The 204,685-nt window shown below is 43.1% G+C and overlaps 7 protein-coding genes, 1 long non-coding RNA gene, 1 other non-coding gene and 1 pseudogene across 17 annotated transcripts; 4 read left to right on the plus strand and 6 right to left on the minus strand.

The window, feature by feature from the left end:
• The first annotated feature begins 449 nt into the window (after window positions 1–449).
• On the plus strand, window positions 450–21,162 carry MMP28 (matrix metallopeptidase 28). 5 transcript variants are annotated; one of them, XM_090257513.1, is made up of 8 exons: window positions 450–806; window positions 8,721–8,749; window positions 9,757–9,836; window positions 14,556–14,780; window positions 17,057–17,302; window positions 18,678–18,827; window positions 19,140–19,307; window positions 20,134–21,162. In XM_090257513.1, the coding sequence occupies exons 1-8, from the start codon at window positions 696–698 to the stop codon at window positions 20,526–20,528; spliced, it is 1,404 nt and encodes a 467-aa protein (XP_090113639.1). In that variant the 5' UTR covers window positions 450–695; the 3' UTR covers window positions 20,529–21,162. The 5 variants fall into 5 exon arrangements, with proteins under 5 accessions (XP_090113639.1, XP_090113638.1, XP_090113642.1 ...); XM_090257512.1 differs by lacking the exon at window positions 8,721–8,749 and adding an exon at window positions 10,082–10,266; XM_090257516.1 differs by lacking the exon at window positions 8,721–8,749 and adding an exon at window positions 10,082–10,266 and having other exon boundaries at window positions 20,268–20,430.
• Window positions 21,163–21,659: 497 nt separating this feature from the next.
• Window positions 21,660–23,066, minus strand: PGBDF (plakoglobin binding and degradation factor; the record flags this gene model as incomplete). The annotated part of the gene is made up of 2 exons (XM_090257523.1): window positions 21,660–22,641; window positions 22,744–23,066. Coding segments are annotated over 2 exons (771 nt in total), but the record flags the coding sequence as incomplete, so codon positions are not given.
• A 3,742-nt stretch (window positions 23,067–26,808) lies between these two features.
• On the plus strand, window positions 26,809–34,570 carry GAS2L2 (growth arrest specific 2 like 2). Its single transcript, XM_090257517.1, has 6 exons — window positions 26,809–27,495; window positions 28,875–29,116; window positions 30,047–30,154; window positions 31,232–31,328; window positions 31,953–32,202; window positions 32,707–34,570. The coding sequence occupies exons 1-6, from the start codon at window positions 27,111–27,113 to the stop codon at window positions 34,259–34,261; spliced, it is 2,637 nt and encodes an 878-aa protein (XP_090113643.1). The 5' UTR covers window positions 26,809–27,110; the 3' UTR covers window positions 34,262–34,570.
• Window positions 34,571–35,217: 647 nt separating this feature from the next.
• Window positions 35,218–46,159, minus strand: RASL10B (RAS like family 10 member B). 2 transcript variants are annotated; one of them, XM_090290962.1, is made up of 4 exons: window positions 45,937–46,159; window positions 42,750–43,108; window positions 38,154–38,278; window positions 35,218–37,659 (listed from the first exon to the last, which is right to left on the minus strand). In XM_090290962.1, the coding sequence occupies exons 2-4, from the start codon at window positions 42,963–42,965 to the stop codon at window positions 37,389–37,391; spliced, it is 612 nt and encodes a 203-aa protein (XP_090147088.1). In that variant the 5' UTR covers window positions 42,966–43,108; window positions 45,937–46,159; the 3' UTR covers window positions 35,218–37,388. The 2 variants fall into 2 exon arrangements, with proteins under 2 accessions (XP_090147088.1, XP_090147089.1); XM_090290963.1 differs by lacking the exon at window positions 45,937–46,159 and adding an exon at window positions 44,479–44,705.
• A 7,007-nt stretch (window positions 46,160–53,166) lies between these two features.
• Window positions 53,167–164,659, minus strand: AP2B1 (adaptor related protein complex 2 subunit beta 1). 3 transcript variants are annotated; one of them, XM_090292826.1, is made up of 22 exons: window positions 164,474–164,659; window positions 155,162–155,221; window positions 149,585–149,690; window positions 144,908–145,043; window positions 142,737–142,982; window positions 126,598–126,788; window positions 124,272–124,493; window positions 123,135–123,255; window positions 122,911–123,006; window positions 115,816–115,931; window positions 113,685–113,850; window positions 111,787–111,885; window positions 110,153–110,412; window positions 100,041–100,233; window positions 88,484–88,525; window positions 87,502–87,648; window positions 86,463–86,608; window positions 81,011–81,140; window positions 66,057–66,141; window positions 65,099–65,185; window positions 58,047–58,201; window positions 53,167–53,632 (listed from the first exon to the last, which is right to left on the minus strand). In XM_090292826.1, exons 2-22 carry the CDS (start codon window positions 155,196–155,198, stop codon window positions 53,558–53,560), a joined length of 2,856 nt encoding a protein of 951 aa, XP_090148952.1. In that variant the 5' UTR covers window positions 155,199–155,221; window positions 164,474–164,659; the 3' UTR covers window positions 53,167–53,557. The 3 variants fall into 3 exon arrangements, with proteins under 3 accessions (XP_090148952.1, XP_090148951.1, XP_090148953.1); XM_090292825.1 differs by lacking the exon at window positions 164,474–164,659 and adding an exon at window positions 160,406–160,505; XM_090292827.1 differs by lacking the exons at window positions 88,484–88,525; window positions 164,474–164,659 and adding an exon at window positions 160,406–160,505.
• Window positions 164,660–164,789: 130 nt separating this feature from the next.
• On the plus strand, window positions 164,790–168,708 carry PEX12 (peroxisomal biogenesis factor 12). The gene is made up of 3 exons (XM_090292547.1): window positions 164,790–165,527; window positions 165,845–166,398; window positions 167,178–168,708. Exons 1-3 carry the CDS (start codon window positions 165,402–165,404, stop codon window positions 167,575–167,577), a joined length of 1,080 nt encoding a protein of 359 aa, XP_090148673.1. The 5' UTR covers window positions 164,790–165,401; the 3' UTR covers window positions 167,578–168,708.
• Window positions 168,709–169,192: 484 nt separating this feature from the next.
• LOC149998048 (Z30 small nucleolar RNA) lies at window positions 169,193–169,288 on the minus strand. The gene has a single exon (XR_016507316.1). It is a non-coding gene; the product is annotated as a Z30 small nucleolar RNA (small nucleolar RNA).
• Window positions 169,289–177,242: 7,954 nt separating this feature from the next.
• SLFN14 (schlafen family member 14) lies at window positions 177,243–189,329 on the plus strand. Its single transcript, XM_090292401.1, has 5 exons — window positions 177,243–177,316; window positions 178,979–180,051; window positions 181,243–181,371; window positions 182,284–182,998; window positions 185,472–189,329. The coding sequence occupies exons 2-5, from the start codon at window positions 178,992–178,994 to the stop codon at window positions 186,304–186,306; spliced, it is 2,739 nt and encodes a 912-aa protein (XP_090148527.1). The 5' UTR covers window positions 177,243–177,316; window positions 178,979–178,991; the 3' UTR covers window positions 186,307–189,329.
• A 1,226-nt stretch (window positions 189,330–190,555) lies between these two features.
• Window positions 190,556–197,784, minus strand: LOC149998050 (uncharacterized). Of its 2 annotated transcripts, none has more exons than XR_016514240.1 (3): window positions 197,580–197,784; window positions 196,573–197,050; window positions 190,556–191,516 (listed from the first exon to the last, which is right to left on the minus strand). It is a non-coding gene; the product is annotated as an uncharacterized LOC149998050 (long non-coding RNA). The 2 variants fall into 2 exon arrangements; XR_016514239.1 differs by lacking the exon at window positions 190,556–191,516 and adding an exon at window positions 195,449–196,373.
• A 2,314-nt stretch (window positions 197,785–200,098) lies between these two features.
• LOC149998051 (prostaglandin E synthase 3-like) lies at window positions 200,099–200,582 on the minus strand (annotated as a pseudogene).
• Between the last annotated feature and the right edge of the window lie 4,103 nt (window positions 200,583–204,685).

Raw genomic sequence — 204,685 nt, forward strand, 5'->3', positions numbered from 1 at the left:
ACACAGCCAGCAGGTAGCTGAGTCAGGATTCACACGGCTAGCAAAAAAAAAAAAAAAAAGCAGCAAAACTGGAACTTAAATTCAATTCTGACACCCGCCCAGGGCTCCTCCTCTCACACTCCAGGTTCTCATCCCTGCAACCTGGATGAAACAATGACCCTCAGGTAGGCCAGGACCCCGCTTATAGAAGTCATAGGTAGCTATAACCGCCGGGAAAAGACCCTTTGACCTCACCCCCTGCCGTCCCCGGAGAGATCTAGATCAACTCGAGGTGGCGGGCGAGAGAACCAGTCCGCAGGGCGGCGGCGGGCACCGGGCGAGGCGGTACGGCCAGCGGAAGAGGCTCAGGGCTGCTGCGCCTTCAGCAGCGGAGTGGGGTGGGTGGGGCCGCGTGCAGGGCTCCCGCCCCCTCCCTCCCTCCCTCCCTTGCCTTCTAGGTTCCCGGGCCGGCGACCCACGGAGTAAGATACTGCGGGAGCTGGACAACCTCATACCCGCTCTGGCGAAGCGTCCCAGAGAAGCGGCCCAGCGCTCGGAGACCGGGCACTGAAGAACCTCTGGGACCTTCGCCTCCCCGCCGGCCGGCGCAAAGCCGGAGCATCCGCAGAGTCCCAGGCACTGCTGACCGTGGGCGGGCTTCCCCCAGCGCCGCAGCTCCCCACTCCCCCGCGCTCCGAGGCAGGGGCGGCGGCGAGATGGCCGCGCATGTGGGCCTCCTGCTGCGCGCCCTGCCGCTGCTGCTGTGGGGCGGCCTGGACGCCCAGCCCGCGGAGCGCACAGGCCAGGAGCTGCGCAGGGAGGCAGAGGTAAGGGGCGTGTGCGGGGCGGAGTGGGTCTGCGTACCCGAGAACCTCCAGAACTTTGCGTTCAGGCCACCCAGCCGTCCCATCTGAGCTGACAACCTGTGTTACCCTCCCCCTGTCCTCCGCACCCGTCACACTGGCACACAAAGAACCTGGGGCAGCATTCTCCCCCCCCCCCCCCAGCCCCGCGTCCGGGCTGGAACCACACAGGCACGCGGATCTGCAGGCGTTTTCCCCCACGGGGGAAGGAGGGACAGACAAGATGGGACAGACAGAGAGAACAACTCAGAGAGAGGGAGCCCCTGCACCCCAGTTTGGCACGGAGGCACTGCCTGTCACCGCCTAAGCTGGGGAGACTCGGCAGTTCATTCATCGGATGTCCCAAGTCCTCCCGGAGTATCAAACACTGTGGGGGCCCCTCGGTTGGTGCGCTGTGGAGGGCACCGCTGACTGGGCCAGGATACCGGTGACAGAACTGGCTCTGGGCAGGTGCTGCCACTAACCAGGTTGGGCAAGTCAGCACCCAAGCTCAGAACCAGTTTCTTCAACTGTAAAATGGGGGGGGGGGGGGGGCTACTCTCAAGAGTTACTTCTGAGGAGCTTTAAACAGGGCTTCTGGACTGAACTTAAGAAGGGGGGGCAGGAAGGTGGAGATGGACCTTAAAGCTTTCCCATTTCATTCCCTCCTTTGAACTGGACTGCTTGCTCTAGGACACCTAACACAGAACTTTTTGTGAGGTAGGAGTGGGGCTGGACTTGAGACATCTATTTCCTAGATTAAGATGATTGTAATAATCCACCACTATCATTTCTTTCTTCTCCAAAGAAGCATTTGCTAGTCTTGCCCTGTTCAGAAATGGCCAGAATTTCCCCTTCCCTCAGCATGGAATGGGCTTGGCTCTACACACCGTCCCGTGACAAATCAGGACGGATGCAGGACTAGAAGCCCCCAGAGTGTTCCTAACTCTTCTCAGGAATAGGACTGGGGTCTCCACTATTTTAAGGCAAAGAGACCCCTGTTAAGTTCCAAATTATTGAGCCCCGTGCTCTCCCCTGAGACTCCTGCTCACCTAAGAGCATCATTCCTTAAAAAGAAAGAAAGAAAAGAGCATCATTCCTGCTCTAAAACTGCCAGCTGAGAGCCTCTCAGTATCCCCCCACTCTCCTTTGCTAGAAGAGGCAGGCTGAATTTGGGGGGCTGAGGAGGGCTCTCGCGGCATCACCCTCCCTTCTATCAGCCAGCTCCTATCTCTGCCCTGGGATGTCTTGGGAATGACCCTGCTTCAATAAGGAGGTCCTTTCTCAAATTTCCCTTCCAAGCACTGGTCTCTTGGTCTGTGCTCTCTGCTTAAGGACATTTAAGAATCACTTTTGTTTCTCTGAATTTAGAATTTCCATCAAGTACAGAATCTTTGTGGTCCCAGGAGAAAGTTTCTGTCTACCAAGCCAAGGCTTGTTAAGAGTCCCAACCCACCTCCCCCCAAGTCCAGGTCCCAGGCATCCTTGGCAGGAGAACAGAGACAATATCTCTGCCACTCATGCCTGTGGTGGCCCCAGAGGAAGAGAATTTCATCTCGGGGGTGTGCTTTGGAAATGTAATATCTAGCAGCTTGAGTCTCTTTCAGTCTTTTTAACATAAGTGGGGGGGGGCATTTTTAACTCTGAAAACAAGAAATATTTTAAAAACAAAATACTCTGGAAATGTGTAATGGGTGTGTAGTGTCTCATTATGCCTATGCATGTACATACATATGTGTTTAAATGTAAATTAATGTGTGGGTCAGTATGTCTATATGTGTTTCTGCATATGGTCAATTGCATGGTCTTCAATGTCAGACAGACCTGTGTGCAAATCATAGGTTTAACCTCTATGAAACTCACTCAGTTTTCTTCTCTGTACAATGGGGGTTAATAACACCTATTTCAAAAGAATATTGTATGGTTTCATTGAGATCAGCACAGTCCCTAGGACACAGAGAGCTGTCTGTAAAAGGAAGTTGCCCTCAGTGTTGTTGTTGTTAGTATCTTCATCATTATTTTAGAGAATAATAAGGCAGCTATTCTCAGCATTGGACACCAGACAGCGCAGGGCTGTAGTTCCTGAGATGGTGTTGCAGTTACTATGGCTACATTACACATTTCCTTGAAACTTAGTAAAGTCAAACAACCATTTGTTATGTTCACAGATACCGTGGGTCAGAATTTCAAACAGAGCACTTCAGGGCAGCTTGTCTTTGCTCTACAGAGTCTGGAAATGGCATCATCTGAAGGCTGTTTACTCATCGACCTGGTGGTTGGTGCTGGCTGTCAGCTGGGGGCCTCAGTTCTTCCCCACGTGGGCCTATCCACAGGGTCTCTCCACATGGCTAGTTTAGGTTGCCTCAAAACTTGGTGGCTGGGTCTCCAAGATGGGCGTTCGGTGAAAGAGAAAAAGGGTGGAGGAGAGAGAAAGACAGAAGAACTTGTGCCCTCCTTATGACCTAAACTAAGTTGGGTAGCATCACTTCTTAGCAGCAGTCACAAAGGGGAGGGACCTGGGACCCCACAATCGGTGGGAGGAGTGTTGAAGTCACATTGTAAGAAGAGCATGGGAACAGGAACTGGTGTGGTCGTTTAGGGAAATCCAACCACACAGGGTGAGGCCCGTGATCACACCGCTTCTCTGCTACGTACAACTCCCTGACCTCGGTGCAGGGAACCACACAGCACAGCAGTCCTACTGAGCTCATGGGCAAAGGTCAGATTTCAGGATGTAGAAGGAAAGAAATAATAAAAGCAAGCGGTGTGATGTTATTTCCTTCACTTACCCAGGCTGCAGTTTCCTCCACTGTAAAATAAGGGAGTTAATTTTCTTCAAGGACTTTTAAGATTCTCTCTATTGCAAACATTCTTTGGTTTTGGAGTGTGTGTATGCCTGTGCATGTGCGTGTGCATGCGCATGTGTACACAATTCACCTGCCTGTGTGCCCGTGTCTGTCTGTCTGGATGTGTCCGTGTCCCCACATCTCTGTGTGCATCCCTGTGCCCTGTGTGCATGGCTGTATGTGTCCCCTCTGTGCATACAAAGTAATAAAGTTGAGGACTTTGTGGAGTGGGCTTTGCCTGGGAGGAGACTGACTGCTTACAAAGCTGCATTATGAAGAAGTCCATTGTTGCCCACTTGGGAAAACTAGGGCCGCTCACAACACTAGTGAATAGGAAGGGCCTCCACTGCTGAGTTGCAAGACTGAGAGTTAATAAATGACATCACCCTGGCTTCACTCCCATTCCCAGCCGGGCCCTGCCCTATTCTTGGGCGACACAGACGGTCCCAAGGGATCCATTTACCATGTTTTGTTCAGACCTTCCTTAGGCCCACCAGGCAAGAGTGTCCAGGACCTGCCTTCCACTCAGTGGCCTGCATACATCTGCACAGCTCCTCCCGGGGTGCCAGACTACAAGGAACTGGGGAGTTTGTTTCTCCAGGGAGATATTGGAGCTTCTGTCAAGTGTCCACTCCCCCCCCCCCCCACCCCCGATGCAGTGTCTGTTTCTCAGACTCCAGAGCCACTCATTTGACTTTTTGTGAGTCAGAAACCCAGAAGCCCGGGTGTGGAAGCCATTCCCAAGAGCTCAGCTCAGTGACTCATAGGTACAGGGTGCACAGAAGTGCAGAGGAGGCTCTGAAAGGTCCCAAAAGACCACAAGTTGGTGAGAAAACAGTTGTCAAGCCAGCATGGAAACCAAGAAATCTAGCAAAAACTGCATGGTGGAAGCAGGAACAAAGAAAGGAGAGACAGGCAGACAACTCTTCCTAAACCTGACCTTGATTAAGGCATTATTTTGTGCCTTAAATTTAGCCCCACAAGCCTAGTGAAGACCAAATGGTCCCTTCATCATGGTCATTTGACATTAGAAAAAGGACAAGATAGGGTGTGGATGGAGACTGGCCAGTTAATGTTTTCCAACATCCTTCTGGACAGAAGATAAAAGAAGGAGCAGGGAGTACAGGCAGAGGCATCCAGGTTACACCCGGACAGAACTCTGTGGATCTGAGACTAGAGACAAAGGAAAGGAAGAGCAGTGAAAGGGAGTCAGACAGAGGGAAGGGCAAACCTTCGCCCAAAATAATGGAAAGGGGCCAAGTTGGCCTCACTGCCCGGAAGCCCTCAGTAGACCGCAGGGGCCAGAGAGCAGAAGCCAAGCATCCTGGAGTCAGATATTTGTCTTTGTGAAGGAACACGCTTCAGTCCTGTTGAATACCTATGGCTTGTCAGGCACCTGGTTGGGAGCGCAATGGAGATGTGATTCCAGCCTCTGTTGAAAGCCAAGTCCATGACCCAGGAAGCTTGGCTTCTTCCCTCTGCTCTGCCCCTGGACCTGCTTGCAGAGGAGACAGAAGGAAACCAGCTAGAGAGAGCCCCAGTTTTGCCTTTTTCTTCTTGGAGGGCTGACTCCCCAGTGGGGAGGATGGCTCAGCCCCCGCTCCTTCTGTTTTAAAGCCCCGGAGTCATTGCTGAAATGTGAAATAAAACATCCTGTGTGAGAGGGTTCAGACTCACTTACGGGTTCTGTCACTCACTAACATGCTGCGCTCCCCTGAGACTGACTCTCTTCATCCTTAAAATGGGAATAACACCACCTTTCCTGTCTATATTCTCGCAAGGTGATTGTGAAGCTCAAAGAAGCCGTGATCCCCCTTAAAAGCTCTACGACAGTGAAGAGCTCCCTGTATTCCTGATTACCAGAAAACATTTTTATTTATTGGACATGCAAGGCAGAATGCCAACTATCATCCCTTGTGTCTTGACTTGGCTAAATAATGCAAAAGATGTATTGAATGATAAGCACAGTCACGTGGAGTCACCATGAAAATACTAAAATCATAACGAAACAAAAGGAGATGGAATAAATCATAGGTGAAGCAACACGGTTGCTGTACGAGCTTGCCATTGTGCAAGTTTTTCATTCCTGGTTTCATTTTTGCTGCTGCAGTTCTTTGATATGGAGGGTGTCACAGCAACTCTGTGGACCTGAGACTTGGGGGGCTGGTCTCTCCTAGACTGCCAGCACTAAAGCTTTGTGACTCAAGAGGGGAAAATGATGTTTTTAGTGGGACAATTATCATAAAGCTTTCCCTAAGCATCTTCTTACTGGATTTTCATTGTGCTCCTATAAGAAATATAAGCAGTATTCTTCTCCCCCATTTTATGCTTTGGGGCACAGAGAGGTTGAGTAACTTTATCATTGTTCACACAGGTAATCAGTTGCAGAAGCAAGGCTATAATAATAGACAGAAGTAGAGTATATCTTAGCCCTAATCCAGCCCCCTCACTTTACAGAAGAGGAAACTAAGGCCCAGAGAGGCACAAGGCTTGCCCGGGGACACATAGCCAGCAGCAGCCCCAGGAATAATGCTTGAGACACTCAGCCCAGGCAGGGCTCTCGTCCTGCCAGGCCAGTGACTCAGAGTTCCTAAATCAGGCCTGGATTCACTTTGCTACACCTTACTGCTAGTCTTGCCCTGTTCAGAAATGGCCAGAATTTCCCCTTCCCTCAGGCATGGAATGGGCTGGGCTCTACGCACCCTCCCATGACAAGACAGGACAGATGCAGGATTAGAACCCCCAGAGTTCTGATTCCACTTAGCTCCCTGAGTTCCAGGAAGAACTTATTGTTTTACCCAAACACCCCAGCCACTCCCAGGGCTTTTCAGAGGCGACTTTCCAGGAAAGTGGCCCCAGCCATGACCAAGTGGGTGAGGCAGGTTGGCACCAAGGTTAGGCCCAAGCAGGGTGAATCACCGAAGGGGCACAGCCTTGGGCTTCCCCAGGGAGGATCAGTGGAGAACAGGAAAGAGAGAAAACCTGGTGTTTGAATTGCAAGGCAGAGGGGAGCAGCCCAGGTCCTACATCCATGAACGGGGACGGGAAGGCCTAGGGTGGAGCTCAGACAGTTCCTGAGAGGACACGGGCCCCCAGAAAAACTGCAGCCTGGAAGGGAAATGACTCCTCCAAGGTGGTTAGTGTCGAGCTGAGAGGAGAGCAAGAGCTCCAGCCTCTTTTCCTAGGATCCCTTTGCCACACTGTGCCCTGCCCCCCACCTCTGCTCAGGGGTGTTTCTCTCATCTCTGCAGGGGAAAGCAAGGCAGAGTAAATGGACTCAGAAGAGGATTAGGGACAGACAGATCCAGGAGCAGAGGTGTCTCAACCCTGCCTCCTCCTCACCAGGGACATAGGTCTACTCCCCTCAACAGAATTTTAGAGCACTCAGCACTGACAGTCTTAAGGGGACCCTTCCCTGTAATTAAAATTCTAATTATAGGTATATTAAACATAAAATAACTATAAGAGAGTTCTTAAGTCCTGATTATCTCCATAATAACACTTCAGTGCTTTTATGGTAGTATAAAATGTCAAATTCTTAAAATTTCTTTTTCTCATTCTTCTGGTGTCTCTTGGCTGGCGTCATGAACACATGCTCACTGCTTCCCAGGGATTCAGCTACACCTTGCAACTCACAGAGTCCCAGAGACGAGTCAGGAGAAAGACTTCCCCTCTGATGGGCCCCTGAAAAAGACCGCCACCCCATCCTATCCCCCACCCCACCTTGCCTGCCAAAGTGCCAGGCACAGGCCCAGCCAGGAAACAGGAGACACCGCTAGTAGACTTCCCCTCCTCCGTCCTCCCACTCTGTTCAAGGCTTCTTAGTTCCTGAACTGGAGCCAACTCCCTGATAAGGGTTGGGTGGGTTCTCAGGGAGGGACAAAGGGAGTGCCAGCCTGTTGGCCTGTGACCCAGTCTCTTCCAAATTACTCAGCAAAACTTTCTATGGAGACATTAATTTCCTGGCTTTCCTTAAAAAGCCACTCTCTCCATCCTCACCAGGGAAAGGGAGGAGGCAAGGGAGAGAGAGCTAGGCACCCTGGCTGGGGTGAGGCAATCCTGGGAGAGAGCACCTGAATTGAGAACAGAGATGTAACTGCCTTATTCAAAGCAGTTCCATCTTACAGATGGGTTGCACTCCAAAAGTTTGCTGTTACTTTTCCCTGTAAGTTAAAGCAGCTAGATCAACTGTTTGTTGAGCATTTACTATATAACAGGCCCTATACTGGGTGTGCATTGCTTTATTTAATCCTTCTGAGAATCCTATGGGGGTTACTCTTGTTCTCACATTGTGGGTGAGGAAATGGAGGCTCAGAGAGGTTAAATAAGTTGTCCATGGTCACCCAGCAGAGTCAGGGTTGGGAATAGATTCTGGATTCCAAGCCCAGTGGCTACTCCATGATGCCACACTATTTTGAACAGTAAATAGTCTTCCAGATTAAGTCACTAGAACTCCTTTACTCCATTATGCATCCCAAAATAGTGCACATGTGCAAAGGGAAAACAAGAAAACAATGGTGCTGAAATTGTAATAAATCAGTGCTGAAGAACAATAAAACGGACTGGGGAAGTGTTCTGTTGTCTAGAATAAGGGCTCCTCATGGAAAGTGGTTTTATTGCAAAGAGGACCTGGAGGTCTCTAATGGTGTATGGAAATCCACAGAGAGAAGGCTGGATACTTGCAAAGCTTTAGGGGCTTGTGATTTTGGCTCAGTGTCTAGTTTCATTCCAATTTAGTGCCTTTTCTTAAGGCAGCAGCTATGATTGAAGTTCACTGGAGTTAAGAAATAGAGCAAAGAAAAATGAGTAAGAGAACAAGGAAAACAGAAAAGTATTTCCATGTAGGTAAAACAGCAAGAAGGGGTAAAAGTGAAGAGACATTGTATGTCTGTATGAGAATTAAGCAGCGAAGGTGACATTAGAGAATCCATTCCCGGAGCTTTTATCAGTGAAAAGGGCAAGCAGGGAGCCCCGTACATTGGTTCCCCCTCAGGGTAGGACTGGTGATGGGTAAGGACAATGAATCACACACTTCTCTCCACCGGCTTTCTAGGGCTTGGTCACTGAGGAAGCAGCGTCCAGGTATGTGAGGGTGGGCACTGAATAAGAGGTATTTGGGGGCGGGATGTTCTTGTTATATAATTTCCTGAGGAGATCTCATCCCAATCCATAGCTTTACATCGTCTCCATGCTGAGAGATTCCAGCTTCCTGCCTGAGCCCCAAGATCACACGGCCAGTACCACTGGGTATCATGACTTCACCTGACCCACACCACCCTGATCTGTTCCTCCTTCAGGCTTCCTCATACAGTAAATGGCATCATCTTCCAAGGCAAAAATGTGGAAGCCATCCTGGTTTCCTCCCTTTCTTTATTCCCCACAATTAATCCACCACGAAGATGAAAATAAAACTCACATTTCTTACCCCAGCAGACAGTCCGCCTCTCTCTCTGTGGTCGTCACACACCCTGCCGCTCACACTCACTGGGCTCCCGCCTTCTTCTGAAACAGGCAGGCTCATTCCTCACTCAGCTTTTGCATTGGCTGCTCCCTCTCTCTGCCTGGAACCCCTTTTCCCACCTCATTGCATGGCTAGTTACTTCTCATTTTAAAAAAGATTTTGTTTATTTACTTTTGGAGAGAGGGGAAGGGAAGGAAAAAGAGAGAGAGAGATACATTCATATGAGAGAGAGACCTCAATTGGCTGCCCCTCGTGTGGTGCCCAGGGGCAATCCAGGCATGTGCCCGACTAGAATTGAACCTGCGACCTTTTGCTTTGTGGGACAACGTCCAACCAGCTGAGCCACACCGGTCAGGGCTGCTTGGTCAGTTTTAAAAATGAGGAAACTAAGTTTCAGAAACATTGAATGACTTGTTCAAGACCATGCAGCTTGTCAGTTGTTGGTGTCCCGGAGCTAAGTCCAGGTCCATCTGACTTTGATCCCAGGATTTTTTCTGCTTTAGCTCATAGACCCTTGTTGGGACAAGAGGTGAGACCAGGCATGACGTATGTGCCATGAATGCTTGGAAACCAAGGGAGGGAAAGGATGCCACACAGTGGAAAAAGCTGACATTCCTCTCTCCCCCAGGCATTCCTGGAAAGGTATGGCTATCTCAGTGAACAGGCCTCCAAGTCTCCCTCCTCCACACGATTCAGCAATGCCATCAGGTAGGATGAAGGGGTATGGAGGACTTGGGGTGGTGGGGTACAAGCTTGGGTTACCTCCTCCCTTGTGGGGGAAGGCGGCCCCCCAAGTGGGTCCAGGGTGCCATACCTCATTGTTCCTCCCCATGCACCCACTCACCCCTTACCCCATCCCGGCCTCCTGCTGTCTCCAGGGAAGCTCCCCACCCTCACCACTACCACCTACCCACCCTCCCCTTGTGGTCCTTTAACTCAGTTCCTCCTGACAGGGAGTTCCAGTGGGTGTCCCAGCTGCCCATCAGTGGTGTGCTGGACCCTGCCACCCTGCGCCAGATGGCACAACCCCGCTGCGGGGTTGCAGATACTGACAGTCAGGTGGCCTGGACCGAGAGGGTCAGTGCCCTGTTTTCTGGACGCCGGGCCAAAATGCGTAGGAAACGCTTTGCAAAGCAAGGTGAGCACTGTGAAAATGTAGCTAGGATGGGATTCCCCACCATCCTGAAGCCCCATGGCCAGAAAACCGGCTCAGCCTTGGACTGGGCTTTGTCAGTAACTTCTTCCCTTGGGCAGGGGAGGAGAGCACAGCGGGCAAATAGCACCTCTCGGACTTGAGGACCATGTTTGTGAATGTAGACATTTAAATCAGAATTATACCTGTGTTGGTGAATTGTCATTGTGCAAGTATTTTCTAGAGCAAACCCCATTGAGTCCACTTAATTCCTTGGTCAATCTGCTCTGCAGGGCAGTTAAACTGTTGTCAACATTTTTCTTTATAATTTACTGGAGTTATTTTCATCAGAATCAGTTCTTTTTCATAAGAATTATGCAACAAAGATGCGATTCATCTATTAGTTTGATCTGGTCCATAGCACATTTTTAACAGCTTTATTGAAATAGAATTCACATACCATACAATTTGCCCATTGAAAGTGTACGGTCCAGGGCTTTTAGTATATTTGCAGAATTGTGCAGCCATCACCACAATCTAACTCCAGAACATTTTCATCACCTGAAACAGAACCCCATGCTCATTAGTAGTCACTCCCTGTTCGCCCCTCCCCCCAGCTCCTAGTAACCATTAATCTATTTTTTGTCTCTATGGATTTGTCTATTCTGAACATTTCATCATAACACATTTTAGACATTACACTTCCTGCTGTTATGATTTAATTTTGTTTCTTCCTTCTCTTCTCTTCCTCTTCCTCTGTCTTTGGCCAAATTCAATCTCCCAAGGTCAAATGTTACTGATCTAAGATCTATAAAGACTTTATTCTTTTGTTAGTTTTTGATCCACAAGTCTTGCCGTGTGTGATTTAACATCTTGGTTGTTTTTACTAAGTTGAATTTTCTCCAATCAATTTTTGCAGTTTTCAAGATTTCTAACAAAACGGGGCTGTTTAGTCAGCTTTTCGTCTGTAATTAATTTTACTATCTCACCTTCTTGCACCCCAAGGGAGCAAGTGATGGAGCCTCCGTCACTGTCCAACTCGAAGCATCCCTTGTGGATGGAGATTAGGGCTAAGGCACCTCTGAGGCAGATGGCTTCCCCCAACCAGCCTAGGCCCATTCCCTTGTCTGACGCTAACCCATGGTCCAGACAGTGGTGGCAGCATTAGAAAGAGAATTTCCCTTGCGGTCACAAAACGACCCACAGCAGCTTCCCTTTCTTTACCTCCTGGGTGGGAAAATATTCCCTAGAAGGAAACTGTGGGCTTGGCAGGCGCTGAGCACTTCCTGTGCCTTAGGAAAGCAAGTGTAATAATAACAGTGAACACTCACTGAGCATTTATGATGTGCCAAGCACAGTTGTAAATAGATTAACTCACTTACTCCTGTGATAACCCTATGAGATAGGTACCGATTTTACCTTCATTTACAGATGGGCAAAGTGATGGACAAAGAAGGAGCTTAAGCAACTTTCCCAGGGCCAAACAGCCTTCTTGTTGTTGGGAGGGTTAAGTGACGGTCCACATGTGGAAACCCCCAGAATATGGGTCGGTGCTTAAAAAATGATGTGGGTTCCTATGCCAGTGATTTTCCATTATGTGGGTGAATGCTGTGCTGATGAAGCGGGGTAGGGTTGCCAGGTAAAATAGAGGATTCCCAGCTGAATTTCAACTTCAGATCAATAACAAATAATTGGTTTGTTTTTACATACTTTTATACTTAAAAAATTACTTGTCATTGATCTGACATTCAACTTTAACCAGACATTCTATATTCCTATTTGCTACATCTGGCAACCTCGTTCCAGATGCCTGCTCCCCTCTGTGCCTGCAAGGCTGATTTTCAATCCCCCTGCCCCCTCACAGAGCTAAGGGTGGGGAGCACAGGGGTGGAAATGGGGCAGAAAAGGAAAAAGTGAACGGATGCTTACTGAGCACCCAGCACGTGCCTGGCAGCTGCAGGTTGCTATTTTATTTCTACCATGGGGGAAGGCTCATCAACCCCACTTTGCAAACAGGGAAACTGAGGCTTGCGGGGATTCTATAATTTGTTATATAAGGTTGTAAGTAACGGTACTGAGATTCCAACCCTGCTCTTTCCCCAGTAGCAGTTGCCCATGTCCTCCCCAAGCAAGGAATCTAGCTCTCCTCCCTGCCCATCTTTTTTCTCTCCTCTTCCCTTTTGGATTTTAGATTAAGGGTGTGAGGTGCCGTGCCAGGTGCTCCCATGGCCTGGGGCTTGCCATGGAAACCAGCCCTGCTCAGCCAGGGACTGGAATGGGGCCTGCAGTGGCCAGCCTGCTCCACGGGCACAAATCAGGAAGAAGGCAGGGGACAGGGCTCAGGCTGCTGGCCCGGCGGTTCCTTCCTTCCCGGCAGGCACACCAACAACCTATCCCCTACTCCCCTCCCAAGGAAAATAAAATCAGTCATTTTCTCTCAATTCCTGTTCCTAGTTGTCCTGCTCATACCCCCCCCCCCACACACACAGTTGCACCTTCACTGGCTTATCCTTGAGTGAGGGGCACCCCTAACTGCAAAGAGGCTGAAGGAGCTGCCTCATAGTTTTCTAGAAGCTGGAAGGTTGGAGGTGGGGAGGGGGAGTCGGGGAATTGGTTACCCATAGCAGGGTGTGCAGAGCCCAGCACCAGCCCTCCCATAGCCCAGTGAAGACTCACAGGCACTGGAAGTCCCTGTGGGGGCCCAGGGCGCCTCTAAACACCTCGCCTCTCCTCCCTTACAATCCTTCCCTCTTCCCTCCCTGAGGGTTGGCCACTGGCTGGGAGGGGTTGGGTGCCTGCCAGGCCAAACAGGCCCTGGGAGGCAGCATTGCCTTGAATGGAGCTTGGCTCAGGGGTGAGAAAAGGGACATTCCCTCCCCCACTTCCATGGGGGATGGAAAGAGGGAAAGGGTGCCCAGCTCCTCTGTCCTCTCAGACCCTTCTTTCCATCCAGAGAGTTGTAGCTCCTGCAGCGCCCCTGCTTTGACCCACAGGAGCCGTGTTCAGGCAAATGTATGTGCCTTGAGTCTTAGCGAATACACCTGCTTACCTATGTGGGGTAGTGGAACATGCACTGTGTTAGGGGGCAGGGTCTGGGCTCCTACTCACATGGTCTATGACCCTGGGGACGTTTCTTCCCTGGTCCCATGTTCCCCAAATAGAGGAGAGGTTGAATGAGGAAATGGCGAATGTACACCTCACTCCTCTTGCCTGGTTCAGGCAAGCACTTCCCTAGGACAAAGGGGCAGGTGGCTTGAACCTTCGGCTGCCCCCCTCAAGGGGAGAGGGGGCTCTGCCTACGAGCCTGGTCTCCTAGCCTGCCCTGCCCACTTGTCACCCACGCCCCAGGGATCTGGCCCATTTGAGAAACTGAAGCCCCCAAAACATGATTCTTGTGTGTTCTTGAGCCCAGGAGTCCTGCCTCCAAGCTGTGAGGCTTCCACTTGGGGTCACAGTCTCAGTCCCTGAACTTACAGGGCTCAGAAATAGCCCACGGAAAACTCAGAACATGGCCTTCTCAGCACCCCGGTCCTGGGTGTGTGGTATACCGGAGCTGGGCCCAGACTAGCTGACCTGGGGCTCAGGCAGGAGGCCTGAGTCTCAGGCCTCAGGGAGCAGTTGCGGTTCTGGGCAAAGGAATAGAAACACTTAACTAAGTGGAGATGGAAAAATTTATCTCGGTCATTGACAAAACACACCCTTTGTTCTTATTTGTTTTTACCTCAGAGCTCTCGAGTCCCTGAGGAAGTGAGGGGGAGGGCGAGGGGTCAGGGAAGGACCTCGAATAAATGGGTCTTGTGGTCGCTGCCCCAGGGCAGCAGGAGGCAGCGGGAGGGTGTGAGGGGCGGAGAGGAGGAAGGCAGGGACCGGCTGTGACCCTGGTGGCCCCACCTCTCCACCCTGACACAGTGAGCAGGGGCTGGAATTTGCTGCCAGAAGGAGGAGCAGAGGGATTTTCAGGCTCAGCCCAGGCTGTGGGGATGGAGAGCAGGGACCAGAGGGGTCCTTCAGGTCGGGGGCTCTTCCTAGGCAGAGGCTGCATCTCCCCCATCATACTTTGGAGGGGGATGCAGCTTGCCAAGGTCCTAAGGGTCCTCCTTAGGCCAACCCAGGAGGCGGGACTCTCCAGGATGAGGGTAGCAGATCTGTCTGAGAGCAGCTACATGAGGCCTTCCCGGGGGCAAGGGCCATGTCTTCCCCACCAGATCAGAGGCTCCCTGGGGGAGGGCCTATCTCCCTAGCATGCGTGTCCTGGGACCAGCCCCAGGTTCTGATGTGGCGTCTCTCGGTGGCAGGCAACAAGTGGTACAAGCAGCACCTCTCCTACCGCCTGGTGAACTGGCCCCAGCATCTGCCTGAACCAGCAGTCCGAGGGGCCGTGCGCGCCGCCTTCCAGGTGTGGAGCAACGTCTCCGCGCTGGAGTTCTGGGAGGCCCCGGCCACAGGCCCCGCTGACATCCGCCTCACCTTCTTCCAAGGGGACCACAATGACGGGCTGAGCAACGCCTTCGATGGCCCAGGTGCTGACAGGGCCCCTCTCCCACAGGGCGGGAGGGGAAACCAACTAGGACAGGCGGTCTGTGGAGGGCGATGGAGCAGTTGCTCTCCCTGTGGCCTTGACCCAGCTGCATCCCCCAGCAACGAACCCTCAGTCTCCTCATCTGTCAAATGGGAAACAGTGGTCCCTGCCCGATTATGTCCCATAGGGCTGTCGGGATGGTCGGAAGGCGTTCTGCATGGAAAGTGCTTTGCAAACTCAAAAGAGTACTATCTATTCTTCTGAGGTCCCATCATCCACCCCCTGCCTCTAGACAAGCCTGTGCCTCTCTTGTTCTCCAGAAGTGGATGTTCTCCAGACCAAGGTCCTAAAAACATCCAGAGGCCATCACCACCCTACTCCTGCCCTCCCCCAACCCAGTGTCACAGTCACTGCCTCAGAGCAAGAGGCATTCTACCCGCTGGTGGCCACAGAAGAGTCTCACATACTCATAGCCCAGATGGTTCTCCTATTGGCCTCCAACTTGAAGGCTCCTGGCTGCAATTTAAACTGCTGTCCTCCCGTTCTGCCCAACACTAGCCTTCAGAAACTGAACGTAGGTTATCTATGCATCCTCCTAATCCTCCCCACTGAGGAGTAAGCAAACCTGATCAGACCTCTCTAGGTGGGGACTTAGGGGCTGTGTGGCCTGGGAACTTGGTCTCCCATCCCCTTGCACTCTCCCGCTTTCCATCAAGTCTACTCAGAGCAAAGACACTTCCAGGCTGGACCAGGGTAGGGCTGGGAGAAATCAAGGCTTTTTGAGAATCCACATGTAGGACACACATGGGCTTGCGTGTAAATCATTTCACCCATGATATCTATGTGAGATGTTTACATCTGTTCCCAGGTGGAGTCTGGTAGCTAAGACAGCACTGGACTGGGAGTCAGCTCTCTGATGTGAGACAGGTGCTTTTGTCTTTTTGAGTTCAGGCCAAAACCTGCCCATCTGTCCCTCAAGATTATTGTGAGTTGAATGGAGAGGCAAACATTGCTCAAAACAGTTCAAAGCACATTCAAAATAGGAGGCATTTATTCCTCCTACACATGGCCAACTCTCCATGCTCCATGAGGCTCTCCTTTATCCCCCCCTTTTTTTTTTATCCTCACCTGAGGATAAGTTGTTTTTTTAAAAATTGAGTTTATAGAGAGAAGAAAGGAGGGAGGGAGGGACAGGGAAAGAGAGAGAGAGAAAGAAAAAGAGAGAGAGACATTGATCGGTAGCCTCCTGTACACGCCCCGACCCGACTGGGGAGCCTAGGTATGTACCCTGACCGGAGATCGAACCTGCAACCTTTTGGTGTACAGTACAAACTGAGCCACCTGGCCAGGGCCATGAGGATCTCCTTTAATGTTAACCTCCCGACCTTTGTCAGTCCTAGTTGGCCTGGGCTCCAGAAGGCAACACTCACTGGAAGGACCCTCAGAGGCCTCTAGGCCAACATTATCCCAGTGCAGTTTGCTGACCCCTGCCCCCGCAGAAAGTGAATTGTGAGGGTGGGTCCTGAAAACTGCATGACTGATAAGCTCCATCTGGGGAACCTACAAGCTTGAGAATCACTGATCCAGCCCAACTCCCTCTGCTCACTCCTATTAAAAGCAGGGAGGTAAAGACCCACAGGTAGAGGGGCCCTGGCAGAGGCAAAGCAAGAAGACAAGAATATGTATGATTTTTATGAAAGAACCTGTTCATACACATAAACACACCCAGCGCCCAGATCAAGAAACAAACACTACCAACACCCTGGATGGTCCCATCATGCTCCATTCTGGGGTAACCACTGTACTCACTTGTAGATGTTTTAGAAATTAATTCCTATGTAGCATTTATTGTATGCTAGATACTAAAACTAAGTACATGTAACATACACAGATACATTCCTTTTTAATCCTCAGAAAAAAACCCTGTGAGGAAGAACCTCATTATCATCACTCTTATTTTCAGATTAGGAAGATAAGGCACAGACAGGTTAAGATATTTGCCCAAGGTCACACAGCTCAGAAATGGTAAAACCAGGATTGGAATTCAGGCAGTTTGACCCCATGCTGTATGTACACCTCGCTGCCTCTTAGCGTCCATACCCCACAGCCTAGTCATGTGTTCACTGCTCCACACTTCAGCTTCTGCCAGACTTAATTAGGAGGGAAATTATGCAGCAGGAAACAGCCTCCTACATCCCAAGGGCTTCTGCGTTTGGCGATGGGAGCCTGGGGGCGTCGTGGGCGGTGGCTCCCCCTGACTCTCCGCGCCGCCTGCAGGGGGCGCCCTGGCGCACGCCTTTACGCCCCGCCGCGGCGAAGCTCACTTCGACCAAGACGAGCACTGGTCCCTGAGACGCCGCCGCGGGCGCAACCTGTTCGTCGTGCTGGCGCACGAAATCGGCCACACGCTCGGCCTGACTCACTCGCCCGCGCCGCGCGCACTCATGGCACCCTACTACAAGCGGCTGGGCCGCGACGCGCTGCTCAGCTGGGACGACGTGCTGGCGGTACAGAGCCTGTATGGTGAGCCCCGGATCCGTGCCGCCACTGGCCCCACCTCTGCCCCCCCCCCCCCCAAAACACACCGCACCGTCCCCGAGCTTTGTTTATAGTGCTTGGGTCCCCAGCCCTCAAGTTGGATCCCCGATCCCAAGCTCAGGAAGCTGGCCTCCGCCGGTCACGGGTCCTTCCAAATTCTCAGGCTCCTCTGAAATCCGAGAAACTTAGTTACCTCGAGCTCCTGCACCCCCACCCCCCATGCTTGCCCCTTATCGATCCTAACGAATTTCTGTGCACAGTCCTTTGCGTTACAATTCCCGATTCCTGCACAACCCCCCGGCCTCCGCAGTTCCTCTCACATTCCGGCCCCATCACCCAGACCCAATGCTCAGTCCCACCTCCTTCCCCATCCCAGACCCTCATTCCTGCTCCCAGCTGTGCTTTCTGTCCAGTCCCCAACATTGATGCTGATGCCCAGTTCCCCCAAGGCTGGGCCTCTGCCTGGCAGCGGACTCAGAAAGATCTCCCCCATAATGAACTGGCCAGCACTGCTGCCCAGGGACCTGCCTGGACCCTGGCACCTGGGGCTGTCTCTGTCAGAGTGCCCGGGGTGCAGCGGGGCCAGGAGCCCTGGGTTCAAGTCTCTCTCCGATTCCTGATTAGTAGTTGCCCTGGGCAACTGAGAGCCTTCAGTTTTACCTTCTGAGAAAATAGATAATTGAGGGCCTGCTTACCTGACAAGCTTGTCGTACTAGTGAGTATGAATATGCCTTGTAGCCTAAGAAACCTACACACATGTCATAATAACAGCTGCTATTTCATGAGTGCCTACCACGGGCCAGGCACTTAACATACAACACATCCGTGAGGTCAGTATCTCTTCGTCCACAGATGAGGAGAATGGGGGTCAGAGAGGTTAGGTAACTGTCTGAGGTCACACAGCCAGGAAGTTGCAGGCCAGGATTCAGGAACTGCTGCCAAATTTTAAGCTTTTGGACTCTGCCTCACTCTCCTAAGTGTAGTGATGTAATTATTTTAAGTGCTGTAATTAACGCCACTTGGGCCCCTGAACTCTGCCTTCAAGCCAACTGCTTTGTCCAGGACTCAGAGAAGAGTATTCTCCACACTCCTCCGTTCCATCCCCTTGTTTGGTTCCCCACTTGAATTTTATCTCAGTTGGTGCCTCTTTCCCAGACTGTTTGATAGGAGAGACAGCTTCTGAATTTAGTGCTATGGTTAACATCAACAACCAAAGACAGTTCTTAACTCCCACCCCTGCTCTCCTTTGCTGCCCCTCCTATCAGAGAATGGTGAGAGAAATCAAGGCGGGGGCCGTGAGCCCTCGATACACACACCCCAACCACTGTGCATTTGTCCCCTCTTCTCTTTACCCATGCAGGGAAGCCCCAGGGGGGCTCTGTGACTGTCCAGCTCCCAGGAAAGCTGTTCACTGACTTTGAAGCCTGGGACCCCCACAGACCCCAGGGAAGGCGCACCGAAACCCAAGTTCCTAAATACTGCCACTCATCCTTCGATGCCATTACTATAGGTAAGTGGCCCCACCCATGCCTTACTTATTTCTTTCCTCTTCCCCCACATCTCCAGGGGTCTCCAGAGCCGAAGTTCAAGGTGGGGGAGGGTAGAAATGATAAAATCCAGAAATCCCAAGCCACAAGGATCCTACAAGGCAGCAAGCCCACACCAGGCAAAACACTGCTTTCTCCTGCACACTTTCCCTTCTGCCCCAGCTGTGCACACTGCATCCTCTCTGGTCAGTCTGGAAAGCAGGGTTCTAGGAATGTACCTTCCCTGGAAGGAGGCTGATGGTCACTACCCAACTCTCTCTTGTCTCTCTGGGCAGACGGGCAACAGCGACTATATATTTTTCAAGGGAGCCACTTCTGGGAGGTGGCAGCCGATGGCAACGTCTCAGAGCCCCGCCCACTGCAGGAAAGGTGGGCTGGGCTGGCCCCCAACATTGAGGCTGCCGCAGTGTCATTGGAAGATGGAGACTTCTACTTCTTCAAAGGTACCCACCCTGGGGCAGATGAGAACGTTGAGACCTAGAGAGGAAAGCTGTTCTGCCCAAGGTCAAAAGAGGGGAGGCATCTCAATTTCAGTCCAAAGTGTAGTTTGGGAAACTGGAGATTGCTTTAGTGGGGGATAGAGGAGGGGGTATCAAGGTTGTCCTAGAGAGAGAGGGTGGGAGAGTTTCAGAGAAGACTCTTTAGGGAAGCCCAGCACCACTCCTGAGCTCTGCAGTTCAGCAGAAAGTCGTACCTTCCTTGGAATCCTGTCTGTGTAAGGTTGGCAGGTCACTTAACTCTCAGAACTTGAATTTCTTGAACGGGGAAAACAATCCCTCAGGTTTGTTGGGAAGAAGGATGAAAAGAACGTAATGCCTGAGCAGTGTGCAGTAAATTACTTCAGTAAAGTGTTCATTCATTCTTCAACAGTGCCCTAGACACAGTAGGAGGTGTTGGGATACGTCAGTGAACAAAATGAAACTCCCTGCCCTCCTAGAACTAGTAGTAGTAGTGGTAGCAAAGAAAGCCCCATGGCCTTCCCTAAAGTCCCATCCTCACCAAGGGAGAGGACCCTGCTACCCAGGGAGGGGGTAGATATGTTCCTTTAGCACTGTCTGCCCTCTGCTGACACCTGCTGGAAGTCCAGGCCACAATAGTCCCTCCCCTACTGTTCATAACTAAACAGTAGTATGATCCATTTTTAACATGAATACTAACCACCTTGAGCTCCAACACAAGAAGGAGCAAGAGTCTGGGGGGACAGAGTTGGCGCGGAGGACCAAAGGTTGAGAGCTGCCAGGTCACCGTAGCTCTCCCAATGCCCCACAGGGAGTCGATGCTGGAGGTTTCAGGGCTCCAAGCCAGTGTGGGGCTCTCCACAGCTGTGCCGGGCAGGGGGCCTGCCTCGTCACCCTGATGCAGCCCTCTTCTTTCCTCCTCTGAGCCGCCTCGTCCTCTTCAAGGGTGCCCGCTACTATGTGCTGGCCCAAGGAGGGCTGCAGGTGGAACCCTACTACCCCCGAGGCCTGCAGGACTGGGGTGGTGTCCCTGAAGAGGTCAGCGGTGCCCTGCCCCGGACAGATGGCTCCATCATCTTCTTCAGAGATGACCGCTACTGGCACCTGGACCAGGCCAGGCTACGGGTGACCACCTCAGGCCGCTGGGCAGCAGAACTGCCCTGGATGGGCTGCTGGCATGTCAACTCGGGGGGCGCCCTCTTCTGAAGTCACCCCCACTTCTTATTGAACTGTTGGTGCTGTCATGGCCAGTGTGTGTTCCCTGCGCCGGGGGCAGAACCTGTCTTGGGAGCCTCTGAGCCTCCCTGCAGGAGACCCAGCAGTGAAAGTTTGTCTGCATTTGTTTCCTGGAGAATGTGGCATTGTCTCGGTGCTGTCCCCACCACATGCGGACAGGGCTGAGATCGATCCAAGGAGAAGCCAAAAAGGATCACGGACTCCACAGCCTTCTCCTCAAGGACTCTTTCCTCCCCAAGCCTTGGGGATTTCATTTTTTTCTGCTAAGGGTGCAGTTCCTGACTATGAGGCAGCAGCACTGGGCAACCAGGGAGGATGCAAATCTCAGCAGAGAGGTTGGGACCACTTTGCAAGAGTGTCACCTTCCCTTCAGGACCTTCTGCCTCAATTCTTGGAGAATTGTATTCTCTTTCAGCAGAGGCCCCACCCCCAGGAAGCCTGCATGGGTTGGATACAAGGATTTCCAACCTCAGAGGCCCCAAGGCAGATCAGGACCCAGAGCCAGAGGGAGACTGATGCAGTCCTGCTGGGCCCCAGTCTTTTGTGGGAGGCTGGAATAAAGAGATGTCTCTAGCTGGTGGGCCAGGGGCACAGATCAGCCTTCCTTAGAATAATTTCCAGTGAGAGCAGGTGGGCATGGATGCTGGAGAGGAGACCTGTTCTTCCCACTGAGCAAGGGCTAGCTGGCTGTGTGTGTGTGTGTGTGTGTGTGTGTGTGTGTGTGTGTGTGTGTGTGTGTGGTTGTGATGGGGAGAGGCCTGCCTGTCCCCAGAAAGCTTGCCCTCCCCGCTCAGGTCAGATGGAGAACCATGTGGGGCAGGGGGAGGACTGGAGCCTCTCTGGAGGTCTGCACTGCTGCTGGCGCTGGGGGCTCTGCAGGCTGGGGGCACCCCTGTGCGCACAGTCACCCCATTCTCCGGGCCACACATGCTGTATTCCAGGAGCTCCTGCCAGCGGGCCAAGAATAGCTGGGATTCCTGGAGAAGGAACCAGCTCCCCCAGCCGCCCTGTCTTCTGCCTCGGCCAGTCTCGGCGTTTTAGCGTGTGGTTCTCAGCTCCTCCCCGATCCACACCTACCAGGGCCTCATCTGTACACCATTGACCTCAGCCAGACCCGGGCTTCCAGGGGACCGGGAGAATGGTTTGGCAAGGTTTAGCCCTCAGCTCCTCCCCGGCATTCCTGGCCCTGTGCCTTAGTTTTTTCTTTTATTTTTCTGCGCAGTGGGGAGAATGGCCTTTGACTGCCCTTGGATGCACGTGCTTTGCTTTGCTCTGCCCTGTCCTGGGGGAGGCTGAGGGAGGAGGGAGGAGGCTCTCCGCGTGCCCTTTTCGCTCTGGCGTGAACCTCTGCAGAGGGGAAGGAGGGTAAATTTCATCAACCTCACCACAGCCGCCTCGCCCCCACCTCAAGGCACTAGCACTTTGCCTACAGCTTTATTGAATGACTGAGAGAAGGAGCAGGTTTCTCAGAGGGGTGAGAGATCCTGGAGGTTATTTTCTCTAGGCATGCTTCTGCCCGGCGGGCCAGAAGGACCTGAAATACGCAACGGATGAGTGTGAGGCTGTGCCAGGGGACGCGAGTCAGGTGGGCAGTAGGCACTGGGTGCTGCCAGGGGACGGGAGCCCCCAGTAGCTCTACGGAAAGAATGGAGCTCCAGGTGACGTTGGGTTCTGCATTGGATGGGCGATAGATGACAGGTGGGACCGCCACATAGACGGTGGGCCTGCTTGCCTGAGGTGGGGGTGGGGTGGGGCGCTCCCGGAGAGCAGCTCTTGAGAAGGGGCAGCTCTGGGTGGGATGTGCTGGAGAGCGCTCGGCGTCAGGGGACGGGAGAAAGTTTTGGGGAGCCTTGGGTCAGGCGAGAATGGAGAGCACAAAGCCTTTGAGCGGGGGCTCCCGCTCGAAGCCCGCGCCTCACCCAGATCCGAGTGCTCCAGAATGCAGTGCGCTACGTAGGCCGGGTTGCTGTGCAGATTCCCACATTTCTTGCAAAAAAGGATCTCGCAGCGCGCACAGCCGCCGCCGCGTAGCGGTCGCCGCCTTGTCTGCAACACGCACAGCTCCTCCGGGAGGCTCCGCTTCCTGCGGACGGGGACCTGGCGCTCAGTGCACCGTGAAGTCCCCTCCCGCCTGGGGTGCCTGCGTCGGTCTGTCCTGTGGGAGGAGGGCCGCGCCCTCTCTCACCTGTCGGCGGGGGCAGTCGGGCCGCCGAGCCGCGCCAAGGGCAGGAGCCAGCCCCAGAAGCCGGCGTCCGCGCGCCGCAGCAGCGCCACCTGCTGGGTGCTCGACTCCTGGCGCAGCGGGCAGTAGGACACCGAGCCCCGCTCGCGGCCCTCGCCGCCCTCCGCCTCCCCGCACTCCGCCTCGCCCTCGGCCGCGCCCTCCTGCGACGGACTCCCCTTGTCTTCCTCCTCCGAGCTCTCCTCCGCTGCCTCCTCCTCCCTGACCCCGGTCTCCTGTAGTTCCTTCTTCCACAAGGGGGTCTTCACGCCTGCGGGCGGGCGGAGAGGTCAGTGCAGGCTCACTGTCCCTGGGTACTCTGTTGTGCACAACCCAACTCCCCGCCCTCCCCCAAGAGTCACGTGGCCCTTTAGCAGTGGGAAGCCACTGAACATTCTGATGTAGGGACATGCTCAGAGTTGTGTTCTGGGATGTTCCCTCTGACAGAGGGAGACCCACTTAGGAGTCATTACAGTGATCCAGGCCAGAAAAAAGTCTGAACAACAGGAGGTAAAGAAGAGGAAACATATCAAGAATATTCAGGAAAGAGAAAGGAGAGAGTTTGTACACAGATGGGTATAATAAAAAATTTTTTTTTAAAAAGGCTGACTTCTACTCTGATGATGAGCTGGATAGTCCACCCTGCAGTCAGGAGACCTTGTCCTCTGGCCCCACCCTGCCTCCATCCTCACTCACCGTGCTTATCCATCCTTCCCAAGGCTGTGCTGCCCTCTTCTGATCAGAGCCTGGGCTAAGAGGGAGTAGCCAGAATCCATAGAACTTGGTCTGGTCTCTAGGGCATCTGTTGGATCACAAAGGGCGAGGCTACAACCTCACCTGCCCATAGGGTTCCATTCAGGAATAGCTGCCTTTTCTAGAGCCTCCAAAAGCACTCAAAATCCAGATGTTCCCTACCTTCCCTCATGAAAAGGCATTAATAACAATAGAGCGTGGCTTTTGCCCCTAGTAGACAGGGTTCAGATCCCAGCTCTAGCACATAAATATAAAAGGTGTCTGACATTCAGCATGCTATCTTCCTGACCCTCAGTCTCTTCACCTGTAAGCCAGATGTTGTGGTATGGTACCACTTTACCTGGCCCACAGAAACCACTTAAAGCATTGTTTATTTGTATCATTATTTTCTCTCCTCCCCTTTCTGTCCTATCCCTGGCCTTCCTCAACCCTGCTCCCCACTTCACCTGCTTCCAGATCACTGCCTAAGCTCAGAGGAAACCCAGCTGCCATGTCATGAGGATACTCAGTCAACCCTGTGAAGGGGATCGTATAAGTGAGGAACTAAGGCCTCCTTCCCACCCTGATTTTCTTGTTTCCTCATCTATAACATGGGTACAACAATCATGTCTTGATGTCTAAAGAAGGTAATTGACCAGCCAAGATGGAGGTGTAAATACACACTCTGTGTCTCCTCACAACTGAAAAGGAATTTACAACCACTTCAAAACAAAACAAAAAGAAAAAGAAAAAAAAAAACCCAGAAAATTGAAACTACAGGGAAGTTCAGCAAAGAAATAAAGAAGACATAGTCAGCCAGGTGAAGAGGGAGAACAAGAAATTGAAAAATTATGTGAAAAAATAATGAAGGAAAACTTCCCTAATTTGTGGAAGGAAATGGACATAAGGGTCCAGGAAGCATAGAGTCCCAAACAAACTAGACCCAGGGAGGACCACACCAAGACACATCATAATTAAAATGCCAAAGGTTAAGGATAAAGAGATCATCTTAAAAGCAGCAAGAGAGAAGAGGAGAGTTACCTACAAAAGGGTGTCTATAAGACTGTCAGCTGATTTCTCAGAAGAGACTCTGCAGGCAAGAAGGGACTGGCAGGAAATATTCAAAGTGATGAAAAGCAAGGATCTACAACCAAGATTACTCTACCCAACAAAGCTATCATTCAGAATGGAGGGGCAGATGAAGTGCTTCCCAGACAAGGTAAAGATGAAGGAGTTCATCATCACCAAGCCATTATTATATGAAATGTTAAAGGGACTTATTTAAGAAAAAGAAGATTGAAACTATGAACATTAAAGTGAAAACAGTATCACAACTACCAACAACAGAAGCTAGGGAATGGAAACAAAGGCAAACTAAGCAGACAGACAGAGTGGAAACAGAATCATAGGTATGGGGAGCATGTGGGGGGAGGTCAGCTGGGAGGGGGAAGGGGAAAAGGGAGGGAAATGGTACAGGAATTAAGAGGCATAGTAAGAGGGTGAAGAGTGGGCAGGGGGATGTTGAGAAGAGCTTATATGCATGACCCATGGACATGGATTGGGGTGGGGGGGCTACTGCTGGAGGAGGGGGTTGCTGGGTGGAGGGGAGCAAAGGGGAAAGAAATTGGGACAACTGTAACAGCATAATCAATAAAACATACCAAAAAATCATTTGAAAAAAAAAAGAAGGTAATTGAGCCCTGGATGGTATGGCTCAAACGGTTGAAGCATCATCCCATACACCAAAAGTTTGGGGGTTTGATTCCCAGTCAGAGCACACACCTAGGTTATGAGTTTGATGCCCAACCAGGGTGAGTATGGGAGGCAACCAATGGATGTTTCTCTCTCATATTGAAGTGTGTGTGTCTCTCTCTAAAATCAATAAACATATTTACAAAAAATTTTAAAGATCTTGAACTGTCATGTTTTTTAAAAAAGAAGGAAACTTCCCTTCTGAAAGAGAAAGAAAAGCCCTGCATAATCTGAGACCCCATTTCCTCTCTGCCTCAGAGCCCACCTCTCTCTGCTATTCCTGGAACATGCCGAGCAGGCTCCTGCCCGGAGGTTTTGCACTGGCTAAAACTTCCCTCTGCCCGACTGCCCTTCCCCCAGATACCTGGAGGTCCTGCTCCCTTGCTTCTCTCAGGTCTCCATTCAATACCATCACACCCGTGAGGCTTTTCCTGACCATCTTATATACAATTCAACACACACACCCATCTTCTTCAGTCCTTTTGTTTGCTCCCTGGTATTTATCACCCACTAATATGTAAGCAGGCCCATGAGGTCAGGGGCCTCACTTATTGCTCAATATTTAGGCCTACACAGTGCCTGGCACACAGTAGGTACTCAAGACACACTTGTTGAATGACTGTGTTGCTGCGGCCCTGGGGTAGGGTACTATGACTGATAGCCCACTCCAGAGGGAGCCTGTGGTTAGAGTCTGGGATGCCCAGATTCTCCAGGGACAGCGGGGACCATGGTGCATAGACACGGGTGCTGGGAGGATCACCAAGACCCAGGACCTACCCGGTCCTGAGTGTGTGTGTCCTTATAGTCTGACACTTTCCACATATATTATACATTTTATTTATTTATTTTTAGAGAGAGGGGTAGGGAAGGAGAAAGAGAGGAGAGAAACATCGATCAGCTGCCTCTCGCATGCCTCCAACCGGGGGGCCTAGCCTGCAACCCAGGCATGGGCCCTGACCAGGAACCCTACTGGCGATCTTTTGGTTTGTGGGACAATGTGCAACCCGCTGAGCCACCCCAGTCAGGGCCACAAACATAATACCTTTATTCCTCAGCTCACAACACCCCAGAAAGGTAGATATTATTATTCCCATTTCACAGTTGAGAAAACTAAGGCACAGAGAGGCTGGGTAGCCTAAGAATGTCACAGAGGGATTTAGCAAAGTGTCCAGGGCTAAATTGGTGTCTTTAGACTCTATCACTGTCTAGTAATCCCCATTCTACAGGGCCCCCTAAGCACCAAGGGGCACAGCAGCCCCTGGCCCTGCCTTTCCTGCCCCCCAATCCCCTAGAAACCCCCACTGTGCTCAACTCCACCTTTCCTCCCGGCTCCAGGGCGGGCTCTGCAGGGCAGTCCTCGCCGGCCAGGAAGGGTTAACAGGCAGTGTTTGTAGCAGCCACGTCTCCAAGGAGAGGAGAGGAGAGGAGAGGAAGGCAGAGTGGAGAGGCCCCACTGCCACCCGGCTAGCTGGCTGGCTGGCTGGCTGTCGGGGGGTGGGGTGGGAGGCAGCCAGAGCGCCCTGTCCAGCCCAAGGGGGAGATAGGAGTGTCCTCATTTCCATTCATCCTGGCAGGTGGCAAAGGGTCTGAGGTCACTGCAGGGCCACCAAGTAGGGAAAGTTCTGGCAGAGACTGAGAAATGTCGGGGAGAGGGGGTAGGGCAGGGGCCTGGCCGGCCTAGTGGAGGCGGCTGAAGCCAGTGGCAAGTAGCAGAGCCTGAACCTGAGGCTCTCAGAGGGGAACCAGGAATCAGGGAGAACCAGCCAAGACTCAGCAGGTGACAAGAGTGAAGAACAAACAGCAGGAGAGAAGAGGTGCCCACCTCCTCCCCTGCTAAGGGTCAAGCCATGTCCCAGCCTGAGGGACGTGGGAGGAGGCCTGAGACCCGGGGGCCTCCGGTGTGCAGCATCCGGCCCTTTAAGTCCAGCGAGCAGTACTTGGAAGCCATGAAGGAGGACCTGGCTGAGTGGCTTCGGGATCTCTATGGGCTGGACATCAGAGCAGCCAACTTCCTGCAGGCACTGGAGACGGGCCTGGTGCTGTGCCGGCATGCCAATGCCATCACCGAGGCTGCCATGGCCTTCCTGGCCGAGGCACCGGCCCGAGCCCGAAGGATTCCCATGCCTCGGGCTGGGGTTTCCTGCAATGGAGCTGCCCAGCCAGGCTCCTTCCAGGCCCGGGACAACGTCTCCAACTTCATCCAGTGGTGTCGCAAGGAGATGGGCATCCAAGGTACCTACCCAGGACCTCCCCTCGCCCAGACCTTTACCTTGTGGGGCATCCACCTCCTCTCTGAGGCCCAGGCTGCATGGAGGGTTAAAGCCAGGGTCCTCCTTCCAGATTTGCCTTGGGCCAGCTCATCCCTTTTCATTCTTCAGCTTCCCTGTCTCACAGTAAATCCTCAGTAAATAAATGTGTTTGTTCATTGAATGATTCGTTCATTCAACAAACACACACCGAGTACCTCTCTCCTTTGCGGAAAGCACCGTGCTGGGCACTGAGGACAGAGAGCACTGACACCCAGTGCCCGAGCAGTGCATGGTCTAGGAGAGGAGACGGATGAGTGAGTAGACACACCCGTTACAGCCTGGTGTGCTGAAAGCTCAGAGGAGCGGTGTGTGTGCTGGGGCCAGGGGAGCAAACATCTCCCTGATGCGGTGGGATGTGAGGGCAGAGAGATGCCACATAGAAGAAGGACATTTGAGCTGAGTCTTGAGGCATAAACAGAAGTTTGGGGGGGGAAAGGGACTTCTAAACAGGGAACAGCAGGGGCAACATTGTTTGGTGACTGGGAGAAGCTGTGGTGGGTGAGGGCACAGGGCTGGGGTAGACGGTGAGGAAGCAGGGGTGGAAGCATGGGATATTAGGGAGGGGTCAGATGGAGCTACATGTTGTGACATCCTCTAGGCCAAAGGCAGCAGGTTTGAGTCAGACGGGAGGGTTAGGCTGGGCTACTGGCTGGTGGCAAGGCAGTGAGGGGCTGGACTGGAGCAGGGAGCAAAGCTAGTGTTTTATCAAGCACTTATTATGTGCTGGACTTGGTCTGCAATCACTAACAACTATCCTCACAACAATGCCATGAAACAGACTCTATCCCCATTTTGCAGAAGAGAAGACTGAGGCTCAGGGACTAGCCCAAGGTCACACAGCTGGTGGTGGGAATGTCAGGGATCCCTGGCAGTCAGGCTGCAGAGCCGGTACTCAGCCCTGCCTGGTTACACCTGGGCTGGCAGATAGCGGAGGTGAGAGGCCGAGGCAGAACAAACTGCTTCTTGCTCCTGGACCCATCCTGGCAACTGAGTGGGGGTTAGTCCTTCTCTCACAGCCAGGCCCCAGGTTCCTCTGCTTGGCTGTGTCACCTCTTCCCATCCCCGACCTCTCCTGTTAGAAGGGCCACCTTGACTACAGTCAGTGCCTGAGCGGTTCTGCACAGACCCCTCGTGAGGCTGGCTGCACTTGGGATCCTGAGTCAGACTTCCTCCTGTGCCTGGCACCCCCCACCCCTACATCCAGGGATGGGCCCAGGGCTCTCTCACCCCCTGGGCTCCGGGAAGGTCAGCAGGGGCCTCAGGCTGCCTACCCCTCCCTGTACCCCCTCGCCCCGTTGCCAGAGGTGTTGATGTTCGAGACGGAGGACCTGGTGCTGCGCAAGAACGTGAAGAATGTGGTGCTGTGTTTGCTGGAGCTTGGCCGCCGTGCTTGGCGCTTCGGGGTCGCGGCGCCCACCCTGGTGCATCTGGAGGACGAGATCGACGAGGAGCTGCGGCAAGAGCTGGCCCTGCCCCCGCCCGACCCCCCGCCGCCCGCGCCCCCCAGGCGCCGGCCCTGCCACTTCCGAAACCTGGACCAGATGGTGGGCGCTCGGTACTCCCTCTTAAGGCCCCGCCTTCCTGGGCCCCGTCCTCCCTCCCCTCCCACTCCTGCCCCGCCTGGCCGCCCTTTCTTGAACTCTAGTTCCGACCCCAACACTAATCCTCTGCATGGCTTTAAGTCCTGTCTCACTCTGAGCCTCAACCATAATCACAGATAATAGTAGCTAAGCCGCTTATTATGTTTTTATTACAAATCCAGTATTCTACACCGCTCGCATTTAGCCCCCCGTGAGACAGTGTTTTCAGAACGCAGACCCTGGCACCGTCTCTGACACCCTGGATCAAGTCTGAGTTCCGCTGCTTCCCAGCGGTGTGACTGGGCAAATCATGTAACCTCTGTGTCTCCTCTTTCTGTGGCGTGGGGACGGTAGCAGTACCTGGCTTCTCTGACTGACATGAGTATTAGATATTAAAGTGCATGTGAAGTGTTCAGGACCCTGTCTGGCGGAGGGGGCAGGTCACCGCAGTTAGCTCTCATTGTGATGAACCCCATTCTACCAGCAAGGAATTGGGGTCAGGGAGGTTTCGTAACTTGCCCAAGGCCTATTACAGTGGAATCGGGACCTGTCACAGCCTATCGGATTCCAAGGCCCACCTCCTTCACCTTTACGTTCCACCACCTTCATCAGCTGGGTCATTAAAATTCTCCCCTACTCCGCCCTGGCTGGTGTGGCTCAGTTGGTTGGAGCGTGGTCCCTTACACTGAAAGGTTGCAGGTTCGATTCCTGATTGGGGCACATGCCTGGATTGTGGGTTCGGTCCCTGGTCCAGGATGCATGCGGGAAGCAGCCAATTGATGGCTCTGGGGCCAGGCACCCCGGACCCCTCAATTGGGCTTTACCTAGCATAGGTGGTGGGGACCTGGGGCACATGTGCAGAGGAAGGGCTGAACTCATGCTCACTGCCCACAGGTTCAGAACCTTGTGAGCCACTGCACATGCCCAGTTCAGTTCTCCGTGGTCAAGGTGTCTGAAGGGAAGTACCGCGTGGGGGACTCCAACACCCTCATTTTTATCCGGGTAAGTGCTGGGACTGAGGGAGAAGGGCCCCCAGGATCAGCAGACGAGGGTTTCCTTCCATGAGACCCTGCCCAGGCCTGAAGGCAAGGTCAGGAAGTCAATAGTCACCCCTTGGGGTTTGCCTTCTCTCCCTGGAAAAATTCTAAAAGATTCCTCACAAAGTTGGCAAGCCTATCCCCTGATCCCATTAGGGCAGCCAGAACAACCCCCCACTATCTGTCTCCAACTCAGCCTAATTCTCAGGGGTCCCAAGCAGAAGTGGAGTATGAAGGGTGCTCCTTATTTCCATCACCTCCACTCCAGCAACAGGCTTAGTCAGAGCAAGGAGCTTGAGAACCCCAAGGTTCTGTTCAGTGCATGAGCCAGCCACATGGACCTCCTAGTTCACCCCTTGGGTGACTGAGTTGGTACATTCTGCAGAGTGAGCAGTAGCATGAGCTGAAATGTGCCTCCCACGCCTCATACCTGGCTCTTCCTCTGCAGAAACAATCTGTACCCAAAGGTGTGGCCAGCAGCTCAGGGTCATGGGCAAGCCCTTCACGGCACAGGCCACACCTGGGCGCAGAGCCAGTTCCGTGAGCCCTGACCCAGACCCTGAGCCAACATCCCTGTGAAGCAGGCTGGGGCAAGGAATTGTGGCCCCACCTTTACTGGGGAAATGGAAGCCTGGAGAGACTATGTGACCCAGAATGGAGTGGGGCTCAGAGTCCCCTGGATTCTTTGACACACGCAGTACAGAGCAAAGACAGGGCCCCATTTCTAATACAAGCATGTGCAGGGGGGTCCCTTGACAGTGAAGAGAGGGCTCTGGGGCCGGACTACACAATGCTTGTGAGATCCCTTGTCTCGTTCTGGGGCAACTTTCTGTTTGTCAGCCTGGCTCCACCCTTGACAACACATGTTATCTGATGCCCATCACGGCAAAGACTCAAACACTCCCAACTACACATGTGTGCAGGGGAGTATTTGCATGTGCATATGTACATGAATGGGGGTATGAGCTGGAAGACCGCAGCCTGGTCCAGAAAGAGGGGACCCTCTACACTTTGCCCTGAATCTTACCCTTGCCCTCTGCAGGTCCTCCGGAACCATGTCATGGTGCGTGTGGGGGGCGGCTGGGACACACTCAGCCATTATCTGGACAAACACGACCCCTGCCGGTGTACTTCCCTGTGTGAGTCCCTTGAGAGTCTCCTTTCTGTGCTCTGGGTTGGGAGGCCGAAAGCGGGAGGTAGGTTTGACGTCCAGGGGCAAGAGGTGTGGAGGGGTGTGTGGAGAAGGGAAGATGCTATAGAAGGTACAGGTGTGGTGCTCCCTCAGCCCTAGAAGGAAAGGGGAGCAGGCATCATGCGATACCAATTCTGGACACAAGATGGCGCCAACACCCAGAGAATCAACGTTTGGTCAGGGTGCCTCTTGGCTGGGCTTAGGTCTGGCTCTGATGTCCACGGTGATGACCCCAAGCATGACCTGAAAGGGTCTTTATTCTTCAAATAATCTCCATCAGCACCTCAAACTCACACATAAGCATGCAACCTAAGTAAAATGTGTGGACTGGCAATACAAACACAGCTTTAAACAAGTTCCCCTGCTGAGCCACCTGACCAGATTTCATCCCCTAAACCCCTATAAGGAAATTCTGGCACTGGTGCTGTCACCGTCACTGTCACTGTCACTGACACCCTAGGCCCCACTGTCTCTAATGTGGGATGTAGAGTGCGAAACAGCTGTGGGAGAGGAATCAGAAGCATGAATGTAACCCTGTCCTCCTTTCCTCTCTGGGGGACTGTGTTGGTAGCACACAAGCCAGGCAGCTTCCTGAAGCCCTCAGTTCCACTGGTGCAGCATGAAGTGAGGGTGCAGGATGCGCCCTCGCAGCCACAGCCTACGATGACCATCAGCCGCTCCCAGAGCCCACTGCCCCCTGTGGACTGGAAGACATATACCTCTTCAAGCCGAAAGCTGAGGTCCCCTGCCTCCTCCCCCAGGACCCGCAGTGAATGGGGAGCAGGGGCAGGGGTCCTAAAAAAGACAGCATCATTCCTGAGGTACAGGGGAGGGATAGGGCAGGGCCATTTTCTCCTTTGGGGACCACATTCTCAGAGGCAACCCCACCCCACTCCAACTAGACCTCAGGTATTCAGAACAAAAAAAAAAAAAAAAACTCACCCAATACCTTTGGGATCATTTAGTTACTTCATAAGCCCTCCCATTTCACAGATGAGGAAGTTGAGGCCCATAAAAGGAGCAGGCTTACCCAAGGTCTTTCTGCCATTTCATGGCAGGGCAGACTCTTAAGACTCCCCTGCCCCCCAAGACCTGTGGTTGCTGGGTTTGAAGTAACCCGGGGTCCAGACCAGGGAGATGGAGAATAAAGTTAAACAGTGTCTGCCACAAGGAAGACTCTTGGATAGACACAGAGGAGGAGGGAGGATCTGTTTCCTTCATGAGGTCTGTCCCCCTTGGAGTTCTGGTTGAGGAAAGGCCATCCCTGCTTAGAGCCAGGGGACTGTATTAGAGGACCCTGCCAGCCTTATGATTCTCCCTTTCAGGTACCAGGAGAAGCCACTTGCCCCATCTCAGAGGCAGCTGTCAGCTGGGGACAGTCCACCCAGCCCTCAATCCTCCTGCACCCCTATGGGCCGAGATCCACAATGCACCTCTTCATGGAAGAGGGAGGACAGATACTCCTCTGAACTCCCCAGGGGAAGGACTCCTACATCTTGGGTTCATGAGGAGACAGACAGCTGGGGGACTCATTGTAGGGTCCCCAGCCCCCAGAGACTTCGAGCCCCTGAGACCACTGCCAAAGGGATACCAGCAAGAAGACCACCTTCCCTACCTCATTACTCCAGTTCAGACAAGCCGATGGGCCCCATGCAGCTACGCTGGAGTGAAGTTGAGGAAGCTTCCTCCCAGCTCAGGGAGGCAGCATCTGTCCGTTCTCCATCCCCTGTTAAAGGACCCACCAAGATCCCTGTCCAGCTGCTCCCTGCCCGACCTCCCACTCCAGGAAGAAGCTCCCCAGGTACTGCAAGTGGTCGCTCCACAACAGAATTGGCGAGAAACTCCATTCCACTAAGGGCCGGCACCAGAGTCTTGGCTGAGTCCAGACCTGGGGACTGCTCTGTGGAAGGGAGGCGAGGGGACCAGAAGCCAGACACCTGGGTGACAGCAGAAGCTGGAGAGTCCCGGGGCCTGGGCCCACAGGACCGGGAGAGGAGGTACACTCCCCTGACCTTGGATGGGACTAAGGAGCAAGCCATCTACCATAGCCCTGAGGAGGAGCTTTTGGCCAAGATGAAGCTGCTAGAGGTGGGGACTGCTCATCCCCAGGGCCCAGGGTCTGGGCTCATCCCTTGTAGCGGCGTCTATGTCCCCAACCTGGGTGCACGGTGGCCTGAGCCTGGGGGTCCTTATGACAAAGTCATTCAAGAACTGGCTCAGGGTCCGCCACCCCTCATTAAAGTAGACATGGGAGCCTGGAAGGCTGCCCCTGCTGGCTCTCCTAAACTGGCTGTTACCACAGGCCCAGGAAGCTCAAAAGGGAAACTGGGAGCCAGAGAGAGCGCACCAAGGACAAAGGCAACCTTGAGTGCCAAGGGCACTGGGATGAGGAAGGTCCCTGCTCAAGCAGAACAGGGCTGCTCAGTCCCTACTCCGTCTGCAAGCCTGGAGGCCCCCACACCTTCGCCCTTGGACCCAAATTCTGGCAAAGTCAAGGCATGTCCAGGCAAGGGCAAGAGAACACTCCGGAAGCCCCAGAGAGTACCATCCATCTACAAGCTGAAACTGAGGCCCAGAATGCGGCCCCGGAAAGACCACAGGCCTGAGAAGCAGCCTTCACGAATCCCGAAGCCCCTGCCCTACCTCCACCTGGGTCCAGCCAGGGCACCCCCTAGGGGCAGGCTGGAGAGAGCATCAGCGCTAGGTAGCAAGGGAGGGAAGGCAGCCCTGGTGGATGGAGCCTGGGCAGAGGAGGAAGAGGAACGAAAGGAGAAGAAAGAGCCAGTCGCTCCAATGGAGAGCAAACCCCAACCTTTGGGTCTGGGGCCTCAGCAGCTTGATCGAGTTCCACTCCCTCCCGAGGAGGAGTCCTGGGTCTGAGGAGGAGCTTCTCATCCTGGAGCCTGCGAGAAGAATGCCCATGTACCCTTTGGACTCCCAGCTGCGGGAACGGAAGGAAAGGTCCCTCCCCTCAACACAGGGCCATGGCCAGGAGGGGTCGGAAGACAAATACAGACTCAATGAGCCCAGATGAGCAAACAGGCTACCCATTACTCCCGTGCCAACTCCAGAGTTAGGGGAGGGGCAGTGGGGCCACCTTCTGCTTGTCACCTTCCCCCAGAGCAGCTCCCCAAACTCCTGTCCTCTGGCCATGCGCATCATTTCCACAGCTCTTACGTTATTAAACAATGCGGGTCTGTCCTTGAGTCTCCAGCTCTTGAGTCCCTCTCTCTAGGACTGCAGTGATGCCAGGGATGTGTGGCCTCAAACATTCTCCCACTGGAGGGGAAGGGGCCGCGGGGAGGGAGCTGGAGTGAAAAAGTCCAGCCCTGCCCCACACAGCCCGTCTCCGGGAAGTGGCTGGTGCGTCAGCACCGTGGACAGGGGCAAGGGCCGCCCAACACAGGCTCCTGCGAGACTTAAAAGCTCTGCTCTGGGGTTTGGAACTGAGATCACTCGGAGTCAAGAGGGATGGCTGAGAGTGTTGACACATCTACCCCCTTGAAGTTAGGACAGAGAGGCCACAGAGGCTCAGCAGCCAGTTCGACAAAGATGCAGAAGCAGGGGCTAGAATTGAGTCCAGTTATAAAAAAAAAAAGTTCTCCTGAGACAGTGGCAGAGGGAGACGTTACGCTTCCCCTCTCCATGGTTTTGATCTGTGGGAGGGCTCAGCGGTAGGTGGAGGGGAGCTGAGTCCCAGGCTCTTCCCCTTAGTTCTCCTCGTTGACCTGGTGTCGGGACTTGGGGTCACCTCATCACCCTCCCCTTCCCTGCCCAGCAGAGCTCTGTAGGAAGCCCCACCCCTCCCACCGTCAGAAACTGAGCCAACACCTTGGTACAGAAACGAGGGAAAACACTCCCTGAATTTTAATGACTTCCGATCATAGCACGGTAGGTGTCATACACATTTCCAGACCCTGTGGTGGGAAACCCTGGGTGGGGGTGGGGGGAGAAGGCAGGGAGAAGGACAGAGACTCAGAATGAGGGTGAAGGAAATTGAAATCAAAGACCTGGGGTGAAGCAGGGGGGGTGAGGTGGACCGGCCAGGCAAAACATTCCAGCGGCTCCCATGGGGGCAGCCAGAGGCCTGGGCCCCCACCCAGGTGCCTCAGAGCCCGGGGCAATGGTGATGGTGAGATGCTGCCACCCCTTACCCTGTCCCCCAGTGAGCCAGGCAGCAGGATGCAGGGGATGAAGGGGGCAGGCCCTCTTCCTTACCCTCCCAGCCACTCCAAGGTGTGGGGAAGGGGAGCCACTGCCTCTTCTTCAGAGGGAGGCTCAGAGGGTAGGTCGCTTGTCCAAAGTCTTGTAGTACTTCAGGCACTAGGATCCAGGAATACTGGACTGCCCAAGGTCATGGTGGTCACCGTAGGGCTGTGATACCCAGGGTCATGGAGGGGGAGTCAGCTAGGGAATTCATAGATTCCCTCTCACACTGGATCTGGAAGATAAACCCCCCACCCACAATCCATCCCCCAGATTCTTATCACTGCTCTGGGGTCCTTAATTTCCTGGTCTATAGTGTGCAGCTGGGCCAGGTCAAGGCTGGGTTGTTCTATCTGCCCCTCTTCTCAGAAGGGACTTCGATATCCTCCACCAGATCAGGGCTGAGGGCTGACCCTCAAGGAGAACTCTGGCCAAGGAGCAGGGGATACGCCCTTCAAGTCCCCCAGGAATCCCTCAGGCTTCATTATTTTTGTTATTTCTAAATTGGTACAAAACTGACAGTAATCAGCTCTGGTAAGGAGAGGTAGAAACCCGGCCAGGCAGCCGGAGAAAATGGGGTGGCGTGAGTAAGGGCATAGGGCCAACTGGTGTTGGGACAAGGAAGCGTAGATCCTGAGGGTCTCCATCTAGGGCTGGGAATGCGGGCATATCTTCCTCAAGCAAGGGGTCCTCGTAATTGTTTTTCTGGCTCTAGCCCTCCCCAGATTAATCAGGGTAATCTGAGATTCAAATGGGCAGAGTCTGGAGCATCAGACTGGGGTGGGATGAGGAGGCAGAGCCTTCACCAGCACAACCAGGCCTCCAACACCCCACCCCGGGAACCAGCTCCCCAAACCCAACATCCCCCAATCTAATAGACCACCCAACGCAGGAAGAAGTAGAGGGCTGGAACCTAACATCGTGGAAGTAAACCTACCCTTCGGGGGATTCCCGCTCCACACTCTGTCAAGAAAATAAAGTTTTAACCCAGGGGTGTGACCTGGCTTTGGGGTCAGGAAAGGGGTGAGGGGCACCCAGCAGGGACGGACCATCGAGTTAAGGCTGGAAGGTAGGTTTTTGTGTCTCTGGGGGCTGCTGGGTGGGGAGGTCTCCCTGGAGGGGGTACAGCTCAGCTTTCTCCCCCTGACTGATCTGGGACCTCAACCCTTAGACCCAATTGTGGTCAGTCCTTGGGCCACCCGCATCTCTGTCCTGTGCCGGTGGCGCTGACGGATCAGAAGGCGGGCCTCACAAAGACTCCGCCAGGATCTGCAACAAGGGGTTGGACGAAATGAGAGCCCTGTGAACGGAGCGGGAGTGGGGTGGGGAGGGGGAGCAAGAGGTGGCTAAGACAGCTAAGGACCAAGAGACACTTGGGCAGACAGATGGGCGCGGGAAAGGAAGACACGGGAAAACGACAGACACTCTCTGGAGAACACAGGTGGGGGCCCAGCTAAGGCAACACCTCCCCATCCCCACACTTCATTTCCTGCGCTCACCCCAATCCCAAAAGGCCGTGGTGCCCCTTGGGGCCAGGCTGGGTACTGCACTGCCTACAGTCCTAAAGGAGGCCGTCCCAGGAAGACAGATGCGAGAGAGGACGACTGGGCAGTTACGGGGACGCTCCCTCTCTGCCCTCTGCCTCTCACAGGGAGATGCGTGGCTGCAGGAGCATTTCAGGCCCGGAACTTCAGAGTTCTATTCCCGCCACTCGCAACTCAAGCCCCGCAGTCCCATCAGGAAGCTGCCCAGGCCGTGGCGCCTACAGCCCTGGCGGCCTCGGGCTGGTGCGGCGGGCGCCTCACATGATGGCGCAGCGGTTGCGGCGCAGCGCCCCTTGGAAGCGCAGGGCAGCGTGCACGTGTTTGCAGCGGGCGCAGCCGACGCTCTTGAGCAGCTCGCTGAAGAGCAGCAGGATGTGCCAGTTGTACTTGGCCGAGCACTCCACGTAGCCACACTTCCAGGTCTTGCGCACCAGGTGTGACACGTTCCAGCGCGGGATCACGCGTCCACGCTGAAGGTCCCGCTTATTACCCACGATGATGATGGGCGTCTCTGAAGTGCCAATCACCCTGGGGGACGAGGTGGGACTCTCAGAACTCCACCAGTATCGCAGCCACTGGACTTTAATGAGGGCAGGCTGTGCCTAGTCAGTAATATTACTACCGTATGTCTGTTCCAGGCACAGGGCTTAGCTCTGGAGATGAGTATACTCTCTAATCTGCACTATAGATCCAAAAGGTGGGTACTATTGTTCTCCCCATTTTACAAATGAGGAACCTGAGGCTTACACATTCACTGGCATAAAGTCATGCAGCTGAGGGGCCCTGGCATCTTGTCCCCAGAGCCCCTGATCTAACCACTGTACTAGATAGAGTAGCCACCCCATGGTACGGGTCCCAAAATGAGTTAACAGTAAAACGCCACGAGTGTGTGCGTGCCTGAGTGTGTGTGGGGAGGTTGGAGGCTGATTCGTCTGCATTCCCCCACTGCTCCCTTTTCATGGGAGCTGGCTAGCACTGGGACATCTGCTGAGGCGGCAATGGACTGCATCCTGGGCCCTCACCTCGTCTCTAGGATCTGCTGGCGGATGGTCTTGACATATTCGAAACTGTCAAAGCAGCAGATGTCGTAGACCAGGATGTAGGCGTGGACGCTCCGGAGTCCCCTGCAGCAGGCATCGGCCCACTCCTGCAACACCCCAGGCAGGGCCAAGTCAGAGCAGCCATGAGGGCTCCCCTGCCCCCAGTTACCTCCAGCCATACACTGACAGCACTCGCACCTGCCACTGCACCCCAAGCCGTCCACACCCACTTCTCCCCAGGAGACCAGGGCCAGTGCAGAATGGAGCTCAGGGCCGTGGCTTCCCCACCTCAAGCTACAATAGAGTAGGTCACACTGTCTGACCTTGAGGGCCACTGCATGGTCCTGTGCATATCTGGAGCTGAGATCTGCCTTGTACCATTCTACCCCCTAATCCATCTACCCACCCATCCATCTTTGTTCAAGTACATTTATTAAGTGTTTAAGAGCCTATCCCTGAGCTAGCTGTTGGACCTGTTGAAATAGTCTCTATCTTCTAAGGCTCAGCTCAAATGCCTCCTCCTCCAAGAAGCCTTCCTACAAGCAGGGGACTCCTCCTTTCACCTCCTGAGTATACCTTGGTTAGAGCTGTTTCCATCCCCAGCTCCCCACTTCTGCTGTGAGCTCCTGAGGAGGCCAGAGTCAAGCCATGCTCATTTCTACATACTTCCTCCTCCTCCCCACTCAGTGTCTCGCACTGTGTTGGCTCTTAGCAGGCTCCTTATGCTCTGCCTAACTAGGTGAGCTCTCCATGGTCCTGAACCCCAGGTTGGTCCATGCTGGGATCAATGCAACTCCTGTCTGTAACTCTTGCCCTTAGATTGCTACCTGATGTGCCCCTTCTGTAGGTTCCACTCTGCCCTCAAGGTTGAGAAAGAGAAGGCCTGAGGAGAAAAGACAGGCTGGATGCATAAAGGGGGCTGATGCAGAACTTCCTGCATGCTTATGGCAAATTCTCAGGGTGGGGTTGCACCTCAAGATGAATAGACCCCTGGAAAGGCTGAGTACACTAAAGAGAAGGTTCCTTAAGAATTAATCAGCTAATTAACTTGCCAGCTGATGGCAATTGCAAGAGCAGTTGAAGGCAGCCAGTGTGTGGAAAGAAGGTGGACTCTGAAGTTGGGGGAGGTGGAGGCCTTCAAGGACAAGGGCAACCAAGGTCTTCTCTTTTGAGGGGCAGGCATGTCTCCCATAGGCTTGTGAGTTGGGGCCAAGACCAGGAGTGAAGGAGGACTGCAGCTGGCTCTCCACCTCATAGGAGGAACGAAAGGAAACAACTTTGGTGGCAGTGACAGAGTTGTGTCTGACTCCCGAAAAGTCCTTCCCAACTCAAAGGTTTAGAAGCTTGTGCAGTGAATTTCCCCAGGGAGATGATGTGGCATCTTTTCTTTGTGCTGAGTTTTAACTTTGGTGTAGGGGGAAGATGTTGAGGATGAATCCCAAACTGTAGGAAACCATTAACTGGCTTCTCTGGCCAGGGAAAATAGCATCCTGCTGGACACAGTGAGCTCCAGGAGCTTAAGACCCACAGGTGTACGTGGTTCCTCCCCAGGCCCACACAGGAGTGGGGATTAGTGAGAAGTGGGAGGGATGTGGAAACAGGCACAGAGGCTCCCACTCTCTTCCAGCTCTCTGCCAGGGAGATAAAACAGCTGCCAGCCTCCCAGGGCGACAGCCCGCCTCTTCCCCAACATGCCGCCTCCTCGAGGAGGCCTCCAGGCTGCCTCCCACCCACTTCTCTCCAGAGGCTCCTAAAAAGAAGAGGAGGAAGGCTCTGGAATGGCTGGCTTGTCCTTTCACCCCCAACTGAAGGAAGGGAGCAAGAAAGCCCAACTTTCCTTCCAGCTTGCTCTAGGAAGGGTTCCAGATTGTATTGGGTTGGCCAAAAAGTCTGTTACATTTTTCTGTAAAATAGAAGACACATTTTTCATTTTTATCAATAACTTTATTCATTTTGGATATTTTGAGTATGTCAGCTATCTCCTACTCTTGGCTTCTAGTGGGTAGAGGCCAGGGGTGCTGCTAAAAATCTTCACATCTTCCAATGCATAAGGCAGCCCCACAGCAAAGAATTATTTGGCCAAATGTCAATAGTACCAAGCAAGTTTGTAAACCACTTTTGACACATTCGATCAGTCACAGCACCTTCTCCACACACTGCACAAATCCTTTTTTTTGTGTGTGTGTGCTTCAGTTGCATTTTCCTTTACCTTTGACATTAAATTGGCTACACAAACATTCACCAATTTTGATAAGATTTTTTTCAGTGCACGCTTATATGACAGCTGTCACAATCCACTCTAAATAACTTGCTTCGAATGAAGTTAAAGACAACTAAGCACTTACTAGAGCCATTGTATGGAAAAAACATAATGGACTTTTTGGCCAACCCAATGAAAGGCCATCTTGCGGCTGTGTCAAGACAGAGAAGGAACAGTGGAAATTGAGTGCAGCTCCAAGGAAGCGGGGGATGAGGGAGGTTCAGCCCCTGGGTCTAAACCATGCATTTCCTGCTCACTCCTGTGGTGGACTGCACACACCTCTCACTTCAGCTTCCTGCTCTGATACAGCAGAGGGGGCTGTGGAAGGAACAACTGAGGCCCAGACCCAGGAGACACCACTCTCCTGGGCTGGATTTCAACAGGAATTGGAGAAGAATGTATTTTTATTCTATTTTTGGTTGGTGGCCATCTGGATTCTTGTGTTTTATTTTGATCTTTGAGGCTTCCCGGGTCCCTTCTCAATACTTCTCTGCTCAGAGTCACTTAGCTGTGCTCTAGGAGTGAGGTCTCGGACATCCTGAAGAGTCCAAAACTCATAGAGTCAGTCAGAATGAAAAAGGCCGGCAATCCAATAGAAAGATGGGCAAAGGGCAGTAATAGTTGTCAGGAAAGAAATGCAAAGGCCCTTACATAGGAAAAGATGCTTAACTTCACTCATAGTCAGAGATGCAAATAAAAACTACAATGAGACCGTCAAATCTCATCTATCAGATTGTCAAATATCCTGAAGTTTGACAATGCACGCTGGTGGCAAGGCTTTGGGGAAGCAGCACGCATGTTCTGTGGAACTTTACAGATGGGGAGGGGGCTCTGAAACCTTCCAAACTCCAGGTGCATTTACCCTTTGATCTAAGCAATGCCCTCCCGGAAATCCATCCTGCATAGATTCTACCCTATGTCCTAAGTGACTATGTACAAGGCTACTCATCATAGCATTATTTGAAATAGCAAAAGGCTGCAAACAACCCACTTGTCCAACAAGCGGGAAACTCCACAGTACATCTCACCGATGGAATACAACATCGTCATGAGGAAAGAATGAAAATGACCTCTAGGTACTGACATAGAAAGATCTCCAGGTTATAATGTGGTCAAAAAGCAAGGTGCAGAACAGTTTTTCTTTAAAGGTAAGAAAGTGGGGTGGGATAAGACTACATTTTCTCATTTGTATAGAGAAACACTGGAAGAATGAACTTAAAAAAACGAGAATGGCTAACAGAGAGTCGGGGGAAAGTCAGGGCGAAGAGGGCAGGGGTGGGACTGAGATTTCTCTGCGTGTTCTTTTTCTACCAAGTTTGCACTTTTAAATCGTGCCTTGCCTCTGCTCAACTTGAAATTAAGTGAAAATCAGGTACACAACAAAAAGTAAAAAGTACACGGAGCTCAGTGCGCAGGACGGCAGTGGGAGCTGAGTGCCAGGCTCCTGTTCAAGTACCCCCGGAGAACGAGGCTCTGACCCTAGACCCACGGCCCTGACCGCGCTGTTCCCAAGGGGTGGGTGCATAAGTCTTTTGTGCTGATGCCCTGCACCTGGGATGGCAGAAACAGTGTCCCCAAGGTCGGGCCAGGGCCCTCCTGCCCAGGGTTGCTGAGACATGCCGAGCCTGTCCCTCCCGAGCCCCTACCTGAGAGATGGCCGTATTTGCACCATTACAACTGTCCAGGCCGTGGCCCCTGCCTTCCTGTCTCCACCACGGTGCCTGTCCTTCTGAGCAAAACCTCTGCACACCCTGGTTAGGGGCTGCCTTTGGTGAGCAAATGCATCTTAGAGGTCAGTCTCCCCACGCACCCACCCCCTCTCAAGCCAGAGGTGGAGAAGGCTAGGAGAACCTGGTCCCTGCACGCTTGGGGAAGGAGCACTGGAAGCCAGTGCCCTGGGAGCATCCAAATCCAACCCCTGCAGGAAGGGTGCCCAGCAGGCCCGTCCTGAGCACAGGGGCAGAGCGTCCCTTAAGAGAAAAGGCCCTTGGGCAAGACACCTGTCTCTGAAAACACCTTTCCCAGGTCCTGGCCTTTTCTTCTGCTGCCCCTTCTACAGACCCTTCTATTCAAGTGCCCACTACAGGGCCTGGCACACATTAAAACGCTCATCAAATATTTGTGGAATAAGCCAGCACACAAATGGATTCCTGGCATGGATCTAAGCGGGGTGGCCCGCGGGGCAGCGTGGAGCTCTCAAAGTCAGGGGTGGAGGCCTGACAACAGGGCCAGAGCCTGGAGAGGGATGGAGACCAGCCTTTCCCCTACCGCCCCACCTGCCACTCCCCCACTGCCTCTCTGACTGTGGGCCCCCCTACCTGCAGCGTGTTGACAGGGAAGGCGCTGATGGGCGGGAAGTCCAGGATCTGGAGGTCGTGCACGTGGCCGTTCATGACGACGGCAGGCAGGTAGAGGCGGCGGGCGGTGGTGGGCACGCAGACCTCGCTGAACTCGTTGTACAGGAACTGGCGCACGATGGCACTCTTGCCCACGCCTTGAGCCCCCAGCACGGCCACCCGGTAGGTGGAGACCATGCCTCCCGCCCCGCACCGCCACCAAGTCCTCACCGATGCGTGGGGCTCCCCTGGGCTGCATATTCCAGGGGCTGGGGGGCTCAGCCACCGTCAGGACCAATCATTGCTGCCCCTGCTCGCCCTGGGCCCTCTGTGGCCTCCACCTGGATTTGGGGATGAGAGGTGGGCTTGGTGGGCTGGCTTTTTCTTGGACATTGCTGCACTTTTCCACCTTGGGATCTTTGCTGAAGCTGTTTCTGCCACTCAGAATGCCTTCCGTTGCCCAGAACCCCTGTCTCATCGATGGGAATCCTCCCCATCCTTCCTTCTCCATTTTTTCCCCTGCCCTCCCACCAGGGGGAATCAATCTTTCATGACTTGTATTATGACCTGACCATAGGCCAACTGAGGCAGGCTCAGCCTGCAGAGCAGTGGCAAGAGCACTAGAGCTTAGCTCCCCCACAGCACCCAGGACATGCCTGGGTCTCCTCCTCCTCTGGGGTGAGACTAGGCCAGTGTGTCTCAGCAGAGACACTGTTGGCATGTCTTAGAGGGTGACTTCTTCATTGGGCAGGACTGTTGGCACACTACAGGGCATTTTGCATCCCCAGCTGCCAGCAGCAGCAGCCTCCAGTCACCATGACGACCCCAAATGCCCCCCCACCTCCCAAATGCCCCCATTGAGAACCCCTGGACCAGATGACCACTTGGCTCTGGAGGACAACATGGTTGAGCACCTGCTCTGTTAGTGTGTGTGCCCACAGGTCATCCTCAGTGAATACGGTATCCCTGAGGGACAGGTGTTCCCACTCCAGTGAGAAGGCTCACAGGGAGTAAGAAGTGTACCTAGAATCACACAACTGGGAAGACCAGCTACTCCGTTCTACAATGTCACAGTACTTCCAGCTTCCAGTTTAGTGATTCCAGCTGGTAAATGCCTACAGGCCAAGAGCTGTGTCTGATTCTCTGGCAAACCCCTGAGTTTGGAGGGCCTGGCACACAGCAGGTGAGTTAGCAGCCAGGAGAGGGCTGCTACAAGGTTGGCCCTTGCCATTGATTCATTAGCTCCTTGCTTGCTCAGTTGCAGTGACTTTAGAGCTTGGGTATGAACCCCAGCTGTGGTGCTTTCCAGCTGTGCATCAGGGGTGAATCACCCGCCCAATCTAAAGCGTGCTCTGCACATATATTTAACTGGGGCCAATAGCCTGTACTTCTGAGATAATCTACGTAAATCTCTTAGCTAGGTGCCTTCTCCTCATTGGAGGGGATGGTGACCAGGGAGGCTGCTATATGCCTGAGAGACTTCCTGTTTGGGGACTATTCCCAGGAAGGATGACAACAGTGCCTGCTAAATGGGTCCGGGGCAGATGGGTTTGTTGGATTTCAGTAGGGCTGTGCTTTTCAGGCTGTATGTATGTCTTCTGTGTGGATGCATGTTCTTTCTCCATATGCACAGTTTACAGCTAAATGTACCTCAGCTTGTCCTGGTATGGACAGAATAGTAAATAAAGGGCAGGATTTGAGCAAAACCCACCAGGGCTGGAGTCCCAGTTCTGTCGGTCACCTCAAGTGTGAAGTTGGACAAGAAACTTCACAGGGCGTAGTGAGGTTGTACAGATAAAGCCCAGTGCCTGGCACAGCGTAGGTGTCCAATGAAGAGTGGCCATTGTCATGTACAGGGGTCTTCTCTTCATTTAAACTTGCTAGGACCTCCTCGCCATCGTGAGATGGGCCACTATCCACTGTTGCTCACATACTTGTTGTGTGTGCGTGTATGTATGATTCTTTTCCCTGTTTTATTGAAGATGAAAACAAGAACCAAAAACAGAGACTTAGGGAAGTGAAGACCACAGAGCCAGCTGAGCTGTCAACTAAGACTAGGACCTCGATCTCCTTCCTGCCCCATGTCCTGTCCTCACCTCAACAGGTGCTTACGGGCTCCCAACTGGGGTAAGTACCAGTCCCTTCCTCCCCATTAACTGTTCCAGGCCCTCGGCCCCTCAGGCACTCCTGGACACTGTCAGCTTGACAGAGAGCTTCAGCTGGGTTAATTACATAACCAGCACAAGCAGGTGGGGAGGGGACATCCTAGGGGAGGAAGAGGGCAAGGAACCCCCAAAGTCTTCTGCCTCTCTCTGGGTGTGGCAGCTCAGAGATATCTGGGATGTACCCTACCTGCATATTCTCGTGAACACCACACTCCCGCCCAGAAATCAGTCCTTTTGGGGGAATAACAGGGAAGTATAGCAGGAATGGTGCTAAAGCCAGGGAAGGGTCCAAGAGAGGCCCCTACGCTGGGGCAGCCTCCTGGAACTCACCAGGCCCAAGTGTGGCCCTATCCCCGACTCAGAGGTGAGCGGTTCCCCCTCTCTCTTCCCAGGCAGGGGTCCTGGGTCTAAGTGTCTACTAATCCAACATCCCCAGCAGGGTGGGGACGGAAGGGGGCTGCCCAGAGAAGCAGGCCCCAGTCCCTGAGCGCTCCCTCCCCAAGGCCTGTGCTCTGCAGTGAGTCTGCAGACAGCGCTCCGCAAGAGACTGGGGACACCCACAGGGGCCAAAGCCTGTCCCTGCCCCTCTGCCTGGACACCTGAATCTGCCCCAGACTGAGGAAAGGGCCTTTTCCGTCCCGCGGGCCGAGTCACACGTCTGCCTGCTGTTTGTCCCCACCACATTCATGTAGGAATGGGTGGGTGGGGGCTTCGAAGGCTGCTGGGCTCCCCATGACCTGATTGGTAGGAGTTTGGGGGGGATGTCAGAGCCCAGCCTGCTCTCCGCCTCCAGCACCTTGGAAGCACCCCCCAACCCCCAGCTCCAGCTCTCACGTGGCCGCCCCGCGCCGCTTCCCCACCAGCCCGCCGACCCCCTCCTCCATTCTCGCCCAGGCACCAGTCGCCCTTGTCGTTCCCCCCTAACCTACCCCGACACCGCGCCGCCCCCGGCACGACCCAGCCCGGCCGCGGCCCCGCCCGCGTCCCCTCCTCCCGCCGCTTACCCGGGGCTGTCCTAGCTGCCCCCAGCCCTGGCCCGCCGGCCGCCGGGGCCGCGCTCCCCCCGGGCTCCGGCGCTGCCCCCTGGCTCCCCGGCCCGGGGGGAGAGAGGAGGGGGCGCCCCGGCTGCCCAGTCGAGGCGGGCTCAGAGGCGGGCGCTGGGGACAGGTGCGGGCGCCGAGGGGGTAGGCACCTCCAGCCCCGGCTCTCCCTCCGGAGCACGCCGCCCGCAAGCGCTGGAAGGAGGCAGGAGGGGGGAGCGCGGGATGGGGCGGGGCAGGGCCGAGGAGGGGGGGGCGCTGACTGGCATTCCGCTGGGTCCCTGAGCCTGACACATTCACTTGGGCGACCCTAGACGAATTCTTCTTTAATCCCCAGACGCGACCTTCACCCCCTCCCGACTCTTCCTGCGATATTTTTATCTCTAATCAGGAGCAGTGGGAGGAAGAGACCAGAGAGGTCCTAACTCACGCCCTATGCTTCACTGCAGACCAGGCTGGCTCAGAGCAAAGCTGATGACCTCCTGCGCACCGCCCAAAACTCTACTACCCTCTCCTCTCCAGACTGGGAGATGCCAGGGATTGAGGAGAGAATCACCGATGTATTTATTCTAAAACAATCGTTATCAGCCTCATTCATTATCAATAGCTAATATTTTATGAGCATCTACTCTGCGCCAGACAACATGGGGAGCTTTGCCTGTATCCTCAATTCTATGCAACATGCTGAGCTTTGCCTGTATCCTCAATTCTGTGAGGTCGAACCTCTTTCTCCCGTTTTACGGAAGAGACAGCGGAGGCTGAGAGGGGCTGAGTAACTTGTCTTATTGAAGTGCAAGATATGGAGTACAAAGATGGGGAGCCCCTAGCTGGGCAACCCCTAATGAGCTTGGAATGGTGCTCCCAGTCCATCAGGGTGACCAGCAGACCCGCAGCGCTGATACGTGCTGTGTGCCAAGTCAAGGTTCTGCGGGAAGGTAGAGGGGGTGGACCAACTGATTAGAAGGGTCAGTGGAGGCCACTTTCAGGGAAGGAGGCTTGAAAGAAATGGTGACTTGTGGTGGCAGGGTGGGCGACGTTGTGGAGGAGGAGGGCTTGTAGGTGACAGACACTACAGAGGCTTGAAAGTGAGCCTGGAACCAGACCTGCACCTGGGGGTGGGGTGGGGGGCGGGCAGGAAGCGTGGTGAGTCGGGGGAGGTAAGAAGCTGGTTGAGGTGAAGTCACAAAGGACCTGATTGCCAGGTACGGAGTTGGGATCGAGCCTCTGCTGATGGGAAGGCATCGAAAGGTTTTGAAGCAGGGCAGCAACCTGGTCACAGTTGTCGTTTAGATGCCTGGAGGACTGGGGGAGGGTGGGGAGCTCTGAAAGACGTTTTACTTCCGGGATCCAGCAACCCGCACTACGACTTTCTAGACTCTACTACTTGCAGGCCACCGTTTCCTCATGGAACCCAATGTTTTCCCTCCCTCTGGGCTCTGAATTTCAGGCAACTTCCCCATTGCTCCCTCTTCTCTCCTGTCGACAGAAAGCATAGAAAGCATAGTGGTTATGAGCCAGGGTTCAGAATCAGACAGATCTGGATTTAAAATCTGGCCTTACCACTTGCTATGGACTGAAGGCAAGTAACTGGAACGCTCCAAACTCCAATGAACTTATTTGTAAAATGGGAGGCGTAATTCCGACGACAAAAATGAGCTACCTTGTGCCAAGTCCTTAACACAGTGCCTGACATGTCAGAAGTTTTCTCCTTTAGAGCCCCGTGGCCACTCATAGGTGAGCTTGAACACTACTTCGGGAATGGAATGTTTCCATTTATTCTGGGTAGGCTCCCAAGACGGTATGGTGAAGGTATGAGGAGAGAGGTCAGGGCAGCAGCTAAAAGCGAATACAGGGCAGAAAAGGATACAGCTTCCTCCTGGAGTACCGTTTGTGTGGGGGGGGGGGCGTGGGGCAGAGAGGGTAGATTTACTGGCCCCAATGGGACCGCAATGGTCACCGAGAGCCTCCTAACGTCATTAAATTATCCAGGGCACTATCTATTCCTCTAGTGTATTTGAAAATCTTTAATCCTTACTGTCCTGAGGATCCTAAGCTTTATGCCTAGTCCCCTGGGACCATGACCCTCCATTCTGGTTCTATTTCAGACCAAGTGGACTACAAATAAGAAATTGTGCAATGCTCACGCTCATACCTTGGACCCAGGCTTCTCCAAAGCTTCTTGACTTATACTAGGGGAACACAGAGCCACAGGTTAACTGTGGAGCTTCATACTGGCCTCCAGTGGTAGGTAGGTCGGTCATTTGAAGCATTATTCTTATATTAAAAAAAAACAAAAACAACCATAGTATTAACATAAAATGCAAAATTTGCCTTAATTTAAGATTCCGTTAAGGCATTTTGGTTTGCTGAATTTCACTCTGGGCTAAGAATGTATGTCAGGGGCCTGTTCATTCTCCTCTGTCATTAGGATTACCTTGTGAGAGTTTGACAGGCACTGTCCCCGGGTCTGTCTGACCTTAATTAAGCCTCAAGTAGCTCTGGTTCAGCTGAGGACACCAGACAGCTGAGATGCAAGCTCAGCTCCATGGGAGCAGATCTGTGTGTGTCTACCTCAAGCATCTGAGACCCAGACACAGAGTGGGACAGGAAAGACAAAAACCTGAACCTGCCTGCCTTGCTTGTTCTATCATATCCGAGGATCCCACTGGCTTCCAGAGGCTGTTCAGTCATATCCTGGAGCCTCTGACCGTAAGTGGAGTGGAAGAAACACAGGAGGGAAAGCCAGAGGCTGGATTTGAACATCATCCTCCCTCACCTATGTAGTGGGGGCAGGGGGTGAGTGGAATTCCCTCAGTCCCAGAGTATTGGGGCAATCTTGTCTGGAAAGGATACTTACGGAAATTAAGTCCATCTGGGTCTCACCAGCCTCTGAATTGGCTTTGCCCTTGTTGGCATCATCTGACCAGTGGGGTAAAAGCTGAGAAACTGAGGTGGCAACTTTGAAAGCTTCAAGAAACATCCTTGTTTCTTATAGCACGTATGGGGGCTGACTGGGATTCTAGGATTAGTGTCCAAGAGATGGAAATGGGTAACAACGGGGGAGGTGTGATCTTTCCCAAGTGCCACACCAGGTATTAAAATAAACAGGCTCTTGCCTCCTGGAGCTGGGGGTGGCAGGGAAAAGAAATCTGGGTCCCAGCAAAACCAGGAAAAGCATCAATGCAGGAGGTGGGAGTAGAAAGGCTCAAACACAGGAGTCCTCAGCTGTTTTCTGGCCTCAGGAAAGAGTACCTGAACTCTCCGTATTTCATAGCTGCCACTGTGGGGACAGGGAAGGATCATGAAGTCTCAGGTGAAGTCTGGAGCAAGTGTGCCCAGCTTTTGGAGACTGAACATACTGCTGTCTTGGGGCTTAGCAAGGCTGGCCATCGGCCTGGTGGCTGAGAGCCGAGGGGAGGGCCTATAAGGGAACCTTCAATGGAATGAAGGGGAAGCTGTAGTGTAGTGGTAAGGAAAGGACATGGAGTCTGAAGACATGCTGTATCTTTCATGGAAAATGAAGATAATGCCCATGCTCTGGCTGGGTGGCTCAGTTGGTGGTTGTCCCCGCACACCAAAAGTTGTGGGTTCAATCCCTGGTTGGAGCTCGTAAGGAAGGCAACCAATGAGGTTTTCTCTCATCCATATTTCTCTCTCCCTTTGTCTCTCTTTAAGATCAGTAAACTAATCCTTGGGTGAGGATTTAAAAAATTAAAGGTAATGCCCAATACATGGGATGGTCAAGTATCATAAGCATACAAGTGCATTTACCGCCTTCAACTGCCATAAAACCATGAGCATCGCTATAGAAGAGGAAGTAGAGAGATTCCATCCGGCAGTGATTCTCAACCCCTACTGCACATTAAAAACACTTGGGGGAGTCTTGTAAAATGCAGATCAACCTGGCTCAACACAATCATTAGCCTGTTATGAAAGCTCTCAGGTGATACATTAATGTGCACCCAGGAGTCAAGAGCCTCTGCCCTAAGGATACTCTTGGCTCCAGCTGACAGGCTTAGCTGGTGAACCCAATTAGATCTCAGTAAGGCCCATCCCGCTTCATATCTTTGACCCAGAACCTCAAAAGACTGCCCCGACCCCACTCCTCAAAGTTATTGCTATTATGGTTGGGGCTAAGTGCTGCCCAGCAACAGACATCCAAAAGGCTCCTAGCTGCCAAAGGCAGTTCGTTCATGATGTCTGGATCCAAGTAATGAAAACAATTCTTGTTCTGAGCACATGAGTGCTGAGCACTGTGCTTACAGACACTAACTGGATTGGTGGAGAGGCTCAGGGCATCTTGGTATTGGATTCCTCGGCCTCTTTACTCCAGTCTGTGGGAGATTTCAGAGGCCGTCACTCATAAGAACGCAGAGTGGGGCCTCTATCTTGATGATGCCTAGGTCACATGCCCCCAGCGATACAAATGCAGGTGACGTGAACTCCTTGGGAAGCTTCCTTTCAAGCAGCATTAATTCCACTCACTTGGGAACATGCAGGCCCTGAGTCCAGGTCTGAAAGCCTTTTATAAATGGAGGGATTAGTGAAACGCCCTGAGTAATAGGAAACCGAGGAGTCTGCTGTGCTCCGTCTGCCAATGGGGCCATCTGCCAGGGGAGACAGCAGCTTCCCCTGAGCACACCCCGCCTGAGGCGGTGATGGTGGTATGGGGCTGGCCTGGTTCAAGGGAGCCTCGGGACTGTTCCTCAGGCCAATCTTAATTTCATCTGGCTAAATCCCTGGGAGGGCAGGGCAGCCAAAAGAAAAGTTCTAACAGTGTGCTTACCAACGCCCTGTCCGTCCCTTGGCTGGCTGCTTTTTGTCCCAGTGTCAGTTCTGAGAACAAAGTACATATACCACAAACTTCATTTTGTGTAAATGAAGAGTTTATTGAGGAGGACACAAGGTCAAGCTTCCCCCAACCCCCACCCTCCCCAAGAACAGATCCCAACAGGAAAAGAATGATAAGAATTCTTAGGGTAACAATTACCTTCCCCCTCCCCATTGCTCTCCAGAGTCCCAAGCTTCACAACACAGACACACGGAACAGGCTCGGGCGAGGACACTCAGGGAATCTCTGACCAGCAAGAGTTCTGGGTGTGTGTGTGCTTCCCTTGCCCTTTGTATGACACCAGCTGACGTGACAAAGACATACTGAGGCAGAGGAGAGGGGAACTCAGAGCAATCTCCATTCCGTTTCCCCAATTCGGCCAAGCTTGAATGGGCCCAAAGGGAAGCTGTGGTGGAGGCAACGGGTTCTGTCTCCTCAGGAGAGAGGTCCTTTTCTGTGGAGAAGCAGCCCTCCCTAAGTGCTGGGAATGTGGGGAGGGGAGGCAGCCTCCCCAAGGAGCGAAGGGTTCCTGCATTAGCTCCATTAGCTCCGCCAGGTCCGCTGAGAACAGCAGCTGTTACCCATCACTGCTGGGGAGGCTGAGAGAAGCCTAGTTCCAGGGGCGAAGGGACATATCCTGGTACAAACTTGTTTTCTGTCTGCTCACCCTGACACACTCCTTTTGCCAACGATAGTTTGATTTAAGATGAGAACACTGCGTTTGTAGGGAGAACCTCCACTGCTTGTATCCAGCTGACTCTAAGAATGATTTCCCAACCAGGAAACTTCATCAACCTGTTTCTCCACCGCCCACACCACCGGCCTACCCACTTCCCACACACAATCCTGTGTTACTTTCTGTTCTCCTGGGGCCTGAGGGGTGGTGAGCGCAGGACATAGTTCCTTCCCCTCACCCCAGTAATTTTTCTCTTGGAGATTCTCAAGGTTTAAGAAACTGCTTTGGAGGACCCACTCCTCCAAGCTTTGCAAATGGCATAAATCGGGGTGATTTCAGACATGGCAGGACTAGGGGGCAGTTTCTGCTTGTTTTCTACGGTTACTCCTCTGGGATTCACTTGTAGTTGAGGCCTTTGGACCCGGAAGTATCTATGATTTGAGTAAGGGCAGCTGGGAAGCAGTCTTGGTCATGGATCCTGAATACTGGGCGCCCAGCAATGCAACAAGTGCCCACAGATGAAGCGGTGAGCACCGCTAAACAGGGTGGTATTTGGGGCATGAAGCTTTCGTTGACAAATCACATTCAATATGTTCAGGTGAGGGGATTTCACACCTCCCTATCTTTTGAGAAACGACAAGAACTCCTTGACTTTCTGAGATGATCTCAACTGCTTTGGAGCTTAAATAACATGGGTCAAGAGCAGCTCAGACAGCGGCAGTGGTGAACGGAATCTGTGAGACCTCTCTAAGCTCATTTCGTCTCTGTGCCCACCCTGGTGGCCTCAAGAACTATGGCTCCAGGGCCGTATGCGAAACATTAGCTACTCCTGCATTCTGGCATCTGGATTTACCTTCAAGGGACTGAGAAGATACTCTGCTGCCACCTGATGCCAATAAATGAAGTGCCAAAATCGGTGTGGAGTATGAGGAAAGCCATAAAGCAGCAGGCACAGGAAAGGCAAGAGAAAGGCATTGAGGGGAAAAAATTAATGAGACACTTCTGTAGTGAAACACTGGTGGCAGCTTAGGAAACTCACTCCCCCAGCTCTGCTACTAAACAACCAACTGGCCTCAGGCATGATACCCTTTTTGCCTTTTACTGGTTTCCTTTTTAGAAAAACAGGGTTGGGTAAGTTATTACTTAAAGTCCGTTTCAACTCTAATGAAAGTATGATTTTTAGATCTGAATTGGACCTGAGAATTAAACTAAATATAGGGCAGGGGGCTGGGGGAAAGGCATTTTGGTTTCTGTTCCCCATCTCTATTCAAAATCCTTAATAGTGTTATAAATGGGTCAGAGCAGGGGAAAGGAATGTAGTTAAGTTCTAATTTCTTTCAGCCTTGTACCGACAGCTCCTATTGCTGCACCCAAAACCGCATTCAAGGAAGACCACCATTCCCAACTGAGCAATCAAATCACGTGACAATACAGGGCGGCGGGGGATTAACCAGGAAAAAAAGAAAAAGTTTGGGGAGAGAAAAAATAAAGTGAAAATCCAAATGACTAGGGAGAAGGTTGCCACAGATAAAAACAAAAACAAAAAACCTAACGGGGGGGCGAGTAACTGTGTGTCTTCCTCCAGGGCTGTGCAGTTAACGATGGTCAGCTGTTTTAACACTTTCTAGTAATGATTACACTGTTCCCTCAATTTCTCATATGTACAAAAATATAAAATAAAGTGCAGTTTATGTTTCAGTGACACTTTTCCTTGCTTTAATATTTTTTTTTTGTCTTTTTCTGCTTTTGAAATGAGTCTCAATTACAAAATATTAAACTACACTCAAAAACGCCAGCCACTGGCACAGTATGGAGAAGCCCACGAGTAAGGACAGACAGCAGCAGCGGGTGGCAAGAGGTGGGAAGTGATTGAAGCGGTGGTTAACAAACGTTCACAGGAAGCTAAAACTATCCAACAGGTTGTGCCCTAATTTAGCACAGGTTACACTAGTCACTACCTTGGTGGGTGGCCTCAGTGTATTTGGGTTCAGATTCTACACAGCAATACAATTTCTTCCAGTTAAGAGTTCTTGGCTTGCACCAATCACAGGGTGGCTGGACAGCACCGGACCAGTCTCTTAGTTTTTCAAAATGCTGTCGTAGACCTGATAGATGTACTGAGAGACTTCGGGAGCTCTGCACTTCAGTGACAGCTGTTGGGAAGAAAAGGAGAAGGAATATGAGCATGGGGGTTGGCATTAACATGAAAGGTAGCCAAATACTTGGTTTAAGAAAACCTCTTTCTGATACAGTGAGAGAAAAGCTTCTATCACTGAGTATTCGAACAGAGTCAAACAAAGAGATCCTGATAGTGGGTGCTGTGGGTTTTAAAATTTCGTTTAATCAACATCAAGTTACACTGTGTTTCCACCTACATGCTACGTGTGTCTATGAGGTTAGGAAAATATTTCCCACTAAAAACAGCATAGTCTCTGACTGCAGGGGGAGAGCTGCTCCAATGCCTTGCTAAGTCATAGGGATTATTCCCAAATGAAAAGGGAAGGGCTAAACCCTTAAATTGCTGGCGGCCATTTCACCTGTCTGCCTCTGTTTCTTAGTCTGACAAGGAGAGTTATTTCAGCCCCAATACAGGAGGATGTACTAGCTGAATCTTTTATTTACTCTCTCTTTCAGAGGGCAAGTCAGATACTTCTGAGACCACTCTACATCTCTACCACCACCTCTTCTTCCAGTCTAACAATTATCAAATTAAAATTAAAATATTAAAAGGATTCCAATGTTCAACACTGAGATTATTCACTTCATTATTCAACAAGCACAAAATTTAAACCCAGATTTGGACTCAACTGTATTAGATTAGGCAAAATATTAATAATACAAGAGTGAAAGCATGCAAATTGCATTTGGAACCAGAAAATTTCATATTTACTTTTTTTATTGCTGACACCATTGCCCTTATCTATTAGGGTAGATCAACAAAAGCTGTCTTTAATAATTTATCACACCATGAGATTCTAGCTCATTTTGCCTCTTTGTTCACTTTTTAGAGACTCAGGATGAGTTAATCCAGTATAAAAGGTGAGAATATTTTTTTGCAAAAAATGTGAAGATGATACTGAAATTTTGAAAGAAAGAAAAAACTCACATTCTCAAAACTTAGGGTGATTTTCTGCCACCACTGCTGCCACGGTGCCTGTGGAAAACCTTACAGTGGAGGAGAAAAAAGCAGCAGGTTCTGAAGTTTACCCTTGACTGCAACTACCCTGTAGAAGATGGAATCGTGGGTGCTGCCAATTTTGAGCAGTTTCTTCAGGAGAGAATCAAAGTGAATGAAAAAGCTGGGCATCCCGGTGGAGGAGTTATATCCATTGAAAGAAGCAAGAGCAAGATCACTGTAATTTTTTTCCAAATCAAAGAGAAAGTTTCCTTAGGAAGTCACAGAGGTAGACAAGAGTAAGTGAGGCAGCTGGGCTGCGTGGGCTCAGAACACAAGTTAGAGCGGCAATAGGAGGGCCCTTGGAGCTCAGGAGAAGGAAAGCAGAGACACACCTAAAGGAAAAGGGCGCCAAGATCACTGATTTCCGAGGTGCCTTTCTCCAAAAGGTATTTGAAATATCTCACCAAAAAATAGTTGAAGAATAATCTACATGATTGGTTGTGCATAGCTGCCAAGAGCAAAGAGAATTATAAATTGTGTTACTTCCAGATTAACCAGGATGAAGAAGAGGAGGAATATGAGGATTAAAACTCATTTATCTGGCCCATTTTGTATGAGTTCTTGAATAAAACTTAGGAAGAAACAAACAAAAAAACATTTTTAAGTGAAATTTAAGACAAAGAGAACATCAAAAGAGGCTCTATTTATATACAGCTTTCACATTCATTCTCTAAGGCATTCTAACATTATTAATCAAGAAGACAATTCTGATAAATATAAACAATACCAACTCATTTAAATATGTACAGAAAACAGCCCCCTACTGTGTAGCTTTACAGGCATTCCCTTAACTTCCAAACTCCCTGCAGAGGCAGTTTTCTGTACCACCTCCCCCACAGCCCCTCCTGGGACAATATGTGGGTTCAGAAAAGGAGGAGGAGAGGAAGCTAAAAAGAGTAAGCACAGCCTAAAGGAGCTAACTCCCAGACTAAAGAGGGAGGAAGTTCCTCTCTTCCAAAATACTGTCTAATACTTTCACACATTTTTGTAACAACACTTAAGTTCTACCAGTTGGAGGTTCACTTTTATGGTTCACGACTAGTAAGGAAATGCTGCCTTCTTCAGCGAAAGCCCAGGCTGCCAAGGTTGAAATAGTTGTGGGGCGAGGAGAGAGGAGTCATAAACTGACCAGACTTGGGCCCTGAGAATTTCAGTTGCTCTGTGGAGGGGGGAGAAGGTAAGAGGAGGGAAATCTTTCTCCTTTGGTGTACAGAATGATGCTCCAACCAACTGAGCAACCCAGCCAGGGCTAAACATCCTTCTTAATGAAATACAGTGAGGACTGGGGTGCGGTTAAGTAATTCAGTCTCTCTTAAGAGACTGAGGGACCCCGGTCCTCATGCACTCATGTGGGCTCAGTCAGGCTTCTTTCCTCCTTAACACCTCGCTGAGATCAGATCAATAGTACAACAGGCGTTCAGGGTGATGAAGGGAAGGAAATGGATCTGAGTGATTTTGAAGTCTGGAACACTATTTAGGGGAATGGATTAGGCCTGTGTCAAGACTGTAATGAAAAATTTAGATGGTTTTGTGGGCAGTAAGAACCTAGTCTTCAGATGGATAGAAAACGGGAAAAGGGGCAAGGAAATATAAGCAAATTCAGGAGAGGAGGGGAGGTGGCTGTGGGTATAAACAGAAGGATCCCATGGGAATGTTTCTTACATTGCCAATGTGAATCTACAGTTATCTCACAATAAAAATTTTAAAAATACATTGGGGAGGAAAGTGAACAGATGAACTGTTCCATGCATGTATGCAAATACTATACCTAGTATAGTGCGCTCAACAACAACAACAAAGTAATATAAAGACTGGTGAAATCTAATATTAACAAATCTAATTTGTTAATATTATTTTCTCAATGTCAATTTCCTGTTTGAAAATGTACAACGGGTATGTAGGATGTCATCAATGGGAAAACTGGGTGGAAGACACAGGGGAATGCTATGTACCATTAAAAAAACTTTTTGCAAGTCAAATGATTTCAAATGAACTTAAACCTTAAAAAACAACAACAACAAAAAAAAACTAACAAACTGTGTTTAGGACAGTGACACAAAGAGATTTTTCTCAAAATTCTCATTATCCTTATAATGAATAGAGAAAGAACACAGTAGGAAATGTCAAGTGATACCTGAATCCTAAGCACAGTCTACCTACCAACAAATTATATGACCTTGAACAAGTCACTAATCATTCTTAACCTTGGTTTCTTTATCTGCAAACTAGGGATAACCATGCTTCTTTAACCTGAGATGGAAGACTGTATACAATAAAAGGATGGATAAAAACAAAACAAAAACACATGGACTGGTGGGGGGGGAGCTGGGTGGGGGGAGTGTACACTTTATGGGGAAGCCTGAAGTGTCCCAGCTCACAAACATACATGCTCATCCAGATGACTTCAAGGGACAGAACACACCAAGGATTTCCAGTTCTGGGTGGTACCATTACATTGATGTATGCTAATAAAAACAGACTTGGCTGTTAAAATTAAGGAACGGGATCACAGACTTTTATCAGCTAAATGGCTAAAAAGCTTCCTTCATCTACTGACTACTGAGCTTCTTCTGAGTTACTCAATATTGAATCTTATATCTGTCACTTTCCTGTCCCCTCCTTCCAAACAGCCCACAAAAGCCTCAAACATGACAAAAGAATAAGATATTTTCCCCAAGTGGTTTTTCTTTCACTTTACAAAATGCAGATGACAAGCATTTTGTCACATGGGAGATCACATCTGACAACAGCAAACAGATGCCAAGTGCCTAGGGTATAATTCTTTGTTGCCTAACAAGGCAATTTGCTCCTGTCTTAAAAATATTGCCAGAATTTAAATTTTAGTCCATTGTAGCACTGAAGGAAATTTTCCAAACTAAAGCTCCCTTACAGGAAGCCAAAAATGTGTTCCAAGTCTTTTGCCTTACCTTTCACGACAAGCATTTCAGGACAGATAATGCCAAAGGCAGGCTCGGGTGTTCATGACTCTGATATCGTTAAGACACGAACTCCAATAGCAGGAAAGAAGGCCTTCTTCAAATGAGCCATGTAAACAACCCTCTAAGCAGCTTGTTTTAGTACCACACGCACAGATAGGCTAGATAAGTATTAACTGATACTGATAAAGTTGCCAAGTTTTGTGAGCAACTCTATATTCTAGGGGGAGTCTGAGACCCTCCTTGCAGCCAGAGGCACCATGCCGATTGGACGGGGCAGAAACTGCAGAGATTGTCCAAAGAGGCAACTGAGGACTTCTATACTGACTTCTTGTTTCGGACATCTGGGGTCTGAAGAACAGCTTCCAGGTCTTTCCAGAGTGCTAAGAAAAAAGGAAAGGCTTCTTACCTCCCTCCTCGAACCCATCTCACCCATTCTGAGAAAAGCCTTACCGTGTAATTGGGGTTTCCTGGCTGGATACGTAGCTCAGCCAAGATCCAAATGCCATTGGTGAGCTTCAGAGATTGGTACAGCATGTCCTGCCCTTCCACATTTCTCTTGGCAATCGTATAAACGTTGTTGTTTTGCAACTTGCTGGAAACAGTGTCTAGAAACACAGATTCAAAATATCAAACAAATGCTTACTCTTCTCTGTCATCCTAACTGCCACATGTGCTGACATCCTGACAAGTACCACTCAGCACACACATTTCAGGAAGCCCTTCTCCCACAAGAGCAAAGGGTGAGCAAGGGTCTCTTGAAGTGCCTGCCTATCACATTCTGTGACAGAAAACAGAATAAGGTGCGGCTAAGCATTAGTTTAATACCTGAGCAGATTATGATATATCAAAGGAGGTGGTTATCTTAACTGGGTGGCAGACAGGTTAAAAACGCCCTCAAGAGGACAAAGACAGAAATGGGTGTGTGGGTGTGCCACAAGGACATGCAGACTGCCGAGCACATCCACAGCACTGCTGCCAGGATCAGAAAACAACGCAGAGTTGCAGAAATCCTGCGAGTCAAATTTATTAACTTGGACATTTAAGATTTCTTTTTTAAAGCAAGCAAATGATTTCTAAAGCCTGTATGGAATACCATGTGTTCAAATTAAATCATGAAAGACTAAAACTGCACAAAGATGATTACTACAAGGCCCTACAACCCCAGTGGCTGATGCTGGTTATAGTGGAGGCCCCCAGTCACCAACCCAGGTTAAGGACAGGTTGGTGTTTGGGGCCGTCCTTATAACTACAGCATTGAAGAATATGACATTCTAGAATTAAAGGTCATTTCTCTCTTCTTGTTTTCTTACTGCTAATGAGAGATGTTGCAGCATCAAAGAAAAGCTTTGAGATGATGAACACTGTTTCTTTGTTGATAGTTTAGCATGCTCATTTCTGATGAGAATTCACATTACTCTTGCCAACTGCAGGAACTAAATTCGTTCCACGTAAACACCTGTCATATTCTACTGTACTCTCTAGGAAAAGGTTGCCGTGATGGACAGTCTTTCTGCTTGCCGAGGCAGTAAGCTCTCTGAGAACAGAGGACCAGTTTTCACCATTCTGCTTCCCACAGTACCTGGGATACAATGGATACCTGCCATCAGTACCTGTGGATAAGCCTCTGACTCAGGAGTCGGAGATGCCAATATATAAGTAGCACCATAGGCATTAAAAACCATCCACTTAGATTTTGGAGGTAGTTCTCGTCCTGGCACCTTTCACCTATGTCCGAACCAGTGAAAGTTCAGGGGAAGAGGCACTAAAGTCCATTTATTAAACATATGCACTATACTTAGTTATCACCTAACTTTCCCTCCTTTAATTCCAAAGAAGATTTGCACTAATAATATGCAGAGTATATTATATAGTTAGATACCCTGGCTGGTTTGGCTCAGTGGATTGAGCGTTGGCCTGCGAGCTAAGTGTCGCTGGTTCAATCTTCCAGTCAGGGCACATCAGAGAAGGAAAACTCTGACTCCAAAAAACCTCCGCTGCCTTGCGGCATACCTCTTCAGGGGAAAGGCTAAGGGAGTAAACCCCGACAGAAAATCCGGAGCCGGAGTCCCTAAGGCGGTTTGACGTTGTAGTCAACACCGGCAACTCCTGCGGCGCACCTGAAGCCAAGCTGTATTGACTCCGTCTTTCCCTTGGACCCTTCAGCTGCGAAGAGAGGGGGGGTCTGCTGCATGGGCAACAGCAGACCCTCCATATTACCCTGCCCAGGCTCTGTAGCTTCAGCTTCACTGGAGAGGACACCCCAGCGTCATCGCAAGATGTCGATTCAACACGGGAGGAGACAGATACCGAGTCACTCCCGAGTCGGACTGCACAGCCATTCTCGGCGGTGCAGATAGACTCTTAAGAAGCTACACCATCGTCTCTCGAGACGGACAGCTGCCGCCGCCGACGATATTATATAGTTACAATTCAAGAACTGGTTCTCTTTGAGGAGATAAAAGGTATAGCTTATGGTAGTTATTAGTTATATGCAATACTGTTGAAGGAGACCTCAATAGGCTTTTTACTCACCTTCTAAAGGATCAGGCAGTTCTGGTTGTCACCTTGGTTCTCAGAATAAAGGGCTCTTGTAGCCTAGACTGGGTTATTAGGCAATGTGGCCAGCTGCAGCTTGGCTAATACCTTTTTTTCTTTTTTTATTGAATTTATCAGGGTGATACTGGTTAATAAAATTATACAGGTTTCAGGCGTATGATTCTCTAATACATCAACTATATATTGTATTGTGTGTTTGCCACCCATAGTCAAGACTCCTTCTATCACCTGGCTAACATCTTTTGACAGGATTGTCTTTAACACATAGGCGCCTGCTTTAAGTTGAAAAGGCATTCCTAACTTTCAAGGTTCTTGCCTATTTCTGAGGAAGTGGAAAACTCACAGTAGGAGCCTTTACTGACGGGCAACCTGTTGCAGAGGCACAAACGTGTTCTAGACATACCTACAGCAAGGCCCAGACTCTTACAGACATCCCAAGGTTTACCACCTATGTGAGAGGCCAGAAGCACCCCAAGCACCCCCATCATATACATACACTTTTCTATTAAGACAGGATTAACTATTAAGGCTTGGGAAGACAGTTTCTTCTTTAGAAAGAAATGGGAGAGCAAAAGTAAAAGCTCAAATGCTAGGCTGGTAAGTCCTTTAAGCCTGTAACTTCCAATTGCCCTCAGAGTGTTACGGCCATCTGTCAAATGTCTACTCTGGCACAGAAAAGCTATTTAAAGTGTTGGTGCTATTGTGATTAGGGCAGATCAGCTGGAAAGGATGGTATTTTTAGCTCTCAGCTAGACACAGGGTGTTGAATCAGAAGGCACTAAACTTGGAAATGTCCATGTTAATAGAGCCGTCAAGAATGGAAGGAAATGTAAAGACCAGGGCACACCGGACCCTGGGGTAAAGGCAGAGGAAAAGAATTAGTTGCAGAAAGTGGTCTTGCAAGATTAGCAGCGAAAATGATGGCCTGGGGCTCCTGGAGGACAGAGAGATGTTTTACCCGCCACTCCATGTGCAGTGCTGCGACAGAGCTGTGTATCATTGAAAAACCCATTCTTTGGTATCTGGAGCACCCAAGGCAAGGAGAAACTGGCATGAAGCCATGGTAGAACTGATCAAAATGGAATTTGCTCTGAAAAACTGTTCTAGGCTACATCAGAGAATGTATCCCCATTGGGAGAAAGGCCAGATACTTCTTTGGCAAGATCACAAATGTACATCAAGGTGCAATAGGGTTCACAATTCCAATCTGGAAGCAGGGGGAACTTTTCTATTACTTTGGCAGTCGGACTAAAGCCCTCAGTTATCTGGACTGCTGCTGCTGCTGCTACTTTCTTTTTTTTAATAAAAGAAAAGCTTGTCCCTTTCATACAGGATGTCAGAAACCTAACAATCTTTCTAATTAGTCTGGCCTTTCACTGGGTCTCATAGGTTAATGTTCTCCAGACTGTGTTCAAGGAACACTTGTGTTTCAAAAGATGTCAACAATAAGCACTTTGTAATTTTAAATTCCAGTCAACACTGATCTAAACAGGTTTCCTCGATGTAGGACTTCGCGACTTTTAGTGTGCTGACATGCAACTGCAGCTTCTAAGAGAGGCACATCACGCACCGTATTTTTCACAGAACCCTTTTATAAAAAAGAATAAGTGTTCTCAGAAGCATAATATATGAAACGTTGCCACAGGACCAACTACCACAAGGGTAACTATAAGGAAGGGCCTGTTTTTTCTCCAAGCTGGGTACAGAGGCTGCTTCTTGTGACAGGACCCATGCCGGCTCTCACCATCAGCAGCCACTGTGGACCTGACCGCTCCTGGAAGCACAGCATCACTGTGGAAAGCCGTCCAACCTCCCACAACCATAAAATGAGATCTGCAGTAACTGACCAGGGAACCTCAGAGAGGGGGACTGATAACTGTCATCTACCTAGAATACAGCACAAAAAGTTCCATTTGAAGTTGTTGTTTTTTTTTTTTTTTAAACACAGTAGAAACTCTAGTTTTGTTTAATGAATACATAACCAGCCATGGTGAGAAACCCAGAACAAGAGTATGTTGGAAAGAAGGCATATATATGGTATTCCTGATGGAAATTAATGAATTAGTTATTACAACAGAAATTATAGATGACTTATCTCCTCAAACACCTGTGCAAGGGCTCAGGAGAAGCCCTATAAGAAAAGATGAGGGAGACTTCTGGCCAGGATGGAGGCCTACACTGACACGCTCCGTCTCCTTCCATAACTAAGAAGGAATACAACTACCGCAAAACCAGAAATAACCAGAAGTTCCAGAAAATCAAGCTGCATGGAAGTTCATCTGGATGGGTAGGAGGGGCGAAGCCAGGGCAGAGGGGTCAAGCTGTGCTGGCGGTGGCAACAGCAACGGCAGTGGGACAGCGGTAAACACAGACACCTATCTTTAAGGGGAGGCGAGAAGCGTCTGGGGAGCACCCCCGACTGCAGACCAGACCCGTCAGCTTACGATTCCAACGCCCGGGAAGGCAGACCCCCATTGCCTCGGACAGTGAGGCCCGGAGGGTGTGGGGACAGAGGAGGAGGCTTCCGGTCTCTCAGCGGAGAGTGAATGGCAGGAATCCATCTTGGACCCCCGCCCCCACACAAAGCGCCACAGCGTGGTGAGAAGGGTCACCTGGTTGTGAAAAGTGCACGAGGCTCCACCCCCTATAGCACAGGAGGTGTGACAGCCCCACCCAGGAAGCAGAGGTAAACACAAAACTGTCAGGATGGCACAGATCATGATAGAGATCCCGGTGATGCAGCTGACCGGACAGCAAATATCTAATCTAATGACTCAGCAGATAGGAAATCTTTCTGAGGCTCAGTTCAGAGCTTTGGTTATAAAAATGCTTACAGACCTAACAGCAGATCTTAAACAAGACAGGGAAGGAATGAAGGCTAGTCCTGCTGAAATGAATGAAAACACATACAAAACTAGTGGTGAAGGAAAGAAAACTAGGGGTCAAATCAACACATCAGAACACAGGGAAGAAACAAACAGTCAACCGGTGCAGAAAGAGGAAACGAAAAGTGAGGAAAATGAGGAGAGGCTGAGAAACCTCTGGGACAGCTATAAGCAGGCCAACATCCAAATCATAGGGTGCCAGAAGGTGAAGAAGAAGAACTAGAAATTGAAAAATTATGTGAAAAAATAATGAAACAGAACTTCCCTAACCTGGGGAAGGAAACAGACTTACAGGCCCAGGAAGCACAGAGAATTCCAAAAAAGCTAGACCCAGGGAGAACCACACCAAGACACGTTATAATCAAAATGTCAAAAATTAAGGATAAGGAGAGAATCTCAAAAGCAGCAAGAGAGAAGAAGAGAATTACATACAAAGGGGTCCGGATAAGACTATCAGCTGATTTCTCAAAAGAAACTCTGCAGGCAAGAAGGGACTGGCAAAAAATATTCAAAGTAATGAAAAGCAAAAACCTACAGCCATGATTATTCTATCCAGTGAAGCTGTCATTCAGAATAGAAGGGCAGAGAAAGTGCTTCCAGGACAAAGTAAAACTGAAGGAGTTCATCAGATCCAAACCACTGTTATATGAGATGTTAAAGGGACTCGTTTAGGATAAAGAGGATCAAAACTATGAACGTTAAAATGAAAGCTGTATCACAACAACCAACAATAGAAGCTAGGGAACCAAAATAAAGGCAAACTAAGTAGGCAATGAGAGTGGGAAAAGTGTTATAGGTATGGGGAACATTATGGAAGGAGGTCAGCGGGGAGGGGTAAGAGGGGAAAGGGAGGGAGATGGTGCAGGAAATAAGAAGCATAGAAGGAGGGAGTGGAGTAGACAGAAAGATGTTGAGAAGAATTATATGCACAACCAATGGGCATGGACTAAAGTGAGGGGACCGGTTGGAGGGGAACAAAGTGAAAAGAAATTGGGACAACTGTAACAGCATAATCAATAAAGCACACTAAATTTTAAAAAAAGAAAAAGAAAAGATGAGCCTGAACAGAGGATAAATACATCATAGAACCCAAAAAACTAAAATTAAAGAGTAAGTTAGAATGAAAAGACAGGTTTTTCCTCTCTTCCTCTGTACCTGCCACACTGCCCTTTTCCTCAGTGCTGCGCTCTGGCTACAACACGATGGCAGCACACGGGAAACACTTAGGAGAACCACCAACATAAGGAGGGGGAAGTGAGGGATAAATGAGAAGGAGGAGGTACGGGCCAAGCACCAATGCTCACTTCCACTCAAACTTAAAACCCTGTAATAACCTACAGACAGACAGACAGACAGACAGACAGACAGAAGACATGGACTGGGACAAAGACACGACTCTGAACAGATCAGGGCGCCTTCCCTTCCTGAGGAACATTTCAGTGAAACAAACCATCAGGGACTGAGAGCTGCTATTGTTTCTCCTCTTGCTTACCTCTGATGTTCTAGTATAGTAACAAAAATAACTACAAAAGGGTCTGGGGTTTTTAATGATGATTAAAGAGGTACTGCGATAAATGCTGACACAAGGCGAGAAAGAAGAAAAAGGTTACTGATTAGTCTTTAATCAACTATGATGTATTCTTATTTAATAACAAACACAAGATTTTAAATAAGGATATCATAGTCACTTTTCCTCGAATACTAAAGGTAGATATAAAGAAAAATATTCCTTTGAATTCTAGGGAGAGTGCATATCCTTAAATGCCACTTCAATTACTTAATGCTTATTAAGATGTTCAAGTAACACCACTAACACATGTTCAACTACTGAACTGGGAAGATGGAACCATTCTAGTTTCTTAGATCTATTGGCTTATAAGTAATCTAGTACCTAGATCAAAACACCCCAAGTTTTTAAAGAGAAGTTTGCAAAGTAATATATTTACCATATAACCACTAGAAACAAGGTAGATATAAAGAGAAGAAGTAAATAAAGACACAAATTTCAATGATCTGTTTTGACTTACTGAATTAAAAATGAAAAGTAAAGTCATTACTCACCAGCATTTAAATGACATTCCTTAATCTGGAACTGAAGTTCATTTTCATTGGGAATATCCTTCCATGTTGCAAGGAAGACTTGGCGCTCTGTATGGGGAAACAGAGCAAAGGAAGTGCATGCACACCTGTCGATGCTCTATTCCTGATGCCTTGCACGGTTTCTCCTTTGAAATGCTGGCTCTTGCAATAGCAACACAACCAGGACGAGCCTGGGCCTGGAGCAGATCCTCGGCTATGCAGACCTCTCCGGGTCGATTGATCCCTCATGAGTAGCATCAAAAGAGTTTACATCTAGGGTTTAGTTTTAGCTCTAATGTTTTCCTATTTGACGACTCTGGGTAAGTGTGTAACCTTTCTGATCCTTAATTCACCATATATAATTATGTCTGTCCTGCTTACCCAAAGAGCCACTGTAAGAATCATATCAATTAAGTGCAAACACAATCTAATATGCACCAATATAAGTTAGTTTTATTAGATGGTGGTTTCATAAGTAAGGGAAGAGAGAAATGTCGACGTCAACAACCACATGAAGAATACTAGTGGTTTACTGCCAATTACTATAGTGAAAAAGTGTGAAATAGTGAGAGAATTATCAAAATGTGAACAAATGATGAAAAATGGTGCTGACAGACTCGCTTGATGCAGGATTGTCACAAACCTTCAATTTGTGGAAAAAAACCCCACAGTATCCGCGAAGGTGTATGCCTGTGCTCTGTATGCTGGGGTGAGGGGGTTACTCAGAAAACTGGCATGTGACTTAGAGACCAACAGCAGAACAAGACCACTGTGACTCAGGCAAATAAATAATTAGCAATTATTAGAGCTTCAGAATAACAGCCTTACCCATCTCGTTTTTTTAAAGCCTCAGAATAACTTGTACTTCTAGCTATGTTCTGCCTAACGTTCAGAGGAAGGGCAAAGGTATATATGTGGCAGGACAGAAGGACACACTTACCCATTTTGCCATCTTCTACAAAAAGCACATTGAGTGGGATGAGGCAGCTGAAGTAGAAGACATCAATATTGTTTTTGACAGCCACCTGACAGGAAAGAACAAGGGAAAATGAGAACATCATAGGAAGCTAGAAAGCTAGGTAAGAGAAAGAGAACAGTTATGTGTTTGGAAATATATGACCGTGTCTCCTTTCTCCTATACAGTGCAGGACTCGCCAAATCAAGACACACCAGTCCATACACTGCAAAGCACATCCTTACTCATTCTCCTGTCAGAGAACTGTGACAGCTTGCAACCGTTCTCTAGGAGGAGCTCCAGGAGGAACGAATTCAAGGCCCAAGTTCTGTACCCAGAATATTCTACTCAGTTATTTTTTGTTTCTATGGTTATTAGCAGTAGCTGCTGCTACCACTTACTAAGTACCTATTAATGATATGACTTCCAATCCTCATCATTACTACCCAAACAAAGCAGGTGTCACTCCCCTCTCATTTTACGGACTAGGAACTGAGATTCAGAAAGACCCAGGGTCACAATGCCAGTACACAGAAGCACCAGGACCAAATGCAATTTGTCTGAACCTAACACCCGACTTTCTCCTCTCCACAATAACTGACCATACTGCCCCTTATCTTGTTTTAGATGCCAGTTTTAAAGTTGCTTCTTTTATAAAATCTTATTTCCTAAGTTCTATGGCTGGAATAAGCCTGTGGGTTTAACCGTGGTAAATCAGATGACTATAAGAAGGAAAAGCCTTGGAGCAAGCGAAGAAATGAGTTTTCTTCTCACAGCGCAAGCTTCTGATTTAGGTAGGCTGTGATTCTATCACAGCCCATTCAATTCCCAGCGTGCTGTTTATATCTTTAAAAAAGCTACAATAAGTATTTTTATTCAGGGGCAACACTGATTGGCGTATATATTCAGAAACAGGCAGATCCCACTGAGGCAGATTCTAAGAACCACACACTGTGAGCAGGGAGAGGAGGAGGAGAACCGCATAATCACCACTGCGCACTGGTTTCCGTCACTAGTGACTTCCCTATTTATGCTCTTGGCACTGCAGGAAAACATGTCTCTGGGCAAGTTCTATAATCAGCAACCATGCCTATTTCTCTTTCATTTTGTTTGAAGAATCCTTTTTGGGGGAACAAATGCCCACACTTCAACAGCACATCTATCTCTTCATCAAAAATTTGGTTTTGAGCTCCAAATATCCACTTTCCGAAGTACTTCTAGTTCTTTTACATTTATTATCAACGTATCTTCCCCACTTTAAATAGGACCTTTGTTTCCTCCTCCATAATTTAGTTGTCTACTTGACAGTCTTTCTGTTCTCTCTCCCGGAAGAATCCATCAAATTACTTTCCTTGTACTTGTGCTTTTAACCTTTCAATTAGCAACCTCCCAGGAGTTTCTGACCTGTATCACATAATCTGATGCCCCAAATGCCGAGACAGCAGGATTCTCAAAAAACTTGACAGCAGTGAATGGAAACGGAGAAACTAACCTCAGGAAAAGAGGGGCTTTAGCCATTTTAGATGTACTAGACCACCACTTCAAAAGTATTACACCAGCGTGGGCTTCTGGAAAAGAGGCATTTTCTAATTAATGCGGCACCTAGCAGTAAAAGAAGGAGAACTCATTTCGAATTAGGGCACTAGGAGGATAGGAGTGCCAGGCTCTGGAAAGGGTACTGAGAAGTGAAAATGGGGGTGGTGTAGGTGAGAGAGTGTGGTTACATAAAGGCTTTACATGAAATGCAAGTGATTATCTACTGTCACTTCAAATACAAAGCTGTCATCTTTCATCAAATATTTATTAATGTTTACTATGTCCTAACCATTAGAGATATAAAGAATACAGAAAATACCCTTGTCCTCCAAGGGATAATATTAGTGGTACTTAACCAAAAACTTATATATCATCTTCTTCCTCTGAGGGAATCCTTATTCAAACTGGAGCTCTTCAACAGTGAAACAGACATAAAAAGCTCCTCTAGGTTACCATTCTGCCTTGCAGACCCGTTTAATACACAGATGAAAGCCATGGACCCTCTTTCTGAAAAATGTGCAACATTTTGACATACAATTTCAGGGGTTTCCAGGCAGTCTGAAAATTACCCCTGGACTTCTGTTCCAGAATAATTCTGAGGAGCTGGGACACCCAATGCAGAGGCAGTGGATACAGTGGCTCAGAACATGGACTTGGGAACCAGACCACACAATCTGATTTCACATTTTGACCCTGTCACTTACTTAGCTGTATGACTGTGGGCAAGCAGTACTCAGCTCAGTTTCCTGTCTGTAAAATGGATATAACAACAGTACTGAATGCACGGGTTAATACAGAATAATGGAGTTAATATTTGCAAAGTACTTAGAATGATGTCTGGCTTAAAATAAGTACTCCCTCTTCCTTCACCATCTTCGGCTTTACCTCTTTTACTCAGAATTTTTCATAATTAAGGATAATCACATTAGACTCACCTGAGATCTTACAACACTCAAATGCAGCACTACTGCTATGCTAAGAGATTAGAAAGAGGTAAAAGTTTTACTAGCAAACTGTCACTTAATGATTCTTCTTGCCACTGAGCCCTTGGTAAAATATTATCTCGTGACAGATCAACTGCACACAGGTCACTCTTTGGGAGGAAGTGCTTCATCTTTTTCATTAGCTTTTCAAAATCTGCATTTTGCAGCTCTTAAAACTTTTATTCTTTACTAGACTGCATTCACTTCAAGAATATATGGTTCTCTTGGACCTAGTCCCTGCCTACCTCTCCAGCCTATTTCCTTAACTTCGACCATATCAAAATTACTTCTTGTTCCCCAAATACTGAAACTCACAACTCTGTGCTTCTTTTTTAACATGTTGTTCTACTTAATTTAGTCTTCTCCTGAAGCTGTAGCTGTCTGGAAAATACCTATGTAACCTTAAGATTCAGCTCAAGCTTGAGGTCTCTCAGGACAGCCCTTACCCTTCCCCACAGCACCCCGCGCACATATTTCTGCTACAGCATAAAACGTCAGTTTCCATCTTCCTCACCCTCAACACAGTGAGCTCCTCAAGTGCAGAGACTCTCATTTTTCACTAGCACTAGTGGTTCAATGAGTATTTGTTGCATGAAATTAAGGGGAAGATGCCAAGCAAATGGAATGAAACATGGTTTCTCATCCTTTTTTCTACCACTTCATCATTCATCTGCACAACATAATCCCATTAGTAACATCTCTCATTACATAAATTGATACTCAATGAGGCAGGAGTGGGGGGATGGGATGATATGTGGGCTCTTTCAGTTTCAAATCCTGAGCTAAAATAACATCTATATGCTAAGGAAGAATAACATAAGTAGTAGATCACAACCCAAAGAATACTAGATTCTCCAAGGATATGCCAATTACTCCTTGGGAGTTCAGGGATAAAAGAACCAAGGGAAAAACACAGTACGAAGCCAGTTCAATTCCAACTCAGACGGCAGCTACTTTTAAATAAAAGTGAGTCAACCTTAAGAATATGATATTGAGCCCTGGCCGGGTGCTCAGTTGGTTAGAGCACTGTCCTGATACGCCAAGGTTGCAGGTTCGATCCCCAGTCAGGGCACATAGAAGAATCAATCAATAAAGGCATGAATAAGTGGAACAACAAATTGATGTTTCTCTCTCTCTCTCAAAATCAATAAATTAAAAAAATAATAATAAAAATTTTTAAAAAAGAATATGATAATGAGCCTCTGGCTGGTGTGGCTCAGTGGATTGAGTGCAGGCCCACAGACCAAAGAGTTGCTGATTTGAGTCCCAGTCAGGGCACATGCCTGGGTTGCAGGCCAGGTCCCCAGTTGGGGGCATGCGAGATTCAACCAACTGATGTTTCTCTCTCCCTCTTTTCCCTCTTTCACTTAAAAAACAAAACGAAACAAAACAAAACACATTGACTGCTTCAGAAGTATGAGTGAGTTTCTTGCTTTTTGAAATTCATTATCCCAACAGGTACAGAATAGGAAGACATAATCCAAACGAGCTGGAGAATTATCATATTTTGCAAGAGGTTTAACATCAATATCTAGCTTGCCTATGGAAAATCAATTATCACATATATACCCGACTGTCTACTTACTTGGGTAATATCTCAAATGAACATGTCCAAAAACATCAATTTCTGATCTCTCCTCCTCCTCCTTAAAAGAACCTGATGTCCTTCCAAACTCGGTAAATAGAATACAGCAAAGCCTCTTTAATGGTCTCTCTGCTTCTGCACTTGTCTCTCCTACCCCCAACACCTCGCTTCTCCAGTCTATTCTTGACACAGCAGCCAGAGTGAACTTAAAATGTAGGTCAGCACACAAATACTTCTCTGCTCAAACCTCCCATGACTTCCCATTTCACTAAGAATAAAAACCAAAGCTACAATTGCCTATAGTCTGATGCCTATTACCTCACCGACGGCACATGCTACGACTCTCTTCCTGCTGGCTCCACAGCAGCCGCAGGAGCCTGTCCTTGCACATACTAGGCAGTTCCTCTCTCGTGGCTTTTTGCATTTCCTGTTTCTTTGTCTGGAATTCTTTTCCTCCAGTAATATGCAAGACTCATTCCCAGCTTCTTTGAGGTCTTTGCTTTTATCAAATATTATCTTTTCAGGTAGATCTTAATGACCAACATATTTATAAAATTACATCACCCAATCTCCAATCCCAGGACTCCTTACTGCAATCTCCGCTGTATTTTTCTCCATTGCCCTCATCTGACACACTATTTTACTTATTTGTCCGTTTCCTGCCTGTCCCCATGCCACATGCCCCACCTCCAGTATAAGTTCCATGACAGAAGAGGTTTTTGTCTCTTGTTCACTCCGTATTCTCAGTTTCTAGAACAGTAACTGGCACAGAATTAACTACACAATAAGCCTAATGATTATAAAGTAAACTGCTCAAAGTTCCTAACAACCATTTAGGTTTAGATAAGATAAAAACTTGGTCTAAAGTTTCCAAAAGAACAGTACTTCTCAAGTTTTTCTAGTCTACTTCCCTTAACAGAAGGAGAAAGTATGGATATGCCTACTGGGGTGAAGGTGGGAAGAGAGGTCAGGATTAGAAGTATAATACCAAGTACCCATCATAAAAACAAAATTATTTGAAGTTGCATCCTATTCCATAATGCATTTATACGTTTCAATAAAAAATTTTTTCTCCCTTTATCTTTGAGTATAACTGATGCTCCAGAAAAATCTGTCATCTGAATTCTTCAGCTTCAAGTACTTCCTAGCAGTGTGTTTTTAACAACAGTAGGTAATAACCAAAAGGTGGTTCTTAAAATTGACTTAGTGGACTGAACTGGCATAAAAAATAGAATAAGAAATATCATAGTCCATCTCATGAAGAATAAATCATGTTTCCTGAAAGTGTTTCAATTTTATGTATGTATTATGTGTGTATATATAGTATATAAAATGTTTCTTACTGTAACTTTTAGTAAGAGAAGTATAAAAGCCATATTACTCATACACCAAATTAAAAGCAAGTAGTGAAGAAACAGGTCTAATGAGCTAAGGAACCAAATGCAAACCTGAGCTTCTGCTTTGAGAATGCCTGAAAAACATCACAGATGGTACCAAGGAGCAGATTACCTAATCCTCTGTTCCTCTGGTCTGTCATGTGCAACCTGTGGCCATAACATATTAACTTGCCTCTCAGGGACATCTACAGGAACATCAAATAGAAATGACTCTGAGGCGCTTGGAAAACACAAAAGGAGGCTATAAGTGCTCAATAATAATAATAATGAATTTTAGAAGTTACTTTCACTGGCTGCAGGGGAAAGAGCAGCCTGTCAGCGCCAGCCTGTAACCAGCAATTAGTCTCTCTCTGTAGTGCAGGAAGCCTGCTGCAGTAGCTGCAGCCTCTTTATGGCGGCACAGCTGGATACCAACAGACTAAATTAATATTCTAACCTCGTTCCAGTGTACTCAAAGGTACTATAAAAAGGTACGAGAGGAACTCAGCCTGAACTCTGGCAAAGGAGGCCTCTCACCACCGATAACCACAGGAGGAACCGCCACTAGAAAAATCAAAGCGAGTGGAGCGCAGCTCACCTTTGAGAGTATATCATCTATTCTCCCTTGACATCACTCATGACCTTTCCAAGTTTCTGAAGAATATTTTTTTCTTGTATTCCTCCTCTCCATTTAGTTTTTGGGAAAATTATTTGCAAGCTGGTGCAAGCTAAGACCAGGCAGTGGTGCCAAACATCTCCATTTCTGAGAAATGATGAGTCAGACGTGTTTCAAACACCATGCCATCTAGTCAACAGATCTAGAGGAAGGGCTCTGAGTGACAGGTTTTTAATGGTACTGGCTCCGACTGTGTGATATGTCATCTGAGACTCAGCAGAAGTGGCTTTTTCTGCTAGCTGCTGGAGTTAAATCTACCTACAGTTCTGTCTCTAGTCAATGCCAGAAATACCTACCATCTTTAGGTTGGGTAGGGTCCTCCATTTCAAATCCACATGGAGACCAGTGAGGAAACCAGTGTGGCTAAAGCAGAGGGAGGTGAGGAGTAGCAGGTGAAGTCAGTGAGGGAGGGCTCTGTAGACCATTGTTAGGATTTTGGTTTTATATCAATACAGACTCTTCTAGATTTTAAAGCATGAGTATAACAGAGCCGTGGCAGAGCAAGAATTAAGCAGCTGTGGGCCTCACAAGGAACCCAAGGGAAAATAATGCTAAGATATATTGCATCAGTTCTGGTTCCACGTAGCCTCCTCATTTTTACAACATTTTACGAATAACGTTAGGCAAAATAAATCAGAAACTTACAGGAAATGTACATGTGAGCTCTTTCTGCCAAGAGGACTCACTTGCCATACCATACTGACTGCTCCGGTCACTATCCAGAAACCTTTACTACAAGTCTCAAGTTATCTCTTCCTCTAGTAGCCTACAACAAAATTACTCTAGTTTCAGTTGCTAGAAATAAACAGCAATATTTCCACAGGTCCTTCAGCCTGCCTGACAGATAAGATTCCCAAAAGATAAGGTCTTACCTTAAACAGGTTCTGCCAGGCCAGTATGGGCTCTAAACCTTAAGGCATCAACGTTTTTCTTTTCTCCTTAAATGACATCTTTGGGTACCTTGCTAAGACGGGCTGATGCGCCCCTGGTTGCAGCTTTTACACCTTATAAAACTATTTACATTAACAATATAAACTGTTTCCTGTGTAGGGCTCATTCTTAAACTTAAAAATACACTTAATACATACTGTACTGAACCACAAAATGTGAAGACAGAACTAGTAAACTATCAGTTAAAGTGATTAGATATCCCACACCCCGGTCTGGTATGTCATGGGGTAGGAGACCCAATGGAACCTCAACAGAAAAACAGACTTCAGTAATGAGAATGAATAAACATTATTTTTAAGTCCTGGGGTAAAACTGACTTAGAATCTAATCTGGGTTCTAGATAATAAACACATCATCGAGTCTCAGGTTAGTCACAGCAAGTCAGAAATCAAACAGGCTCACAGGTGTGCCTAGGTACTGACTGGTACATTATCTAACCTTAATGTGGACAGAGAAAGGGCATGTCGGTGCCAAGATGACTGGTCACATGGGCAGGACACTGCAGAGACGCTGTCTCTGGGACAGAAATTACTGCCAGGAGCTCAGTGTGAGCTATGGAACTGAGAAGTTCTGTGTTTTTATATTTGGAGCACCTGTTTTCCAAACTCCTTCAACGGTTCCTGGGAAGAAATGTCGCCTTCAAACCAAGGACAACCATTCACTGACACTCTTTTCAAAAATGATGAGATAACAGTTCCTCAGTCCCCACACTGTAATTGATACTAAGTACATTAACCAGTTCTACTTCTGACTGGTTTTTCTCATTAGAACAATAAACTGAAATCTATTTACAGTACACACAAATAAATGTTCTTCCATAAACTTTGGCTTTCCTTAAATGGAATAAAAAGGAAAACTAATTCAGACGGAGAGTATTTTCATTATAGGCGTACTTGACTGATTTTCAGGCCCCATAAGCCTTGAATCAAGGCAGAAATTTGTCTATAAAACCCCAGCTGTAAAATGAGAATTTATAGATGGATTTAAAGACATATTTTAGTTCAATATACATGACTTTCTAGCAGAGTTTTAGGAATATAAAATGGGCCACTTTAGGGTAGTAAATCATTAGTATTCATGTCATTGAGATCCCTAACACTGCTCATACATGGTAAATTCCAAAAGATAGGGTTTGAAACAAACAACATTAAAAGTTACCTTTTCCAAACATGACATTTTACATTCTTTATGTTTGCACTCATATGGCTCAAAGCTTTTCTAAAGTTTCACTTTCAAGATGTATGGACCTCAATTACATGAAGCCTATGCATAATCCCTACATAAAAATTCTCTATAAAGCAATTCTCCTCCGATCCCACTGAATATAATGCTACAGCAAAATATGAGAGTGTACATACACATGAGGGAAGGACATGGCTCTCAAGTGGGCTTCAATCCAGCTCTGGAAAAGCCCAGTGAATTGCCATGAATTCCAACTATAATGTACATTATGGCTTTGTAAAGTCCCCTGCTGCACAAAGATCACATGGTTAAATCTGTCTTCCAATCATTTATCAAAACAGAAACACAAAAGTGATTCCATTTTTCATCATCAACTCTTAACTTACTACCAAAATATAAAAATGGCTGGGATTTTTATAGATGAAAACCCACATATCACTTTTAGTATTACTTTAGAATTACTTTGTGAAATACATTATCTTTGGCTCAAGATTCACAGCATCGGCTTCTGATCTCACAGGCCCTTTCTGACATACTGTCTCCCAAGGTTGGGTGTTTTGAGAACTGAAGTCTGGGTTTCAGGAGCAACTGTCTCTTGTCATTGAGGCCAGATTTATGCTCCATTAGACCACCTCTGCTTCAGAATACAGACTTCTTGTCTACTGCTTATATGTGGTTATTCAAGCTGGGCAGTTGCTACTAACAGACACATTTGTAAAAGACAGTTCCAGAAGCAAGTTGAGTGCTGGTTATATTATGATAAAAGATATTGCCCAGAAGAATCTTGATATCTTGACAAAAAGGATAAGGATGGTTCTCAAAAAGAACAACCTAGTAAGAAAAGGAGTATGTCATATGTAAGATACTCTTATTTCTCAGATAAGGTTAAAGGATATGTCTGAAGTCCTGATGTGACACAACAAATACATAAAATTTGAAGTAGCAATCACAGAAAATAATTTTTTCTTTTCTTGGGTAGTAAAATGTTTTCGTCTTTTATAACCAAGACCCCACTGCCTACATATTACTAATGGAATATTTCTGGTACTGTACTGTCTACAGGGGTTATTTTCAGTGCTGGATCTACCTGTCTGACCTGGGGAGCTCTTCTAGTTCCGGTAAGATCCACCACTTCAAGGACTCAACACCTATTCAAGCATGTGGCTCCATAAAAGCAATCACAGTGCACAGTCTTCAACTGCAAACCTTGAAAGACCAAAGGAGACTTTAATATTGAACTTGTTTACCATGAACAACAATCAAGAAAAGTCAGCAAATGCCAAGCTGGTTCGCTTCATTTGATGGAAGCTGCTGAAAAAGTCTTCCGTTTGGAAGCATTTACCCGTTTTTCTGGTACCGCGGTTAGAGCTGTGGGCTTTCTAGAGTGCGAATGGACATACATAAGCCACGAAATATCAGGGACAGGAGCCATCTGCAACTGATTCTCTCACAGGCTGGGACTGCACTGTAGGAGTAACAAGGGACAGAATTTTCTCAGGGCCATACACTGGAGAATTAAAAAAAAAACCAAAACAACCTTTTGGCTGACAAAAATCTTGAGAGATGAATAAATGGGACTGTAAGATTGTGTCCTTTGCAGCTAAGTGCCCTGATCATTCAAAGCCTATATAAATAGAACTAATGAATACTGCTTTGTTTTAGAAGAGACATTCAAAGAAAAAAACCAAGAGGCATTATTTCTTTCCCCTAATTAATATTTATCCTCTTATTAAACAACATTTATGCAGAGCTTAAAGGTGATATATAGGCAGATAGCCCTAGCCAATGGTTCGAGTGTTGTCCCATACCAAAGGGTTGTGGGTTCGATCCCTGGTTGGGGCACATACAACCCCCAAGTCTGGGAGTGTGCAGGTGGCAACCGATCGATGCTTCTCTCCCTGTCTTCCTCCCTCCCTCTCTCTCTAAAATAAATAAATAAAATCTTTAAAAAATAAAATAAAAAGCAATGTAAAAATGTTCTTGGGTAAGAAAAAAAAATCAAAGGAGACAGGTAGATAAGACAGAAAGATAACAAAAATTATATATAGGAAAGGACCAAATTTTTAAAAAAATGTATTGGCTTTGGGTGTACAGCATAGAGGTTAGACAATCCCATACTTTACATAGTGATCCCCTTGATATTTCCAGTCCCCTAACTGGCACCATAGATGGTTATCACAAGATTATTGATTTTATTCCCCACGCTTCATTTACAACCCATGACTATTTTGTAGCTACCGACTTCTACTTCTCAATCCCTTCACGTCTTTCACACAGTGCCCAGCGTCACCCTCCCCTCTGGCACCCACCAGTTCTCTCTGTACCTGTAAGTCTGCTTCACAATTTTGTTTTGTTCGTTAGCTTCCACATATTAAGTGAAATCATATTTGTCTTTCTCTGACTTATTTCACTGAGCATAATACCTTCCAGGTGAAAGGGAGCAAATCCTTATCCATAGATTCACCTCTAAGCCTCCTAATTGTAAGAAGAAATTTTTATAAAGATGCCATCAGACTTTCAGGTAAAAACAGTAGACTAAAAATCGTATTTAAATTTTCTTTCTCCTGGAAGAAATTCTGCCATAATTAAAAGAAAAAATTTAAAAGTATAAATTCATAAAGAAAGGGAAGGAAAAATTACAACAACAAAATGTTGGTAACCATAAAACAGCTGGATTAGCAATAACACCACAGAATTCTCAAAGATTTTAGACTGACAGCACCTCTGAAACTTATTAGGGGAGAGGATGTTAAAGGAAAGAGGATTAAGATGCTGTTAGAGTACCAGATCCCTATCACCATCCTAAGCTACCTTAGCCCTTCAGTCCCTACCTAAAACTAAAGATTAATTCTTTTAGAGAGATAAAATAAATGGTACTTTGAAGGGCATGCCAGGCACAGCTGAGGGGTGGCTGACGTAAGTAAATTATGCACACTGAATGCACACTCTTCGGTCCTCTTTTCCAACCTAGCTCCTAGAAGACTGGCAGAAAGCCTTTACTAGACAGGAGAGTCCAAGACAATTTTTGGAAGAATTAAGCCAACCTCAAAAGAAAGTACTGACAAGGGAATTCCAGCTGCCCTCAGTGATAGGTTAACTGGGGCTCTTGTCCTGGGCCTCATGGATAGAAGGCCATAGTCTGATCCTCCTCTGGCCTCCCTGAAACCCATAGAAAAAAGGATCCACAAGCCAAAGAGTGTCCAAGTAGAACACACAGAATTTCCTAGATCAACAGCCACAACACTGTTTCCAGGGCCTGCTTGAGATACCTCTAGTGATTACTTTTCCTGAGGACCGGCAAGCATACCCTTAGGCCCAAGGGATGGCCAAAGGAGGAGAGTAGGGTGTAAAACAGGGTTCTCCAGTTGTCCTCCTGAGTGAACAGATGGGAAATTTTAGCGAAGAACCAAAGAGAACTCCCAGAACTGAAAAGTACAATATTTGAAATGAAAATTATACTGAATAGATTTAACAGAGGTGTAGTCTATAGAAGAGTCAGTATACTTAAAGACAGATCAACAGAAATTATCTAATCTGAAGAAAAAAAAAAAAAACAGCGTCAGTGACCTCATAAACAGTATCAGTAGTCTAACATATGTGTAATTTGAATTATGAAAGGAGAGGAAAGAGATAACTGGGCAGAAAAAAAAAATTAAAGAAATAATGGCAAAACTTTTCCAAATTTGGGGGAAACTATCAATTTATAGACCCAAGAAGCACAAGAAACCCTAAGCCAGATAAACACAAGGAAAACCCTTAGGTACATAATAGCCAAGCTACTGAAAACCAAAAACTTAAAAAAAAAAAAAAAAAAAAAAAAAGACAGAGGGGTCAGCACCATCCAGTATTGCTCTTTGCAGCCATGGAAGTGCCCTGCTTCTGCACTGCCCAGCCTATTAACTGCCAGCCCCATGTGCGCTTGAGATGTGTCTAATGCAATTAAAGAAATTCAACTTTAATTTTATTTAATTTAAATTTATATAGCCACATGTGGCCAGAGGCTATCATAATGAACAGTGTTGGTAAAGGGACTTATGAGCTATCTACTCATCATAATATGTGCACTTTACTAATTAAACAGCTATAATAAAAACAAAGTTTAAGACACTGATAAACTTGAGCATTGGGTATATGATGTTAAAATATTCTTGTTAATTGTTTAATGTACAATAGTTATTTTTAAATTATATTTTATTGATTATGCTATTACGTTGTCCTGATTTTTCCCGTTGCCCCCCTTCCACCCAGCACTCCACCCCATTCCCTCAGGCCATCCCCCCACCATTGTTCATGTCCATGGGTCATGCATATAAGGCCCTTGGCTACTCCACTTCCTATACTGTACTTAAATAGAGCTGCTTATAGGGGAAAATAGTTCTCTCTTTTCAAGTTTTTGCTTATATTCTCCACTGGGAGATGCCAATTAAAGAGAGAACAGCCATAATTATGACATCCCTGAAAGAAGAGAATCTATGAGAAAAACATGGAGAATCAGCAGTTGACTACAGATGGAATTGTTTTTCTAGAGAAGCTGAGATGCTTTATTACACTCCACTTAGATGGAAAATAGTTTAAGTTTGCTTTTCATAATGGCAGATTTGTAAAAACAAAGACTTTTGAGGGAGAAGTTTGGACTATAACAGCGGTTCTCAACCTGTGGGTCACAACCCCTTTGGGGGTCGAGTGACCCTTTCACAGGGGTGACCTAAGACCACCAGAAAACATATATATATAATTACATATTGTTTTTGTGATTAATCACTATGCTTTAGTTATGGTTGGGGGCCACCACAACATAAGGAACTGTATTAAAGGGTTGCGGCATTAGGAAGGTTGAGAACGACTGGACTGTAAGATCCAATGTCTATTATTAAGGTTTCCACTCAGGTTGTTCATTTCACTGAATATGAAATGAAGATGCAAATAGGAAAGTAAACTGATATTCATTTATTTACTGTTTCTTTTTTTAAGAGCAGAAAATTCGCCCTGGTTTCTGTGTCCCAAATTCCCTTTCCTATTCCTACAGTAAAGCATTCCTGCACTCATGCCGACTGTCCTCAAATATTAGGCCTGAGGCTCTCTGGGCCAACAGGAGGTTAGATTTCAATAAAAAGGGAGCAGGTGTAATAGATCTGGGTTAGTTAGTTACTTACTTCAGGATTTTGTGCTGGAAAAGCCCCTTAACACTTTACTCTCAATCATAATAAGAGCCAATTCCATCTGCACAAAACAATCCTTGTTTTGTTCCTCTAGTCTAAGCCAAGTTGTATTGTATGACTCACTCATCTTCACTCTAATCATTACACCCTTTGTTGTACAAGAGGCAGTCAACCATTGCAGCAACAAGGTAGTTTGTAAACAGGCTTGTTAAACTATTGAGAAACATTTTTTTTTAACTCCAAGTAACTTTACTGTTGATGTCTCATTATCAGTACTAGTACCTCACACTGGTATTTCCAGAAGAGTAAGCAATGGAATCCCATCTGTCTTGACCAGAAAGTGAAAGGTTGGTATTTTTCTTTAATCATTTTTAAGACATATTTTATAGTCTCATTCAGACTATTCTATCATTTCAAGCTCTTGGTAGAATGGGAACACCAACCCTCTTTGCTGCGTCTTCAGACTGTCCTTCACAGCGCATCTTTTTCGGTTGGCCTCTGAATGATAGTGAGGTAAGTCGGAAGCTATACAGCCTTAAAATAGAATGTGAACCTAAATACCCAGAAGCACACCCCTGAGGTTTGTAACAAAAATTAGTATGAATGGAGTTAAGAGTTCTAATGGAGTGGTGGACCCAAGAGCCACATCAGTGCTAGCAGAACGGCAGAGTTCACAGAGCATCAAAGATGTACTGCGAGAGTTTCGATGCCTAACGTTGCCAAAAGGAAATACGAAACTCCCTCAGCCACCAGAAGGGGAGTGTTACAGCAATTACTCATAAAGAAAAAACATAGGCCCTTCCCCTCCCCTGTTTGATTTAAGCAGTCTTCATTTCCCACAACAGTAAACGCAGACCTCAAAGTACTGGAAAGGAAGCTTCCAGTCAAAAGGCACTTTATCTTAAGATACTGTAAATGACACTACTTTTTCGTCCATTTCAAGGAAGTTATACTATAACAACAACAAAAACACAACTTTTAGGGCTTATATCTGTAGCAGTCTTCAGGGCTGCTATAGGTTCAGCCCACAATCTTACAACTCTACCTTCATTCTAAAAATACAGTATTTTCAAGATTAAGAGGCTCTTGTAGACGGGATGAAGTTCTGAGCTTTTCAAAGATTCTGTTACACTTATCATATATGTGTGCTAACAGTGGGTATTTAAATCCAAATAACCTAACTGTACATGGTTGTGTGTTTAAGGGTAACTTCCACACAATTCTCTATTGAGATCCATTTTTATATCAATGACATTCAAATTCACTATCAAAGTCTGAAGAAAAAATGTTTGTAAAAAAGATCTTAAAAAGTTTCTAAATGTTTGAGTAAAAGAATGAATAACGTTCTATGCATTGACATGCTTTTTTTTTTTTAAAGTGCTTCTCCACAGTTATTGCAAACCCTATTCCATGACCAAATCTAATGTTTTATATATAAATAAAAAATTGGCAAGAAAGCGACTTGTACCCTGAGTGAGGTGAAACTCTAACCTGCAGGTTATTCAGGGGTTCCATCTTCATGACCGGGCCCAAGGTGTTGAGAGGCAGAGAGACGTCAATGCTCTGGTTTGGCATCAGCGGCGTGTGGATGGCCAGGGGAGTGCTGGGGATGACACCAAAGCTAGAAGGGAGGATGAAGGAATTCTACAAGTTAACCTGGAGGCGAGATTTCACCACATCGCTGGGCTTCAATGGCTTTTATTCCATTTGAAGTAAACAATTGTTTTGTAATATTAAATGAAGCAATGGCAGGACCGAAGGTTCTCAATTCTAATGAACTGTAACACTGGTTACAATATAACTTTTGTTTTCCATTAAATTAAGTTGAGGAAGGAGAAACAGTCATAAGCACAGATTCACTTTGCTAGTGCTCTGATTCTAAAAGCTTCTTATGTTTATCACACCATGAGGGACAGGTATAAGTATCCTGATGTTTAGCAAAACTGATTGGCTTAAACATTCTGAATGACTAGAATGAGCTGTAGTTCCAAATGTGGCCACTTTCTAAGCATAAGGTAGACAGAGTACAGTAGCCATCAGTATAACTTCTCAGTGAAGCCTGTCTATTAATAATACAAGAATAGTGAGGACTTTTGGTCAAGATGGGGCACAGGCAGACACGGCTAGCCTCTTTGTACAACCACATCAAAATTATAACTAAAATATAGAACCACCACTAAGAATCATCAGAAATCGAGTTGAATGGAAGTCTGATAATTATGGAATTAAAGAAAACACATCCATCCAAACTGGTAGGTGGGGCGCAGATGGGGAACAGACTGCTCCCTCACCCCTGTGTGACGGATAACAATTTGGGAGGGATATTTCAGGAGAGAGAAGTTCCAGCCCCACACCAGGCACCCCAGCCCAGGGTTCCAGTGCCAGGAAGATAAGTCCCCATTACTTCTGGCTGCAAAAACCAGCAGGGATTGGGTCAGTGGAAGAAATCGCTGAGCCCCAAGCAGTTCCTCTAAAAGAACCCACACACAGATTCACCTATTCAGACTTATTCCGTCTGAGCTTCAGCACCTGGTAGCGGCCTGAAAGGCAGCAGTGGTATTCAGGAAGAAACTGAAGTGTTTGGCTTCAAGGTGAGCAGAGACCATTGTCTCTTTTCTAAACCCTCCCCCCACAGACCATACAGGCTGGTGCCATATCTGACACTCCATCAACCTGACTAACACTGTTTGATCGGCCTTGGAGATGCCCAGAGACTCCACTGCATCCAACTTAGGGGCCCACCCAAGCTGCTTTTCCATATGAATGGCTGATCTTGGCTCATGCTTCACAACTTCCTAAATCCTCTCAAACAAGGACAGCTGGCCTCAGTGAGCCCCAGGCCGGGCACTAGCAACCGTCAGCCTAGATGCACAGCTTGGCTTCGCCTGGGAATCTCCAAGCCCAGCACAAGTAGCAGCCATCTCAGATTGTTTTATAGCTCAGGTAGGGTGGCCCTGAGCAAAACACCGGTGAGGGCTGACCTTGCCCCACACCACGTGATAACCCCAGAATCTGCGCACCAACTGGGCAACTACAGACCATGTCAGAGCACCACCACCCTGCCCCTGCACAGATAATCCTCCATGGAGGGCAGAGGTTGGTGGCAAGTTGTCACAGCCAGTCCTTGCAGCTGACTGGCCTGGAGCAAATCCCTTCCATTGACCTGCCAACAGCAACCAAGGCTCAACTACAAGAGGAGGGTGTATTCAGCCCACATAAAGGGCGCACCTCGAATACCCAGCTTGGGTAATAGGGGAGGCTGTGCCACTGGACCCTCAGGACACCTACTACCTTAGGCCACACTACCAAGACACGGAGTCAAAGCAGCTCTACCAATACACAGAAACAAACATAGGGAGGCTGCCAAAACGAGGACAAAATGAAACATGGCCCAAAGAACGAACAGATCAAAACTCCAAGGGAAGAGCTAAATGAAACAGAGATAAGCAATATATCAGATGCAGAGTTCAAAACACTGGTTATAAGGATGCTCAACAAACTTAGTGAGAACTTCAACAGCATAAAAAAGATAGTCAGAAATGAAGGACACACTAATTGAAATAAAGAACAATTTACAGGGAAACAACAGTAGAGTGGGAAAAGGTGAGAATCAAATCAATGTTTTGGAATATAAGGAAGCAAAAAACAATGAATCAGAATAATGAGAAGTAAAAAGAATCCAAAAAAAATAAGCAGCCTCTGGGACAACATCAAGAGGTCCAACATTCACATCATAGGGGTGCCAGAAGAAGAGAAAAGCAAAAAAACGTAAATATATTTGAAAAAATAATGAAAGAAAACTTCCCTAATTTGGTGAAGGAAGTAGACATGCAAGTCCAGGAAGCACAGAGCGTCCCAAACAAGATGGATGCAAAGAGGCCCACTCCAAGACACATCATAATTAAAATGCCAAAAGTTAAGGATAAAGAGAGAATCTTAAAAGCAGCAAGAGATAAGCAGAGAGTTACCCACAGGGGAGTTCGCATAAGACTGTCAATTGATTTTGCTAAGGAAACTTTGTAGGTTAGAAGGGATTGGCAAGAAATATTCAAAAGTGATGAAAAGCAGGGCCCTACAGCCAAGATTCTCTACCCAGCAAATCTATCATTTAGAATCAAAGGGCAGATAAAGAGCTTCCCAGACAAGAAAAAACTAAAGGAGTTAATCATCACCAAACCATTATTATATGAAATGTTAAAGGAACTTATTAAAGAAAAAGAAGATCAAAACTATAAACAATGAAATGGCAAAAAATACATTATCTGTCAACAATTGAATATAAAAACCAAACTAAGCAAACAAGAAGAACGGAGACACAATCATGGATACAGAGAGCATTTTGATGGTTGCCTGATGGGAGGGGGGGTGTGTGGAAATAGGTGAAGAGGTGAGGGGATTAAGAAGCACAGATAGGTAGTTACAGAATAGCCATGGGGATGTAAAGTACAGTACAGGAAACGGAGAAGCCGAAGAATTTATACGCATGACTGTGGACATGAACAATGGCGGGGGGATTGCCTGAGAGATTTGTGGAGGAGTGATGGGTGGAAAGGGGACAAAAAGGGGAAAAAATCAGGATAACTGTAATAGTATAATCAAAATAATTTAAAAATAAAGAATAATAAAGAGATGGGAAAAGCCTGAGTCTAAAATCACATTTAAAAAAACAACAAAAAAGCCCACATGAGCTAGGGTAGCCATATCTTATGGCAGAGAAAGTTAAGAATAGATTTTAGAGATGGGACAGGAGGGAAAAGGTGGATCTACAGCTATAACAAACAAATGAGTGAAAATTAAGAGTTTATATAGGTAGTATCTTTTTCAAGAGTCATAGATGGCAGAAGAAATATTCTCTTTTTTCTAGACAAACTACTTCAGGGTACCAAAATACAATAATGAAATGATCCTATAAATACGTGTCGCTCATTCTGACGTAACAAACCATTTTGCTCTTTTGATCTTGCTCTCATGATCAACAAACTCTATCAGTAGCCAATACTGGCACAGGAACATGGCAGCAGCTTAGTTCTACATCTTCAATGGCTCCTCTCGGAAATGATACAAAGGAAACAAAGGAGGAAAAAATTCCCTACAAACCTACAACCTCCCCTTCTGCAAAACTACAAGTCAGAGAAAACCTATAAACTCCAAAGTATATTTAAGTGCGGCCTCAGCACATGAGATCAGCAGAACTGGTGAGAGAAGCTCTGGAGATGCAGCAGGGAGGTCCAGGGGTTTCCATGGAAGCCAGTGGTAGTAACCCCAGAGACTAATAGTAAATATTATTCTCAGAAGAGAACCCCATTCTAGTGTAAAGTGCTGTGAGTGGGACTAAGATCAAAGAGGGAACACAGAGATGAAGTGAAGAAAGAAGGTGGAAAAGTCCCCAGGGGGCTTGGAAGTGACAGAGCTTAAAAAGCACCACCTTCCAAAGGGGAAACAAACTCTGTAAAGACAGGGCTGTGATCATTGGAGGCAGACAGACACCAGTAAAACAATCTGTAGAGCTCAGGGTGGACATAAGAAGTCTTCTTGAAGCAAGTCAGGTTCTGAGAGGCAAAGGAGTTGTGGCTACACCATAATAAAGGAAGAAGAGCTCTTGAGTAGCAAAGCCTAAAGCACTACCCTGGCTTATCTTCCTCTCCCACTGGAACTTCCTGCTAATAGCTGGTCCTGCCAATTCCAAGAAATGACAGTGGAAACTAAGAAAAGGCCTAGAAATAAGCAAAAATCCAAGACAACACAAAAGGTGCAAAAATGAAATGTAAAAATAAAACAATTTATAAAAATGAGAGAAAAAGGGAGCAAGACAGTGGAAAGGGAGCATGACGGCCTCATCTGTCCTAACTGGAGGTCAAAGATGACAAATCAAGTACAGAAGTTAAAGCATACTTGAGTACAGAAAAAAGTAAATCCAATAAAGACAGTACTAATGACATTAGGTGATGGGGGAGAAGAGGAGATATAAGTTACAACAGGAAATCAGTCAACTATCTATAGAAAGCAGGGACTACGGGTATTTTATAAAGGAAAACGTATAACTATCAGAACAAAAATATAAACTTTTCTAAGTGCTTTAATATAACTGGTCTTGACAGAAGAAAACAAATTTTCTGGATATTTCAGTGATTTCTAACGTGCCAAACTTTCAAATCCAGTTATTTCCAAATGATTAGAAATAAATAAGACAGTCAGTGATGTAAGTTGTTACTGACAAATTTTATTAAATCTATTTCAGGGGTCTAATAACTAACTGTTAGAAACAACTTTGAATTATCTCATATTTATGAATAAATGAACCCGCCATCAAAGTCTAACAGCCAGCTTCCTGAACCACAATTAATAAAAAACCAGTGATATCTCAGAACTGTAGGAAATCAACATTTCACTTCTTCAAACTCTCCTTATTAAAGTGGAGAATTCACTGCTAAAAGCAGACAGGTAGCCTACATCTGATTATTCAGCTAACCACATATATTGACTTTTCCTATATTTATGACATCAATCAGATCTATTCATTTTTTCCCACCAAAATGTGAGCTTTGGACACAAGTTTGGTTTTTTATTTACCACTCTAGCCTCAATACTTCAAAATGTCTGGCACAGAGATGCTAAACAATTATTTGTTAAATGAGTAAACTGATTTCAATTTTAAAAAGTTTTAAAATAAACTGTTTAGTAAAAACATTCTAGTCCTAGGATCCTTTAAGAAGGCATTAAACTAAGATTTCCTTATTTCACATGAATGAGTTTCTCAGCAAAATTCCCTAAGGCCTCAGAGTTGAAGCTGACAACCAAAAAGATGTGCAAGAGCCAGCATTCCCTCTATGCCTAACATCTGGCAAAAGGAGAGTCTTTACTCACTGTTAATGGAACGTTCTCTTATTGGACACAAGGTACACATTGTTGTCTCAGGACCTAGCCAGGGACTCATATTTCTTACCTATTCTTGTTAAACTGGATCGCAAAGTCTGTCATGTGCTGCAGAGCTTTGTTGGTGAAATTCATTTCCATGTAGATGTGCCCCTGACGATGAGTAAATGTCCCGGAAATCTCCAAGCCTTTAGCCTTTACCGCAGGCAGCCAGACCTGAAACACAGTATTAAGCCCAATGGAACTAGGCAAGATTTCTCTCGATGCTCTTGGTTTTTGAATAAAGGTAAAATTAAAATTTCACTTCCTTAGGTAATTATGGTGGTTTTCTTAGCAGCTTTGGTGAAAGGCTTAAAAGGGAAGAAACTGCATCTACTAATGAAAATGCATGTCTATAATCTTTGAAGGCTTTTTATCATAACAAAATCATCATCGGTAATCTCCTAAAGGACAAGGACTATATCTTATGTATACTTTGAACTCTTGCTATAGTTTCCAGTAAATAGTTAAGTACTCAGATGTTGCTTAAATAATCTGAATACCTATTTTGTCTATATAATTCATTCATTACCCACCCCTGACCCCAAAACTACAGTAAAGGTATTTAGTTTGCCCTTTTGAATTTCCTTCCGAGCATGACATCAGGCAAGGTTGAAGACTAAAGGAGCACCAGTGATACAAACCTAAAGAGCTGCACCAGACTTGGGCAGGCACTCCAGAACCCATGTGTGGTATCAGCGGAAAAGGGGAATGGAAGGAATGAGAGATAAAAATGTTACTTCTCCATACTGTATTTTCCCCCTGCTACTGCACTGTATATCAAATTTACACTAGAATGACTTTACTACTGACAAACGGGACAATATTTCTAAACATGAGAACAAAATTCAAATACTTAGTACTGCCAATTTTAAGTCTCCTTATAAAAATGGTTAACAAAGATGGTATAGTGCTTCCTATTGCTAAGTTTGAGGACATCTTTGATCTTTCTCTTAAATCCTCCAAAACAAGAGGGCCAAATCTTGAATTTATTATCGGTGAAAGTAACACAAATATCAGAAGCTAAGTAATCTGGGTCTTGTCCACTAAGCAAGTGCTGCTTTACTTACAGCCTTCGGAGCCACAAATCCACCATGTGCCATGCCTATCCCTGTAGAGAGTTCAAAGAGGTCATTCAGACCACTGCTGACCACAGCAGGTGTAGGTGAAGGAGCAAAGGTTGCAGGAACTGATGATGGGATGAAGGACTGTCCCACCTGCGGGGAAAAAGAAGTGGGGGTGGGGAATCAGGTAGAATAGATTAACAGTCCTTAGAATATTTCTATGTATTTTAGTAGTACGGAGAAATCAATAAGAACACACCATAATTACAATATTTTAGATGCTGGATTAGTATATTCTTTGTCCTTTCAATCATCATTGGTAAGATACATAAACATTATTTACAAGTTTTATCAAGAGAGTAATCAGTAGGATTAGGAACACAGTGATCCAAGATTTTTAATTTGTTCCAATTTTAGCTTCCATGATTCTGTGCAAAAGGCCTACAAGCACCCTAAGGAAGGGAAGTTTGTGTTTACATAAAGGAGAAGCATCCCTTAGACAGCAGCTCCATTTCCACTTGGGTCCAGGCAAGTCTTATTTCCCCATCTAGGCATAAATATCTAGAAGGAAACTCTCCTGGGGAAGAAGAATATTCACATCCGGAGAGCTAACTTACAAGGAGAGTTTCACTCTGAGTCCAACTGACTCTGTCAAGGCTTTTTTAGGTGACGCCAGAGAATAAAAGCATTCTCCAGTCAAGATGGGAGGTTCCATTTAGCTCTTCACTGCGCGGAAAACCAAGATCTTTGTAAAGACCAGAGCGCTAATCCCTAAAGATGCCCCTATACCACATGTGGTGTGTGACCCCAAAGATTCCAAGTAACCCTACGCTGCTTTCTACTGTTCATTTACTGCTACAGACGTTTTGGTGTACAGTGCTAGACAGTAGCGGTGGCTGGTCTGAGAACGTGTGCATAGGAGAGACATCAAATAGGGGGCAGCGCATCCCATGTAAAAAACAAAAAACAAAAAACGGATGGCACTTACTGCCGGACTTCCTCCAATGCCCCCGCCAAGGTCACTGCCAAGCTGAAAGAGAGAAAGGAGAGAGAGGAGAGAGAGGTAGAGTTCATTTAACTAAGTACTAGATGCCCACACAGAAGCTGTAAATTGCTCTACCAAGTTGCTAGGAATACATGCCATTTAACTTGTCTCCCAAAGCCGAAAGAAATTCTAGTCTGCAAAGAAATTATTTCCTTGGGGAACCAAGTAGTGGCAGTGATGGTACGTGGGAGTTTTGAGAAAACTTGGAAAGAAGATGGAGCTGGGACATCTCAGGGATGTTTCAGATCCAATCTTTCCACTGGGGTACGTAGGCACAAACCCGAACAGAATTTAAAGAATTTTCATATTCCAAGAAGCTCTGCCTTCAAACTATAATACATTGAATATGTTTTCTTTTCTCTTTAAAAGGAAATTTAAGGGGGGAAAAAAAGAAAAGCAAAGAAAAACTGAAATGCGCTTTCATCTACAAAACCCGCTGTTCCACTGAGAAGGTGGGAACCAAACCAGTACTGAGTTATAACTTTAAGCTTCAAAAATTATAGGTGGAATGAGAGTGATTTTTAGAGTTTGGAACTTTGCTCAGAAAGAAAACAGCTGGGAAAGGAAGGCATCCCACCTGGGGAGGACATGGGAAGGCGCACAGTGCTTCAGCTCTCTCTCACAATCAACGCTACCAAGGAGAAATGCTGTCATCATTTGGAGTAGCTCATTTTAAAGGATGCTAACTACTGGAGAATTCGCCTACTTAAGATTAGCTAGGTGACAGGAAAACAATTCCACATGGTCTTAGTAGTGCCTTTTTCCCCTTAGGGGCTCTTCTGTAATTCACCCTGAAGTTAGTCTTCCATGAGAAAAGCATTAAAGAGGAACTGAAGCTGCAAATAGCTGGCAGGAAGAAATAAGAAACACATATATGCACAATTAACGGTGTTGATTAAAAAGCAAAATACCCCCCCCTTTTTTGCTACAGTTCCATTTACTTCCTCCTTAGTCCTCAATGTGCATCTAAAATTCCCCTTTGAATCACCAAACGCCTTATGTCTGATTTATCAAACAATGTTCCCTTTACTGTCATTTAGTGGTAGAAACTTGGAGACCTTTGTGCTGCGGTTATGCTAAAAAACTAAATTGTATTGGTCTTCAGGATTTGGGAAAGAGGGTATATCTTCTCAATGAATAGATATATAAAACAAGGTAGCCAAAACCTAAAAATAACCTATATTGAAAAATATTGAGACCTGACAAAATTCTATTTCCACCATGACAGAAAATATTCCAGGCAGATGCTTCTAACTGGCATTAATAAGCATATTCTGCACTAAGCTACAGAGCACTCCAAACCTCTACAGAATCTGGTTCCTGAAGACTACTTAATGGTTAGACATGGGACAAAAATCACATGCACAAATAAAAAGGTCATCACAAATAAGAATCTGAATAATTGGAAAAGTATGAAAGCAAAAGAAAAGATATTATACATCTGCTTTCTCCCTGGTTCTAGAATAATAGCACATATCTGCAACATGGCATCTCAAAAGTACGAGATTCCTTTTATTCAAACAAACACTGATACAATGTTAACTGGGATACAAGGCACTACTGGAAATGCAAGGAAGGGAACACACAGATGAATAAAACCCAGGCTCTGCCCACTGGCAGGAGAAATAAAACACGAACTCCAAAATCATACAGACTATACTAAAGCAAAAGTGGGAAGTTCTGAAGAGGTAAGCCTCCTTCTGGCTGAAGATAATGAAAAGAAGCTTAAAAAAGATGGTAGTATGGGATTATTAAAAGCAAAAATGTGGGGTTTATTTCTCAAATAGCAGCAGCAAGGGCTAAAAAAAAGAACACTAATAAAAGTATGATCAAGAAGGAGTATAGTTCAATTAAACCGGAGCACAGGATAGCTATGGAGAGGAGTGGGGAGGAAAAGTCGTAGAAAATAAGTTTGCAAAGGCAGGCTGACTCTGGGATGTCTTCAGTGTTCAATTTTTCCTTCATAAAAACCCAGAAGTTTCTTAGATTAAAATTCAAGCTTTCTAAGAGTACTAGTAACTACTTCAATTGTTTCATGAACTATGGTTTTCAACTTCATATACACAATGAAATCAAACACCTGTGTTTTTTTGGGAAGTGGGGGGGGGGGTTAGGGATTTTAAAAATAGTGATGCCCGAGTCTTACCCCAGGGATAGTGATTTCATTGCTCTGGGTGTAGCCTGGGCAACAAAATTCTGAAAAGCTCCCCTAGTCACTCTCATGTACAGACAAGGTTTAAAACACTACCTTAGAGAATTAACTATTATTTTAACACAAGATTCATCAATTCAGAAATGACTTTGGAGCTAATTGTTAAATAAAAATGAAGTTAGAACTTGGGGAGAAGGAAAAACCCTTTGTAAGGAAGGGGAAGATACAAAATGTCTCATCTGGCTTGATACTCTGACTCTGTGACTTTTTGATGGGCTCACTCCTTCCTTACCCCCACAACCATCATCCTCCTTTTTGGCCAGGCTTATCATCCAAACTTGAAAGAGGTAGAATTCTTTATGGACCTGGCTGGCACTCATTGGCAAGGAAAGAAAAAACATAATGAAAGAGAAATAACAGTTTTCCCCAAATATGTTAAATTCAGTAAAAGGCCTTGAGAATAGGCCCCCCTCACTGGTGGTGTTTAGGCCGAAAGAAATAAAGCCCAATTATAGCCCTTATTTTCTTAGTTGTCATTCTTACATCTTTGAGTATTATATAAACATCTTAGCTGGAAAAGATCTGAATGTACTCTCCCCTACTACATGCTGCTCATCAATTTAATTTAAAACCAAGGAAGAAACTAAAGAGAAATCCTGATATTCATTTATGTTCAGGATAGCAGATACAACTCAGCTAGAATCAAGAACTCTGATCTTACAAGACAGGATCCAAGGGCTATTAGAGAGACGTAACCAGAAATATAAAGATTCACCTAACTGTGCTATGTCCAGAGAGCAAAGGGAAAGGAAAATTTCAATGTTTTCTAACTAGCAAAACTGAAGTTTTTTCCAGCACTGTTCCTCTTGACTGAAAAATAGTCTAAGGAAGGTTATTATCCTCCGCTCTGAAAATATGACAAAGGTGATACTACAGTGATGGCATGAGTGACTAAGAGGGAGATGTCAGCAAGGATGAGAGCCAATTACCCCCCTGAGTGGCTTCTTCTAATCTACTGTGACAAGCAGAATGATGCAGATATTAATCAAGAATAAAAAAGGAAAAGGAAAACTAGACAGCTGAACAAAACCCAGAAAAGTTGTCATGTAGCCTGAACTAGCTGTTTAACGACTTCAGTCCTTTGCTGGTATTATCTGGAGTGAGACAAGATTTATTTGTTTGGTAATACTTATCAGGTAGTGTACAAAATCAGTTAGACTAGGATTTGTAAAAAATCAGTGATATCTGTTATCCAGTGAGCTGGTGGGAACCAGGAGTGCAAAGGGACAGGTGTGTGGGGCATGGCTTTAATCTCAATCTTACTTGTCTAGCTACCGTGTTTTAGGGTCTCTCGAAGTTGTCCACTTCCCATTGCCCCAGAATGCCTTCTCAGACTGCCGTTTTCTCTGTGAAGGAAATAATGTCAACTATAGGCCAACTAAATCAGGATACAAGAAGATGAAGAAAGACAAGGTGCCAATTTCAGAAAAAGTATTTCAAATGCTAAAAATTGAGAATCTTTCTAAAGATCTGCAGCTGATAATCAAGTCCAAATTTTCTGCTAAGAGGTATAGTTCCCTCAGCCCCCAATCTAAATCATAGTTATTGTAGTCATTAAATGGCACCGAGACTAATACTAACATTTGGCCACTTTACCATGCCTGAAGTAGTGCTGAACAGGGCTCCTTTTATGTTGAGCTACACAATGTGTCCTTGCAATACTATTTCAGTAACTGGGTGGAAAGCAGCGATTTCATGGTGACTCATTATAACTTATAAGCTAGAGGGATTTCAGCCTGATTACATGAGCTCTGCAGCACAGCCAGGCCAAGCCGAGTTTGAGAGCTGAGTTTGCATACAGCTCTAGTTCAGCTAGATACCAAAAGAAAAAACCCTCAATCCAATAGCAACTATGCTACAACAGCAAAACAATACAGACAAAATCCAACTGAAGTCCTACAAGGAACAAGTCTGCCTGGCCCCAAGAAAAGAAAAAAAAAACCTTTTTAATACAAGTTTATCAACTGAAATGGCCACTGAGCAGACAAAACAAATAAAGAAAAAATCCCAGAAATGACCACAATGACAGATCTGGGTTAGCCCCTTTGAGGTGCATCTGACCAGTCTCAAATACCTTCTTGCTCCTAAAACTGTGCAGTTGTCAGAGTATCTGAAGACAGTCTCTTAATGAGAAGTGTCGATCTTAAGCTCAGACGTTTCTATACTCCCGTCTAGAGTTATTTGATGTTTTCCAGAACTGATTTAATTGAAGGGAATCTGAGTCAAATTAGAATGATGTAAAAGTCGTATATAAAGATTCCATCACAAACAACAAAACTTATACCAAAACCCTAGTGGTGTCAAAAATGTCAATCTATGTTTTTTCCTAAAAGGGCTTTAGATTTTAGAAGGCACAAACCATTTCCTAGGTGCAAGTATAATTTTCAGCTGTTGGGCTGCAAATTTTAATTTGATCTTCAAAAGGCTATTCTAAAAAGCATTATAAACTATAATCAAATAGGTGAAAAGGCTCTGTAATGATGTAAAAGCTATTAAACTGATGGCTGAAAACAGGCAATAGAGAATAGCATAAATGAATTTATATCACACAAACTATCAGAATACTCAACTTAAAGGCAAAAGACTTATATAAGCAGAAAAGTCGGAGGATGTTTAACAGATTACCTCCTGAGATGGAACAGAGAACAGAATGTGACAAAAAGACCTTGGAATGGCCACTACCGGTTTCTTAAGTCAGACAAAACTCAATGTTGAATGTGGGAAAAATCCACAAGAGAAGCTCTACATCTGTCTCATTTTCCTTTGTAATACTTACCACCTGACTCTACAAGGTGGGGCAAGTAGGTTTATAGTTATGAGTATGCAAAATACAGAGTTCCTTATTGTATTAGTTATTGCATTATTTTCCCTATGAACAGCTGAAAGCTTGTTTGCCACACCTTGTATACTTGTTTGTCATCTGTCTCCCCGCATTAGAGTATAAGCTTGTAAGGACTCATCACAACCATATTCCCAGTACACAGAATAGAGCCTGACAGAATATTTATTGAGTAAATAACTGTTCTCCTAACTATACAAGCAGGACTGTTGGCAATACTGTTTCGTAGGTAGATAATTTTGAAATGAATCACTTTACTGGAGAAAATGGACAGAAGGCTGACACAATGGCTTCAGCTGGTCTAAAGCATATCTGCATTGACACAAATGAATAGAACCAACTGAGGGAAAAAGGGCACCCCTCCCAGGTCAAAGCCCTTTCTAGAAAAGAAATGTATTATCTGAGTTGTTTGGACAGCCAGTTTTCAGCAGAAGAATGCCCTGCACATTATTTATTTGCCCTGAAAGTACTAGTACTTTATATCACAACTCACTGCCAAATAGATTGGAAGATGTGATTTCGTGGCTCTACTTGAAAGAGGGTAAGATGCTTCAAGATAGATATAGGAATAAATATGCTTCTACAGACCTCAAACTTTCATGTGCCTCCTAGTGTCATGCTAGCCCCAAACTCATAGACCTAGGACACCTGGGAGGTAATGCACAGAGGCCTACGGCAAACAAACCTTGCATTTTATCTTAAACATGCATGCAGTTTTATATTCGAAGCCTTAATACATCAGTGTTTAGTCTGTTTACATTACTTACCATCAAGTAAGACTGATATTGCAAGATAACGAGCCAAATTTATTCTGCAGTTTCAAATGCACCCTGCACCATACCGTGTACCCCAGTTTGAGAAGGACCACAAGTTAAGTGAGATGGAACTCTATTTCAGAAGATGACAATAACAAATAGACTGGAGAAATTACAGTATAGTGGAAAGAATATCAACTCTGAAGTTCTGAAGAAGTCCTGAATTCAAATTCTAACTCTAAAGACTTCACTTGCTATGTGGTCTTTAGTTTTTGTAAAATGAGGCCCAATATCAATTATTTTGCAGGGTTATTTTGAGGATTAGAAATTATAAAAGTTGTGCCCTGGCCAGTGTGGCTCAGTTGGTTGGAATGTCGTCCCGTAAACCAAAAGGTCGTAGGTGTGATTCCCAGTCAGAGCACATGCCTGAGTTGTGAATTCAGTCCCAGCCGGGGCACGTAAAAGAGGCACCCTATGGACGTTTCTCTTGCCCTCTCTCTAAAATCAGTGAGCATGTCTTTGGATAAGATTAAAAAAAAAAAAAAAAAAAAAAAACTTATAAAAGTTCTAACACACGGACTGGTACCAACACAGGCACTCAATAATTGATAATTATTCCCATAACTGCCAAAGGCCAGCCTGAACTAAATCCATGCATTCATTAAAAAAAAAAAAAAATGGTTAGAGAAGTAACACTGAAGAATTTACCAGGCAAAAGTGGGCCACAATTTACAAAGATATTTCCACACCACCACTGAAGCTCTGAAATCACTGCAAATCTATTCTAGAGGAGAAATACAAAAATGCAAAACTAATATGTACAATGCATTTCGGATGGGATTAAAAAAACAAATTAAAAGCTATTCCTAAAATAGTGCATGACTTAAAGTATCTGAAAGGTAAAAATCTGTAAGAAACAGAGGAGGAGGTTTTTTAAAACATGCAGGGGCGTCCAAAAAAGGCAGTTTCTCCTCTATGCCACCCCGTCCCAGCTAGGCACACTGAGAGCACAGTCCTCTAGAAGGAAACCCTTTGTCAGCATGAAAGGCATGCTGGATAATGTTTCCTTTACATTTTTGATGTAACAACTAATTGAGATGCAATTATTACTTCAGTTAGACTCACAGATGTCAAACTTATTAGCACATGGTTATCTTTATAACATGCACACAAGAGTTATGTACATAGGCATCAGGTCACCTCACACACTACAAACCAGAAGGATTTGCACCAGGAAAAAGTCACACTACACAGAACGAGCAATTCTTAGATTCAGTATCAAAGGCATCAAAAGATACATACACAGGTTTTAAAACAAAGAACAAAAAAGCCCAAGTAATATTCTTGCAAGCCTGCATCTAAACAATAGAACATCATGTTCTATGCAGAGAACAGAATCCATTACCTGAGTTCATTCCACATCAAGCAAAGTTAAGTTTATACTAAAAGAAAGAGGAAATTATCTATAGACTTCAAGCAAGAGAATACACTGCAGTCCCCCCTGCGCCCAAACCCCATTCTCTGCAGGGGATATATTCCAAGATCCCCAGTGGGTGCCTGAAACCGCAGATAGTACCAAACCCTATATATGCTATGTTTCTTCAAATGCATACATCCTATGACAGTTTAATTTATAAATCAGGCACAGTTGAGACATTAACAACAATAAAACAATTATAAGGATATACTGTTATCTCTCTGATAGCGAATCTGATAACTGGGATGGCTGCTAAGGGACTAACAGGTGGGCAGCATGGACACACAGCAAAAACAAAAATTCGAATCTGGGCAGGATGGCATGAGGTTTCATCCAATTACTCACAATGGTGCATAATTTAAAACGTACGTATTGTTTATTTCGGAAATCCTCTCCTTAATATTTTTGGACTGCTGTTGACCACAGGTAACTGCAACCATGGAAAATATAAACACAGTGGATAAGTGGGGGGACCTATTCCATTTCCTGAATAATGATTCTAGAAAAAGTTACAACGCAGCCCTGGCTGGTGTGGCTCAGTGGATTCAGCACTGGCCTGCAGACTGAAAATTTGCTGGTTTGATTCCCAGCCAGGGCACGTGCCTGGGTTGTGGGACAGGCCCCCATCTGGGGGTGTGTGAGAAGCAACCAATCTAAGTTTTTCTCCCTCCTTTCCCTTCTCTCTAAATAAATAAATAAAATCTTTTTAAAAAAGTCATAACTCACTAAATCTCAAAATTTCACAAGTGCAATAATGAAAGAGGGTCAACAAGATCTAATGGCAGTGGATTGAGCTCGGCTTGTGAGCCAAGTGTCACTGGTTCGATTCCCAGTCAGGGCACGTGACTAGGTTGCACGTCAGGTCCCCAGTTGGGGGCACAAGTGAGAGGCAACCGCACAGTGATGTTTCTCTCCCTCTCTCCTTTCCCCTCTCTCTAAAAATAAAATAAATAAATTAATTAATTAAAAAAAATATATATATATAATGGGAGGATCCCCAGATATGAAAAGGAAAGAATAACATTATCTTTAAGACTAAGGAATAGAAAATGGGTAACCAATCAAAAAAAAAAAAACCTTTCAGTTTTTAATTGTGGAAAGTGAGCAAAGGTTAAAAAGGACCCGGAGATGGAGCACCTAAATCTAAACTGTCAAATTCAACTTCTGATCAACTTCTGACAGGCTGTGTCACTTCTAAAAGTAAATCACAATGAAAAAATGTCCTGGGGGAAAGGACAAAGGTGAAGTCAGAGAGGTCTATTTTTGTAGGAAATGCCAAGGATGCTTACCAGAATATAATTCTTCTGTGGAAATTACTGCCTTGGCTTAGGGATCAATTTTTAATACCTTTACCTAACTCCATTTGAAATTTCGTATGGCTCAATGTTCTCCATCTAAGCTGCAAAATTAAAATAACCTGGGTGTCTTTTTAAAAGCACCAATGTTTAGGTCCTCTCAGTTCTGTTTAATTGTGCTAGGGTTGGGCCCAAACACTGATAGTATTTTTAAAAATATGGTACTAACTATGCAGCTCGAGTTAAGAACCATGACACTTGAAATAAAAGGTTAGCAGCTGCCATGCTTCATTAGCAGCACACCATGACCTCCTCTGCGGGTAAGGTTCTGTTAGAAAACAATGATAAGAGCAGTAGCCACCATCCAGAGGCCTTATATTTACTGAACTGAACACTGAACCATATAACCCGGTGCCAGGCAACCTCATAACCCTAATCCTGGCCATTTTTAAATGGGGGTCTGGGTCAAATTCTACCACTCCTAGCAACTCTATTCTTCCTAGAGAATAAAAGAAAGACTTTTAACAAAATAACGGGGTTTTGCCCTCCCTCAATTAAGTTAAGGCATTAGAGGAGGCAGGAGTATGTTTACTGCTGAAGAGAAAAAGGCATCTGGGTTTACCAACAGGCATAGCCCAAACACCAAACTGATGTGGTTCACAGTGGTCACAGACATTCCTTGAATTTACTATGCAAAATGTGGCCCACAAACCTGGGAGCTTGTTAGAAATGCAGACTTGTAGGCCTTGTCCCAGACCAACTAAATTATAATTTTTCTTGTACAAGAGCTCCTGTAGACTTATATGCACATTACAGTTCGAGAAGCACTGAGAAGAAGCAAGAATTCACTCAAGAAATGGTACTTTCTACATAAAATGAAAACTTTAAGGATAATTTCCCTATTTAAATTAGGTCATTAGCACAGGGCAATACCACTGCCTTAGAAACTCATCTTCCATACAGCCAGATTTGGACATTCCTTGTGACACTCTCCTAAAAGGAACTTCGTTCTAAAGGGCTTTTACTCCTTTTCATACTGACTTCTAGGATATATTTATATACCAGAATAAGTTAAAGAAAACTGCATGTAAATACTTTCTAGTGCTGTAACACCAAGTGTATCATTTTAAAGTCAAAAAACGCTAAAATTTAGAGTTACAAAGGAACATTGCTGGGCCTACATAGCAAAGGCTGTATAATACTTAGAAATCCAATTTACTCCTCACCCTCCAGAAGAACATCCTTTACAAAAAAAAGAGAAGAAAAAAGGCTGATGTGTGATGCTGGCTACTACAATCTAGGACAGTTCTAACAGTTTTTCTATCTAAAGTAATACTGGTGAGAATTCTAACAGATGACTAAATAGCTATGTAAAATAAGAAAACTCATTGGTTTTAGGGGCTAGCAAGAGTTAATACAAAGCCAAAAATAAATAACATGTCTCTTTCCTTCCATGCTGAAGTGGGTCAAGAAACAAGAGCATAGAATCCTGGGCCAGGCAACACAAAAACATAGGGACTCCTCCTCCACTCTATCCTTCAAACTTAACTTGTCATTCTCAGTTAGGTACAATGAGCCGCCAGGGAAATTGATAAGTAGGATTGTGAACCATAAACTTGAGAAGGCTGTAACATCTAACTTGTGGTTGATACATCAACAGAATAGAAAAGTTACTTCAATGTTTATAAGTGATTGCTGGAAGTCGTCATGAATATTTCAATATTCATTTGTCAGTCTCCTGTGTCTCTAAGGAGGCTATACGGCAATGCAAAATGATAGATCATATGAGGAAGCTATTGTCCTTATGTAATCGTAAACTACATTTATTAAAGATATGAATATGAAAAGCAAATACTTATATTCCCAAGAAACACTATAGCAGCACCCATTTGTGTCACTATAAGCTGGAGTCCAGAGCTCGTTCAGTGTAGTCTCTGAAAGCAACAACTTCCCATTAGTGAATGTACCTGTAGTGGCTGGCATAAAGGCAACACAGAATGCTGCTCATGAAGTAGAAGAGAAAATGCTAGTGCATGTAGTTCTGTTTATGCGATCTAAGACCATATATTTTCGTATCTATGGCCTTCTAATTTTTGATGCTAAGAAATAAGTCAGTTTGCTGGGCATCTTTCTAGTCATGAGGTTGACAAACATCTTTGCAAGTGTCCAGCTAAAAGAACTCATCTAATCCCATCATAGATAAGTACCTAGTTTGCAGGGAGCTATGTGATGAAACCTGTCATTTCTCTGGCCTTCTCTACATAGTTATAGGTCATTCTTAGTAGTTCTCATTTATCTTGTACAGCAACAAAACCTAATTTTGGTTCCCATTGGTGGCACATATTCAGACACTCTGGACGTTGGAGCCTTTTAGTATGAGAATCCTGGAAGCTAATTAAATTGGAAGTGTGATGGGGGTGGAGTAGTGGTGGTGAACAACCAATTAAGCAGTACTTCCCAGCTGTAATAAAGATATGTTTTAAATACACATGGCTGCCTCAAACCCTCTTAGAATTAGACAGGCCATAAGTCAATAAAACATTAAAAAGGCAAAGGTTTGAAAGCCTCAAAAGAGGATCATCTCTATGAGGGCACTTAAATGCTATTCAGGTCAAAAGGGGAATTACAGAGGCTATCCAGAGTTAAGAAGCAGGAGCAACAATGAGCTCTGGAAAGGACACTGAACATTAAGGTTGCTGAATAGGCTAGTTAAACATCTTCTATTTAGAAGCAGGACAACAAAATAATCCTGTACATTTGTAGACATACCCCATACTGCGCTGACGGACAGTACCATTAATTCTCAAAAGACAAGCTCTGCTTATCAAGGAAAGATCTAGTTCTAAAAAGTTGAATAATCTGAAGTTCTTCAGCATATCAAGAATTAAAAACAACCAAGAGGAAAAAGAAAGAGATGCTTACCAGACTATCTAGTCCTCCTCCCAAGAGATCCACTGCTCCCACCTGCATGGAGGACACCTGTGGCACATTGACTGGGGGACCGAGGTCAAGGTTTAAAAGGTCTCCCAGAAGGTCACCTTGAGAGGGAATAACCTGAGGCTGCTCCAGGTTGGTGGCAGTGGTGGTGCCAACAGGGCTGTCACCAGCATCAGTGCTGCAGTCACACACACAAAGAAGGGAAAGAGTCAGTTTCACCTGGGCAATAAGTGAATGTCAGATATTACAACACAGGAAAAAACAACCTCTTAATTTACAATAATTTATTGATGTACATGAAAAGATACTAGGAATTCTTGTTTTTACCAAAATAGTTACTAAAATGAAAATAAATGTGTACTACATAACATCATGAATTGGTCAATTTTAATTGTCCTCAAATAACTTACACTCTTAACAACAAACCATCAGCATTCACAAAACGGCTGAAAAGGACATTCACTGTGTAATAGTTGAAATGAGCATTGTGTGAGTTTCTGCCTACGACAGGATATAGATGAGAAACCAAACCAAACTAAACCAGGTGGGGCAGATTCTCAAGGCTTCTCAGAATGGTTTTGTGACTAGATTTTGAAGAATAGCAGTTATGAGAAACTACCAAGGAAAGACCTTCCAAAAAGGAAGGGATAATTTGTGCAAAGGCACAGAAATGAACAATCTGACTTCAGGATGGTGAAAAAGTTATATATCAGCAGAAGCTGAGATTAGGATTGGCAAGATTTTGGGGAAAAGAAAATGAGGAAGATTTAGCTCTGAAACTAGTCTGGAGTGTTAATTTTTATATGATAGACAATGCAGAATCTTTTTTTTTTTGAATGAAGAACTAAAAATAATATTAGAACATTATTCTAGCAGCTGTGTGTATAATGGACTGAAGTTGGAAGAATGGACATGAAGATCAGCTATGAGTATCTAAACTGCTACTGTCACTACACTGTAAAAATAAAAAGCAAGTGGTGAGTTCCAAGAGATATTTTAAAAAACTAGACAGAGGAAAATGATCTTTTCAATAATTGGTGCTGAGTCAACTGGATAGCTGTGTGGGATAAAATGAGCCTTGACTCTGACACTTCACAACATAAATAAAAATTATTGGTGTGGCTTAATGGATTGAGCGCCAGCCTGTGGACTGAAAGGTCACCTGTTCGATTCCCAGTCAGGGCACATGCCTCAGTTGCAGGCCAGGTCCCTGGTTGGGGGCGTGCAAGAGGCAGCCGACAGGTGTTTCTCTCAAACACTGATGTTTCTCTCCCTCTCTTTCTCCCTCCCTTCCCCTCTCTCTGAAAATAAATACATAAAGTCTTTAAAAAAAAATTATAGAAAGTAACTTGATGATTTTGGAGCAGACAAAATTTCCATAAAAAGTACTAACTATTAAAGAAAAAAATTGATGGACTGGACTCATTAAGAACATCTCTTCTTCAAATGATACCATTAAGAGAAAAGTGAAAAAAGGTATTCTCCATAGATTGGGAGAAAATGTTTGTCAACACATTTATCTGACAAATGACTTACATCCAAATTATATAACGAATTTCTACAAATCATTTACTCATTATATAGAGAATTCTTACAAAGAAAAAGACAATTCATTAAAAAATAAGGAAAATATCAGGCATGTCACAAAAGAGGATATACCAGCAGTTTATGAATGTGAGTCACCTAGAACTCCCATATATACATTGTGGAAGGAGGGAACATTGGTACAATTACTTGAGGAAACTGGCTGTATCTCCTACAGCTAAATATACATCTACTCTTTGACCCAGCAATTCTACTCCTCGGTGCATACTCAAGAGAAATGAGTATATAAATCTACCAAAAGACCTACAAGATTATTCATAGCAGTTTTATCCATAGTAGCCCCAAACTCCGGCTCCGGATTTTCTGTCGGGGTTTACTCCCTTACTCCCTAAGGCGGTTTGACATTGTAGTCAACACCGGCAACTCCTGCGGCGCACCTGAAGCCAAGCTGTATTGACTTTGTCTTTCCCTTGGACCCTTCAGCTGCGAAGAGAGGGGGGGTCTGCTGCATGGGCAACAGCAGACCCTCCATATCACCCTGCCCAGGCTCTGTAGCTTCAGTTTCACTTGAGAGGACACTCCAGCGTCATCGCAAGATGTCGACTCAACACGGGAGGAGACAGATACCGGTTATAAGCTCATCCGATTGGCGAAGGAAACGAGCGCCAGGGGTCTCCTCTGACGGTGGGAGAGGTCATCGCACCTCACTGGACAGCTACCGTCTCGCCATGGCTCGCCTGCCCCACTGGGTGCGTGGGGATCAGAGAGGCGCCTCTCGAAAAGTGGGCCACAAAACACCCGCACCAGTTAATTCCAAGCAAACAATAAGAAAGAAGCCTCCGGCTCTTCGCCTCGCTAGCTGGAACATCAGGACCATGTGCCCCGGACTTACTGCAGACCTTCTGTGGATCAAGGGTGCCAGGAAAACCGCTGTCATCGATAGGGAACTGGCACGACTAAACATCGACATTGCGGCTCTACAGGAGACCCGGTTGGCCGACAACGGAACTATCAGAGAAACCAACTACACCTTCTACTGGCAAGGGAAGTCTCCGGACCAACCAAGACAGCACGGTGTTGGGTTCGCTGTGAAGAACACGCTTGTTAACTCCATAGAGCCACCCACAGGAGGCACAGAGAGATTACTTACCCTCCGATTGTCAACAACTTTCGGCCCAGTCAGCATTCTTAGCGCGTATGCCCCAACCCTCTGCGCCACCACCGAAGAGAAAGAACAGTTCTACCATGCACTGGACGAAGCGTTATCCAAGATTCCCAGAAGTAACGCTCTCTATCTCCTTGGAGACTTCAACGCAAGAGTAGGAGCCGACCACATGGCCTGGCCCACCTGCCTTGGAAACTTTGGGAGAGGAAAGATCAATGAGAATGGTCAGCGACTGCTTGAGCTTTTGTGTCACCACGGCCTGTGCGTGACAAACACATTCTTCAAGTGCAAAGAGATCCACCAGGTGTCATGGAGGCACCCCCGCTCCCGCCATTGGCACCAGCTTGACCTCGTCATCACCAGAAGAACGGATATTGGCAGCACCCTCCTCACCCGCAGCTACCACAGTGCAGACTGCGACACGGACCATGCCCTCGTGGTAAGCAAGGTGCGCATAATGCCGAAGAGGTTGCACCACTCCAAGATGAAGGGTCGCCCACGCATCAACACCAGTTGTGCCAGCAACCCAGTTAAGACCCAGCAATTCATCAACAAGATGGAAGATGCACTCGGCGAGGGAGTGGCGGCAGATGACATTATCGAATCCAATTGGCCACGTCTCCGCGACGCCATATACAACTCCGCCATTATTGCTTACGGGAAGAAAGAGCGGAAGAACGCTGACTGGTACGAGGCTCACTGGGAAGAAATGGAACCCGTGATTGAGGCTAAGAGGAAGGCCCTACTGGCTTACAAGGTCACGCCCACTCCCAGTACACTTCAAGCTCTACGGGCTGCCAGGAACAAAGTCCAGAAGACCGCCCGCCACTGTGCCAACACCTATTGGCTAAACCTGTGCAGAAGCATTCAGGAAGCCGCCGATATAGGCAACGCACGAGGAATGTATGAGGGTATCAAGAAGGCAACAGGCCCAATCCCCTCCAAGATCGCCCCCCTTAAGTCCAAGACAGGTGAGGTCATCACTGACCAGGAACAGCAAATGCGGCGGTGGACCGAGCACTACCTCGAGCTGTACGCAACGAAGAACACCGTAACAGACACTGCTCTTAAAGCCATCCCAGACCTACCAGTCATGGAGGAGCTAGACACCCCACCTACTGCGGCAGAGCTCGGCAAAGCCATCGACCGCCTCGCTTGCGGGAAAGCACCAGGAAGCGACGGAATCCCTCCAGAAATCCTAAAGAGCGGGAAACCAGTCCTGCTACAGCCGCTCCACCATCTACTCTGTCTCTGCTGGAAGGAGGGTTACATCCCCCAGGATATGAGAGACGCCAACATTATCACCATGTACAAGAACAAAGGAGACCGCAGCGACTGCAACAACTACCGGGGCATCTCTCTCCTCAGCGTCGTCGGCAAAGTATTCGCCCGGGTCGCTCTTGCCCGCCTGCAGACCCTTGCTTCCCGCGTCTACCCAGAGTCCCAGTGTGGCTTCAGAGCTGGCCGATCAACAGTGGACATGATCTTCTCCCTACGCCAGCTGCAGGAGAAGTGTCACGAGCAGCATAAACCACTCTACCTCGCCTTTATTGACCTCACGAAGGCGTTTGATCTGGTCAGTCGAAGCGGACTCTTCAGCTTGCTACGGAAGATTGGCTGTCCACCACATCTGCTTGCTGTGGTCATGTCCTTTCACGACAACATGCACAGCACGGTGTCCTACAACGGCGCAACCTCTGAGGCCTTCCCAGTCAGCAGCGGAGTAAAGCAGGGCTGCGTCCTCGCGCCTACGCTGTTCGGAATCTTCTTCTCCATGCTCCTCCAATACGCCTTTAAGGACTGTAGCGAGGGTGTCTTCATTCACACCAGATCCGATGGCAAGCTCTACAACCTGGCCCGTCTACGAGCCAAGAACAAAGTCAAAGAGGTGCTCATCCGTGAGATGCTCTTCGCCGACGACGCAGCTTTGACATCACACTCCAAAGGGGGACTCCAGCAGCTAGTCACTTGCCTTTCCCACGCATGCAAGGAGTTCGGACTAGCCATCAGCCTGACGAAGACGAATGTTATGGCTCAAGGCACGGGGACTCCCCCATGCATCACCATCGACGGATACACCCTGGAGGTTGTCAACGACTTCACTTACCTCGGGTCCACCATCTCGAGCTCTCTGTCAGTCGACTTGGAGGTCAACCGGAGAATCGCCAGGGCAGCCACAGTTATGGCCAGACTGAACCGGCGAGCGTGGAACAATTCCAGCCTCACTGAGAAAACCAGACTGCGCATCTACCAAGCCTGCGTACTCAGCACTCTCCTCTATGGCAGCGAGACGTGGACCACCTACGCAAGGCACGAAAGGAAACTCAACAGCTTCCACATGAGGTGCCTGCGACGCGTCCTGCATGTCGCCTGGCAGGATAAGGTCCCCAACACCGAGGTGCTGAAGCGAGCCAATATGAGCAGTTTGCATGCAGTTCTTAGCGAGAGACGCCTCAGGTGGCTCGGCCATGTCAAAAGAATGGATGCAGGCCGTATCCCCAAAGACCTCCTCTACGGCGAGCTAGCAGAAGGCAAGAGGATGACAGGGCGCCCAAAACTGCGGTTCAAAGACATCTGCAAAAAGGACATGACACAATGCTCCATCAATCTCAACACATGGGAAGTTCAAGCAGACGACCGCCTAGCCTGGAGGCTCGCGGTCAGGCAAGGTACGTCACGTGCGGAGGCTGCGCGCAACGAGGAGGCGGTCCAGAAAAGATTGAGGCGGAAGCAGCGTCAACAGCAGCAACAACGGCCATCTGCCTTCACCTGTACCAAGTGCGGCAGGGATTGTCACTCCCGAATTGGACTGCACAGCCATTCTCGGCGGTGCAGATAGACTCTCAAGAAGCTACGCCATCGTCTCTCGAGACGGACGGCTGCCGACGACGACGAGCCCCAAACTGGAAAGAACTCAGAAGTACATAAAGATATAAATTGTAGCATATTCGGGCAATGGGATACTATATATCAATAAATAGAAACACACAACTGATAGCACACCATAGATTAGTCTCACAAAAATTACATTGCATGAAAGAAGCCAGACACAGAAGAGTAACTGTGTGGTTCCATTTCTACAATTTTCAAGAATAAGCAAAACTAACCTAGTCAAAATAGTGGTTATCGCTGGAGATGGGTATTAACAGCAAAGGCACATGAGGAATCTTCTAGGGTGCTGGAAATAACCTTTATCTAATCAGGGTAGTGGTTATATAAGTGTATACAAATGTAAAAATTTATTGAGCTATACACTAAATATTAGTGTACTATTAATACTAACATTATAAATATCAATTTAAAAAGCAGGGGGTGGGGGAGTGGGAATCCCAGATAAAATTCCAGGCCCAAATAGTTTCACTGTGAATACTTCCAAAGACTTAAGAAAAAAAAGTAAAACCAATCTTAGATTTAAAAGACAATAGAGAATAGCAATTGAGAAAATCTAAAAGTAGTTCGGACAGCTTACTGAATATTAAGAAATTATTAATTATCATTAAGAAATTATTAAAATCTAATTTTGTTAGGCTTGATTAATACATTGTGATTTTTAATTTTAAAGTCCTTCCTTATCTATTACAGATACCATTTAAAGTATTTCTGTCCCTGGCTGGTGTGGCTCAGTGGTTGGAGTGTTGTCCCATACACTGAAAGATTGTTGTTTCAATTCCCAATCAGGGAGCCTACAAGAGGCAACCAGTTGATTTTTCTCACATAGATGTCTCTGTCAAAAAGCAATGAAAAAAATGTCCTCGGTGAGGATTAAAAAAAAGTATTTCGCAGTGAAATGATATGAGGTCTGGGATCTTAAATACTCCAACTCTCCCCCCAAATTGTGGGATTGGTAAATAAAATATAATTGGCAAAACAGTGATAACTGTTGAAGTTGAGTTTGTTACACCATTCTACTTGGCATGTCTTCTAAGATTTATGTAATAGAATTTGAAAAAAAGAGGAAAAAGCACTGTAAAAATTCCATTAGTAAACAAATATTTTCTTAAAAAAACCTAGGTAGTTTTTTATGATAGCTGACAATACCTGAAAATAGAGGATGAAGAAGGATGCAGAATCAAACTCAGAGAATAAACAAAAATTAAGAAGCAAAAGCCTAGTGATATGCTTTATAACTGTAGAGGAATCTGAAGGAATGATGAGAAAAATAATACGCTGTTTTCAATTCTCTTAAGTTTTAAATAAAAAAAGACGTCCAACAGGCAGCTGAAGACAAAGGACCGGCAGTCAGAATTAGAGAAGTAAACTTGGGAAGAAATTCATACACATACCTCAGGTGAAATCAGCAGAGTAACACAGTATGAGCAGGGGTCTAGAATAAGAAAGATTAAATGTTGGCTTCACTAATTACCAATTGTATGATCTTGTGCAAGTGGCAAAGCCACCAAAACAAAGAGTTCTGTTTTCATGAGGATCAAATAAAAACATGGTGGAAACTGTAAAGCCTTGTAACATCTCAGCGTAGCTGTGTTTAGTAGGCAAGTTCCCTAAGGGGAATACACAGAGAAGCACAGAAGAGAAGGTTCAGAATGAACCCTGTGATACATCCAAGATTAATGATCAGAGAAGAGAACGAACATAGAACAGCAAAGATTAAAGAGAGAAAAACAATCTAAGAAAGGTAATTTATGAGGAAAAGTGTCAAAAAAGCCAAGAGGCAAAGTTATCTAAATAGGGGGCGGCGGCAGTGGTGCAAATATAGCCAAAAATTAATAAAAAAGTCAAAAGGGGAAGCAATTTCATACACTCCTGTTGAGAAATACATAAAACTGCCATAAACGGTATTTCTCTGCATACGAACTCTACCATCTTATGACATGAGCCATTTAGGAAATGTGACAGAACACATCAGTACCACTAAAGAGAAGGCAGAATACCTAACAATGCACACATTTTCCTTCACTAGAATAGAAAGGGAAGAGTATTATGAGAAGATAAAGTGAGGTAGATGAAAAGAAGAACATGATTCTAAAGATTCTACAAGTTAAGAATATGGTAAGTCATTAGTATGCATTCTTTCTAAATGGAAAACACAAGAAAATTAACACGAAAACGGTTCCCATTGAGAACTAACTGTCATCACAGCAAAATTTTCAAAAGGTGAGACTTTTCTAAGTTAGACTACTACTTACCATCTCGGCCCCACAGAGCAGCTGAGAAGTACAGAAATCAATACACAAATGACAAGCACTTTTTCCTTCCCCAAGTGATTTAAAAAGACCTAGTGAAATCAACATTTTTAAACCTCTAGAAGAGACAGAGCAGGTTTGAGTGTTACTGTACTGCACATCAGTGGCATCTTACTGAACCTGAACCTGCAGAAGAGAGCCAGGTAATGTCAGTACTATTGCAGACATGCCATTTGCAGTAATATATCATCCCTATTTAAAGAAAATTTATTTCTGCATTTGTGTTTCCCTTAAAAATACAAAACAAGCACAAATGGACAAAAGGAGGTTATCCAAAAAGGATTCATATAAGGAATTGTGAAGGGTCTTTCCCTGTGTTCTAGAAAGGGCTGTTTTTGTTTCTTGATTTGTTTCACTTTCCCCTTCCATTTGAGGGTCAAAAGTTATCAGGAGAAAGTTAATTTAAATGACATATAAATATTGTTACAGCAGTAAATTACAACAGAAAGTCCATATCTATTATCAAAACCTGAAGCACAGACTATGAGATTACTTAGAAATCCAATGGTCATACCTAGAGAATGTTAAATATTACAAGGCCTTATCCTTATGAAGCCACAGTCTCCTTTGGGTAAAAATCACAGCACCTGCCCTAAAACCAAAGATTCAACTCAATTAAAAACTAAAGAAAGATTAATAATCATTTTCTTGGGGATTACCCTTTTCTTATCTGTACCCACAGTTTGTTTAAATGGAGCTGAAAACGTTGACTACACTAATTTGTAAAGCAGTAAACCCTACATTCTGGCTACTCAGGGACCACTTAAACAGCAATATATGAGGAGGTCCGTCCAGAAGAAGTCCAGCCATCATTAATATAACGAGAACAGTTTGTGTGACATCACTGTAACCTGGCAGCCAAGGAGACTGGCCTGGAATGCACATGTGTGATCAATGATGACTTCTCTGTACTAGTCAGTGGGGACGGCAGATGCTGTTGAGTGAGCACATGTACTGTGTGGCCGTCACATTCAAAAAGACTGAGAGAGTAGACCAACGAATCTGCATCAAGTTTTGCATTAAGCTTGACCATTCCTCTGTGGGAACTGTTCGGATGGTTCAGAAGGCCGCAGCCGTGGGAGACTGGTGATTGGCAGCTTCACCACGACAACGTGTCCACTCACGCATCACGTCTCATGCAGTGTTTGTTCGGGAAACAGGAAATCACCCAGGTGACTCAGCCCCCCTACAGCCCAGATTGGGCGCCCTGCAACTTCTGGCTTTTCCAAAACTAAAATCACCTTTGAAAGGGAAGAGATTTCAGACCATCAATGAGATTCAGAAAAATACGACTGGGCAGCTGATGGCAATTAGAACTGTGTGAGGTCCCAAGATGCCTATTTTGAAAGGGACTAAGGCGCCATTGCCCTGTTACAATGTTTCTTGTATATTCTTCAATAAATGCCTCTATCTTTCATATTATGTGGCTGAATACCTCTGGACAGACATCATGTATTAGACAATGGTATGAAACACTCATTAATGGAAGTACAATTACTCTTAACAGTCTGGGATCAAATTCTACTTAGATTTAAGGCTTATTATAATTAATAAAGGAAGGAGATTCTGAAATGATTACAAGATACCCATTATTAAAAGAGCTTATTAGTTATTGAACCTTCCAAATTAAAATTGTAAGACAGCTAAAAAGCAAGAGTTCCATGTTACCTGAGAGCTGATTCATGATGAAATTTAGTAAAAAAGGTACAGGTAACTGAAAACTGTGCCTACATAGAACCTAGGCTTCTTTTATGAAACAACCCTGCAAATATTATTTCAATAACAGCTTTACTGCGTAAGAGACACAGTATCTGCCATCATTCTCTGTAAGCTTCAGCTAAAGTTACAGTAAAGGAGAAAGACAGCTAAATGTTCATGTAGGCTGTTTTCTAGGGTTTCAACTCTGGGAAGATTTCTAGCCTCATCTTACTGGAGACTTAAGCAACTTTCAAACTTTATCAATTCAGAAGATCTTCACCACAATTTTCTAATCCATAATATTATCAATTCCCAGATTAGAACACACAGTGTGCATGTGTGGTCACTGGTATTCAGATGGAGCTCCAGGGACAGTACAATAGGTTTGCTATCCATTTTGCAAACCTGCTAAGTATAAAAGCACAAGGAAGGCCAACTCTCTCTCAGCAAAAAATCACTTCTTACTCAAATCTAGTTCACCTGCTTACCTTCCGTGATGTATTGGCAAGTGTTTACGATGGATTCCATGACTTCCCTCCACAAAAGCATTGGGAGGCTTGTGGTACACAGAAGCCAAAGAACCGATGTGGCAGATTAGCTCATCCAGCAGAGTTGGCTCAATAAGATCTGTCTCTTCAGAGATCAGTGGCTTCTCAGACAAGACTACTTCTTTGGCTGTGACAGGGTCCGTTGAGAGAAGCCGCCAATAAATATAGCCCCTGTCTCGAAGGTCAGGATTATCAGAATCCTAATGAAAAGACCAAAGCAAGAAGATTTAAATGAAACTTTTCTCAATACAGAAACCCAAACTGCTGGGTTTATTTATTATCAAGGCAATGCTATAGTGCTTTATGCACAGTTTGCTGTTAAGACCCAACTTAGACTCAATATAGTTTTAATACAGTCATAATTCTATAATTTCTATTTTTCCAAGAATTTAAACATAAATTAAGATGGATTAGTCTTAAAACTCAAATTCAAAAGGGAGTCAGGAAAAGGAAAATAAAGTTTAATATAATAAAAATTAACTGATGAAATGGCTTTGGGACATAAAAATATTTTTTAACTGCTATAAATATTGGCTGGATTATTCATAACATACATCTTACATATATTTCCCCCATACCTTCTTTCTTCATTCAAATATTTATTAAATATCTCCTATGGAGACACTAGCTAGGCCCCTGGAAATAAATAACAACCAACAGTGCCTGATTTTAATGAGCTCACAGGGTATTATTACAATATAGTATGAGATATCACTATTATCTAAATAATACAAAAACCAATACAGAGAGCACATTACCAAGTTCTTTCAAAAGGGGTCACACTTAAACTTAGTGGTCTTGTTTTCCTGTGGTGGTTTTAAAGATAATTTTACATGCTCATTGCTAAAAATGTTTTATCAATGCCACATCACAATTTAAAAGTGTGTAATTAAGTCTCTTCCACAATCATCCAGCCCTTCCCCACCATAACTCCCAATTCCCCAAATAGCCATGTTAACAGGGTGTTATTTATCTTTCCAGACAGCTCCCACACACACATTTATTTTATGTAAATTTAGTTTCACATTACACTGCTCTGCAAGTTGCTTTCCATATTGGCACATACAGCTGTAGCTTTCCACTGTATATGTAGCAATCATCATCATTTACTGGTGCCCTACTGATGGACATTTAGACTGTTGCCTCTTGGTCTGTCTGTCTGTCTACCTGTCTACCTACCTCCCTCCCTCTCTATCTATCCATCGAGCTATGTTTGTGATCATTACAAAGTGTCAATAAATATCCTGGTATCTACCACTCAGAATAAATCTATACGGTGGCATTTATTTATGCACAAGTTGTTCCAGTGGTATCATGTTATTAAAAGCTAAAGTAAGTCCCTGTTTCAATTTCTGTATTAAAACACACATACAAAAATATTTTCTTTAAACTAGGCTTCCACATGAGTTTGTAAGTACAGAGATGAACTGGTTCATGATTTAGCCACTTAAGACAGATCTCATTCAGCTCAATACCAGCAATGATCTGGATGGTTTTGACTAAATGTTTTTTCTTAGTCATATATTCTTTAATTTGCACTCATGAATAGATTCAAACCCATACAGATTCCTTACCTGTGTTGCCAAACTCAAGACCTGCTGTACCAGCTCCTGTGTTTCTGATGGTTTCTTGAGAAACAGCTTCACTATGGCAGTAAGCAGAGTGAGCTGTACCTAAGCGAACATAATTTAATAGATAAAATGAAAGGCTTTCATTATCCATACCATCATTTCCAAAATAGCATTTCCCCAACTATGACTTACTATAGGTCCTTTCTGATTTTGATTAAGAGACAAAGATGAAAATTGAGCCAATAACAATAGCAGTCAAAGGCACCATCAACTGAAAATTCACTAGCCTCCTATTCCCATCAAAGCATCAAAGATTGCTTTTTTGTTTCTGGCCTAGATAATTACCTGTATTTCTAATGTGATGACAATAAAAATGGTTCTTGACCAAGTCCATTATTATTTACTTCTACCAAGAGCTGCAAGTTTAGGGGAACTAAGGAATCATCTGTCTTACTGAGGCAAGAGCAGAGACAGAAGAATTATGCCAGATCACAGCCAATTAAGAGTGGGGTGCTAAACCAGAAAGCTACTGGCTTATATGTGTTCCTTGTAAAGGCCTACTAAAATTACAATGGTGGATTACACAGATGAACTTTAATTTGTAGTGAGTACAAATGATAAGGAAAAAGGGTTTAATAATTTATCTGCTTCTTTGGGCCTGTAGTTCTAAGGTCAGATCTGTCAATTTCTGTAGAGGAGAGAGGAAGATAGGAAGGAGTCTAACCATCCACAGAGAATCTTTTCAAACTGCACATGCCAGCCCTCACCCCAGTTCCAGGTGAAAACACCTGCTATAATAAGCCATTAACTATTACTAACAGGAGTGGGTAATCATCTTTGGATGACAGAAAATGAAAAAGTGCTAACTACTGCTCTAAGCCAGTAGTTGTCAGTGTGGTTCTACAGGAGCAGGAGCAGCAGCAGCATCACCCTAAACCTTGTAAGAAATGGAAATGCTTGGGCCCATCTCAGACCTACCGAGTCAGAAACCTAAGGGTGGGGTCCATCAACCTGTGCTTTAACAAGCTTTCCAGGTGTTTCTGAGGCTCACTAAAATTTGAGAGCCACTGGTATGTTTACTCCACCAAAAATCAGCACAAATGAAAAAGCTCATCCCTTTCAGGAGAAAAATGAAATATACAAGGTCTGTCCAGAAAAAGTCCGAACACTGTTAATATGACGAGCACAGTTTGCACGATATCAATGTAACCTGGCAGCCAAGGAGAATGGACTGGAATGCACATGCATGAACAATGATGACTCCACTGTACTAGTCAATGGGGGCAGCAGATGCCACTGCGTGAGCGTATGTACTATGTGGCTGTCACATTCAAAAAGACAGAGAGTACAGTAACGAATCTGCATCAGGTTTTGCATTAAGCTTGAACTTCCTCTGTGGAAACTATTCGGATGGTTCAGAAGGCCGCAGCTGTGGGCAACTGGTAGTGGCGGCTTCATCAGACAATGTGCTCGCTCATGCATCACGTCTCATGCAGAGCTTTCTGGTGAAACAGGAAATCACCTAGGTGACTCAGCCCTGCTACAGCCCAGATTTGGCGCCCTGCAACTTCTGGCTTTTCCCAAAACTAAAATCACCTTTGGAAAGGAAGAGATTTCAGACCTTCAGTGAGATTCAGAAAAATACGACTGGGCAGCTGATGGCAACTGGGAAAACTGCATGCGGTCACAAGATGCCTACTTGGAAGGGGACTGAGGCATCATTGTCCTATGTACAATGTTTTGTGTATCTTGTTCAATAAATGTCTGTTTTTCATAGCACATGGCTGGATACTTTCTGGACAGACCTCATATATATCAATCATGTGAAAACTGCTAAACCTTTATTTTCCCTAAAATCTTCCCTAAAAGATCTATGACATAGGATATAGATGAAAACTTACCTGAGTGCTTTCATCATGAAAACCCTCCAGGAAGCTCTCTAGTAACTCATCTGCATTGTCAATTCTTTCAGCATATTCTCCCACAATCCAAATCATCGCTGCTCGAGCATCTGGCTCATCCAGCGAGTCTAAGTTCTCACACAGAGTAGCAATGATACTTTCATACCTGATATAACAAAATGGACTACAGTTAATGAGGGCAAAACTGAGAACAGTATTTAATAAAAAAAGTTAAAGGTAAAATCAGAGACAAGGTACCCCAAAATACAGAGGCTTTTTCGTCAAGGGAATGTACAGGCTTTAAACCAGAAGACGATATATGTCTTAAATTTCCCTTCAATTATGTTTAATAACTAAACCTTAAACATGTATATAAAAGCTCATCAAATATTCTTTTCATAAGGAAAAATTAACCTGTGGTGTAAGATAATACCACTGCCTGATATTTCTAACAATCTTTCTGGGACATGATCAGAGAATTTTCCTACCTATTAATCTATTTTGCCTTCATGGTAGAGGAACAAATCCCACTCCACTTTTAGGAAAATAGAGTTAAGACAACAACAGCATCTGGACTAAAAACAGTAATTTTGTCCCTTAATCCACATCTCTCCTTTTTGTAGAGATCTTTATGTTCTTTCCTCCCAAGGCACCACTCGTACTAATGATTTGTTTCTCCAAGGAAACAAGAAATTCAAATACTTGTTTTTAATTTTACAGGTCTATAGCTCTTTCACTTTACCCTGTTGAATCCATCTCCTTCGCTAACGTAGTTGTAAACATCAAAATGACATTACGCAATTAATTAGATGTAGACAAATAAATAATACACTTAACTGTTTGCCCTACTTCCACTGATGAAATCAGGTTTTTGATAATTCTTTCTTAAATTTACTAGAACCAGAAATGAACACATTTCTTGACTAATCATATTATGATATACATCTCCACCCTTAATCAAGAAGTTTAGAAACCCAACACTCCTCTTTTCTGGAGGGTGATTAAAGTACGTATATGGTTGTTTTCCCAAAATACCATTTCTGAAATTTGAAATATGTGTGCGTGTGTGTATATAAAATGCTTAATAAACCACTACTTTGCTAAAATATTTCTTCTAATTTTGAGTCTACCACTAAGCTGACTGCAAGTCACTTCATTTCACACTGTCATTAATAACTAACCAGAAGCTTTGGCACAAGGTATCTCTATAACTTTAAGGCAAAATAAGATTTAGTACGCTTACAAGACCTACTCTTATTTTGCTATTTCAGATTCCTTAAGTGATTGTTTTCAAAACCAAATCTAAGTATTTTTCCTTCATAAACTAAGAGGCCTTAATGTGAAAAACATGTGGAGTGAAAAAGCAGATTTTGTAGCTACATACATGGGAGCAGCTACATCACATCAGAAAAGATCTGAGACACTGATAATTTGCTGTTATCTGTTCTATGATTTTCTACAAAGTACTAAGTAATATACAAAGTGAATCATGCAGTTATCACCTTCCTGGTCTTTACGATAGGGTGGTCAGAAAATTTATCATCCAAACTGAGACATTTCTGAGAGTAAAAAGGGGCACAGTCATTAATGATCCCTGGTAACAGGCATAAACTGGGATTATACCTGGACAACCTGGAATATATAGGTCTCCTATTTAATAGTAACTTCACTAGCGAAGAATCTGGTTAACGTCAATATATGCCATTCAACAGTGTATATTCAGAGAGTTTCAAGTCTTCTAAAAGCAATAAAGCAACCCTGGCCCTGGGCAGCTCAGCTAGTGGGCGCGCTGTCCCATACACCAAAAGGCTGTGGGTTCAATTCCCAATCAGGGTGCATATGGGAGGCAACTGATCAATGTTTCTTTATCACATGGATCTTTCTCTTTCCCAATCTCCCCCCTCTCTAAAATCAATGTATCCTCGGGTGAGAATAAAATAAAGCAGGGTGGAAAATAAGGCTTTAGTCCCTGTGTTAACAACCTGATGTGTTTCTGATTTTTAATAAAGTATCCTATTATGATGACTAGTTATGTTACAAAGAATAATTTGTATCTAGCCAATTTCAAAATGCCTTACTTAAATGTTTCCTAAATGATCTGAGGAAGAGGGTTAGAAGTATTTGGACATACTTGTTGGGGTACTTGCGGAAGATGTCCCTGATGACAACAATCGCCTCTTGGACCACATAATTTACTTTGGTCTGGATGAGATCAAGCAATGTACTTACACAACGTTCTGCAGATTGCTGCGAAGAGGAACATAATAAATGAAAGTCAGATGATCTATCCAATAACACAAAACCTCAATATATAAAAAATTCTGAAACATACAGGTACATCAACTAAACTAGACTGAAAAATCAAGCACTTAATTTAAGCAAGTTACACAAGAGGCTACTAGAGATATACAAAGTTCTAGATGTACCCCATATTTTACTCACTATAAACATATACTGACAGGTGAGTGTTCATTCATATGGAACAAATCATCTTGTATAGCTAGGAGAATAAAAATGGGAAGAATAAGGCAAGAGAGGAGGTCTTTATCTGGAGTTCATGAGTGAGTGGAGACCAGAAGGCGACTTTAAACCTCTTGAAATGAAATCGCCAAATTTCATATGTGCATACAAGCATATTTTCCAGGGAGAGAGTCCACAGCTTTCATTGTAGTTTCAAAGTTTTCTGTGACTCAAAAAATTCTAAGAAAAAATTGCTATCTTTTGGGTTATATAACAAAGTCTATGACCTTAGATAAACTGCAATATTCCACAGCCTATAGTTCATCTATAAAATAGAATTTAATCTAGTAAGCTTTCATCGATGAAAGGAATATGGAAGAATACAAGAGACAAAATTAATGTACTGAATCTCTGTCATAATTTTTTAAAAGGAGAAGGGCTCTAGAGGAGATTCTAAAAATCAAGGACTCCCTGGCCAGGTGGCTCGGTTGGTTGGAGTGTCATCCCGTATACCCAAATGGTTGTAGGTTCAATTCCTGGTAAAGGCACATGCCTAGGTTGTGGATTTGGGGCGTACAGGAGGCAATCAATCAATGTTTCTCTTTCTCTCTCTGTCACTCACTCTTCTCAAATCAATAAACATATCCTCGACTGAGGATTCAAAAAATAATAATAAAAATAAAATAAAAATCAAGGACTGATTTATCATATATTGTAATGCACTGTAATACTGGAATGATGGGTCACTGCAGTACATGCCTACTGGTAAGATGCAATAGAAAGTACACAGCAACACCCAAGAGGTATTCTTGCCAAAAACACAAAACATGAATATTACCAAGCCTCTAGATTTAATTATGGGAAGGGGATGGAGGACTGAGATAAGCAACACTACAATACAACCACACTTGACACTGCAGTCCCTTCAAAAAGGGTATCAAATTAAATAAGATATAAGATATATTAACCAAAAGCAATGTGTGGATCTTGTTTAGATTTTTATTTGAACAAGCCAACCATAAAGAGATTTAGACATAATTAGGGGAAATTAAACATGGACTGAGCATGAAATTAAGAATTACTATTAGTTTTTGAGTGTGGTAATAGTATTGCGACAATATTTTTCTGTAAAGGATTTTATCTATTAGATATACTTGTTGGACTACCCCAATAAGATCACATCTGGGATTCCCATTAAAATATAATTGCACTCCATTTCCTTAACATTTTTAAAAATCTTCGCCCAATAATATATTTATTGATTTTTATTTTTGGGGGGGGAGAGAGGAAGGGAGGAAGAGAGGGAGGGAGGGAAGGAGGGAGGAAGGCAGGGAGAGAGAAATATCAGTCAGTTGCCTCCTGTAAACGCATCGACTGAACCACCTTTTGGTACTTGCGATGACGCTCCAACCAACTGAACCACCTGGTCAGGGCCCACCCCCTTTTAAAGGAGGAGAAAGAAGGAAAAGATAAAACAGGAACATGTTCATATTTGTTCAAGATGGATGATACGTTCATGAGAGTCCATTAATCAATTTTACTTTACTGTATGCCTCAAATTTTCTTTAATAAAATCTTTTAAAAGTATTATAATAATTTAAACCATTCCAACCAATTGAATGAAAACAAAATTCCATCGTGGGAATATTTATATGAGGTCATATATGTTTCTGTTGCACCATAAAATAAAATAAATTCTGCCATCTTTTATGTATTTTTATGTTTTATTCATTTTCAGCTAGTAAGTCCTGTGCTGCTATTGCAACACCAAAATAGGGAAAAATAATTAAATATATAAGTTGTGATAAATTATAGCATGTAAGTATAGGTTGCCATAAAGTTAACTTGTCATCGCAACCATCACTGATTTAAAGAAAAGGAAAAAAAGGCTATCAATAAAGCAGTACAGTAGAGGAGCAAGAGTAAACACACACAAAAGGCCAGAAACGAAGAACACGTACACAGATACAAAATTTAGTATATGATAAAGACAACATTTCATAACAGTAAAGACAAAATGATTTGCTCTGGTATTTGATTTCCACATTCATGTCTTTCACAAAAATCATTTGCAATTATTTTAATTATTGATTACAAACATCTTTAAATGTAAAAACAAAATCATTGTCATACAAGTAGAAAATAATGGTGAATTTTACGTAACTTTGAGGTGAAGCACAATTTTCTGGGTATGCTACTAAATATACCATCAAGAAAAAAAACAGAACTTTAAGAAAACATAAACTACTGTGTATTAATAAGCCAAATGAAATAAAAGGAAAACAAATTGGAAAAATAACTGCTAATGAAATGAAGGAAAAAAAAAAAGGGTTAATACCTTTAATTATAAAAGACTTAAAAAAATCAATATGGGAAAGATAACCCACAGGAAAAAGATGCATAGGACATGAACAAGCAATTTCAAACGCATCATGAAAAAATAGTTCACCTCAACTAGAGATCAAAGATTTGGCTACAAGGACCCTGAGGCAATCACAAATTATGTCTATAAACTACTAAAAATGATAAAAAATATTATCAGTAACATGGATAAATATCCATGTATGGTAAGTGGGAAAAAAGCAGATTATAAAACAAACATAAATAGCATTCATACAATGATCTCATTTTTGTAAAAAATACACCGTGTATGGAGGACTATATAAACAAAGATTTAAAATCATGTTTCCATCATCTCTGGGGGGATAGAATGGAGGCATAAGAAAGCAGAGTGTTCTATTTTCATTTAACATTTCATATTTTATGATTTTATGTAGTAAATACAAACAGCTTTCCTAAGAAGAAAAATATAATTTTTGTTTGCTTTTAAATTAAGGGATGAGACACAAATCTATATACATTTTTTAAAGATTTTATTTATTTATTTTTAGAGAGAGGGGGGAAGGAAGGGAGAAAGAGAAGGAGAGAAACATCGATGTGAGAGAGAAACATTGATTGGTTGCCAAGAAGCAACACAAGCATGTGTCCTGACCAGGGACAGAACCAGTGACCCTTTGCTTTGCGGGATGATGCCCAACCAACTGAGCCACAACAGTAAGGACAGTACCTATTCTGGACCTATAGAAATCTGAAATAGTAAACACCACAGAACAGAAAAATAGGAAGTGAAGAATTCCTGGAACTTATTGCCTTAATCTCTCTCAAACAAATAACATCACTTGATTTTATTTAGAAAACTAAAAAAGGCCAAGGCTTGTTTATCTCCTTCTTAAAGAAACAGGTATATACTATAAGTGTATACAATTTTAATTTGTCAACGGTACCTCAATAAAGGGGGGAAAAGTATTCTGTTAAAAAAAATAGGAAAAAGTAACTGAAAATGAGTGTTATAAAATTGCTTCTTCAGTGCTATTTATTGACACAATGGTTTACTGCTAATCTTTAACCTAACCAACTTAATATAACAAAATTATATATTCTTTTCACCTAAGAATTCTTACAGTAACACCGAAACACCTATATTTTTAGTCATGATAAAAATACAACTACAACTCTTAAAGACACCTTGAACTTTCAGATAGTCCCTGTTCTCTTAGCTAAGAACTAAAATTAATTTTTTGCCATTTGTCATAACTTTGAAAGCAGCTACACATTAAAAAAGGATAAGATGTTCTGAAAGAAAGTAGCAGCTCAGTGTACAATCTACGCAGAAAGTCAACTACAATACCTGCGCTAGTTTTGCCCCTCATCTCTCAGATGGGTTAGTTAAAAACAGGCGATCATCGCCTCTCCTGCCCCCAAAACTGGGCTCGGCCACTCTTTCCGACTGGTAACTTTCATGATTGAAAACGCTCCAGGAAAAGCTCTAAGACCAACCCAAAGCAACCTGAGATAAGAAAGCACTAAACGAAAGGCAGGGTTCTTGAAGGCTGATCTTAAGTTTCCTGAGGAAGTTCATTCCGCACATATTCCCACCAGGGCACCCTTTGAGTATTGTTTCTAGATTAAGGACAACTTTTCAGTTAGTCATAGTCACAATAGATGGCACTAATAGTCTCTGGAATTTAGGTGCTTTGAGAACACTTTCTAGTAATTCCAGGCACAGAAAATCTTATTTGGAATGGGATATAATTTTATATGACTCTTTAGAGCTCTGTCAGAGAAGTCAATAAGACAATGACTGGAAGTGACAAGCTCAAAATGATTCTTACGCTACCAAAATCTCTCTAAAAATTATCTATGTTAACAATAAGTAGTTGGTCAATCTCTGCTCGGAGTTAGCCCGCTCACATGTTCTGTGAAGTGTACTATCACTTAATAAATGTGCTTTCTCTTTCTGTTATAAACTCTCTTTGTGTTCAGTTCAATTCATTGTTCGCAGTCACCAAGAACCTCACTACCTGTGCCCACCTGCTAGAGTCACTGAGAAAGTGCACTTTGGTTTCAGCTTCCAAAGCCAGAGAGGAAACCATTTTGCTGCTATTAAAGGTATTGATGGGGGACTCAAATGTTGGAAAAATTTGTTTCAGCAGGACTGCGAACAAACAAGATGGTATCTGGGCCACGATACTCCAGGGTGAGACCAAGCACCACTGGCCAAGACACAGATAAAGACCACAGCCCAGGACACAGATAGGGACCACTGCTAAGAACACAGATAAAGAACGCTGCAGCTTTTATCTAATCAACGTTTTCCCTGAATTCCAGACCCCTTACCTACACTTTTCTTCTCCTGATAAAAAGGGTCCGTTTATAATGGAATTTAAGACAGTCTGTTAAGGTACAAACCCGTTGTCTTCTCAGATCCCTGACCATTTGAATAAAGTGCCAATAAAGATTCAAAAACAAACAAACAAAAAAACACTAAGTAGTTAGCTATACCTCAATAACAAAAAGAAAACAGAAAAGTTAAGTAGGTAAAGTATGGTGATTAAAAAAGATATAATGTATCAAGACCCAAAACACAAACTTCCCCATTTCGCAAAAGGAGCAACACAGGTGTATTAAATAGCTGAAGCAATTGAGCTAGCAGAGCCAGGACTAGAAATCAGGATTAATTTACTTCTTACTGTAACAACTAGTCTACTAAACGATTTATCAATTTAACTTCATGAAGCAGCACCGACTTGAATAAAAACAAGAAAGGCCAATTAGGAACTTGGCTTTCATAAATGCTTCTCTGACAGCATGTTTCCTTCTGTTCCCACAATGTACTAAGTTCTGGTCATACTGTACAAATTATTTTAGTATACTTGAGAAGTCGTACGGCCCAACCCTCTGCCTCTAAGCAGAATTGCATATAGTCAAGTAGCCAGAATCTGGAGCTCCAAATTCAAAATAAAGTGAACAGAAGCCACTGGTAATTAAAAACAAAAAAAAATTCTGAATGAGGAGAAACAAATGGAGGACTGCTAACTGATGAAGCAGGGCAATGTAAATTGTAGCCCATAATCCCTATTAGAAAGCTACAACCAAGCTAGAAACAAATCTGCCCTCTAAAACCACAGAGAGCTCTTCAAGAAGAATTACAAATAAAGACCAACCTACTGTCCTAAAGCCAGTTCACAGTCCTGCCTATGCACACAGAGGTACTGATGAACTTATCTCATTGTTAAATATAAACAGACTGCACTTAACTATATGCCTGTTATACACCTCAATTAAAAACTGTGTATTTGGCCCTGACTAGTATGGCTCTTGGTTGGGCACCATCTCACAAAGCAAAAGGTCACCGGTTCTATTCCTGGTAAGGGCACATGCCTGGTTTGCAGGTTTGGTCCCAAGTTGGCATGTGTGTGAGAGGCAACCGATCAATGTTTCTCTCACACATTGATGTGTTTCTCCCTCTTTCCCCTCTCTCTAAAAATAAATAAATACAATCCTAAAAAAGAAAACTCTAGACATGTAACCATCACCACAGAATTCTCCTGATAATTAAATTCAAACTGCAGAAACTAAATAAAAACACTAATTCATATCCTCAGAGATTCAGAAGATACTAGAACCACAAAGAAAGAAATGTTATTTAAAAAGTACCAATAACAAGAAAGAACAATGAAGAGGCTGGATGAAATGACGGCTGTGAGAAGCCAAGAAAGAAATTACTAGTCAGACTGGTGCAAGCACGAGGACAGAGTGGTGGGAGAGAAAGGCTCTAAGGCAAAAAGAGGTTTTACACATCCAATATTATGCTTGAAAAGCTCAAAGACAGGGGTGCATTGAAGACACACAATGCAAGAAAATAAGAAAGCCATTCTAGAAATTCCAGAAAAAACAAGTCTCTATAAGAAAAGAATATATAGTCATTGGCTTTGAATGGCCTCTACATATTTAGTCATAATATGCATAGTAAATTTTAAAAGCCTGTAGTTGACAGAACAAGAAATGCAGATATATTATCTCAATTTACAAAAAGATAATCAATATAGGAACAAAAAAAAATCTCATGATATAACTATACTGGAAAATAGGAGAGGGAAGAAGTAGGAAAGGTGGGGTATATAAACTTAACTGCTCATCTTACAGCAGAAAGTTAACAATGTCTGTAATTGGTAAATCAATATTAATAGCATAAGCATATTATTTAGAGAGACATGGAAATATCTCTAAAGAATAACTAACTAAAGCCAGAAATATGATTAAAATTATTCCCTCAGAGAAGAATCAGGGATAGTTGCTTATAATGAAAAGTTCTCGAATATTTTAACTATAAACTTCATTATTTTGATAAACTTTAAAATTAAAGAAAGGAGTAGAGAGCATTCAGCATCCTGTAACATGGTCACAACCACCATCGGACACTTGCCTCCACCTTGATGGCACACCGTCCAATGGCCCGCACAGCTTTGCGAACAAAGTCAACATCCACCTCTGTGGCATATTCCTTCAGTTCTGCCAGAACCTGTTAAAAATCCAGGAAGTGAACAAGCATTAAGTATTCTCAAACAACCATTTAATGGCCTGGCTTTCTCTGAAGGCCAGACCTTAACACCTAAGGCATTATAAATCTGAGTCTACAGAAAGTCTGACCTGAGCAATATTGGCTTGGGATGCCAAACGAATCATGATGTCCAACTTCTCTAGTTTAACATAGATGGGATCATTATACTTCACAAAGAAGACTTTGATTTCCTGCTTTAAGATTTCAGGCCTGTGATACATAGAAACACAAGATAAGGAAGGTGAGGCATTTGCTGAATCTCCTGAGTCTGCATTAATATCTAATCCAGGCCTTCTTGCTCTTCTCCCACTGCAGCCCCCACAGGGAAAAAACTCACAAACTTTCCCTACACCCCGCTATTCTTATCAGTTCCATTTAGCAGACCGGTTTTGTCCTTTAGTGGGTCAGGGTACACACAGTCAAGAACTGCTGGAAGAACAGCAATCTAGCTCTAAACAGCAGCCTGAACCACATTAAGCTGGCACCAGCCAGTATGCTATTAAGAGACCCCTTGAGAAAACAAACTGCACTGGAGAGAACAACGGGCATTTATTATAGGAGTACTCCAAAGCTAAGTGTCGCTGGTTCGATCTTCCAGTCAGGGCACATCAGAGAAGGAAAACTCTGATTCCAAAAAACCTCCGCTGCCTTGCGGCATACCTCTTCAGGGGAAAGGCTAAGGGAGTAAACCCCGACAGAAAATCCGGAGCCGGAGTCCCTAAGGCGGTTCGACGTTGTAGTCAACACCGGCAACTCCTGCGGCGCACCTGAACCCAAGCTGTATTGACTCCGTCTTTCCCTTGGACCCTTCAGCTGCGAAGAGAGGGGGGGTCTGCTGCATGGGCAACAGCTGGCCCTCCATATCACCCTGCCCAGGCTCTGTAGCTTCAGCTCCACTGGAGAGGACACTCCAGCGTCATCGCAAGATGTCGATTCAACACGGGAGGAGACAGATACCGTGTCACTCCCGAGTCGGACTGCACAGCCATTCTCGGCGGTGCAGATAGACTCTTAAGAAGCTACACCATCGTCTCTCGAGACGGACGGCTGTCGACGACTCCAAAGCCAACAGTTAGCCTCCTGAAACAGGACAAGGGGCTCAGCCATACAACAGACTCAATTTCATACGTTAAAAAGAGTTTAACGCTGGCCCCTTTAATACTGGTATTATTAAGGTTAATTCTAAACTACAAACACTTCAATCACCGACTCATTTTTTCCCCAACCTTTTCTGAACGATTAGGTTGATGTTCCTCAGGGCGACGTACTGAACCTCTGGCTCTCCAGACAGCAGGGTGACGAGTGGTGGGGCCAACTTCTTCAGCAGCATATTGTAGTAGTCAGAGTCCTTGGGTAACAGCTCTAGGAATTTCATTAGGACTTTTACCGCGGAAAGCACCACTGCTGAGTTGGCATGAGATAGCCGGGGAGTGACCCGCTCACAGATGCTGAGGGACAGAAAAGGAAAATTAACATCTTGAATTATAATTTCTTTGCTTAATACCATCTATAAGGCAATGTGTTAGAGTCCCATGACCCAAGTATCAAGAAATCAGAGAATCAGTAAGAAAAGCCAAAGCTCCATGTGTAGGTAAAAATTGGGACCCAACACTGCAAAGGCCTCATTCCTAGCAAATGACAGGCAGAACAGGGACCTCAGAAGACTTTAGGAAGCCAGCAATAAGGGCTGTTCAATCTGGAAGGAAACTAGCCAATACCCAAAACACTTGAAGCTCACACCATTTACCTTCCAGTTTTATAGTCCCTCATAGTATGCAAGGGCTCATAGCCTCATAGCCCATTACAGGAAGTCAAATTAGGCATTCTGAGAGTTATTTCATACTGACAGATATCAACCAACTGTGACTGAAGGTTTCACTGTTAAGATGCAGGAGATGGGTTGACAGGGAAAACTACGCAACCCTTTGCCTTCAGGATAATAAGGGAATCTTTGAAAGAGTTTTTGTTTCTTTCTTAACAATAGTACACCACTGCAACATTCTCCTTTCCCTAGCCCCTGACACCTACATTTAAATGCCTCATGAATTCTTGAATACCTAATTATCTGTTGAGGGGTCTTTGGAAATTAGCTTAATTTTGATTGCTCTTGGGCAATCTAAGTGGTTACTGACTACACCTTAAAATATATATAAATACTAAAATAAATGTAAAGTTCCTACTTCGCAGATTTTCACCTATCGGGGTGTGTATGTGTGTGTCTAGAATGTAATGCCCGCGATAACTGAGGGAATACTGTATAGTATTCAGTTAAAGATACAAGACAAGCAGACTGTTTCTTTCCTTCCCTCCTATTTCTGCTTGGCTGACTCCCTGACCTCCTTCAGGACGTTATGTAAATGCCACCTTCTCAGAGGTCCTCCCTGACCACCCTTTTATAAAATACAACTCATCCCCAAATGTCAAGCATATCTTAGTTCTCTTCCCTATTTTATCTTTCTCATCAGCACTTATCATCTGACATATTATGTTACATATCTCTATATATTATATACATGTTATATATCTATACTTCTGCTCCATCCCTCAGAATAATTGGTCTACGAGGGCTATAATTTGTCTGTTCACCGCTGTATCCTTAGGGCCTAGAACAGTGCCTAGCACACAACATGGCTCAGTAAATATTTCCTGAGTGAATGAATAAATAAGTGTGAGATGTCAATGACCAACAGAAAAGAAATTCTATGTAAAGATCTTTCCAGAAGATATTTGTACTTTCAATGATGAAAAGAAACCATCAGTGTGAACTTTAGCTAAGTCCAGAGGGTACAATTTCCCAGACAAATGAAAAGCACTTATGTTAAGTAGCTTGAGCCTCAGCCAAGCAAAGAAGGTTCTTATCTACATATAAAAATGTCAACTTAATTGAAGAGCCAATGTTTCTACAGAAATACTTTGCCTAGTACAATGCCCATATACACAAAATCCTCAATAAAAAGTGGTGATAATTTCAACTCTATAAACTAAAATGTATGGATATGTATGTGAAATTTAATAACCAATTTCTGATAGTCAAAGAATATTTGAAACATGACAGCGGTAAAGAGCTGAGCAGAACAGCCCAGGTGTGCCTTCCAAAATCTCCAAATTCAGACTGACATGATTTCTATAGCTAATGGGAGACATCGTATCTTTTGCTGGCTCGAACACTTTCTGTAGTACTGAATTATAGGTACAGCTCAACTCAGTAACTAGTATCAAGCCAATTACTGTGTATTTAATAGAATAAAAAGTTTGTCACTACAGTGAAAGGCACTCAAAAACCTTTGTCATGTGGCCCAGAACTGCTGTATGGGAGATGAGACTGTGACGAGGAAGACTTTCGCACAGCATAACTATACTGTTCAAACAAGTGATTTATTCTACCACCTAAAATGTTCCCTAAATCTAATAAGAAAATACCATGGGGAGAGCAACATCTACCCCCTAGACCACTGATCTTCCTGAACATAATAGACTTTATTCTAATACAGACACAAGAACGTATTAAAACCGGTCAAGACTCCCAGATACTATCCAGAAAACCAGACTTACCTCTGAGCCTCTCGATCATCTTTAGGATTATAATTGGAGAGGCAGTCCAGGATGAAAATCTGGCCCCATTCAGTGCACTCATTCAGGGCTGTCAGCAGCTTATTAATGTTCTGTGGGTTCAGATCGAGTAAATTGCTATTTGGGTGAGATTCACTGATTTCAGATAACGCTGCTACAGCATTAGCCACCACCTGAGAAAGAAGCAAATATGGCCTTGATTTACCAAGAACAGTACAACTATAGACAAACAGTCTTCTCTGGGCCATAGATCTCAAATTATAACTATTCCTGAATATTTTACCTAGTCAACTAGACACAGATAAACTACTTTCAAAACATATGTTCAGCCACTAATGATGGCATAAAGAGCTTCCTGGTGGTCAGACAACCCAGAATTAAAATTCATACACTAGCAGAAAGTAACACATAACTTACTATTAAAACATTAACTATTTTAATAGTACTCAAAACAATCAACAGAATCATGAACAGCTAAAAAGAAGCAGTTAAGTTTCAATATGAAACACATACATTTGGCAATGAAGAGAAAAATCTAGGTCAAATAATTTTATAGGTAAACGGGTCTACATGTATGGGGCTAGGGGAGTGGAGCGGAGATGACACCGTCAGGCATACCACAAGTCTCAGAGTAAGAAAATTTGAGCTTGAAACCCTAGATCCCTACTATATGATATTGGGAGAGCTCAGAATCTGTGAGATTTAGTTTCCTAATCTGAAAACTAGGGGTAATTTAATCTACTTCACAGATTAGCTTTAGTTTAAGGATAAAATCAGATGACATACATATAAATTCTTTCTACAAAACCTTATGCAAAAGATCCCTGGCCAGTGTGGCTCAGTTAGTTGGGCCCTTAACTGAATGGTTGAAGGTTTGATTCCCAGTCAAAGCACATAACTAAGTTGTGAGTTCCACCCCTGGTCCAGACGCACATGATCCCTGGTCTGGGCACCTACGGAAGGCAGCCAATTGATGCTTCTCTCTCGCATTGATGTTTCTCTCTCTTTCCCTTCCTCTCTCTCTAAAGCAATGAAAAAATGTCCTCAGGTGAAGGGGGTAAAAAAAACAAAACCTTATGCAAAATAAAGATGGTAGTATTACAATTAATCAGTTGAAGAGTTTTTCACATTAACATCTCTATAACTGGGATGAATTTAATAATCAGTGGCACATCAGTTTAATATGAAGTGTTTTTCTTTACAGGTAATACATAAAATAATAAAGCATCTTAAGCCTGGCCAGGTAGCTTAGCTGGTTGGAGCGCTGTCCTGATAACACACCAAGGTTGCGGGTTTGACCTCCAGTCAGGGAACTTATATGAATCAATCAATGAATGCATAAATGAGTGGAACAACAAACAGATATGTGTGTCTTTCTTTCTTTCCCCCTCCCTTTCTAAAATCAATTTAAATTTTTTTAAACCTTAAAATAAAAACATTAAAAAAAAATAAAACATCTTAGAATCAGTGCTATCTTATAATCAATTATCTATGGTATCCCAAAGGTATCTTTCACTCAGTATGACAAATAAAAAATTGCTACCAAATAAAGTACACTTGTATCTTGGTTTCAAGGAAAAAAGTAAACACCCTACCAAAAATTATGGATTATTTCTAACAAATCTATCATAGAACCAATGAATGTTTACGAAGTAATTTAAAACTTGCAAATACACCCACCAAAATAAATAAAACTATTCTACAGCCACGTGCAAGTAAATTTAAAGCCACATTTTGCGGACTCCCAGTTGTCACTAAAAATTAGCAAGGTAAGGCTCCATATAAATATTCTGTAAGTGTAAATGAGCTGTTATAGGAGATAGCAACTTCAGTAATTACATATATTGAAAAGATTCTCAAAAATGTCAAGTCATTGTTAGTCCTTACTAAAGTCCCTTTTGCTAGCAAGAGAAGAAACATAATGGGCATGATTTAGCTATTGATTTTAATATCCACATTATCTGGATAGTTTAAGAGATTATCCCAGCATATGATTTTACCTAGAAGATAAAATTCTAGAGAATATGATTTTTTAATCAAATAATCGTCGTTGGCAGCCGTCCGTCTCGAGAGACGATGGTGTAGCTTCTTAAGAGTCTATCTGCACCGCCGAGAATGGCTGTGCAGTCCGACTCGGGAGTGACACGGTATCTGTCTCCTCCCGTGTTGAATCGACATCTTGCGATGACGCTGGAGTGTCCTCTCCAGCGAAGCTGAAGCTACAGAGCCTGGGCAGGGTGATATGGAGGGTCTGCTGTTGCCCATGCAGCAGACCCCACCTCTCTTCGCAGCTGAAGGGTCCAAGGGAAAGACGGAGTCAATACAGCTTGGTTTCAGGTGCGCCGCAGGAGTTGCCGGTGTTGACTACAATGTCAAACCGCCTTAGGGACTCCGGCTCCGGATTTTCTGTCGGGGTTTACTCCCTTAGCCTTTCCCCTGAAGAGGTATGCCGCAAGGCAGCGGAGGTTTTTTGGAGTCAGAGTTTTCCTTCTCTGTATTTGTAAAGTATATACTTAATTTTATAATATTTAAAACATTCTCAAATCTCAATAATAAGAATGCAAATAACATAATGAGCAAAACACTAAATATTTATCTATTAAGATACATAAATAACAAAGAAACATTACTTATCTCAACATCATAACTCATTAGAATAATGTAAATTAAAACCATAATGAGAAACTTCGACCTATCTCTAGAAAGGCCAGAATTTTAAAGACTGACCATACCAAGTGTTTGTGAGAATGTGGAGCAACTAGAACCTTCAAGCATTATTGATGGGAATACGAAATGGCACAAGCACTTTGAAAATTGTTTGGCAGTTTCCTACAACATTAAATATACTGCTACGACATGATCCGGCAATCCTACATATTTATCCAACAGATATTAAAGTGGATATTCACACAAATATTTCTACTAAAGTGTTTACAGCAGCATTACCTATAATAGCCCCAAATTGTGAAGAAACAGAATAACCAAATTGTCATACATCTATACAATGAAACATTACCCAACAGTTAAAAGGAACAACCAGCCTACGTATGCAGCCGTGTGAACGAATCACAAAAGCCTCTTGCTAAGGAATAGAAGGACATGAAAGACTATGTGCTGCATGATTCAATTCATGTGAGTTCTAGGGAAGAAAACACAGTGACAGGAAGGGCTCCGGCTGCCAGTGCCCAGGGCCTGGGGAGGGATGCACTGAAGTGGAGCGTAAAGGAAATCTATACTTTGATTAGTGATAGCTACACTCCTGTGCACATTTGTCAAAATTCATCAGATTATACATTTAAAATGGTAATTCTTACTGAATGCAAACTGCGTAACAGCGGCAACAACATCTAAGCTAGAGAAGTAATGGGCAAGCGTGCCATGGGGGTGGGGGGGCATGGTCTGTACTGGGACAAATGAAACAATACGACCCTTTATTCACAGAGATCTGAATGGAATGAAAGTGGGGCTTTCAGTAGCCACAGAAGGAATTATAGTTAGATTTAAGAAAACACACCACCATCCCCTTTTGGAAACTGAAGCGGGAAATGTAGAGCAACTTTCTTCCTGAGGGGGAAGCAGTTGTAACAGATTTCCTAGGAGAATTGGGGCAGAATTTGGTGCAAAGTCTTTTCCTTGAAAGCACCAACCCTTCTCTGTGGGGGAAAGTCTCTTCAGTGTGAGTTCCGGTCCCAGAGGCAACGCCAGCTGGGTCCCCAGTTGAGGTCTGCAGGGCTACAGGACCAGGTACTCGTGCCTCTGAGGCAGAAGCCAGGGATGGATCTGACCACCAGAGGCAGATTTCCTTCTTTTTTTTCAATCATGACTCCATTTCCAGGCCTGAGGTAAATCAAGGTAGAAACAACATAGTTATAGGACAGAGTGATTGTTTTAATTACTTTAAGCCCTCTGCAGAGAAACATGATCTACAAGGTTAAATCCTGGAGTCCCATTTCTGGCTTCAAAGATTTGGCTTTTTTTTTTTTTTTTTTTTTCTTTCCTGTTTTTGATTTCAGAGAGAGAAAGAGAGAGAGAGAGAAACACCAATTTGTTGTTCCAGTTATTCAAGCATTCATTGATTGATTCTTGTATGTGCCCCGGATGGAGGATCAAACCCACAACATCAGTCTATCAGGACGATGCTCTAATCTGGCACTGAGCTGGCCAGGGCTAGGTTTGACTTTTCTGTTCTCAGTTCTACCTGCCTGACATCAAGGACTCCAGGTTATAATGGATCCTAAAACCCAAGCTCTGGACACCTGAGTATTATGTTGAATTTCAGTTTGGTTTCTGTAGATAATGGAACAACCCACCTAGTCTCACTTCTCTTGCAATGTATTTTCTCTTTCGTGTAAATATCACTTTCTGGCTTATTCAGGCTGATGGAGGCTTTTCCTACCATTGCAATGTATGGAGGACCATGACTGGTCTTTGCAGAAACTGGACGCTAACAAGTCCTTCTACTCAGTGAGAGGGATGTGAAATAAAGAGGCCGCCTTTAAAGGCGGGGGGAGTGAAACAGGAAGTGCTTCCCCTCCTCAGGGGTACATTCTATGCTTCTAGCTTCTAGCTCTCAATTAACAGATCCACAGTTCAATTCTCATGCCAGTTTTTTCTCTCTTCAGGTCAAGCAGAATGATTAGAAGTGCAGAAGGAAGTTGTTTCATAGAGTCTTTCTGCGGGGGAATAATTCCTCCCGATGAAGCAACCCGCTCTGTGGGTTTGCAGGCACTGGGGACACGTTGCTCCATTTTCAAAGAAGGCACGTTTGTGGGGCCTCACAAGGCTCCAGGCAAAGAGTGGGTCTATTTAATGGTGATTCTGTGTCTGAAGATGAAATGAGGCACCACCCAAGCCAGCTGTGTTTGGGGTGCAGACCCTTAGCTGCTGCAAACCCAAGGACAGCAGGTCCGAAATCACAGAAAGCTATTAGAGAAACGTTTTAAAAATTAAATATGGCTCTTTTCTCTTTCTTCCCTTATTTAATGAGAATACATGCAGGTGTATCCGTAGACACACGAACATGCTGACACATGCCACACTGCTCAAGGCCATGGTCTATGCCACACTGTTCAGGGCCGTGGACTATGTCACATTGTTCAGGGCCGTGGACTATGCCATACTGCTCAGGGCCGCAGACTATATCACACGGCTCAGGGCCGCAGACTATGGCACACTGCTCAGGGTCGTGGACTATGGCACACTGCTCATGGCTGTGGACTATATACCACACAATCAAATAATATACTTGTGATAATTATCCATTATTATGTTAAGGATAATGATGCCACAAATGGAATTAATCTTCATCTAAAATTTAGTGATCAGAACAAAAATTCCAAGACGAAAAATCAAAGACTCGGTTAGTAAGTATGATTAAGGATAAAACATGTTATCGTTAAAACAAATCAGGAAGAATTATCTAGTCCATCTGTTGCACAATAGCATGCATGAGGCTCTTTTCAGACTTAATTTTTGTTTTCTACCTCCAATATCAAGCATGGGATTTAGTGAAAAACAAAAGGCATAAAGCGTGAAATAATAATCCCCTCCATAATCTCAGTGCTTTACATATAGGGAAAGATATTTTATTTCCAGTGCACAATACACTTGATAGACCCGATTACAGTATAGGAGTAAAATGTCACTGGAGGACCAAATGCCTGTTTTCATCTATTGCTGCCAACAAATGCCCAGTGTTGGTTTCCAGTCATCCAAAATTAACATGCTGTTAACAGGAAATGTAAAGGAAAGGGTGAGAACTCAGGGAATTAAAAACTTTGGGGATGAATGGGAACAGAAGGATATTGGAAAGAATGAACAATTAGAATTCTTTTGTTATTGTCATAGGCGATTTGAAACTAAACCAAGTGTTTAATGCAGCTAATAAAGTACATGTTCTGGTGGTAAAATAGACAGTTTCCACTTATTATCACATTAAAACAAAAAAGAAAATAGGGAAGTCAGTCTAAGAGAGCCAGTGAGATGAGATTATAGGATTATGTTGAGAACAGCTTGCACTGAGAAGAGACCACTGCCAGCCAGCCACTAAGCCAATGCCTGAGACTGGCTTAGGAGATGCGTCCCCCAAGCACAAAACTGTACTGTTCTTCTAAACCTCCTTGAAGTTCCTTCGATTCTACCTTTCCACGTACTTCTCTCCTAACTGCCACATTTCAGATCATTGTTTTCAGAAATACAGTGAGGTGAGCCCATGAGGGACTGTTTAGAGTTCTCCTGGTCAGTAAGCCATGTTGTTTAATGGACACTTAAAATAAGCTAAACATACTACTCAAAAGTAGATAAAGAAAAAGACTGACTTCAAGCAACAGGTGGCCAGGGTATATAGGATAACTCACTTGTCAATATTTACACAGTTTCTTTGTAATTTTATACTCTGTACATGGTACATCTACTGTCTATTTTAAAAAATAAACCTTAAAACTTAGTATTTTCTTTCCTAGAGAGCCTTCTCCAAACAATAATTCAATATCACAAAAGAACAAATCTGACCCTTGCAGTAACTGCCTTGATTTACTGGTATATTAAAACAGAGGTTACATCTCTCTCACCTGAACCATTACACATAACATTTTTCGTGAATTTGAACTGTAACACTTTTCCCTCTAGAAAGTAGGCGTTTCTCTTAGGAAACACTACCAGGAAGAGAACAGAGAACAACGGCCTTTGAACTGTGGTCTGAGGAAAATTAGTGTTTCCAGGAAAGGGGTTTCTAAAGGAAGTTTTGTTTTAAAAAATAAATTTATAAAGTTTCTTGAGTTATCTCAGTAATTAGCTGATTTATAAAAAGCTGGCATCCAAAAAAACAGAAAGAGAAAAGTTGACATTTAGGCTAAAACACATCCATAGTGTCAAAAAATATTTTTTAACTTCATCTTGCTTGCCAATTATGGTAAGTTCTGTTCTTTGGGGACTGCAACTAAATGTTGCTCCTCCCCATTCCACCCCACCTAGACCTACTGTAATACATCTATACTTTACAGATAAAGATGTTAAAAACATATATACACATACATATATAACAGCACATATAGAGAAATATATGTAAAATCATAGTCAACACTAGACAAATCTTTCTCTGCCTTAACTACAGGCTTCTATTCAATTGGATAGTTCCGTGTAGACTCTTGGAATCTGAATTTTTTTAAAGTAAGCAATTTGTGTTTTGACTTACCTGATACGATACTTAATAGAGTGAGTTGCACAAAGAGATAAAAAGACACTAATAGGTAAAATTTACTGAACACTTACTATGTCCTATTAATCCTCACAAGTAGTTGCTATCGAAATCCACCTATTACAGATAAGAAGCAGGCTCTTTAAATCAATTTATAAGTACAGGGTTAGAAAAATTCAGTGACTTGCTTAGTCAACAGAGCCACAAAGGGATAGTGCTTGAATATGAACTCAAGTTCTGTACCTGATTCCAGTGCCTGAGTACTAATCACTCTGCATCCAGCAGTTATAAAAGTTCTAAGAGCTGTGAACTTAAAGTGGGGGAAAGAGGAAGAAAAATTAGAGTTGGGAGAAAATACTATAATCAAAACATTATTTCCAGGCAAAGGTGACATGCAGATCTATACAAGGAGAAAAATTTATTCTTCTACTTCATATATTTCAGGGATAATCATATCATGGCATCACTTAAAGGGGCAAGATTTACTATCTAGCTATAAAATCTGATTTAAAAGCTACCCCTATCTTACATGGAGTAACTCCGAGGACATTAATTTGGACTTTTTCAAAAAAAGAGCAAGCTGGAGTGGTGGATATCATTAGAACAAAGGTGATCCTGTATGAAAGAACTCCTGAGGAAATCTAGATATACAATGGAAATGGAGTATCACAGACAGAAACTCTTTTATGAGAAATCTCTCACATATTACTCTGTCTCTTGGAACATTTCATTCTGCATTCTAATTTCATTGATTTTCATAGCCTCAGATCCCAAGAAAGATAGCACTTTCCAACATAGTGACTTCCTCCTATTAACTAAATTACTGTTAGAGGACTTTCATTTCTAGCAATGACCTTCAAGGTTGCACACTCTGAACTAATGCTTCAGTTTTCCCATTCAATTTGCAATCCTTGGGCGGGTGCCCCTGAAGACTTAAATACAGTGAAAGCAGCAGAACTGGCCAAAAGTAATAGGATGAAATATATAGGTGGCTTACATACTGTCATCCTCCAAAAAATCAACAACAATTTGGACTCTTGCTTTCTCCTTTAGGGTTGTCTCAAGTCACATATTAAAGAACAGAGCATCATCATTATCAACTCCTTAAGGACACAGTGACTATATGGTATCAGTTAATTTCTCCCCCTCAAGTAAAACTACAGCTCATGCTATAATGCCCAGAAGACAACTGATAATATGCCAACTGTATCACATTCTATAATGTTCCATTTCTTTCCCCATCTTCCTCCCGAGAATGAGGAAGTTGAGTCAACACATCTCATCATGGCAAGAAAGTCTGATGACATTGTAACACTTAAGACTGACAAAGAAGTCTCAATAAAATTCATTACTTAAAAGTGGCTTAAGATGTGGTTTGACAAAATGCAAATATTTCCAAAGCCAAAACACTACAAATAAATATCAATGAATAGACAAAAAGGTATTCCTAAGAAACAAAGTTCCTTGGCCCATAAACCCTACAATTACACTAAACCATGCTGCAACATGAATAAAACAAAAAGAAATTATCATACCACTTATCTCCCTTCTGGGAGCAAAGTAATCTCCTGCCAAATTAAAGCCTGGTGATCATCTTAAAGGGGACAATGAGAAATCAACCAGCCATGATCTTTTATGTCCACTACCAAATTACTATGTATAACAGATCCAGTTTTCAGGATGTTGCTGGTGAAAACTGCTTTAAAGGTATATCCCTGAACTTATTTAAGATAATTCTGCAATAATGTAAGTAATATTGTAAATAGACTTAGCTTCATTTGTCAGTAAGCTGCCCTCAGAAATACGCTGAAAAACAATGTCTGGCTTTAAATAAAGTATAAAAAAGAATTAAATGTTTTACAAATAAACTTGCCATTGAAAGACTAACCCCTCTAAAATCATTAATATTCAGCACCACAATCATTATACAATATAGAATATAAATGTTTATTATTATTAAGGACTTCCTCTATACCAGGTTCAGTATTAGAATTCTGCAAGCCCTTGATCCTTTAAATGTTCACAACAATCCATGTTCTATATGAGGATACTGAGAAGTTTAGGAAAACCACACAGTAAGAAACGGCAGAAGCAGGATACAAACCCATGTCCATTTGGTTCCAGAGCCTGAGTTTTAACCACTATGCTATAGTACCAGGGGGGCAGGGGTATGTCACAATTACAAAGCACTTTTCTGTTTATAAGATGCTTTAATACAGAGTGAGAGAGCTCTTTCTATAAGGAAGTAGTTAAATCCTGGATTAAATCCTCGAACAGCAAAAGGACGGTTGTGTTGAAACAGGTGAAATTCAAATAAAGACTATACTCCAGTTAATAGTAATTTACCAATGCTAAAGTTTTAACCATGTTTATGTAAGATGTTAACATTAAATGAAACTGAGGGAAGGGTATATGGGAATTTTCTGTACTGTCTTTGCAACTTTTCTGTAAATCTAAAATTATTCCCTTCCAAAATGAGCTTATTTTTTTTAAAAAGGTAAGTTGGTAATTATTGATAAAATAAAAAGACAATGCATAAAAAAGTGAGAATACATAGAAAAAATTTCCACAGAATTTATTATAAAGAAAAACAAAACTCATTTGTTTCCTCTGTAAGTAAGACACAAAAGCATTCAGGTCAACCTGTGGGAAACACAAGAGGTGGGCAGCAGGCCCTTTAACCTCCAATGATTGCAATAACTCAGCAGTCCAATCCTGCAGAAATTAACAGCAGCTCCTCTTTCAGAACCAATATAACATCACTAACTTGGGGAACCCAGATACAGAACATATTATCTCTTTTAATACTCTTATCAAGTTCCTAATACATATTGACACTCTTCACACATGCTTAAAATTCTACCAGCTCTGGACCTCCTTTACATACATTTGGCATGAATAGCACCATGCATTTCTACCTTTACTTATAAATATTTTAATTTATAACTCCCCTACTCATTAATACCTATTTAGGGATAACAAAAGTCATATAATTGAAGTACTAAGTTAAGTGAGGTCATAAGCTTTTCAATGCATTCTAGGACTATCTTTAATAAACAGTTTAACATAGCCCACAGACATCAAATATATTCTGGAAAAAATTCCTTTCATATTTACAAAGTGATCTAGAGACTTCAGTCTTTCAATGTTTATCATCTCAGACTGACAACCAACCACAACAGAAATATTCTAAGGCCTAAATAAAAATTACAATAATTGAAAAGTACATATTAGGTCTGTTCCTTAAGAAAAGTTGCAGTTCTATGTCAGGTATTAAAAACTGTTAAATAATTATTCCTTCACATTCAACATAATCCAGTATAATAGGCATTATCTCTATTTTACAGATGAGAAAACTGAAGCTCATTTTATTTATTTATTATTTTAAAATATCTTCACCAGAGGATGCTTGATTTTAGAAAGAGGAGGGGGCAAAAGGGGAGACACATAGAAACATCAATGTGAGAAACATTGATCCACTGCCGCCTGTACATGCCCTGATCAGGGATCGAATCTGCAACCTTTTGGTTATGGGATGATGCTCCAAACCAACTGAGCCACCCAGCCAGGGCTGAAGCTCATTTTAATTAACCTGCTTAAGACCATGTTTCTAGTAAACAGCCAATCTGGGGCTCAAAAAAGCAGCCACTCTGGCAAATTGCCACTGCCTTAGCCCTCCTGACATTTTGGGACAAATAATTCCTTGTTGTAAGGGGGACATCCCATGCAGTGCAGGATATCTAAAGCATCCCAGGATTCTGCCTACTAGACACTAGTAGCACCTCTCCCATCAGTTTTGACAACCAAAGTATTTTCAGACATGGCCACATATCCCCTGGGAAGCAAAATCACCCCCAGTTGAGAACTACTGCTGTAATCCCATGCTGTTTCTACATACTGGCTACCACACTGTCAAAATAAGCCCTTTTTCTGTGAAGAAAGATGTTGTGTTTCATAAAATAGCTTTCCAGAATAAGTTCAAGTTAAAAGAAGCTAACTATACCTCTGCCAAAGGCTATACTGGTCCAAGCTGAGGCTACTGTAAGAGCATGCTGCTTGTGCAGAAAACTCCACAAGTGAAAATGTGTGTTTTTACAAAGTCAGTGGCTGGTGCTCTGGCAGAGAACAGAGCAGTGGCAGAGGAGCATTCCACGGGCAGCTCTCAGAGTGATGGAAGCAGAACTGAGAAGGTTTAGAACACAGAAGGGGCAAAGTCCCTAAGCCACAGGGACTTAGGAGAATCGAACTCACACAGACTGCAAAGCACATGGGGTGGGGCTGTCGAAAACCTCTGGACGCGCAGGTTCTAGCAGAGATGTTAACTTACATTGTACTACCTCGTGATGCCTCTCAGAAAGAAAGAAAAAAACCACAAATAAACAACAAAAATTCCTAATGTTTGGGCAGAAAAACTACAGAATAATCACTATCACTCAAAAGTGTATTTTTCTTGCAAATATAAACTTAGTGACAGAAAATCTTTTAAATTTTGACATCATGGGAGTTCTTTTCCTACAGCTGCAAGTATTTCCTCATTCTAAATACAAGTTTATGTTCAAAATAATGGACTAATAAAATCGGCATCTGAATATAAGTTTAGGTCTAATTTTCTCAGAAGCAATTTTACTCTATGAGTTCGGATACCAAAGGAATCAGAACCTTTTAAGTTAATACTACAGTAATAATGTTACTCTTTGCCATTAGGTTATGGTAGCAGCAGGGCTCCTCTCATGAACTCCCAAAAGCCAGGCCTTTCAATGGGTGCCTTTTTATGCAACAGCTCAATTAATACCCCCCAAGGCTCTCTCAGATGGCATTCCTCACTGTACAGAAGGAGACAGAGACTCAGGGAAGTTAACAGGACTTAACAGAGTGAGGATTTTTTACTTCAAAGTGTATCTTTCCTCTTTCAAATAGTGTCTCACTGAAAATCAGCTTTAGAGTATAAATGGTAAAATGAAGTATGTGTAATCACCCAAAAACAGAGAATAAAAATATAATATTTTATTACTTGCAGCAAAGCACACTACCCCCAGGAACCAGCCTGGAGGTCAACATAACCCCAAGAGTACTCAGATCTTGATCAACATTTTACCCCAAGATTTCAAAGTCATTTCTGCAGAAGTTCTAATGCTTTGACATCTCGGATGCCCTTCTGAAGTGAGCTACAAGAAAACAACTAAGACACAACCCCACGGAAGCATTAGTTTCTTTTTTGCCTATTCTTGTATTTGCTGGTGCAGTGCTGCCCCCATGTGGAGTAACTTCTGAAAAAAAGTGGAATAAAATTCCCTCACAAGAGCAGTAAAAAACTGGAGTTATGAGGATTTTAAGATTTCCATATTAAAACAGTTCTCAGATAAAGGCCTTTGTATATTCAAAATTTTAACCATGTTGAGAAAATGAAACAGTTCTAAATGTTTCTGTGTGCATATACACATTTAAATTCTATTGTATACACATATTCATGAGGACAGTGACAAGTATATGGGTATGGGGACGCAGAACTAGGTTAGAAGCCTGGCTACATTACCATTAACTATATGACTTTGGGATAATGCTTTACCCTCTCTGAGGATACACTGCTTTATCTCCAACATGGAATAACATCTACTTCATTGGGAAAGTACAAAAAATAAATATTTTAGGTAAAAGCGTCTACCACTGTGCCTAGTATAGAATACACTTAAATTTAAATTTCTCTTTTCCTAATGATACTAGATCATCATGAGCCTCAGGAGCTTCTCAGACATTTGAGCTACTACTAAACCTTATATTCTACTACTAGACCTTGGAGGTTACTTAAGATTCATGCATTCATCCATTTCCTATCAGCAGCACTTACCTCAACTAATAAAATAGAAAAATCAGTAGTATAATGATAGTAACTGAATTACTTTCTGGTAGAAAGACATATTGTTGAGTTGAAAGTATGAGGTCAAGATCAAAAGTAGGCGTGTATGTCTATATGTGTTGGCTACCTTTTATTCTAAGCTTTTCACTTCTTCACTAAAACAGGAATGAAGGGCTCAAAAAATCAATTGAATGTATGTAGAACAAGGCCAGAATAAGAGTAAGGCAAGCAAGGTATTTCCAAGCACAAAATTTAAGGAGGCACCCCACTCTCACGCTTGTGCAGATACAGTCGTCACCTAAGAGAAACTGCCTCCTTAAATTCTGCACCCTGGATGCTTTGTCAGCAGTTAAGTTGAACCGTATCAGAGAAAAGTTCTGCTACTGAGAAGTCTAACAAGAATCAGAGATATTTTCTATTTAGGGCAGTAGGTCCAACAATTTAACTTCTAATGCTGACATCTGCTCTAGGAAAATCTGCAATAAAAATACAATAAAACAAAAGGTATCCCCCAAAGTTTCTCAAAAATCTACCAAGTAACCTTAAGCTTTCTCAGAGATGCTTGTGAAATTCTCCCCAAATCACCTACTGATTTGTTGTCATTGTTCCTACAACAGGTTAAGAATTATTAAGAATAGTACATTTACTACAACCTTAATATATTAAATTCAAACAGAGACTTAGTTCTGTGCTGCCTGATTAAATTACATATAGGTACAAGGTGGGGAAAGAAAACAGGTAAAACAAGACTAGTATGTAATGATAATTACTGAATCTGGTGACAGCAAATGGGTTCATTTTATTTATTTTGTTGCTCTAATTTTGAATGGGTTTAAAAATTCCCATAATAAAAAGTACACATAAATAAATGGCATACGCATACTACTTGAGTACAATGGACTGAATGCAACTAGCCCTTCCTCTACAATGAAAACTTTGAATAAATCAGATAAATTAGGTTTGTACCAGAATTGTTCCATCCTCTCAACTGATCTGTTCTGAAATCTCTAAGTGCTACTTGGTTGAAAACAAAAACAAAAACAAAATCCCAAGATGCCTTTATTAAGCCCTCAGTTAGGCCCTACCCAACCACTGAACTTTATAGGTTCTGCTTTGAAGACTTTACATTAGTACAGAGATGCCTCTTTCTTCCCAAACTGGAACTGCCTAGAAGTTAGAACTCATTTTTGCTAAGGTCCGCTCTACACTCTCAGCCTGATGGACATTTAACAAGTTTCCACAGGGTACATGATATCCTGCTCATCAGGATGCCTACAACTTGGTGTTTGGAGCCCACTTTTCATCATCTCATATGTCTTCAGGCAGAAAATGTCAAAAACAAATGCTCAGAATAACAGGGTGAATCAGAAGCAGCGTCAAAACCACAACTTGGTACCAGCTAAAGATCCTATAAAATAGATGATACTGGCTTATAAATGTATTTTTTTTTATGGGATTTTTAAAGTGCCACATGGTACTGTTTGAGGGAAAAAAGGCAGGGTGCAATAAGAACTTTTTTAAAAGATTTTATTTATTTCTAGAGAGCGGGGAAAAGAGGAAGAAAGAGAGGGAGAAACATCAATGTGAGGGAGAAACATCAATGTGAGAGAGAAACATTGAGTGGGTGCCTCTCGCACGCATCCCAAACCCACAGGTATATGCCCTGACCCATGACCAAACTGGCAACCCGCTGCTCTTTTGCTCTAGAGAACAGTGCCCAACCTACAGAGCCACACCAGTCAGGACTGATTCAGAATTCTAATACTGGGTAGTGATACCTGTCAAAAGCCATAGTTTAAGCACCTATGCATCCACGCCCACTTCTACGCTTAGGAGGTGGTTGAAGGACTCCTGAGGTAGTTACTACAGTACCTTGAAAAAAATTTAGCTTGCTTCATCCTTTGACCTTGATACTAAACTTAAAGGATAATGAACAGAAGCAAAGGCTACCCAAAGAATAAGATGAACCACATAAAATGTCAAAGCAGAGATCTGAGCAAGTAATTTGCAAGTGAGAGACAATGGCTATTTCGAGGCAAATTCCAACTCATTATTTCAAAGTTAAAAAAAAAATTCAGATGTTACCTACCCACTGATTTAACTGATAATGTTATTCCCCTCCTAGTAATTACTGCATTAGGTGAAAAGGGGCAAGTGGCTATATTCCTCCATCTTGTAATGATACTTAACAGGTCAATTCAGATGAGCTTCAGTTACTAGCACAGCCAATGTACCACTTGGGACTCGACTCCCCTTTCATCAGGTAGGAAAAGTTTAAAATGTCAAGAGAAATAAGTGGTCCCCAAACTTTAAGGTGCTAAGTTACATTCTGGCTGCCAAACATTTAAAACATAATCAAGTTGACTAAGAAGAATCTTGTCCTGGAATTCTCCAAAAGAAGAATGCATTACAATAACTAGGCAATAAAGATAATTCCGTTCCAATTCCCACATCACCAGAAAATACCACAAACATCTAACTCGAGATAATCTTTACAGAACTGATATAAATTTAAAGCAAAAACCTCCTTCAGAAAATGATGAAAGGACTGGTTTGTTTCTAAAGCCAGCAATTTCCAACCATTTTCATCTCATGGCACGCATAAACTAATCACTAAAATTCTGCTGCACACCAAAAAAAAAAAAAAAAAAAAAAGATTTATTTTTGCCAGTGTGACAGAAACATAGCTGTAATTTTGATGCATTCACACTAAGTGGCTATTGCTGTCTTGGCTGTCATCATTTTTTAAAATTTGACAATGTAAGGGAAAAGAGATCAGCGCTCCTGACTAAAAAGTCAGGTACTACATGTTTTAAAAATTCTTGTGGCACACTGGCTGAAAATCGCTAAGCCAATACAGGGGTAAATATGATGCAAAGGTTTGCTTTAGGGCCCTTGTATTTTAGTACGTGGTCTCATCTCAGAAATACCTAGGATGTGAGACAATCTGTGGGACATACAGAGGTCAGGCTTCCCACAGCTAATCTATGGTTCAATGTCCCAAAGGTAAGCTTTGTTTTAAGCACGCTTTTTAAAAATACTGTTCTCTTTACAAAAGCAGAAGCTTATTACCATTGGATTTGAATCTGCTATGAGATCCCGCAGAGAATCCAGAAATCCCTGATCTTCCACCATTTGGGCATTGATATCATGGAGTTTTGCCACGCAGACTGCTGCTGTTTTCCGAACATAGGGATCTTCATCCTTCAAGCACTTGCGGAGGGGCTCACAGAGATATTCTGTAATCTTGTCCACCCGGATGCACCCCATGGTTCTGACTGCCAAGGCTCGAATCAAAGGATTGGGATCTTCACAGTCCTACAAAAAACAATCCTTGACAACTACAGGTATACATGGTGACTGAAGTAAAGAGTCTAGTTTGCATAAGCCACAAAAGACGATTTTGTTAATGTAAGCTTCCAGTTAGTCTGTGTCAGAACCCAAAGCTCCCATGCTATACCTTTCCTAAGTACAAATCTTAGTTGCCTCTAAGAGTCTAGGTTAGCAATTCATTTAACTATTTTATATACACAATGAAGAAATGTCCAGGATTAGCTCCTGGGCTGAGCAAAAGCCCAGTGAGCTGGTGTTACCATCCCCATGGCCATTAGCAGACCTGCCCTAAAAACAAAAAAGGCCGCTGGGCCTATATTCTGGTACAGGAAGAATGAGGACTTGGAAAGACAAGCCCCATGCCACAGCCAGTTCACAAATAGCAAGGAGGGAGAAAAAAGGACTTGGTTGGTCTATAGAAAAAAAGACAAAAAAGCACAGGAGCTGGTGTGGGCCTGACATAAGTTCCTCCTTTACTAGAAAGTGCTCTTCCAAATATTGCACAAATAAAACACTTAGTAAGAAGGAATACTCCTTAAATTGTCCTTCTTAGAACAATTTCTTTAAAAATTATAAACCCTTATGGTGTGTGAACTTCAAAAACATGTAAACTAAATTGTTTCCAATGAGGTAGTCTAGCAATCAACCACTGGAAAGAATGAAATGTTCTTTGATACTGTACAAAAAACATTTTGTTCTTTTCCTGTACCTAAACAGGAAAAGGACAAAAATTCCCTAAGAAGAAAGAAAGCATATTGGTTACACTTCAAAACTGTTTAATAGAAGCTAATTTAAAAATGCTACCTCTTTTTTTAAAAAATGCAGACTAAATTCTAGGTAGAAAAAAATAAGTAAAAATATACATATATTAATATAACAACATCATTATTATGTTCATCAAATCTAACAAGCAAATATTTGACTGGACATTCAATAACATTAAGGAAGTTTTTTTTATGGTCAAATTTTTGAGGTATAAAAACGGTATTCTCGTTATCTTTTAAAAAGAAACCCTATTCTGACAAATACAAGAATGAAATAATTTTTCATCCTTATGATGTTTGGGATTTGCTTTTAAAACTATCCATAGGAGAAGGGAAAAGGATCAGAAAAGCATGTATAGAGTATAAATTAAACAAGACTAATCATGGGTTGGTAACTATTGAAACTGCAAGATGGGCCCTGGCTGGTGTGGCTCAGTAGACTGAGCACCAGCCTGCGAACCAAAGGGTTGCAGGATCGATTCCTATCAGGGCACATGCCTGGGTTGTGGGCCAGGTCCCCAGTTGGGGGCGTGCGAGAGGCAACTACACATTGATGTTTCTCTCCCTCTTTCTCCTTCCCTTCTCCTCTCTCTAAAAATAAATAAATATTTTTTTAAAAAAAGAGACTGCAAGATTGGTACTTTGAATATTCCCTCTACTTGAATATGCTTGAAATTTTCCATAATAAAAAATGTTAATCAAATGTAAGACCTATTAAGTAATACAAAGTAGAAGTAGTACCCTCTGTAGTAGTTGCCACTACTTCTGACCTATAAGCATAGTTTCTATAAAAGTAAAACACGCTGATACAACAATATGCCCACCCTACATCAGCCTTGGAAGTCTTTGTGAGCCTTTGTCAGCTCACAAAAGAGTGAGATTTCACCTGGCTTTCTTCTCCCATCTGGCAAGATGCACTAAGCCCAGCGAACAGAAGGTTCACCATATGGTCTGAACTGAATGACAAGTGTTGGCATATAGAATGCCTGAAACAGGAATATTCCTAGTCACTGCCAGTACTTCTCTCTACAGGCCCTGTTTTGGAACAGAGGTTGCTTATTTGCAATGCAGACACTAACTATACAGAGACACTTCTGAAAAGGTCACTGGGAGTATAAGAGCCTGATCCTTAGTCTTTGAAGTTACCTTCACAAAGCTGTTGACAGCCATGATAGCCATGTCTGGCTGACTCTTGGCATAGTTCATCAGGTAGAGATACACAAGCTTCTTTAGTTCCAGGTTGTCAGTCTGCATACAGTTCACTACATCTGGAAAGAGAGAGCTGAGAAGAGAGGAGAAAAGAAAAGGGAATAATGTATAGATGTTGGTGCTAAGCTGTTAAGATAAAATAAACAAGAAGTACCTTATTTACAAAGTGATTTGATACAAGGACAAATGCACCCACAGTGGTGATAATCATTACAGAAATGAATTACTAAAGAACCTGTAGTACTAATCCCAAGGTCACTAAAAATAAATTTAAAAAATTTTTATTATGAAAATTTTCAAACAAAAGTAGAGAATACAATATAATGATCCCAATGTATCTGTCACCCAGTTGCAAGCACATACTGATATATGCCAAATATATTTCAGACACTCCCCCCTCCCTTGTCCCTACCCCATCTAGTTGCTCTGGATTATTTTTAAGTAAATCCTAGATATCATGTCACTTCATGTATAATATTTTAGGAATTTTTAAAAAATCACTGTTTTTATCATTCAAAAAAATTAACAGTAATTCTTCATGTCAATTCATCACAGTTTCAAAGTACTGCCGCTATTAAACTTTTTAATACTCATTATTTGTCCATCCTTGACCAGTGGGAACTTATGCAGTTAGCTCCTGAGTCCTTGTAATATGGCCCTCTATTTTCAAGAGCTTTCTTGCTTTCTGGCAGAATAAAATGTTCCATTCAGGCTCATTTTGTACATCTCTAATCCCTCAACTGGAATCCAGTAATTTCTCTAAGACATAAAACGTTTCTGTGGAATTTATTTATACATTCAGACAAATGAAATTTCAGAACACTCAAAAATAAAAGGAGTTTATACTCTTCCCAAGTCATTTCATGATTTACCATTCTTCTATAAGGCCAACAAAAAGAAATTGTATTTTCACTCACAAAGTAGCACCATTAGCTTGAAAGGGTTGAGCTTGTCAGATTTAGTGTAAATTGCATTAAAAAAATATGAGTTAACTATAATTTTATGGGAAGTTAGCAATTAACCATCCCCCTAAGGCTTTATCAAAGTACCTTATAAATTAAATACTTCTAAATATTGTACTACTAGTACAGAAGAAAGGAGAAGCAAATGTCAGTGTATTTCTACAGAAAAGAGAAATAATAGGTCATATGTTATAGCTACCATAAAACATACAAAAACAATATACAAAAATAGAAATTATTTACAAAAAGAAGATGGACTGCTAAGTCAAAGAATCCATCATATGGCCAATAAACCAATGACTTCTATCCTGGAAGGGAAACTACTTGTTTAATTTGCATGTGTGTTCCTTATGTAGTTTTGTGTATATGTAGATAATTAACGGACACTAACAACATTCTCCAAAATGAGTGCTCTTCCCATTTCTTAGGGAAATAGCTCATGAAAAACAACTGTAAAATAAGTAAATACATGTGAAACATTAACCAGCAGGAAATTCAAGATCCTAAATAATTTAATTCCAACAACCTACACAAGATCAAGAAGATCTTAATCAAGAATAGTCAAAGTTCTGGAGGTAACGACTATTAAGTACCAAAGTAGAGAGCTAGAAACCTGAACTTTCCAATATAGTAGCCACTGGTCACATACAGCTTGCAATGTGGCCAGTCCAAACCGAGATGCGATGTATACATAAAACACACTGAATGAAACATATAATGTAAAGTATTTCTTTAGTAATTTTTATTGATTTTATGCTGAAATAAAACTATTCTGGTTATACTGGGTAAAATATATTATTAAAATTAATTTCATCTATTTTTTACTTTAATTTTAATGCGGCTAACAGAAAATTTAAAATTGCTTATGTGGCTCACATTGTTATTTCTACTGGGTAGTACTTAACCTGAGGTTACTTGCAGAGGAGACTGAAATATAACCTACAAACAGCTAACCTGTACTTATTGTTTCTTTATCTTTCTAGGCAGTTTAAATCCCATCTCCTCCAAGAAGGGTTCTTCAACTATTTCTATTTATATGGATCTCTCTTTTGTAAAACTTTTACTGCTTTTAATGTATATGTTTTAGTACCTAATTACTTGGTATTTTATTATTAAGGCTAAAAGACATCTACCATCCTTTTTGTCTGAATTACGATATGTGGTATGGTGCTAGACACAAAATAAACAATAATTACAGAATAACAAATAGTATTTACCAAACATAAAAAAGGAAACTCCCCAAAAAGTTTTAACTCTTCTGCAGGATATAGAAATAAGCACAAAAGCCCCACCAATGAAGTATGTACCAGTTCATTTGTACTGATGCACTCAACGTAGATTTATTTATTCCTTGGCAAAAACAGCCCTTCAGTGACTGATCATGGGTAAGCAAACTACAGCCTGTGGGCCAAACTGAGCTCATCACCTATTTTTGCATGAGTAGTGAGCTAAAAGTGGTTTTTACATATGAACATTTACAACTAATCTGATGGTAGAAAGACTAACTTTGAACCCCAATTAAACAAATTATAATCTCCCCAAAAGAATCCCAACTTCTCTTTGGGAGGACATGTAACCATGTAGTACAAAAGAAATGCCCTTAATGAAATGTTCCATTTTGTCAACAAAATATCTGTGGAAATTTTTCTCTCTTGTTACATAATTACCCATACAGCATCCTCAATGTTTGACTCCTGGTCTGCTAAGCCTGAAGTATTTACTATCTTGCCCTTTACAGAAAAGCTGGCTGACCTCTGAGAGAGATGGCCACGTAACAGCATGTGAAGAACCAGATGTGCTTATGTGCTAACAAACGAAACTCAATCAACAAAAATCTGCCTCAGAACAGCAGCACCTGGAGCACAGGATGATACTGAGTCACTTCCTACTGTCACCATGTCCACAAAAGCCCCTGATCTGGTTAGGAAAGCTGTTCTCACCTTCTGGGTCTCATGACCCCTTTAAAAAGTACTGAGGTCTCCAGAGAGTTTCCGTTCATGTGGGTTATATAACTATTGATACTTTGCCATATCAAGAATTAAAACTGAGAAATTTTAGAAATATTAGTCCATTTAAAATAACAATAAATACATTTCATAGTAACAAATATTGTCTTAAAGTAAAAATTTAGTTTTTTAAAGAGATGATACTGTTTTACATTTTTGTAAATCTCTTTAATGTCTAGTTTAAACAAAGAGCTGGATTTCTATCTGCTCTGTCATATTATTTTGGTTGAAGCATAAGAAAAAAATCCAGCTTCATACATGTACATAAATTGGAAAGGGGAGAAGTACTAATGGCTTTTTCATACAACTATATCCTTCTTTGATACCTTAAAGCTAGACAAACAGTTGTCTTTCATCTTTTTGAGTCACAAATGTAGTTTCTTAAGAGTTAGTTGCAATATGCATCTGAAATCATAAACTTTTCATACTTGGTTGCATTAAAATCTACTCACTTATCATTTATTTTGAATGGATCTTTACCCAAGCATAATTTTGTGATGTATGTACTGGTCATTTGGAAAATGTTGGTTCAATGAGTTATGCAGCTCTTCCCAATGTTGGCACGTTTCATTATGTAACAGCAAATAATCACATTCATTAATTTCCCACCAAGCTCACCAGAAAATTGCTAAGTATTGGGAAGCTGTCAATCTCATGACAGGGGATACAAGTTTTCCAACACTCTAATTTTTACTTTAAACCTTAAATTAATCTAATGTCATTTTTTTCCTCTTGAAGTAACAGGTTCACTTTGTTCATTTTTGATAAAATGTCTCCCAAGTATTGAAGTCTAGTTAACTATAATTTGTCTGTCCATCATGCTTTCACATGACATTGGTATTTCCAATTCAAACACTCATGCAGAGGTTTTCTTTGTTTTTTGTATTTCAATTCAACCATGACTCTGTTATACAGCATAAGTGCTTTATGCATAATTTCCATCACACAGACTATTAAAGAGGTTCAAATGTTTAAAATAAATTTTAATGCTTCATGAAAAACAGTCCTAAGTGAAACTGCCCTGTCTTTCTCCTCCAAGTGCGGATGGTAAAGGGTCCAACGACCACGGTGACGGTTTGGCACCACCGCCTTGATTCATGTACCACACGTCAGCAGCACAAATGTCAACGTAATGTAAAAGGCTTGTAACACCTCAGTATTATTATAAGAAAAGCTCTGACCTCAGGACGCCTGAAAGGATCTTGGGAATCCTCAGGGACCTGTAGACAATCCTTACTTCTTTCCAAATGGTATTGCTAAATTGCAGAAATTTTTTTAAAAAAGGATTTTGTTAACACTGATTTAAAGTTGAGGGCACTGGCTTCAGCCAGTTAAAGAACATCGAAGCTTCTGCTTCTCAGTATATTTTTATCACCTTCTAAAACTCACTCAGCAACAGATTTAAAACTGTGCCAGCTCTCAGGAGGTTTTATGCTAGGTCTGTATGCAACAAAATCAAACTGGTTTCACTCTCAAAACAAACAAACAAGCTTAAGTCACAGAATTAATATAAAAGCAACTACACTTTCTAATGCTGTTTTCAGGGACAAGCCCATTCTGATTTTAACTATTTTAAATGAAAAGCAGTAAAAGCCAAAAAACGGAATGGATCTAAAGTGACCAATGGCAGCAGGGACTGCCCTTACCTAACGTCCTTCCCCACAGTCATAGCAGCAATCACTTTCTTCACAGCCTCCTTTCTCTTTTCTTTCTTTTCATTGTTGAGTTCAGCCTTTAATTCGAAGATTTCTCCTATAAGAGAACAAAATAGATGAGTTCCCAGGACCAAAGAACTAAAGCAAAATACTGTGTTACGTAATAAGTAACACCATGAAAGTTTACCAGAGGCAGGGCAGCAACCAAAATAAGATTACTTAAAAATAATAGGGTAAGTACAATTCAAATCCCTAGAATATTAACTGACATTCATAAGGACACCATCTTTCAGGTTATTAACGGCCAGAGAGGAAGATACATTCTAGTTCTTAGGAGGCATAGGAGTGAGAAAAAGTAAATCTCATAATATTTTACAATGGGGAGAGAATGGCATCTGAGGAATGATCTCCCATCAGAATTTCAAGGTCCTGGGAAAAAAATAAATGTAGGCAAAGAAAAGGTTCACAAATCACTGTTTTCAAACCCAAAAAGACTCCAGATACCATCTCATTCACCCACCTTTTAAAAAATTAATTAATTGCCCCTGGCTGGTGTGACTCAGTGGACTGAGCACCGGCCTGTGAAGCAAAAGGTCGCCTGTTCAATTCCAGTCAGGACACATGCCTGGGTTGCAGGCCAGGTTCCCAGTTGGGGGCGTGGGAGAGGCAACTGATCAATGCACTTCTCCCGAAATGATGCTTCTCTCTTTCTCCCTCCCTTCTCCCTTCTCTTTAAAAAATAAATAAAATCTTTTAAAAAATAAGCATTTAAAATTATTTATTTATATGGGGGGAGGGGACAAACATAGATATGAGAAACTTTTATCTGTTGCCTCTTTTAAGTGCCCCAATGGGGGGGGGGGGGGACACAGGGGCTGAACCAGCAACCTAGGCAGGTGCCCTGATTGGGAACCGAACCAACCCTTCGCTTTGTGGGACGCTGCCCAGCCAAGCCGCACCGGTCAGGTCTCATTTACTCACTCTTAACCTCTTAACTTCACAGATAAAGAACTGGGGCTCAAAGACCTCAGAGTGAGTTAGTGACAGTGTCTCCTGAATCCAGGGGTTCTCAACCTTGGCCACACTATTTCCTGGGAAGTATTTAAAAATAACAATGCTCAGCCTCTACTTTGGACCAAATAAATGAGAATATCAAGGAGTAGAACTCTTACATTCATATTTCTGAAGTTCTCCCAAGTGATTTTAATGCACAACCACAGTTGAAAATCACTGCCCTACTGTAACTGGTACCTTAAGAAGTTAATGGGCGTGGGGGTTGGGGTTAATGGGCTTCAAGGCCCCATCCTATTCAACGTATCTCACAACAGATATAATAATCTGGAAGCTTCAAGAATGGTACAAACCAGTCATTTCTAAAGGAACGGTCTCAAATAACTGGCTGTTCAGGCCCTGCACTGTGAAATGGCAAGGCTGTCACCACTTTTAAGGCCCAGGTTTACCCATCTTCAGAAAGCTGGAGCCGAAATAAGAAAACCTAATAACCCTCCACTGGTTTTAAAAGAAAAAAACAAAATATACCACCACGCCCCTGAGGCAGTTGACTCCCACTTCAACTTCCATCCATTACTTTTAAGCCCTTCTGAAATACCGCCTCATTTTCCTCTACCTTTATGTCAGTTCCTGCTGTTCATTTTAACCACACCTCATTCATCAGTGGGGACAGAAAACCATGGGATCTGCTAAAACCTCTAAGTGTGAAGAATGAAACTAAAAAACACAGCCACTGAACACCAAAAAAAAAGAAAAAGAAAAAAAGAAGCTGTTACATCAATATCCACTGCCAACAAGGCAAACAAATTCATGTTACAAAAACTACTGTTTTATTTCATCAACAGCTGGAAAAACAGCACAGCCAGAAAAGCTGGGTCCTTTAAAGAGTCATTCACCTCTTCAACAAGTCCTCTGCTGCCAAATCCATCTCTTTGGGGTCCTTCCCATCATTTACTTCTGGGGACAATAAAAGATAAGCCTTAGGGTTTCAGAAAGTCTGAATTGTGAATAGCAACAGGAGTTGAAGAATTGAAACAGGATGTAACTGAAATTATTCCAACTCCAATAGCATAAACTTAAAGAATATGTTCCTGTGGCAATTATGGTGGGTGTTGCAGGAAGTAAAAGGAACACAGTCTATCCATTTTTTAAATATAGCATTTATCCAGCCATGATTCATCTGTAAGTCTCAAAAGTTTTACAAATTCCTAAGTAAAAAAAAGGTTACCAGGACCCATTACGAGAGAAGGTTTGAAGAGTTAAGTGAGTTTTTAAATAACTTTTTATGTGATTACAGACAATAACCTTGGTCATCAAAGCCAAAAAAAATGTTAACAGAATACCTACATTTCAGAATAAAAGAATCAGAAAAAAAGGTGAAAATGAACAGCAAGGGGCTAGAGACTTTTGTGAGGCGTAAGCAATACAGACAGAGAGGAAAGAAGTTGGGAGGAGCCAAGGAGAGGCATTAAGTGAAGCAAGGTATCTCATACATACAACTTCACCAAATCTTACCTTTTTCCCCTCCTCCTCCCCCCACATAATCAAATCTACCAAGCATTGCTAACAGCTAGCAATTCTCGATCTTGGCTACAGATGAGAAAAATCTGGGGAGCTTTTAAAATTCCCCCGACTTGCCACTGCCACCCCCACCCCGCAACCGGCCACATCCCAGACCAATGAAATCAGGTTATCTGGGGGTGTGGGACCTGGACATCAGTATTATTTTAAATTTCCCTAGGTAACTGCAATGTGTAGGTAAGGTTGAAAGTCACTGAGTAGTAGGTAGTTGATATAATTAAGCAACTAACTATGGAGCTTCGTGTATTATAACAGAAGAGCTTGTTTACCCTTACATAGCCCCGAATGTCAGAAGAAAACAGATATGCTTGTGCTTTCTGAAAAATATTCTGGTGTTCCTTGTTCATTCTAGGCCACTAGAGTGTGCCTACCTACCTTTTCTTTTTTTTTTTTAAATCACTGCTATCTTAAAGTTACAAGATTCCCCAACTGTTAACATTATGCCATATTTGTTTTATCATACTTTCTGTATATTTAAAGTTTCTTCCCTGAATCATTTTAACAGTAAGCAGACTATCTCCTTAGCTCTGAATTTGTCAGTGTATAATCTCTAAGAACAGGATTTTACATAACCATAACACAATAATGAAAATCAGGAAATTTAACAATGATACATTATCATAAAGACCTTCCTCAAAGGTCTTGATAATGTCCTTTATAGCAATTTTACACCCATTCCTCGTTGGGCAAAGATCCAATTCTGGATCATGCACATTTATTGGCATGTCTATCTATTTAGTCTCCTTTAATCTGAAGCAGTTCTTTAGCCCCTGTTTTTCATGATAAATTCTTTTTTTTTTTTAGCGTGCTCTCAGTTGGGTTTCTCACGAGTGTTCCCTCATGGGTTTCGGCAGGCATAATTCATAAATGATGCTATGTTCTATTCAGTGCATCACATCAAGGGAAAAAAGGATGTTAATTTGTTCCATTATTGGTGATGTTAACACCAAATACTTGGTGGTAACTGCCAGGTTTTGACACTATATTACTGTTTTTCCCCTTGTAACTAGTAATTTTGAAAGGATACTTTTGAAACTATATAAATATCTTATTCAATAAACTTTCACCTGCCAGTTATTTTAGGATTCACTGATGACTCTTGCCCAAATCAACTACTATCATGATTTACGAGTATTTATGTACTGATTATTCATTCAATGGGTTATAATCCAATAGTCTGATCAATTTTTAAATTATCAAATTTTTTCAAAAATGGGCAGTGGTATCTCCTTCAAACTATTCTACTCCTTGACATGTTCCATCATTTTTTGAGTACTTCCTTTCTTTTGCTTTCTGGCATAAGATGTTCATGTTCCTATTGTACTTTCTCTTAACCCAGCCTTGGAATCAGTCATTTCTCCAAGGAGTCCTGATTCCTTTTAGTGGGAAACAATATTTATAAATCAAAATCTGGGTATTAGGCAGTGGTTCTCAACCTTCCTAATGCCACAACCCTTTAATACAGTTGCTCATGTGTGGTGACCCCCAACCATAAAATTATTTTTGTTGCTACTTCATAACTGTAATTTTGCTACTGTTATGAATCGTAATATAAATATCTGATATGCAGGATATATTTTCATTGTTACAAATGGAATATAATTAAAGCATAGTGATTAATCACAAAAACAATATGTAATTATATATGTGTTTTCCGATGGTCTTAGGCGACCCCTGTGAATGGGTCGTTCGACCCCCAAAGGGGTCGCGACCCATAGGTTGAGAACCGCTGGTTTTAGGTATCCTTTTGCATCTACTCTGACTTGGAGGAAATTAGGATATTTACTAAGAAACTAGCAATGTTACAGTAGAGAATATGACTCACACATAATAGGCACTCAATTAATATTTACTGAATAAGTGAATAAATCAAAGTAAAAGGACACTGCAGAGTGTCCTTCAAGGCCAAGTTTAGTGAAATCTGGAGACAGTCAGGAGGTTAAGGCCAGTACACATCACAAGGGAAACCAGAAAGATAAATTCGGGGGCAGAGAAGTTGTCCTATTTTAGCCACTGGAGGAGAGGAGAAAGGGTACAGTTGAGAAGGCACATTGTTAGAGAAGAGGAATGGGTCATGCCCAGAATACTTCAGTAAACCTAAGGACTGCTGAATACAAAAGTGCAGAATGCTGATCCCAAGGAATAAATAAAGCTCAGCTGAGGGACACAACAGGCAGAGAAGAGCTAAACCGGTCTGCCTTTGATGGGAGTGCCATCTATAGCACTAGAGAAGAGCTATTTTATTTAGGAAGAATTTTAGAAAAGATAAGGAAGTTGGACTTTCCCAAGAATACTTAGTTCTTAGGCTAACAACACTCACACATAAAAACCAGTGTTATATTTCTGATTACAAAGATGATGAGGTTAATAACTTCAAAGCTACTCAAGTAATCTATGACCTAAAAAACATTATACTGACTTTAGAGGTTCCTGTTTTAAGTACAAAGAATATATCTAGACAAAGCTTAGCCAAAGAATGAGGTACAGCTACATGCATATGAAAATATCAAGTTTCTTGCACTGTTCTTCATGACCTCATTTTCTTCAAATAAATTTTTTAAAATTATATGTGTTCACATATATGTATATATATGCACAGAAAAAGATTGAGGATACACACTGAGTCTGTCTCAGGAGCAGGAATAGGGAGGGCAGAACTTTCATTTTTACTTTATACATATCCGTATATAATAGTATTACTTGTGAAAAAAGTTGAAAGAGAATAAATGTGCTCAGATCTACCAAGTTTCAATGAATCAATGCTGGATCCCTTCCTTTTACTATGACAGAACCTTCGAATCAAATTTAAGAGCTGTACTTTAATTTACTCAATACAGTTTTCTGTAGAAGTAGCAGATCCCCAATGAGACTGTCCATAACATGCGTGTCTGAAGAGGCCAGAACATTCTATTTGGGACAGTCTTACAACATAACTTGTGAAGACTCTCAAAGCTTTGATCAGGTTCTCATACTTACCTTTTTTATTGGTTGTGAAGTACTTGGAGTCAGTCATGGTGTTGGCTCTTCAATGTGCACCTTCAGCAAGAGAAAAGAATTCCTTTATCGAAGTTATTTATGCCCAGCAAGGTATAAACTCATTTTAAGACCATTTATATATTAGAATTTCTATGTTCAAAAATGAATATCTTCTGCCCTGGCCAGGTGGCTCAGTTGGTTGGAGGGTCATCCTGTCCACCAAAAGGCTGTGGGTTTGATCCCCAGTGGGGACCCATACAGGTGGCAACTGGCTAATGTTTCTCTCACATTGATGTTTCTTTCTCTCTTCTCTCTCTCTAAAAATCAATAAACATACCCTCGGGTGAGAGTTTTTTTTAAAAAATCAGTATCTTCTTCCTTATCATCATCATTGGTGATTCAAGGGATGCAAAAATAATAAAGAATGTAATTCTTGCCTTAAGGAGCTAACTGGGGCAAAATCTACACGCCAAATGGAAAGGAGTAATAATCTGAACCTATTATGATAGCTTTGTGATTTTAATCACAATTATCTCTTAAAAGCCTCCAAGACCTAAAAACCAGACCTTTTTATAAATACATATTCAGTTACTTCTCAAGTTTGTTTTGAGAGATATCCCCATTACTTTCCAGTCAGGAAAATGTGATTTACTTCCCTGCCTCAAGATGACTACTTTAAAACATATTCTGAAGCAGTGTATTATCAAAGGACAAAACAATTCTGCCAGCCTATTCATCATTATGTGCGACTTTTAATAAAAGGAATCTCAAAAAAAAAGCCTAAATTAGAATATTCTGATGACAAACATCTACAGAGGCAAACAGCTTTACCCATGGATTTTTTTTTTTTAACTATGATTTTCATGTTCCTAACATTTAGCCCAACAGTATTCCCAAAGTATAAAAATCAGTTTACAGCTAAAAACAAGGCAAAACAAACAAACAAAAAGAGATCATCAGAACTGGCATTAAAACTTTAAAAAACACAGATCCAGCCTCAACTTTAACTCTTTTGTTCCAATTTCCAGAAATAATCCAGCTGACACACGGCTCTCTACGAGTAAAACAAAAGCAGCATGGACTGGTCACATTTCTCCCCACACAATACCTGACATTTTTGAATACAGTGATCCTTCATTTATCACGGGTATTACGTTCTAGACCCTCCCGCGATAGGTGAAAATCTGCAAAGCAGGAACCTTATATTTATTTTAGTATTTACTGTACAGTACCACAAAATCCCGCGATATAGTGAAAAATCCACAATAATTAAATGTGTTTTTAAAAATCCCGCAATACAGTGAGGCCACGATAAGTGAACTGCAATATAGAGAGGGACTACTATACATTAAAATTTTATTTTAATAATATTCCTTCTGGCCTAGGCCATGTAATGCAGTTGGTTAGTGTCATCCCGATTCACCAACATTGCAGGTTCGACCTCCAGTCAGGGCACGTACAAGAATCCACCGATAAGTGGAGCAACAAATCAGTGTCTCTCTCTCTCTCTCTAAAGTCAGTATAATAGTAATAAGTAAAAGTTTGTTTAAAAAAGTAATAACATTCCTTCTGCACTCAAAACAGTATCTTCTTCCTCACCACCATCATTAATAATACTAATTAAGAAATTTAGGACAGATGCCCAGGTACCTGCTCATTATTGTCAGGTCAAACCGACACAAGTGATAATGTACTTGGCAAGCCTGAGTGGTAACACATTTGGCAAACAATAGGAAATATAGATCTGAGGAAAAGACCTAAGTACTAAACAAATCAATGTACTTAAGGAAAAGGAAAACGGGCCAAAAAACATAAAATAATGAAAAAAGCTTGGCTCAAATTATCTCTAAAATGTGCTGCTTGGACAACCTAGGAGAAATTACACTCATTTGTTATCTTTCCAAGCAGCTACCTTACTATTTTACAGCCCCGATCCTCATACAATAGTGCTTTAGGTTTTATCAGAATTTCACGTAATTACCTTGTTAAAAGTGAGCTAGAACTCACAAATATCATTATAGAATGCAGAAGTGTTTTGATTACATACGTTAGAATTAAAAATTAACCTGTTAAGGCTTGCCTTATACAATAGTTTTGTAATGCCTTTCTAGCAAAAATCCAAAAAAAATGTATAATCATTTAATCCATTCGGACGTAAACTAAATGTGAAATGGGAAAATTGAAGAAAAGAGGTTTTCATATAAAAGTCCTGGAGAACTTACAAAGAAAAAAACCAGCATACAGAAATGATTACTAGAGCCTGACAGAAGGATTGTAACTCAAAGCCATTACCACCTGTCTAGGATATTATTATGCAATTTTAAGTCCTATAAGATCATAAAAACTTAAGATTAAAAAAAAAATCTGCTTGGAATTTTTCACCCAGTTTCTTTGAAAAATGGCACAAAAATCGCTGTTTGCTTAAAGCTGTTATACACGCCACACACGTTAAGTGTGTAACAGTTTTCAATACAATCTGTTAAACATTAAATTAGCCTAGTCTTAAAGCCTACCTTCATTAATGACCCACACATTTCATTACTTCTCCCAACAAATTTCATTGTCAAGGATTTGTTATCTCTGTCCTATTCATTATAAGCATTAAGTGTTAACGAGAGATTAATGTGCCCACCCACAAAACTTCAGGGAAGTGGAGAAAATCAAAAGTAATCTTAGATTCTAAATTAAGAACCCCTACTCTTAAAGAGAAGGGAAAACATACTCTCTTAGTCCACACTGTTGTAAACACCAGTAATGAAATGTCCCTCACCCATATTGGCAGGGAAACATTGTAATAAGTCAGTTCTTGCCTTAAACCAAAAGAAATTCCAAGAAAAATGAAAACAGTCTTAAACAAAAACAACTAAGAAGTGGTAGTTGTGAAACACTGAATAGATGAAATGCCACTGAACTACTCACTTTCAAATGGTTAATTTTATGTTATGTGAACTTCACCTCAAAATATTACACTTGTATGTATATTTTAAAATGAGACACAATCCCATGCCAGAGATGGATATAACCAGATTCTGGAAAATAAAGGATGAAGAGAAGTGTTGGATGATGAAAAGCGTTGTCTGCATTAGAAACCAAAGAAAAAGCAGCCAAGATAGAGCTCAGGAAAACAAATCAACTATTTGCTGAAGAGTCTCAAAATATTTAGCTCCTGGAAAAAAAAATTACATCATTCCTTCTGGAGAGCCCCGGGAAAAATCAAAGCCATCTCAGAGTTTGAACTCACACTACCTTTCTACCAGATCAAACTAGCCAAGTCCTGGAGTTTTTGCCTAGAGGCATCGTTAAACAACAAAGCTGCCGCAGACAGAGCACACAATCACTCTCACTGGTCCCAGCCCAGAGTGCGGTGTCACTGCATTTCAGAGGCCTCCCTGGACAGAATTATACTCCTAGGTTTAACATAACCTAGTTTCCACTAAATATAGATCATCAAAGTCCCTTCTCTCCTCCTTTCTTCCAGTCCCTCCAAAGGAAATAAGGCCAGAAAAAAATTAACAGGGTCTTAATTGCAAATGGTTCTCTGGGAAATGGCAGCTAAATGTGTTGACGAAGCCACTAAATCCCTTCATTTCACATAAAAGTTGGGCTTTACACAGTCGGGTGCTCATACTAAAAAGTGGCCAAAGAACCGAACTATAAAGCAGAAAAGTCATTTCAACAATCTTATTACAAAGTGAGAGACGCTCATCAGGTATTTCAATAATAATGCAAAGACAATAGGATCTTCAGTATCATTTAGCTCATAAGGAATTATAAAAGGTACCCAATTACAACAAACACACCTGTGATTTCATTTATATATGACAGACTACAAGGCAACTTGTTATTATACAGTAAGAAAGAAGCTCAAAGTTTTACATCCAATTTTTAACTGAAATACCAATAAATTCTGGAAAACTTAAACACAGAATGAAAGAAGGAAGAACGTAAGTCTATTTTATTCATTCCTTGTTCAGCTCGGCTCAAACATCAGCCTAAAATGTATTTTAAAATATTGATCTGTTTAAAAAAAAATAAAAAGATGCAGGAACTGGACTTTGAGTCTCTTAATTCACATTGTTAAATTTTATATTAATTTTACCACCCGATTTTCAATGAGGCTTTTTGCAAAACACACTATCCTTTAGCTTCCTTGGGAGTTTGTTAAGGTATCTGCAAACGTTCTCACCTTACCACTGGCTTAGTCACCGCTGGAGTGAGTTACACTTTTCTTGTACAGCGGCATCTCCTTCGCCTGCTGCTTTCTATTATTACTTTTAAGTGTTCCCTGAGGCTAAGCAAGAGAAGTATACCAGGAAGATTATTAATAATTTAAAGTGTTCCTCATTGAGACCACCTTTCTTTGTCACTCTGCCTTTCCTAAAATGACTGCGGTTTCTTTATTTTTAAAAATCCCATTGATTGTGGTAAGTGGCATTTAAAAAACACTTTTTAAAATTTTTATTCACACTGCTTCATAATGAAGCAGCCAAGTGTGCTCTGTAAAAGCCACAAATGGAGACTACCCTGAAAGGAAACAGCAAGAATAAATTCTCCAGATTCAAAGGATTTGGAAGTAACAGGAAGGTCCACTTTCTTTGCCTTAATCGACAGCCTTTATCAAACCAGATCATTCTTGTTAAATCCAGCATGAAAAAATTCCGGGCTAAGGTTTATCTCCACTGCCCGTTTCCACACCGGGTCAGTTCTGGAGATTTTTCTTCCCTGAAGTGTAAGGAATTCCTGTTCCTTCCCCAGGTGGTCAGCAGTCCTGGGGTTTGTCCCTTCATTACGGGGCTGGGGAGGGGTGCCTCTCAAGCTCAAACTAAGGGAGCCGGGCACACCGCTGGGGGACCCCTTTTCCCTCCTGCTGGCTGGACGTCCCAGGCTCTCAATGAACGACCCCAAGAGGCGAAGGCTGGTTCTCCCCGCGGCCTCCAGCCTCCGCCGGCCACACCCCTGGCCTTTGGCCTCCCTGGCCACCCGACTTGGACCATCCCTACCCGCCGGTGCTCCCCGGCTCCCAGCCGCCACACCCGAGGATTCCCTCACCCCGCCACAGCGGCGGCGTCCCTTTCTCAAACCCTCTTCCTCACAACGGTCACACCCGACGGCTCACTCCATCCTCAACGGTCACGCTCCTAGGATTTCCTCTCCTCCGCCCGTCTCCAGCAAACCTAGGGTCCCCCCAACCCCTGCAGAGCATCAGTGAGGGACACACCCCAAAGTTAGCCGCCTTGAACTCACCGGAGGCGAGGGCGGGGATGGCGGCGGCAGCCAGAGAGCACGGCCCGAGCGGTGTTGTAATGGTTTCCTGCACGTCACGACTCCTTTCCCAGACCTAAGCCACTGCGCAAAACCCACTTTGCCAGGGACAAAGATGGTGGACAGGAAACTCTAACGTCAGAGAACCTCGCCGTGCGGTGTCATCTAGGCGCGCCGGAGAAACAAAAGGCGGTGATCTCCGTCGCCCTGGAGATGCAAAGTTTTTGTTTGTTTGGGGGGTGCGGGGGTGGGGGCATGGTCTCGGAGAGACCCGCCACTGGCGTCTCAGTTCAGCGTCCATCCCAAGGGCTGTGTTAAACAAGCTGATATTCTCTGTATTTGTTTCCTCGCACAGAGGTTCAATAAACGTACTGAAATATTCTGTTCCTTTCTTAAAGAAAAACCAACTCAGCGAATTCCTGGGCCAGTTCAGGAGTGTGGAAAAGGGTGATCCGGCCCAGTTCTATACACAGGCCGTGGGACAAGAGTGGTGCAGGGGAAAGGCTGAGGTGGCATCAGATCTGAGTTCAAATCCCTGCCTTGAATATGACCGGCAAAGTTACCTAAGGTCTCCTCAACTTCAGTCTTCTTATCTGCGAAACGAAGTCTTCAATGATTTTACAGTACAGGTATCTGTCTTCGGTTTGTGAAGCTCAACTGGATAAAGTACATTATGCACCTAGCATGTAATAGGTGTGCTTACACAAAAGTAAATTCCTTTTGTGAACCACAACCTAGAAACTTCTGTATCTTCCCTTAAGTTTTACTGTGAACCTGAAACAACTGCTTTAAAATAAAGTCTTTTTTTTAAATGTGGAGATAGAGATACGCCTGGGGCAGAAGCTGAGGAAACCAAAATTTGAAAGGGACCAAGAAGGAGTAATCGGAGAGGTAAAAGGAAAAGCAGAAAATTATAATGTTTTCAGGATGCTTTTAGAGTTCCATAGAAGAACTATATCCATCTGTTCACTCTTCTATTTATGAGGTCTAGCCCCCCTTTGCAAAATTTGTTCAATTAATAAATGTGTGAGTTGTCAATGATAACAACTGCCATACAGATAAGAAGGAAAGCTGAAAAATATCCAAGGATTAAGCAACACAAAGGTATTCCATAGCAGTAGAGATATGAAGGCAAAAGTCACAATATATAAGTTTGAGCATGAATTGAGAGGTATGGAAATAAAATCAGGAGTTACAGATAACACCTTTAAAAAATACAGGTGAAAAGAGAAAAGTCTCTAGCTGATGTGGCTCAGTGGATTGAGTGCCCACCTGCAAACCAAAGGGTTGCTGGTTCAATTCCCAGTCAGGGCACATGCCTGGGTTGTGGGCCAAGTCCTCATTTGGGGGTGCGCAAAAGGCAACCACACATTGATGTTTCTCTCCCTCTTTCTCCTTTTCTTCTTCTCATTCTAAAAATAAATAAAATCTTTTAAAGAGAGAGAAGATATAGTATGGTATTTGAAGGAGAGAATAGCAAGATATTTTTAATTCTATACTCACAATTTTCTTTATACTATCCCTTTAGCAGTACCATGGGTTCAATTATCTTTCCTACCCATATAACTCCAATATCTACCTCTGGCCTTGACCTGTTCCCCAAACTTCACCACAAATTGCTAATCATACTGATGCATAATTCTATAATTATGGCCCACCCAAATTAAGCAAATTATAAGGGAATAAGGGTTATGGGAGAGGGTTGAAAGATCTGGTTCCAGGTACAACGTCCAGCAGACCAAGGTGGATTTTTGTCAAGATGCCACAAAAAAATCATAAAGAACTTTGATTCATATCTCTTCCCTACTCAGAAACTTTCAACAGCTCCTCATTGCCTAATATATCCAAACCCTATCCTTCCCCATCTGCCTTTTTCTTTAGTTTTCTAATTTATAAAGTGGGAAAAATAGTAATATCCAATCATAATATTGTTACAAGGATTTAAAGAATTAGTATATGTAAAGCACTTAAAACTATACCTGCACATAGTATGGACTATGTATTGGGTTGGCCAAAAAGTCCATTACACTTCTTCCATAAAATAAAAGACACATTTTTCATTTTCACCAATAACTTTATTGATTTGGATATTGTGAGTATGTCGGCTATCTCCCACTACTGTCTTCTTGTGGATAGAGGCCAGGGATACTGCTAAACATCTTCCAATGCATAAACAGCCCCACAGCAAAGAATTATTTGGCCAAAATGTCAATAGTACAAAGAAATTTCACAAACCACCTTTGACATTTTCGATCAGTCACAGCACCTTCTCCATACACTGCATACATCTTTATGTGTCAGTTGCATTTTTACCTTTCTTGAAATAAGGCATATACATAATATGCTGAAAGTGTTGTGTATTTTCTTCAATATAAAAATGGATACACAAAAATCCACCAATATTGATTTTTTTTTAAATGCACGCTGATGTAACAGCTATCACAACACAATCCAACAAAATTGTTTTGCATGAAGTTAAAGACAACTAAGCACTACTAGAACCATTGTATGGAAAACACTAAAACTTTCTGGCCAACCCAATACAGTAATTAATAATAATACCTGAATAATTTGTTTTGCATACTCACAACTGTAAATCTACTTTTGCCCCTCCCTGTATGAGGTTAGAAATAATGTTATTCCCTTTGGATACATAGGATTTTTGTTCAAGCTAGCTTGAACTGCTGGTAGTTACCTCTTCCACTAAACTCATACCATATTAACCTGTCTAATGGATCTTACTTAATACCTTTAAATATAAGTGCAATCACTTTTTATGTCTTATCTATTAAACTAGAAACTTGAGAGTAGGGTTTGTGATAAAGTGTTTATTCCTTTTTCTTATGTAATAACTTTATTTTGGAGTATCTTTAAAGGACTCTTAGTCGAGATGTTTTGCCCTCCTCTGGTGTAGTGAGAATGGAAAAAAACTCTGAACCAAGATAAGTCAATAGGAATTTGAATTAGTACAGTGACAGAAATTTGTTGAAGCTCATTTATTCCAAAAATGTTGCCTGGATGAAACTTTGCTAATTCTTGCTAGAGACATCCAATAGATTGTGTAGTTTCTGTTCCTTCAGAGCTGGATTTCCTTGTTAGCTACTCCATACACTTCTAACAAATTTCTCTAATTTCTGCTGCTTTTACCCAAAGAACTGCAATTGATCCAAATGTTTAACTAATTTTCCACTTATTTTAGTTGATGTTATTTCTCAACTTCTTTTTGCTGTTCACTTACGAAAAGCCTGTATATAACAGCTACTGTTGATCAAGTGCCTAACAAGTACCCGGTACCACTTTACAGAAACATTATGTCTAGTCCTTAAACTCTAAGGTAAAAATCTTTATCAATGTGACTTTCTCTAGCAGGCATTTTGGTAGAGTCAAAAAAAAAAAAAAAAAACTTTTAGAACTTTAGGTAGGGTTAATTTGTAAGATATCATTTATTTCCTATTCAATGAACTAAACCCAAACCTTGTTTTTGGGGGGTTCCAACTATGCAAACCAATGATCTATCTTCATAACTTAAGGTCCTCTAACTATTTCGCCCAGGGGTGAGGGAGGAGTTCTAGAGAGAGAAGGCAGGTTGAAATTTAGCTCTTACCCAAATTCAATAAACCTGTACCAGCAATTCAAATGATGTAAAAGCACTTTGTAAACTGTAAGGTAAATTTCACTAACTTTGGTATACAATGTAAATTAGTACCTTTTCTCTCAAGCCTCCCCAGTTCATGCTAGGTGGAATTTATCAGGATTCTTTCGTCTTAGCACTGTATTCGTAAAGCTAATGTGACACCCTCTCCCGTGTACGTAGAAACCACTTTCACCTACTGTAGCAAGTTCCTAAAGTTACGCTTGAACGTAATCAAACGTAGAAGACGGTTAAGTACCAGCTTCGACGAAATGTAATCGTGCCAAGTTTTGAGGAAACCCAGGAACCTTTCTCATTCTAATCATATTTCTTTATAACTGGCAGCAATACAGCTAAGGCCTCAACCTCCAGCTACAACGCTTCAGATCTTTCTGGGCAACCACATAAGATAAATTCACCTTCACCCTGCCGCGCGTACACTGAGAGCCTTTCCACGCCACATTGCCTTTACCCCTCCGACTAACTCGATCACTCGCGGGACCAAGTTCTGGTGCCTGACGTCGGCGCTCCAAACATCGTCTCAAAAAGACCTCTGCAGAGACTCAGGGCTGTGGTCTCCTACCGAGAGAGCTATGTACAAGCCACCAAGCAAGGTAAACGACCGAAAAACCTCTATGTAAGAGTAGCGCCAAGTACCCTCCTTTATTTCAACCAGGGCGGAAGCGGAAGTGCTTAGTGGGGTCATAGAGTTTCCTTGTTCCGGTTTCAGGGCCGCGTTCGGGACTAGAGCGTCTCTCCCTGCGGTTCCCCAGGACCGGTGGCACCTATTTCCGGGTGCGGCTTCTGTCATAAAGCTGAGACCTCTCTTCAAACGTGGCGTCGTGGGTCCTTCGCGCCCCGCCTGGGGTCAGCGCGCAAGGACGGGAGCGGGCAGGGTACTTAACAGCCAACGGCTGGAGCCGGTCCTCGCGTGCCGGGCCCGCACTAGCACCTCTAACCCCTCAGAACTGGCTGGCTTGTGAGCCAACACGATTGGAAGTCCCTGATTCGCAGCTTTCAGGACTGCAGCTCGAGAGGACAGCCTCCTTGGCCCATACCTATACCCCACAGCCACGTTCTGCCCTATGAAGCCCCCCGTTTGACAAGTCCCCATACACCACTTCCACCCACGTCTGCGTTAAACTTCGTCCTTAACCTCCCTGAGACTTCGTCCCCTCTGCCTCCAGAAGTGGTCTTTTTCCCCAGTTCCCGTGAGAATTGAGTTAAAAGTTTCGGATATACTGCAGAAAGATTACTTCTAAGACTGCGCACCTATTTGATATCCCAAACAAGTTAAGGCTTACTAGAGTTTGTGGGCAAAGTGAAACCCAGTGCACACAGAGAACTATGGCCGAGCACGGGGCTCACATCACAACTGCTTCTGTGCTGGATGACCAGCCCACCATCTTTGAGGTGGTAGCACAGGACAGTTTGATGACAGCAGTGAGACCTGCTCTTCAGCATGTGGTCAAGGTAAGGTATTAATTCTTTAAGTGGTTTTAGGGACGACTGGGTAAACACCAAACCAATAATTTGAATTTATTTGGTAGCCGTTGAAGTGACAAATTAGCATATTATTCATATTATATGATTTAACGGTTATTGAGTGAGTCCCTCTTATGTGTAGAGTACTGTAATGAGTACCCAGCACTTCAGGAAGGGTAGGGTAGACCCCAAAAGAAGGGACCTGTTACTCTCAAAGTGTAGAATTTAGAGGGAAAAAAGGAAATTAAATATATGGCACAGTAGCTGTGAAATGGAATTTCATTAATTAATTTACTTTGCTTTAGGTTCTTGCAGAATCAAATCCTGCCCGTTATGGCTTCTGTTGGAGGTGGTTTGATGAAATCTTTGCCTTGCTAGATCTTCTGCTCCAGCAGCATTATCTGTCTAAAACCAGTGCCTCATTTTCTGAAAACTTTTATGGCTTAAAGCGGATTGTAACAGGGGACACACACAAGCTTCAAAGACTGGCCAGTGCTGGTCTCCCCAAGAAGCAGCTTTGGAAGTCAATCATATTCCTGGTTCTTCTTCCCTATCTGAAAGTGAAGCTGGAGAAGCTGGTTTCTAGCCTGAGAGAAGAGGATGAATATTCTATCCATCCCCCCTCTTCCCGCTGGAAACAATTTTACAGAGCCTTCTTAGCAGCCTATCCGTTTGTTAACATGGCCTGGGAAGGCTGGTTCCTTGTACAACAACTTCGGTACATCCTAGGAAAAGCTGAGCATCACTCACCATTACTAATTCTGGCTGGAGTTCGGCTAGGTCGACTCACAGTCCAGGATATACAAGCTTTGGAGCACAAACCTGCTGAAGCCAGCATGATGCAGCAACCAGCCAGGAGGTAAGGCCTTGACACTCCCCCAAATCTTTAACAAATTCTAAAAATCTTACCTAATTTTATGACCCTTAGTCCACTTTGAGGTATTTCATAAAAATCATAGAAAAATTGTGTTCATAAAACAAGGATTACCATCCTGGTAACTTACCTCATAACTACTACATTTTTGTGTACACTTGCTGTGTTCAGGCCCTGAGCTAGGTGTTTGCTTTATCACAACTCAATGAAATCAATTCATTAGCCCATTTAACAGTCGAGGAAACTAAGGCCTAAAAGCTAGTACCTTGCCAAAGCCACGCACCTAGAAGGTGGCAGAGCTGATATTCAAGCCAGAATAACACAATTCTCAAGACTGCTCTCAACCACAACGCTATTGCTTCTAGTTAGTGTTCATGTTCTCCTACAAGTTCAAATATATATTCCTCAATAATGCACTAAGTTAATTTTTGTTAAATGAGTTGTTTCTTCTTCTGGATATACTATCTTACACACACACATACACACAGTCTATATAATGAATGTCTCACTAATTTCTCAAAACACAAAACAAAACCCTAGCCATTAAAGACAAAGTTTAGCTCTTATGCTCTTAAAATACTGTAAGAAAGGGGACCATTTAGAATAGAACCTTAGGGAGACAATGCCAATCCGGCAACTGTTCAATCCCCAAACTGAATTGGTGATTCTGATGAAAAGTGTAAGAACTACGTTTGTGTTAGTCACTCTGTGATTATACCTAAATAAAGTTTCTCCTTTTGCTTCCTTGTTCTGTTCTCCAACAGTGTTAGTGAGAAGATAAAGGCAACTCTGAAAAAAGCTGTGGGGGGAGTTGCCTTATCCCTCTCTACTGGCCTTTCTGTGGGCATCTTCTTCCTGCAGTTCCTTGAGTGGTGGTACTCATCTGAAAATCAAGAAACCATCAAATCATTGACTGCCCTGCCTACTCCACCACCACCTGTACACCTAGACTACAATTCTGATTCTCCCCTATTACCCAAAATGAAGACTGTGTGCCCACTGTGCCGTAAAACCCGGGTGAATGATACTGTTCTTGCCACCTCTGGCTATGTGTTTTGTTATCGCTGTGTGTTTAATTATGTGAGGAGTCACCAAGCTTGTCCCATCACAGGTTATCCAACAGAAGTACAACATCTGATTAAACTGTATTCCCCTGAGAACTGAAAGGGATGAGCACTATACAGCCACAGGGCTGCTTTTCAGCATGGTACACAGCATTGTTTGGTATTTCTTAGCCTCAATTCATAATTATATGAATTTTAAACTGTATGGATTTCTTTAAAAGAATATACCCATTGATCTTAACCTTCTAGCCTACCGTCTAGACCTCAACTTAAGAGTTGACCAAGCTGGTTAGAGTAAGAGAATTGGGATTGGCAGGGGATATGAGGGTCAGTGTAGAAATGGGTAAAACAGGATAATCAGTACAGAAGCTTTTCCTTAAAGAATGAAGAGGTATAGAAGCGCTCAAGAAAAACCGAAGTTAGACTTCATGAAGTGGGTAGTGAGGGGAAAGCAGGCCTCTTCTTTATAAAAGAAAGTGTTTATCTGCCTATGAAGAGGAGGTTGTTTTCATCAGTTCGCAAACTGTGAAAAGTGGGCTTGCTCTTCATAGAAACTTTGGAAAAACAATAGCTCCTTCAATATACTGTGACCACTGGTTGAGTAACATGTGCTGCAATTTATCAACTTTTAAAGATTCCTTTATTACCCATACATGTCTCTCTTGGGAAACTGGTTAAAGGAAAGTAGTGGTCAAGTGTATATAGAGAGCAGCCTTAAGATTTTGGTGTGAAAGCAAAGTACTAATAAGCAATGAAAAGATGAAGTAAAATACTGATCTAACTGTGTAAAGAAATGATCTTTTAATAAGCTCTTTCTGCTTGCTGTTAAGAGTTTGCTAAACTGACATGAATTATTCTATTACTAAGTTTCTATGAAACGCTTAAATAAAATTTAAGAATAAATGATTTGAGCAAAGAATTGTTCCACGTTGTCATGATTATGTAGAAACTTAAAGATTACTTGAGGTGTTTAAGGTAAATTTTCATTCAGACCACCTTGACTTTTTGGGGTATTTTTGTATTAATATTTTGCTTTTATGCTAATCCAATACGTGGGGGCGCGGGGGGGTCCTCTACTCCAACAGCAAGAATTCAGTCCTGTTGGAAATAACTTGTACTAGAAATACTACAAAAAACAATTTTCCTATGTAGAAAAATTCATGCCTGGATTGACAGGTTGGTGAAAAATATGGGTTAAAAAAAAATCATGACTAGAAGAGGAAGAATAAAAGTAAGCTGTAAGTGCCACTGCTGAGATAATGTTTTCCAATACTTTAATGCATTTTATAATAGCAATTCAAAGTACACACATTCTCTCATAGCAACAAAGGTGATGAACTAAATTCCAATATGGAGCATCTTATGGATTTAAAAATATTAACGCTTTTATGTATCATAGGAAGAGTATATTGGATATTTGCAAAAATTCTTGATAAACAGCAAGGTTTTACCAAAGCAAATACCATAGTTAATTTTTTTAAAAGTTTTTTAAATATAGTAAGTCAATAAGGGAACTAAACCAGATCCAGGACTGAAGTAACGTAGTACTCCATGAAGGTATTGAAGCCAGATTTTTCACCTCAACCTAAGAAAGAAAACATGAAAGTATCAATAAAATTCAAAAGAATAGCAAAGAAACACTCATATACTGTATGTAATAAAACCAGTATCCAAATAGGCTAGAACATACCAATGTGGGAAAAGCACAACAGAATCAGCTCAGAGAGAAGATTAAGTGATCATACCCTGGTCAAAGCCAACACAGAAGAATGGCAATACCAGGTCAGACTATACTTCACTCATCATCGCATCACTGCATTTCACCTCCTTGTACTATCTAAGAGTTTTTTCACTCCCAAAGAAACTTAGGTTTACCCATGAAAAAAAATAAAACATTACTTTTAGATTTTCTACTACATTCCTTTATAAACTCTAGTTCATTTAATATATATATATAGATTTACAATTCTTCACACAAAGATAAAAAGTAATCATACTTTTTTTTTTTTTTTTTTTTTTTTTAATAGAGGCAGAAGGTAGGAAGAGAAGCATCAGTGTATGGCTTCTTCTTGCGCACCCCAACTGGGGATTTGGCCTGCAACCCAGGCATGTGCCCTGACTGGGAATCGAACTGGTGACCTTTTGGTTCATAGGCCAGCACTCAATCCACTGAGCCACACCAGCCAGGGCGTAATCACACATTTTTTATACCAGAATCTTCTATCTTAATGAGTCCAAGACCCAGAAAGACTATGATTTGCCCAAGGTTCATAGCAAATTAACAGCAGAGCTAGAAAGAACGGAGGTCTGATGACCAGATTTATATTTTCCACAATTAGCTAAATATAAGATATAATTTCATTTTTCTCCAGGGCATGAGCAAGATAAAGGAAGCAAGGCAAAGCCTGGGTAATTCACAACCTGAATAATTAATTTCTGAATGAAAAAGCTGGTTGCATTTCATTTATTTTAAAAGGCACCTGGTAATATACAGTCGCTGACATGGAAAAGTACTAGGATCACATGTCACCCTTTCCAGCCTTTCATCACGGTATTGTCAGTAAACAATTTTGGGGACACCACATGCTTCCTTCAGCCACCTATAGATATCAATAGACTGATACTCCACAAAGCTGACAACTGTTGGTCTGTGTTTGCCATTTAGCAACTAGGCTCTATAAAGAGGGGGAAACTATAACCAAGTATCTGTTCTTTAGGTGCTATGCTTGAGCCTTAATCTCATCATCCTCTACACAAACACAATTTCCTAATTTTCTTCTTTAATACACTTTGCTCCATCTGGAATGCCTTCCCCAGCCCTTTCAATTTGGAGAACGCCTAATTGTAGTTTTAAAACCTTACTCAAATGTCACCTTCTCTGTTAAGTGGTCCCAAACTCTTACCAGTCATCCCCTCCTCTGACTCCCATTGCACTTCTTCCTGCCGCAGCACGCATCCCACGCCTATTACCCACGTCCCCCACCTCCCCATACGTCCCATCACAGAGTTCCTAAAGAACCAAGACTGTGTTTTACTGACCTTTGCATCCATCGCACTCAGAAGAGCGCGGAGGAGGCCTGCTAAATGAGCGTTTAACTCAGTCAGTGCACGACCCTCCCTACTAAATCCTAAATTATGAAAGAATCAGCACAATTTATAAAGCCCACTTACCTCCAACGTTTCACGCAGGTAAGGACCATATCTTAAGCATCTCTAAATCCTCCTTCCCCCAGCTTCTTCCTCAGGGCGCTCTGCACTGTGCTGGACAACCAATGCTTACAGTGGACCATCAGAAATAAAATATGTAATATGGTCCAAACCCCACCAACTTCAAGAATGAATGAAAAAAGCCGTCCTCGCGGGAAACACGAGTAAGGCCGGAGCCAGGGCTCACACTAAAGACGCAGGCAGGAGTCTTAAAGCCTCTTTCGGAACTCCTAAAACTCCTGCGACCTAGACTCTTAAGGGGCTTTCCCGGGCCTGCGAAGCCTGGTGGAGCGTATCGCGGGCCCTCCGCTCTTCTACTACACGGGTCTCCCCGCTCGCCTCCGCTTCGGGCCGGCCGGCTTCCCACCACCCAGTGCGGCCTTCGCCAGACAACCAATCCCGCGGAGGTTAGGTGGTCACGTGGGGCACAGCTGGCGGTGACAGCCAATCGGAGGGCGAGACGAACATCAGGGGTGGAGCGGGCAGGAGGACCGGACCGCCTTTTCCATTGCCTCTGCGTAGCCGGCAGAGTTTTTAGAGTTAGGATAGTGGCTTAACAGCATCCGAATAGTTCCCTCCCGCCCTCGGACCTCAGGATGACTGTTATCCCGAGTGGTTTTGTCGGTGCCTTCTTTCACAACTGGGAAAGGGTGTCTGAGGCAGTTGTGCCCTGAGTTTCCGGGAAGAACTATTGATTGAGTGATCCGACGTAGTTTATTACCACTTGTGCGGATGCCCGCGTGACGGCTAGGGGTTGGGGTGGGCTTAGCTGAACGTGTCCCTCTTCGTACAGGGGTAACTTACTGACTGGTCGGGCTCTTGGACGCTTCCTAAATAAGCAAGAGGTGCCACAAGAAAAGTGCAGATAAATATCAAAAAAAGTGAGGGAGAGCAGGGAAGACTTCCTGGAAGAGGTGGCACTTGATCTGGGTCTTGAACGATGGGTGGGGTTTCAGAATTAGGAGATTCTGAGAGAAAGCATTAAGGAGCTGACCAAATTTAGGTAAAGTTGAAACGTGTAGTATCACTCAAAAATCGGTGAGTTAGAAACACCAATATCAAGTACGGATGTCCCCAGCATCAAAAAGAAACCACACACACACACACACACACACACACAATGCCTGGGAAAAAGAAAGGGGATGGTAGGAGATTTGAAAGAGGTCAAGATTTTGTTAAGAATGGTGCTTGCTAGCTGTGTAGTTCAGACTACTCTGGATAAAGTGAAAGATTTAAAGATTTCACAGCCCAAGATCATAGAAGATCAGATATGTACTTTAGAAAATTCAACATGCAACTGTGTTTTTAAATAGATTGAAGGAAGGCAGACGGAATACATTGTAAGAAATTACAAAGGTCCAGGTGAGAGCTAGTAAGAGCCTAAATTAGGACTGTGGCAATGGAAATGGAGAAATCGCATATGAAAAGCAGCATGAGGATTGTGATGAATGTCAGGGATGGAGAGAAGGACATGAAAAAATAAAAAGGAAGAATGGAGGAAAATGGAGGGTCTTTTGTACTAAACTTACTAAGGACATCCACTGTACTTTGAAGACAGGAGGTTAGACAGTGAAGAGACTGTCTCTGCATGTGCTGTTTCCTCTGCATGTCTGTCTCCCTTCTCAGCCTGGTGCATTCTTACTTGCAGGTTCCAGTTCATATACTATCTCATTTATGAAATTTATCTTATTCCCACAAGCATAGATATTGTCACTCCTTAGAACACCTGAAGTGAATGCAATGGTCATACATTTCTAACTCTACAGAGTGGCACTAGAGTGTAGTGGTCATGCACATGGACTGTAGTGCAAGCATTATGCTCAGTTTTTCCATATGTAAAAAGAGAATAATAACAGCACCTTCTTCACAGAGCTGTTAGATTAATGAGAACAATGCCTCGTACATAGAATGTATATGTTATACTACAGTGAGTTGCTTACTCCACGTTTTCCCTCTCTAGATTGTGAATAGGACATGTATCATTCTTCCAGCTAACAAAAAGGATGCATGACAAAATGATAGTAAATGGGTTTTGGAATCTGACAGACAGGGATTCAAATCCAAATTCTGCTACTTACTAGGTGTGTAACCTTAATCTTTACTTCCCTGGACTCAGTTTCATTTAAAACAAAAGGACAAATGAATAGCTTTCAAGACAAGAAAAAGCTAAAGGAGTTCATCACCACCAAAACGGTATTCCAAGAAATGTTAAAGGGGCTTCAAGAAGGAGGAGGAGGAGGAGAAGAAAAGGTTTCAACATATGAATAATAAACAGCCATAAAAAAATGAAATCTTACCATTTGTGACAGTGTGAATGGACCTAGAGGGTACTATGCTAGGACACAGAGGGTATAATGCTAAGTGAAATAAGTCAGTCAGAGAAAGACAAATACCATATGATTTCACTTATATGTGGAATTGAACAATATAAACAAACAAATGGAAAAACGGGAACAGACTCATAGATACAGGAAACAGATGGATGATTGGCAGAGGGAAGGGGGATCAGCGTACCAGCTGAAAAAGTTGAAGGGATTGAGAAGTATGGATTGGTAGTTACAAAATAGTCATGGGAACTCACAACTATCAACAACAGAACCTAAAAAGTAAAAACAAAAACAACCTAAGCAAATAACTAGAATAGGAACAGAATCATAGCTATGGGGATCATTTGGAGGGTTATCAGCTGGGAGGGGGAAGGGGGAGAAATGGGGAAATGGTGTAGGGACTAAGAAGCATAATTGGTCGGTACAAAATAAACAGGGAGGAGTTAAGAATAATATAGGAAACGGAGAAGTCAAAGACCCATGCACGACCCATGGACATAAACTAAGGGGGGTGGGATTGCTGGAGGGAAGGGGGTACTGGGCAGAGGGGAGCAAAGGGAGAAGAAATTAGGACAACTGTAACAGCATTAGCAATAAAATATACTTAAAAAAATAGTCATGGGAATTTAAAGTACAGCACAGAAAACATAGCCAATAATACTGTAAGAACTATGTATGGTGCCAGATGGGTACTTGAAATATCAGGGAGATCACAGTATATGATTGTCTAACCACTATGCTGTACACCTGAAACTAATACAAAATAATATTGAATGTAAACTATGAAAATAAATATAATCTTTTTTAAAAGGGGCAGGTACATGAGGTAGGCAAGCTGTAGGTCTCCATGTGGACATTCAGAAATGACCTGTAATTAGGTTTTTGAGAGATGCTTCTCTTCCCACCTTCAAATCTGGTGTGAAATCTATGAATACCTAAGGGAGCCCCTAATAACATTTTGCTTATTATCACATGCCTGTTGCTTTTCTTTTTAACCTTATGGAATACCACAATTTGTTTATGTGTTCTTACGTTGATGGACATGTGGGTTGTTCCTCCCTTCCTTCCTTCCTTTTTTCCTTCTTTTTTTTTTTTTTTCATTATAAATAAAGTTTTTATTTTCACACGTAGCCCCAGAGCACACAACATCATATTTGGAACACAGTAAGTGCTTAGTAATTGATAATTATTTTCATTATTGAATGAAAAGCTACATTATATGCCAGGCACCATACTAAGCTCTTTATGTACACCATCGCACTTTATTCTTACAAGAACTCTATGGAGAAGGCATTATTATTATCTCCAATTTACACAGAAGGAATCTGAGGCTCGGATTAGTTTCACCAAGGTCTCAAATCTAGAAAGGGCCAGAGCTAAGATTTCGATTCCCTAAGTGCTCAAATGAAAGAATGAATGAAAGTTAGGAGACTTACCCACACTCAGGTATTGTGGTGTGGTAGAACTGGCATTGTTGCTCTTGGTCACTATATTCTCTGTAGTCTTCCAATGATCTCTGTGGATGAATTGAAGGTGAGATGGAAATTAGCGTTTGTCTGGTGTGCACAAAGGCTGTACCACAAGTACGTCTACTAATAAGTTGAAATTCTTAGTGAATAAATATATCTTAAATAAATTGGGGGCTCCGGTTCTTTCTTAGCCAATTGTCAACAGAATGGCCAGATCACTTTCCCAAGGCCTAGGAAAAGTATTGTCCAAGCTAATGATTTCAAATTACTTTGTATCATGGACATGTGCTTTGAGGTAGCAGAATCAGATGTGAGATCCTCCCTGGTGTGATAACCTAACTATTCATAGCCAGGGGACTTAATTAAGGAGCTCTGCAGAAGGAAGAGAAACTCTCTTTGCTCATCTTTCGCATTATCCCTCCTTCTCCTGATTTGGTCCCTTGTAGTGCATTGAGGAATAGGAAGGAAACAACAATCTGGTTCCCAGTTCCCCTTCCCAAATAATGTTCTTTCTGTTGACCGGGAAAGAAAGGGGGAGATATTCAGGTAGAGTTCTGATTTTGAAGACTCCAGAACTTGAAAGGCAGTGGAAGGAGTAGAGACATTTATATTAGACGAACCTGGTTTGAACTCCAGCTCTTCCACTTGCTGGTCATGTAATCTCAGTTCCCTTGTAGAGTTAAAAGCTCCCAGCTTGGTGCCTTGTACCCAAATGCTCATGTCTAGGAAATGATGGTCATTTTTACTTTTATAAAAGAAAGTAATATCAGAGGACTTTCTATGTAAGAGTGAGGCTGGGAATTAAGGTTGGTGGTAGAACTAAAAGTGAGACTGAATTTGGAAGTGCAGTTAATGAAAATCTGTTAAAGTTGAAGTTGAGGGCAGGCTTTTGAAGTTTGTGGTGTTACTGTGCTGATTATACATTATAGCATCTGTTCTGCCTCCTATCCTGAAACTCTATTCAGTCAACATATACAAAAGGTAATGCCAGCAAAGCAGAGCTTCATAGGGATAGCAATCTCAATTAATAATAATAATTTTTAAAAACTAGGGATACCCAGAAACTTATTTAATGTCATTTCATCATAAACAGATTGAAGGAGAAACACGGAATTGTTTGACAGTTCGATTTAGAAGGAGACAAATATAGTAGTTTGCTGTAGCCACTACAAAATTACCACAAACTTGGTTGCTGTGAAAAAACAAAAACAAACAAACAAAAAACCCCACAAATTTATTTCTCACAACTAGAAGTTTTACACTAGCCTTTTGGGCAGAAATCAAGGTGTTGGCCGGGCTGTGCTCCCTGGGGCGGGGGTGGAGGTCTATGAGGGAGAAACCATTTCTGCCTCTTCTGGCTTCCAAGGGTCGCTGAATTCCTTCACTTGTGACCACAGCACCCCAGTCTCTGCCTCTGTGGGTCACACACTGCCTCCTCTTTTGTGTGTATCAGATCTCTCTCTGCCCCTCTCACGAGAACACTTACCCAGTGGTACCTCGGTACTCATCATCATTAATTCGTTCAGGAACTCGCCGAAACTGACGAGTACTGAACAATGAAGCATTTTCTCTTTGCAGGGATGCATCGCGACTCATACAAGTTCTAGCAAGTGCGATGAGTGCTGAGCAAGCGCCAAGTGCTGAAACATTTTTTTCTCGTCAAAATGCGATGAGTACAGGATTTGATGGGTTCTGAAGCCAAGGAGTACTGAAGTATGACTGTAATTGGATTTAGGACCCACCCAGATAATCCAGGATAATCTCCCCATCCCAAGATTCCTACTTAATCACGTCTGCAAAGACCCTTTTCCTTATAAGGTAACATTTATGGGTTAATAATAATAATAGTAATAATAATTGGTGGCCATTATACAACCTACTTCAAGAAGCTTTATCCAGTTTAACCAGCATTTCCAAATGAAATTACTGTCTCTCATCTGTTTACTTCTTAATTATAAAACAATTCATGTTCATTGTAGGCCATTTAGAAAATACAGGGGAAACGTTTTTGAAGGAAATTAAATGAAAATCATCTGCAGTCTTCTCATCCAGAGACAGCCAGCTTCATCAATGAGCATTTTTCTAGGCTGGGTCGTGTGCCCAACAAAAAGGAAGAATAGGAAAAAGAGAATAAAAGTAGATAGAATAGCCCTGGCGGGTGTGGCTCAGTGAATTGAGCACCGGCCTGCAAACCAAAGGGTCAGTCACTGGTTCAATTTCCAGTCAGGGCACATGCCTGGGGTGCAGGCTGAGTCTCCAGCTGGGGGCGCGCAAGAGGCAACCACACATTGATGTTTCTCTCCCTCTCTTTCTCTCTCCCTTCCCCTCTCCCTAAAAATAAATAAATAAAATCGTTTTTTTAAAAATGGAGTTAGATAGAATAAAGCAAGCAATTTGAAATGTAATGGAAGAGGTTAATATTGCTCATAATGGATATGTACAGAGCAGCCTAATTTAAAATAAAGGTAGATCTTTGAAATAAAATTAACCAGGGCAGGAGATGCTTGTATGATGTATGGAAATGATGCCAGTCTCTTAGAAGTGGGAAGTTTAGCTTTGGCACCTCATTTGCAAATTTCTCAATCTTCCCATTACTGCCTAATTCACTTTCAGATGTCAGAACTTGGCCTGCTAATCTGCCCTGTCATGGGCTTTTCTTGAGTCCTTATCAGCCTTCCTCAGTGGGTCAATGTTATGAGGACTAGGGGAGTCTGGCAGAGTTCCTGCTCCTCCCAGGCTGATATCAAAGGACAGCAGGGACTGTGACAGAAGGCAAACACTCAGACCGAAGCCAGATGTGGAACTGAAACAGTGAGCGGAGAAGCAAGATCATCAGGTAAAAAAAAAAAAAAATTTATTTTAAAAAAGCCTCATCCATCTCATCTTAATGCAGTTTATGTCTGAGGGCATGAAGGACTTAGTAAAATAGTAGCTGAGGAGACACTTGTAAAGGAAAATATGTGAGAAACTTTGGGAAAAGTGGGAAGGATATTCATACCGAGCAAGAATCTCAACTATACCACAGTTGTTATCAGCTATGATAGTGTAGCTCTACCATTTCAAAAGCAATTCAATTTGTCAGTTCAATTCAATTCAATCTCAACAGATGGAAATTTTAGGGAGAAAATTATAGTTGAAAATGAGAAAGCCATTTCTAACAGAGCAGTGGGAAAATAGAAGGGACTAATTTGATAGGTAATGAATTACTCTTCACTGGAGGTGTTCAAGCATTTGCTGAAAAGCCATTTGTTGGGAGTTGGGAATGTCACACAGAGGATTTGAGAATCATATAATTGGACCTGAAAATCTTTCAAGTTCCTTCCAATACTTCTGTGAGTCTATGATATGGCTAGAATGTTATCAGAAGTTTCTCTAAAGAGCCAGACATTTACATTTATGTATAAGAGATGCTCACATATGAAAAAATTGATTCTGGTTTACTTGGTAGAAGTGAGAAAGCAACCAAGGGCAAACTATGGCAGAGGAGGGTCTTGTTGAATGCCTGTTTTTTTCCTCTCGATGGGTACAAACAACACCCACATGGCCTCTACTTTTGCAAAGATTACACAGAAGAAACAAGTTCTTCTAGAGGAAGAATTTTAGTTTGGGTTGGTAAACATGTGATTTTTGCAGTTAACAAAAACTAAGGGAGCCATGCCTGAATTATTTGCTTCAGAGCCCTAATTTCAATTTAGATGGCTACTCTCCAATCTTGAAACAAAAGGAGGTTGACCACAGTTTAATAACTATGTCCCAAAGGCTCCTGTTCTTTCCCAGGTCTCAGAGGCTCCCACAGCATAGGGCAGAAATATAAGGAGGCCAGGAAAACACTTGCTCCTGTCTCACACTGTATATGGAGAAATGTACTTTTAGAAGAATGTTAGAAGAGATAAAAAGAATTCGGCATTTGGTGTCAACTGACAGCCTTTCAGGAGTAGAATAAAGCTTTTAGAAATGTACAAAATAACACATAAAGAATACCAAGTTTTATGCTTGATTTTATAGTAAGATATCTACATCACATATACCATCAAACTGAACTCCCTTAGTTCTCTGTTGCCCCCTTCCTTTCCCCTTTGAATTATAAATAGGAGTGTTTTTGACTTCAACTTCTGCATATTCTTTATTAACTTACTTTGACTTCTGTTCCAACCCATGGCTTTTTTTAAACCCATGACTTTTATTTATGACATCTGGAATCACTGGTGGCACTTCCTGATTTTAAATAAAAGATGGCTACAAACTTCAGCACTATAAGTTTTCCATTATGGCTAAATACTAAGCCTTTACCGTTAACTATGCCCATTCATGCTGGAAAGACTAAGGATCTTGATAAAGTTGTTAGAAAACAGTGATATTAAAAATTATTTCCATGTTAAAATAAATGTATAGGAAACAATTTATAGCTTTGAAGCAAATATTGTGATCTCTGGAATTCTTGTTAATGTAGGAACATTTCTGTCCTGCTTATTTATTTCTATCATTGTTTTGAGCACAGAGGGGCTGCTGAGATGGAAAGTCTCGAGACCAATACGGAAATGCTCTACCCTGAGATAATTGTAGAAATGGGCACAGTGACTTTTGGAGAAGAGAACAGGAAGAAGATGACCAATAACTATTTGAAAAGAACTGAGAATTCTAAAATCATCCAAGCCACCTGTGCACTGTTAAATTCTGGAGGGGGTGTGATCCAAGCGAAGATTGATGATAAAACCTACAGTTACCGATGCCATGGGCTGGGGCAGGACCTGGAAACCTCTTTTCAAAAGCTCCTTCCTTCAGGTTCACAGAAATACCTTGACTACATGCAACAGGGGCACAATCTCCTGATTTTTGTAAAGTCATGGACTCCGGATGTTTTCAGCCTCCCCCTGAGGATTTGCAGCTTGCGCTCCAATTTATATCAGAGGGATGTGACTTCTGCCATAAACCTGAGTGCCAGCAGTGCCCTGGCGCTTCTCAGACAGAAGCAGTCTAGAGCCCAGAGAGGAAGACCAAGGGTGAAGGAGCCACATTCTCAGAGAGTTCTTGACAGTAACATCCAGGAAGAGGAAGATATAAGGATGTCTGCCTCAAAATTTCTTCAAAAGGACAAACTCATATATAAAGAGAAACTCAATTTTACTGAGTCAACACATGTTGAATTTAAAAGGTTCACCAGCAAAAAGATTGTTCCTAGGATTAAAGAAATGCTGTCTCATTACATTTCTGCATTTGCCAACACCCATGGGGGGTACCTCATTATTGGGGTGGATGATAAGAGCAAAGAAGTGTTTGGATGTAAGAAAGAAAAAGTGAACCCTGACTTATTAAAAAAAGAAATAGAGAACAGCATTAAAAAATTGCCTGTATTTCACTTCTGCCATGAAAAACCGGAGGTGAATTTCACTACTAAAATCTTGGATGTATACCAAAAAGATGTCCTGTATGGTTACGTCTGTGTGGTTCACGTGGAGCCCTTCTGCTGTGTAGTATTCACAGAGGCCCCAGATTCCTGGGTCATGGAGAACAATTCCGTCACAAGGCTGACGGTAGAGAATTGGGTAACCATGATGCTAGATGTTCAGCCAGGTAAAGCAGAACAGAAATCATTATTCAGTTAGTAGGGAGGAACCCCATTTGCTTACCTTCCAAGGTTGTTTGGTTAGATACTTAAAGAACAGAAAGCTGTTTTGCTTAAAAGCTGTCTGTTACATGGTTCTTTTTCTAATATTTTTAATTCCAAAGACAGAGCACATGAACTCTTTGAGATCAAGAAATGCTTGGATTTTAGTCTACTTTGGAAAAGTTGTAATAGTATGCCACCAGCCATGAATTAGTAACAGTTCCTTTTTATGTTCTGTAAAGGCCTGTTGAAAAACTTTTGCAGGCTGATATTTCTAGTCAAAAACATTCTTCGGTAGTCTTACTCTAAAGGTATTTCAGAGAAACAGTGTTTAAGAATGACTCTCCACTACTTTTCTCAAGGGAAACTTGTTGACAATTTTGAATTGTTTCAATAACATCAGGAGCTAATACCTTCAATCTCTGGGTTTGGGGCACCACCAAGAAGGAAAAAAGCTGATACAAAAGGAGATACTGGGGGCACGGGATGGTGGTGGGGGAGGAGGACTCCTGGGGTTCTCACTTCCCTTACAGTTTTGCTCAGAATCAGCTCTGGGGATTTCTAAGCAGTTAGTAGAGGATGTACGGCCTGAAAGAAGGTTACCAGTTTGCCTTCATGGTCATTGTATTCTAAGTTTGATAAAAGAAGCTTGGATCAAGACTCGGTTTTATTAGACTATTCTTTCTCTTCTAAATTTTAGCTTACACACACACACAGAGACACTCCAAACTAGAGATCCTGCCACTTTCTATTCCATCTGAACTTTGGATTGGTACTTAAACCACTTTAAAAATATTAAAAATACATATTTTGCTTAACTTTTCCTGATCCCACCCCTTCTAGAAGCCTTTTCCTCAGAGAAATGAACTGGAATCAGAATAGTAGAGTTGGAAGGAATCATAGGGATCATCTCACCCTGGCATGAGAGAGAGAAGGGAAATGACTTGCCCAGGATGAGTCACACAGTGACGTAGAAGATGCAAAGCCTTGCAGGCGTCCCCAGGCTTCCTTTTGTAACACAGGTGAACTGTTTGAGTCATAGAAAATATGAGAGCCATTTGGCCCGATGCAAATCACACGCCAACAGTAAGAAGGACAATTAAAAAGTGCTTTTTCTTTTTTGTCTGAAACAACTCTCCGTGTATTCATTTATTTAGCTCCTTCCAGTTTGGCCACAGACTACAGACTCCCCCTGATTTCTCCAGCTTCATCTGCACTAAGAAGCCCATCATATCCCATAAAAGTCCTGGATTTTAAGGGCGCTCTGCAACAACGTTTGTTTCCAGGTATTTCCTTTTTCATTTCAGCTAAGGGAACTTTATTTTTTTTTCCCTAAAATTACATTGGGAAGATTTGATAGCAATTAGTCCAAATTTTTCTCCTTAGAGAGAAGGTCAAATGTGGGACTTAGCAGACATAATAGTCCCCAAATAATAAATATGGCTAACTCTTGTGTCCCAACCATCAAATTCACACAATATTTTTGTGTGCTTTGGGACTTCCAGTCACATATGGCTTTTGGTTTCTAAATCTGAGAGAATTTAATTCCTTAGGTCTATACCACAGGAGAATTGCTCCCTGGCTTTCCAATGGCGAAGGAGGGGAGCCATGGGCTCTATAACAGAGTTACTCAGCCTTGGCACTATTGAGATTTGAGTCAGGTAGTTCTTTGTCAAGGGGGGCTGCCCTGTGAATTGTAGAATGTGTAGCACTATTTGTGGCCTCTACCCTCTAGATTCCAGTAGCGCCCCTCCAGCTGTGACAATCAAAAAATTTCAAGACATTATTAAAAGCCCCAGGAAGGGGAGGGGAGTCAAAATTACCACATGTTAAGAATCATTGTTTTAAAGGAAATTTCTTAGCTCCCCCAAAGCGACAGGTTCACACACACACACACACACACACACACACACCCTTAACAGGAAGTAGTGACTTCCCAGCAGCTGTGGACCATTTGTCTTTGAGTAGACAGTGCTCAGAGACTGTTCTGTGAAGACTCCTCTCTGGCTGCCCTCCCCTGTATAAGAACTACCTACAGTGGGAACTCCAGAGCCCTGGCCTGTGGAGAGGGGGTGCTTTCTTTGCAGACAGGGACACCTGTAGTTCCATACCTAGACTCATTTCTTCCTATGATGTTGCAGGAATACTTACAATATGCTTTTGTACATTTTAGTAACTTCCACTCCTTGAATTTTCAGTGACACAGGAAGAGATACAATTTAAACCAGAAGCCCTCTGTACGAAGCTATTCTCAGACCATAAAGAACTGGAGGAATTAATGAAGACTCAGATACGTCCTTATTCTCAGGGAATTGTGATATTTTCTAGAAGCTGGGCTAGTGATGTTGGCTTAAGGAAAGAGCAGAATGTCCTGTGTGATGCTCTCCTAATAGCAGTTCACAGCCCCCTGGTACTCTACACAATCTTAATACACCCTGGTGGGACGGAAGGGCCTGAGTATGCCCGAAACACTGCTCGTCAGTTAAAGCAGAAACTGGGAACTGTTGGTGGTTACACAGGGAAAGTGTGTGTCATTCCAAGACTGATGCACCTGCCTGGCACACAGCATAGACCCTGTGAAACCTCTGTGCACTACCCCCGATCCTATCAGCTCGCTAATAAAGAGGAAATGGAAGACTTGTTACAGGCCCTGACCGTGGTCTCGCTGTGCTCTAGATCTCTGCTGAGTGACAAGCTGGGCTGTGAATTCTTCAACTTGCTCATAGCGGAGCAGTGTGAGTTGCTTTCAGAGAGCCTTCAGGAGACGCGAGAACTGTTCATTCACTGCTTTCCAGGAACAAGGAAGACAGCCCTAGCCATAAAGATCATGGGGAAAATCAAGGACCTATTCCACTGCAAACCAAAAGAGATCCTCTATGTTTGTGAACACGACTCTTTGAAGGATTACGTGATGTAAGTGTTTCACTAACTAAACACAATAAATGTATTTAGTTAGTCTTTCCAACAGTATCAGAAAAGGAATTTGTGTTATTTAAGATTTTGCAGTGCCATAACTATGTAAATGCAAGAGCCCAAACATTTCCAAGTGATTAGGTGGTTAAGCTATAAAAGGGTACTTTGCTATTTTCAGGCTTCAACATCTCATCATAAATTAGCCAAGTATACATGACTTTAAATTTATGTAACTAGAAACATCTTTCACTATCTGTGGTCTTAAATTTAAGAAAAATAGAAATGAACCTATCTTTCTTTAAATAAACATTTGCTTGATACTTAATACTTTACAGTGATAGGGTATTTCAGTTAAATAGACTTTCTACCTAATAGAAACTTGAATTTAAATACCGTTTGATTTTGCTTATATTTTCATTTGTTTGACTTGTTCTGAATCAATAATTTTATAAAACATGCACATTTACTTCTGATTTAAATCTTTAGCTTTTGATTCTATAAAAGAAATTGGTTGCTTTATAATCCAGTAAATGAGAGCAAAGTCATTTTAATTCTTTGTTTGGTTTACTAATTCATTCAACAAATCTCTTTGAGCACTGTGTATATGCTAGGTACTGTGTACATTTAGTGTTAGTGGGGAAAACATACTGAAGACCTGGCCATAAAGCCCAGTAAGGGGGACAAGAAATAAAATAAGCAATGTGGATATTGTATAATTACTATGATAATAAAGATATGCTTATCTTAACTTGGGCTGAAGGTTGGTCAGCAAATACTCCCTAGCAAAGAAGATCCTTGGGCACACTCTTAAGAAGTCAGTAAGGAAAGTAAATAAAATAAGGGCTCATTAGGCAAAGGGCACAGCAGATGCAAAGACGTGGAGACACTTGAGAATTAGAAGGGTAAGTCTCACTGCAGCAGTGGGGGTAGGGTGTGGGTATGCAGTACCTGACAAAGTTGGAAAGGAGGCAGATGCCGTATTATGTAGAGTATTATAAATTGTGCTATGGGTTTTCTTTTTTTAATCTTCATCTGAGGACATGCTTATTAACTTTAGAGAAAAGGGAAGGGAGAGAGAGAGGGAGAGAAACATTGATGTGAGAGATAAACATTGATCAATTGCTTCTCGTATGTGCCCCAACCAGGGACTGAACTGCAACCTAGGTATGTACCCTGACCCGGAATCAAACCCATGACTTTTTGGTTTAGGGGACAATACTCCGACCCAGTGAGCCACACTGGCCAGGGCAGGTTATGTTTTTTATTATGCTTTATAGGTATGTTTAAAATACCTCAGTCAAAAGGCAAATTCAATTCAACAAGTATCTATTGAACCCTAATGTGAGGGAGATACAGAAAATGGCTAAGAACCAGTGCTTTTCTTCAAGAAGTCTACACAGTCCAAACTGGAAGAGAAGAACAAGGATAGTTACGATTCAAGGTACAGGGAGTAAAGCCCCAAGGACCGCATATGTAAAATTAGGAAGTCTTTAGGCATGAGTGATATCATCTGGCTCCAAATCAGAGGAGGTGACACCCGAAGTGGGTTGTTTCATGCCTTTTTCAATTTGTTTCTCCTCCTCTAAAACGCTAAAAACATACTGAAAAGGAAAATTGAACAAAGTAAGCAGGATCATCACCCTGTAGGTTTATTGCCCTACTTGACATGTCATGGAACTCAGTAACCTCTTGACATTTTCCTTACCAAAACCTAAAGAGGCTTATGGTTTTGTACTGCAAGTAAGTGGGGTCATAGGATTTGCTTTAGAGAAATTGCATTTGACCATACCTCTTTTGCATATAAAAATTGTGATATACCTCTAGGTAACTGTTCTCTAGCTCTAAAAAGGACAGAAAATAAAGAAATGGTAGTAACAAGTGTAAATTACTTTTGAGATTTCTTTTAGGTATAAGGATCTTGTCTTTGGGAATTGTCAAGCAGCAGAAAGGGACTACTAATAGAATTAGTAAATTCTACCTGGGTTTAATTTCTTTTTTAATCCTCACCCGAGGACATTTTTTAAATTACTTTTAGAGGGAGAGGATGAGAGGAAGAGAGAGGGAAAGAGAGAAACATTGATGTGAGAGAGAGATATTGATCAGTTGCCTTTTAGTACGTGCCCTTACTGGGGATTGAAGCGGCAGCACAGGAATGTGCCCTGACTGGGAATAGAACCTGCGACCTTTTGGTCTATGGGATGATGCTCCACCCAGCTGAGCCACACCAGCCAGTGCTACCCAGGTTTATTTCAAAAGTTTCACATGCAGGTTTATCTCGATAACTTGAAGAGTTGGGTTTGCAATTATATATTCTCTCTGTCAGGTAACTTGTAGTAGAGCAGTTTTGTAGTATTCAGTGCATGAGGAGATCAATTAATCAGCCTCCAGATGAGAACCAGCCTCTGATTCCAATCCAGAGAGTAATGAGTGCCCGGTATTTCCTGAAACCCTATTCTCTCTTTCATCCTTACAGTCAACAAACCACCTGCCAAGCCGTGACCCGGAAAACCTTCATGGGAGGGGAGTTCCTAAAGGTTAAACACATAGTGATGGACGAGACTGAGAATTTTTGCAGTAAGTACGGTGATTGGTACGTGAAGGCTAAGAGTATCACCCACCCCAAGGTGAGGGGAGCTAGAAGTGAAAGCCTTCACCATGGGGTTCTCTGGATCTTTCTGGACCCTTTCCGAGTCCATCATGCTGATGTCAGTGGCCTTCCCCCTCCATCTGCTCGGTTTCCTCGTAAAATAATCACCAAAGGGATCCACTGTTCTCTGGAAATAGCAAGGGTCATGAAACAGGAAATGAAGAAGATCAGAGAAAATCCTCTCTCCAATGTGTGTCTGGACACAGTGGCATTGTTCAGGGAAGCTGCCTACGAGGAAGCAATGCGTGCTCAGGCTCTTCCTGGGGTGTGTGAGACAGAGACTGACATGACAATAGAACAAATTGCAAAATACGTGGCCGAAAGATGTCACAGCCTGCTCCACTGGGGCTATCTGCCCAAAGATATAGCAATTCTGTGCAGAAGAGAGGAGGACAGACGACGCTATGAGCTTGCACTGCGAAAAGCAATGGAATCACCCGAGACCCACAGCGCAACAGAGGTTGTGTTCAGCCGAGCCTCTGGTGTCGTGGGCAGTTACATCATTTTAGATAGCATTGAGCAGTTCTCAGGCCTAGAGAGGAATATTGTGTTCGGCCTTAGTCCGGAATGGACCCTGTCAGAGGAAACTCATAAGCTCTGCTTTGCCTCAAGAGCCATTAAACACCTCTACCTGCTTTATGAAAAGAGGGCAGCTTTCTGAAATTATTTCAAACAATACAGGAAGCCAGAAGGGGTAGAGTCCCTTCTTCTAGGCAGGGGGCAGTTATTCCTTTTCATATATTACAAATGAGGAAATCAAGGTGGTCAGTACAGCAGAGAGCCACAGAAAGGCGTCTTGAGAATGACCCTGCCACTCGATTTGCAGTGTACTGTCCTTTTCCCAGTCCACTTCATCTCCTCCATGGACAATTACAGCAGACTTATAATTGGTCCCCTGCCTCTGGTTTCATCCTGTCAACCACAGATGTTCTCCTCAAAGAGAGAACTGGTTTTATGACACCCCTGCTAATGTTCCTTCAGTGAGTCCCTGCAGTGTTTAAATCAAAACAATTTTCAAGGCTTTCCATGAGACACCCTGACTTTCTCCTAACGCAGGCTTTATTAAACCTCCACCTCCCAGCCTTGCTGGTCTATTCTGGGGGTGGGAGGTGGGTGCCTTCAGGGCTATTTAATCTGCCTGGGTGTCTCAGGGCAGCACCCTGGTTGGCATCTCATACTGGCTATGGGTCTCAAGCTTTAATGGCTCAGAACTTGATTTCCTCTTTGCACCAAGTTTGGATCAGTCCCTAGGGGTTGCTTTATGCTAATCAAGCTCATAAGTGAAAATACTGCTCTGTCAATCTACAGTCAGGATCGTAGTAATACGTGGCCCAGATGTTATTGCTAATCAGTGCATGCAACAGTAACAGGAGCCAAATTACATAAGTACAGCCTTGCAGCAAGAGGAACTGGTAATATGATGCAAATGTATGAAGTCTTCAGGCTATGTTAGACTATTACAATCGTCTCTAAAATAGGGATAATTCCACCACAAGGAATAAACTAGTCAGATTTACAAAAGAACACAAATTTAGAATAAGAGTGACTAGTTGTTTCATATTCTCTGCCTCAGATGAAGTTCTTTTCTTTCCGAGTTTCTAAAGTTTCCAGGTTGACCACTAACCTTCCTCTCACTCCTCCCAACACATAACAATGCTTTACTCACATTCATTTTCTGTGTGTTAACACTTTCGTCTAGGCTAGAAACTGCTTATACACTGCTACTGGACTGGAAAGTAGTCTGTCGCACATCCCTGATCACTTCCGTTATGCTTTGTTGTTAATTTTATAATCCAACTCTAAGAGTTGATGGGGAGCCTGGATGGCAACTCTACCATCTATGGCACCCATACACATTGTTCCTGGCCGCACCTATGCCATTTTCTCAGCCTTCAAACCCTCTTCTGCTCCCTCTGCCTGTTGAAATCCTTACTTGTCAATCATCCCCCTAAATTAAACTTGGTCTTCTCTTTTGCAGCTATTCTATGGCTTAATTTTTAAAAAATAATAACACCCAACTCATTCTACACTATACTAGAGGAATACTTGTTGGCATAGCAGAATCTATGTAATTCCTTCTTATCATGTCTTCTTTCCAATGTATGTTCAATATATTAGAAATAAAATCAATTGTCGCTTTCTCTAATCAGCTCCCAAAATAACTAAGCCAATTCTGTGCTTGTCAATGCAGTTTTGTTTTTCTGTCTGTGTGATTTAAAAAATTGCTTTGAAAATATTCATATTTCCAGACTATTTTTAACTCCTAGAAATGTTTAGGACAACTTTATTGATGCTGGGGAGGCCACAATGCAGGAGAAAGTGTGGGAATAACGTTTTGGCGATAATTTCAGATAAAGCCATCACTTTCCAAGAGGTGGGAGGGCAGGCAGGGCTTGGAAAAGTGCTCTGAGCTGACTTTCTGAACTGCGCAGGCCACCAGGGGGGCCATCTGTCCTGTCCTGTCCTGTCCTGTCCTGTCCAGAAGAACATTTCTCTTGCCTCCTCGCTGCACCAATTACTAGATGTGTCCTCCTTTTTACCTTTCCTTGGGGGTTTTAGGGTACTTTTATGTGGGAGAAGAATAAATTCAGCAATTAAATAGTTTTTGATAATGCAAGATACCACTGCATTAACATTAGGATAATGGGAGATATGTGAGTTCTCTAAAAATAATTTAAAGAGTCAAAAGTGGAAGGGCATTGGGGGAGTAAAGAGAACAGGGTACTGCTCTACAGTATTTTAGTCATAAGCCTCAGTACTGTGTAACTTTTAAAATTATATGTATGCATTATATAATTTTGATAAAATAATTTATTTTTAACGTAATTGTTTTAAACATTGAATTTGAGAGTCTTTGTCAGTTCTTGGTCTACTAAAACAGCTCAGTCAGGCTTAAAGAAGAAGGCCTAACATAGTTATTCTCAGCCCGGCTACTCATTATTATCATCTGGGGAGCTTTGAACAGTACCAATGATCCAGCCAAACACCAGGCCAAGTAAATCAGCATCTGTGGATATGGGCTTGGACATTGGTATTTATTAGAAGTTGTCCAGATGAGTCTAATATGCCACCAGGGATCAGAAACATTGAACCTGCCTCCTAGTCTATTCTTTCTGTCCTCAAATAGATGTGTACACACTTCTCCTTCCATTGGACTGTGAGATCCTTGAGAGTAAGGATGGTCACTTACACATCTTTATTTCCCCAAAAGGAACTAGTGTTGTACCTCAAACATTATAATTATTTGTTGAATGGATTTTCCACTTTCAGAAAATCTGAATCTACTAAGAACAATGCTTCTATTTAATGAAATAAATATCTAATTTTGGAGACTTCTAAGGGGCCAAAGTGGAGAATAATCAACACTGCAATAATAAAGAATAAAAGGAATTTAAACTTTTTTTTAGGCAACAAAATTAAAAATATATGTTGATGGAAGTTCATTAGGTTCAAGTTTGAGATTAGGAACTGGCGGGAACTAAGAATAGTTAACTGATTTGCTTGTAGCTAGAATTCTAATTTTTTTCTACGGACCTTTAATATAATGCATAAAACAACTACTTTGATAAACTAACTTGCCTATTACGAGATGCTTTTAAAACTTACCTTTAAAAATAAAGGTAATATAATTCTATTGTGCTAAGTTTGAAAAATGGCAAAATAAAAAGTTCTTATTATGTTGTTATCCAGGGATAGTTTTTTTTTCATTTTTGCTTATTTATTTCTATTCTTTTTTATATGCAAAAATATTTTTACATAGTTATGATCAAGTTGTACAATCAACTTTATATCTTGTGTGTGTGTTTTCCATTTAACCCTTTTGTTTGAGACTGTACTGTTGTTTGCAATACTTCATCTCTCCCTATATCTATACCCTTTGTAGTTCATAACATTAGAACTGGAGTTTATTTTTCCACCCCCTTGATGTGAGCTTGGTTGTGCAACTTTATTCGGCCAATGAAATGTTAGTAGTCATGATGTGTACAGAGACTTTACACATTTCAGCATTAGTTCTATTCTTCTGGGCTTCTGCTACTACCATGTGAAGAGTATGCCTTGGGCAGCCCACCAGTAGGAGGAATGAGAGATGTGAAGCAGTCTTGAACTCAACTCATGACCTGGAACCACATTTGATTGATCTCAACTAGATTAGCCGAACTCAGCTGATTTGCAATGCATAAGGAAGAAATAAATGCTCATTATTGTATGACTGAGGTTTCAAGATTGTTTTGCAGCAGTAGCGGACTAATGCAGGCATTTCCTCGTGTTGTAGCATAGTCTTCAAAATGATCATTTTTAATGGTTGCGCAATGTCCCAGCTAGATTATACAAAATTGCAATAATCACCCCCCTATTAGTGGTTCACCAGCAATTCTACACTATTAAAATTAAATCAGGCTCATACTCAGGCATACAACCTTTTCTTTCTTTGGTATATTTATAAATCCCAGAGATGAAATTACTGGATCAAAAGGGTAGCCAAACCAAAAATTCACCTATTCATGTTGGTTCTCATGGGAAGTGCATAGAAAAACCCTAAACACTGTACCTGACAACATACAGATTTATTGCCTTAAAGATTAGGAGAACAAAATTCTGATATCAGGTTCCAATGGTAAAAAAGAGGCATTGGTATCTCAGAAACAGGTGCCTTAGAACATGCTGTCTCTGCATGGAGAATAAAACCAAGGCTCATCACCCTAACCCAAAACACCAGAGGAACTTAACTTAGAGAATTACAGATGGAATCAGGAATTATGTAACCCTAATATTATGTAGGGGAAAACAAACCTCTGGCCACTTGAAACTGTTATAGGGTACTATCTCAGAAAAAGACAAGATGCCTCTGACCATCAATAGGACTTTTTTTTTTTTTTTTTTTTAATTTTAGAGAAAGGAAGAGAGAGAGAGAGAGCGAGAGAGGGAGAGACATCAATTTGTTGTTCCACTTATTCTTGCATTCATTGGTTGATTCTTGTATGTGCCATGACTCAGGATTGAACCCACAACCTTGGCATATTGATATGATGCTCTAAACAACTGAGCTACCTGGCCAGGGCCAGGATTTTTTTTTTTCAAGAGAAACTGTGACATGGAGAAACAAACCCATTTAAGAAAAGAGGAGGAAGTATAGAGATAACTAGATTTTCTATGACGCTGAGGTGACCCAGTTTCCCCAAGGTTTTGGGGAGGCCAAACATAAAATTATTTTCAAGAAGCTTCAACATGAAATAAGTACAAAATTTATAATAACCGTATGTTACTATTTATTGAGATATTACTATAACCAGCTACTATTTGCTAATGCTTTGCATACATTCTCACAACTCTATGAGATATATACACATTATCTCAGTTTTATAGATCAGAAAACTGAAGTACAGAGAAATTAACTTTCTGAAAGGTGCATGTCTACTTAGTGTCCAAACTGAGAAAATACAACATGTAAATAGAATCCTTGATGTGGTCATCTCAACTTTGAGAATGTATAAATACTCTGAAAATGCTCTCCAGAGCTGAGAATACTCATGTTTGCTATCAGGATCCTTTGTCAAGTTCTTAATTCTAGAAAGCAGCGGTCTTCATTGTAAGTAAAAACAGTGGCTGTCCTGTTTCCTATAATTAACATCTGTGAGTTTTCCCTGACCATCCTGACTATTCTGGAAAAATCTTAATTTTTTCTTCTGCAAAGCTCAGAATCAGACTCAGGTCATATTCCTGACCCTTCCAAGGTCAGACACTTCTAACATGAACTGCCAGATTCCCTCTAAGGCTGCTGCATCTTAGTTCAATATCTTCTTTTGAGAGAGGCAACATGATTTTGAAATAAACAGGATCAGTTTCAATTTCATTTCTTCTTTCATTTTCAGCCTAAAATTGAAATAAAGAATCAGGGATTAGGACATGGCTACTGTGTTCTTTCTCTTCTTATTGCTTACTGCCCCAGAATGATCTCAGGCCATTTGCAGTTAAAGTCCATCTTCACCTCTGCTTTAATCAGGGAATGTTGTCTTCTTTGCCCAATTATACAGCTTGAAAGAGACATGTGTTAGCGAGGGGCAGGGAGGCAAGCAGGGGATCCCTTCCAAGACAGCCAGATATGACAAATAAACCCATTAGTCAATGACTAATCCATTAAAATACCTCTACAGTTCCATTCCTGTATCCTCTGATATACAGTGTTAAGATTATAGCTAACAGATAGTAAATGTTTACTGTTGTCAGACACTGCAAAATGTTTTAAATACATTATAACTTTTATTCTCCCAGCAACCTTTGAATTATGTTTTGCAGCCCTATGTAAGTTAGGATAAGGTTGTGTTAAGAGCCTGAGTCCTGCCCTGGCTGGTGTGGCTCAGTGGACTGAGCGTCGGCCCGCGAACCAAGTGTCACTGGTTCGATTCCCAGTCAGGGCACAAGACTAGGTTGCACACCAGGTCCCCAGTTGGGGGCGCGAGAGAGGCAACCACACAGTGATGTTTCTCTCCCTCCCTTTCTCCTTTCCCCTCTCTCTAAAGACGAAGAAATAAAAATAAATAAATAAATAAATAAAAGGAGCCTGAGTCCTAGGGTCCAACCCACCCTGGCTTTGAATTCAAACAATATTCCTAATTGGCCAACTGACCTCAGCGAGTAAATTTTCCCCTTTAAAATTCAGGTTTCTCATCTGTAAAACAGAAAAAATTCATGCCTATGTTTATGATAAAGATGAGGATTGAAATAATCCATTTAAATAAAGCCTGACATATGGAAAGCTCTCGATATATTTTGGCCCTGATTATATTTAATTTACAGTTAAGGAAGCTGTGGCTTAAAGATAAATACCTTAAGATCACTGAACTAGGGAGTTCTGAACACAAGATCTGAATCTATGTCTTCCTGACTCCAAAGTCTACTTTAGCCTTTAGGCTCTTCTGTTTTCTTGTACATGAAAGTTAACACCTGAGACCACTCTTGGATTAAACAACAGGTTTATTGCAAAAAAAGGAGAAAAGCAGATGGAGGGAAGAAGTACTTGAGGGCCCCATAAGAACAAGGGAAAAAAGGGAAGGGGAAAGGGGGAAGGGGGAAAGGGAGTAGGAAGAGTGGAGACTGCCCGTCACCCACGCGGGCCGGTAGGCATAACCTGCCTGAGCCTCTGCAGGCACTGTGTCCACACTTTGCCAATCACACACGCAGGTTAGGGTGAGCCCGCCCATCAACACATCCAGTAGGTTATTACATCTCCCTGCTTGTCCCCCACCAAACCAGTCAACATACCAGGCTAGGTCCCTCAACATTTCCTCTGGGAATGAGCGAGGTCCGTTATCATTTCCTATGGGAGGGGCTAGGACCAGGTTTATTTGCATATGGTTCATTTGCATGCGTCAAAAGTCCAGGTGGGCATTCCAGCTGCCTCCATGTTCTGACATTCATGATCTGTGATTTGGTGTTGTGACCAGGATTGAGTATACTTAGAATATTTGATATTAAGCAACATGGTTTAGTTTCTAAAATTTTTCTACAAAACCAATACTAAAATGACTTACACAGCAGAAATGTTTAGAGAAAAGTATATTCTACACTAAGAAACTTTAAAAATAAACCTTTCATTTCTAGGTCCATACAGGGTAATAATACAATCATTAATACATAATAATACAAGAATAAATTGTTTCATGTACTCACAACTGTAAACCTACGTTTGCCCCGCCCTGTTAATGGCATGACAGAAAGATTAAAAAATAGAGGACAAAAAACCCTTCATCCCCATTATTACCACCATATCTCACAGTTGTCATTTTTGCTTATTCATTTCCAGTGTTGGTCCATTGACAGATATATTTTAGCAGAGTTGTAATCATTGTGTACAGTCCATTTTCTATCCTGTTTGGGGTGATTATTTTGAAAGTCATTCCCACTCTTCAGTCTGCCATGCAGTTGGTAAGACGTTTCCCACCCTGCAGCCTAGCAGAGGGCAAGGCAGGGTTCTGTAACACCTCAGGTGATTGTTGTGCAGATTAAGTGCTTTACTTCATGCGCTTTGCACAAACCAAAGTGTCTGCAAACAGTAGTTATTAAACTAGGTTCTCAGTGTCTCAGATATATATGATCAATGGCTCAGTGATTGGGAAAAGTTACCTTAACATTATTACTTAACCTTTCTGAAGCTTAGTTTCTTCCTAGAGATAACCAAGATACCATGAAATGCTTACCAGTGTTTGTTTTGGCACAACAGTAAGTCCTCTGTAAATCTGGTTGTTAAGATGCCTTCTGGACGCTCCTGCTGGGTTTTTCACACTGGACATTTTTTAGCATAATTTTTTTTAATGCTATGTTTTTTTGGGGGTAATTTGTAGGTTGTAATACTTTTCTGCACTCAGATAATCACCCACTCTGTTTGACACATGTAGGCAACATCATGAAGTGATATGGGAAAGAGATTTGGTACAAATTGGACTTGTGTGGCAGTCTGTAATACTAGTAATTTCTGTGACAGTCCACCATGAATAATGAGCCTAGAGACTGATGATGGGAGATAGGAAATGGGAGTTCAGTAGTTCCTGAACCTGGCTGACCATAGAATCACCTGGGGTCTTAAAAACAGAGATTCACTGTTTGATTCTGCAAGTCTGGGAAGGAGCTCTAGAATCTGCATTTTTTTAAAGTATGCTGAAAGATTGGAAACTTGGTTGTAGTGTCTTTTTTCTTTTTGTAATGCAAATGCTCACTTAAGCTCTGACTGCCAAAGAGGCAATCTACTTCAAAGATGATTATCTTGGGTAAACACTTTGCCAGCCACAGGACAAGGTAAAGAGCTAGGTTAGGCCACCTCCCACTACTGAGACTTCTTTGTTTTACAGATCTCGGTTGATTCCATAACTGACCATTTGGGGCACTGTTTTAAATTTTTTTCTCCTTTTGCTATAAATTCCCGCTCTTATGTTTTAAACTCACCAATCAAGAGTAAGCCCGCGAAACCCTAGGCTCCACCCTCAGCTCTGATAAGAGCAGAACCCCAGGCCCGCTGTTTTTCTCTTTCTCTATGTGCAACGTCACTGTGTAACCCCAAGTGTGCTGTGTAACTTCTAGGTCCTGTAAGTAAAAAACCTTTATTTTTTACCTTATGATTACTGCTAAAGGGCGTCTTGCAATCATAATAAGAACGACAAGGGCAGGTCCAACCACAGCTTTGGTTATTGACAGGATAAAACACTGGATCATGACATCTCAAGCTAACTTCCCTCTAGTGCACAGTACCTTTCCTCATAGTTAAAAATAATTGTTAAAGCCATACTATAATGCCGCGACCCGCGCAGTTCAATGTCCAAACCTAAGGTACCAGGGAGGGGGGCGACCCGGAGATTAAAAGAAAAACACAGACACAAGATTAATGCAAAGTGGGGGGCAGGTGGTCCACTGCCCTCGGATGAAGAGACAATGACACCGGCCTGAGTCCACCAAGTTTATTTATAATGTTCCATTACATTAGCTACTGACATCACCAGTCAGGAGGTAAAACTAAGAAGGTAACTTCTAAGAAACGAAACTGATGAGAAACTCCTGAGAAAGCTGTAGGGGGAGTGTTCTCAGATATCTTGCAAGTAGCTCCTGCTCTAATCTAATAGGATGTTTCCTGCTCCTGCTTTGTTTCCAGCCCCCACAGCTCCAGCTTTCGTTATCAAAACGCTACAAATTGCAGACGTATTCAGTCAGGCGAGACCTCGCAAATACTTGACCCATCAGCAAATGCAGACAATCAGGCGAGACCTTGCAAATACCTGATCCTGGCCAAGCAAGTTGGCCTTCCTTCTGTAACTTCAGCTTTCACCGTCCCCTACACTATAATTCTTGAAATCTATAAGGATGGACACAGGAAAGAAACCAAACAAGAGCTCAAGGGAACTGTGACTTATGTGGGCTGTGGAGGGAAGTTGCAGTTCAAAGTGGTAAAAAGAATAAACTTAGAACAATAGCAACAGCATTAGCCTCCAAGTCAATAACAGAAAATCCGGCATAAATTTCAACGATAACTTTTGGAATTACAGAGGCTACTAGAAACTTAAGAAAGTCAATGAGATGTACAGCTTAATTCTTTATCTGACTCTAGCATTTCCCCCCTTATTGCATCAAATATTTCTTCAGTTATTTAGGCTTAAGGTGCAAAATAACAATTCCTCCCTGTCCATCATCTTTCCAAGTCCACTCCCTAGGAAGTAGTCCTTAATAATACTTTGGTGTGTATCCAGATAGGTTTTTCTGTAGCCCTGTTCTCCAAGAAGTTTAAAGTACTCCTTGTGATATACACTTCCTTTTCAGTCAAGCCAGAGCTAACTAGCCTTTCACCTGCTTATTAAAATGCCAAGTTTTTCTTGACAGGAAACAGTTCTTTTTTTTTTCTTCCTGAGGCCAGTAGGGCAGACATTAAAAGGCGAAAACATTCTAATTTAGTCTTCTGGGAAATCGAATCCTAACGACAGGAGGATGTTTAAGAGCAACCAACTTAAAAAAGTAAAGTGTAGATATGCTTTTCAGAGAGATTGAAACCTGGCATTCCTCCCGGGCTTGCTTTTCTCCTGGAGGCTCCTATTTCAGAGCCAGTTCTTCGTTCTGAAGGTTACCAAAGCTTCAGGCAAAAGCGGCGACCAAACAGATGAGGACTCCAGTTTTCTCTTTAACATTCCAACCCTGAAAAATCTTCCAACTTCCAAGGTAAGTACAGATTGTCTGAAAAAACCCAAGCCTTGCCTGTTCAACAGAAAAGATGGTCTCAAAAAGAGATAAAAAAAAAAAAACCCAAAACCCTCTAAGATGAAAATCCACCCTGGGACCTTTCCAAATATATCTTCTCTGTATATTTAGGCAAGATAGGCTGCGGTGAACACGAACAGCCCCACGTTTCTTAAGTGAGACAGACAGTGAGAACTGTTCTGGAGCTAGAACTCACCTTCTTGCTCAGGCCCCCGATGCAAGATTCCAGCCCGGACAACCTGGCGGGTTCTGAGACAGACAGTGCTGCGAAGGGGTTATCGGGTAGACTTATCCAAGCTCCGGGAGCGAGTAAGCTTTCAAGTGGAACAGGGAGGAGCTAGAGCTTTGGCGGGAAGAGATGACTGAATATTTTGTCAGTTTTTTTTTGGTTTGTTTTCCATAATATATTTCACTTTCATAAATATTTCAAAAAGAATTTCACTTTCAGGAGAAATTTAAGATATATTGATTGTGAAGCTCTGACCCAGTTGGATTCTTCAGATTATTTTTGTGTCAAAAGAACATATGATTCTTTTCTTTACCAACATTAATTAAAAGCACCGGAAAGTGCTTTTAAACAAGTTGCTTCTTCAAATCCTTTTGGCGCTAGGGCGCAAATGAATATATAATTATGAGTACTTCATCAGGTGGACAGTGGAGAAATACCTGCCATTCTAGAATAGGAAAACAATTATCTGTAACAACAAATATTTATTTTACTAGACACAGGCAACAACTACATATATTCTGGATATTTTCTCTAGACATCAACTGGTATACTCACTTTTACAACATAAATGTTTTAATTACTTCAGCCATAAATGTAAGATGATTATTTAGACCCAAATTAAATAAACGATTTCCATATATGTCTGAACAACAAACTATTGGAGATCATAATTACAGTATTGGGGGGGATAAATCAGAGGAGGTTATCTAAGTCTAACTCTGAGCAGGCCACAACTTCTCTTCATCTGCATAAAATACAAGACAGCATAAGGCTTGAGGCAGGCGGAGCCAGGTTCAAGGATGCGTCTGCGGTTTCTTTGTGGACCCTGATTCTCTCCGAGCCGCGGGGGGATCAGACCCCTGCCTCCCCATTCTATTCTTCCCCTTGGGCCCACATGCAGACGCTCTGCTCCCCATGCCCGGACCACTCTTGACTCCACATTTCCAAAGCAGTACACGGCTACAGACACTCACAGGCTCTGGCCCGGCACCCCAAGCCACTCCCGCGTCCCGACGCTGCCCTGCAGGAGCCTCGCTGGCCAGGGTTCTGCCGGAGTGTTGCGGACATGGGACACATTACCGGGGAAGCTACTTGGTTGGCGGTGGGGTACGCGCCGGCTGCCAGGGGCGCGGTGGGGGTTGGGGAAGCCGCAGCAAGCCTCTCAGCCGAGCTGAGGCGGCGGAGAGCGCAGGCGCAGAGCTGACAAGGCGGGAGTACGCCAGCGCGGGGGTTGAGGGGAGGTGGCGGGAGCGGGGCGGCTGTGTGCGCTAGGACTGCTGTTGCCACGTGGCTTTCTCAAGGTAAAAACACCTTGTTACTATTCCTAGATAGTTCTTCTTTGGAATAATTTGAATGTATTGAGATAATGTGACTCTGATAATCGCTCATGCCTTATTTTATATTATTCATGGTTTTGCTTTTATGCATAATCTTGCATTCCAGGAGAAATCCAGAGTGAGTGTGTGTGTGTGTGTGTGTGTGTGTGTGTGTGTGTGTGTGTGTCCGGGAGAAATCCAGTGTGTGTGTGCGCGTGTGTGTCCGGGAGAAATCCAGTGTGTGTGTGCGCGTGTGTGTCCGGGAGAAATCCAGTGTGTGTGTGTGTGTGTGTGCGCGTGCATGCGCATGTGTGTCTGGGGAAAATCCAGTGTGTGTGTATTTGTGTGTGTGTGTGTGTGTAATAGCAACAGTAATAGGAAACTTAAGTATAAAGATGATATGACAAACACTTCTTTTGTTACCCCATTACCCCAAATTGACTACTATTGGCATTTTATCATAGTTACTTAAAGCCTTTTAAAATTTTAATAAATAAAATATTATAGATAAATTTGAAGTTCTCTTTGCCTTCCAACTTCAGTTCCATTTTTTCTCTCCTTTTCTCACACACACCCAAAATTCTAAGTTCATTGTATATCTTTTTTTAAGTATATTTTATTGATTGTGTTGTTACTGTAGTCCCAATTTCTTTTCCCTTTGCTCCCCTCAGCCCAGTAGCCCTCTTCCCTCCAGCAATCCCGCACCCCCTTGTTCATGTCCATGGATCGTGCATATAAGTTCTTTGCATTGACCCTTTCCTATGCTGTTCTTAACAATCCCCCTGTCTATTTTGTACCTACCAATTAGGCTTCTGCACCATTTCCCTTTCTCTCCCTTCCTCCTCCCAGCTGATAACCCTCCAAATGATCCCTATACCTATGATTCTGTTCCTATTCTAGTTGTTTGCTTAGTTTGTTTTTGTTTTTACTTTTTTAGGTTCTGTTGTTTATAGTTGTGAGTTTGTTGTCATTTTAATGTTCATAGTTTTCATCCTCTTTTTCTTAAATAAGACCCTTTAACATTCCCTGTAATAATGGCTTGGTAATGATGAACTCCTTTATCTTTACTATGTCTGGGAAGCACTTTATCTGTCCTTCCATTCTAAATGATAGCTTTGCTGGATAGAGTAATCTTGGTTGTGGGTCCTTGCTTTTCATCACTTTGAATACTTCTTGCCAGCCCTTTCCTGCCTGCAAAGTTTCTTTTAAGAAATCAGCTGATAGCCCTATAGGAACCCCTTTGTAAGTAACTCTTCTCTTGCTGCTTTTGAGATTCTCTCTTTATCTTTAACCTTTGGCATTTTACTTATGATGTGTCTTGGTGTGGCCTAGCTTGTTGGGGACTCTCCATGCTTACTGGACTTGTGTGTCTACTTCCTTCCTCAAATTGGGGAAGTTTTACTTCATTATTTTTTCACATACATTTTCAATTTCTTGCTCTTCTTCCTTTCCTTCTGGCGCCCTACGATTTGGACGTTGCCACATTTAAAGTAGTCCTAGAGGTTTCTAAGCCCCTCCTCGTTTTTTTTCAATTCTTGTTTCCTCATTCTGTACTGGTTGACTGTTTTTTTCTTCCTTATATTCCAAATCATTGATTTGAACACTGGTTTCCTTACCTTCACCATTTGTTTCATGTGGATTTTCCTTCATTTCACTTAGCATAGCCTTCACTTCTTCCCTTCTGCGTTTGCCGTATTCAAGCATATCTGTCAAGTCTGTGAGCATCTTTATCACCAGTATTTTGAACACTGCGTGTTAAGTTAGCTATCTCCTCATCGCCTAGTTTTGATTTTGTTCCAGCCCATGTTCTAAAATCTAAAACCTAGTTATCTTTCTGTAATCCAAGAGCCTGCTATCATGTCAGTATCTATGTTATGAAGTAAAGGAGAGTTAGGTAAAATATTTTTATTTATCACAACTGCTCTATCAGTTGCCTAGGATCTCAGCAGTGTCATGAAGTCTGGGAAATGTTCACACTGACTTAAAATTGCCCCACACAATGGTACATATCAACCGTTAGTGAAGCCTTTGAAAAAACAAACGGGTTGAACAATGGGTTAAAGGAGGCACATACAGCATCTGTTCTTAAAGCTATCAACTCAGGAATAACCTCCATTATGAAATCTTGCAGAGAAGTGTTTTTTTTCCTCTTCAAAATTTGATAATAACAACATTCCTTACTGCAGTTCTGGCATTTTTTCATCATTACTGTGTTGTGAATCATCATCTGCTCCATCTACTTCTGGTAAATCTACATCTTCACCACCACCTATGTTGTTCATCATCTTAGAGAAACAATCAAAATTGGACATGTCTTCATCTAAATCATCTTCCCAGTCTTTCCAATTATTGAGGTCCATGCTAAGCCTGTTAAGCTTTGCCTTTTCTTTTGTTAACCTTGGCCATGATTGGTCAGATTCTACTTTTTGTAAACAACATGAAGTTGATCTGTTTGTTCTATTATTCTTGGAATCACTTGGATCAGTACAGTGAAAAAAGAACCATTTCATTTATATGTTTAAAATTATCACTTCCTCAAAGACAAATGTAAATTTAGATATTTCAAATTTTACATTAATGTCTTAATAGTCTTCAGCACAAAGTTCAACTACGACATAGTCCCTCTGGTCATTTGTTTCACTTTGCAGAAGCAGGCTGCATGGCGAATGGGGCGGGGTGACAGGTGAACGGGGCGGCGGGGCAATGGACTCCTCTTAGGAGGCAATTCCTAAGCTTTCTCCTTCCTACACCCTTCCTCAAGTTCGCTTGCCCTAAGTGATAGGAGCGGGCTCAATCTGGGCCCCCAGAATGCAGTATGGAGAAGAAGAAAGTGACGAAAAGGGTCTTGAGGACAGGGAATGAGCATGTGTGATAAGTGAGGGCTGGTGAACAGGTGGCGGCTGGTGATGCAGTGAAATGCACTATAAACATTCGTTACCAAGTTGAGGAAGTTTCCCTCTACTCCTAGTTTGCTGAGAAATTGTTTTTTGACTGTTGAATCTTAGAATTCTTTATGTAATCTAGATTTGGGTTATTTGTCAGATATGTGATTTGCAAAAATATTCTCCCTGTATGTAGCCTGGCTTTTCTTCTTTCTTTTAAAATCCTCACCCACAGATATGTTTATTGATTTTAGAGAGAGAGGAAGTGGGGTGGGGGGAGATGGAGGGAAGAAAGGGGGGGAAGGGGAGGGAGAGAGAGAGAGAATGAATGGGAATGTGAGAGAGAAACATCCATGGGTTGCCTCCTGTATGCACCTGGACTGGGATCACTGGAATCCACAACCTTTGGTGTAGGGGAGGATGCTCCAATCAGCTGAACTCTCTAGCTCGGGCATCTTTTCTTTTCTTTTTTTTAACAGGATCTTTTGAGGAGCAAAATTTTAAGTTTTGATGAAGTTCATATTGTTTATTTTCTCCTTTTACAGGTTGTGTTTTTGGTGTCATCTAAGAACACGTTACCAAACCCTAAAAACATCAAGAGCTTCTCCTGTGTTATCCTGTAAGTATCTTATCATTTTACATTTAACTCTGTGACCCACTGTGAAGTTTTTTTTGGTAATGTGTCAATTATGAGCTTTAGGTCAAAGTTCTTTTTTTTTTTCCCTTTGCTTATGGACATTCAATTGCTTCAGCACCATTTGTTGAAAAGATTATTCATCCTCTAGTGAATTGTTTTTGCAAAATCAGTTGACTGTACTTATGAGGGGCTACTTCTGGGTTCTCAATTTTGTTCCATTGATCTATGTGTCATTTCTCTGCCAATTCACACTGTCTAGATTACTGAGCTCCATATTAAGTCTTAATATCAGGTAGAGTGATTCCTTCCACATTTTTCTTTTTCAAAATTGTGCTAACTAATTTAGTTCTTGTGCCTTTCTGTAAATATTTTAGAATAATTGTATCTGTACATACAAAAAATCTTGTTGTGATTTTGATAGGAAATGTGTTAAACATGCATATTAACTTGGGGGAGAATTAACAGCTTTACTATCTTGAGTGTTCCAATCCATGAATGCAGTATGTCTCTCCATTATTCAGATCTTTCTCAATTTCTTTCATTAGCATTTTGGAAGTTTTAGTGTTAATCCTATACATGTTTTGTTAGCGTTATACCTACATTTTTTTTTGAATGATTATAACTGATACTATAATTTTAATTTTGTTTTCCACCTGTTCATTGCTAGTATATAGAAGTAGAATTGATTTTTGTATGTTGATTTTGTATCCAGAGACTCTGCTGATCCGTTTATTTTCTAGATTTACCATTACAACATCTGTAAGTAGGGGCAGTTTTATTTTCTCTTTATGCTTGTTTTTTTTTTTTTTTTTTTTTAACATTTTATGGTACATTTTGTCATACAGAAATTTAAACATTTTTTATCTAGGTAACCTCTGTTTCCATTATGGTTGGTAATTTTTCCATCTTGTTTAAGACAAAAATTTTTTCTGTCTTTCTTGGACCCCAAGATGTTTTTAATGTGTTGAGGTGTTCTGTCTGGCAACATTTTATATATGACTTTTGTCTATCTGTTCTTAGAAATTGACCCATATATACATATATATTTTGGCTTTTGTTATCAAGTATGTTATACAAAATGAAAGGTATAACCAATATCAAGAAGATTGTGCTGGAATGGTCATACTATCAAAAAATCCTGAAAATTTTTCTGTCCTCTGACTTCCTCCACTCCTTGGAGCCTTGCTAATTGAAGAAACTAGTTTGCATGATGATTAAGAATCTAGGTTTTGATAAGGAGCATTAGACTTTAGAGTCAGACATCACTGACTGCAAAGCATTATCCATGTGATTCCAAGCGTGTTCACCAGCCTCAGTTTACTCCTTGGTAAAATGAAGATAATAGTATTTGTTGTGAGGAGGTAGTGAGATAATATATGTAAACTTTTTGGTACAGTGCCCAGCTCAATAATGTAAGCTTTTTCAGCCCATAAGGAAGGGCACAAACATAATCCTTCCTACCACCCTCCCAGTTTCTATCTGGAATTGACTTGTCTAGTCTTCTTGTATCAAAACTTTTCATCCCAGATCTTGATAGGGATTTCTGCCTATCACCGATAATACTCCGGCATACATCCTAGTTCTCTTCCGCTTTTGGATCTTATTTTTCTCTTTTACATTTGGCTTATCTATCTGGTTTTTAAAAACACTATTTTTTTAACAGAAGTTTTAAGTTCACAACAAAATTGAGAGGAAGGTACAGAGGCTTGTTCTTGCCCCTACAAATGTCTAACTTCTCTTGTGATCAACATTCCCTACCAGAGTGGTACATTTATTACAATTTGTGAACCTATTATACAATGACATAATATAGTCATCCAAAGTCCATAGTTTACATATGGTTCATTCTTGGTGGTATACATTCTATGGGTTTGGACAGACTTATAATGATGTGTCTCATGATTATACTATCTACCCTACAAATCTCTGTGCTCTACCTGTTAACCCCTCCCTCCCCAGCCCTTGGCAACCATTGATCTTTTTACTGTTTCCATAGTTTTATCTTTTCCACAATGTCACATAGTTGGAATCACACAGGATGTAACCTTATTAGACTGGCTTCTTTCACTTAGCAATGTGCATTTACGTGTCCTTCAGTAAGCCCAATGTAGCCATGTACTTTATAATAGTCTGTAGTTGACTTATCTGAGTTAAACCAATTAGCTCTTATACCTATATATATGTATTTTTATTTTTAGAGAGAGGGTAAGGGAGAGAGAAAGAGAGGGAGAGAAGCATCAATGTGTGGTTGCCTCTCACGCGCCCTCAACTGGGGACCTGGCTCACAACACAGGCATGTGCTTTGACTGGGAATCGAACCAGTGACACTTTGGTTCACAGGCTATCCTTATATTTAAAAAAATTTTTTTAATGTCTTTAAAGTTCTTAATATATATTTTGGTGGAAAAAAGTCTTTCCCATTATTTTAGCGGAAGAAATCTACCAGTTTCCCATTTATTATCTTTCAAATCTTAAAAGAAGAAGAAATTAGGAGCTCTCAAGGTTTCTATGCCAAACAATATGATCCAGATTTAAAAATAAATTCTTTTATTGGTTGATTTTAGAGAGAAAGACACATTATCTTGTTGTTCCACCCATCCATGCATTCATTGGTTGCTCCTTGTACGTGCCCTGCCAGGGACCACACCCACAACCTTGGCATGTTGGGATGATGCTGTAACCAACTGTGCTACTTGGCCAGGGCCAAGATAATTCAGACGTATTAGATAGAGAAAAGAGTTGCCAATATGAAAATAATTATCCAAGAAAATGAATTAACATACAATACTTGAGAGCAAATGTCCATATGAATAAACGTTAAAACTGAAGTTCACATGTGTCTCAAATGGCTATTTGTATAAATAATCTGACAAGGAGGCTTTAAATGTGATAAAATATAGAACAAGATAGTTATTAATGTCAATTTTATCACAAGGAACATATCAGACAAATGATTAAGATTGTGAGTGACCTGACCTTTTTACTGCTCAGAATTCTGTTTCCTTGTCACACCTGCCTCAACTACCCTTTTATTTGTTCAGGGCTCTTTTTAAATAATAAGGATGCTAGTGTCTTGTATAAAAGTAAAAATCAAATAATCACAACAAACAAAAATAAAACTTAATCTTGTTAATTAATCAAATAATTGTTTTTAATTTTCCGATACCCTTCTGCCCTTACATTTACTATTCCTGTTATTTTGTGTTCCTCTGTGAGCTAGTTTTTTCTTAAGTTCTTTAAATTTT

This window comes from Furipterus horrens, unplaced genomic scaffold (genome assembly GCF_987537825.1).
Source record: "Furipterus horrens unplaced genomic scaffold, mFurHor1.1.pri manual_scaffold_11, whole genome shotgun sequence".
Lineage (NCBI taxonomy): Eukaryota > Metazoa > Chordata > Mammalia > Chiroptera > Furipteridae > Furipterus > Furipterus horrens.

What these genes read in the sequence shown, in the direction of transcription:
- MMP28 (XM_090257512.1), top strand. Translation starts at nt 696, where the DNA reads ATGGCCGCGCATGTGGGCCTCCTGCTGCGCGCCCTGCCGCTGCTGCTG. An exon ending in CAACGCCTTCGATGGCCCAG is followed by an intron (nt 14,781 to 17,056) that starts GTGCTGACAGGG and finishes CGCCGCCTGCAG; the next exon opens with GGGGCGCCCTGGCGCACGCC. An exon ending in AGACTTCTACTTCTTCAAAG is followed by an intron (nt 19,308 to 20,133) that starts GTACCCACCCTG and finishes AATGCCCCACAG; the next exon opens with GGAGTCGATGCTGGAGGTTT.
- GAS2L2 (XM_090257517.1), top strand. Translation starts at nt 27,111, where the DNA reads ATGTCCCAGCCTGAGGGACGTGGGAGGAGGCCTGAGACCCGGGGGCCT. An exon ending in TCCGAAACCTGGACCAGATG is followed by an intron (nt 29,117 to 30,046) that starts GTGGGCGCTCGG and finishes CACTGCCCACAG; the next exon opens with GTTCAGAACCTTGTGAGCCA. An exon ending in CTGCCGGTGTACTTCCCTGT is followed by an intron (nt 31,329 to 31,952) that starts GTGAGTCCCTTG and finishes CTGTGTTGGTAG; the next exon opens with CACACAAGCCAGGCAGCTTC.
- RASL10B (XM_090290962.1), bottom strand. Translation starts at nt 42,965, where the DNA reads ATGGTCTCCACCTACCGGGTGGCCGTGCTGGGGGCTCAAGGCGTGGGC. An exon ending in TCCCTGTCAACACGCTGCAG is followed by an intron (nt 38,279 to 42,749) that starts GTAGGGGGGCCC and finishes GGGGTGTTGCAG; the next exon opens with GAGTGGGCCGATGCCTGCTG. An exon ending in CAGCAGATCCTAGAGACGAG is followed by an intron (nt 37,660 to 38,153) that starts GTGAGGGCCCAG and finishes CTCGTCCCCCAG; the next exon opens with GGTGATTGGCACTTCAGAGA.
- AP2B1 (XM_090292826.1), bottom strand. Translation starts at nt 155,198, where the DNA reads ATGACTGACTCCAAGTACTTCACAACCAATAAAAAAG. An exon ending in TTGCCAATACATCACGGAAG is followed by an intron (nt 100,234 to 110,152) that starts GTAAGCAGGTGA and finishes GTGTGACTGCAG; the next exon opens with CACTGATGCTGGTGACAGCC. An exon ending in GGAATGTCATTTAAATGCTG is followed by an intron (nt 58,202 to 65,098) that starts GTGAGTAATGAC and finishes CTGTGTTTCTAG; the next exon opens with ACACTGTTTCCAGCAAGTTG.
- PEX12 (XM_090292547.1), top strand. Translation starts at nt 165,402, where the DNA reads ATGGCCGAGCACGGGGCTCACATCACAACTGCTTCTGTGCTGGATGAC. An exon ending in CTCTTCAGCATGTGGTCAAG is followed by an intron (nt 165,528 to 165,844) that starts GTAAGGTATTAA and finishes ACTTTGCTTTAG; the next exon opens with GTTCTTGCAGAATCAAATCC. An exon ending in ATGCAGCAACCAGCCAGGAG is followed by an intron (nt 166,399 to 167,177) that starts GTAAGGCCTTGA and finishes GTTCTCCAACAG; the next exon opens with TGTTAGTGAGAAGATAAAGG.
- SLFN14 (XM_090292401.1), top strand. Translation starts at nt 178,992, where the DNA reads ATGGAAAGTCTCGAGACCAATACGGAAATGCTCTACCCTGAGATAATT. An exon ending in GATGCTAGATGTTCAGCCAG is followed by an intron (nt 180,052 to 181,242) that starts GTAAAGCAGAAC and finishes TCATTTATTTAG; the next exon opens with CTCCTTCCAGTTTGGCCACA. An exon ending in TCTTTGAAGGATTACGTGAT is followed by an intron (nt 182,999 to 185,471) that starts GTAAGTGTTTCA and finishes TCATCCTTACAG; the next exon opens with TCAACAAACCACCTGCCAAG.